This window comes from Solea solea, chromosome 3 (genome assembly GCF_958295425.1).
Source record: "Solea solea chromosome 3, fSolSol10.1, whole genome shotgun sequence".
NCBI lineage: Eukaryota > Metazoa > Chordata > Actinopteri > Pleuronectiformes > Soleidae > Solea > Solea solea.
The window spans coordinates 25,268,779-25,557,136 of record NC_081136.1 but is presented as its reverse complement, the minus strand read 5'-3'; the positions used below and the strand labels follow the sequence as shown (position 1 = coordinate 25,557,136).

The 288,358-nt window shown below is 39.6% G+C and overlaps 11 protein-coding genes and 13 non-coding genes across 39 annotated transcripts; 16 read left to right on the top strand and 8 right to left on the bottom strand.

Moving 5' to 3' along the window:
* Positions 1–9,325: 9,325 nt before the first annotated feature.
* Positions 9,326–28,669, top strand: nap1l1 (nucleosome assembly protein 1-like 1). 3 transcript variants are annotated; one of them, XM_058624174.1, is made up of 16 exons: positions 9,326–9,474; positions 13,864–13,902; positions 14,473–14,561; positions 17,891–17,993; positions 18,853–18,994; positions 19,708–19,788; positions 20,108–20,236; positions 20,403–20,474; positions 20,564–20,703; positions 21,604–21,749; positions 21,868–21,887; positions 22,618–22,740; positions 22,899–22,931; positions 23,013–23,063; positions 23,991–24,026; positions 26,847–28,669. In XM_058624174.1, the coding sequence occupies exons 2-15, from the start codon at positions 13,886–13,888 to the stop codon at positions 23,994–23,996; spliced, it is 1,152 nt and encodes a 383-aa protein (XP_058480157.1). In that variant the 5' UTR covers positions 9,326–9,474; positions 13,864–13,885; the 3' UTR covers positions 23,997–24,026; positions 26,847–28,669. The 3 variants fall into 3 exon arrangements, with proteins under 3 accessions (XP_058480157.1, XP_058480156.1, XP_058480155.1); XM_058624173.1 differs by lacking the exon at positions 23,991–24,026; XM_058624172.1 differs by lacking the exons at positions 23,991–24,026; positions 26,847–28,669 and adding an exon at positions 24,580–24,636.
* An 83-nt stretch (positions 28,670–28,752) lies between these two features.
* On the top strand, positions 28,753–32,923 carry phlda1 (pleckstrin homology-like domain, family A, member 1). The gene is made up of 2 exons (XM_058624175.1): positions 28,753–29,871; positions 31,288–32,923. The coding sequence occupies exon 1, from the start codon at positions 29,332–29,334 to the stop codon at positions 29,830–29,832; it is 501 nt and encodes a 166-aa protein (XP_058480158.1). The 5' UTR covers positions 28,753–29,331; the 3' UTR covers positions 29,833–29,871; positions 31,288–32,923.
* A 66,809-nt stretch (positions 32,924–99,732) lies between these two features.
* Positions 99,733–129,363, bottom strand: LOC131457194 (cAMP-regulated D2 protein). Of its 7 annotated transcripts, XM_058626059.1 has the most exons (16): positions 129,203–129,363; positions 125,998–126,274; positions 125,133–125,220; positions 120,933–121,209; positions 120,068–120,155; positions 115,801–116,077; positions 114,937–115,024; positions 110,810–111,097; positions 109,405–110,150; positions 108,715–108,916; positions 108,305–108,438; positions 106,440–106,567; positions 106,141–106,259; positions 105,493–105,633; positions 104,582–104,754; positions 99,733–100,924 (listed from the first exon to the last, which is right to left on the bottom strand). In XM_058626059.1, the coding sequence occupies exons 9-16, from the start codon at positions 109,888–109,890 to the stop codon at positions 100,472–100,474; spliced, it is 1,836 nt and encodes a 611-aa protein (XP_058482042.1). In that variant the 5' UTR covers positions 109,891–110,150; positions 110,810–111,097; positions 114,937–115,024; positions 115,801–116,077; positions 120,068–120,155; positions 120,933–121,209; positions 125,133–125,220; positions 125,998–126,274; positions 129,203–129,363; the 3' UTR covers positions 99,733–100,471. The 7 variants fall into 7 exon arrangements, with proteins under 7 accessions (XP_058482042.1, XP_058482046.1, XP_058482044.1 ...); XM_058626063.1 differs by lacking the exons at positions 125,133–125,220; positions 125,998–126,274; positions 129,203–129,363 and adding exons at positions 115,594–115,632; positions 124,135–124,282; XM_058626061.1 differs by lacking the exons at positions 125,133–125,220; positions 125,998–126,274; positions 129,203–129,363 and adding exons at positions 113,975–114,565; positions 124,135–124,282.
* LOC131457195 (transcription factor 7-like 1-A) lies at positions 111,553–113,967 on the bottom strand. Its single transcript, XM_058626066.1, has one exon. The coding sequence runs from the start codon at positions 113,381–113,383 to the stop codon at positions 112,187–112,189; it is 1,197 nt and encodes a 398-aa protein (XP_058482049.1). The 5' UTR covers positions 113,384–113,967; the 3' UTR covers positions 111,553–112,186.
* On the top strand, positions 114,489–114,571 carry trnal-cag (transfer RNA leucine (anticodon CAG)). The gene has a single exon. It is a non-coding gene; the product is annotated as a tRNA-Leu (tRNA).
* Positions 119,620–119,702, top strand: trnal-cag (transfer RNA leucine (anticodon CAG)). Its single transcript has one exon. It is a non-coding gene; the product is annotated as a tRNA-Leu (tRNA).
* Positions 124,694–124,776, top strand: trnal-cag (transfer RNA leucine (anticodon CAG)). Its single transcript has one exon. It is a non-coding gene; the product is annotated as a tRNA-Leu (tRNA).
* A 297-nt stretch (positions 129,364–129,660) lies between the features above and the next one.
* On the top strand, positions 129,661–129,743 carry trnal-cag (transfer RNA leucine (anticodon CAG)). The gene has a single exon. It is a non-coding gene; the product is annotated as a tRNA-Leu (tRNA).
* A 523-nt stretch (positions 129,744–130,266) lies between these two features.
* On the top strand, positions 130,267–146,193 carry cfap206 (cilia and flagella associated protein 206). Of its 5 annotated transcripts, XM_058623808.1 has the most exons (15): positions 130,267–130,410; positions 132,050–132,096; positions 133,716–133,804; positions 133,894–134,236; positions 135,784–135,867; positions 136,385–136,475; positions 137,349–137,537; positions 138,033–138,200; positions 138,916–139,130; positions 140,471–140,590; positions 141,071–141,269; positions 141,339–141,479; positions 141,947–142,140; positions 142,684–142,827; positions 144,172–146,193. In XM_058623808.1, exons 4-15 carry the CDS (start codon positions 134,204–134,206, stop codon positions 144,391–144,393), a joined length of 1,800 nt encoding a protein of 599 aa, XP_058479791.1. In that variant the 5' UTR covers positions 130,267–130,410; positions 132,050–132,096; positions 133,716–133,804; positions 133,894–134,203; the 3' UTR covers positions 144,394–146,193. The 5 variants fall into 5 exon arrangements, with proteins under 5 accessions (XP_058479791.1, XP_058479793.1, XP_058479794.1 ...); XM_058623810.1 differs by lacking the exon at positions 130,267–130,410 and having other exon boundaries at positions 131,815–132,096; XM_058623811.1 differs by lacking the exons at positions 130,267–130,410; positions 132,050–132,096 and adding an exon at positions 132,223–132,619.
* trnaq-cug (transfer RNA glutamine (anticodon CUG)) lies at positions 132,826–132,897 on the bottom strand. Its single transcript has one exon. It is a non-coding gene; the product is annotated as a tRNA-Gln (tRNA).
* trnaq-uug (transfer RNA glutamine (anticodon UUG)) lies at positions 144,818–144,889 on the bottom strand. The gene has a single exon. It is a non-coding gene; the product is annotated as a tRNA-Gln (tRNA).
* trnaq-cug (transfer RNA glutamine (anticodon CUG)) lies at positions 145,369–145,440 on the top strand. Its single transcript has one exon. It is a non-coding gene; the product is annotated as a tRNA-Gln (tRNA).
* trnaq-uug (transfer RNA glutamine (anticodon UUG)) lies at positions 145,954–146,025 on the top strand. The gene has a single exon. It is a non-coding gene; the product is annotated as a tRNA-Gln (tRNA).
* Positions 146,194–146,269: 76 nt separating the features above from the next.
* trnaq-uug (transfer RNA glutamine (anticodon UUG)) lies at positions 146,270–146,341 on the top strand. The gene has a single exon. It is a non-coding gene; the product is annotated as a tRNA-Gln (tRNA).
* A 657-nt stretch (positions 146,342–146,998) lies between these two features.
* Positions 146,999–147,070, bottom strand: trnaq-uug (transfer RNA glutamine (anticodon UUG)). The gene has a single exon. It is a non-coding gene; the product is annotated as a tRNA-Gln (tRNA).
* Positions 147,071–148,069: 999 nt separating this feature from the next.
* On the top strand, positions 148,070–148,141 carry trnaq-uug (transfer RNA glutamine (anticodon UUG)). The gene has a single exon. It is a non-coding gene; the product is annotated as a tRNA-Gln (tRNA).
* A 255-nt stretch (positions 148,142–148,396) lies between these two features.
* On the bottom strand, positions 148,397–148,468 carry trnaq-uug (transfer RNA glutamine (anticodon UUG)). Its single transcript has one exon. It is a non-coding gene; the product is annotated as a tRNA-Gln (tRNA).
* Positions 148,469–149,694: 1,226 nt separating this feature from the next.
* Positions 149,695–184,380, top strand: LOC131456106 (cyclin-dependent kinase 17). Its single transcript, XM_058624120.1, has 17 exons — positions 149,695–150,046; positions 168,003–168,147; positions 169,910–170,074; positions 176,188–176,321; positions 178,576–178,701; positions 179,120–179,176; positions 179,282–179,396; positions 179,513–179,607; positions 180,008–180,070; positions 180,241–180,364; positions 180,533–180,653; positions 181,283–181,380; positions 181,470–181,575; positions 181,745–181,787; positions 182,347–182,437; positions 182,567–182,644; positions 183,694–184,380. The coding sequence occupies exons 2-17, from the start codon at positions 168,021–168,023 to the stop codon at positions 183,732–183,734; spliced, it is 1,584 nt and encodes a 527-aa protein (XP_058480103.1). The 5' UTR covers positions 149,695–150,046; positions 168,003–168,020; the 3' UTR covers positions 183,735–184,380.
* Positions 184,381–187,234: 2,854 nt separating this feature from the next.
* Positions 187,235–197,596, bottom strand: LOC131456107 (ETS domain-containing protein Elk-3-like). Its single transcript, XM_058624121.1, has 5 exons — positions 197,309–197,596; positions 193,997–194,233; positions 192,767–193,495; positions 191,256–191,378; positions 187,235–189,267 (listed from the first exon to the last, which is right to left on the bottom strand). Exons 2-5 carry the CDS (start codon positions 194,201–194,203, stop codon positions 189,172–189,174), a joined length of 1,155 nt encoding a protein of 384 aa, XP_058480104.1. The 5' UTR covers positions 194,204–194,233; positions 197,309–197,596; the 3' UTR covers positions 187,235–189,171.
* A 973-nt stretch (positions 197,597–198,569) lies between these two features.
* hcfc2 (host cell factor C2) lies at positions 198,570–206,678 on the top strand. Its single transcript, XM_058624272.1, has 16 exons — positions 198,570–198,849; positions 199,843–199,991; positions 200,084–200,244; positions 200,330–200,532; positions 201,610–201,694; positions 201,783–201,886; positions 202,086–202,316; positions 202,993–203,196; positions 203,297–203,370; positions 203,647–203,761; positions 203,974–204,030; positions 204,127–204,281; positions 204,363–204,560; positions 204,669–204,966; positions 205,076–205,148; positions 205,255–206,678. The coding sequence occupies exons 1-16, from the start codon at positions 198,684–198,686 to the stop codon at positions 205,262–205,264; spliced, it is 2,283 nt and encodes a 760-aa protein (XP_058480255.1). The 5' UTR covers positions 198,570–198,683; the 3' UTR covers positions 205,265–206,678.
* A 522-nt stretch (positions 206,679–207,200) lies between these two features.
* cep83 (centrosomal protein 83) lies at positions 207,201–216,475 on the top strand. Of its 2 annotated transcripts, none has more exons than XM_058624274.1 (17): positions 207,201–207,323; positions 207,870–207,971; positions 208,302–208,506; positions 209,159–209,309; positions 209,472–209,564; positions 210,105–210,236; positions 210,319–210,570; positions 210,731–210,862; positions 211,792–211,906; positions 212,694–212,838; positions 213,086–213,235; positions 213,644–213,719; positions 214,019–214,176; positions 214,257–214,386; positions 215,050–215,153; positions 215,334–215,526; positions 216,237–216,475. In XM_058624274.1, exons 2-17 carry the CDS (start codon positions 207,956–207,958, stop codon positions 216,366–216,368), a joined length of 2,184 nt encoding a protein of 727 aa, XP_058480257.1. In that variant the 5' UTR covers positions 207,201–207,323; positions 207,870–207,955; the 3' UTR covers positions 216,369–216,475. The 2 variants fall into 2 exon arrangements, with proteins under 2 accessions (XP_058480257.1, XP_058480256.1); XM_058624273.1 differs by having other exon boundaries at positions 207,205–207,763.
* Positions 216,476–216,507: 32 nt separating this feature from the next.
* Positions 216,508–248,708, bottom strand: plxnc1 (plexin C1). 2 transcript variants are annotated; one of them, XM_058624271.1, is made up of 31 exons: positions 247,574–248,708; positions 246,855–246,980; positions 244,326–244,460; positions 244,134–244,234; positions 243,949–244,054; positions 243,704–243,869; positions 243,250–243,343; positions 243,053–243,128; positions 242,402–242,443; positions 241,727–241,860; positions 240,954–241,133; positions 239,920–240,028; positions 238,910–239,086; positions 238,374–238,538; positions 237,944–238,043; positions 237,696–237,797; positions 237,171–237,274; positions 237,026–237,067; positions 236,170–236,294; positions 234,798–234,996; positions 233,758–233,904; positions 231,841–232,009; positions 231,466–231,566; positions 230,648–230,723; positions 220,712–220,746; positions 220,143–220,238; positions 219,594–219,757; positions 219,353–219,500; positions 218,555–218,695; positions 218,401–218,475; positions 216,508–217,043 (listed from the first exon to the last, which is right to left on the bottom strand). In XM_058624271.1, exons 1-31 carry the CDS (start codon positions 248,639–248,641, stop codon positions 216,939–216,941), a joined length of 4,608 nt encoding a protein of 1,535 aa, XP_058480254.1. In that variant the 5' UTR covers positions 248,642–248,708; the 3' UTR covers positions 216,508–216,938. The 2 variants fall into 2 exon arrangements, with proteins under 2 accessions (XP_058480254.1, XP_058480253.1); XM_058624270.1 differs by having other exon boundaries at positions 237,696–237,800; positions 247,574–248,707.
* Positions 248,709–250,792: 2,084 nt separating this feature from the next.
* Positions 250,793–250,865, top strand: trnak-uuu (transfer RNA lysine (anticodon UUU)). The gene has a single exon. It is a non-coding gene; the product is annotated as a tRNA-Lys (tRNA).
* Positions 250,866–253,067: 2,202 nt separating this feature from the next.
* On the top strand, positions 253,068–281,105 carry rerg (RAS-like, estrogen-regulated, growth inhibitor). Of its 2 annotated transcripts, none has more exons than XM_058626120.1 (5): positions 253,068–253,383; positions 260,407–260,541; positions 273,516–273,572; positions 278,418–278,491; positions 279,697–281,105. In XM_058626120.1, the coding sequence occupies exons 2-5, from the start codon at positions 260,481–260,483 to the stop codon at positions 280,105–280,107; spliced, it is 603 nt and encodes a 200-aa protein (XP_058482103.1). In that variant the 5' UTR covers positions 253,068–253,383; positions 260,407–260,480; the 3' UTR covers positions 280,108–281,105. The 2 variants fall into 2 exon arrangements, with proteins under 2 accessions (XP_058482103.1, XP_058482102.1); XM_058626119.1 differs by having other exon boundaries at positions 253,071–253,364.
* Positions 281,106–288,358: the final 7,253 nt, after the last annotated feature.

The following is a 288,358-nucleotide window of genomic DNA, read 5'->3' as shown; positions in this document are numbered from 1 at the left end:
TGCTCTGGAAGCGGAGCTTCGGAGGGAAGTCTGAAGAAAGGGGCTTGGACTTTTGAATTCAAAATTGTACCCTGCTCCAACTGTTTTTCCAGGATCTCCAACCCTCCAACCCTATCTTTAATTAATGACGGTGCATGTTGCATCTGAAGATCCCTCACTTCACTTCTCTTTCAAGTGTTTTGGAAAAGCTACGTAGCCTTCAGATACCATCAAAACATGGTGGTCCTCAGCTCCTGATTTAAATATAAAAGGCTCATTCACAATTATTTTATTCTCAGTTCCTGCCCAATAAAATCATTTCACATACATTTTACACAGCGCAGCTTTAAGCCTGTGTGAATTTGTGCAATTGAATCAATAATGATTGGCACATTGATGATGTGTGTACATCTCGGGGCAAGTGAACGGAGGAGCCACCTCACCAGGAGCAAACATGAGGCTGTGGCACAACATGAGAATCACATCCACATGATTGTCACTCGAAGCTCCACACAGACACAACAGAAGGGGGAGAAACATGGACACACACACACACACACACAATCCTCTCCCATTTGACCTGCACCCTGCAGTCAGCCTCCCAAGCCTTATTGCTTGTTATGCAACAGGGGTTTCTGTGCTGTGCCACTGGCTGGTGAAGTATTTATCAAGCCCCTTGCGTTTGCTGGCAGCTGCTGCCAGCTGCCTCTCTTCCTCCCTCACCCTCTCTCTCTTTTTGCTCTCTCCTGCCAAGCTTGATCTATTTTCCTCCCATTTACCCAGGATGTTCTCTCAGGATACCCAGATGTCACAACCCATCCTTCCAATTTCGGCACTCGCAGCCGTCATGTGTGCAGCTTTCAGATAGAAAACTCTGTGGTGCCGCTGAGTTCTGATGCAGCAGCATCACGTAAACTCCTGCTGTGACACGCTCCTTCTTAGTTGGAGAAGCAACGAGGAGCGCAAGCCTAGTCATACATCAAACCAGGACAGGGAGGCTGACGCAGGGAATCGGATGTGCAGCGAGCAAGCTTCTTAATGGCCACAAGTCCCCATTAATACTGTATTTTCAAAATGGCAGTTTTTGACAAAAATCCTATCTGGTTGATGAAACTGGAAGTTCCCTTGTGCCGCGAGGTGGCAGACAGAGAGTGCAGGCCAGTATCCATTCTGCCAGGAGCCCAGTGGATAACACCTATCACAGTCTTGTCAGCAGAGCTCTTTGCAGAAGGGCAAAGTCGTGAAAGGAGTAAAACGTGTTGCTTGGGCTCGGCAGCACAGGCTGTGAGTGTTGTGAAATATGCAGGTTGTGCAGGTATGTCATGGTATCTCTTGCTCTGCTTAGGACCTCCTACAGAAAGCTTTAATATTAGACAAAGATAGCACACAACAATTGCATTGATGTGTTGGCGATAACTGGCAATGGAGTCTTGGCCCGCTCTTCTTTGCAGATTTGTTTTAACCCCCAGTCACACTGAAGGGGTTTTGAGCATAAATGGCCTCATACCACAGCACCTCAATCAGATTTAAGTCTGGACTTTGACTAGGCCTCTCCAAAACCTTTATTTTTAAGCCATTCAGAGGTGGACTTGCCAGTGTGTTTCGGATCATTGTCCTGCTGCATTGCCCCAACTTGAGCTTGAGGTCATGAATGAAATGATAGCCAGACATTCTCCTTCAGGATTTTCTGGTAGAGAGCAGAATTCATGTTTCCATCAGTTATAGTGCTGTAAATAAAGCAGCCCCAGCAGACCATCACACTACCATCACCATGTTTGACTGTTAGTTTTACTCCAGCTGTAACGGGACACACACCTTCCAAAACGTTCTACTTTTGTCTCGTCAGTCCACAGATTCATTTCCAAAAGGTCTTGGGGATCATCTGGGTATTTTTTTTGACAAATGTGAGATGAGTCTTTTGTTTCCTTTGGTCAGCAATGGTTTTGGCCTTGGAACTCTCTCATGGATGCCCCGTATTAGTGACCTAAACTGAGGCAAGTGAGGCCTTCAGTTCTTTAGATGTTGTTCTAGGTTATTTGGTGACCTCCTGGATGAGTCGTTGATGTGTTCTTGGTGTAATCCTTGTAGGCCGACCTCTCCTAGGAAGGTTCACCGCTGTTCCAGGTTCTCTCCATTTGTGGATAATGGCTCGAATGTTATTCAACAGGTCTGGAAATTGAACTTACCTTTCCAAAAGATGTGGTTAATCACAGTTTATTCATGATTAAACAACGGATGCATGTAGGTCTGGATAGGTTTTTTCAAGTGTGATAAATATGCAAATACTTTTTCACAACACTGTATGTGCTTTTACTTACATATATAACTGTTGTTATTGTACTACTTCAGCCTGAGCTGAGGTTTAATCAACTAGAGTGAAGAGGATCAGTGTGGGAGTGCAGTCAATAAAAGTCTTCATTTTATTTGATTAGTTATAGCTTTTATATAGCAATGCTGGCAGCACTTAACTTCATGGCACTTACATTTTTTCGGGGGTTACTCTACTATCCTGGTAGAGTTTAAATACAAGTTTCCTTGAGAAGGTACGGTAGTTTTCTACTTTAACCTGTCTTTGTGGTTTAGTGTTACCTTTTCAAACAATGTCAAGAAAGTAGGGAAGAACCTGTGCCATTTTTACAGTGACATATACACAAACCTATACTTCATGGTGTACACTTATTATTTAATTAATGTATCTGCTCTGTAATGTCGATTTATTTCAGAACCCAAATCTCTGGACATTTTTACATTTCCATCTTTTCTATGGAAGTCTATAGGAAAATTAACTTGATTTGTAACATCAGTATACAACATCAATGGTCTCAATCAATACACATACAGTATGAGTGAACACTCATGTGACTGGCAGCTTGTGTTGTTCAGCAGGTGCCTGGTTGCAGGGGACGTCAGAGAAATTTTGGTTTCAAAAACTGAAATAGCAGTGGTCAAATTGCAAATTTCAGGCTTCAAACCAGGAGTTTGTTTTGCAACAATAAGACTACTTGCATTTTACATACAGTCTATGGACATTGCCAAGAGTTCATGTCTGAAAATAGCTATATTTCCAGTTATTAAAACATGATTTGTCCTCTGGGTTTGGTCAGCAGTTGTCTGTATGACTGATTTGTGATTTTATTCTCGTCACTAACAGGTGGCCACTGCCTTAATCCTAATGCTGCTGTGACTGTCAGCATGCAGCATCAGTCTCTGTAGTAATGGTGGTTCTCAAACACACAGATTGGTCGCCAGATTCTTCTTGCATGTGTGTTCTGAGCAAACCCTGTGAAGCCAAGGCACCAAGAGAACCTGAGTGTTGTGCCACAAGGGGAACATCTGTGGTAAGAACAGGAGAGAGAAATGCTGGGAGAATCCACCAGCCAGTGAAGAGTTAAAGGAAACGGGTAGCTGGCATTAATATTTAAATTTGGCACATCAGTCTTCAGCCTTCTCTCCTTACAGCTTATAAGTGGATGTCAAGTCACATCTTTGCCCCTGGTGACAGCGCTGTCATCAGTTCCATCCTGCAGTGAGGTCTGTTTATAATCCTTAATCATGACCTTTGACTTAAAGTCCCTGAAAACAGTTTGTGTTTCAGTGTGGGTTTTTTTTCAGTATTTAGTCCCTGCATGGACACACCTTTTAGCTTATTTCACAAGTTCTGTATTTGTGTTCTTTCTCTTTGTTTATTTCATTACTATTTGAGGTGGGTGGACCTCAGCTGGGAAAAAAATGTAATGTAATTTGCAGAATTTGAAAATACATTCAAATTCCCCCCAAATTAAAGGTCCAGATTTTACCTTTAGGACATTTTATTCGCAGACACTGAACACACTACCCATCACTATGTTTGTATGAGTGTATGATCAGTTTACAATCAAAGTAGTTTAGTTTTTGTAGCCATAAAACACCATCATTCCTACACATTGGACCTTTAAAGTTTTGGCTATTAGCATTGCCTTGTTGACCTAGTCTTCCAGAGCGTTCACCAACACTCTCTGGGCTCGCTGCTTTCCTCCCACATGTCCAAGAACATGCAGAGGTTGATTGGACACTCTAAATTGATCGTAGGTGTGAGTGTGTGTGTGAGTGAATGGTCCTTTGTCTCTATTTGATTGCCCTGCGATGGACTGGCGACCTGTCCAGGGTGTGCCCCAACTTTTGCCCTATGTCAGCTGGGTTTGGCACCATGCAGCCCCGTGACCCTCATGTGGAGGATAGACAGGAAGGTAGACGGAAAGAATGAAGGCGGTTTATTTTCCCAGGTAAATCAGAGGAGGCTGAATCTGTGAGCAGATAGGAGATAATTGTGACAAGGAAACACCACAGCTTAATATAACAAACGAAAAACAAAACACTCATAGACACACACACACACACTTAGGTGTCTGACAGATTCCACCTAATAATCAATCAGGTGTGACGACAGTTCTTACTAATATGCACTCTGTGCTTTCCCCAGTCATCTCTTAGGAGACAAGTGTTATGTCTGCTCTTGAAGGGAACATTTCCAGGGTGAAATATTCACCCCCACGCTCTGTGAAACCGAATACCTTGTCTCACTGCTCAAGAGTCACAACCAAAGTCCCATTTGCATTCGATGGTTCCATTAAAAAGTCCATTATGGAGTGGGCTCACAGTGTGGGCGCAAAGGCTCTGTGTGGCAGTTTGCAGTTTGTCAGCTCCAGGACACTCTGCTGTACTGCCCTGCCGGATGCCCTCAAAAACTATGTGACATTTCTCCACCTAACAGAGGCTGTGCACTTACTTGTGACACTGCTCAGCCTGAGATGTTATTATTAGGCATTAGTCATGACACACTGTGAGCATCTGTGAGCTCTGATAATGAGGATGTCCTTCTCATACAACTAATTTACCATTTTGTATCTATGATTCAACCTGTTCCTGTAGCAGTTGGTAGTGTCCTCCTCCAGACTTTGAGCAAATAATATTTGTTCATTTTGATGCCAAAAACTAGTTTGTTTTATTATAATTTGCTGTAATTTGTAGATCCTTCTTTTATAGGAGCCGTGACCATCAACCACCACTGCGTACAATATCACAAAAATGGTATGTTCTAAATAATTATTGATTGTAATGATGGTGGATTTGTCTTCATTTGACTGAGGAAATGGGCAAATAGTCTTCACTATAATATATGTATGGGTTTTTAAGGCCATAATTCCTTTAGGTTTGCACAGAGTTTGACACATGCGTAAGCAGAATGTTTCGTAGGGCTTGTAAAACAACTTTTTAGTTTGGTATGTGTATGCTTAATCTGTGCAGAGGCAGAATCAAGCTTACACGTGCAACTTCTTAAATGCTACATAATGGATCTGGAACATAATGGATTATTTTGTGTGGAAATAATGAATCTAATGCCAAGCATTCCTTTTGGAGCCGCTATGATATTTTGATGCACACCAGTGGAACAGGGGGAGTAGTGAGTGGAGAGGAAAGCATTTTCCAAAATAAAGAGCTATTTCAGATGATCAGCATTCACTGAACAGATCTTTGATAACCAAGTGTGACCTCTTTTTTCTGGGTCATCGCTTTCCACTGGATGCTGCTGATTCACCCACAGGGGGCAAAGTTCACGCAAGTGCAAACCACAGGGCTGACTGTTCTGTTCCTCAGAATGGAAAAGTAAAGTTTTTAAGTCTGGATCAACCAAATGACAATGTTGGGAATTTGTTAGAAGTTCACAAACGTAAATTCCCTTAAAAATGCTTCTTTAAGTGTACTACTCTCTCAACTTGCTGCTATAGTCTGTATTTAGTTTTTCTTTTATTAGTACACAGGACTGATCCTCTCATTCAGACTACATGGCATTATTTGCTGGTGTACCTACAAATATACTGTACACTGTATATATAAACAACCCGTTAGGTATCATTTTTAATGTAGCACTGCAATGTCACGATCTGATAGATTAAATGCATCATGAAGTGAGCAGCTTTTGATAGACTGAAAAATGAGCCATGTTAGGAAGCAAAGTAGTCAGTTAGCTCCATGGTTCCCAACCTGGGGTGCCCTCAGGGGGGTACCAGCTATCACATAGGGGGTGCAGAGCTTTGACTCACTTTGAGAGGTTGTGGGGTTATTAAAATTATACTTCTGCATATTCAATTTGTAAATTAAGATTTTAAAACCCATTTTTTGGTCAATTTTTTTGGTTCCGCTATTAGGGAACTTTTTTTGTGTCCGATACCGACACCAATATCACAAACTCGAGCATCTACCGATATTAGTCCAATACAGTCATTTTAAACCATTTATGAACTATGAAGCTATTGACAACACATTTTCGCATTTGTCATTTTAAAGACATAATTATTCAACTGTGTAGAAAAATATTGTTCTCCCAAAAAGAAGACAAAACTGGTTGTCAACCTGGCAAACCAGGTTGCTGATTTTTTGTATTGGATTTTACATTTTTTAATCTGTCCGATAACCGACCCAGTGATTTTTGACCATTATCGGACCAATACCAATTCTGACTGATACCGAAAAAGAAAACAAGACAGAGTTACCTTGGTTTTGATTGTATAGAAGCACAAGATAGTTTTTAGCCATATACACGTTGAGAATAGGCACAAAAACCTACACCTGCTGTTTATTTTTGTGTATAAACATTTATAATTATTCACTTCGGGTTGGGGGGGGGGGCCTGGTTTGTCTTGGATGCATGCAGGGGGGTTGGCTGCATACTCATTGCTCTGCTGTTTTCTTCAAGGCATTTCACACAAGATATCAAGTTTTAAGTGTATAAATAGTTCTGCTTTGTTTACACACACACACACACTAATAGTGTCCTGTTAGGGGGGAAATGCACACCAGATAGTTACTGTGGATGCATTCAAGTTGAAATTAAAGTTTCACCATCCCTCTGCATTATTAACAGAGAAAGGACAGTTCGCAACTGGGGGCAGAGACGCCCGCAAACCTCTGCAGCTAATTATGCATCAAATGAAGAGCAACATGTTGACAAGTGTGTGTGATGTTATTCCACTTCAGCAAATGAAGGGATTTTTGAGGTTCTGTTTCAGCAAAATCCTCTGTTTTTGTGCAACTAAATGAGATGTGCCCCTCTTATCATCGTGGCCAAACTCAATATAGCAGCACTAACTTTTTTCACTAGCAAAAAATATAACAAACTACAAACCAAACAAACTATTGCACAGCCAACTAACCAACAAACTAATCAATAACTAACCAAAATACCAAAAACTTTTTTTAAAAGTATTTTTGCTGCAAAGCAACAGTGCTAGCCACTACTTCACCGTGTGGCCCATTATCTGAAACATTTGTGTCCAAAAGTAAACGTTGAGTAGAACAGGGAACAGGGGAACTACAAAATGTTTACATTTCAATTTACCACAACTGGTATGCTATGCAGAGCAATAATAAATGTATTCAATATTATATGCGCTATATAAAGAAATATCACATATTAATGACAAAGGAATTGAATTGATCAAGTGTGAATTTTCCTCTCAGGTAAAGTATTTACCCTGAAGCTGAGTGGTTCAACGCGATATTAAAAACACATTTTTATATAGAGAGCTGAAAGAAAAACTGCATTTTATCTGCTTTAATTGTACAGCCTTTTGCATCTTAAAATGTTCAAAAGCCTTTAATAAATAAAACAAATAAAATATAAAAAGGATAAGACCTAGTATACATAAGACCAAACAACAAAACATACATCAAAATACTGTAGAAAGTATTAAAAACAACACAAATAAACAAGTGATACAATAAATCTATAAAAAAAGATAAAATCCACGTCTCGTACTGGGTCGAAAGCCAAAGCGTAAAAATGGGTTTTAAGATGCGTTTTAAAAGTGTAGGTGTCTGTCTAACGTGCAGTGGAAGATTGTTCCATAATCTAAGTTTGGTAAGTGCACTTATTTTCAAACTCCAGACCAAATAAATATAAAGCTTTATTATTATTATCAGAGGCAGCAGCAACTGACTCCAGGATCCAGACTTCCAGCTGGTCCAGGTAAGCTGCTTAACAGCCACAAGTGTGGCTAATGGAATAAACTGTAAGAAAACACAGTGGGACAAGAAAATCTTCCCCAAACACCTCCAGTCATCTGGCCCATTGTCTAATCCAGTATGCTGCCAGCCTGCATGACTCAGGGAAATATTCACTTATGAGTTTCTGACATGGACGGCGCACGTGGGAAGGCTTCCTCTTGATGGAGAGCGTTGGATGATAGATATGACCTTTGGGCTGTTGCCAGCTATTGCTCAGAGAGCTGATGCTAAGTAGTCTGTCTGATGTTAGTAACACTCACAAGCGGGTGAATCACATTAAAGTCCACTCAGTCTCGTCATTGGGAATTTCATCTGTCATGTAGGTTTGCCATTTAAAATCAAATCCGCATGAAAGTGTCATCCAAAACCTACTGAGGTATTTTTATATCACTTTGGGACACAATGAGCACACATCTATGCACTCATCTTCTCCTGTTGCCTTTGACAAGTTATGAAAGTGCTATTTAAACTGGTGCCACCATATTGATGGACGTTTTTTTAATGGCATGAAAACATTTCAACTCGTTCATGTTTTTTTAACATGGTGTGCGGGACATATTTCTGCCACACTTTGGGCCCTTTAGTCCCAATGGAACATTGTTTAAATATCACAGCCTGCATGAATATTGTTGCTGTACCCACCTTCTAGAGGCTACCTCAAGCCATGAAGCTCACATAATCTCAAACTGAACTGCATTTGCTGTACTCAAATGACCCCCACAGTCACCAGATCTCAGTCCAATAGCACATCTTTGGGATGTGGTGGAATGAGAGATTCTAGTGATGCTAGTATACCCTGACTCATGCCATAAAGCAGAATGTTCTAGTTCTTTTTTGTGGCATGGACCCGAAAACCAGAAGTTACATCAGGCTTTGACAGGGGTGACATTCACCCTGTTGATCCTACATTGTGTTGCTTTACGGCAGTCCTGAAGACAAACGCAGATCCAACCCAGTACGAGCAAGGTGTACCTAATAAAGTGGCCGGTGAGTGCATATAATGTACGATATGATGACAATGTCTAGAGCAGTAAAATAAGGCTCGTATAGAGCTGCTGGTACTAATGGGGAGATAATTATTATACTGTATATAGGTTGATAATTACAAATGAAAATGAAGTTATGAGGAGGTGATGACGAGAAAAGAAGGCTATGAAGAAGAGGAAGTGAGTGATTAGATGAGGAAGAGGATGATTGAGGTAGAGATGATGAGGATGAAGACCCCCCCCCCCCAGTCTCCCTGGGGACATCCTCCTCGCTGCTGCCCCTCCCAGGGACAGCGTTGCCTCGGTGACAGCCAGTTTACGTGATGACGTCGGATGTATATGAGCGCAGGCGGCGGGATCTCGCTCTCTTTTACCGCCATCCGAGCGGAGTCTCTTTCTTCCCTGGGACCGCTTCACTACACAGCGCCACCTAAACCTGTCCATCCACGGGCCACAGAGAGTGAAGGTAAGCGGACAGGACTCGTGAAAATGTTCCCGGAGCCAACGCCCCAAACTTGCTCGTCGTTTTCGGAAGTTGTAGTTAAATGTCTGCTGCTTGGACAAACAGACGGCGGAGGGAGACAGCTTTGCTTCTGCTAATGCTACCAAGCGAGGCAGACAGCGGCAGCAGCCATCGAGACTGGCTCCACCATGATGTGTGTTAACGTTACACGCGATTGAAGGGGGGAATTAAACAACCACCCGGGATTGTATCCGTTAATCCGGTATTGTTCAGACAAAATACGGAATAATATAAACAACATAACGTCATATAATTCTTGTCATTGTCAGCGTCTGTCGACATTTGTTGACACGTGTCTCGTATCTATCATTTTCGGACTTGACCTTATTTTTTTTATTTTTTGGGGGGAGGATGATGGTATTAAGGGTGGGGAAGTGGGAGTTTAGGAGACAACTACACATTGCAGCTAGCTTCACCAGGTTAGCCGGTACTGTGACATAACGGAAGCTGGCGAGGACATGTTACAAGGCAGACAGCACTTTACCGGCCCGTGTGTGTGTGTGTGTGTGTGTGTGTCTCAAAGCTTGTTCGTGTCTCGGAGCTTGTTCCTCCCACTTGCTCAGTCAGAAGTAGTGCGCATCAAGCTAGCAAGCTAGCTGAAGTAGCACCCAGGCAGTGCGGTTAGGCCGGCTAAAGTTAGCCTGTTTACTCAGCAGTGGTCTGCCTGTTCGTGAAGGACGCAGGGGCACGTTTGTGCTTTGACGTCGCACCGTATTCTTTTCACCAGGTTCAGGGTCTTTCTCTCGGCCCGAGTAAAGTTGTAAATGTGTGTGTGTGTGTGTGTAAAAGTGAGCACACAGACTTTAACCCAGGGCTTTTCGTGTCAGACACTGACGGCTTGCTAGACCGGAGCATGCAACACGTGGTCGCCGGGCAGGACGAAGAAGAAAGGGTGTAGATGGTCATAATGTTGGAGCACATGCCCTCTGCTGAACTCATGCACACGTCAGAGAAAACACTTGATGTCAAGTGGAATTTGGTATTTGTTGTTGGGATGCAACAATTAATTGTCAACTAAATTAACCCAACTTTTATTATTCATTGGTTAAAGTATTTTTGTATTCTGTGTGTGATTTGAATTGGTTAAGACTGACCCACACTTCAAGGATTTTCACATTTGACTTGATAACCAATACTGAGAAAGCACAGACTAGACAATCCAGTCAAGATGCAGGACCACACACACATTTTCACACACTTTCAAGGACATTCCAGGGATTTGGGATCCCACAGAAACTCGGTCTAACATGATCTCAGAATATAAACAGACAGAGGCAGACTGTCAGCTTTGTTTTATGCTGAGAAAGGCAAAAGAGGATGGCATCAACTTGGCTTGTACAAGTTGTTGCTGGGTTCTGCTCATGCCCCAATCGCTGTCAAATATCAAACTTGTTTATTACTTACAATTTGAAATCGGGAACACTCCGAACTCAACCCCTCACGCTACAGGATAATTTTGCCAGATAAAATTGTAAGGCACCCACGATTGTTAGAATAGCCAGATCGGGACTGAAATCTGGCCAATCCTGTAGTGTGGGACAGTCATTATTAATATCAACATTCATATCTTGTCAAAGATTTAATCTATGCCAATAATAGAAGTAAATGGTAAGAATAGGGGAAATATAATTAATATAAACATGGTGATAAAATGTTAGACAAATGAAAGAAGATGGAAAAAAATAAAGATGTTATTTTTCTCAGCAAGACCCCTCACTATTTAGCAGGGTTTATTGTCAGAAATGTAATATTCTACCCATAGGTATGTTTATAAGTGTATAATTGCTTTAATATAAAAGGCCACTATCTTGTGCTGCCATGTTTATGAATGCAAATTGTTTGGCTTTTTTATAGCAATGAAGTGATTTCAGTTGTCACACAAGAACATTAACATGAGCTGAGCTGTACTCATATTATCAGAAGTCCCATACCACGAGCAACTACTGTCATGATTGTTTTTGATTGATTTCCATGACATTAATAACCAATTAGACAGAGATACTCAAACGTGTATTTCAGGAAGTTCAGCAGCACACTGGTACATGCCCTCAACTCTTCAATTATCAGCTACTTGCAGTGTAAAAAGAGCCTCAACTCGCAGTAGAGCGGTGTCTCCACTTAACATTATCTCTCCACAACTGTGAAATGAGATGAAACGGGTTCGTCTCATTTCATTGGCCTCTTCAGCTCTGCAACTGATTAATTCCCCCCACCAGCCAGCCTATTATATTTCAAGACAGGGTGTTTTGCACAGTATCTTTACAGTAGATGTTTGAGATATTTAGAATTTCCTTTTAATTACAGCTTATTAATATTCATGCTGATTAACCAATACATTGACTAGTAAGCTCAAAGGAACCAACCACATTTAAATGGAATGCCTTAAATGAAGTCTCTTGATATTGGAAGGTTATGTGGTCCTGTTCTTTGAACATTGATCAGCACAAGTTTACATTTCCTTCATCATAAAACCATTGTATGTGGTGACAAGCAGTATTGCAAGATCTCCACCACCTTAGTTGAACAGCAAATGTGGCTCTGTTACATTTGACAAGCAGATTTCCCCCCTTTCTATTATTCATCACAAGGATTTAGGTTTGAGTTACTGCTACCTCAGTGAGTTTTGACACTGTCACTTCCACATCATGATCGTTAGTTAGTGTTGTGGGGACTTTGGCTGCTGTACTGCCGGATCATTATGAATGTGTGTAAACTGTAGTAGCAAACGAATGAAATCAAGTCTGAAAATGCATGAACATCATAAAATATAAGCACCAAATGTATGTCATGTATACTCTCCATGTTAGTTTGGTATGCCCTCATCCTTGTAATGTGGAAGAATGCAAGATGTCATCCAAATGGGGAAACATAGTGTTACTCTAATAAGACCATAAACCATATTAATGCATTTGGACCCAGTATTGCAAATAGAATGTGTTCTCAGTGGTCCACTGTGATGAAATGATAAAAGTCACTCAAATCTTTTGGCATGTTCATCTCTGTATTGATTAACCCCTTGGCCAAAAAGTCAGCTTATTTACATTACTTAAGCAGATCATAATCATATACATTGAGTAATGTAATGTAGAAACAGTTTCAGGTTTTACATCCTGTAAGAAATAATGACTTTTTCTGCTATAAATGTGTGAACTTGTGATAGGTGGGAAATATGTTAATTTTCCCACAGACCTTCATTCAGATTTGCTTTTTTATGCCACCAGTGGAGTCACCCTAGGTGCTCACAATGGGCCAGTGGCTAGCATTGTTGCCCCACAGCAAGGTCAGTGGTTTGGATCCCAGTTCAACCAAGGACCTTTTCTGTGTGGATTCCAAAGCCAGAAAGAAAATGTTGGAAAAACTCGAGCTCCATCTTTCGTGGACATAGTTATGAGTATATTTTTTACTTTAAATTCAAAGGTCAACTTTTCTTTGTTTGGGCAGTGCATTGGATATAATACTTCAACTATCACATTTGCTTCAATGGTCTCGAAGAATCTGTTTTGGTTTTGAAATTGAAAATGTTCTGTTTTGATCAGACGAAGGCTGTGAAGTGTTGGCTTGTCTTTTGCATACAGCTCCTTTTTATGTGCATATCCTATATATGTATATGGGGTAGTGTAGACTTGGCTATAATTTGCGGGAGAATTAATTGTGCATTTTAATGTTCTTTTCATTAAAGTGGTGGAAAAAGCTTGAAGCCATTATGCACAATCTAGGATGTATGATTTTAAAAAGCATGCATAGCAGATGTGGTGTTGGGGGTTTCACTGCAGACGTGGGTGTACCTTCATATATAACTGTTAAGTATAAAATAAATAACTTATTTTAGGCCATTTAAAGCCCACAGCAGTTGGTTGAGAAGTTAATATTTAAAGGTTTTATTGTCATCTGCAAAAAACATCTTTACAATTAAATTATTCTTTCTCTTTTGGTTTTGGCTATTTGAAGGTCTTTTTCGAAAGTATCTAAGCAATTGTAAATTTGACTTTATTGCAAACCTCGACCGTGCATGTGCTGGGTGTGAACATCAGCGTCTTGACAGCAGTTCAGGATCCATGTCCCTTGTGTTAATGCATTTGTGTTTTGTGATGTTACTTTATCATTGTTCATTAATGAAGTCAAATTAACTTTGAAAAAACTACAACCATAACAGACAGTTTTGTCTTTTCTTAGTCGCTCACATGTTGCTAAATAAACCATCACATTCTCTATGCACCCTAAAATGAGCACTGACACCGTTTGACCCACATCTGACAGTTAAATGTGACCTGAAAATGAATTGGTTTGTGTTCTCAAGTCTTTCAAAGCTAATTACTGTCTCTCTTTTTATAGCATTACTTGAGACTCAGCTAAAATGGCAGACATCGACAAGTAAGTACATCTTCCATCCTTGGTTACAGTTAATACTTTAATGATGCATATTCACCTGCTGTGACATCACACACACCAGAGGCGTGGTCAATTATTCAACATGACATGATAGTGTAGAAGCAAACACTTGTTTACTGCTATGTGGTCAATGATGTCATTTCCAGGCCACGGTTTCATCTTCGTAGTAGGTGCATTTCCACTGCACGAATCAAGAACCATGGACTGGAACCAGGAATGTGCTGTTTGACCTCATGAATCAGGGATTATATGTATGAAAATTAGTCACATTATCAGAAGTATTTTTATGCTTCTCAGGGTTTCTAATTCATTGATTTGTTTGTGGCCATCGACACTGACCACTGCACATTGATTTTCTAAATGGATGAAATGTATGTTGTAGTAGATCTGCAGACAATGCATTGATTCACAAAACGCCTGGCTCCACTCTCACACCTACACATAATCTCTGACAACAGGCACATATATACATAGTATAGTAGTATATAGGGTCAAGCATTTAAGCATTTTCAAATTTAAAATGCTCCTCTTGCCCCTCTACATCCTGAGCAGTAAAGACCAGGCTGAGATTGACCCTGCAGATATGGAGGACGTGGAGGATGTGGAAGAAGAGGAGACGGGAGAAGATGAAAACAGCAAAGGTAAACCTCTACAAAAACTAACTGTCTTTGCGAACTTCAGTCATCAACAACTGTTTCCATTTTTAAACAGTCTGACTTTCAAAGTTTAAGTGAATAAATGTACGAAAAGTAAGGATGCACCGATATGAATATTTCGGCCGATACCGATATCCGATATTAATATTGCTGCTATGGCCGATAACCGACATCTACCGATATCGATATATGTTTTTTTTTTAAAAAAAAAGGTTTCTGAGATGATAAAAGTTTGTACAGACTGAAAATCATGCAAGCTGAATTTTTGATTGTCTTCCTTTATTTTCAAAACATGTTTTACCTCCAAATAACAAGGTTACAGGGCGACCATAAGACACAAGTAAAGGTTTTTAGAATCCTTTAGCACTTGTAGCAAGTGTGTAACTAAATTAAAGTACAGTTTAACGCCCTCAACTCACTAAACTCCTGTGAGAAAGTTTGGATCATAAATTACAAACATAAATAAAAATAATACCCTGCCAAAGTTACTGTAACCGAGATAAGGGCGTCTATACTGGGTACGTAAATAAAGTCAACAACCCTTCCTCCCGGCAACAACAACCGCGCCACTTCACTTAACAATAAAACTACACAACAGATATGAGAAACAATACCTGACAAGCTCTACTAAGAGCTGCCATAATAAAAAAAATATATATAACATTACTTTATCAAACTTGCCAGTATTCATGGCAACCAGATATTTATTAAATTGCAAAACATTGGAAAAGTAGCGCCGACTTGGCAGGTTGTTGCGGGGTTCAATATGCTCTATCAGCCGTCGGAACCCTCGGTCCTTCACTATGGAAAAGGGCTGGTCGTCAAGAGCAATCATTTCCATTACCTTGATCGTTATTGCCCTGGCCAATGTCTTCCTTTGTTCGATTACTTGCTGTATTGGGCTCCCAGCTGCGCTGCTTTCTTTTTTGTCTGCCGCCTAACGTTACTAGCGTTAGCTTCCTGCCGTTGTTCGTATACTTCTGGGTGGCAGTTTTTCAAATGACATAATCAAATTTGTGGTATTTAATGACTTGACACGGAACCCTCCTCGCATTATCTCAACTTTGCAAGTGTTGCATAATGCTTTTCGCGTATCTTCTATCGACACCCTGAAAAAACGCCCACACCGCTGACATTATCTCTCCTCAACACACACACACACACACCTTGTGCTGCACTTGCGTCACTGTAACATGCTCAAAGAAATGCAGCATGGCCTCCCCTTCCCGACACACGTACACAAACAGCAAATAGACGGGTATTAACATCGGTTGTTAAAATCGGCGCAGTTTTACTCATTGGACCGATGCCGATATGTTAAAAAATTACGAACATCGGCCGATACCAATATTAATGCCGATATATCATGCAACCCTAACGAAAAGTATTAGCATTGATTGAGTTGCATAATAACAGTGTCCACTTATTTCCACTTTTAAAAATGTCATTTGCATGAAGTGATTTGAATTTCAGTCTGGAGTGTGTTTTACTTTAGGACCTGGATGCTGTTTATGCATCCTTTTTGATGCTCAATAAAAGATTCAGACTCATGTGTAACCCACTCCTGGCTCATTGTAGATGGATTTAAAAGGCTGTTTGGCCTTTTCTATTTATAGCAAGATTAGAGAACTCTTTTAGAAGCTAGACTTGATTTAAAAAAAAAAAAAAAAGGCCCCTTCCGACTGCCCACGACTGATCCGTCAGTGTCTACGCTGTGGGAAGCTGTGCATGATTTCTGAAAGCTGAAGGGAGATTAGAAATGCATGAGTAGTACACAGACCGCTGGTGAGTAACAAACTCGTCACAGCTTTGAAAATATGTGAAAGGCAGCTGATGTTTCTGAACGCAAGGTTAAAATAAGTCTGCTGGCTTACAGAGTAAATTATACCGTAGCTGCCTTCCTCAAGTTAATGTACTGTTGTGCAGTTTTTCCTTTTTGGTAAATGGGCATTAAAAAACAGGTCTTTAAAAATGCACGGGTCAGTGGATGGAAGTAGGGGTCCACTGAAAATGCAGGTGCCAGCTAGAGCTGAAACAATTACTTGATTAATCGATTACTAAATTAATTGTCAACTACTTTGATAATCAATCGGTTCGAAGCTTTTTCATGATCAAAACAAGATTTCATTTTGGTTTGTGGACAAAACAAGGCATTCGAGAACATTTCCAGGTTTGACAAACACTGACCAAACGATTACTCGATTAATCGTGAAAATAAACAGATTTATCAATTATGAAAATAATCGTAGTTTGCAGCTCTAGTGCCAAAGACTTGATGGTGATTTGCCTTTTTCAAAAATCCTTGCATTTATACATTGATCGTGTAGACATTTACTGTAAAGAAGTTGTTTTTGACAGCAACGCAAACCTCTACACCAGAAGGTGTTGTCAAAATGGCATGGGATTTCATGTTGTTCCCAATGCAGCCTTGTTTATTTGGTTGACTAGGAAAGCATTCATTTTTCCCTTATTGTGGAGTGTCATGATATGAAATTATGAGTGCAAAAGTAGCTAAGAAATTGGTTAGGTTTTAAATGTATGCTAAAGGGCATTAGAAACACCACTTCTCCCTCAGTAGGGCAAAATCAGTCACATTTTCTTATGTTAAATGTGGCCGCCACGTTTCAAGGCTCAAAAAAAGTTGAGACGCAAATGGCTTGTGTTTACTGTGCATCAGGAACATACTATCTCAGGAACATACTAATATTGCACTCAAATAATTTTTAGACTTTTAACTTGGATACAATCTGGAGTCTGTCTGGGTCAGGTGCCTTCAGCAGGTGAATCTCCAGAGAATGTAGACAATGGGGTGGCAACTGGTTTAAGCAGGCAGGAGTTTTACCTATGTGGGGTTTTTTTGTGCGTGGGTGTATTTGTTTGATGGGGTGTGAAGACTTGGACAGCTGATCTGTTCTAGCTGTTAACACACTACAAGCAAAATGCCCAGGATTTGCCAACACAGAAGAGTGACTTCTAGTCTCTTCAATCGTCTCACCTGCCAGCAGGAATGGCCTGATCTTTGATCAGCACGAGCAAATGTGGTGTTTACTTGTATTGTTCCATCCATCACCTGTCTCCTTCTACAAAAGAAGTCCTTTTTGTTAGTGACTGCCATCTCTTGTATCCATGCAGCATGAAACGCTTGGATGTTGCTCAGATTTTGTTAGTGTACTAACACGTGTAAATGATTTATGCTTTGGTGGGGATTCTTGTCACAATGTTTTTAATTCAAATATGATCATAAGAACTGTTTAACACTCAATTTTTGGTTTTGTCTAATTCCGTCTTGCTCCTCTCTCTGCTTGTGTACTTAGCTCGTCAGCTGACCGTACAGATGATGCAGAATCCACAAATCCTGGCAGCGCTGCAGGAGAGGTTGGATGGTCTGAGCGGCTCACCGTCGGGGTACATTGAGAGGTGAAGGATGAACAGATTTTTAATCTCGATCCGTGAACGTAAATTGTGCCTGGCTCGAGCCGAATTGGCTGCAGAGTAGTGAAGATATTTATCTTCTGTAAGGACACTACAGCAGAAAAGATACTTTTAAATTGTAAATAACCAAGGTGTTTTTCAGCCACCACAGGGCTTCACAGGTAATTTTATGAAACGCAGGATTTGATCATGCCAGTTGGGTTTGTGTGAAATCTTAAATCTCTTAAACCAGTTATGACAAAGATTTTAAATATTTTGATTTTAAGGAAGCTGCATCATTATCCTGAATAGGTGTGCAATAGATCATACCAAGCACAAACTAATAAATCCAGGTACAAATAAGACCCAGTTTCTTCAGTGTCAAATGAAGCAATTGTCAATAATGCCTGTTTTTGGCACAGTCTTGCTTTGTTTAAAGGGTGCACTTGAAAGGCCACGCTGACTTGATCGTAATCCTTTTGGGAGTGTGCTGTGTTGCTCTGCTCTAAAGTTCTTTGATCATCTTCAAAGGGAAGGCCCTTTTGTGGGAACATTTTTAACAAATAATGCAGGTTTTTCATCACGCTTCTTTTAAGGTCTGCACAAACCCGGCAAAAAATACTTTCCCTCCTTACTGTTAAACACGTTAACTGAATAATGTACAAATGGATTTGTAAAATCACCACTTGCATAAGCTGTATCATTGGCTGGGTGGTAAAAGCTAGTGCTTGCTGTGTTGGATATGCCATGCATCGGTTAGTTTTCTTTGCAGGCATTTGTAGTTGTTTCTGGTGAAGAGTGAAAATGCTGTGTTCCCTGATTCCTCCAGAACTGTCCTCACATCTTCTGTTCTATCTTCCAACAGTTTACCCAAGGTTGTAAAGAGACGTATAAATGCCCTGAAGAACCTGCAGGTCAAATGTGCCCACATTGAAGCAAAGTTCTATGAAGAAGTACATGAACTGGAAAGGAAGTATGCAGCTCTTTACCAACCCCTGTTTGACAAAGTAAGTCATTTGTACATGTGCTTTTTTATTATTTTGACTCATTGACACTGTTGCTGCATCTCTTTTTATACACATCATTTGATTTCATGAAACATGTCGGTGATGTACAATTTCACAGAATATACACCTTACTCTAAATAGTCCAGACTGTAATCATGTAGGATATTCATAGATAATTCGGCTATTTAATGGACTTGCATCAATTTGGAAAATGTGCATGTGATGTATCCCTTAAGAGCACATTAAAAATCTTCTTAAATGTTGAGGACTGGACTTTCAAGTAGGTTGCATTAACTCATACAAAAGCATTAGAATTAATTCTATTTACTACCTGGAAAACATGTGGTTAGTGATATTTCTTTTACATACATGACATGCTTAATGTGTCCTTGATCTGTAAATAAAGAGTTAAAGGTTAATCTGACACCACATCTGACGGTGGTGTTATTCAGCATTGAAGACTGGTGGAGCTGCTCTCAACCTTGGTCATGATCCGTTTTGTCAGGAGCCGTTTCTTTGAGACCGCTGACCTGCACGTTTTCCAGGCCCGTCGTGTTTCTTATCCGCTGGATTTGTTTTCATATAAACACTCCAAGGAATGAAGTGGATGCTTCACCGAGTATCATTTTCTGCCCTTAATGTGACATTGCACGTAGATGTCATTGCACATCAGATCTTTAGATCCAAACACTGACTTCATGTTCTGTTCACAGAGAAGCGATATCGTGAAAGCAGCCTATGAGCCCACAGATGAGGAATGTGAATGGAAGGAAAATGACGAGGAAGAGTTGACAGTAAGTAAACCTGCTCAGGTCATGTACACACCTCTATGCAATTGCTATAACTATTTGATCTTTTTTGATTGCACTCTCCCATTTCTATTATTTCCTTCATACATCTCCAATGCCCATCTAGAATTGTGTCACTTTAACACTGCATGCAGCCAAAATTGAAAACTGTAGTGTAGCATTTTATTGCAGCTATATTTTTTATTATAATATTTGCTATTTATTTATCTATCCAAGTCCCCAGTGAGTCACACTCTTTCCATGTGTAGGTAGTGAGAAACTCTTACGTGAGAAGTGGTTGAGCATGTCCTTAAATGTCGTTTAGGATGAAATGAAGGAGAAGGCCAAACTAGAGGAAGAGAAGAAGGACGAGGAGAAGGAAGACCCAAAAGGCATCCCCGATTTCTGGTTAACAGTTTTCAGAAATGTGGACCTGCTCAGTGACATGCTGCAGGTAGGTTCATCCAGACAGCTCCTGGGGAGGCAGACAAAATGGGTCACTGGCAACATCTGCTTCCAGCAATGAAACATCAGGGTTTGCTTCCACCTGCTGGGCAAGTTGGACAGAGCAGGGTTTGTTCTGTATGAGCTAATGCTGTGGTGCTTCCTCTCTCCCCCAGGACCATGATGAACCCATCCTTAAACATTTACAAGATATTAAAGTAAAATTCTCAGATCCAGGACAGCCCATGGTGAGTCGGCTGACCCTCGAGTTCACTGGCTTAAATAAGTCTGGCAATCAGTTTTAAACAAATCCTAACCTTTTTTTTTCTTCACCCAGAGCTTCACGTTAGAGTTCCTCTTTGAGGCCAATGACTTCTTTACAAACACAGTGTTGACGAAAACCTACAAGATGAGGTCAGAGCCTGACGAGAGCGACCCCTTCTCTTTTGACGGCCCAGAGATCATGAGCTGCGCAGGGTGAGTACAACACAAGCGTCTGCTAAATGACATGTCATGTAATATAAAGCAGATTCATTCTGCTCTTCACACTGGCTTTTCTTTAATTTTGTCAAATGTATCTATGTCGCAGTATTCTGTAGTGTGGAGTCACTGCTAGGTTTTCCCTAATCACAGGTATAATGCAGTGTGATTTTATCTTAAGGGCTGTGTATTAGCAATACGTTGCACATGTGTATCACAGGATATTGTCTACTATAAGCAAGGCTATATTATTATTATTATTATTATTATTATTTTTATTATCAATGTCAAGACAAAAACATCTGACGTGCTGCATCGGTACAGTATTACACCAAGAACTATCATATTTTGGTGTGGTCGATTCCTTGCACCTCTATTATACGTTGGAGAGAAATAATGGAACCTCTGTGTGACAGAACCAAACCCAAAACTCATAAGGTTATAATTTCAAAATAAGCTTGCTTTTCAGCTACTTTGATCAGCTGTTCTGTTCACGGAACACATGTTCTTTAAAGAATTAAACGGAGTTAAGAATCTCTGACACTCCACTGCTGAGAAACAACTGTCAGCTTCACCAGCTCGTCTGATGATGATGAAGGATTATTATCTCCGAGTGTGTGGGTCACGATAATGCTGTTCTAATTTTTTTTTGTCTTTTTTTTACAAAAGAATGACATGTCACAAGCTGTGTATTGAAGTCATTACATATGATGTGGGTTTCCAGTATATGAAAGTTTTTTTTTTTCTCCCCTCTGAATCATATCTGATGACGTCACCATTTCACTTAAAATAAACCCAAGCTGATTTTAGATGAATGTCTATTAAATGTGACATTTTAAATAATTAGAGGGTGACCTTCCTTTCTGCTGCTGCCTCCTCCTGTTTCATTCACCACAGCTGCACGATTGATTGGACAAAGGGCAAGAACGTCACGTTGAAAACGATTAAGAAGAAACAGAAGCACAAGGGTCGCGGCACAGTCAGGACAGTCACCAAAACAGTCCCCAACGACTCCTTCTTTAACTTCTTCACCCCTCCAGAAGGTACAGACAATTTTAATGGTTTATTAAACTGTGGGCTGTTTAATATTACACTTGAATAAATGATTGTACTTTATACTTACACCTTTTTCTGCTCTTGTTTTTTTTTTTTTTTTTACAGTCCCAGAAAGTGGAGAGTTGGTGAGTCAATGTAGTTCCTCCTATGATTATTTATTTTGCATTTCATGGCAAAATGAACTACCAGGATAAACAATAGAGAAGTCTTTCATGGACAGTCATTCATAGTTTAGACTAAATAATAAATAGTTAATAATAGTTGAGAAAATTAACTTGTAGAGAGTTTAACCTAAATATAATTTTATTATTGAGACAGAGCTTTTTCAGAGCATGGATTACTTGTTTAGTTTCTGTATGATTGAGGGAAATCATGTATGTTCCCCCTCTTACTCATGCTAATAGTTCACAAATGCACACAACTATACCAGTAGTTGTATTAAACTACACTGTTCTAGTACATTTATCCCATTTATTTGTATGAAACGACACCTCCATGACAACCTCATACACACGTCTGTCCTTTAGGGCGGCATGGTTGTTGAGCTATACATCCAGTAGAGGGCAGTACAGAGTTCAGTTTTTTCTTAAAGCAAAGTGGCAAGGAAGGAAGAGGAGGTTGTGATCGAGTACAGTAGCTGTCACATTGTTGATTGTTACCATATCGCAGAATCTCTCAAAATGTATGCCATTGTTGAAATCTGTTACAAAAATACAAGTTAAACAAATGAAAGGAACTTCCCCGTTTGTTTCCATTAAAGTATCCAATGCTAAGCGAAACTCTGCCAATTACTGCATGCAAACATTCTTAACGTAGTGCCTCTTAAATTGTCTTGAATTGTCTGTTTCTCATCAGGACGAGGACTCTGAGGCAGTTCTAGCTGCTGACTTTGAAATCGGTCACTTCATCCGCGAACGCATCGTACCTCGAGCTGTGCTCTACTTTACCGGAGAGGCCATAGAGGATGATGATGACGATGTGAGTTTTGCAAGATATTCTTTAAGCTATACTGGAATCTATACTGAATGTAATTGTCATTGCTTGAAATGTGTGTTTCCTTAGCAGTTGGGTGTTAATTTAAAAAAATATTTGACTGTTGGTCATCAATCATGTTTTTTTTTGTTTTTTTTTTACAGTATGATGAAGAAGGAGAGGAGGCAGACGATGAGGTGAGACTCAGTTTGACCACTTGTACAAAAGCCAGTTTTGTTTTTGATGGAGCTGCTTGACTGAAGTTGCTGTGTGTTCAGGAAGGTGAGGAGGAGGCTGATGAGGAGAACGACCCTGACTATGATCCCAAGGTGAGATCACATCTAACTCTTACACACACACACACACACACACACACACACACACACACACACCCCTGTAAAGATCTCTGGTGTCCTTACAAAGTCCTTACTCGGCTGTTCTCAAATTTGTTGGCTCAGGACGCTCTGTTGGTCTCTCAGAACCATTGACACTTGTTTCATCATCATGGTGAAACTTCATGGTGAAAAAAAGCTGTCCTAAGTCCACTTGTGAGATTTCAATGTACAGAATACATACTGTCAAATGCATCTCATTTTGTTTCAGCTTTTACTTTTGTCTTCATGATCTTAATTTGGCCTCGGGAATAAACCAGAAAAAAACAAAAAGCTTTTATTCATTCACTGTTGTCTTAACCTGATCTTTGGCTTGTATAATGAGCATGACTTTTTCTATAAATCTGACTGCTGCATGTTGTGAAACTTGACCATGAGCAACACACAGATCCAGCATGTCTCAAACCGTAGAACGAGGACACCATATTGTCTGCATATATCCATATTCTTACCTCCTTAGTGTGGGGAGCTGGCACAATAAATGCAAATACTGGCATCTTTTTGTTCAGTGATTTTGTGCGTTGCTGCTTCCTGATGAAGCCAATTAAGCTGAAAAAACTATGAACAAGTGAAGTAAAGCAGCACACGCTTAGAAAATAGTGTTTTGCAAGCTCCACAGAGACAAATTTAAAAACTCTTGGTAAAGCTTGTTTCAAGATTGGCAGTAAATGTCGTGCCTTGAATTAAGTGTGAGGGCAACATTTGACACCAACCAGCATGATTTCTGCTTCCTCTTTGCTAAACAAAGTCTTTGATGTTCTGTATTCAGCCAGGTTTGCTTCTTTTTTTGTTTCTCCTATACATCAATGTTTCTTCATCTCCAGGCATCTTTTGTCAGCGACTCTTTAAATTTTTCCTCACTAGGTTTAATGGTGACAGTAGAAAAATAACCCTATCCTGGTAGGTAAAGCTTGTGAATTGTCAGCTTACTACCATCACACCCCCCCCACCACTTTTAGTTTCCTTGTGTTACCATTGTGCACCATCCCTCCCAATGCCCGTCACCTTCTCCTTTGCTGCCATGTTGCACCCCTCTGATACTAACCCACTGATTTGTTGGTGTGTGTGGTTTTTTTCTGAACTTTAACCCATATTTAGCTCTGCATTTGCACCCGTATTATTTCTGTATGTTGAAAGTAGTCAGGTCTTATTTGTTTTTCCCCCCTCTCCACAATGTTAAATGTATTCTGTGTACAAACAGGTTAGATTTATTTATTTTGTCTGCCATGTATTTTGTACTTTATTTGTTTGCTTTCAATACCCATTGAAACATTGCTTTGTTTGTCCATGTTTTTTTCCCCCACATTAGTTACACTCAGTTTTGTGTATAAATTTGCTTTTAATGTTGATAATGGCCTCAGAGTTCTGTTTCTATGTGAAACTAAGGTTTAGTCCGTTGAAGGCAGGTTTCCTAAATGCGAGATGTGTCATTAGAGATTTTGCATACCACCTCAAGGATGCAATTGTCACCAAGACCAGTTTCATGTTCTATTAAACATGATGATCACCAGATCACAAATTGAGTCTTAAAATGGATTTTATATATTAGTATGCACAGATAGATGCAGATGCTGCAGTACTGTTGTGGAAATGTAGGGTAGAATGTAAAATGTCACACAGGGGAAGTATTTTTGTAATGAAAACTTTGAATAAAGGTCGTGTGTGTGGCATCAGGCCATGGAGAGCAGCATGAACAGCTGCAGTGTGCCATCACCTCTACAAGTGTCTGTCTGCTGGAAGGACACCATGCCTCATATGTGATGGGCCCTTATAGTGAAGTGTTTTCCTTTTTTTTAGGTTTTGGCAGCAAATTAATTAAAACTCATTGTCCTGAGGTTATGTTTATTATCCTGTAGTTTCTGTTGAAAAATGAGGCCCGTTGGCAGACGGCAGTTTCAGGGCTCTTCCAAATAGGCAGTTATCTACTCCACAACTATGTAATGTATAATAATCTGCTCTTACACTCCTATTTGCTCATCTCTGTCCCAATATTATATTTTCTTAAAGCACACTTGAAAGAACAAGATAACCGGTTTCAGCATGTTCTTAGCCATATGTATTTACAGGAAGTACATAAATCTTTCCTGTTGATTAGAGAGCAGCCAGTACATTTCCCAGGCTTACGAGTGAACTTAAGTTAATCACAAACAGATCTGTGACAACTAACTCGGTTTATCTACCAGAGCGAGTCCTCTATCAATTAGGAAAACATCTGCTTTCCATGGTTAAATCTTGATTGTGAAGTTGTTTACCCAGCGTCCATTGCTGAATTTGTTGCTGCTTGTGTAAATGGTGTTTTGATGCAAGTAAAAAAATTGGTTGTCCACCAACATGCAAAGAGAAAATGCAATTAAAACAGTGTATCAGGATGAACTACACAGATGCATGTTCAAAACATCAGTTTTCATACAACTAGGATTGCACAGTTCACCTTTTGGCAACCCATGGGTGGATTTTTATTCCCGTTTATGTTGTCTATTTAACCTTTCTCCACCTACGTCTACTGGCCTTGATGTGGAACATTCCATGTATAATAGCAATATAAACATGTAACATAATTGTAGTTCTATAACACGATAAATTAAATCTAAACGCATGCATAAAGGATTGCTAAATTTGCAGGTTGTGGATATAGTTTGGGCGAGTTGTAGAAGTCTGTACACTAAACTACTGTGAATTACATCCCCTTAATCCCAAACTACCCCTCAGGCTGTAGACGATGTCCTTACCTAAATGTTAACGGGGTTAAATGAGGAGCTCTTTGGAGGCTCATTGACTTCCATTTGACCTATGTTTTTACCAACAGTGTCCTGCGTAATGCCTCCCTGCATCCCTGTCCCTATACTTACAGTGGTCAGCAAATGGTGGCCTGTGGTCCAAAACTGGCCCGCCAGCATTGATATCTGGCCTGTAGATCAGAAACCACATTCAGGTCTTCTCATGTGGAATTCAGCGCCTTTTATTCTGATAAAAGATGAGTCAAAGCGCAATTTGAAGACTCTAGCAACAGTCTGTGGCAAATTCAGGTTACTTTTTTTTTAAACCAGCATCTTATCTTGTATCTTAAATGTGCCTTTTTTGTGCAATGGAATGAAGGATGATGCATTCTACCTTTTACACTACTTCTGAAAGACCAGCAGTTTAGGGCATGTCATTAGCAGCCTGATGATTAAGTTGTATACTAATACATGTTTACTCCACGTACGAGTAAACGAGACAAAATGCCAAAGCAATCAGTTTTGTTGTATTTGCAGCATTGTCCACATTAGTATAGTGGACACTGTTGGTAAAGAGACATGAACAAAGGTCCATTTAGGGATCAAGTGCACTGACATTTCATTGTTTGTCTTAATCCCTGAACTATGGTGCCACATTGTTGTGCAGGTGTTCTTTCTGTTAGTCACAGGTCACTTGAGAGGATGATGGTCCATGGCACTGATGGACGTGACAAATCCTAGTTATCACAGTCTGTCCAGTGAATGTGTCTCTCATTGTGTTCATGTCTGTGTTCGTCTTTCCTCTCAAACGAGATCACATTCGGGACATGAAACTTTTCAGACTGTACTTGGATTTTTGTCGATGCTAATTGAATGCTTGAGGCTCTTGAAGTGGCTTGTGTGTGTAGAGTAGACTTTGATGTGACCGTGCTTATGTGAGTGTTGAGTGAAGTGACCTAGTATTAACGACCTTCTCCCATCCCTGTGTTTTGTTTTTTTGTAGAAGGATGCAGCCCCCCCAGCTGAGTGTAAGCAGCAGTGAAGCCTGGCCTGGCTGTCTTGAGGATCAACTGCACTGTAATGGCTTCTCAAATAATAAAAAAAAAAAAATCTATAAAAAAAATCCTAAAAAATAAGGAGAAAAAGTTTAAAATAGTTACTTACCGCCTTATAATGTTTTGTATTTTTCTTGGTAGAGAATTTGAAGAAAAAAGGTTTCAAGATTTTTGTTACAAAAAATTCATGGTAATATTCTGGGAGCTGTGACTCAATATACATATTTTACTAGACCTGTCTTTTCCTTCTCTTCCTCCTCCTCTGTAAAATAGACGCAGGAAACAAATCTCCCTCAAAGCATGAACGTGTTTCTTCACTGCTAAACTAGTTTGGGTTCTCGTGAAGTCTTTTGTTGTATTTGCTCTTAGACAACAGCTGTGGTTTGGACTGCCTCACTGTAACGTCAATTTATAAATAACCTCCCCCCCACCCCCCTAACTCTTTTTGCTCCTAACGAAGTTCCAGGTTAATTTCTGACTTCTTTCGACGAGCATATAGCACTTGTAAAAGCACTGTAGCATTTCCAGCTGTGGAGATGGAGGACAGATGCGTGACTGGAGCTCGGTGTCCATTCCAGTTAATCTAAATCTTGCTTAGCATAGGATCTGGATTCCGGTTTTCTGGCCACTTCCTGCACCATTTGTGCTCAACAGCTCTCCACTCTTGATACATTCCAGTAAGCAGTCTGGCTGGCACCATCCGTGTACTGCTCTCAAAAGAAGTCTGCTTCTTTTTAACTGGACTGATTCGTCTAAACCGATCAAAAGTCAAGACCACTTCATTATGCATCGAGTCGTTCCCAGAGTTTAGTGCAGCCTGGTCGAGTCTCTTAAACATTCCAGAGAATTCTTCAGATGAGGAAAGGGCATGAGACATTTTGGCAGGATGACAAGTTCAGAAGTCGTAGCTCCAGTATTCCAGTGCTTCAGGCTCCTTGTAGGCTCACAGCGGCGTGGCTGTCGTCTCTATAGCACTTCGTACTAGTGTGTGTGGTGTGCCACTGGTGTCCTATCGTAGGTTATGTGTCCAAGTATTGTGAACAGCACTTTGATGCCTGTACGTGGAACCCCACTCTGTGGATGCTTCAACTCGTGCTATCTTGTTTTCAGTGCGTTGCCTTTCTTGGTGAGGGAGGCACACTGTTCAGAGAAGATCAGTCAGATGTAGCACGGCAAAGTAACGTTTCGCCTCGTCGGCCCTTGTGTCTATAGTCAGGTTTCACCAACTCTCCCATCCTCTCTCTTCATTTCACGACATTTACCTCATGTCACCAATTAGTGAGTTGTCCGGTGGCTTGTGGACCCACGGTGTCGTCCCCGAGGTCTTTGCTCCGTTTTATCACTGTGAAAGAGCAGGAAAATGTGACTAGGCCATTATATGGTAAACTACCCACCTTCCTCACTGACACCCGCCATCCTTTTGTTGCCCAGAAGGCCACAGAGAAGCATTTCAGAGCAATATTTAAGGTTAGGAGGGAGTGGCCAAGAAGAAACTGTAGCCTGCCTCCTCCCCAGTCCATTCTTCTGCGTTTTAGTTGTTAAAACAGCCAAAGTGTTGGTTGTTGGGCAGTGTTGTGTCCACTGTGGAGAGCCAGGGTACTTCTCATTCTGCAGGGAGTATTCAAATCCTGTTGCCCAGGAAAGGATGTGACAGGGTTCTGTAGGGTCCCTCTGAGCAGCTGTTGTCAAGGCAAAACGCTATGCTACAAAAATACTAATGTACTCAATACCTGTAAGTGTATGTTCCTGAATAAATTGGGTAAACATCTAATATGATTTGTGTGTTCATTTCCCCCCCCCCCCCATATTAGATGCTGACAAATAAGGTTGCAGCCAGCAGAGGGCGCCATTCCCCTGTTGAACATGTTGCAGCATTGGCGTTTAGAAAAAATCCGTCCCTGGGGAATGAGGTTTTCAAATGTTTTACGCACGACCACATTAAATACCAGTTAAACACATGAGAGCCGTTAGATATGCTAAGGCGGGCAGAACTAAAACCGTCAACATTTAAAGTATAGCAGTGCAAATACCCATCACACAGCCAATTTCATAACGTAATTACAGTAAAGACGTCGATAAATTCTAGATTAGAAGCACAGCAGTCAGGTGTTTCTTTTAATGACTCAAAGGAAAGCCAGCATTGGGCACTCCTTAATGAATTATAACCAACTATTGGTTATTAGCAGGCTGTTACTGTTGTCATCGTGTGGGGGGCTGGTGCCACTCAGGGGGGCGGTACACCACTCCAGATCCCGCCCCCCTCCAAACACCCCACACACTCTGTAACAGCAGCCAAATAGTCAGGCAGCAGGCAGTCCGCCTCATCTCCACCTCCGACTCCACTCACCACCGCAGTCACAGCAGCTGCATCTCATGCCTTGACCTGCCGTCCATCTGTCCGTCCGTCCGCCGGTGTAGTGAAGCAGGGGGAAGATGCTGGAGAACGGGAGGAAGGTGTTCAAAGAAGGACTGCTGGAGAAGCGCAGTGACGGGCTGCTGCAGCTCTGGAAGAAGAAGCACTGCGTCCTGACCGAGGACGCCGTCCTGCTGCTGCCGCCCAAGCAGCACGACCACCCGCAGCAGCAGCACCATCAATACCACCACCACCACCACCATCACCACCACAGCAGCGGTGGTGGTGGAGGAGACACGGGCAAAGTCAAAGAGCTCCACTTCGCCAACATGAAGACTGTGGACTGCGTGGAGCGTAAAGGCAAGTACGTCTACTTCACGGTGGTCATGACGGAGGGCAAGGAGATCGACTTCAGGTGTCCGCAGGACGAGGGCTGGAACGCGGAGATCACCTTGCAGATGGTCCAGTACAAGAACCGGCAGGCGATCCTGGCTGTCAAGTCCACCCGGCAGAAGCAGCAGCTGCTCGTCGTGCAGATGCCCAACCAGAAGACCATCCGCTGCACGCCGAACGTCGCGTGACCTGTGGCGAATCCCACGGACAATGGTGCGCCTTTAGCGGTAAGATGGCTTAAGAGAAAGAGGCGGGGCTCCCCAGGGCTGGCATTTAAAAAAATTTATATATACATTGTGGTTTATTGCTGGATATTGATATCGTGAGTGAGGTTCTAGTTCTCCCTCACACATCAAACAATGAGCGGACATTGTTCCACAAAGGAGGAGACAGGATATCACAAAATATGGATTTATTTTGGCGGAAAGAAAAGTTTTGCGAGCCCCTGCACATGGTTGTGTCCCCCTTCATGGAGGTGAAAATGTGTTGGATGGATTACCAGGCAGGTCTGATATTGCATTACATACAAGCAAAGCTATACTCTGAATCCAAAACATACCCTTTACGCGCTGCGACGCTTGGATTTAATTACGCACGGCGCCTAATGAGCCAAATTTACCTCGGTGTGTATTTGTGTCCTTTCAGAAATGCTTTAAATCTGCACCACATGAGTATAGAGATTCCGTGATCTGTTTAAAGTCATGATGTTGTGGTGGTTCCACTCCAAATTATTAAGACGCACAGACTGCGCGTAAAAATCAAAGGGAGTGTGGAGAATCAGTGCATGTAGTCAGACACTGTAGTCTGTTTCCTGGAGTGAAGTTTCCAATGTGTCCTCAGCCTCAAACAAAAGCCCTCACTCTCCAGCAGCTCGTGTCACGTCCTCGCTCCTGGCCCGAAGTGGTGTGGAGTGAAATGAGCAGCCCCAGCAACAGATGTCCATGCACGTGGCTCTCTGAGGCACATGGTGATTGATGACGAAGTGTGGTTTTAACCCAGCACACATTTAAAATGATTATTCAGCCATTATACTGCGATAACACAGGAGGGGGTGCAACATCCTGTCCAAGCAGACACCCACACCACCTTTTACTGGTACCAAAAGGCCTTCTAGAGATGTGGGAGTCATAGCAACTTTTGGCTAATTAAAGCGCAGTGTGTAACTTTGGAATATGAACACATGTCTGTTGCCTTTTAAACCACTGTCAAAGCTGGAGTTTCTCATTATAGCACCGTTTAGATCTGGTGTCACGTGCCCAAAGCCGGTAAGGAGATACTGTGCAAACGCAACGTTTCAGAAGTAAATTCTACTGCTTCCAATCGTTTACACACTTTACAGAAGTTGCACACTACAGCTTTAACAATCAACACGACAAAGTGCAACTTTGGGGTTAAATAAATAAAAGATTAAATATTCCCACCTAAGTTTTATCTTCCTCTCTCTATTTTCATGCAAATCCTATAAAAATAAAGGTGTAGTGCATGTACATTGGCATTTAAACGTTAGAGCCAGACCTTTCTTCAGAATAAGCAACTGAAGGTCTCCTTATGTAAAGTCAATGTTTCAAACAGCTATAGATTTCCTGTGTCTCCTGTGTCGGGTCCCACCAGTCTGCAGCCTCTCTAATTGATTGCCTCCACAGGTTAATTGGACACTCGGCTGGAAGACGGATATTGACCCGGGCTGCATCTCCCTCTGCCGCTTCACCTTCGAGCTCCACCGTCCTGGAGAACCCCTCTTCCACGTAGTGTTTTCCAAAGAGCAGAGACCCGTCCCTTTTCAACTCACGGACTTGATTCACAAAAGACTGATGGACAAAAAGCATGTGAGAAGACTACTGTGTACCATGGTGCGATGGGTTTATCCCTTATTTATTAGTTGTGTATATATCTTTTTCTATGAAATGATGTTATATTATTGATTGTTCAGTGTGGTTGTTGCTAAAGAGGAATGTGAAATACTAGCTCGGACGTTCCACACGTCATTGCGTGCATCAGCTTTTCATATGTACTTCTCTTAGGGTGGTTGCTGTAGGGTAGTCGGGCCAGTTTGTCATCGGTATCATGTCTCATTGACCATGTTTTTCCTTTTTCAACTGAACCAAAGAATCATTTCATTACACGTGTCGCTCTTGTGCAGCGTCACACCTCAGAATATACTTAACAGAAGTACTATAGATACTGTATATGATGAGAGACCTGCTTGACCTACACATGATTTCTGTGAAATGCTTGGTTAATAACAACAGTCATTTTCATTGTTGCTGCGTTCATAGATAGAAAAACTATCTCTTGCTTTTTCGTGAGTCTTAAATCTATGTGAGATACTGGGTTATTACAGAGAAATGTTAGCACAAGTTTTTATTATTATTATTATTGTTATCATTATTATTATTATTATATTGACTGTTTACATGAACAGCGTTCCTCATAAGATGTATTTTCCTGGTTGCTTAAAATCATTTTGGAAGGAAACAAATTAGCAGGTTTTTTTTTTTTGGGAAAGGAAACTCAAAAACAAAAGGAATCTAAATTAAACCAAAACTGACAACCAGAAGACAAATAAGAAAAGTAGCTCTTTGGTCAAAACAGGAGAAGCTATCATGGCATATTAGCATTTTTTTAATCTCAAGTTTTCTGTATGAAGTTGTGACTGCAGTAGCTGCAGAGTATCACAGTAGGTTTTGAGAGTGAAAACATATGTTGTTGTGGCATTTCCTGGTGGAGCGGGATACATGTCACATGACTGCGTCACATTTATTCGACAAAGTCCCAACATTGAGGTCAAATGCCAAGCACTTGTTTGACCTTAAAGCTCATTAAAGGATGTTTTTTGGTTTTGTTTTTTGCTTACTTTAATATACTTCCTACTGATTCCCTGCACATAAAAACAATTTTCTATAATGCAGCCTGAGTTGTCTATTTAATTGGACCCAAAGGCATTAATTGTGATATTAGAGCGCCATTTCAAGTTGCTGTGATGAAAATGTGCACATTATTTTACTTCTCGTCTTTTGAAACCATTGTGCACAGGGGAAACAAAAAATCTATTTTTGGCCAGTGGGTTTCATGAAACTTGTAGCTGCAATAATTGCCACTATGCCAACAGTTTCTCAAATCCCAGTCCAATTCTGGGGGAAATCAACTCCATATATACTGCTGATCACTCAAATAACTGTGTATTATATTTCCTATAAAATGTGCTCTCGGTTGGCTACAAAATGTCAAGAGTTGAAATGTTTTGTATGCAAAATAAATTGTCACGTGACATAATTGACATACATTAGACATTGAATTTTGACTAGAGTTGATGTTTGGCCATAAAAGCTTGCCAAGTGACTCAGTCAAGATGAAAGACTCTGGCTGAACCCTTTGATTTTTTACTGCAACCAGTCAGATCAGTTCCGTCTGTGGCTGATCGACTCCTGTAAAATGTTCATTAACATGTCGCTGTAATCTGAAAGTTAAACATTTTGAAGCCCAGACTGTGTTTCATGGGAAAACACCTGAGTAAATAATGTGATTGTTGTCTAAAGGTGGTGTTGATCCACAGCACAGCATTAGTGGGATGTGATGGACGACAGTGTTGTACACGTCATGGTGTGTTGGGGGGGGATTGTGTTGCTTTGAGGAACAGTTTTATTTCACTGTGGCTCATGTTGTTTCCTGTTTGCTTTCCTCTCCTGCCAGTGTATCACCACCCAACCAACACATGCCTCTGTGCTGCTGTCATCTCACACACAGGGTAATCGCTGCGCCCTGTATCCACTGCAACCGATGTGATGCTTCTCTGACATACCTTTCTGTTGCCATCATTACACCACACTTAGCGCTTCACCCTTTGTAGTCACCGCCAAATTTCTTATTTCAACATGAGATCTATTTTCATACCTTGACAAGATACAGTACATTCCATTAAAAGAAAAAAAAAAAGAAAAAAAAACCTGGCAAGGTGTATTTTGTGTGTTTTTGTCCTCCATCTTCCTACACGGATATATGTCAGAACCCTGTGGTTTAGTGGGGGTCAATGAAATGACCTGATTAACTAGCTGCTGCTCTGTCGCGGTTCCAGCCTTACATGCTTTAAAACCACTGAACCTTTCACCCCCTAGTTTCCTGGTCTAAAAGTAGAGGCTGTGTGGAGAATTGGGTTTCACTGCCAGTTGTTGCCGCTCAGATAAACTGTCAGTATGTAATGTCAAAAGCACACGTGGCCCTGGCCACCAGACTGTCTAAAGCCAAGCTAATTCAATTAAATGTGGGGTGCATGAGGGCATCCGTTTTGACTCATGAAGGGGTCACTGTTGCTGGAGAGGAACATGCTAAAAGAAGCTCCCTCCCCCTTTGGATATTACAGTCTGAGCCACAGTCACCTCCTTAACCTCCCTCTCCTCTGTTCTGTACTTCAGGGACATTAAAAAAAAACCAGCAACACTAATGTTATAAGGATCCATATTGAAAATACATTTACTTTTTAGATATTTGACAAATGCTCCTCACTGAAAAATGTCCTTGAATGAAACTGCTAATCAGAGACCTTTGCCAAATAGCTGCCACATGTGGCAACTGCGCGATAACAGTCTAATGTAATAGCACACACATTGAAAGCAGTCATATCTTTAGCAAACTGACTGCAGCAAAAGTCTATTTAGGGTTAACAAACATAGGCTGCTGGTCATATCAGGCCAAATGAGGCTGTAGCACCACCACCCCCATAAAGTTGCAACAGAAAAATTCAATCACACTTTTACTTGAGAATAATAGAGCAGTTCTTTCAAAAAGATTTGACCAGAAATCTACAACTGACCATAGGCTTAAAAGGATAGTTCATGTAGGAAATGCGCTGCCACCTATAAGCTTAGGGACGACTAACACTGACTGATCTGCCAACCTGAGAGAACGCGAGGGAGCGTATTTGCTGAAGCAGGTTGGACAGATACTTCGGGGCAAGAATGAAGTAATAAAAATCTATGCACTCTCAAATCCATAATATCGCAAAAGTACAAAACATACTCACTCTTTCTGGGTGGAAACTGACGTTTGTGCATTGAGGAAATCAGTGATTTTACTTCACAGCACATGGGAGTTGTTGATACTCTGCCCTCTTCATCTGTTAGTTGAAATGTGTTATTTTGTAATGTTTAGATTGAACTAAATGACACAAACTTGGTAGATGGATAGACCTGCAAGCTAAAAATGTTGATTTTCCCTATATGGACTTTGGTGCAAGAGCATTTAAACCTTATTTTCCAATTGGAGAAGGCTGTCTAACAGCAATATAAACATATTCATACGCTATCATAGACTTAGGCATTATCACTTACAAGATATGAACTTGTTGATCTATTTAAAATATAAGCCTCACACCTTAACAGACCAAAAAAATACCTGCGTGGTCGGTTTGTATTTGATTTGCTCAACAGAGGATAAAAAGATCAGTGACGATGTGGTAAAGTTACAGTCTTTCCTGTTGTTGACCTCCATTCACCACCACGGCATGTCACTTTGAACCTGCCGCAGCAGCTGCCTTTCCAACATTGCATAAGAAGCCTCTGTAGCTCCTTATCGGCATGTAGCTTGACCGCCAACTTATTCCTCACCATTGCTGTGTCCCTTTGATCTGCAGGAAGACATAAAAACACGTGAGAATGAGGGACATGTGACCGCGAGTGATCAGTGCAGCTTCTAAACTAGTTGTACTGGGTCTCCCCTGAAAGGGAAAAGAAAATAAACATTTGAAAAGAAAATAGTTGTGACTTTTTTTTGGACGGTTTTCAGTTGCATTATTGCACATTTGATGCTGTAATATTATATTTTCCAGCAGCAGGATGTAAGTTATGTGTGAGGGGGAGTCGTTGTGCCCCAGTTTGGAGTTTCTAATAGTGGGGCTCTGTGGCACAGAGGAATATGATGCACTGATTGGTTTTGGTCTTTTTATTAGATTTGATCAAATCCAATAAAGATATTGCTGAAATGATGGTGCCAGCATGCTTTGTCACATATTTTTATATATATATATATACTCTGGGGCTGCAGCAGGCAACGCTGATGAGAGCATGCTGATAGACAAGTCCTCATCCTCCATACCTCTGAGCATAGGCACTAAGTGGTTACATAAACTCACCGAGTTGTTTTCTTTTTTTTTGTCAGCGATGGGGCACACAGCCGCTGTCTGTTTTTCTTGATATCCATCGTTTCATGTCTTGTAAATAAATTCTTCAGACATTCTCTCAGAACTTGACTCCAGTCTGCGAGAGGAGAACTGAGAGAGTTCACGTGTCTTGGATCTTAACCTGACCAGTGGTATGTATGGCACTATGTTACAATGTCAAACAGCACATGAAAGTTGACATGTCTGGCTAATTTTATAGGACTGCACTGGTATGTTTGTAAATGCCAGGATATCCCATTTCCTCCTAAGCATCAGTAGTATCTGATCAGGGTGAATGACATGAGCACTGCAGCACCAGAGGCTTTTATGGTCTTATAGATTCTTTAATATCTATGACATACCACATAAAATATGGTAGATTATCCCGCCATTAGACAGCCTTTTTCCAGTTGAAAATTAACAACCCACTACTCACACCAAGGTCCATTGAGAAAATCAGCAATTTCACATCACGGCACAAGAGTTGTTGATCCGCTGCTGCTGCATCCATCAGTAAAATTAAATATGTTATTTTGTGACTTACATTATTGTGTACAGCACTTTGGTCCACTGTGTTTGTTTTAAAGTGCTTTACAAATAAAGTTGGATTGGATCATTTCAAAATATAAGTGCTTGTTTTAATATGGAACAATATTCACAATAAAAAAAAACAAAATATTTATGATGCAAAATGAATCTATTAATTAAAAAAAAAAAAGACATACAGAAAGGACTTGTTACAACTTCATATTGTTTGGAGGGCCACATAAAATCGATTGGAGGGCCACATGTGCCCCCCGCGCCGCAACTTTGAGACCACTGATTTAGAGTGTCCAATTAACCTCTGCAAAAATAAACAACAACAAAAAACAACAATGACTTTAAGTTGTTGCTAACACATCCAGGGCTGCTTGCTAACGTTTTCAGCATTAGCCCATGTAGCTACATGTTCAGCTGTTATATGGGTCATTTTAACTGGTCTCAGCAGCAAATGCACAGGTGTATATAATCAAATTAACGATGGCCCAGTTCCACTTAGCTTCCTCTGTGTCAGTGTACATGCCTGTTCACTGTTACACTGGCCTGACTTCCATGAAATGGACACAGCCATCATTAATGTGATCAGTCACACCTGTGCATTTCCTGCTAACACATGCTAAAATGGCTGCTGTGCAAAGGGTCTATGAACTCCTAATATATGCTACTGTGTGTGTGTGTGTGTGTGTGTGTGTGTGCAGTGTGCAGTGTGAATTGTAGGAGAGGATATGGGGGCTGGCCCAACTCGTTACCCAGCTAATGCAGTACACCTGGGTCAAGCCTACAGAGCAGTGAGCAAAATATCTGGTTGTGCTGCACCAATATGGTTCTGGGGGGGATTTAGAGCTTAGCATGCCATTAAACCTGTAAATTAAGCTACAAACTGTCCACAGAAAATAAAAGTACTATAACCAAATAAGCCAGAAGAGGCCAAGCAGCCTGACAGGAGCCACCCTCTTCAAAGAAGACGTCATATTGTGTGGAAGACACAAGAGTTCATACGGGTGAGTCTTTCTCATTAGAGTCTTTTCACTTCTTGTCTTTATACAAATGTAAGCAAGGAGCAGCTTTTCACCACACATCAGGTATATTTTGGAATATTTAACTAACTGCTACACTTACTCATTGTTAAGTGAATGTAAGGTTTTATGTACCATTTTGACCATATTCTTTATTTGTCAAATATAATTGAACAGAAATCAAAAACCCCTTACTCAATGTCTCTAAAGACATTTTTTCACATGGCAGCTTTTCCAGACACATGGAGCTGAGCTTTGTATCCCAAATGTTTTATGTGGGAACCCACTTTATAAAGATGACAAAATATTGCATGACTTGAGCAAATTCTGTGCACTGAAATGCTCACACATTAACTGGCCTTTGACATTTTTAATCAATTGTTCTGCTCAGTAATATCAATTTACACTAATGTTTGCAAGCTACTAAGTCAGGGTAAAGTCAGTGTGTTGAAGCGTTGTTTGTATTTTCTGCTTATTGTGACAACTGTTATCTATTCGTTGAATATAGAATGTTACTTTTGGTATTGATAATGTAGCTTTATGACTTCCTAAGCCAGCCTCTCTCCATGCATTCTGCTAGTTGGCGGAACACATATTTGTCACCAGGTGCAGTGTGTGACTTTTTTTTTTCTTCTGGTGTCTGAGAACAGAAGAGATGTAGCAGCATTTGTATACTATGTCTTTTTTTTGTTGTTGTTTTTGAGCAGTAGAAGTAATTATATTCATGGTCACGTCCTGGTTTTCAATAAGCAGTCCAAGATGTTCTACAGTCGGGAGCGTGCCTATGTTTCTACAACCCTAACCCATCCCACAGCCCTATGTTCCCACATTTCTAAGAGTTTTTTCAAAATTAGGCCCTATGTTCCCACATTTCTAACAGTTTTTTAAAAATGAGGCCCTATGTTCCCTCATTTCTAAGAGTTTTTTCAAAATGAGGCCCTATGTTCCCTCATTTCTACCCCTGCCACTCATTCCCGCTGTGATTGAGCTAGCTTCTACACTCTCTAGAGCTCAACACTGCTACTCCAACATGGGGTTTCTGTGGAGTGACAAACCCTCATACTGAATTTAAACTCACCTCCGTAAGTTAATGCATTTTAGACACAATGCACATTTAACTTTCTATAATTCTTTAATGAACAGTACACATTCAAACAATCTAAATAAGTAACAAGGTTCACTATGTATGCATTTTTGTTGTGCAAGAAACAGGCAATCTGCAAGTGATGTCCTTTGAAGACGAAATGTAGTCACACAAAGGATGTGTCAAAATGATGCCAGGGAACAGCACAAGCTCGGGAAACGCTAAACAGCTTCCACAACACAGTGGCTGACAGCCCTCCAGTATGACTCAATATTTCTGTTGCCATCATTATGCTGTCCCTTCAGTCGGACCAGTGTGGACTCTAAGATCCTCCACTCGTGTTGCCGTCGTGGGGGTGCATCGCCTCTCTCTGCCAGCATGATGCTTTCTCCAGTCAGTGTCTGGCAGTCTTTCAGGTGACGGATGAATAGCCACAGAGAGGGATGCCCTATGTTCTGTGGAAAAAAAAAAAATCCTTAGAAATGTGGGAACATAGGGCTGACCCCCTACAGTCGGTGTCTGCAGAGGTTACCAAGAGTATTTAGTAAGGAATTATAGAATTAAGTGGAGACTGTAAATGGAGGGTTGAAGCAGTGATCTGACATTTTCCCCTTGCAATCCTGAAACACCCTTGTCATTATGAAAGCAAAACCTTAATATTTGAATGTCCTGCGGATGAAACACAACTGTTTTTCTGTACATCCTGCTCACTGCATCTGGTGATATGCTTGCATGAGTGGGCATTCACCTTGTTCAGTAAGCACACTGTACATGGGAGCATATGGTCAACTGTATATGCCATGGCAAGCGTTATTTGATGGTCTGCTATTGTTGCTTTTTGTGGTCTCCATTTTAGAAAACCTTTCATGAGGCACACCCGTGTTGACTGGCATGTAAAAGCCATAACCATCATCATGATGGTCATTACTCAGATTACAGGGACTCGACTGTGCACTCTTATCGCGCCACATCTCCATCATAACCGTAATCACAGATCAGTCAGAGACGTGCATGCGGCAGTTCCTCGCCTCACTTTGTTATTCAAAGTGCCTGGAGATGAGATAACAGGTACACAAAGAAAGGCCCATTATTCTGGGACATCTGGCATCAGCCCGACTCCATGGGCTCCATCAGGCGGTGAAAGAGCTCATCAACACTGAGAATGGAAACCAGACTGTTCACACTCTCGCTGTTTAGTTTTCTTCCAAATGTGTGGGCAGGAGATAGATGGGTATAAGATTGCTTTATGGAGCTTTATTCTGGCTGCGGTTCAGAATTAACGACAGCTTGATTGTCCCTTTTGTTGAATCAGCAATCGGTTAAAAACTGGATTACAAAGAACATAAAATGAATAATCAAACTGGTTCTAAATATTCTGCATTATTAAACAATTATACTTGATGTACTTGGCCATTAACAGGCTGTGCAGTGAGGGTTTGGGACATAAAAGTCTAGGAATATAAAGCCATCTGCTCAGTAATGCATGCACTGTTTTATATATTTTCTCTGTTGATGAACCAAATGGTTGAGGGGAAAATGGCAGCCGCTTATTTTGCCTGTGTGGACTTTCAGTTATGCAAATATGTCTTGGAGGTAGAGTCACTAGGGTTTACAAGGTCATAATTTGTTATTTTCCATTTGTCTGTACTCACTTTGATGCAACAGTTTAGTCATATTATATCTTATATCACCTTTGCAAAAAAAATTTTTTTTTTTTAAATCAACCAACCTTGCCTTTTGCTGCAGCGGGTAGAATAAAGACTCTGATATGGTTTCCCAACCCAGACCATAATACAGATAAAATTAGCCACTTGAAGGTGAAACATTAGTGAGGCATGTAGCAGATAATAAGATAAGATAATACAGTATTTGTCAGGAGTGGGTGAAGAGTAAACAATACTGAATATTTGACTTGGAGTCTAAATGAATGTCAGTGTTGGGCAATGTACACGTGTTTTCATCTCGTTTTTCTGCTGCCCAGGTAGTGAAAATGCAACTTTTACAAGACCGGAAAATGAAGAAAAAACTGCTTTGAAATAATAGTGAACATTTGCAGTATTTGTGTAAACAGAACTCGTAAAGTTTTATCTCCACATAGAGTGAATATCTGACATTTTTATCCAACTGAGGAATGAATCTGAAATGTGTCTTAACAGTGATAGGTGCCATAAGTGGACTTGCATCAAAAAGACTAAAGGCACTAGTATAGAGAGCACCATGAGGATTTAAGATTCACTATACATATCAAACCAGAGCTGCTATTATTTGTTGACAGTAATATAATTTATTTCACATTAACTGGACAGAAGTTGTGTTTGTGTGTGTATACATGCACAGAGTCTGTTAGTAAATCTCTCTTACATCTCCCTTTTGACCTCCTCCCTTCCTTTGCACACAACACACACACACACACTGCAGCACCTGTTGCCAGACTACCCAGCAGTAGCAGTGCTAGTCAGCTGGCTTGCTCTCTCTGTGATTATAGTGGGAAGTTGGCGATAAGAGCAGAAATGTCACCTTGGTCTCTGGAGCTTTAGAAAACTTTATAAAACCTTGTTACATACACAGACACACACGATGTTCAATGACAATTTATTACTGCCCTCCCTTTGAAGCTGTGTGAGCAATTCAAGTATGTCCAGAAAAACCTTTGGACAGAATGCAGGCTGGAAATGTTTGTTTTATGTTTTAGAACTGGAAAATATTACCACATCTCTGTAGCAAATACTGTACCAGTGCTACACCTGCTAAGCTTCCAATTGGAGCAGGGTACATGTGCTGACATGTTCTTACGCCAGACTCCAAAGTGTATTTCAGACAGCGGTAGTTGTTCTCATTACTCGCTGGCAGCCAACTAACCATTCTGCTGACTAAAATGACAATTATTGTGGACAGATTTGCTTGTCAGTGAGCAGATTAATGACAATGTTGTTTAGTCTGGATCATAGGGTCCTAAATAAGCATGTGATGGCTGTAAAAGACAGAGGCTCATGTTACATGTTTCAGACAAACTCCCAATTTGATAAATAGAGGACATGGCAGTGAGAAGCATTTTTTTTCTAATTCCCAATTACTCCACAAGACAGTTTTGTTTTCACTGCCATCTGTCTGTTTGCAGGATGACTTCAAAGGAAGCTGAGCCAAATTCCATGAAATTGTGGACGGGGGTAGGCCATGACCCAAAGAAGAATACTGAGCTGTGGAGTGGATCCAATTGAGGCTGTGAGTACACTCTTTTATATTTGAAGGATATGGTGTTTTAAGTGTAGGCAGGGATTTTGTAGTTTAAATCTTTGTTTTTGTTCCAAAAAAGAAGAGAGCTGCTTTTTCAACTTGGCTTTTTTGGCTTAGGTATAGAGGTTACCGGGGTTACTGTGGGATTTCAGTTTGCATCATGCATTTAAGAACATCACACATCTGGAAAAAATATTGCAAAAGAACTATGGCTCAGTTCCTTGTACAAGCTTGAATCTTGCCAAACTATCAGTCACTAAAACACTCTATGCAAATGTGTTCAGCTGGAAGATAACTGTATTTAAAGTGTCTATTTTTACTCATGCAATAGCTCAAACACATCTTATTTCATTTGTAAAAGTAGGTGTGGGTTTTAGTGCAGTGTTTGGGCTGTTTTGTGAGAAGCATTAGACACTTAACAAACCAGGAAACAAAGATCCCATTCAACCAGGAGACCACAACACAGTAAATATCCTCCTTCTTTATCAGTGTGAAAGGGCAGGTGGCATAAGCGGCTCACTTCTGAGTATATACACCGCCTGATGCTGTCAGTGTGAATGCACACAGACATGTAGACGGAGAAACACCTGCACACACTCGGGTGATATGGTGTCTGCGAGTGATAACAACAGGGAAGCAGCTGAGTGGACTCAGCCGCCCCCTCATTCTCTTCCAGCCTGGTTAGGTCACTGACAGACAGACAGACAGTGGCAGCAGCAGCAGCTGTGTCTGAGCCAACTGCTGACATTCATGTTTGTATGAAAAGCTCAGTCAGTTCCTCTTTTGCATGAGATCATGTCATTGTTCCACTGGGGTGATCTTCTCCCTGGAGCCAACCAACAGTTAAAATGATGTAAATGGGCTGAAGATGGTGAATATACAGTAGCTGCTCACTTATTTGAACGGTTGTAGAGTTCATTTGCAGTAGTTTTTTTTTCCCCTCAAAATGTTTACAAATAAGTGACTCATCAGTTACTGTCTGTAATAATTCCACTTTAGTTGGCATATTTACAGGATGTTGGGGGGGGGGGGGTTAGTGTTTGTCTGACAAAAACAGACATTTAAGATGCACGTAAACACGAGTATGACAGAAATTCTGCTAAAAATTATAACTTGGACTAACGCACTCGCGTAATGTGAATGGGAGTCAAATTGCTGCATGTTTACATTCAACTGGAACCAAATTGGCCTGGATGCTTTGCACATGCTCCACAGTCTCCGCCTACGGGCTTTTAGCTGGTACAACATCATAAAAACGTGGCAATAACCTGACCAGTGTGTTTCTGGACTGACCAAGAAGATGCAATTTGTCATCTTAAAGAATTACACATTTAAAATGGATGATTGAAAGGTGTGGCGTTATCGGTCAATTGTAAAATACCTAATACTGATGAGCTGAGTGGGGCACATCACCCCCTAGTGTAGGGGAGGGTGACACACTTCATTTAATAAATGAATTAGCTGCCAGGGCTTGTGTACTGAGACAAAGGCAGTAGCTGAATTAAATGAGGACTTGCATGTTCACAGAAACATGCTGACCTGCCAAAGAAAAGAAAATCTCTGCTTTCACATTTCACCATTGCTGTTTCTCAGTCATTGTATTCTCTTCCAGTTAAATTAGTTTGCTGAGTTGTAGTCCGATCTACACTGGCATGCACATGAAACTAGTGATGTGTTTCCAGGTGTGTCTTATGTATTGATCTCAGATTTTTTTCTGATGTAGATCGAAAACACTCTTCTGGATTGAGATATGTATGAATGAAACCTAGAATGGGGACATAAGGCAGAAACTAAAACTTATTGAGGGGCAGACACAGGGAAAGCTGACATGTTGTTTCCTTCAGTGTCTGATAAGCTGAATGTGCTTCCTTGAACTTAGTTTTTGTAGTAGACTAGTATAGTATAGTGCATTATATCCATAAGTAATTTAGCCATTTCCAAAAAGTGTTTTATATATATATTTCTTGACTTTAATTGTGTCAATGGAGGCATAGCAAAGTAAGACTCTCATTGTACAATGCAACACCTCTCGAATACTCATGAATCTAAATATATAATGCATAAATATAAATGAAAAGAAACAAATCTAAGTGTGTGGAGACTTTCTCTTAGGTTTTAAATACTGCCATCCAACGCAGAGTGTGAATTTTCAGTCCTTCTTTATTTGAAGTGAGGGGCCATTAATCATTTATTATATTATTTTGTCCTAAAGAGAACCTGTAAGGTAACTTTAGTGTTGACTACAAAGCTGTGTAGCTGTGCTAACATGCTCCATTAACTTGGTTGAATTAAAACAAATCCATATGGTTCCAGCGAGAAAGATTTGAGAGGATGGAGAAAGTTGTTTGTGAAGTTTACAGCTTTAAATCAAATCAGTGTTTCTGAACTGGATGGTTTCCATGAAGAACACTGAGCTGTTTGCTAAATTCAGCAAACACTTTTTTTTTGGTAAAAGTTGTGAGGTTTAAAAAAAAAAAAATAATAATAAAAAAATGGTGACATGTTGCAGTTCTGTTGGAATTGTCTGGATGTGTGTTAGCCTTTTCGTGGGACTGTTGAAGGAGGCCTATGTTTTTCAGAGCAGATGGAGGTTTTGTCACTTAACTTGGAATTCACAACTGCTGTAGCAGCAGGTTTCCACTGAGCCAAATCATTCTTACATGAGATGAGTCAGACAGGAATAGTAGATTTGAAGATCTGGTCTTGAGTAGGAGGAGAATGTAAAACAGGTGTACACAATTTCCATGAATGTGTGATGCACAGAAAAATGATTACTACTTAACCAGTTTGATTCACTCTTGCTTTATTTATTGCTGTTTATGTCTGCTTGGCTGCTGACTCAGTTTCTAAATCTGAACTTGTGTTCCGTCATTAATGTGTCCTTTAGGCTGCACTGGTTTAGTGACAACATTAGCTGACCTGACATTTGCCAGATCTGTAAGAATGCACACGCTGTTGTCCATGAAAGGCAACAACAGAGCTGACATTTTCCACTTATTCCTCTCCAGTTACATCTTTATTGCCTTTCCAGGCTGCTCTGCGTTTGGTGTGTCCTCAGGAAAGATGCAGACATTGTTCATTTTTCTGGAATGTGAATGAGCCATGAAAGAGTGAGTCAGCACCTGAGCCGGTGTAACAGTAGTAAGGTTGTGGCTTTGCACTGCACACAGCGTGTGTGTCTGCATTCAAAATGAGAATCCTTCTTTCGACGTCACAATGTCAAGCAAGAACACCAACACCAGGATACATTTCCCTTTGTCCTCCGTGTGTGTGTGTGTGTGTGTGTGTGTGTGCGCGCACTGTCATCATTTCTTTTACCCTCTCTTTTCATCTATCGCTTCCTTAATTTTCTGCTCTTTTTGTTATAGTTTTTTTTTTTAATAGTTTCTTCTCTCCCCCTGCCATTCCATTAATTCTGTCCTTTACTTGATCCTTATCATTTGTTTCTATAAATATATAGATTGGCATTATTTTATTGATTTCAAACTGGGAATTTCTTCTGTTACAGCAGCATGGTATCAGGCACTTAAGATACTATAGATATAAAAGGTTGATAAATATAAGAAACTATAAAAGAAAAATATGAAGCTTATTCCAAATATATATTCCATACTATAAACAGAAAATATATTAAAATAAGTAAAATATGAAAAACATCCACGGCCATACAGATAACACAGCATAAAAACTTCGACTGTGCAAATGTTCTCATCAGCACAGTGAAAATTTACATTTATCGCTTTTCTGTTTCATGTTCTCATCCCATTTCCCCATCCTTAACTTTCCTCTCTACTGTATGCTATCTCTTTACTTTCCCTTCTATTCCTCCATTTGTCTTCTTCCCTGGTATCTTATCCCTCCCATCAACCATGTAATTTTCATCCTCTACCATCCTTCCTTCCTTATTTTCACATTTCCTCCTCTCCTCCTGTTTCCTCTCTGTCTGCCCCTTTCCTCTTTTCCTTCTCTCAGCTCTCCTCTCCTTTTCATTTTACCCATGTCTCTTCCCTCCCCTCCCCCTCATGCAGCCCCACCCCCCAACCCCCCATGTTCTCCCGAGTAGCGTTGCGCTGAAGGACAATGATCTCATTCATTCTTGCCTTGGGAAAATGTTTGTGACACTCCAGACTGCTGACGAGCAGTCGTGCGATGCCACCAGTTTGCCAGCTCTCCCTCACTGGGGTGTTGACAGGAGCGTGTGAGAGTTGGTGGATGATGGTCGTGAAGTGAAGATTGCCGTTTGGAAGAGAGAGAGATGGTGTGAAAGGAGATCTGAAGAGCTTCTTCCAATGTCACCCTGTAATCCAACACACTCTGTCACTTCCTCTTTCTGTCATCCTGTCCCTCCCCCCTCCGGGATTTCCTCTCATCTCTCCTTGTCGCTCCCTTACCCCCTACCTCTTAATATTCACTCTCTGAGACAGGTACATGCATTTCTCTTTCAGGAGCGATAATATCACATTGATGAACATTCTGAGGACTGCAGAATGGATATGAAGAGACCGTCTCTGTGTGAATGTTTGAATGTTGTGATTGTCACTGTGAGGGCTGCTGCTCTTGGGGCTGTAGCTGGAGAGGATGGGGGGACCTCGGTAAACGCTTTAATACTCACTTTCCTCACACTCTCCACCAAACTAATGGGCTAGTCACAGCAGTAAATTGTGCAGAAGGCACTGACAGGCTGGAGCTGGAGTGTGTTACTGTGGTTTTCACTGCACTGAGCAGTTGATGAACTTAAGGTGTCTGTCTAGTGGGATGAAGGAGCAGGATGACGGTAAAAATTAGACGGTAAAGACACCTCCGTTGGGTGCTGTGTAACAGCTGCATGTCAAATACTGAAGCTCATTAAATCCACGTCTAAAGCATTAGAAAATGCAAGAAAGTTGTTATATGAGGTCATTATGAGGAGGCATCATTCCTGAACATGAATCTAATCTGTTTAAATACAGTAGAACCACCACGCAGTGCTTGTATGTTAATGTATTTGCAGCCACCACCACAACACGAACACTGATGACCATATTTCCTTTTTCTAATTAAAAGCTTTACAGCAGGATGAGTAGTGCTTTGATTCACGTTCACAACTTCCTCTCGCCTCTTTCCTCTCTCTGTATCACTCAGGCTTACACACACCGACTCACACAAACAAGCTAACGCATCTGTATAGTCGTACAAACATACACTCATGACGTCGGTGTGTATCTGAATAGTGAAGACACAGACGATTCCATCATACAGGTCACATCATGCATACAGAGATTCATCCAGGACACATTGGGTGTGTTTAGATCTGTACTATGCTCAGGACAGATGTTAACACCAGGTCTGAAAGGGTCATGGTGATATGACGGGCTGCACGTCGACACGACTTCTTAAGTGACTGTTAGAGAGTGATACCAGGTGCCACAGTCATCTATCTTTATATACAGTATGTTCTTTTGAATGTAATTCATTTGCTGTCCCAAGACAACAATATGAATGTGTGGAATGCATAGGACACATTCATTGTTCAAAAGGTTTTTTTCATTAGGATTTTTCCCCCCAACCTGAAGATCATGCTTATGTGATGGTTTAATGAATCTGAATGAAAGCTCATTCCTCACCATCTCATGTGCATGGGAAAACTCCCAGTTGTCACTTCCACAGAACCAGTTGACTCAGCCACCCTCTTTTTTTAGAAAAATGTGAAGTAATGCACTGTGTGGGATGATTGTTTTATTGGTTAAACATGGAAGGAAATAAAGCAATCGGACTCATTTCACTAGCATTTAGATAATTCAAAAATCAATTGTGAAATGTCACATGTCTGACAACAACACTGTTAGAAAGCTCACCAGTCGACAACCCTTTGAGCGCATGCCCAAATAAATCGACAGTAAAATACCACTATATCAGCCCTCAGACAGGCAGTCATTTTTATTTGCATCCCTCTAAAGTCCTTCAATAAAAACCTTACTGCTATAAACTCAGTTCCTCAGCACAATTCAGGCGAACACCGGTTTACATTTATACCCTCAAATAAATCAAAAACTCTAACATCCTGTAGCATTTTTTTTCCCCTCACTTGCTGTAACCTTTAGATTCTGTAATGGCTCCAAATAGTAACGGCATCTTCTCACAAAATGAGTCATTTGGGGGCCGGAGATGTGCTGAGATGTAGTCTGCAGTGCAGTCGGCACACACTTACTGCATGTATAATTTATTATCACCTCTGAAGTGTATGTATGTAAATATATCAGACTACACGGAAGCTCTTTAAACTCCTCTTTAATTTTAAAAGATGTGACAGTTAAGTCACCTGCAGCTTTCCTGCAACATCTGTTTCTGTTTTCTATTTTATTGTTGATACTGTTAGTGTATACGTATTGTCTTTGTCCACATATAGCCTTATTATGTTCTGACCTGAATATCTCTGTCTTTTTTTAATTTGATATGCACGTGCATTACATATTTATGCTGATTTATCAGTTGCACATTCTTGCCGCCAGTGTCTTGTTCTGCCACATCCCAAATGTTTTTGCATTGGTTTCATAACTGGCAGCTGTGAAGGTCACTGAATTTCATTAAATTCACTGTCCTATAGAGCTCTGGATGTCAAATGACTCGGTTTGTTTACTCTGCCATGTTGGCAGGAAAAGCTTCTCTGGTTTCAAGCCACCAGAGTTCACTGCGCACTTTAAATCAGTGACGATCGAGCAATGTTGCAGAACTTTGACTGAATATAACTCGCTCTTACTATGCTGCCGCAGTGCTTTTCATGGAAACAGCCAGGGTGGACATTACTCCCGACCTGCAGTATTCCAACATCTTCATCCTCAGATTCCTCAGATACTCCCGTTTCGGGTAGATTTCATAGCAGCGATCCTCTCCCGCTCATTATGTTCAACAATCTTCATTTGCACAAGCTGACAGTTGCAAATAAACATTTTGACACATTTGTAAATACAACTCCATGGAGGAAAGCTGTTTGTGTGTTGTCTGGACTTATGGGACGTGGCCCATCAGTGTTTGGTAAATTAGTTCTACTACAGCTACGTTCTCCACTGTGAACATATGATCAAGATGAAACCAGGCCACTGTGAAACAGGGGCAGGCCATCCATTATTGATGACCAAATCTCTCTGAAGATGCTCTAAATAGATTGTGTGACTGCATAACAAATGTGTAGCTTCAGTGGCTGATGACTTTCCTGTTATTAGCAGTTTTTCTTTGTAAGAATGAGAACTTGCTATAGCTTTATCTCCCAGTGCTGCGCACAGGTGTCACTCATAGTTTTTTTTTTGCTTGTTTGATATCATTGTGTTTTGGAAATAAGCTGATTTGTTTCATGGGTGTGATTATTTTCAGCTAATTACTTTGATATTGGGATGTGCTTTGATGGGATTTGAATGACTTTCTCTTTGCTAATGCTCAAACATGATGTGTTAACACTAGGATTATAAAACGTTTCATGAAGCCTTCATGATGGCTGCCCTGAGGCTGAACTTCCATCCCTTTTCATTGGTTCAATGTTTATTTGTTTTCCTTTCAGATAGAACTCACTGACGGGTTGCTTTGTGCTATAACACTTGACTTTCAGTTTCACGTCATGCCTCGCAAAAACCACGCTGCCTGCAGTGTGAGGATAAATCCATGGAGGTGTAATTACTGTGATGACTACTCTGCTAGAAAGGCTTTCATTGATTGTGAAACCTGCTGTATAAGTGCTGTGAAAATTGACATAACATGCCTACACCTTCTCCAGCAACACCCAGGGTGTGTGGAGTTAATGGCAATGATTTCATGAGTGTTTGGGCAAATGATTCAATTATGATTCAATTGGACAACTCAAACAGTCGACATGTGGAGGACAGAGCTGGGATAGTGAGACATCTATGGAGGAGACAGCCTTAAGAAGTGTCAGCGAACAGCAAGTTAACTCGACCTAATTTTGCTAAACCAGGTGACAAAACAGGCCTGTAGCTGTTTTTGTGACTTTAGTGAAGTTCCCTGACTAATGAACGTTCCTCAGATAAAACAAACCGCACTCAAGACCTTTAATTTGTTTGTGTTTTTTTGACAGTTGTCTCGTAGCGTAGTGTTGCACAGACCATCACAACCTCCCACTGTCCTTTCCCCAGACAATCCTCTTGCTTGTATGTTTCCACGGCCACTGGTTTCTATGGCAACAAAAGAGGAAGAAGATGAGGCCGGGGCTTGACAGAACACTTTCAAGCCGACAGCACAGCGGCGGCCGGGATCTTCATGAGGTAGAATACCCACAGTGGAACAAATGGGGAGGGAGGGAGCCTCTGGGGGGGAGGTTGGGCAGTTTGTCAGGCTTACGCAATCTTTGCTAAATTTAAGTGATCTTTGAATTTTATTTATTTATATAGCACACAAAGTGCTTATCATAAACCCCCTCCACACACACACACACACACACACGCACGCACGCGCGCGCGCGCGCGCGCGCACACACACACACACACACACAAACCCAGAGGAGCAAACAGTAGAGGTATAGTTATGAATACGAAAATAAAATACATATAGAAATACAATAATATTACTAACTGAATAAGATAACTCGGCAGAAAATCTGTAAAATGTATACTATACAGGCAATGACATCAGTGAGAAAGCTGACATTTTATGCTATTACTGAAATATAAGTAATTTCACTGCAGCTCACACTCTCATCTGATATTATATTTCTTTGATTACATTTTCATGTGATTAATTGACAGAGATATGGGTATCAAGGGTGCAATTCTTGATGATTGCTCTGCACAACGCAGCAATTTGTTCCCTTAAACTAGTAATTTGTGCTTTTGAACTGGGGGGAGCACAACGAGAAGCAATGGTATTTTAATGAATAAACTCTAAGCAAAATTACAGTCTGAAGACAACCCAGACTGGAAATGGACAACCGCAACACTCCAAAGCTTATAATGTCAGTGTCAATATCAGGTTAAGACTCTCCTGTTCCTAGAGAACAATACTGGTTGATGGTTGACAATGTTGAACCAGAGACTTGATTCAGAGCTTCTCAAACCCTCCTGGTTTGTCTTTTATGATGCAATTCAGGAACCTGTATGCAGAGTTGTAGTGGAACAGCCAATAGGAGTGCATAGCCCGTCTGTGATTGTTCAAAGTCTTTTGTGATGGGACATAATCAGCAAAGGTTATGAACAGAGCACACCACAGGCAAGAAGTGTCATCTTCTCAGAATACTTGATTTACATAACGTTGAAGATTATCATACTATTATTAATTGATAACACCAAACGATTTTGAGTTCTGTAGCTACATTTGAAGAATGAAAGCCACTGTGTGACACCAGCAGACCACTGGTGACAATGTGTCTGTTTCTTGACATATACACGTAAATATCAGGACAGCACAGGTTTAAATAAATAAAGCCTGGGCTTAGTTCCTGCAGCACCTGACCTCCAGCTGGGGCATATGTGACCGCCAGCTGACCGCAATCTATTCGTCACACTCCAATCTCAGCCACCCTCACACCAAGGCTGGCCTTTTTAAACAACACTCATTTCTTGCTACACCAATGCTGCCTCACACAACTGCTACAGGTAAAGCTTTCATGTCTCGCGCCATGCTAGATCAGAGTCTAACAAGCTCGAATGTTTCAAATGTTATTCAAGTGTTCCTTTGTGGTTTAATGTGCTACTTGGCCAATCCAAGAGCAACAAGGAGCAACTGCCATCTGTGCCAAATTGAACAGTATTTCCATTTGTTGCAATAAATGGTTTAAGTGTTCCTGAATGAAGTGCAGCATTCTTCTTAGGTGTGTACCAGGTAGAAGGTACTTTAGCTTACACGCTGGTTTATTGCCTACTAGGGCATAGTAACGCCTGTGTAATGTATTTTATGTCAAATCAAATGATGAAAAGGGTGAGATGGTTGGGGTAAATAAGCAGTGACAAAAAAAAATAAAGGTTAAACAGAAACGTCTGTGTGACCGCTCTAATTTTAATACCCTATCCAGACCACCAGTCTTGCCTGTGCTGGATGAACAGGAAGTGAAGGCAACATGTGGCAGTCAGTGGCCAGTGGGCAGCTGTCGCACAGACATGCTGAACACTTCACAATTAGATCAGAGGCAGCCGACACACACACTTATTGTGAAACACACACAGAAAGAAAGGAAACAGAAGGCCAGTCAGAACCATTTCCTCTGCTGTGTGGGCTAATTAAGAAGTAAAGTTGTTAACCTGCTCTGGTTGGACCCTTATGAAACATTCTGGTGTGTGTGTACACAAACATTTAGTATTTTCACTACAGCTGTCTCTTTCCATCAGTAACAAGAAGGCATTTGTGTTGGCTGGAGCTTGCAGTGTTTGACAGGTAGAGAGGAGGCGGAGGATGAGGGAGGGAAAAAAAAGGCACATCTGAGGAACCCATCTGCAGTCTGAACAGTTTGTGAGAATATAACCCTAGGGCGCTGCAACAGTTGATACTAGCAGACATGAATACAGTTTGATACATCATAGATAAGAGTTAACATCCCCCAGGCCGTGAATTCTAGCTGGAAGACAGCAGAGATGTGTTTTTAAAGGTCCTCTTCAGGGATCCTATTGAAGGATCCATCATTTTAGTTACCGTTATCTGGGCGACCGTCATCTCGTAGCCTCGATCCAATCGATATTTCACCACAGCCCACCGTGAAGCAGACAGAGCGGAGTGCAGCCATGTTGGGTAATTTGATAAAGCAGCAGCTTGTTCACCCTTTCATCTTTTGCTATTGCTGAATGAGGGCAGTGAAGGATGAGAGGATGAGAAGCAGGAGTTTAGAGACTAAAGCAGTTTAGCCGGGGAGTGGATTAAACAGATGCATCGGTGCAGCGACTAGTTTTGGGACTTTCAGTTTGGTGTTAAACGTGTAGTGTATAACCTTTAAATATAAAAATATGTTTGTTACATGGTCAAATGAGTTCACACAAGGCTGATTAAGTCTATCTGCGTCACATTGAGAAACAGCGGTTGTTGAGAAACACCATTAGAACACCATTATTAGTTCTACAACTATGGTTTTTTAAAGAAAAATGACTTGTGGCAGTTAATCCAGTAGTTGGTCTTTGACGGTCAGCAAGAGCTGTTTATCAGCCCACTGGAAATTATTAGAAGAATTGGTGACATAACTGGTAAATCCTCTAGACTAGACCATCTCATTTCAGAGTGCCTCACTTCTGTTTCTGAAGGATGGGGTCGATGAAGTCACTACCTTTCTCAAGCCTATCCTTCAGAGGATCCAACCCTTGGACTGGGAGAAAAATATTCGGACGCCTGACTATTACACCAACAGGGACTGCAATGACATATTCAAATACATATACAGTACTCTAACATGGAGTTGATTCCCCTTTTTCACCTATAATTATACCTATAGGTGCTCGATGGGGTTGAGGTCAGGGCTATGTCAAGTTCTTCCACACCAAACTCACCAAACCATGTCTTTATTGTTCTTGCTTTGTGCACTGGGGCACAATCATGTTGGAATAGAAAAGGCCTTTCCTCAAACTGTTGTCAAATTTGGAAGCATAGTATTGTCCAAAATGTCTTGATATGCTGAAGAAAGTGTGTCAGTTTGTCCTTCATGGGAGATACAGGGCCAAGCCCAAAACACCTGAATTCAATACTTAACAGGTGTGGCCAAATAGTTATAGCCATGTTGATTTGCTATGCACTTCCCAATCTCTGGTGGGATTTCAAAATTTACCCTGAAGTTTTCTCCTTAAGTACATTCCTGAAGTTAAAGCTACAGATGATAAAGTTCAGGGAAGCTTGGAAAACTACGGTGGCCGACAGGGGCGAATACACTGCAACGACCCAAAACACTGCATATTCACAAAGGCTGCGGATTCCCAAAACGCTGGCAAGTCCCAAAACATTCGCGTTTGCCCCTCTTGGCCAACAGAAACAACAACAAACGCGTACTCAAAAATGGAACTGCTCGGGTCTGTGGGGGGCGCTCAGCTATATGACCAGCTGTTACGATGCTCGGGACTACTTGATTGTTACTTTATTAAAAGACCTTTATTAAGAGGTTATCCTCCTATAACCCCGCAGTATTTTTGATCCGTGTTTCAATTCGGCACAAGTTCGCTCTGGGTGTAGAAAAGTATGCTTTTATTACATCTCAAAGTTGCTAATAATTTCGTCTTTTAATAAAGTAACAATTAAGTAGTCCCCGAGCATCGTAACGGCCGGTCGTATAGCTGCACGAAAACGAGCGGCCCCCCAGACCTGAGCCCTTCTGTTTTTGAGTACGCCTCCGTTGTTGTTTTTGTTGGCCAAGAGGGGCAAATGTTTTGGGCCTTGCAGACGTTTTGGGACTTGCCGGTGTTTTGAGAATCTGCAGCATTTGTGAATATGCAGCTAGTTTCTCCTCCTGCATGTGTTTTGGGTCGTTGCAGCACATTTACCCCTGTCAGCCACCGTAGAAAACACATCAGAGAACAACACTGGGTGATGTGTTCCTTCCTTAACATCTGGTTTACTATGACGCACACAGTGTCCTGCTGCCAGAACTATATGTGCATAAAACACATGACGCTGCTGTTGAGTCCGTTTTAACCTGATGTACTCTGTATGACTCATTTTGCATCTGCACATCATGTTTACAGGAACTATTGTGTGTAATTTTCTGCTATTAGTTAAGCCAGAATTCAAGACAATTGAGAAGATAATTGCCCCTTTACCACCACAGGAACTCTTCTCATTTACCCGTGACTTTGAAAAACCTTGGTGCAAACCACACGGATTAAGAGGAATTATTTTTCCCAGGTAAATAAGTTCCTGGTAATACAACTGGAAATGTTGGTTGAAAAGGGGTTAATGAGGATAATGAAAGCCACGTAAATGGCGACGAAGGACCAAAAAATACACTCTACCCATGCCTACTGGCATTGAGGGCACTAATGGATTGGTTTCTCTGAGGTGAAAGCTGCATTGACTTGATTCAGTTTTGGAAAAAAAGAATAAATGTGTCCCACTAAAGAAACACATTTAGTGTGCGGAGTCCTTTACACAAGAACTGCTTGTCGCTTAAACTAGTGTCAGTCTGTCAGTGTGTCTCTGACTCCATAAAGACAGGTGCAGCACATGTTTTCGGTTAATGTCAGCTGGAGTCATAAAACATGTGGACAGCAGGCGTCTACACCCACCACAGACACTGTACCACACATCACACAGACCAGAGGGTGGGCTGTGTGCGCAATCTGTACAAAGATGGATAACAATGGTCACATGATGTAATTTGTAAGACATAATATATGACGGTATAAGTACATAAAATGCAGTAAAATGACAAAGATGATGATATGTGTGTGAGTCTTTTGTTGCCAGCTCCTCCACAGATCTGTTTTAATGAGACAAATCCCCCCCCAAAATAGTCAAGCATGGCTGACGGATACATGAAAACACTAAGTGTGTTGCACTGTGAGGATGAAGGCTTCTTCTGACTCACTGGAGCAACCACGTAACAATCCTTTGATTGCTCAGGAAGTATTGGGTCCTATAGTCGCTTTATCACCCTCATTAATTTCTTATCAGACACACAGCGGCAATAAAGCTGCCATTTTCCCGCAACGAAATTGCAGGGAAGGTGATGACTTACGAGGATGTGGTCACCACTGCTCTTGCGAGGCAAATTCCACAGAAGTGTCACACAAATGGTGTGAGTTTGATTGCAGTGGACAGCGAGTGTGTAGTTGTCAATTTGCCCTTTAGTAAAGGGCAGGGTTGTGGAGAAGCCATATTTCCTGCTGGAGGTTAAAGGGCACCTTGAGGGAATGGGCAAGTGACAAAAACAGGTCATTTGTGATGAGCTGCTGTGCAGGATAGACATACAGGCCAAACTCCTGCATATACTGACTAATGGGTTATGTCTGTGGGAGCGATAAGGACAGCAAGTAAAGCACATGCCTGTAGACTGCCCATACATATAAATTATCTTTCACATTGAAAGGATACTAGCTTGTATTTAGGCCTACAATAAGAAATACATTATGTCTTTGTCTTATTTGTCACTCATGCAGATACAGAATGTACCCTGACTCGCACAAATACATTAAAAGAAACGACAAACGAGACCTCTGTAGAGTCAGACTCGACAAAAAGAGAACTGTTGTCCATGGGTGATGAGGAAGTAAGATCCAATCACAAGTGGTCACAACAGAAACTTTTCAGGACACATTTTACTCAAAAAGCCATAATTATAGTGTTAGTCCAACTCAAACTGGACAATATTTTACAATACATGTAAACACATTAGTCTGACTGAAATTGTACTAAATCAAATTATCATTCAGGTAACTGGCCCTAAGTGGCCTCACAGCTCTGCGAATGCTCCACAAAAAAGAAGCATAGTATAAAGTAAACAGAATAAAACAACAAAAAACATGGCAAAGTCCAGCCCAGTTATACTTTTGAACTGATACCTTTTTCTATTTATTTTCAAACTTTCATTACCACTAGTATTGCAGTTTTATGGTTTCTCGGTTGTTGGTTTATGTTGTCATTGTTCGTTTCTTGTCTGTCATTTTGTTTTGCTTCATAGTTCCTTAACGTGGTCTGTCAAAGCAGTTTTTGTGAACGGGGCATAAGACATTACAGTATACCTGCTAAACACCAGCACTGACAAAGCCACAGCAAACCAGGCTGAATTTAATGTCTAAGATCCTTTTGGTAAATTACGATAATTTACTAAATATAGGATGCGTAGTGGTTATACTGTATAAGATGTACTGTGTGTAATATTTCCAAGCTGTGTCAGGAACATTTTTTAATTCTACTACTCTGTAAAAGGCAATTTAAGTAGGTTATTAACCTTCAAGTGCTGCTCAATTGCAAATGTACTGAACCTCATAGTCTTCACTGTGCCACCTAACTGCTGCACACTGTGTGAAAGCAAAAAATTGGGTAATTTCAACAAATGTTATCGGCAAATAGGAACAAACGGTTAATCTACAGTTTTCTTTTTTTAAATAAATGTTTTACAGTGCAAAATAAACTTGCTCACAATGTCACTCAAAATGAACAACACACATCTTTGCACCTAAGCATTATTTGACAATCTTAAACTTAACCTTAAAGAAAACTATCCTGAAAATAACCTACATGGTTTAGAGTAGGTTGCTCTATACCAAGAGCCATCATTGTGTCTTTTACCAATACTGTTCAGTGTAACAGCTGCTGCTCTTTATTTTCTTTATGACCTCTTTCCCAGGCTTCTGCTCGGGGTTGGGTGTTGAGAATCAGTTTTGAGTTGCAGTGGTTTCAGATTCGAAAGGGCCGTGGATTACGAGGCCTCACATGTGAGTCTGACTCACCAGTTATTGTTATTGTGTTTACAGTAGAATTCAGTGGATGAGAGCTCGTCACAGTAAGGCAGAGATTTTTTGTGCATGTTTTCTTCTTCCTAATTCCACAATGGTAAAAACAAATCAAAAATGCTGACTCTTTAATCTAATATATGTAAGACAGTATCGGTCTTCTTTCTGTAGTACACTCAACTTTATTATTTTGGTCATGGACTGGAAAAGAAAAACCTGTGTCTGATCACATGACTCTTGAGTAACATTATTGCTCCTCCTTGAGAGACACAGAAGTATATTCTTCACTGTGGATAGAGTAGAAAGTAGTGTCTTCTACATTTCCTTAGGAATGCCATTTTTCATTAAGTCTGCACTGCTTTAGTAACCCGTTTCAAACACAGATAAGTCTATGGGAGTCAGGGAGCATATGATATTCTTACTTTTTTATTTGCTTTATTTATTTTAATTATCTCACTATTGCTAAATCACTTTATAGCTGTGTATGTCCTTTTATAAATGAATGTCTAACACTGGTAGCAACCAGGTTTCTTCAACCATAGTGCTGCAATCCTAATAGCAATAACCAAGATTATGAGTCAATCCCACTGAGATTGTGTGTGTGTGCATGTCTGTGTGTGACAGAGAGAGGACTCTGTGGATGTCAACTGGCTGGAGATGTAATTAATGTTTCCCTAGCATCAGTGGCTAAGCCTCAAGGATAAAATGATCTGTGGAGACCTTGCTGCACTTGAACGTAGTCCAAATACTTCTGCAGTGATGTAGAGACAAACAAAATGAAACGGAGGTAGCCTTAACAGAGAGGATGATACTCCTTTTTTTTTTTCTGAAAAAGACCTTAAAAATGATACAGTGGAATGAACTAGACACTGAAAGTGCAAACCTCTGCCAAAGGCCATAGTATCCACAGACACAGTATTCCATTTCCAAAAGTAAGTCCGATTAGGGAGGAAAGTTGAAAACATGTCAAAATCAAACAAAGATTTTCAGTTGATTGATGTGTATTTTCTGTTCTCCTCTTTCACATAATATTATGTAAAACTATACCAAGGCTCTGTTTCACAAAAGCATCTTCAGGTTAAACTTGAAATAGTAATGTGTTAAAATATAAAAATGTATATTGAGCAAACTGTACTGCCCTGCTCTGTTTAGTGTTGTGTAATAGGTTCCTGGTATAGTGATGTAAGTGTTCATAGAAATCCACAGGGAGTAGAAGGTCATAGAGGAAGTCGAGTTAAACTGTTAAAAATATCATGTATTTTTTATGTACTCATCTTTGCCTCCGACACACTCTCAGTAACAGATTTACATTTCTAACAGTTGTACCTTTAGTGAACAGCGCATCCAGTAAATAACCAAGATGCCTTTAGAGATAAGAGCGTGAGCTGCATACCAGCATGTCGGCTAATTCCCATGAACTGACCTCATTGTTGTTTTCTCACCTGAAAATATCTCTTTATTAATTCAAGGAGCATCTGGCTGTCTGTCCTTCAGTCTGTAGTTATGTCTGTCTGCAGCACTTGCCCATCAAAGACAAGAGTCCTTTTGACTTTGAACAGAGAAAAGGTAGTCGTGACACAAGTGCCTGTGCCACGTGATGTGACACTGAGTCTTTTGAAGCAACATGCAGGTACTGCTGCACCATTAGGTCTAGCTTAGTTGTGGTTCATTTTTATGTGCTCATGCCTTTTATTCAAATGAAGCTCAGTGCTCCCAAAGCACATCCAGCAGAGAAATTCTCATTGCATGCTCCATCCTTTCACTTTAACTGTCCAGTGAACCTTTGAAGTCAAGTCTCACTCACTGGTGGATGAATTTAAGTGAATTTAGTTTTTATGAGGCAAAGGACGTTGGGCAACAATGGAACCATATTGCATATTAAAATACAAATGTGTGTGTGCACAGTTCCATCCTACCATCTTAGCAAAGACTTTGAAATCAAGCATTTACAATAGGCACAGTGTGAGATTCAGCTATTCTTTCTTTCTTTATTTGTCCTTAACTGATTTTTTTTATTTGGTTTCTGTATCTTGTGACCCTCTGGGTTAAAGATTACTGAACTATGCATCTGCAGAAATCATCAAAAATACATGTCACTTTGTCATGTGACATGTCAGCGTCAGCCCTGCCTATTTATTTGGTGCGTTAGAACACTCATCTGTTTTCTCAGTCGCGTCCCAGCTGTCAACGTCTCACTCTCCCATCCATCATATTCCGTGATGAATGTGGTAATGGAGCATAGTTTATTTGAAGGTGACCTCGCTTCACAGTTCCTGCTCTTATCAGTCTGTCAGCTGACAGAATCGTTTTTTCAATCTTCATCCTGGCACATCTGCATTTTTTCCCTGTATTCCAAGAGGATGTTTGGTGCTACCCCCCTCCAAATCAGAATAAAGCTCAACAGCGCTCAATACAGCGTTCAAACTATGATTTCAGCCATGATGTAAGATACTGTATATTGCAATTGTCATTATACATCATGCACAACATTGTTGATACTTCGTTGATACCTCAAATAGATTTTTCTTGGAAATTATTGAACTTAAAGCTGCGGTTGGCCGCATAATTAATCTGGTTACTAAAATACTGACATTTTGGAAAGTTATGTTTTGAGGTAGATTTGCATGCTAATCACCTTTTTCTCATTGTACCAGTCATGCACCAGTCAAATAGATCTTTATAATTTTTATGTCTGACATAGATGTCTAAATGTTGTTTCATAGCCCTTACCACATTGTAGATCTGTTTATGTATTTATTTGCAAAAAATACTTCCAAAAGGCTCATTAATTGCAGGTGTGGAATGTATTTATGTAATGCACTTTCCAGAGAGCACATTACACTCCCATGGGATGTATCTCACTATTGTAGCTACAGCCTTAAGTGAATTATAGTAATATATATTATCTTTTACTTAATAGATTATTTTAAGGTAGGCACGCGGCTCTGCTTCATATGAGAAGAACGAGTGAGTTTTTCAGGTCCTGTGTATTCATGTTAATACATTTTCATTGAGGACAGTGGTGTAGAAAATAGCAGAGAAGTCATTTTTGGACTTTTTAATACATGCCATAAAAAGGTCTTTACCTTTTGTGGGGTGAGAGATTATTTTCTGGAGCATTTTTTGCTGGCTTGCTTAAAATCCTCTTCACACCCCGTTTGTTAGCCTACCAATTAATTATCACAGAAATAAAAAAAAACATCAATCACCTGTGGAGTGGACAGGCCTGTATAAATACCAAATAAATTAATTGGATGGTGATGCAGCAATCAAACTGCCATCTGCCTCTCCCTCCCCCTTTGCGCGTACCCCTCTTCATGCACTCATCGCGCATGCTCAGAAGACAGTGCCAGAGCTTATGCTAGCTTGCTAAATCCAACGAGACAGTTGCGACAATGTTATGGCAGAAAGATGTTTTTTGGGAAAGCTACTACCAAGAAAACGGCTGACGCAGAGCAATCCAAGACCAGAGTAAACATTGGTGCTGCGTTTGAATGGTGGTGACAGAAAGGGCTGCAAAGGTAATTCTGTTTCTACTGGACATGTAGGTTAACTTTATGTCGTTGTGATCTTTATTTGTTGTTCTCGGTATCAGGTTGTTATTTGAACAAGTATCCAAAAAGTACAGAAAGTTATCGATGGTGCGCAGCAGTGCTCGTGAATCCGTGTTCGTTGCATGTTCCTGTCCTGCTCTGGAGGCGGAGTTTCGGAGGGAAGTCTGAGGAAAGGGGCTTGAACTATTGAATTCAAAATGTAGCCTGCTCGAACTGTTTTTCCTGGATCTCCTTCCCTACCTTTAAGGTGCAGGTGTGATTCTTTTTCTGTTTCCACTGATGATTTGAGTCATGCCCCAGTAATTTTCTTTAATATTTGCAAATCACCGTTAATGATACATCATGTGATAGTTTCAGCCAGTTCTGTCTGTGTAATTTCTCATTAAAGGTGATGCACAGTGATTATACTACTGTGGAATGAGTTCAATTCCACACATCCACTCACCTGCAATTTCCGTCGTACCCACACATTAATGTATTTAATCACTGTCACAACATTTGTCACAACTTCTAAGTTACATTCATCTAGTCGTGTATTGCATAAGAAACACAAATCCACTCCCAACTGCAATTGGATTGTGAAAAATTATGCAGCTGTTGAGATTCAGCATTTTCTGCTGCAGCCTTCAAATATAAAGACACAAGTGCAAAACAGGGAGATGTTTGTGACTGATTGGCTCACATGGGACATTCATCATTCCTTTGGGAAAATATGTATCGTGCGGTTTTATTCTCCAAAGCAGAAGAGAACAGCAAAGAGAACATAAAAGCCTGGCTGTTCTGAAAATCATAGATAACAATTGTCTCTAAGATTTCCCCCACCACCCAGTTTTTTAAATTAACTGCAAATCGCCTCATCCAGAAATGCAAAACAGCACGGGTTTTCCGCTGTAGTCACAGGACTCCATCAGTCTCCCCTGAGGCCTCACTGCTGCCTTATCATGCATCATCGATTGGGTGCAGGGATGAAGCCAATGGGGGACCACCCATTTGTTTCACCACTGCTGTTTACAGTAAGCATAATCTCCTCCTACTCTCTTTCCACTGCTAGTGTAGTGTGTGTGTGTGTGTGTGTGTGTGTGTGTGTATGTGTGGTCCTGGCTGATAATTTACTTGGTGCAAATCTGTGTGGTGGCTGGTTATCAATGTAAAACTATATAGTGATGGCCTACACCACATAACATTGTCAATATTGTTGTATAGTAAAACACAGGCGTCAACCATCATAAATACTATGTGTTTAGTTGTGAAACATCCAGAATCAGGTACAGGTTTAGTTATATATATTATAACTAAACCTAAGATATTCCAAGGGTCAGAACCAAGCAGGCTGAAGTGGGTCTTGGTTTCTATGCTCCCCACCTGTGGAACAAACTCCCCTGAGGTGTGCACAAAACAGTCAGCCCATTTAAATCAGGGCTGAAAACATTGTTGTGTACTGCAGCTTTCCCCATACATTCCTTAGCTCTTCTTCCTGCTTGCTTTTTATTCTTTTTAAATCACACTTTTACCATTTCCAGTCTATTTCAATTCCGTTGTTTTTATGTCTTTGTAATGTATTTTCTGCCTCTGCAAAGCACTTTGGATTGTCTTGTGCGTGAGTGGTGCTATATAAATAAACTTGCCTTGTTTGAAGATTATATCTAGAGTGAATTGATGTGTTATTGTGCACATTTTCCACCCTCCAGTCCTCTTCTTTGTAACGTCTGCGTATTCTGTGTGTGTTTTGTTGCTGCTTTGTTCTTGTTTGGGGTTTTATTGTGTATTGTAGTTTGTCTTCATTTTCCTGAGGAGTTACTTGTCGTAATTACTAGTTTCAAGTCTTCAATACGGCATGATGCCCAATTTTCACCATGTGGTTGTTAGGTAGTACCATTATAGGTGAATAATTTTAGGTGGGTGTGGCCTATCTCTGCTTTGGTTTCTTCTGGTCTCAAATTCAAAAAAAGGTATTTGTCCTTCATAAAAAAAAATACAAAGTCATTTGTAAGTCGACTGGCAACCCTAGATCCCATTATGAAGAGTGAACACACTTCACACAGATACTGCTTGTCCAACAACTGTTACCTTGTTTTGAAAAGATGCTGCACAAAATCATTTTTTTCCACATCAACAGTCTTTGAGCATGCTGTATTAGTGTGTCATGGAGGCTATGTGTGTGTTTATGCTTATACAATGCAAGTTTGATGTGCATCTGTGTTTATTTATATGAAGTGGTGTGTGTGTGTGATTCATATTCAGGATTGAAAATAAATGTGTGTTTTTTTTTTTTTGTTTTTTTCTTTACAATATGGAGATGTATTTAAAGGTGTGTGCAAGCCTCTATTGATATCTGTGACTATTGATATAACATTCATTGCCTGCAGTGTGTGTGACTTTGAAGAGAGTGGATCCCAGAGGACGGACAGCAGAGCTAGGACTGCATTTAAATGCAGGTCATTGTGTAGCTTGTAGATTCAGGTTCTGTCTCTCTCTCTGATGCTCTGTGCTCAGGATGGAAATCCCTTCAACATGTCATGCATACCGATAAAATCTAACACCCCCTCTCTCTCTCTCGCTCTCCTTCTCTCTGTCTTTCACTCTCTCTCTCTCCCTCTCCCAGTGCAATCGAAGCCTGTCAGCTCATAGGTGAATCAAGTGAACTAGAGCAGGTTATCCTGCAATGTACCAGTTCCTTCACTTTGATGTGCTTCTGAGGGCGTGGAGTCAAACTGTTTTGTGCAGGAATAAAAGTGACAAGGTCACTGGGATAATAAGATGCCGGAATATGTACAACCATCAGCTTCTTATTTAATTCCTCTGACTCGCTCATGTGGCTCGGAATCAGGGCTTTAATTATTTTCAGCACGGGCCAATTAAGAATGGAAATATGGTGTAAATGAGAATAGATGAAAGGTGGCCATCAGCTCGAGCTCATTTATGGAGCCATACATTTTCCATTTCAAAGGACTAGGGTGTAAATTATTTAACTGCAAAATTAAAATGGGTAATAAATGGTGCTTGAAGAAGTGTCCAGTGTTTGTCTGTAACCGGCCAGTGTAAGAGTTTATTTAAAAACAGATCACATGGGAGTTTGCTAATTTTCCATCATCAGAATGACATGGGCTATTTCCACAGTACCAGTCATTACTTTATAGCATTTTGTCAGGAGTTTCTTTAATGGGTCAGTGCATGATTTACCATCTGACATACTCACTCTTGTCTCGCAGTGACATCGTGCTGTCAGATCTGAGGAAGCTCCACTGCTCCTTTTCTTCAAAAACAAAAAAGGCCCTGCATCATATTCCCACTACCACAGAGGATGAACCAACTGACACTTTCAAATCCTTTCTGATGTGATATTCACATGTGCTAAGAGTAATCCTCTCAACAGTGTCTTCAGAATCTATTCTCCACAGCCTTAATCCAATCTGCTGTTCATAATGAAACCCTTTACATTTCAGCCACCAATTTGGCAGCTTATTGCTGAGTGGATTTTTATTTCTGGCTGTGCCACAGTGGAGCCGTTTCCCTGTTGCTGAGCTTTGCTTGCTGCATTATACTGATAAATAATTAAGGCTGTTTACCCCAGTGTTTGTCTCCTTTGACCCTTAATCACCTCAGCCAATTTGTTGTTAGGTGTGTTTTGATCCAGCAGCAAGTTTACCTGCCTGGTTTCAAGTTTTTTTACAAATCAAAGAAGAGGTCATTTATGTCAGGTCATTAAAGTCAAATCACTTACAAGGTCAAACCAAATATGTGCTTTACTGCAGGTGTGTGCACACTCACTCTATTATTTCTGATGTTGGAACAGAAGCAATGCCAACACATTTTTCACCAAGGTTATAGAGAATTATTGCCTCTCTTTGGTCGGACGTGTAATTATTTGAGCAGATGGTGCCAGTCCTTCTCAAAGTGTCTCAAAAGTCTGCTCTTGTTTGAAGGGCAGCATCATCACTTGGCCCATCTGCCAGTGTTGTTCATCAAGCTGCAGATAAGAACACTATGTTTTTATGTAATTCACAAAGTCTCATTCATTCTCTCCGATTCTTTTTATCATGGCTGTAGTCGGCAGTCGGCTTTTAACTTAGATGCTTTGCAGCTAATTAACAAGCACTTCTTCACGGTACAAACTGCCTTCACGTCAGATCTCCAGTGAGACGGCAAGTAAGGAGATGATGAAGCGCTGTTGCCAAAGGAAAAATATCCCTGAGTCCTATAATGAGTGTTTCCTAATTCCAAGGCCAGTTCCACCGTAGACCAAAGAAAGCCCTGCGCAGCATGTAGCTTATTAATCTTGATTATGCACAGTTGGCAAACAAGTAATTAATGTATAATATGGAATGAGATTCTTAGTATGAGCCGAGTCGGTGTAGCTGCAGCTGCACGGCACGGCACAGTCAGTAATTTGAATTTTTAAACACACACAGCACAAGTGTTGCCTAAGTTTGTGCAGTGTGTTGTCTCTGAATCAGTCATCTCCCTCTGCCATCTTTTAAAATGACTTTACCCAGCTGCTATGCTTTATCAAGTTGCAGTGGCTTTTTGAGATATATTTTTGGAGTAAAATCCATGTTAAACTGTGTCATAGTCTGCCCCTTTATGATTCTTCAGACATTTAGTTTTTTTTTTCATTTTTGATGAATTAGTGTATTACTCTTTCAGTGTATTACACAGTAATTGGTTTACTGCAGTGGTTCCCAAAATAATTCTGCAAGGCCCCAGTTAGCAGATTACAAATAAATTTTTTATGAAGGATGCAGATAGTTTTCTGTTTGCAGTTTTCAGATGTCTGACACTGTGTGTGTGTGTGTGTGTGTGTGTGTATACACGTGTTGAGCACTGATACTGAAGTTTAAACATTAATTTCATATGATATGTTAAACCTATAAAGACCAGAGATCTATGCGTGACTTGCAGAGGACAGAAACACACACAGCTGCTACCTCTATACTCTTACTTCCATCCATTCATTGTCTACCACTTTTATCCTCCATATCAGGGTTGTGGGGGGTCAGTCAGTCAGTCAGTCACCATGTACCACTTTTATCCTCCATATGAGGGTTGTGGGGGCTGCTGTGCCAAATTTCAGCTGACATAGGGCGATAGGCGGGGTACACCCTGGACAGTTCGCCGGTCCATCGCAGGGCCACATAGAGGCAAACAACCATTGACTCTCACACTCACACCTATGGTCAATTTAGAGTGTCTATACTCTTCCAAACTCTGTCTCCAATTTACAGTGAAAGGTGAGATAAAAGCAGATTGAAATCCGCCTCGAACACAGTTCATTACTTTATGTACAGTAAACTGGACACTGCTTTCAATGACTCTGCCATTTCTCCTTAGTGATGTTTCCTCAGTCAGTAGAGGATTCTCTGATCGCTTCTGTAGTGCAGCACAGCTGTGATTGTTGACCCCTGGGACACACAGTTATGGAAACACTCCCTCGATGCACTGTAATAGCCTCAAGGTAGCCATGATACAGGAGCTTTATCATGGCCTTTTTTCCTCCAGTGCTATGACACAAACACAAGCCTGCTTTCTGGTCTAAATTTGATTTAGAAGTGCTTTTTAACACTGGTGCAAAATAGCATTCTTCTAAAGTGGTAAATAAATTTGGTTCAAGTAAAGTAATATGAACATTGTAAGTCAGACATGAAAGGATTGCTTATTGTGTTTGTTGCTGCTTTTATTTTGTCCTTCAAATTTCAGGCTGAGAACGAGGTGTATTCTTAATTATAATTATTATCTTTAAACAATAAAGTTTGTGCCCTCAAGATGAAAACTCTGTTAAAAGTGAGGCAGGGGTTTAAGACAGGTTACAGGCTTTTGATGGAGGATAAGATGCCATTTATGGGATGGAGTGAGACCGCAGTGCTGGGAACAAACAGCTGAAATTCACTACAGGCTTTGTCAGCTGTTGTTATACACCTCAATAACTTTGAGTTTGATTATTTTTTTGGAAGTTTTTATTATTAAAAAAAAAAAGAAAATGATAATACACCAAGTAAATTCTTGTCTTTCCTGCCAGAACAGAACTGTTTGGAGTTATTTCCTGAGTGACACACACTGAAGAATGTGAGAGGAAATTGTCATATTACAGTATAGTGGGCAAAAAAAGTGAATGTCTTGACAATATGCATGTTGCAGAATTGTGTTGTCAGTCAGTAACTGGCCATTTCCATTTCCTATCATTCTGCCCTCTTACTTTACTCTGCATTGGTCTGCAAACGACAGGACCTGAGTACAAAGGAGGGCAGCCTGTCGCCTGCAGCTCTTCCAACAGCTCTCCATGGCTGTTCCTCCATTACTCCATCAAATGTGTAAAACTCATCCTCTGTCAACAAAAGTGCCTGACATGACAGTTGTTTAATGAGCAAAACCAAAAGTTCTAGGTTCACTGATGCATTACATTCCCTTTAACTTATTTATCATCACATGAAAACATGTTTTGCCACTCGAGGTCTCAACATGAAGCTGCAGCAGTATGAAGAGTTAATTTAGCCTTAACAGCAGTTTAACATAGCAGTTTTTATGGATAGGCTCTTTATCTCCAATGAAGGACAATCTTAGCTCTTCAGCATACGAAGACATTTGCACAGTGCTATGTTTCCATCCTTTTGTGGCAACAGTTGGGGAAGGCCCTTTTCTATTGTAACATGATTGTGCCTCAATGCACAAAGCAAGGACATATAAACACAAGGTTTAACAAGTTTGGTGTGGAAGAACTTGACATCGCTCTGACCTCAACCCCTTTGAGCTTGAGAAGGAACTGAAACAGAAATTGTGAGCCTTCTGGCCTTCTGCCTCATTAATGCTCGCATAGAAACACTTCAAAATCTTGAGGAAGCTATTATAGCTGCAAACGGGGGAACCAACTCCATGTTAAACTACTGTATACGTATTTGAATATGTCATTACATTCCCTGTTGGGGTAATAATCAGGCACCCAAATACTTTTGTCCACATAGCGTACATGTGTAAAGACTTTCATCATCGTGGTACCTCATTGATCGATTGTTAACTTAACAGACATTTATTTAAATATAAATCTTCAATTCAATTCAGTTGTATTTGTATAGCACTGATTCATAACATACATCGTCTCAAGGCACTTTACATGGGAAGGTCAAGCCCTGAGAATTTTTAACAGAGAAACCCAACAGAAACACAATGAGCATGCACTTGGCAACAGTGGAGAGAAAAAAAACCTCCCTTTTTAACAGGAAGACATCTGTCAGAAGCAGATCATCTGCCCAGTTGGGGAAGAAAAGAGGAGAGAAAGGAAAGGGAAGGTAAGGGGGTTAGTGAAGGAGAGGTGCGTGAAAAGGAGAGGAGAGATGGAGCATGACAAAAATCAATAACAATTATCATTACTATCATCTTTATCAGGCATGCATTAAGGATGGGTAGGGATAATACTAATGTTAGCAGTAATGAATAGCTTAATTTCTAGAAGTAGTCTTTGAGCTGTGGTGTTGAATCTCTGGAATCAGGGATACCTGTAAAATACAGTAAGAACAAAGAGCGAGAGAGGAAGAGCACAAATTAGGGGGAGGGAGAGAAAACCTCCTAGGTTGTCATTTGTCCCCAACACATATAGCTCAGTCATGGTGACCGTGTTCACTGGACTGTCAGCGCTGACAGCTTGATGGCTGGTCCCTCAAAGATGCCTCGGATTATGTGGCTTAATTATAATGTCTTCCATCTGCGAACTTTCTCTCCATCTGCCCTGCCCACAGTATGGCACTGATTTGTAAAGCAACTCTGTTTCTTCTGACTCCGCCGTATTTTAGGATAAATGTTAAATTGTGTACAAATGGTCCCGTGCAATGTCACTGTAGTGAGCTACTTTTAAATGCACGAAGAAGAGTAAACAAACCAATATTGATTATAACTCCTGAGTAAAAGTCTGCACCACACAGTCGGTCTGTAAAATGATGAATGTTAACACAGTTTAATTTATTACAATTTGCAATAATTTACTCTTTCAAATAAGTCTGCAGCCTGGGGCTTTATTCGGCATCCGTCCGAACATACATCTGCCCGCGTTTCATATTTCTCAGAGCCAACTTGTAATAAACCTTTTAATGGTGTAGATTAAGATGCCCACAGTAAATTGCTCTGCCTCAAACCAATGTGTTCTCATAGCTTATTTATGTATTACACGTGAAGGAGTAAAGCTGGACATACACTGTTTAATGTGATCATTTCACTGACCTAACTGATTGACATGCGCTAAAGAGTCAGACGAAATGAAAGCATTGTCTCCTTCATTTGCTGTTCAATGAAAAGGGGACAGTAGGTAATCAACTGCTCCTGACTGGCTTTTTATTAAAATTTTAGTCAGCAGTCGAGTCACAGCTCAGTCCCCAAATTCTCTGCCTCTTTCTTTTTTTGTTACTACACGACACACGTATAGTTTATATTTGGAAGCAACTGTGCTACATCGAAGGAAAAAGACCGGGAAAAAAGTAGATTCAGTGCCAGATGAGTGTGGTTAGCTATCTATCATGTTAGGTGATCAGACCTGACTGGTTTTTTGTTTTGTTTTTTGAACAGTACAATTCATTTCTGAAGCTTTTCATTGGCATTTTTTGTGTTTTCAGTCAAACTCTAGAATTCATTTTTCCTCTATCTCAGTCAAGAGGTTTGCGTTCAGAGTTTCGGGCCCTTACCTTTCGTCGATGCCCTGCCGTCTTCCAGAGACATGTTGGCACTGATGCATGAAATTGTGAAATTGCTAATGACATTTTCCTTGCATAATGGCGTCCCTTGAAATAGTGCTTACAGCTGCCATCGCTTTGATGGAGGACTATAGTGTGTGTGTACGTGTGTGTGTGTGTGTGTGTGTGTGTGTGTGTGTGCGGGGCATGCCTGAGGACACACATCTCCCATTTTTCAGTTTCTGCAACCCAGCCTGCCAAATGTGCTTCATGTTGGTTATAAATTTAATTGGATGAATAACTCTGCCCTTTTTAGTGCCACCTATTTCCATGCCCTTGACTTTTCCCTTCACTCAAACATTTTACTATTCCTCACCATCATCTGTATCTGTTTGCATTGTACTTCACCTCATTTATATGTCACTGACAGGTGTGTTTAGTAGGACAGTAGTGATTTTGCAGTGGTGACATATCTGTGTCTTAAATGTAAACTCGTTCATTTTCTTAGTGATGAAAGGTGATGGACTTGCATTGTTTGGATAGGAATAAAATTTCTGTCCGTACATATACTGTATATACAGTATGTCTATTGTACATGAATATGGGGAAAACTGCAGAAGAAACTACAATAATAAGTCCACATTTTAAGGAATGCTTATTGACTTCTTTGCCTTTCCCTGAAACACTCTCATCCCATATCTGTCCATCAGTGTTGAGCTGGAGTCAGTGGGTAAAATATGGAATTATTGTCTTTTGTAAGTCGCTTTGCATAAAAGTGTTTGCTAAATGCTTAATTGTAGATGGAATTAGATTTGTGTAAATATTTTCAAACACAACACCTTAAGAAGCAAGCAACACTTAAAAATGAACCATAAAATCAAAATACACAAATTGTAAATAAAATATCGATTGAATCATTGAAAAATATTGTATTTTATTTGTTTAAAAATACAAATTTTGTTTGAACAAAATTCCGATCATTGCAAACAAAAAGTGTATTTTCAAACAAATAAAATACAATATTTAAGTGTTTGAAAATATTGACAAATCTAATTCTATAGTAAAACTGATAACTAACTGCAAATTCTTGACAACACATCCTTTGTTGGTGAGCTCAGCTAAGCAACATTTTTGAAATCGACATATGATGCAAAAATGGCCTCAATTAACACTAGTCAGCACTCTGGACAATAGCTTTAATGTCCTTTGCTGATGGTCATGAGTTGCTGCGCATGTTTTGCAGTTCATCTTAACACTGAAATATCTCAGCAACACGACCTCAGAGTGTGTTTGCATCATATCTGACACAGTGTGTTCATTGTAGACCAAAATGTGTTTTGAGCAGTGTGACTGAATAGCAGCACAGTCAACATCAGGCAGAGGACTATAATAGTTTCATTCACACGCTGACATAATTAACCTCTGCTATTTTAGTATCACTGTGTTACTGTATGTTATTGTTGTTGCGTGCACTTACGAAGTACATATACAGTGTGTGTGCTGTGTACGTTCCAGCTAAGTTCATGCACAGCGGGTTTATAGACCTGCCCATATATTTAGATCTGTTTACATTTTCAACTACAAGATGTGTGTGTGTGTGTGTGTGTGTGTGTGTGTGTGTGTGTTTTTGTATTTGTTGCTTGCACTGCATTAAACTTACTACATACATTTTGGATAAGTGATATTATATAGATATTTTGGCTGATCCTCACATCTTTAAAAGGCTTTTTCAGGGTTAAGACCTAGGTTTAGGTTAGGGTAAGGATTAGGGTTAGACACTTAGTTGTGATGGTTAAGGTAAGGGGCTAGGGATTGCATTATTTCTACGAGGGTCCTCACTTCAAATGCTGCACAAATGTGTGTTTGTGTGTGTGTGTGTGTGTGTGAAAATAGCACTGTTTTTCAGTGTTTTTTTGGCATCGGTCTTGGCCTTGCCTCGGGCCATGTCAGCCAATGCTATCAGACTCAAAGAAGAGCCTCTCTTCACACGAATAATAATTAGGATACTCTGTGCCAGTTCACAAAGAAATGGACCATCTGGGATTGATCTCTCAAGCCTCACACAGTCCCTGCTGTCTTGTGTCCGTCTGATGTACCACAGCCTTTGACCATGTGGCAGAAATTAGCTTTTTATAGACAGCAGAACTCTTCTCCTGCCACAGCACATTACAATCATCGACAAGTCCTCAATGACTCGCATTGAGGACGGCTGTTGTCTGTTGGGAAAATATCAGTCCCAACAGGCATACATTATACATACAATTATTTACAAGTTACAGTAGTTTTCACTGTTTATGTATTTTGAGATTTCATTTTATTCTCTGAGTCTATTTGCTGAGCTACTCTGTTGACTGTGTCTGCATTTATGAGTTTCTATTAGGGCATTCATTCTCATTTTTCAGACTGACTTATCTGTCAAAGTTGAAGTGGAGTCAACAAGCTATTTGATTTTTTTGAAAATAAAACATAGGCTAATACCTTGAATTTTCAGGTAATTTTAATTGCACAACAGAAAGTGATTAAGTTCTCTCCCACTTGGGTCTAGTCTGGGCTAGATCTCAGGGTTCCCATCACTCCCGCCACACTCGGAACATCTAACCCCAGTTTGTTGCAGTGACCGTGGCCCCGGGTACCCAACTCTCAGTTAAATCAGAGCGATTGCATTGTGTACTTGTACAAGCTCATAGAGGGAAGGAAAAAAAGCGAGCCACTTGTTGACTCCTCACACGACTTGTCGACTTGTGCCACTGACGTTGACGCGTCAACACATCTGCTTTTTTGTTAATGCCCTAGTTTTCTATATTACTTTTTCATCATAACTTTGCATTTTGAGCTTTGGGTCAAAAAGATCTTAGTAAATTGGAAATAAATTGCATCATCTTTGCAAGCTTAAAATGAAAAACCGCTTCCAGTGACCCATGTTTGTGAGTTCTCTCTGGCTACAACCAGGGTCTCCCTTCATCCGCTGTCATCGTAAAACCTCCACAGGGAGGCATCCACAGGGCATCATCATGATCCTCGGACATCTTTTCTGGATCATGCTGTCCTTTCGAGAGGGGGGTCGAGTTTCTACTCCAAGATCGTCATGTTTATCTCAATTGCTGGGACACTTCTCTTATGCTCAGTTCTAAGCATGATGACAAATAAGATGCATTTCCAATGTTGATTTAATGTAGCTGCGCATGATAATGATGTTGATGATCTGTGTAATTGAGTGTGATATTTAAAACATTTATACCGTCACACAGCATACGCTGATGTAATTATCATCCAGATCAGGGATGTCAACAGAATTACCACATGTAAATCAAATATATACTGCATATATATCAAATAAAGTTGAATTAGAAAGAAGCAGGTGTTAAGTTACTAATTACAAAATGCCAAATATGCACACAGGAGCCGAAGCTCTTTTCTTTCAGTTAAATACATCCTCTCTGTCTTCTCACATTGTCAGGCTGCTTGCTGGCACAAGTGCAGATAAATTAACATTGTCTAAGCCTGTTATCTGTATTCTTGCCATGTGCCTTTTCATTTAGCTCCCATAAAGAGTATTCCCCACTGAAAAACTCCACCCACACTCACCAAGAGGTCTCAACTGCAGAGGCTGGTTCAGAAAAATTGCGCTGCAATGGAACATTCATTCATATTCAGCTGTAAGCTTTAAGTTTCCCCAGGAAGAATGTGCAGTTTATCAGCTTGTGGGCCCATTGTCTGTTGAGAGTGGTTAGAGAGAGCGGAGCACACATTATACACATTCATCCCAATTTATTTGAACAACCATAACTCATTTGAAAATTAGGCATAATTATTTCCACATCAGTGGTTAATCTTAATTGCCTGAGGTTTTTTTTTTTAGGATCTGACTGTGACTTTGAATTGTTCAATTTCTGGGATGTTTAAAAGTTTGGTCAGCAGTCTTTTTCAACATTTCCAAGATCCATTTTCCCACATGGCTGCTTTACGATGCTCTTTTATAAGTATGTTTATCTAGATGTTATTGGAGCAGTGTTTTATATGTAGTGTGATGTAGTGTAATGTCCAGTATCCAGATTGTATATGATCTGTGTCTCCACATCATGTCACATTTGCCTCTTATTTGGCGAGTCCCAAATACAACAATAGTTGAAAATGTTAAAGGAAATGGAAGCTGTGCTCAACTCTTATTTTGTTTTATCTTGTCCTTTTTCCATCCTCAAGTATGAATAACACGAGGGCTGATAGCTGCCTTGCTGGTTTGGAACAGTCCAATGGGATCTGTATTCCTGTCCATGTAATTGCCAGGAGTCAGTTATGGCGGTGAAAGTGAAGAATGAGCATTGATGTGTGGCATGGCAGTAGTTGTTACCCTTCTAGGTAAAAGATTATTGTTTTAATCAGCTGCTGAAATGTTTGTAGCTGACCTTTTTAAAGGTTTAAACTTTAATCATTTATTCACAAAAGACACTTGGAATTAGGAACCACGTGTAAATGGACCTTAAAGTTGCAGTGCAAAACTTTGTGTGATTTTCTCATTATTTTTCCTCTGGTTTGATGCAGTTGGAAGTTGCATCTTTCATCTGAAAATGAGCTCTGGCAACATAACAGACATGAGGGAGTGTTTGTGTCCACAATAAGCAGTGCAGGGATGAGTGGTTGGAGCAAGAATTACAAACTACGGAATTTTAAGCAGTAGAATTTTGACTTGTTGTTTTTGCCTCTGTCTGTTTTGATATTTAACAAATGACTTTCTGTGTGCATTACAGGAAAGTCCTGGGTGACATGAGCTGAGTGAACTCATTTGACAATAGCTTGAATCTAATGAAGCTATTTCGGTTTAAAAGTGATTCACAACAGATTCAAGGTTTATTGGTGAAACTATTGAGTAGACTGCTTTCTTTCCACTTAGTATTGCCCTTGCAGCACCCACCATTCACCTTTTAAAGGTTTAACTGTGAGTGGTGGGTGCTGCTTAATAATATAATAATATATATGGAGGCACACTGACATAATGTGTCAGTGTGTCTCCATATATATTATTATATTACTATAACAATTATGTTTAGACAAAGGTCATGTGCAGTAAAAAGCAGGTGGATTTAAGCCCTGCAGCAAGCATGACTATGAAGTTGCTCCCCATCCACTGTCAAAAAGATGTGAAGTCTGTTAAATTAGCAAATGATGATTAAAACATTTGAATGTGTCTTCTCTTCACTGGTGCTGACCTTGCTCCTTATTGCTGAAGTCTAGTCCAGTCAGCCAGTGAATAAAACTGGATCAGTGTGACAGTGATGGTGTTTTATGATGCCAATAAGATGCATTCCACCTCTCTCTCTTCCTCTCTCTGTTATAAGTGTAGACACTCACATACTCGGTAATGGACTATGCTGGTACTTGTAAAGGCAGAACATGCTTGCTTTTAAGAAATGGGATTCCAGTGTCTCTCTGGTTACGGATGAGTGGGATTCCAGCTATTTCGCTGCTTTTTGAGATTGTCCATTTTGCGATTCTACATTCTAACTTGCCACATCTCTCTCATGCATTATGAATAATGGATTGTATTTATATGCTGTTTGACTATTTCTGTCTCCCAAGGGCTTCAAGTGTGTGTACGGGTGTGCAGTTTGCCTGGGTATGCATGTTTTTTTTTCTCTGTGAGATATGGTTAGAAAGATATCCAAATTAACACTTTGATGTGAAGCATGTAGGTGTCCAGGCTCTCACTGTACCACTCTTCTACACTTCTAACAAAGTCAGCACAACAGGGAAGAAGAAGTGACTGCCTGAACTATAGCGGCCTGGCTTTGCCTCATTCTGTGTGACTGTGGAAAAACTGTACATTTCTGCCTTTACCAAATACAGTGACAAAAATAGCACAAGACATGCGGGAGCACCTAACAGTTGTGTTGAGTCATGTGGGAATGACTGCAATCATCGCTGATGTCAAAATTGCAGCTTTCTGCTGGATTGTGCTATCAGGACCAAAATACCACAAATGCCTCTTTCAAACATAATTTGTCATCATTTAGTCCTCACCAGCCCAGGTGGTTTGAACATCAGCTTGAATTCTGTCTCACTGTGTGTGTGTGTGCGTACGTACTCCCGCCCGAAAGACAGCTGAGAGGAAATGGCAGCGGTTTGTTGACCGGCAATGAATTTCCTGGACACACTAATCATGACCGAGAAGGATGAGTTCATCCAAAGTACTGTCCAGTTTATTTAGTAGTTATCCATGCAGATGTTTCAAACATGACAGGTGGTCGATGTGCAATAACCAGCTTGGACCAAACAGCACCTTGTTGTGGAGCATGCAGTGATGGGATGTTACTTTTTAGAGCTCCACCTGTTAAAGACATATGTCTGCAACAAGCTAGATCCTGCTGGTGTTTTCTGTTCGTGCTGTGCTGGTCTGCTGTTACTCACTGCCTCTTGAGTATAAAGCCAGTGGGTTTGTTCACTTCACATTACTACATTTCTGCCTCTTCTCTCCATTTCCAGTGCTCTAGTTGTAAAGCACCAGTGGTGTGTTTATGACACAGTTAAATCACACCAAACCAAATTAATTAAGAACCACAATTTCTTTGGAGCCAACAATATGAGAGCTGCTGTGGCACCTAAACCTTATATATATATATATATATATATATATATATATATATATATATATATAAGGCCTATGGTTTGCCACACTAGCACCATGGCTTTACTAATGTATACAGTGTACAGTCCAAATATTGGAAGTACTGCCATGACAGGTTCATCCTAGGGGATGAATTATAATAAACCTTGTCACCCCCAGACTTTTGAACTAATGTCAACGTCTGTCTAAAAATGACAAAATAAGTTTGTCAAAACGATGTCAAATTATGTCTATAACAATGTGTCTGATGTAGTGCTGGTGGTGGTTATCATGATACTCGGAGCAACTTTTAGCTAGGGATAGCAATCTGTATCGGTCAGTATCGGTATCAGTTGCTCAAAATCACTCAAAATGAAAAATCCGATACAATCCAAAAATCATATATATGGCATGCTTCACTATGCACTGTAATGACTATAAAAATGTAAATAAAAATCAGCAAAAGCATTTTAGCTGAGTCATGTTTGGGCTGTTTATTACAGCAATATTTGTTGCAGAGAATTATGTCCTTGAAATGACTCAGCACAAATGTGTTAGTAACAGCTTCATAGTACATAATTGGTCTAAAATTGACTGTATCGGACTAATATCGGTAGATACTCGAGTTTGTGATATTGGTATCGGACACAAAAAAGTGATATCGCACCATCCCTGCATTTAGCCAAAACTTTCTCAGTCAAATCCTGACCTTTGGTGGGGTCATACATGGTTTGCAAATTTTGACTTGGGACACGTCTGAAGCACTTGCAGTTTGTTGTACATCTCCTCCTCATACTTCTACGGTTTGCTGCAGCCTCCTGCTCTCTGTGGAGTACAAACCCAGAGACCAAAGAGACTGAATATGTGCTTACAGATTACATCAAGGAAGGATTTTTTTCTGAAAAAGCAGTTGAATTAGAATTTGAAAAGAAGAAGATATCCAAGGCTGTTTGTTTTTTCACTTTAATTGGGATGCACTTCACAACACACTTCAGAGACTGCCTCACATAATCAAAGAAACTCCAACCTTGGCAGATTATTCCCTATTATTAGCTAAAAGAGAATACAAAATGTGCTCAGTGGAATCTAACAGTGGCTATTAGCATGTCTGTTAGCGGGAGCTGTCTATGCTCAGTCTAATTCATGTGCAACAGGTCCTTTACTCTCCTTTCATAATTGTGTCCTTGGGTCCTGGTTCTGCTCTGCCGGGTAATGAGAACTAAAATATGCATTTGATGTTTTTATATCTTTATATGATATATGCAATGGCAATTAAGAGGCAACATTGGGCCTTTTCTCAGTGGTTCCCCCTTTCCCATCAATCAACTCTACATCAGATATGATACACAAGTTCAGTTTTGATATTATGGATGGTTTGGGGGCGGTCGGCCAGAAGAGGACACTTGGTAACGAAAGAGTACCAGTGACAAAAGAGCAGGATACACTGGTTATTACATTAAAATTTTGCCATTTGTCAAAGAGTGTGTTTGGCCAAAGGCAGTAGATGCACACACGCGATCACGGATTGGCCTGATCAGTCACCAAAGGGCATGTGGTCAAAGACTTCCTTCCCACCGATCCTTCGACGCGAGGAACCAGACATCATCAACAGCTTAGCCTGTAGAAGCAGGTATTTTTGTTGTTTTTCCTTTGAGAAATAACTTTATATAGGCAATTTTAGCACAGTACTACATACACACACACACAGTTCTTGGTAACTAATTTCATTCAATTTTCTTTTTCATACCTTTAATGACTATTAGTTTTTCTCAGTTTCTTATTACTTGTTTTTTAGTTCTAATCAGGTGTTGTCTTTATAACTGGTTACATATAAGTGCAGCACAATAAAGTGCCTGCCTAGCTGAAGAATATGGAATAAAATGAAAGTTTAGGCCCTTTAAGATCCTACTGTCTGCACATAGAGGTGAAATAAAACCTAGATATATATATGGAGAGAGAGTATAATGGGTTTACAGAGAAACTTTTGCCTCTACATCTTTCCTCTCAGTAGACTCTGATGGATATGATCAATTTATAGAAGCATCTCTTTTCCATAAGCACTGATTTCAGCCCACATCCCTGTGACTGCGTCCAGATTTGCTTAAATACTTTGTCATATCCACAACAATTGAATGTGCACTTGATTCTCCTTGCCTAACTCTTTGCATAAACAGCAATTTGAGTCTTCATCTTTTTCTTTGACTTGCAGGTAAACATGGTTATCGCGTTACTGTTAAAATAAATCACGTATGAGAAAATGCTTCAGGTAAAAATCTTGTGGGCCAGTATAATCAGTTGGTCCCCTAACAACAGTCAAAATGTCCACGTTTGTCAAAAGACATTTTACTTCCGAACACAGGGTATTTTTAAAAGATTCTCATCTAATTAGGCTTAATCGTTACAAATTAGTAGACATGAAGTAACATTTGGATCATCAAGATTAGTGTTTACTGTTATTCTAAAATGTAATGGAATAAGGTTTAGTCTTAGAAGTGAATAACTCATGAGAATATCAAAGCTTCCTTTGCTTTCTATAGATATCCTTCATCTATTCTGCCTTTGAAATATGAAGCATGTATTTAATGGTTTTTTTCACATGCACATTTACACCCAACCCTGTTCCGCATCACTGTGACCCTTGATGAAATCTGGGATGTAATCAGAATCCTTGTGGTCATGGTGCATGTGGTTACCATGGAAATCGCAACACTCAAAGGTTGCGAAGGAGCCTTTGTTTTATTAAATGGCTGCGAGGAATGACAAAGCACAAGTGGGCGTCAGGCATGAAGGATGTTCAGTCAGCTTTTGATTTATTCACACAGCCTCCCGTTGTGCCGGTTTTTAAATGGAGACAAATTGCTCAGAACAAGGTTGCCGTGCATGCCTTCCCAAGAGCATGTCCTTTTTCACGCACACGGCTGGGGCTTTCATTACCTCCTAAATCTGCAGCATTAGATAAATTCATGAAAAAGCAGATGGCTGCCAGAGGCTTTCTGGCCACAGTGTGTATTCTGTACACTGTGTTTGGTTGAAAACCTGGAGCCCTGTGTGTAACAGTGAAACCCCAGTTTGTATGTGCCTGTCAATAACACCTTTGTCTTCTCTGCTGAGTGAAAAGAGAGCAATTTTCTTTGTTCTGCAGTGCATTTGATTTCACGTTATCTGTGCTGTGGCAGAGAAAGGCTGTTCTCGGAGGAAAATAGCAGCCTCTTATGAAGTCTTTGTTAATTGCCTATTGAGGATAAAAACGTGTCTCTTCCTCTGAAGTCTGCAGTGTAGGCAACGATGATTCCCCATGTATTCACAGACGGGAAGACGAGCGAAGGCCATGAACACATAAATGAAGTTGACATGAAACAGCTCAGTCCTCATAGAAGAAGACAGGCAGTAACTTTGTCCACTCTAGGAGAGAGACAGTAGCTTTTGATTCAAGATTATGTATCAGAATAGGCCAACTGTTTGTGGTGGTGGGTGTCTTTAGTAACACCTTAAATTCCTGTGCAAAGGAAATGGTGTCACAGGTCCTGACGGTGACACTTTCTAACCAACCAAGATGCTGCCACTGTTACTGTTACTGTTAATTGCATTTGTTTCACGTGTTTCTTCAGTGTCTGTGTGTGCAAAATACTGTGTAGAGAATTTTTTTAACTAGTATTGCTAACAATGACTAACCCACTAGACATGTTTGCATTTTTTTAATTCTCAGGAATGTGTTCAACTCAGAGGTCACATCACTCCCAGTTCCCACCTCCAACTTTGAGAGGCCGTCCACACGGAAATGGGTTTAGGTGAATATGCATACTTTTTTTAATGGAGAAGCATTCCGTCCACACAGAGATGACATGTTTTAGGGGACCTGAAACCATATTTTTTTTTAAATCTGAAAAGCGGTGGCCTTGTGTTTCCGTGTTGATAGTGAATACGCTACTTTAGGAAAACGATGACACCATATTTCCAGCTCTCTCTTGCTCTGTCATCCATTGTCTAGTCTTTGGAGATTGTTTGGCAGTTTTACCAACGACTGTCAATGAAAAGTAACTAAAGTCACTCTGGAAAGACACTAGATATCACTAGAACACGTCCTGTCTTTAGAGATTTTACACCTGGGTGAAAAAAGTGTTGAATTGCTTAATAAAGAGAGGAGAAAACAAAACCTATTTTTACTTGAATAAACAAAACAGATCAGTGATTGTTCCTCACAGTCTACTGTACTGAACATCCACAGCTCATTGTCTGTGACTCTCTGCCTCGCAGTAAATGCAGTTAGATGGATTTCACTGGATTCTGCGGCAGAATTGTGCATTTCTTTCTCGTTAAGTATTTAGGTTTATGACGGTAGATTTGTTGCTAGTCGTTTTTTTTTTTTAAGGAAAAAAAGTCGCTAGGGATATTTTTATGCATGTTTAAGAAAAAAAAATAATAGAAAAACAACAGAAATTTGATGAATGGTTTAAACACATAAGGTTTTAGCAGGACTTGAACAAATCTTAATGAAGATGAACCTCACTCAAGAGCACTGAGCACTGAGGAGACTAAAAATAGTATCGGAGGAAAACGTCAGAATTTAATGATGAGGAGAAACCTAAATATGCATATTTATAATAAATGTATTTCCACCGTGTTTTCCCACACACTATTCCGTCTTTTGTGGTCATCTTGATCTACCTTCCTCTGCAATAGTGTGATGGCATGAGAAATACATTCAACAATCTCCTGATAATATAAATGATTAAATGGATTCAAACGTGTGTATTTACATTCTCCTTTGAAAAGTGTGAGGAAATTCAGCCACATTTTTATACCACAGCGTGATGGAAACCTAGCTTACAAGATTCAAGATTCAAGATTCAAAGTGTTTATTGTCATATGCACAGTAAAGAAACACGTTTCCCTGTACAATGAAATTCTTACTTTGCTGTCCACTCAAAAAACACCAGCATAAAGTAAAAAGTAAAAAAAGTAAAAAAGAGATGCTTTTGTAAAAAAAGTATAAATATACATAAGAAAAATATAAATATTACAAGACAGAAAGCCATGTCTTTTGACTGTAGGACATGGACACAGTGAACATAAAGTATGAAGTAAGACCCACAGATTCAAATCACAACATAGTGACTTCTTTTGGAAGAAGTGCACAGCTCGAGTAAAGTCGGACCTACAGCAGCACTATTGTATACATTTAAGTAGGACATCATGATCGTATTTTAAGTGCAAATGATTTTAGCTTCTTGTGAACGTGATTGTGTGATGTTGAGCACTTCTTGAACAGCTACCTGACTACATGCCTGCATGTTCAGTTACTTTTGCTGCTGTTTCCTTTACCATGCAGCTCCAATTAGGTTTGCTGGATACAATCTGGGCATGTAATGCTACATTAAATGATAGATTTACAACATATAACTTATTAATATACTGTAGAAACAACATCAGAAGCGCCACTTTTTCCCCTTTTCACTTGTGTGAGAGTGGGTAGAGGCAGGGGAGATCAAAAAGTGCAAAAAGTCATGCACCGCGGTTTGGTAATTACTCAGAAATCCGCAGGGCACGATAGAGGTTGCACACTTGAGCTTTAATGCTGTCTGAACTTCCTGTCATTGATCTGAAATTGTGAACCATATAAGAAAGTGTTTTCATCATTTACAATTTACATCATATGGTCTGGATTGTCCACTGAAACAAATCTGTTCTTTATGTTTAATTCTCTATATTCATTACTTGGTGCTCTCAGTGTAGCGATCGTGCTTCTGATGAAGCACAGTAAGATTGGTGGGAGCTCTTTTTTCTGACCTCTCCTTACAGTGAACGCCTGCAACACTGAGGATAATTAAATCATGATACATTGATGAATCATAATAATTTTTATCCACATGACCTACATATATGTGAACAAAAGAAAGCAATTAAGGGTCAGGGAGCATCCTGTGATTGAAAATTGTCATAAAAACTGACACTGTTTTGCAAACCAGTGGACACAGTGATGTCAGATTATGATATGATAATTTAATTGCATAAAAGTGCCTCATTAGAGCAAACCAGGAATAGATGAAAAATACAAGCAGTCTTCTAACAGCGTTGAATAAAACATATAGTGTCCTGGGCCTGACGGTACAGAGACACACATCTTTTTTTCCTCTAAATAGGAACATCATTTACAAAATGAGTATAATGTGCTGCTGAAGAAGAACTGAAACTAGTCATTGAGAGCATTAACTCTTCAGGAAAATGTTATTGACGTTACTAAGTCAAGAGAGGTAGGTAAAACATTTTTTTACAACCAGTGTAGTTGCCCCCTGGTGGTTGTTTAGTATACTTTTTCTTCCTGATTAGGTTCAACTTTTCATATATGGCAGGCAAAAGCAGTGCATCAGTGGTGCCAAGTGAGTCACTCAGGAATATCCCAGACTATCCTCAGCTCCTTTTTTTGTGTGTTTTAAATGTTTAATTGCTGTATTGAAAATAATCTATTGGAAATTTGATTAATTAATTAATTGATTGCTTGTCTGTCATAGACAAGATAGCTGCATTGGCTGCAGTATGTTGCAGTGCCTATGCTCATGTAGTTTAGCCATGCATGCCGAAATACATAACTAATGTGGACCTGTAGAGGGGATACTCTCTATGAGGACTACTTGATCAATACAAAGATCAATATCCAATTCATATTCTATGCTGAGTGGGGATGTTGTGGTCAGATGAAGATCTTATAATAAACAACATGGTGCATCATGAGTGAGATGCTGTTGTTGTAGAGTGAAGTTATGATCTGTTCCTTTGGCCGAGGTAAACTTTTCCAGTGTTCCAGAGTACATACAGATTAGTTGGATACACTAGCCAATGAAATGAAATGACCACCTTATAAACTTCCATGTGTGTTTCATCTTTACCCAGGCGAAGGAGCTGGTAATTAATGTGTGTCGACGAGCTGGAAATATGGTTGGAAGCATTGCAGCTGAAATGAAATAGCCCCATGAAGCTCTTCCTACGGGAAACTTCTGATGAAGGCTACAGCGAGGTGACGCATTGCTGTGCACACAGTGTCCTTTTGGTTTTTAATTAACTGAAACTGCATTGGAACGCGGTGTGCATTCAAACCCCGGCTAAACCCCGTTCCCCTCATCTCCTCCCCTGTCATCGGGGTAAGAATGATGCAATTTGTGCAATTTTATGATCCGCTGAATACAATTACTCGGCATGTCAGTGTTTTAGGCATCTTTTGTGTGTGATGTATGCAGAGTGCATCGATTGTTTACAGACTCTCTCTCTGCCTCGCACAGTCAGGCTCCGGCATGTGGTGATGAATACACTTTGTGGTTAATATTATGTATGAAAATACAATACATTTCAAGTAGAGTGCAAACCAGTGTCCTTTACATGTGAGCACACACATTCTGTCTGGATGATTAGTTATATGTTCCATTATTTTTCATTGATGGTGCTGGTGGCAAGTGAGGCTGATACCCAATCATGTGTTGCTTAAAGGTACAGTGTGTAAAATGTATTGGAAAGGTTGTGTGTTGGGCTGAATATCCCTCATCTCACACTTCCCTGTTAAGTGTGTTGGAGAATGTACAGTATGTAGCTTTCACGTAGCATCCGAACTTAAAAGATGTTGAGTTCGTCCATTAGGGGATATAGTAAGAACATGATTGTCCGAAATGGTGGCCTTAATGGAGCTGATACAAATATAAAAAGCATTCTGGGGTAATGAAAAACGACAATTAATACAATAATGTAATATAGTTCTATTTAGATGGAACTATTTTGAATAAGTGGCACAGTTAAGCATTGTTTTGATATCATTGATATCACACAACAGGAGGGTTGTGTGTTTGAATCCAACAGGCCTCCAAGTTTTAAATGACGTTAGAGAGTTTTATAGAATTAACTCCTTTTTAAAATCGGTTACCCATTTTATTGATGTGTCAGATCAGTGTATTCTCCCTGTTTGTGAAAATGTATTCAGAAATACATCATGTAAGCTTACTCTGAATTAATTCATTTCTTTATTTCAATCATATAAAAAACTCCACTTGTACAGTTTTTTGTGGGGGGGTTGAATGTTGTAATTCATTTTGTGACATGGACCCAAAACCAGAAGTTCCATAGTGTCAGTGCAGGTGATGGAGACCTGCTCAGGCTTTGACAGGGGTGACATTCAGCCCGTTTCAGATTGATATACCATCAAAATAATCATTAAAATAAGGGATGTCTGATATTCGATATGCTGATATTGTCCAACACTTAATTTCCGATTCGGATGTCAACCGATATGGATACAGACATATACAGGCTTTTGTCCCACAAAACTAATTTTAGTTTCCAATCACGTTACTCCTGTTGTGGAATTAAAACAAAATGCCTATTATTAGTGCGATGCCCCACTGGATGCATTCCACAAATAAACACTGTCTGTACAAAATAAGGGAAAAGTAACATTTATTTATCAAATTTTTTCTCAACTATACAATTTTGATTACGATACATTTTTATGAGGTGCAAACAACACTTTAGAAGTGTAAAGTGAAGTGCAAAGAAACGGAACAAATGTAGACATTACTTCTGGCTAATACCATCATTGAAATTATAAACTGGGCTCAATCAGCCCTACTTCACATGGGCAATAAATACAGTAGATGCACTATCAAGGTAGTGTGCTTCAGTCCAAACAAGTAAACATAGCCCTCCTTTAAAGTGCAACAAATGAAGCTTGTGCTGTATGAGACCCATGGCACAAGGGGGTCAATATTATCAGACAACCCTAATTAAAATGCAAAATGCTAATTATTGCGCAACATCATCAGCAACTTTTGACCCATGCATATAAGTCATTATTTAAATGGTTATTTAAACACGTGAATTATTTAAACAGTTTGCTCTCAGCCCTCTGAGTCTCCACATCCTCATACCTGCTGAACTTTTCTTAGATGTTGCTAAGAAAAGGGTTTGATGGGCAGGAGCACTAAGCGCCGTCCTTTGGGGAAAAAAAGAAAGAAAAAAAAACTTCACACACCACACACACATCCTGTCACTCACTCCCAGGAGGACACAGACAGGATTAAATGCCGACTAAAACCTTCCCAGCTGAAACCAATATATGCAGGCCGAGCAGATGGAGAGGAGGAGCGGAGAAGGAGGTGGGAGGTGGAGGACACACTTGTTTTCTGTTATTCCTCTTTATCTCACTTTCACACAGTCTGAAGTGTGATCGCACTTGGGCCGAAGAAACTGCCAAGGGCTGCTGCCATTTTATTTCCTCTCTCTCCGTCTCTCTCTTTCTCTCTCTTTTTCTGAAATGGTGTCACAGTGAGGTGAAGGAGAGAGAAAGGGAGAGAGAGAGAGGATAACGATGAGTGGAAATAGCCTGTTACTGTCCATTTTGGGAACCGAGGATGAGAGACACACAGAAGAGGAGAAGGGAGAGAGAGAGATAATCAGAGTGACCGAGACTTGTTCATGATTCCCATTAACAACAGACTCTAAAACTCAGATGTAGCTGGATTATTTTTTGAACCCGACATACTGCGTCTGAGCTCTTCTATCTGTTGTCAAAATGCTGGGGATTTTAAATTCTCCGTCATCACTTTTCCTCGCTTCCTCAACATCCTGGGCATCCATGTCACCGTTTGTGTTGTCTGATTTGTATATTTGTACTCACCTTTTTGTACATGCAATGCTGTGACAAATCACTGTAGCTTTGCTCTGGCATACACACATTTCCTGAGACTGCCCTCAGACAGAAGGCACCGTCAGTTACCTTTACTCTCTTCTGTATGTCGTAAGAAGTCATTTGACAAACAATATTATTGCTGAAATGCTTTGCCCTTAGAAAGGCACTGTACTTATGTATTTGGTGCATAGAATCAAAGTAACAAAACGCACCCTGCACGTTCGCTGCTTATACCCCAGTCATGCAACTTTCATAATGTATAAAATAATTACGCCATTAAGATCTTTCTCTTGTTGTAACTCGTTGATACGGTTGAAAAAATAGAGACACTCGCTCACTCACTCACTAGTTCACTCACTCTCAAAGTAATCAAACTTAATGACTTCATGTCTCCATTATGGCTGCACAATGATTGTTCAGGTAATTTTCCATTGTCTCTGTAGTGTCGACTGGAGCATCTGGCAAAGTCTCTTAGACTAAGTGGTGTTGTATGTGGTGTTTTGTGCCAAATATGCTCCTGTAAAAGCCAAGTTAGTATTCAAATGAATCCCCTTTTATTTCTATAGTTTCATACCCAATAAGGGAACACTTTACATAAACGTACAGTAACAACACAAGTATGTGATAATGTTGTTATAAGGAGGTTATGGTAATATGGACTTATTTCTAATGCAATTTTATTTCCAAAGTAATATCCATCAGTGTAATACCTTAACATTAAAACGTTTGTGAACCAAAATATATCATTACTTTGTTATTAAGTGTAAATCTATATCCAACACACATTCTCCTTTGTTATTATCAAGCTATTGCTTTTACCTGTCAATTTACAGAATGAGATATTCATCCATAATTCCTTGTCATGTGATTCAGAATGTGAACCTTTCAAAATACTCCAAAGGCTTTTATTGTTGTGGAGCTTCCAGTCTTGTCTTAATGATTTCCCACCAGTATAATGTCTCACTTCCCAGCAACATGTGTGGGGGTGGTGCAGGTATTAAATGACACAGTGGTGGGAGGTGGGTATAGATGCGTTGGCGACTTCACATGAAATCATTAGTCTCTATTGTTGTGTGTCTGACTGTGTATCAAGAGTGTGTATGCACATTTGTAGTGGTGTTAATAAGAGAACTGGGCTTTAGATGTACATCTTTAGTGGTTTTAGTGGCTTTAGTGGTAAGAAGGAAAAGGTCATTTAACTTTATATTTGCAATCAGAGCAGAAACTCCTTTTTTGCCGTGAAAAACTGCTCCACTGGCCTTTTAGCTTTTTAGATGAGCGCAAGAGCAAGGGAATATGTGACGGGAAACCCTCAAACATGATTTTAATTTGAGGAGGTCTCACTGGTGCATTTTGGAGAAGTGCAAAAGAATTTGATTAAATTGTGTCTAAAAGCAAAGTATAAATGTCACCACTCCTGACTACTATGTGGGTGTTTATTCACGGAGAGAAAAGACAGCACAGAGTTACAGTAACTGATGCTTTTGGAAAAGTTTAACATTTTTAGGGTAGATCAGGTAGCAGTAATGGAGGCAGGATGTAAAGACGGTGGGTGGCATGCAGCTGCTGGCTTCCTGTTGTCCCTGGATAATGTGACTCTGTGAGTCAGGCGACAAAGGCAGTCTGATATTTAGGACACTGAGAGAGGAGAGGCCATTGTTGACATGAAAGGCAACTGTGTGCATTGGAAACATAATACATTCCCTGCTGCAGGTCTTTGACCTTCGCTCAACTTGACACCATTTGGCCACTTATACAGCAACACCCTGATTCACTTTCGATTAACACTCAAGAGTACTTGAATAAAAAAGTGATTGCAGCCCTGATACCTTTACTGCTTAATACTGACTTGATTTAATTCAAGATTGTACTGAGAATACACCTTGTGGTGCAACCTGGACACATCTTCAGTGATGTAACCATGGTCACCAGGTGTTTTGTGTCTTACATCAGACACCCAATGTGAAGCCTTTTCAGCAGCTTCCATGATGTTCTTCATGGCTTTTCGCCTGTGCAGTCCGCAGATCCCTGAATGAAAGAACCTAGGCTGACACACTGGGATGTAAAGAAAGATAGAAATGTCCTGCACATCATATAAGATGCAAGTTAAATACAAAGACACTTGTGCTGCACATCCCTTTTAAGTATTGTAATGTGACGTGAAAGGAGTGAAGGAAATGCATTCTACTCTGAGCTGAAAAGCTGATTAAAAGGTGAAGTGACATCTCTAAGTGAATTCAGTTCTCTGCTAAATCTGCTGCAACACTCGGGTTTCTCACAAAATCTGTAGTGTAAATATGACACATATTTTATTGTGTGACTGAGAGAATAAAAGCAAAAAGGAGGCTTGACATATCCTGGAGACAGTTCCCTTGCAAAAGAGTGAGAGTGTATGAAAAACACCAAAAGACCTCCAACAGAGGGAACTTGAATTACATAGAGCCAACAGCCACGGCCTGTCAGCTTTGTCATGTTTGCTCAGTGGCTCAGTGGGGGATTGTAGAGCTGTAGAGAGACACTTGACAGACCATCTTTCATCAAGTGTGTGTGTCTTCCAGATATGACTCATGTTGTGGGGACCTAAATCTGTCTTATTCTCACATCATGGGGACAAAAAGGGACATTTTAGGTGAAGAAATGTATGATTAGGTTAAGGTTAGGATTAGGCCAGTAGTAGTTATTGTTAAGGTCAGACTAAGTCTCCAGGAAATGATTGCAACTTAATATAATGTCCTCTGAAGTGGAAACCAGACTGTTTGTGTGTGTGGTCAATGTTTTTTTTAAGCTCCAGTTGTTAGGGCCGCCATTCAGATTTGCTGCCTGCCAGCAAGTTTGAATGAACTCATACCCAGGCTGAAAAGAAGTGCACACACGCAGGCACACAAGTGCATGTACACACACAAAGCAGCTGCATGACGCCTAGAGAAAGGGCACCACAACAAACGTGTCAGACTCTGGAGAGCCGACACAGGCAGGCTGCAGTGGCGCTGACACAGGAGAATATAATGTGTTTTGATAGACGCCTGGGGCTAAATGGGAGAGAAGGGCAAGCAGTGGGTGGGAAACCAAACTGCAACCAAAATTAACTCATGACTAGTCCTAGGAGGACAGTTGTCTTTTTGGCTTACATGCAGCCCAGCAGTCCGATTGCAGGGCGGGGGTATCAGCTGAAGGGTGCCATAAAAAAGTGATTTACTGCCCCGATGACTATTATACTGTATATCTGCATGGGTGACAGGATTAATAATTAATTGATCAACACCAGGAGGCGGATAATTAATGTGTGCTTCAATATCCAATCACCGAGAAGCAGAACACGGGACTTAAGACGAGCAATATTCGGTCACATCCTCATATATATGCAGCATCTTCGTAGCACCTGCAGTAGGTTTAAGTTTCATCTTTCATGAATTCATGGCTGTTTTGGAAACAGATTTTAAGTGTCATCGACACATCAAAGAAGCAGATCATGCTTTCAGCTTTGACCAAAAAAATTAAATGAGGATGATATTCATGATTGGAGGCAAGTTCAAGATACCTCATGTTAATTTACATTTTGTTATGAGGAGAATAAAGAACAAAGGCTGCTGGTGATGCATATTAAACACTATAGGAAAGTAGTGGAAGTTATTGTGCATGCACGGTGTCTATTTTATGGGCGGTGACTATTTTAAGCACGTCCTGAAGATGTTGCTGTCCGTGTAATCATACAGGTCAACAATGGCAGGTTGTTACTGCGTTGAGATTTTGATCTAAAATGCTTACACACAGTCAAACATGCACACATACACACTGGTAGTGATGATAGAATCTCCTCCTGGCCTCCTGTGGTGCACCTCCTGTTGTGATGCAAGTAATTATGTGACCTTCCCCGTTGTTGGGGCTGTTTACAGTGACGCATGATAAACAACATTGAGAGCTAAAACACCAGCTGCTGCCTTTGAGGTCTGTGGGATCAGTACTATTATGTCCCTCCACTAGACAGAAGTGTGCAACCTCATTATTGTAGAAAACATACCACGAGTTAGAAGATTTTCTTGCTGTATTCCACTCTTCACATACCCTAGCACAATGAGCAGTGGCTGTCTTAACTGACCCGCTGCTCGTATGCAAAGCAGCACTGAGTGGGTGAGAATGGTGACTCATTTCTATGTATATATAAAAAAAAATGCGTAGCTAATCAGTTCTGTCAAATTAATATGACTATTCCTTTTACCACAAACTAAGAAGTAATTTACTCGAGCACAGCAGTGATACTGTGAGTGGTTTCCTACCAGATAACCGACATGGTCTGGATTAAATTTGACTGGGGAGCTGGTGAGGTAAATTCTGGAATATATCCACAGTTGGTTTTCATGGATGTTTGCATTCTTACATACACAGCCCCTCCACATAATAATAGGGAAATGTCTCAAAGCAGCTTCATTGTGTTTGGTTACACGTAAACCAGTAGCATAAGAGATGAGTGACAGTTCTTACTGAATACCAAGTTCACACTTTTTTTGTTTTTCAGCTCAATAATCCACTGAATGCTGTTTTGCAAATGGCTAATGACCCCCCCTAATCAACATGTGATTGTCAGTAAACATGGAATATTAAAGCTCACAGAGACTCACTAATGGCTCCTCAGTTGGTCAGAGACCCTGATCTCATTCCCAGCATGGTAGAAATTTGATCAGAGTCTGTGACGACTCAAGCCACACTAACCAGTCACAGAGCAGGACAGGGTGATGGCAGCTTAAACATGAACACAAATACAACAGTGGTTCATTAGAAAGAAGAAGAGGGAGAAGAAAGAGGAACAAGTCAAAAATGTTGATGAGACACAGCACCTGTTTAGTAAATGTTCAGCCTGGTTTTGCACATCATTCCTCATTGAGGTCACTTGAGTTTGTGTGACCGCATGTGTTTTTGTGTCACTTTTTAGATGATCTAGTTTTGTATTGTGACTACTTTGCATGGAGAGCGCCATCTCGAGTCTCCGTAACATCCATAACTTTTAAATACATTCAATTCTTTAAGCTAACCGAGCACCCAGGCCAACTTGACCAATTCTGGTCGAACTGAAGGTACACATGCAGTGGTCATTTGACTCCCAATCGCAGTAAGGGTCCGACTTTGATCAATTTGATTCAGCACAATTTCAGACTACCATGTTAACCTATATTTAAAAGACCAGTTTTAGTCAGATTAATACAATAATTAGTTTTTGCTCTAATGCAACAAGAACATACTTACTAGCTCCTGCACGTACAGGATTGTGTAGCGTGTGACCTCCCGTCGCTGCTCGCTCATGCAGTGAGAGCTCACAGACTCTGATCACATGACAGCACATCATGTTGTGTGGAATCCACAGCAATCCGTGACGTGGAGTGCTTAACAACTGAACCATAGGTTTTACACTGGAAATGTACATCTCTTGGTGCAGTCTCTGGCCCTTAAAGTCTTACAATGTGTTTGTTTTGGAGGTGGTGTCAAATACTGCTATACTGTCTATTTATCTGCACTTTATCTGGCAGTGACCAACACTGTACTGTTTAGTGGGAATGTTCTCAATACAAACCTTCCACACACAGATTAATGACCTCGGCTCCATCACTGGGACTGCTAATTACTCATTTGCAGCCGCACAGGCTGTTAAGTGAAACAGTAATTGGACAACATAAAATTTAACGTGTGCCAAGGTGCTCTGTGCGCCGCTCTGCATGCGTTTGTCAGTGTGAGTAAATCTTTCTCCTTTTTTTTCTTTAGCAACAGAGACTGTAACTTTGGTGAATAGTATACATACATGCACTCTGAATATATTCATGTGATCGAGGCATGATGTGGTTTGTTGTTGACAGGTTGGATTCTTATGAAGAAAGTATTGAATTTCAGGGGTATGTTTTTTCCCACTTGTACTGCACAGCAATAACAATGACACATCCTGTCTGTCTGTTAAGGGTCTCAGTCTGATGACAAGCATGTGACAGCCTTAACTCAAAGTTAAACTGGCCATATTGACCTAAAATTAGGTAAGAACAGTCTTTAAGTGTTGATGAAATTATAGCGTGAAAATAGTCAAATAGTGTTACCATAGCGACATTTTGAAGATTTGCCATTAAAGGGCAAGTTGTGATAACTCAAGTACTGTCCAATCTGAGTCTCAGTCTGAAGAGACATGCCTCACAGCGCCACATAATGGACAGAAGCAGAGTTTCAAAATGTGTATGCATCTCACCTTTACCACAACATGCATGAAATGACATTATTTAATTTCGATTTATGTCTGTATTAATTTACAAAAGCATGTCGTTATCTATGCTCTACTTCTGATAAAACCATGACTTTATGTACATGTAACATAGTCACTTGATGAAGACGCCTCAGAGTGGCCAGTGAGGAAAATAAGCCGATATTTGATTGTTTGTTTGTTTGTTTGTTTATACGAGCATTTCATCCTACAGAGTCATTTGCATTCACTCTCGAGGAGCAGGCTGCGGCTGTTAAGACAATGTTTTAAAATTCTGTGCTGCTCTGAGTGCTTACTGACACGATTATTCCACATAAAGAGGAAATGGGCTCATAAACTAACTTTATTTCAGAGTCCATAAAACCGCTGGCCTGTGGGCCCGTGTGTCTGATGAACAGTGCAGTTAACTTAAGGAGCAGCCAGGTGCACCTTGAACTGTCTCTGTCTTCAAGGAAGCAGCCCTGAGCTCATGGGTGGACCAATAAATTTAGTCAATAGTGCTGAACCTGTCTGCTTCATTGATCCCTTCGTCTATGTCGTGGCGGATGTGGCTGTGTGTTGTTAGTCCCTGTGGTGTGGCTTGATTAGCTGGTAATGATGACTGTTGAAACAGTGCGGACCTGTGGGACAGGTTAAAGGCCTGGAACGTGAACACCTTGTCCTTGTACGTCTTTCCTCCTCTTACTGCAATACAACATTATTCAGATGTCGTTAGTCTTGTTCCTGGTTAGTCGTTTTGCTTCACTAAGTCATTTTAAGGCCCTAGTATAGACCCAACGCGCATCCTGCGCATGACGCACAATGCGTCATTAACGCAGATTTTGGAACCGCACACAAAGGGCGCAATGGACTGAATTTCCAAATATAACAACTTTTGTCTATTATAACTATATTATGACTTTATTCTCATAATATTATGACTTTATTCTCATAATATTACGACTTTATTCTCATAATATTACGACTTTATTCTCATAATATTACGACTTTATTCTCATAATATTATGAAAACATTGGCCAGAGATGGATAATTAAGTAGCTCTGATTACTTAAAGCTGCAGTGCGTGACTTGTGTTTTCAGTCATAACCGCTTTATCCTCCCCATGAGGGTCACAGGGGGCGCTGTGCCAATCCCAGATGACATAGGGCGATAGGCGGGGTACACCCTGGACAGATCACTAGTTCATCACAAGGACATAAAGGAGACAAACAACCATCCACTCTCACTGTCATACCCGTGGTCAATTTAGAGTGTCCATTTTACCTAATCCCTAATCTGCATGTGTTTGGACTGTGGGAGGAAACCTGAACATGAGATCTAAACATCACACTAAGAAACACAGAGAGTCATATGGAGCCAATAGGCTTAATTAGCATTGTGTGAATTCATTTGATACTGGTTTCTTTCTAACAGGCATTTGTTTATATTCAAAAGTTATGCCCTACACTTTTAAGACAGTGTTTTACTTTCTGCATCCATGAGTGCACATTTTGTGTACAGGTATACACAGGTCCATGGCAATTGATTTTAGAGTCTGTGTGAGGACGCCTCGTCCTCAACTTCACCTCTACAAGAAAACAAGGAAAATAGTCAGAGCTTTTATGCTTCTTGGATGGGTCTCATCATTTTTATTTGATTCATGCAGAGGTCTGGGCCTCTGCATGCACCCGTCCAAACTCATAATTTTTCTGCAGCATCATGTGATATTTTCCAGGAAAACACCCACCTGTACAATGCTGAGTAAAGCAATGCCAATTAGAAAATGGCAAAAAAGATATCTACTAATAACCTTTATCAGGACTTTCAGCAATGGAATTGGTTATTTATAGCAATGTGTGGAATGTCAGTGATGTAAAGCAGAACCTGAGCACTGTGGTGTGAACAGACTCTTCAAGGTGCAGGCATGACAATTTATCAGGCCACTTTTCAGTGGATGTTGATGTGCTGCTGTTAGTCATGCCAGAATGCCACTGTGCTCACTGTGCGGTCAGCTCGATTAACCAGGTGATCCTCAGGCCAAATGAAACATGGACATTTATCCATTTTGTCAAGCCTTTGATGGAAATGTGACATGCTTGGTTATCTTTGCCTCAGCATATCATTGTTCTTATGGTTCTGTAAGGTGTAGAATTCATGTTTGTATTTTTTATCATGGCGTTGTGTTATTATACACAAACTGAACACTTCTGTGTTTTTATTTGGAGGTGAACTTCAGCACACCTTCACCAGTGACATAATGCAGGCCCAAAGAAAGAATTGCATAATTGGATTACAAGATGGGATGCAACCAACAATGAAGGAAAGGAGAGCTTGCTTCATTTTTGTCAACAACGCACACTTAGACGTGGGGTCATCAGAAGCAAAACTTGTTGTGAAAGCTACACTGACCTACATTGAATATTGTTGATGCATGAGCAAATTGCACATTTAAAAAAAAGTGTCTAGTGTACACAGGCCTTAAAGGTACAGTGTGTAGGATTCAGGATTACGATTTCAACATTTATTGATGAAGTTGCACCTCACTCTCTTCCTTCCAAGCATGTAGGAAAACCTATGTCAGTCTTCCTAAATGGAAATTATTTCAACTAAATCTTACAGCTAACCTTTAAGACAGGTTTTGGGAATAGCAGATCTAAATTATGACTAATACTATGATTAATAATAGTCTCTTGACTTGGCGTGATGTAAATTGGCTTGTGGGGGAAAACTAATAGGGGAACCTGGACATAGAACTTGATGACTAATAGCATCTATTATTTTTACATTCAAACTCAATCCCTCCATGCGGTTCACACATATTTAAATCCATAATTCAAACAGGAATGTGCTTGGCTCACTTCAGTAAACATGCCCTCTCAAGTGCTATTGTTACAGTAAACTGTAGCAAACCAGAGGCTGAAGGTTCTCCTATCTCTTCCCACCCACCTACACATTCTTCCCCACATACGCCTCCACTCAGAATTACAGCACATCTTTGTGATTTATGAGCAAATTGTGCTGTAGTCTACCTTCTGAATTTACACTGATAGCTCATGGGACCAATTCATTTCAGGGTGGAGAGCAGGAGGAAAAAGCCTGGCTGCTGCTTTCTCATTACATGGTAAATCTCCAGAGAATGAGACAGAGGTATACGAGTCAGCAGAAATCCCAAAATCCTTTTGAAAGTAGCAATTGACTATATATGCACGTGGTTTCTGTATCATAACGTAATAAAAAAGCTGATTAAGTCTCTTTTTCACTTTTAATTGCTACTTGAATGGGCCTATGCCTCAAGGACCTACTGTGGCTGAGCAGAGTTGATCAGAACACATGGTGGGGCATGACTTTGATAATGAGAATTTTGTACAAACTGGGTTTCTCTGTGGAGTTACTTCTGCAGTTATAGTATAACAAAAATAGCACAAGCAGTAAAAAATGCTCCTACATGTCATATACATCTCCCTTCTAATAATAATAACATTTGCATAATCTGCAGTCCTTTTGTTAAAAGTAAAAGATTTTTGCATAAAACGCTGTCATGAGTGAGTATAAAGGACGTTTTACTAGCATTTTTGCCGTTTATAAATTTAATTTTATAAACATATGTAAAATAATCTGTCTAATTCAAATTGTACATTTACATTTTAAGACTCATCCTATTATGTCTGACTTTGCTGACAAAAGAGTTTCCTCATGTCATTTAAGTGTCTGCCAAGTGACAATACTTTCAACCAAATATTGTGAGATAATCTATTCTTAGAAGAGCAAATCATTGTTGCACAGCCTTTCCTGAATAGTAAACACTTCTGCTGCTTTCTTAAGCTGGGGGTTAGCAGGCCTGATGCTAACTAAATGAGAGATATGAAGCATGAGTATGCTTCTAGGTATTAGAGGAGATTTAAAAACACACACAAAAATAAAACTTGCTCTGGTAGAATTCAACTTTATGCGCATTTATTAAACAAAATTTATCAGGTTATTGTGTTGCTGTAAAATAAAGACATGAATAGGAACATGACATAAAAATGAAATAAAATGCTATAAAGTGAATATAAACAAGAGTAACATGAACAGAATCCTGAGTGAATTCAGGGTCCCACTTCTGTAAAGCCACTCAAAGAATCCTGAGACACTGTGCAGTTTCCTCCATGTAAACAACAAGTCAGGTTCAGGTCAGTGCTGAGTCTGCAGAGTCACTGAAAGAAAGATGCGGCAGCTTTGTTCGTATCACATAAAATATTATGTCTGTTAAGAGGGAGTTTGTCTTGTCTAGTGATATTTGCCTGCAGCACTAAAATCTAATGGAAGAGACAATTCCATTTTGCACATTCTAAACAAAACTATAGGTGAAGAAGATGTGATCTTTCTGCTGAAGGCTGTTCTCAGTGAGCCTGGAAATAAACAACAGCAATCCTAATTTCAACCAGCTTCTTATATTTGCCCTTGAGCGTCACTGACTTCAGACGGATCTCCTCATACGCTACGTCCTTCTGTTGCCTTTCATTCATGTCCGTTAGCCAAGAGCAAAACAAGGGATGAGAACATGCAGAGAGAAGACAGACAATCATTACTTCACTATCAAATTCAAAATTACCTTCTTTGTCACTGCATGTTCATTTGTTCACTTTGTTCTGTTTACTTTTACAAAAACAAAATCAGGAAAATGAGAACTGCATTTTCTAATGGGGCTTGAAAATGGTAAAGGGTTTGTATTTATATACAAATATAGTATTATATATAGGTGATATTGATAATTATCACAAGGTATTTAAAATAAATAGACAAAGTGTACACAGTGAAAACATCTGATCTCAAGCATTCACGTAAATGATGTGTTGTCTCAATGTGTTTGCATGAAGCATCAACATATCAATACATACAACACTGAACCTTTTTTATACTGACATTTCTATCACCATATACTGAATAATGTATTGAATTATTACAGTGCGCATCCTATTTTCAAGTTCAGCTTCATAAATCTCAAAGAAAATGTATAAAACAGTCATTTGACAATAGAATGTTGTAATATTAGAGCCAGGAGTAAATTAGCTTAGCTTAGCATAACAAACATTAAAACCTGTTAGTTGAATTCATGAAAGTTTGGAAAACGTTGCATGAAATGGGAATTGTTCTGAATAGATTGTATGGAACCAGATGCAAGTTTCCCCACACAAGTTGGGGAGTGCAGCAGTACCCTGACCGCAATTCAAAGTGGCCGACATCACGTTAGGTGACGTTTGTGTCCCTAGACATGTTCAGGGTTGGTCTCTCGTGTCACGTATGAAGTTTTGAGGCGATCAGTCAATGTATGGCGGAGTTATAAGGCACTTCCTGTTTTGTGGCGAATTTGACCATTCGCCACAAAACAGGAAGTGCCTTAAAAACACGCTCAGATGATATTGTTCATTTACGAAGCGTGCACATCGCCAAGGTCAACTTCCTGTTGAGTTGAGGCCATGGTCCCAATGGACTTTTTTGTTCTTGGGCTATAACATCGTGGCATGCTCCATCCACTCATATCTTAGTAGATTTATACCATTTTACTATTTTACAGTTTTACTTTTATTATGTTTTATTGTATTTGCTGTACCTGTTTATGTTGCAAAGCACTTTGGTTTACTTTTAAATGTGCTTTAGAAGTAAAGTTGACTTTCTTAGATTTAGTTTCCTTTGGACAGAGTCAGGATGCCTATTGCTAAGCTCTATTTCCCAAGATGACTTAGTATTCCTTTAAATGGAATGAGGCCCATTAGACGAGACAGCTCCAGGTGAACAGTGTGCTGTGGCCCAAAGCGGTCACCCCCTACAGTATTATGGCTGACCTGAGCAGCACGCCAGGCTCACAGAGCTGTCATCCCATTTTTAATTGCATCCACAGAGGCTATAATCAGATCTTAGTGGAATGTCCCCATGCAAAGCCAGCAGCCATGATTTAAAGATGTCCAGACATTGATTCCATAATCGTCCTTAAATGTCTCTCTGCTCTCTCGCTCTCTCTTTCTCCCATCAGTTGTCACTATAATAAGCAGCATGGCTCTCTGTGAGAATCCAGCTGTGGGCACGATGCTGGGAAGAACTGCAATTGATTAGCTGTGTGTGGCCAATCTCGACAGCTCAGTCACCGTGCGGGGCTGTACTTTGATGTAGCATGACGGCAAAGTAAATACCTGCTGCTGAGATAATGAGGTGGCCTCGACACACCCTGTGCATCAACACTCTGCTAATCAATACACGTGTAAACAGCCAGTAACTGGGTTTGTTTATAAATGTGAGAGTGTTTGCATGGATCTGTCTCTGTGGCGAAAAAAAAAAAAAGGACGACTCACAGAGTTAAAATTGTGGTGCATAACTATTAAGTGTCAATGTTTACGGCCTCCCGTAGACCATTCAGACATGGCTCAGTAGTGGCAAATAATGAAAATATTGACACAAAACTAATTCCATACTACACCGGACGTCTCTCATACATGACGTCTACTTACATGTTTCTGCCGAAAATAAGGTCTATACACACAAATGTCCCATTTTCAGATAGAGGGTGCAGCATGCAAATAATGTTGCATCATTTCTGTTTATGAAGACCAAACACTGGTAGAATAATAACATAGATGACAACAAAAAAATCACAGCTTAAATCACTTTAAATCACTTTAAGCTCACATATCTTTGCGGCTTCTGTTGATTCAGTATCCTGGAAGTTATTTTGCTTTCTTTGTGATAAAGACAAAGAAAAAAAGGTTACATGAACAGCACCGCACCTAACTGAAATATCATTAAAATGTGAATATAGAAAACATACCAGGTCAAGCATGATTTTCATGATCAGAAACACTTCTGTGCTTTTCCTCCACTGTGATAAATCCTGTCCTTTATCCTTGGGCTTCACTAAATGAGAACCATTCATTAGCTTGCGTCATGTAGACCTCAAACGATAAATATGTGTGTTCCTTTTCAGACACACACAACTATAACATAGTCTCTTCTTTCACATGGTTTTTCATAATCAAAAACCAAGACCACACAAAGGACTTGCCCTCTTCTGGAGGTTACTGTTTATTACTAAAGAAAAGGTCAATGTGAAGTTTTTCATTTTTCATTTTTTAGTTACTTTCTATATCATTTTGGAAAATAAAATAAAATAATGGCATGAATAGTCCTGAACCTGTACACTGTATTTGACCTTCAAAAAATAAACAATATCTTTATAATGTGAGCTGCTACAGCCAAACACAATGAACTCAGTCTCTGGTTGATGAATCAATACAATTGTTGCTTTAAACACCATCCAGTCATCTTTTAAAAACACGGGAACCATCGGCACAAAAGGAAAATCAGCAATGTCCTCAGCATCTCACAGTAAACCTCATCCACAGCTGGTACTTTGCCTAAGGAGTTTCTGAACTGCAGCTCTCAGGCTTCAGCCAGATATTTAATGAGTCTTCAGTCTTCGAAGTTTGAGTTGCCACCTCTCGTCTCATGCCTGGGTGTGTACAGAAACAAGTTCACAGGGTCAAAATACGAACGTTTGTGAGGCTTTTTGTCGCAATTCATTTCAAAACATTTCAAATCTCAAAATAACGATTTTTCACCATCCATATAGTTTGCAGATTTGGTGTTTGTTAGCAAATATTAGCCTATCACAGGTTAAGAGATGCATGTTTCTCAACATGTTTTTGTTTTTGCTATACACAGGGTATGTTGGAAGGAGCACAGTAGTGGATATCAAATCCTCTACCTGGTCATGCAGTACTACAATAGTTTGCATCATATTGTTGTAAATCCAATCCAAGTTTTTGTTTTCTTTCATGTGGGTAGATTTTAATCGCATGATGACATGGGATGAAAATGGGAAACAGCTTCAGTGTGTGCTGGTTGCTTAACAACATAATAATTCTACCTTCTTTCAAGGCCTCAGGTGAAGGCTAGGTCAGGGCTGTGAAAGGTGATACATTTGTATTTTCTGGCTATTTGAAGTAAATAGAGGAGACACGGAATAAGGAAGCAGTACCCGCTCTTAATAACCAGTAAAACAACAAATTATGATTTTCCAATTTATACTTTAATTAGTACAGTATTGTATATTTCATGTAGTACATGGTTGCTAGAATTCATTCACTAAACTGCTGCAACTTCACACAATCATATCATTAATATTAATGTGCCACTCGAGATTATCATTCACAACTTGCACAAGTGAGCACCAAAAAGCTGCAAATTAAGACACAAAAGACAAAGAGTTAATAATCTACAATGACTATTCGTCGATTTAGACTTGAATGGATAGGGGACGCATTATTGTGCACATTATCGGCACAACAGAAATACTGCACTGTATATCCTAACAATTACCGTAGGTGTTTTTTTCACTAGACAACTAGGACACTGACATCTGCTTTTACAAAATGTATATTAACACAAAGCATAGCTGCTAATTGAAGTCCTTAAATGAGACAATAATCATAAATCACTCAACGTTCTCTTGTCTGTGTTTATGACATATATTAACTTAACTTCTGTGAACTACTCTTCAGACTTAGAGTTTACTCTTTACTCGTCTTCAGTGAGAAAAGGAAAATGGTGGCACTTTTCTACATCCACGGGTAGCTTTGTATGTATAATTTTATTTTTATTTTTCTTAAAAACGCTTTTGTAAAACATGTAATTTTGTTATATTACAAACAAAGGTATGGTTTTCTGATATGAATTTGCATGCTCAAGAAAAAAAGAAGCCTATATTTATGCTGATTCATTGGCACAGCTCCTTGCCCAGTCTGTCTCCTCACTAATAGGTGCCCAATTGATCCCAAAAGTCACATATATGGTTCCTGGTTCCCACTTGTGCATGCGAGTGCACTGTCAGGTTCATAACCAGCCAGCCACTGGTGTCAGAATAACGTGGCCAAACAGGGAGACGCTGCTCCCGGCAGAAAGATGTCTGCTGGGCTCGTGAGGAAGGGTCACCAGTGTGAGCGAAAGCCCCCCAATAGCAGAGCATGCGATTGGACAGCAGCTTCTCTTGTGGCAACATAGTGAAGTTGGCCACTGTGGCCGAATCAAAGAGAAAGGGCAGCTCGGCACCGTGGCAGGCATGCTGGTAGCAGAAAGTCACACCTGACCAAACACGACAGTCTGATGGTACATGGTCAAACACGTACATCCAAACTTCACTGCCCACTGCTTTGCCAGCACGTGCGGACCTCCTGGACGGACACAGGAAGACATAGTCGGTGACGATCTGTGGACAGAAAATGAGAAGCAAGTCAGAAAAGGGAAAAATCTTTTTAATGGCTCCCTCTCAGTCAGTCAGTCAGTCAAACAGTGGACACCCATCCTGACTAAAATGTCAACTGCAATTGATTGGATTGCCATGACATTTTGTATTTCCCTGCAGTTTGGCAATGTCCTTACTTTTCCTTTTAAGGTTTTGGCTTTTTTGTGAAATATCTCAACATATGTTCGATAAACGGCCATATACAGTAGTTCATGTTCCACAAAGACAAACACAACTGACGTTGGTGACCCCATGACTTTTCCACTCAAGCAAAAATCATTAATGGCTCCAAGTGTCATCACATCCAAGAGGCATGAAATTGCCTCTTTAAAGTTGAATTTCTCAAATGTGTTTGCTGACATTGCTGACTAGCAAAGAAAGGACGTTAACATGCTATACAAAAATGGTGAGCATAGGAAACACTTTGAAACAGCATGTTGCCTTTGTGCCTATATGTCAACATGCTTATGTCAGCAAATAATGCTCAACCAGTGTTTTGGTGGAGAAGAAATAAGTAAAACTAAATTGAGTCTGATAACAAGAACAGCAAATCAAGTCACAACAATGACGCTAATGATAATATTCTTCTCTCTTGTTTAGAAGGAAGCAAATGAAAGGGCAGATAGACTGTTACCTGGAAACCAGTGTGTCTCCTTCAGAAGCACACAACCTGCGCCCACACATGTGACACCTGAGCACAAACAAGCTGATGGTAGGAAGGTGATAGACACACACAGACACACACACACTGCTGCACATTTGTAGGGACATGAGTGTACAAGCCTACATTATACATGAGCAGTGAGGACATTATGTTAGTACAAAGTGTTGTAAGTTTGCTACTTCACACACAATCAGATCTGTTTCCTCAGTTGAGAGGTTTTGGCTACTTACTGACAAATCTGCCACTGTAATAAAAACTTGACTGGCTTTTAGTGGGAATGGAAGATGGCTGATTAGTTTATTGTGTGTTAGATTAAAAAAAAAGAAAGAATTAATACAAACCCATGATTAATCAAGCAACTAAATCCTAAAACTAAAGCTTTAGATTTCTTGGAGCATGTGTAATCAAAGGTTAAGACCCTTCAAATTAGAATAGAATTCTTGTGGTTTTTTTTTGTTCTATGTTTCTATTCTGACAGAACAGAAGAATACTAAGAGTACTGCTGTGGAAAAACACATGCTGCTGCCTTCATTCATTGTGTCACCAGCTGCTCCTTGTCACATTTCTGCTCTGAGCTTCACAGAGGGTCGATGCCACTGTCCCCAGCTCCAGGTTTTACTATGCCATCAGCCCAACCAACCAATAAGAGCCGCTTCAGTAGAAACAAGCGGCTCTTGTATATCCTATAGCAACTACCATCAGTGAAACTGTACTTTTCAACGCCAAGGAGGTATGCGTAAGAGGATGTATACTGCAGAGGTTAATAGTAATTTGATCAACAGTAGATATCGTATCATGGACTCACAATAACAAATTCTGTATGCCTTTGCTTGGCATCACTACAGTAATATTATATTCAAAACACATTCAAGGTGTTATTCAAGTTATAGTTTTTAGGAAAGATGTGGCAGAGAACATGGTTCCCACACTGGCAAACGAGATGAAATCTCATGTGCCACTAGCAGCAAAACACATGTGGGCCACTCACTAAAAGCAGGTGACCATTTCATATGCATGTTCTTGTATATACTGTAAAATCTTTCTGAAATGAGGCTGTCTTACAAACAAAATTAAACAGATCTATGGAAGGGCTGCACAGAGCTCATCTCATAATTTTAAATGAATCCGGGGTCAGGCCCAGCTCCAGACTCTGTTGATCAGAGGCATTAAGAGAAATCGACAGTGTCAGAATTCAAGATTTGTACTCTTTATGGGGAAGGTATTAAGAAGTTTTTGAGGTATAACACACAGTACATTGTATAGTTTATATAAAAGTAAAGAATATAATAATGCAATCAATGAAAGAGTAAAGTTTTGTGATGCTGTGGGATGATGTGAGGGGACAGTTTCCCCATGTGCCCCCACCTCCTAGAGTTGGGCTCATCCTGAATGATTTTCCTACCTGCCTGTACATGTTTTTTGCATACATGCATGCATGCACTCCGCTTTTACCGACTTCTACAACTTTAAATGTGACAAGCAGCCCACATTTTTTCTTCAGTATGATGATGTTTGAGTTCTTATTAGCCACCCATTCTCTAAAATCTCCCTTGTGCAGTGCATGTGTGTTGAAGGTTTGGCTTTGGATGGCGGTCTGAAGAAATGATGTCATGTTGTAAAAAAAAAAACCACTCTACTTTAGTCGATTTCTGCAACATAGCTGAAAATCAATTCAGCCAGCTAAATACAAGGAGGCTTAGAGGATCCCTGTCATGTGACCTTGTCCTTGAATCCACATCATTTGTGTTGATTCCCTGGTCCCCAGGAGAAGTGTCCTTTTATGAAGAGATGTCAGAGGTGGGTTTGAAGGAGAGAGTGTGTGTGAGGCAGACAGACTTCAGCTGTGACTCTATCATCTATTTACTGCGCTGTGAACTGAGATTGAATGTTAAATGTGTATGGGAGAGTCACCTTCTGACCCCCCGAGGCTGCCATCATCACATTAAATTGGAAATACAAGGAGGCGTTCTTCTGCTTCAGTGTCATCATGAGTCATTCTCCTCTTCCACCTCACAGCGAAAAACAAACAAGAAGTCTGGCATTAATACTTCCTCTGCCAGCCTTCTCTGACTTCTAACTTCATTTGATATTCCTCAGACCATCTCTCCTGTCACCGTAGATAGCATCTCTTAGTGGGAGCAGTCAGGCTGCATCTCAAACAGACTCACTCCCTGACTCCAGGTGGGCCACATTTTTCACCCATACAAATGATAGAAGAGAAAAAAAGTGGTCTGTCACAGTCAGACTGAGAGAAACTGGAATCACAGCTCCCTCTGTAGGTAAATCCTAGTAAATGTGGCCAATAAACAGTTCTGTTTTATCAGAATGAGGAAAAAGAAAATGGGCCAAAAAATTTGTATCTATTATCACCCACTGGCTACTGGGATTTTCAAGAAGTGTCATAGAAAAACCCATACTGGTGGAGCTCTAAATGAAATCCATGTAATATTGTAAATGCTGCTTTTTACACAAGACACTTTACTTTCTTTGAACACGGACAGTGTTTTATGCCTGAAAATATGATTTGCACGTCCACACCGCCTCTCATAAATGACAGGCATATTGTAAGCCAGCTGGAAACTGGCTGACATTTTCCTGACAGCCACTGGATAGTTACTGATGAGGAGACAAAGCCACATCAAATAAGGAGGATAATCATTTTATATAATTTGCCAGTCTGCTCTGACTTGAATTGTCTTTTCCCACAAACTTCACATACTGCATAATCTCTAAGCTTTTAAAACAAGCTCTTGAGTAACGTTTAATAACTAACCCTTGTGTATTTTATCTGTGGGGGTGTACTTCTCTAAGGAATAAAAAATAACAATCCTTTTCATAAGGGGAACAGCTACAACAGTTAAGGGCACTGATTCATTCCATAGAATTAAGATGTGATAGGCATTACCTCTAAATAAGTGTTTATTGGCTCCCCAATCAAATGTTTAACTTTTTTTTACCTGAGCTAGCATGTCCCTGCGGTCAGCGTCCCTGTACAGGTGCAGGTACTTGTGCAGGACCCGCAGAGCGTGTTGTTTAAAGATGGCAGTAATGTACACAGTGGACTCCACAGCAGACACAGGCTTGGTGAAGACACCATACACAAAGAGCACCCCCTCTTCTGAGGTTGTACCTGTAGGAAAGAAAATGGATTCAGTGCCTTCCTGTCACTATTCGCACAACCTGTTCTGTTTCTAACTGTTCTGTTTGGATATCCTTCTTCGTGGGTGGTTTCCACATTGATGCATTAGGCTGCTTAGTTCCCAAAACATCATATTCCTGTATCTGTGGAATTTCAGCATGTGCTATGATAAGAACCAGAGGGAGATTGGCTCAACAGTAATGCAAGTACAAATTGATGTTGATGATAATTTGAGTAAAATCAAACATAAGGATGAGATTAAGTCATTTTAAAAACGTGATAACTGTTTTTTTTCTCTATTTCTGGATCTCATATTAAAGCACTAAAGGTAATACTGCATATGTAAATTATATTTTATAAACATTGAACCAATTTGGTGTATTTTGAGTGTTGGCAACAGGTGGAGATTGAAAGGGACACCTCACGTCAGTGGAGAAATATCATGTGATGAGAGAAGAGGTCAGAACAAGATATCCAAGTGAGTAGTGGTGGTAGTCATATTCATTCATGCACTGTCTATTGCTTTATCCTTCATATGATGGTCATGGGTTGCTGGAGCCAAACTCAGCTGACATAGGGCGAAAGTCAGGGTCACAGCTTGGATAGGTCAACAGTCCATCGCAGGGCCAACACATAGAGACGAACAACCAAATAACTCAGGGTGGGAGACATATTTCCCACTGAAATGAGGTTAAAGTAGAAGTATAAATTTAAAAAAAAAATACTTACCCAACAGCATTGGCTTCTCTTTTTGCCAGTGGCCCTTCAGGAATGCAGTGATGGCCTGTTCCTTTATTAAATCCCCATCGATATGTGGACCCCACGTCTCAAAAACCTCCAGGAATCGAAACGGGTTCACGATCTTAGAACCTGAGACCAAAAACATCAAATTAAAAATAGTCAGATTTTTTTTCAGACACAGAAGTAAGCTTGAGCAGAGATCTAACAGTACAATAAGTAAATTGTTTTATATCAGGTAGTAAGATTAATATTACCCTTTTTATGTTTTGCATTTACTTTTAACATGTAAAATGTTTTTGTCTTCCAGATTTTTCACACTGGCAGAAAACAGCAGCTAATGATGCAATAACAGAGTCCACACTACTGACATATAACCCTGTCAACTCTGCAGATATATTATAGTCATTTTGTGCTGTGAGAGAGTAAAATCCCTCTCAACGCCCTTTTACAGGCTCAATGTCCCTTTGTTTTCATAATTCTCATTTCCAGCCTGCCACGGATCGGGATAAAATAATGTCTTTTATTAACTTTTGCAGATAAGCATGCTACACCTTTACTGCTTATGTAACTGTGTGGGCAGCTCTGAGAGTTGTTCTAAATTTGGGGAGTGTGAGCTGGTGTTTTGCAGCATCCTACTCGTTTTCATCTGGGCAGCGAGGACGGCCTGTGAGGTGAGAGACAGCAGGCAGATCGTGTCGCTCACAGAGCAGTTGGTCTGTTTGGCAAAGTCCTTCCCCAGCTTCAGGGCATCATGTCTGAGAAAGAAACACAGAGGAAGAAAAACGATAACTCATAAAACATGTATTATTGTCTTTGACTTTAAACAAACCGGTCAGAGTTGTAGAATTTGGCAATGATGATTACTCAATATTTTTTTAACCTACAGTTGTAAGGGATTAAAAAGCATCAGTGACCATAACTGCTGAGTTGTTTACCTGGTCTTCAGGGGGATGGAGAAGGGAAGACTCTGCAGAACAGCTTGGTGAAACAGAGGTTTACTGCTCTGCATCATCAAGTGGAGACTCACTGACTGGGCACCTGCACTTTCTCCAAATATTGTCACCTGCAAACATGAATTCAACAAAACACAAAGGTCTGTCATGAATGAAATACCATGATAAGCGACTTTGCCCTTCAGCAGTATTTATAATTTGAGCAATAGCTTCAATTGATCATATTGACTAGTGAAGGTCATCACTGCAGAAGGTAATTTGACCTCCGTCAGTCGAAAACAAAATGAGACCTTCCACCTCCATACCGTATATTTTATAATGACCACTTCAATGCCACCTGGTCCAGTCGGCTCTAGAAAAAGTCCTGATTGTTCCTGGTTACCTCCAATGCAGTAGATTTGTATTTGTAGCCTTCCATGTGCCTTAAGACAGCCCTGTCTCTGAACCCTGATAACTTTGTGATTTCCCTTCACCATTACTCGGGATTTCTAGCTTTTAATCATAATTCTGTAACAATGAAAATGTGAAAAATAATGATCTCTGAATACTTTCTGATGCATTGTATAGTGTATAAATATATCATTTATCAATGAAGTCTTATTACAGAATCTTTTTACGTAATTCAGAGACAAACCAATGTGTTTGGTGTGCCTGGAAACAAAATCAGCTGTAAAGGATTTCAACTTCGCCATAACAATACCATGCACAAAGACAAATACGGCACATACACCGGAGCAGCGGAGCCTTTTTGCCAAAGCAACGACTACACAGGAATCAAAACTAAAGGCATTGTATGCCATTTCTCTTGAGCTTGCAAAAGAAGCCCTTGTCTGATGGTAAAACAGTGATGTGCAGTGAAGATGGCTACAGCTTTTGGAGATGATAACATGGCTAAGACATTTGGAACAGTCTCTGTTCAGTGATTAGACGAATTTTTGACATTTAAAATGATGTCGAGGGGAAAACTAGTAATGCATGAATGCAAGTACTTTTCCTTACATACATTGGCGTCCTTGCATAACACAAGCAAGGCCATGGATTTTTCAACGCTGTTAAAAGTGTTGTGAATGAGCATGGGGGCTTTGACAAGCTTTCAGCTTGCACTGCATCATACATCCTACATTTATTGTACTTGTCGCCAGCTATATTAAGGCAAAACATGGTATCTTCCTAACCATAACCAAATGCAACATGTAAGTAAAAGAAAATTCTGATGGTCAGGTTGTAGTAATATGGTTATGAATGAGCGTAATTCCTTTTTATTACCCTTTTTTAGGCTAGAAGAAAAAAATAAATTAGCCATTTTTTTTCAAGATCTTTATGCCATGCAGCCGCAAATTGCATTATTCACTGATCATCTCTCCGCTACTGTTATTGAGCAGCCCCAAGAGTTGCAGCTTGATTTCTGCAAACTTACAGTATGTCAGACCCCTTCTTTCAAGCAAAGTGCACTGAGAGGGGAGTTGGGAGACTGCTACCCAAGTCCCATTTTCCATTCCTCAGGGAGTTTGCACTCTCAACGGCCAGTATGTTTGGGAGCACTTACATCTGTGAGAGCAGCTTCTCAACAATGAAGAACGTCAAATCAAAGGAGAGAAACAGACGTTAGGCTGTAAGTTGATAAGCATGTCCATCAAAATTTAACCAGGCTTTGTCTGATCAACCTAAATATTCTATGATTTATTCAATTCTCCTATTACACTGAGATGAGGGAAGTAGCAAATCCTTATGTTATAGAAAATTGAGCTGGTAAACCTTTAGCATTTTTGCTTGAAAAGATACATAATTACATAAAGAACGTGAATCACTGTGGTCTTATCTTTGTGTGTGTCTGTCTGCTTGCTTGCCTTGCTAGGATCACCTCCAAACATGGCAATGTTTCGCTGGACCCAAAGAAAAGCTGCCTGCTGGTCCAAGATCCCATAATTCCCTATGGCGGAGGTGTGAGGGTCCTTGCCAGACACGAGGAATCCAAAGGCCCCTGAAAGAATCAGCTCACATGATCAGCAACACATAATTAAGTGCAGCAAGACATTGATTTCCTCCAAGTTCTAAAATTAACATTTAAATTACCACCAACAGGCTCAGCCATTTATTAATCTCTTGTATAAAATGCCTGCTTATCATCTTTACCAAACCAGATTGAGTGCAATAACAAAAGAACAAACACTCCATGTATTTACTGTTAATGTGTTCTAGTTTTAAACCACCGTTTTCCTATAGGCATATTAAGTGAAATATTTCCAAACATCCTCACCTAGTCTGTACTCCATGCTCACAACTATGGTGTGGGTGTAGTTACTGATGAAGCGTCCATCATAGAGCGGTTTGGAGGCAGAACCAGCAATAAAATCTCCACCGTGGATCCAAACCATGACGGGCAGTGGGCTCAGCAGAGGGGAACTGAAGTCCACATCCAGAGGGATGAAGATGTTCAGGTAGAGACAATCCTCACTGACCTGGAATGGACAATTAAAATTAGTATTTTATTCAAGTAGTTGTAACTTTGTTTACAAATTAGGTGTAATGGTTTACGGATATAAATAACATTTGACTGATTTTACAGTTTAAAAATTACAGTAAGGCCTGGTAGACAGTTGTTTAGGCCAGACATATTGAAATTAAAATACAAAACAGATTTGTTCAGTCATGTCATTCTTTACGTGTCAAGAAGCAACACTTACACCCACAACACTTTAAACTAATATTTTTGGGGTGTTCTGGAGTAACTTCCCTCAGTGTTTCTTAGCTACAGTTCTGCAGAGAGATACAATGGATGACATGTGACATGAGGGGCACAATGTGGGAGCAAACTAGAGCAATAGTTGCACATCCTTTTTTACTGAAAAGTGTAAATATTTTTTTGCTAAAATTGCAACCACATTCTTGTGTTCTGACTCAAAATGTCATGAAATTGTACAGATACATGAGGTGTAGTGTTCCTTACTTTCCGAGGGCACTCCTCTGTGATAGGTCCTCTGCATGCCTGCATGCATGCCGGCCGAGGGAAGGAGGCATCATAAACCCGTGGCCATGGAGTCACAGGTCTGGGAGGCTTCCAGCGGTAAGCCCCGGTGGGGGGGTCTGCATATGGTATCCCATAGAATATATGGGCCTTATCTACTGTAATCCCCTTGATTTGCCCATCTTTGGTTAACACCACAGGTCCAGGAGTCCCATTTGTGTCCTGACTGACTGGCTTGTCCTTGGTTTGCTCTGTAACTGAGGAGACCCCCAGGCGTTCCAGGTCCTTGAGGGAGTTTTTCCTAAATTGTCGGTTGATAATAAACGGCTCATCTCTCACCAGCACCCCAGGGTGGATAGTTCTCAGAAACCTCACAAGGTCAATGTCATCATCATTTTTTGTCTGCTCTCCATAGATCAGGACTAAACCTAAGGTGCACAGCAGCAGCAAATAGTACCAGCTCTCCATGTTGCTTTAAAATCCTCTTATACTTAGTCAGACCGGACTACTCAGCTCACAATATGACTTGAATTAAGTCCATACTGAGTTAGAGGAGTTGCAACCCCCACACGCCTGCAGTCTGAACATCTCTCCGGAGAGTAAGTACTTGTGACTCCAATTTAGCCACTTGCTTGTTAAGATTTATCAGACAATAACTTCTCTGTCTGTTTGATGAGTGACGTCCAGAAGACCCTGAACAACTGGACACAGACTGTGATGCAGGATCCCTAATGGACAACAAGTCGTCTTTCCTTTGCTTAATGTAATCACAAGGTAAATGGACACAAGTCATGGAGCAAGTATTGTGAAAGAATAAGTGTCAGCATCCTAAATTAATTCTTTGTTAGAGGTTTACAAAAATAAAAAACACACATCACACAAAGGTTTTAGCTTTTACCATATTAAATAATGCTCTTCTACCTCTTCTAACTGTAGGTGGCAACCATAGCAAGCAATGTTGAAGAATAATAAATTATACTGTATACAGAAATACAGTAAAAGTGCCTGGACAGCTGTTCCACTGCTGTGTGTGGTCTCTACTATTTCCTATACAATGTTAATGCATTAAAGATAGATACTATAGATAGATTTAGAAAAAAATATTAACATGTGTCTGTTCTGTAGGTCCCAATGAGATTTCAAATCAGATAGTACAGTTTTTCCCAAGAGCAGCATGTGTTCTTTCAAATTGAATAGACAGCTGTAGCATATTCCTACAACTCCAGCAAAATTAAGACCAATATTAACTTTGACTTTAAAAAAATGCCCATACCCACTCTGACACCATACTTGAGATTGTGACATCCCTTACCTATCAACATATAAAACAGAGACAGACTCAATTCTGTATGCCACCATATTCTTAGATGAAAAAACTGAAACTCACCACATCTTCATCGTCAGCTGGTATTTCATGTTACTTCTGAAGATGAAGTTGAGGACAGAGAGCCGGTGTCAATCCCACACTGGACCAGATGGACAGTGGCGAGACTAGGAGAGAGAAGCTGAACATCTATGTTCAGCACTGTGGAATCATCCTTGATGTCAGAATCCCTCATCTTCCTCCATGCTGTCCTCCGCATTATGCTCTTTCAACATCTGAGTTGTTGCCTCTGAATCAGCATGCAGTGAATGACCAGTCGCCAGAGCAGATACTGAAGGCCAAAAGGCTCTCCTGAAAACAATAGAGACAAAAATAAATATTTAAAAAAACTTTATTAAGTTGATGAAAGATTTAAAAACCGAATCACAGAACCAGTGTCTACACAAATCCTTAACAGTGAAACATGAGGGTGAGCAGAACTCTGGTGCCCCCTTCCTGCCAAACAGCTTCTCATCATTTCTCTTCACACGAGTTTCTGTTTATTATAATTTATTTGATTTTGAAGTGTGTTCAAAATTCACCTCTGAATTATTTGTGGATTTCATGCAGTTTGTCTTGACGTTCCTGGTAGCTGTGTAAGGCATAAGGCTGCAACTACCGATTATCTGCCAATTATTTTCTTGTAAAGCGAGTACTTGTTTTGTCTGCAAATCTTGAAAAAGTTTGATCTGTCTTTACCAAACCTGGAAATTATGATGTTGTTGAATGTCTTGTTATGTCCACAAACCAAAATGATTCAGTTATACTGATTTATTTGTTACACTCAGCATAGAAACCAGGAAATATTCATTTATAATTCATAATTCATTCAATCAATTCATTTAGTAATTAATTAATAGTCGATTTATGGAATAATCGTTGCAGCTCTAGTACGGCAGATGCTCCAATTCACAGAGCAGCAGCAGCATCACAATCCTGGATCCATCAATGAAGATCGACACACAAGGTAATCTGACTCTAAGTGCTCAGAAACAATAGGAATCATGACTGGACTACATTTTCCAATCGAAAAAAAAGAATGAACAGATACATTATGAAGTATGGAAATATTTTTTTCTTGCAGTACTTTCAAACACACACACACATACACACATTTACAGCAACAAGCAACAAGCAACACAGCCTCCAACAATTAATAACATGGTAGCAGACAGTAATGGGCAATTATCTCGTTCTTTAAAGTAAATGGAAAAATCTGATTGGTATTATCAACATATTTAGCCTTAAACAACCTCTATATGTAACAACAGTATCATTATGACAAAAACTCACAAAAAGGTTCTGTTAAATATAAAAATATAATAATTTCATAATAAATATTAATGGCAGACATAGTTACAGCATATTAGAGATCTTATGCATACAAGGTTATGCAATGACTTAGAAAAGAGGGGTCGTGCAAACTGTCATTGGTTTGGGACCCTTCCTCCTGATCCTCTTCTGTTTTCTCCCATAGTTGTCCGAAGGTGACCACTTGGGATAAAGCTGCTCATGGCAACGCCTCTGCCTGTCTGCCTCCTCATAATATTTAACTTTTTCTTGCCCGGGCAGATCCGTCCACCTCCTCCCAAGTTCCTTGTTCACAACAGCACAGTCTTTGACGTTTAGCTCAGTGATGACTTTGCACCTCTGCTCCTGTCGGTAGACCATGAATGCATTAGGCGGCTTCTTAACGTATGACTGCCCACTCTCATCCTTCTGATCGGACATTCTTCTTTTCCGAGATGTGGATGTGTTCAGAGGAGGCGCAGTGGGAACGAAAGACGGGGAAAAGGCCTGTGGTGGCAGAGCATAAACCACCTCGCTGTTGAACATTCCAATGGCAACCAAGTTCTCTTGAGCAAACTGAGGACACGGTACAAGAGGAACATTCTCGTACAGCTGAGGCTGAGCATCAAACACAGGCTCTGCAGGGACAGTGGAAAGAGTTGGAGGAGAAGGGAAAGAGTGGGGATCAAATTGTGGCTCTTGAACTACAGGTATTGGCTCTGCTGTCTCTCCCAGCAAAACCTCCATAATCTCCTGTAGAGAGTCTGTTCTGCTCGGGTCACAAAAGTCATCAATGGAAAGAATCTGGTCAGTTGTCTCTGTTAGCAGAGTCTCCAGAATCTCCTGTAGAGAGTCTGTTCTGCTGGGGTCACAAAAGTGATCAATGGGAAGAATCTGGTCAGTTTTCTCTGTTAGCAGAACCTCCAGCTTTTCCAGGAGAGAGTCTGGTGTAATGGCATCCCAATTGTCCTCACTGACAGGCAGCCTGTCGTCAGTATCTCCCAGCATTGCCTCCAACGTCATCGTCAGGAAAGAGTCTGGAATGTTGGCGTCAAACTCCACAGCAGGAACAGGTCCCTCTGTCTCTCCACACAGGTCCTTAACAATATCCTGGAGAATGTCAGGTGAGTTGGAATCAAACTCCACAGTCGGGACAGGTGCAGGTTCATTTGTTTCATCCAGCAGTGCCTCCAACATCAGCTGCAGAGGGTCTTCTCCTTGGACCGTAGCCTTCTCAAACAGCTCTACTTCAGCGAGCAAGTCCATGGTTACGGTCTCCCTTCCCTTGTCTTTAGCCAATGCTTTCATCACTCTGTCTGTTACAGCTCAGTTAACTCTCAGGATGCAGACTGAAGCCCAAACGCGCTTACCTGCTATATAGTCTCCAGTCCGTAACACGTGACGTTATTGCCTTTAATGTGCGCAGGCGACCGTTAATCACCATAGCAACCAAAACTAAATAACTCAGCGCTCAATTGTTATGCGTCAAACGCAGTTATCCAACGAAAAACGCAAGAGGCTCACTTTCCTGTGGGTTTCGTCCGTCTTAACGTTGAATAAAGGGGGAACTATTGAGACGAGGTTGAATACAACTTGGAGTCAACTTCGTGCTAGCGAAGCTAACTTATTGTAAGTCGCTTTGGATAAAAGCGTCTGCGAAATGACATGTAATGTAATGTAATGTTGCACGGTGCAACATAAAGTTAGCTTCGCTAGCTAGCATGCTAATATGTGACGCGGGGCCACCGTCAGTTATGTCCGCCAAAAGCGCTCTTCCAGAGAACTATTTGTATCTGCTTTTACACGAGTTTTACATCAATACACCAATAAAACTGGTTGTAATTAGAAATAGGCTTATGTGATGAATGAATGATGAGTGAAGGTTGTGCCTCCATTTACCTGTGAGCTGTGAGAGCTGCCTCTGTCTGTTAAAAATGATCGTTGGGTGGAAGAAAGCTGCCTGAAGTAAATGAGCAATATCAAGGAGGTGGAGAGAATACCGCCACCTATCACAATCCCTCTGGTGTTAAAAGTGAAGCAGTGCTTGTTTAAATAAAACAGTGCGTTCTTCCATCTCTACTTCTTCTTTTACTGACGTCAAATAGAATATGAAATTAAAAATAAGTGAACACATCAGCCGTCATGTGTTGTTTATATTTATTTATTTAATCTGTGACCTTGTTGTTTCTGTGTCTGTAGTGATTTGAACATGCACTTGCACTCAATTTTGCAACATCGCCACCCGTGGTCACAGATTCCTACACCGGCTTCGTCAGACGCTCGTTCGCCCCGCTCCGAATACGACGAAAGGTGCCGTCCTACATTTCAACGGTATGATTGGTCCAATGTTGAAGGTGGCGAGGTAATTGGCTGGGAGATTCACTCCCACACAGGCGCCCTCCTCTGCACGCCTGTCAGGATGGCCGAGCGGTCTAAGGCGCTGCGTTCAGGTCGCAGTCTCCTCTGGAGGCGTGGGTTCGAATCCCACTTCTGACAGATATGTTTTTTAATTCGGTTTCTTCGAATACATTACAGTTTTACACAGTAGTCTTCGCACACTTCATAATCAGTCCCAAAAGATTGTGCAAATATATGCTTGTTCAATTAACCTAAACCCTGCTAAATCTGAGTTCAGAGAGCCGGCTGTAACTTATCTTGTTCAAGTCAGAAGAGGTTTTTTATTCCCTTCGTCCTCCCCCTCTAATATCTTCTCCTTCAGTGTGATCATGTAACAGTGGCTGTGTTTGACTTCACAGACATAAGACAGAGGGAGAGCAATAATAATAATATAATAGTATACATAATAATAATAATTATTATTATTGTGTAATAAATGTAGCCTAGAAAAAATAATACTTAACCTTTTTGGTTGAATTCAATCTCAGAGAGGAGCCATAGGTGGATGTTATTGTGGCCTTGATGTCCTCCAGTCTCGTCAAAATATCCCAGCTGTAAACAGACAAAAGCCACTTAGTGTAAAGAAGAGAAAAGGAATTGACGTTTTTATGTATGAGAACTACATTTAGCACGAGCATCAGTTTTATTTTGTTTTGTTTTAAAACTAACAGTATTCTCTTGTTGCAGATCAGTTTCCCTCCTTTGATTCTTCAGTGCCCACCAGCTTATTAAATAACTGTATTAAATAATGAATACATTCACCTCTTCTAACTGTAGGTGGCAACCATAGCAAGCAATGTTAAAGAATAATAAATTATACTGTATACAGAAATACAGTAAAAGTGCCTGGACAGCTGATCCGCTGCTGTGTGTGGTCTCTACTATTTCCTATACAATGTTCATGCATTAAAGATAGATACTATAGATAGATCTAGAAAAATGATTAACATGTGTCTGTTTCTGTTTAAATTAGGTCCCAATCAGAATTCAAATCAGATAGTACAGTTTTTCCCAAGAGCAGCATGTGTTCTTTCAAATTGAATAGACAGCTGAAGCATATTCCTACCACTCCAGCAAAATTAAGACCAATATTAACTTTGACTTTAAAAGAATGCCCATACCCACTCTGACACCATACTTGAGATTGTGACATCCCTTACCTGTGCAGATAATGAAATGATTTAGAAAAGAGCAATGTAAAACCTTCACTGGCCTTTAATTATACTCTACTGATAATGTGGACTTAATGAAATATATCAACATATAAAACAGAGACAGACTCAATTCTGTATGCCACCATATTCTTAGATGAAAAAACTGAAACTCACCACATCTTCATCGTCAGCTGGTATTTCATGTTACTTCTGAAGATGAAGTTGAGGACAGAGAGCCGGTGTCAATCCCACACTGGACCAGATGGACAGTGGACAGAAGCTGAACATCTATGTTCAGCACTGTGGAATCATCCTTGATGTCAGAATCCCTCATCTTCCTCCATGCTGTCCTCCGCATTATGCTCTTTCATCATCTGAGTTGTTGCCTCTGTATCAGCATGCAATAAATGACCAGCCCGCCAGAGCAGATACTGAAGGCCAAAAAGCTCTCCTGAAAACAATAGAGACAAAAATAAATATTTAAAAAAAACTTCATTAAGTTGATGAAAGATTTAAAAACCGAATCACAGAACCAGTGTCTACACAAATCTATAACAGTGAAACATGAGGGTGAGCAGAACTCTGGTGCCACCTTCCTGCCAAACAGCTTCTCATCATTTCTCTTCACAGAGTAAAGGCCTTTGCTGCCCAGATGCATTTTCAGATCACTGAACACCAGCTCAAAATAAACTCCTTCTGTTTCGTGCGAAGAGGTGAGTATTTTTTCTGTTTATTATAATTTATTTGATTTTGAAGTGTGTTGCCCTTAATGTGAAGAGACGTTGTTTCAAAATTCACCTCAATTGTTTGTGAGCAGTTTGTCTTGACGTTTATTTTCAAAGGCCTTAAAGCAGGTCATCTGGTAGCTGTGTAAGGCATTAGGCTGGAGCTACCGATTATCTGCCAATTATTTTCTTGTAAAGCGACTATTTGTTAAGTCTGCAAATGTCAAAAAAAAATCTTGAATTAGTTTGATCTGTCTTTACCAAAATGATTCAGTTTTACTGATTTATTTGTTACACTCAGCTTAGAAACCAGGAAATATTAATATCTAATTCATAATTCATTCAGTCGATTCATTTAGTAATTCATTAATAATTGATTTATTGAATAGTCGTTGCAGCCCTAGTACGGCAGATGCTTCAATTCACAGAGCAGCAGCATCATGATCCTGGATCCATCCATGAAGATTGACACACAAGGTAATCTGAATCTGACTCTAAGTGCTCAGAAACAATAGGAATCATGACTGGACTACATTTTCTAATCGAAAAAAAAAATGAACAGATACATTATGAAGTATGAAAATATTTTTTTCTTGCAGTACTTTCAAACACACACACATACACACATTTACAGCAACAGGCAACAAGCAACACAGCCTCCAACAATTTATAACATGGTAGCAGACAGTAATGGGCAATTATCTTGTTCTTTAAAGTAAATGGAAAAATCTGATTGGTATTATCAACATATTTAGCCTTAAACAACCTCTATATGTAACAACAGTATCATTATGACAAAAACTCACAAAAAGGTTCTGTTAAATATAAAAATATAATAATTTCATAATAAATATTAATGGCAGACATAGTTACAGCAGATTAGAGATCTTATGCATAAAAAGTTATGCAATGACTTAGAAAGGCGGGGCCGTGCAAACTGTCATTGGTTTGGGACCCTTCCTCCTGATCCTCTTCTGTTTTCTCCCATAGTTGTCCGAAGGTGACCACTTGGGATAAAGCTGCTCATGGCAACGCCTCTGCCTGTCTGCCTCCTCATAATATTTAACTTTTTCTTGCCCGGGCAGATCCGTCCACCTCCTCCCAAGTTCCTTGTTCACAACAGCACAGTCTCTGACGTTTAGCTCAGTGATGACTTTGCACCTCTGCTCCTGTCGGTAGACCATGAATGCATTAGGCGGCTTCTTAACGTATGACTGCCCACTCTCATCCTTCTGATCGGACATTCTTCTTTTCCGAGACGTGGATGTGTTCAGAGGAGGCGCAGTGGGAAAGAAAGACGGGGAAAAAGCCTGTGGTGGCAGAGCATAAACCACCTCGCTGTTGAACATTCCAATGGCAACCAAGTTCTCTTGAGCAAACTGAGGACACGGTACAAGAGGAACATTCTCGTACAGCTGAGGCTGAGCGTCAAACACAGGCTCTGCAGGGACAGTGGAAAGAGTTGGAGGAGAAGGGAAAGAGTGGGGATCACATTGTGGCTCTTGTACTACAGGTATTGGCTCTGCTGTCTCTCCCAGCAAAACCTCTATAATCTCCTGTAGAGAGTCTGTTCTGCTCGGGTCACAAAAGTCATCAATGGAAAGAATCTGGTCAGTTGTCTCTGTTAGCAGAGTCTCCAGAATCTCCTGTAGAGAGTCTGTTCTGCTGGGGTCACAAAAGTGATCAATGGGAAGAATCTGGTCAGTTTTCTCTGCTAGCAGAACCTCCAGCTTTTCCAGGAGAGAGTCTGGTGTAATGGCATCCCAATTGTCCTCACTGACAGGCAGCCTGTCGTCAGTATCTCCCAGCATTGCCTCCAACGTCATCGTCAGGAAAGAGTCTGGAATGTTGGCGTCAAACTCCACAGCAGGAACAGGTCCCTCTGTCTCTCCACACAGGTCCTTGACAATATCCTGGAGAATGTCAGGTGAGTTGGAATCAAACTCCACAGTCGGGACAGGTGCAGGTTCATTTGTTTCATCCAGCAGTGCCTCCAACATCAGCTGCAGAGGGTCTTCTCCTTGGACCGTAGCCTTCTCAAACAGCTCTACTTCAGCGAGCAAGTCCATGGTTACGGTCTCCCTTCCCTTGTCTTTAGCCAATGCTTTCATCACTCTGTCTGTTACAGCTCAGTTAACTCTCAGGGTGCAGACTGAAGCCCAAACGCGCTTACCTGCTATATAGTCTCCAGTCCGTAACACGTGACGTTATTGCCTTTAATGTGCGCAGGCGACCGTTAATCACCATAGCAACCAAAACTAAATAACTCAGCGCTCAATTGTTATGCGTCAAACGCAGTTATTCAACAAGAAAACGCAAGAGGCTCACTTTCCTGTGGGTTTCGTCCGTCTTAACGTTGAATAAAGGGGGAACTATTGAGACGAGGTTGAATACAACTTGGAGTCAACTTCGTGCTAGCGAAGCTAACTTATTGTAAGTCGCTTTGGATAAAAGCGTCTGCTAAATGACATGTAATGTAATGTAATGTAATGTTGCACGGTGCAACATAAAGTTAGCTTCGCTAGCTAGCATGCTAATATGTGACGCGGGGCCACCGTCAGTTATGTCCGCCAAAAGCGCTCTTCCAGAGAACTATTTGTATCTGCTTTTACACGAGTTTTACATCAATACACCAATAAAAAAGGTTGTAATTAGAAATAGGCTTATGTGGTGAATGAATGATGAGTGAAGGTTGTGCCTCCATTTACCTGTGAGCTGTGAGAGCTGCCTCTGTCTGTTAAAAATGATCGTTGGGTGGAAGAAAGCTGCCTGAAGTAAATGAGCAATATCAAGGAGGTGGAGAGAATACCGTCACCTATCACAATCCCTCTGGTGTTAAAAGTGAAGCAGTGCTTGTTTAAATAAAACAGTGCGTTCTTCCATCTCTACTTCTTCTTTTACTGACGTCAAATAGCACACTAGTGCAAATAACTCTTCATATACACTTAAGACGAAGAATATGAAATTAAAAATAAGTGAACACATCAGCCGTCATGTGTTGTTTATATTTATTTATTTATTTAATCTGTGACCTTGTTGTTTCTGTGTCTGTAGTGATTTGAATTTGCACTTGCACTCAATTTTGGAACATCGCCACCCGTGGTCACAGATTCCTACACCGGCTTCGTCAGACGCTCGTTCGCCCCGCTCCGAATACGACGAAAGGTGCCGTCCTACATTTCAACGGTATGATTGGTCCAATGTTGAAGGTGGCGAGGTAATTGGCTGGGAGATTCACTCCCACACAGGCGCCCTCCTCTGCACGCCTGTCAGGATGGCCGAGCGGTCTAAGGCGCTGCGTTCAGGTCGCAGTCTCCTCTGGAGGCGTGGGTTCGAATCCCACTTCTGACAGATATGTTTTTTAATTCGGTTTCTTCGAATACATTACAGTTTTACACAGTCGTCTTCACACACTTCATAATCAGCCCCATAAGATTGTGCAAATATATGCTTGTTCAATTAACCTAAACCCTGCTAAATCTGAGTTCAGAGGGCCGGCTGTAACTTATCTTGTTCAAGTCAGAAGAGGTTTTTTATTCCCTTCGTCCTCCCCCTCTAATATCTTCTCCTTCAGTGTGATCATGTAACAGTGGCTGTGTTTGACTTCACAGACATAAGACAGAGGGAGAGCAATAATAATAATATAATAGTATACATAATAATAATAATTATTATTATTGTGTAATAAATGTAGCCTAGAAAAAATAATACTTAACCTTTTTGGTTGAATTCAATCTCAGAGAGGAGCCATAGGTGGATGTTATTGTGGCCTTGATGTCCTCCAGTCTCGTCAAAATATCCCAGCTGTAAACAGACAGAAGCCACTTAGTGTAAAGAAGAGTAAAGGAATTGACGTGTTTATGTATGAGAACTACATTTAGCACGAGCATCAGTTTTATTTTGTTTTGTTTTAAAACTAACAGTATTCTCTTGTTGCAGATCAGTTTCCCTTCTTTGATTCTTCAGTGCCCACCAGCTTATTAAATAACTCTATTAAATAATGAATACATTCACCTCTTCTAACTGTAGCTGGCAACCATAGCAAGCATTGTTAAAGAATAATAAATTATACTGTATACAGAAATACAGTAAAAGGGCCTGGACAGCTGATCCGCTGCTGTGTGTGGTCTCTACTATTTCCTATACAATGTTCATGCATTAAAGATAGATACTATAGATAGATCTAGAAAAAATGATTAACATGTGTCTGTTTCTGTTTAAATTAGGTCCCAATGAGAATTCAAATCAGATAGTACAGTTTTTCCCAAGAGCAGCATGTGTTCTTTCAAATTGAATAGACAGCTGTAGCATATTCCTACCACTCCAGCAAAATTAAGACCAATATTAACTTTGACTTTAAATAAATGCCCATACCCACTCTGACACCATACTTGAGATTGTGACATCCCTTACCTGTGCAGATAATTAAATGATTTAGAAAAGAGCAATGTAAAACCTTCACTGGCCTTTAATTATACTCTACTGATAATGTGGACTTAATGAAATATATCAACATATAAAACAGAGACAGACTCAATTCTGTATGCCACCATATTCTTAGATGAAAAAACTGAAACTCACCACATCTTCATTGTCAGCTGGTATTTCATGTTACTTCTGAAGATGAAGTTGAGGACAGAGAGCCGGTGTCAATCCCACACTGGACCAGATGGACAGTGGACAGAAGCTGAACATCTATGTTCAGCACTGTGGAATCATCCTTGATGTCAGAATCCCTCATCTTCCTCCATGCTGTCCTCCGCATTATGCTCTTTCATCATCTGAGTTGTTGCCTCTGTATCAGCATGCAATAAATGACCAGCCCGCCAGAGCAGATACTGAAGGCCAAAAAGCTCTCCTGAAAACAATAGAGACAAAAATAAATATTTAAAAAAAACTTCATTAAGTTGATGAGATTTAAAAACCGAATCACAGAACCAGTGTCTACACAAATCTATAACAGTGAAACATGAGGGTGAGCAGAACTCTGGTGCCCCCTTCCTGCCAAACAGCTTCTCATCATTTCTCTTCACAGAGTAAAGGCCTTTGCTGCCCAGATGCATTTTCAGATCACTGAACACCAGCTCAAAATACACTCCTTCTGTTTCGTGCGAAGAGGTGAGTATTTTTTCTGTTTATTATAATTTATTTGATTTTGAAGTGTGTTGCCCTTGATGTGAAAAGAAAGGTTGTTTCAAAATTCACCTCAATTGTTTGTGAGCAGTTTGTCTTGACGTTTATTTTCAAAGGCCTTAAAGCAGGTCATCTGGTAGCTGTGTAAGGCATTAGGCTGGAACTACCGATTATCTGCCAATTATTTTCTTGTAAAGCGACTATTTGTTTAGTCTGCAAATGTCAAAAAAATATCTTGAATTAGTTTGATCTGTCTTTACCAAAATGATTCAGTTTTACTGATTTATTTGTTACACTCAGCTTAGAAACCAGGAAATATTAATATCTAATTCATAATTCATTCAGTCGATTCATTTAGTACTTCATTAATAATTGATTTATTGAATAGTCGTTGCAGCCCTAGTACGGCAGATGCTTCAATTCACAGAGCAGCAGCATCATGATCCTGGATCCATCCATGAAGATTGACACACAAGGTAATCTGAGTGTGACTCTAAGTGCTCAGAAACAATAGGAATCATGACTGGACTACATTTTCTAATCGAAAAAAAAAAATGAACAGATACATTATGAAGTATGGAAATATTTTTTTCTTGCAGTACTTTCAAACACACATACATACACACATTTACAGCAACAGGCAACAAGCAACACAGCCTCCAACAATTAATAACATGGTAGCAGACAGTAATGGGCAATTATCTCGTTCTTTAAAGTAAATGGAAAAATCTGATTGGTATTATCAACATATTTAGCCTTAAACAACCTCTATATGTAACAACAGTATCATTATGACAAAAACTCACAAAAAGGTTCTGTTAAATATAAAAATATAATAATTTCATAATAAATATTAATGGCAGACATAGTTACAGCATATTAGAGATCTTATGCATAAAAGGTTATGCAATGACTTAGAAAGGAGGGGCCGTGCAAACTGTCATTGGTTTGGGACCCTTCCTCCTGATCCTCTTCTGTTTTCTCCCATAGTTGTCCGAAGGTGACCACTTGGGATAAAGCTGCTCATGGCAACGCCTCTGCCTGTCTGCCTCCTCATAATATTTAACTTTTTCTTGCCCGGGCAGATCCGTCCACCTCCTCCCAAGTTCCTTGTTCACAACAGCACAGTCTCTGACGTTTAGCTCAGTGATGACTTTGCACCTCTGCTCCTGTCGGTAGACCATGAATGCATTAGGCGGCTTCTTAACGTATGACTGCCCACTCTCATCCTTCTGATCGGACATTCTTCTTTTCCGAGACGTGGATGTGTTCAGAGGAGGCGCAGTGGGAAAGAAAGACGGGGAAAAAGCCTGTGGTGGCAGAGCATAAACCACCTCGCTGTTGAACATTCCAATGGCAACCAAGTTCTCTTGTGCAAACTGAGGACACGGTACAAGAGGAACATTCTCGTACAGCTGAGGCTGAGCGTCAAACACAGGCTCTGCAGGGACAGTGGAAAGAGTTGGAGGAGAAGGGAAAGAGTGGGGATCACATTGTGGCTCTTGTACTACAGGTATTGGCTCTGCTGTCTCTCCCAGCAAAACCTCTATAATCTCCTGTAGAGAGTCTGTTCTGCTCGGGTCACAAAAGTCATCAATGGAAAGAATCTGGTCAGTTGTCTCTGTTAGCAGAGTCTCCAGAATCTCCTGTAGAGAGTCTGTTCTGCTGGGGTCACAAAAGTGATCAATGGGAAGAATCTGGTCAATTGTCTCTGTTAGCAGAACCTCCAGCTTTTCCAGGAGAGAGTCTGGTGTAATGGCATCCCAATTGTCCTCACTGACAGGCAGCCTGTCGTCAGTATCTCCCAGCATTGCCTCCAACGTCATAGTCAGGAAAGAGTCTGGAATGTTGGCGTCAAACTCCACAGCAGGAACAGGTCCCTCTGTCTCTCCACACAGGTCCTTAACAATATCCTGGAGAATGTCAGGTGAGTTGGAATCAAACTCCACAGTCGGGACAGGTGCAGGTTCATTTGTTTCATCCAGCAGTGCCTCCAACATCAGCTGCAGAGGGTCTTCTCCTTGGACCGTAGCCTTCTCAAACAGCTCTACTTCAGCGAGCAAGTCCATGGTTACGGTCTCCCTTCCCTTGTCTTTAGCCAATGCTTTCATCACTCTGTCTGTTACAGCTCAGTTAACTCTCAGGGTGCAGACTGAAGCCCAAACGCGCTTACCTGCTATATAGTCTCCAGTCCGTAACACGTGACGTTATTGCCTTTAATGTGCGCAGGCGACCGTTAATCACCATAGCAACCAAAACTAAATAACTCAGCGCTCAACTATTATGCGTCAAACGCAGTTATTCAACAAGAAAACGCAAGAGGCTCACTTTCCTGTGGGTTTCGTGCGTCTTAACGTTAATTAAAGTGGGAACTATTGAGACGAGGTTGAATACAACTTGGAGTCAACTTCGTGCTAGCGAAGCTAACTTTATGTTGCACGGTGCAACATAAAGTTAGCTTCGCTAGCTAGCATGCTAATATGTGACGCGGGGCCACCGTCAGTTATGTCCGCCAAAAGCGCTCTTCCAGAGAACTATTTGTATCTGCTTTTACACGAGTTTTACATCAATACACCAATAAAAAAGGTTGTAATTAGAAATAGGCTTATGTGATGAATGAATGATGAGTGAAGGTTGTGCCTCCATTTACCTGTGAGCTGTGAGAGCTGCCTCTGTCTGTTAAAATGGTCGTTGGGTGGAAGAAAGCTGCCTGAAGTAAATGAGCAATATCAAGGAGGTGGAGAGAATACTGTCACCTATCACAATCCCTCTGGTGTTAAAAGTGAAGCAGTGCTTGTTTAAATAAAACAGTGCGTTCTTCCATCTCTACTTCTTCTTTTACTGACGCCAAATAGCACACTAGTGCAAATAACTCTTCATATACACTTAAGACGAAGAATATGAAATTAAAAATAAGTGAACACATCAGCCGTCATGTGTTGTTTATATTTATTTATTTATTTAATCTGTGACCTTGTTGTTTCTGTGTCTGTAGTGATTTGAACATGCACTTGCACTCAATTTTGGAACATCGCCACCCGTGGTCACAGATTCCTACACCGGCTTCGTCAGACGCTCGTTCGCCCCGCTCTGAATACGACGAAAGGTGCCGTCCTACATTTCAACGTTATGATTGGTCCAATGTTGAAGGTGGCGAGGTAATTGGCTGGGAGATTCACTCCCACACAGGCGCCCTCCTTTGCACGCATGTCAGGATGGCCGAGCGGTCTAAGGCGCTGCGTTCAGGTCGCAGTCTCCTCTGGAGGCGTGGGTTCGAATCCCACTTCTGACAGATATGTTTCTTAATTCGGTTTCTTCGAATACATTACAGTTTTACACAGTCGTCTTCACACACTTCATAATCAGCCCCATAAGATTGTGCAAATATATGCTTGTTCAATTAACCTAAACCCTGCTAAATCTGAGTTCAGAGAGCCGGCTGTAACTTATCTTGTTCAAGTCAGAAGAGGTTTTTTATTCCCTTCGTCCTCCCCCTCTAATATCTTCTCCTTCAGTGTGATCATGTAACAGTGGCTGTGTTTGACTTCACGGACATAAGACAGAGGGAGAGCAATAATAATAATAATATAATAGTATAAATTATTATTATTGTGTAATAAATGTAGCCTAGAAAAAATAATACTTAACCTTTTTGGTTGAATTCAATCTCAGAGAGGAGCCATAGGTGGATGTTATTGTGGCCTTGATGTCCTCCAGTCTCGTCAAAATATCCCAGCTGTAAACAGACAGAAGCCACTTAGTGTAAAGAAGAGTAAAGGAATTGACGTGTTTATGTATGAGAACTACATTTAGCACGAGCATCAGTTTTATTTTGTTTTGTTTTAAAACTAACAGTATTCTCTTGTTGCAGATCAGTTTCCCTTCTTTGATTCTTCAGTGCCCACCAGCTTATTAAATAACTCTATTAAATAATGAATACATTCACCTCTTCTAACTGTTGCTGGCAACCATAGCAAGCATTGTTAAAGAATAATAAATTATACTGTATACAGAAATACAGTAAAAGGGCCTGGACAGCTGATCCGCTGCTGTGTGTGGTCTCTACTATTTCCTATACAATGTTCATGCATTAAAGATAGATACTATAGATAGATCTAGAAAAAATGATTAACATGTGTCTGTTTCTGTTTAAATTAGGTCCCAATGAGAATTCAAATCAGATAGTACAGTTTTTCCCAAGAGCAGCATGTGTTCTTTCAAATTGAATAGACAGCTGTAGCATTTTCCTACCACTCCAGCAAAATTAAGACCAATATTAACTTTGACTTTAAATAAATGCCCATACCCACTCTGACACCATACTTGAGATTGTGACATCCCTTACCTGTGCAGATAATTAAATGATTTAGAAAAGAGCAATGTAAAACCTTCACTGGCCTTTAATTATACTCTACTGATAATGTGGACTTAATGAAATATATCAACATATAAAACAGAGACAGACTCAATTCTGTATGCCACCATATTCTTAGATGAAAAAACTGAAACTCACCACATCTTCATTGTCAGCTGGTATTTCATGTTACTTCTGAAGATGAAGTTGAGGACAGAGAGCCGGTGTCAATCCCACACTGGACCAGGTGGACAGTGGACAGAAGCTGAACATCTATGTTCAGCACTGTGGAATCATCCTTGATGTCAGAATCCCTCATCTTCCTCCATGCTGTCCTCCGCATTATGCTCTTTCATCATCTGAGTTGTTGCCTCTGTATCAGCATGCAATAAATGACCAGCCCGCCAGAGCAGATACTGAAGGCCAAAAGGCTCTCCTGAAAACAATAGAGACAAAAATAAATATTTAAAAAAAACTTCATTAAGTTGATGAAAGATTTAAAAACCGAATCACAGAACCAGTGTCTACACAAATCTATAACAGTGAAACATGAGGGTGAGCAGAACTCTGGTGCCCCCTTCCTGCCAAACAGCTTCTCATCATTTCTCTTCACAGAGTAAAGGCCTTTGCTGCCCAGATGCATTTTCAGATCACTGAACACCAGCTCAAAATAAACTCCTTCTGTTTCGTGCGAAGAGGTGAGTATTTTTTCTGTTTATTATAATTTATTTGATTTTGAAGTGTGTTGCCCTTGATGTGAAAAGAGAGGTTGTTTCAAAATTCACCTCAATTGTTTGTGAGCAGTTTGTCTTGACGTTTATTTTCAAAGGCCTTAAAGCAGGTCATCTGGTAGCTGTGTAAGGCATTAGGCTGGAACTACCGATTATCTGCCAATTATTTTCTTGTAAAGCGACTATTTGTTTAGTCTGCAAATGTCAAAAAAAAGTATCTTGAATTAGTTTGATCTGTCTTTACCAAAATGATTCAGTTTTACTGATTTATTTGTTACACTCAGCTTAGAAACCAGGAAATATTAATATCTAATTCATAATTCATTCAGTCGATTCATTTAGTAATTCATTAATAATTGATTTATTGAATAGTCGTTGCAGCCCTAGTACGGCAGATGCTTCAATTCACAGAGCAGCAGCATCATGATCCTGGATCCATCCATGAAGATTGACACACAAGGTAATCTGAATCTGACTCTAAGTGCTCAGAAACAATAGGAATCATGACTGGACTACATTTTCTAATCGAAAAAAAAAATGAACAGATACATTATGAAGTATGAAAATATTTTTTTCTTGCAGTACTTTCAAACACACACACATACACACATTTACAGCAACAGGCAACAAGCAACACAGCCTCCAACAATTAATAACATGGTAGCAGACAGTAATGGGCAATTATCTCGTTCTTTAAAGTAAATGGAAAAATCTGATTGGTATTATCAACATATTTAGCCTTAAACAACCTCTATATGTAACAACAGTATCATTATGACAAAAACTCACAAAAAGGTTCTGTTAAATATAAAAATATAATAATTTCATAATAAATATTAATGGCAGACATAGTTACAGCATATTGGAGATCTTATGCATAAAAGGTTATGCAATGACTTAGAAAAGAGGGGTCGTGCAAACTGTCATTGGTTTGGGACCCTTCCTCCTGATCCTCTTCTGTTTTCTCCCATAGTTGTCCGAAGGTGACCACTTGGGATAAAGCTGCTCATGGCAACGCCTCTGCCTGTCTGCCTCCTCATAATATTTAACTTTTTCTTGCCCGGGCAGATCCGTCCACCTCCTCCCAAGTTCCTTGTTCACAACAGCACAGTCTCTGACGTTTAGCTCAGTGATGACTTTGCACCTCTGCTCCTGTCGGTAGACCATGAATGCATTAGGCGGCTTCTTAACGTATGACTGCCCACTCTCATCCTTCTGATCGGACATTCTTCTTTTCCGAGACGTGGATGTGTTCAGAGGAGGCGCAGTGGGAAAGAAAGACGGGGAAAAAGCCTGTGGTGGCAGAGCATAAACCACCTCGCTGTTGAACATTCCAATGGCAACCAAGTTCTCTTGTGCAAACTGAGGACACGGTACAAGAGGAACATTCTCGTACAGCTGAGGCTGAGCGTCAAACACAGGCTCTGCAGGGACAGTGGAAAGAGTTGGAGGAGAAGGGAAAGAGTGGGGATCAAATTGTGGCTCTTGTACTACAGGTATTGGCTCTGCTGTCTCTCTCAGCAAAACCTCTATAATCTCCTGTAGAGAGTCTGTTCTGCTCGGGTCACAAAAGTCATCAATGGAAAGAATCTGGTCAGTTGTCTCTGTTAGCAGAGTCTCCAGAATCTCCTGTAGAGAGTCTGTTCTGCTGGGGTCACAAAAGTGATCAATGGGAAGAATCTGGTCAGTTTTCTCTGCTAGCAGAACCTCCAGCTTTTCCAGGAGAGAGTCTGGTGTAATGGCATCCCAATTGTCCTCACTGACAGGCAGCCTGTCGTCAGTATCTCCCAGCATTGCCTCCAACGTCATCGTCAGGAAAGAGTCTGGAATGTTGAAGTCAAACTCCACAGCAGGAACAGGTCCCTCTGTCTCTCCACACAGGTCCTTGACAATATCCTGGAGAATGTCAGGTGAGTTGGAATCAAACTCCACAGTCGGGACAGGTGCAGGTTCATTTGTTTCATCCAGCAGTGCCTCCAACATCAGCTGCAGAGGGTCTTCTCCTTGGACCGTAGCCTTCTCAAACAGCTCTACTTCAGCGAGCAAGTCCATGGTTACGGTCTCCCTTCCCTTGTCTTTAGCCAATGCTTTCATCACTCTGTCTGTTACAGCTCAGTTAACTCTCAGGGTGCAGACTGAAGCCCAAACGCGCTTACCTGCTTTATAGTCTCCAGTCCGTAACACGTGACGTTATTGCCTTTAATGTGCGCAGGCGACCGTTAATCACCATAGCAACCAAAACTAAATAACTCAGCGCTCAACTATTATGCGTCAAACGCAGTTATTCAACAAGAAAACGCAAGAGGCTCACTTTCCTGTGGGTTTCGTGCGTCTTAACGTTAATTAAAGTGGGAACTATTGAGACGAGGTTGAATACAACTTGGAGTCAACTTCGTGCTAGCGAAGCTAACTTTATGTTGCACGGTGCAACATAAAGTTAGCTTCGCTAGCTAGCATGCTAATATGTGACGCGGGGCCACCGTCAGTTATGTCCGCCAAAAGCGCTCTTCCAGAGAACTATTTGTATCTGCTTTTACACGAGTTTTACATCAATACACCAATAAAAAAGGTTGTAATTAGAAATAGGCTTATGTGATGAATGAATGATGAGTGAAGGTTGTGCCTCCATTTACCTGTGAGCTGTGAGAGCTGCCTCTGTCTGTTAAAATGGTCGTTGGGTGGAAGAAAGCTGCCCGAAGTAAATGAGCAATATCAAGGAGGTGGAGAGAATACTGTCACCTATCACAATCCGTCTGGTGTTAAAAGTGAAGCAGTGCTTGTTTAAATAAAACAGTGCGTTCTTCCATCTCTTCTTGTTCTTTAAGTGACGTCACATACACATCAGCCGTCATGTGTTGTTTATATTTATTTATTTATTTATTTAATCTGTGACCTTCTTGTTTCTGTAATGATTTGAACATGCACTTGCTTTTGCAACATCGCCACCCGTGGTCATAGATTCCAACACCGGCTTCGTTCATCGCGCTCCGAATACGACGAAAGGTGCCGGCCTACATTTCTACGTTGTGATTGGTCCAATGTAATTGGTAGGATGATTTACTCAGACACCGGCGCCCTCTTCTGCACGCCTGTCAGGATGGCCGAGCGGTCTAAGGCGCTGCGTTCAGGTCGCAGTCTCCTCTGGAGGCGTGGGTTCGAATCCCACTTCTGACAGATATGTTTTTTTAATTCGGTTTCTTCGAATACATTACAGTCTACACAGTAGTCTTCACACACTTCATAATCAGTCCCATAAGATTGTGCAAATATATGCTTGTTCAATTAACCTAAACCCTGCTAAATCTGACTTCAGAGAGCCGGCTGTAACTTATCTTGTTCAAGTCAGAAGAGTTTTTTATTCCCTTCGTCCTCTCCCTCTAATATCTTCTCCTTCAGTGTGATCATGTAACGGTGGCTGTGTTTGACTTCACAGACAAAAGACAGAGGGAGAGCAATAATAATAATATAATAGTATACATAATAATAATTATTATTATTATTGTGTAATAAATGTAGCCTAGAAAAAAAAGATCCTCTTTTTGGTTTAATCCATTCTCAGAGAGGAGCAATAAATGGATGTTATTGTGGCCTTGATGTCCCCCAGTCTAGTCAAAATATCCTGGCTGTAAACAGACAGAAGCCACTTAGCTTAAAGAAGAGTTAAGGAATGGACGGTTTTATGTATGAGCACTTCATTTAGCACTAGCATGAGTTTTATTTTGTTTTGTTTTAAAACTAACAGTATTCTCTTGTTGCAGATCAGTTTACTTCCTGTCATTCTTCCACGCCCACCAGCTTGTCCCACGTTCTATTGGCCACACCTGCAAGTCTTCCCTCGTCAGTCTGAACCAACAAGAATGGCAAACTCATAATTATTATCGTAATTATTTTAAATATTTAAACATTTATTTAAATATTTATCACCAATGTTGAAACACAGTGGTGTAAATAGGCCTAGCAATGCCAGCTATGGACTTTTCACTGGTATAACACATTTAGATTAAGATGTAATGTGAGATAAGATGACTTTAATTATTTATTTATTTATTTATTTAGTAATTTTAGTTATTTGTTTAATTTCCCACAAAATTCCTCAGCTTCACTCCGATCACATATATATACAAACCATATTTCTGATTTTCCTCCAAGTCGACTGGTGGTACATGTGCCCCAGTTTGAGAACCATGTGAACACCGTAAACTAAGAGTCTAAAAAATTTAATTAATTCATTGTTTCAAAGAGGTAAAGCCAGTTCCATGGTGTAATGGTTAGCACTCTGGACTATGAATCCACCAATCCAAGTTCAAGTCTTGGTGGAACATGATTTTGAACAATCCTCTGTATTCACACTTGATAAACTGATGAAGAATGACAACACACTAAAATCAGCTCATTGTTCACAGTCAGAAATGCAATCATCACCACTGTACTCCATCTTTCTGTCACAAATGTTGGGCAAATGACATTACAAAGAAAAATGGACTGAAAGAAAGTGGCTGGACAGGGGAAAATCAAATTTCACAGATCCCACTCCTGGCAAATTTCACAAATCCCACTCCTGACAAACACAAATTTAAATAGTCTTTGAACTCACACAACTTAATTAAGTGACGCAAATTATTAAGTGTTTCAAATGTTATCCAGTACAACACAGACCCCTCTTGACTTAATTAAGGCAGAATCTCTGGGTTAATACAATATCTCAGTGTTGTGAAACAGCCCAGAACACAAGAACTTTTCCTTTCTGCTGTGAAAAATGCCCAAAAACACAGAAAACAGACCTTCAGCCTTTCACTGGTCTTTGCTGCCCTCTGCTGGACATACTGTGTGTGACTTGTGCACAGTATTTAACTGATCTGAACTCACATGTACATGTTAATATTAATAAGAAGTAAGACTACAACAGCGATCAGTTCATCTGAGTGTGTGAACAAATATGTCAACTTGTTACTCAATTATGTTACACAGGATATTACAAAAACATGTCAATCTGAGATCTGAATTTAAATTGTTGGATTCAGAGAGAGGTTTTCTTTTCAATCCTCAAAATAAAGGCTACTACATCATAACATGTAAAAAGAAGAGGAACGGTCTGAAAAAGAAAGGAGAAAATATCCAGTGAGCAGGAGCTGAGCTACATTAGCAGAATACAGCAGGTGCCACTTTATTAGGTACACATTATACCAAAATGACTGCCCAGTGGGTGTCCTCTTTGTGTTAACATTAGTACTAATTGATACCAGGATTAAACACGTAATGTATACACAAATCTTATATCATATTCTTAACCTTTTTAGGTTGAAATATTATTGACACTAGTTAGCGCTAGTTAGATAGAGAGAATGATGAGTTATGGGACCTCTTTAAAAACGTTAGGGCACACTGAAGGGTGGTTTTTATGGGATTGAATATGATGATGTATTGTGTCTCTCCACCATCTGGATATTTTTCTATGTTGACATTTGTTTTCTTCAACTCAGCGATCATCTCCCTGAGACAGAGGTAGCCCTCACAGCTCAGAGGCGAGGTAAGTGTGGGCACAGCATTTCATTCATCATTTATTCATCACATAGTCATAAGAAAGTCCTATTGTAAATGATGTATGGATTATAAAAACGTTTTACATAAAAGCAAATAGAATTAGTTTTCTGGGAGAGCGCATTTGGTGGTAAAGAAAAAGAATTTCGCTCTGCGCCACACATTAGCATGCTAGCTAGCATAGCCAACCGCTGCAGAGTTGACTAAAAGTGATTCTTACCCAGCTTTGTTTCATAATTTCTCTCCACTTTAACTTAAAACACCAGAAACGGGTTGGAAAAGTGATTTTACGCGTTGTTTGTTAACTGTTGTGTTTAATGACAGCTTAGCGCTGTTAGCTTTGTTGGTTGACGGGGTTAGTCTCGTCTGTGCACTTTATTTTCAGCCAATAAAAGACGTGTGGTCGATCAAGGACAGCTTTGGGGGGAAAAGGGCGAGAATCCGGAGGATCCTTCCTAACCTTGCTTTAACCTACATTAACTGACTGATGGGAGGAGGACCAACGACTGCAGGTGTGGCTATTAAAACACAGGTGAAAGTAATGAAACTGACCATAGCACATGTCAGGAATGAATTGATGAAGCGAATGACTCGCTGTGCCTCAATTACATTTCTAACCATTTGTCAATTTTGTGGTGATGATTGAGTTTCTGACTGGCAACTATCAGCTGATTTCAGGGTGTTGTATAAGTGTAAACACAGAGGATTGTTCAAAATCAGGTTCCACCGAGATTTGAACTCGGATCGCTGGATTCAGAGTCCAGAGTGCTAACCATTACACCATGGAACCAGCTTAGCTACTGCAAAATACTTGACATTCTTTACAGTAAGGAAACGCCAGCATTTAGGTGACAGTGTTGCTCTGGAGTTGTGGGTGAGAATCCTACTTCTGTCAGTAACCCTTTACATCTGGATTGTGTTCTGGGCTGTTTTAACCAACATCATATCACTCTGGTCAGGAACTAGATAGACAACTACTCGAAAAAGAGGAAAAGGATCCGGAGGAAGTGTTCCACACCAGTGACATTTTTTCTGGCCCAACCTTTCTGATCTCACTGCTTTAACTTGCTGTACATAAGCTCTCTAATTTGCTTTATACACCTGTGCCATTCATTTTTATATAAAATATGCATTTTCCATATATATATATATATATATATATACATAGATGAAAAAGTTATGTTTATGTCTAAAAACATATGCTACCTATAGAAGTTGATGTAAAATAGAGCTGTAATTAATAGATTAATTAATCAATCAGGGAACTGTTTATTAACTATAGATCAGCTATTTTGGTAATACATTAATTTGTTTGTGTATATTAAAGGAAAAAGGCAAGGAAAAGAGAAAACAGTTGGAGGGTTGACCAGAGCTGCTGCAACTGTGTCATTCTGTAAATTAGGAAAACATTTATTGTATTTCCAAATTAAGAAATACATTTTAAATTTAAGGGAATCAAGGTTGTATTCCACAAAACACATACTTAAATACTAAAAAAATCTTAGGGGCCAATTTACCATTCTTGTTATTTAAGGAAATTTGACATTATGGCACATGCCATGTTTGTGGTGCTGCTGCTCTGTTAACTGGAGCCTCTGCCTTACACAGCTACTTATGACCTGCTTTAGTCAGAAATTGTGAGAAGCTGTTTGGCAGGGAGGTGGCACCAGAGGTCTCCTTACACTCACGTTACACTGGTAAGCATTTCTGAACATACTGGTAATGTAATCTTTTATGAACTTAATGAAGTTTTGTAAATATTTCTCTTTGTCTCTATTGTTTGAAGGAGAGCTCACTGTAATTCAGTATCTGCTCCAGCAGACTGGTCAGTCACTGCAGCCTGATTCAGAGGCAACAGAAGAGCATGATGTGACGGACGGCATGGAGGAAAAGTTGAGGGATTCTGTGACATCACTGATTGTCTCGCAGTGCTGAACTAATATGTTTCTCAGGCTTCATCTCTCCACTGTTACATCTGGTCCTGATTTCTTGGCCCTCAGCATTTCCACTTTGGGATATGACACAATTCCTGCAGCACCAGTCGCATCCACCATGACACCCAGCTCTCTGCCCTCTACTTCATCCTCACAAGTTACATGTTGAATACCAACTACCAATATGAACATATGGTGAGTATCAGTGCAGAATGTGTTGACCTACAGATGTGAATCTGACTCTTCAATTATCATTCAGCATGTACAACATTATTGAAGCAGTAATGACAACCAGCGCTTGCTGTGTATTCTCATGAGACTTGAGAGTTGTTACAGGAAGAAAAAGCAGTAAGTGACAGCAAGACTTGGGAAATCTCTGGGCATCCGAGGTTTGACTCATGAACACAGCATCCCAGATTTTGTGTTTAAGTCTCCTACACCAGTTAACTGGAGATTTTACATTTACCCTTTCTTAGTCACAATAACGGAACCATACCGATCAACTGTACTAGAAAACACACTTAAAAAGTATGTCCACTTCCACATTGGACACAGTCAGTACCACAGCAGAGTGTGTTGACCTTGGACAGAAATGATTGAAAGAAATAATGTCGTAATAAAGTGTTTGGTAAATATTTTGTATAAATAAAGTTTTTGCTCAGCAAAGTACAAAAAATTGTGCGATGAATTAGTTAATTTTTTTAATTGATTGACGGCACTAATTATTGCACTTATTTACATATATAACATGATTTGAACTTTACATGAAAAATTAACAGAGACACTACCACAGTCCCTGGTTTGTGTCTGTGCTTTGTCCAAAAAAAAGATCTAATATGTTCAGGCCCCTGACAAGTCATTAAGTATGATTAAGTGTGACCTTATCCGTCTATATAAATAATAATAATGATAACAACAATAATAATAATAATACTTTTCATCTGATCTGATTTGATGTGTGATGAAACCTTTTTTCCCTTAAAGCGAAATGTCCCACTCTTTAATTGTTCGTGAACGCAGCACGACAGGTGCGCTCCAACTAAACCAAATAAAACCATATTGTAGAAATATTAACGTAGAAGAACGGTTCTACAGGCGTGAAAGGTTTTTGACCGCAGTGTCTCATTTTGGTTCAGAACCACCCCCCCGAAGTGCGACGCAGCTGAGGACTCGCGGACACGTCACATGAACACTGTTACCGTGACAACCAGCCATCAACAAGCTGCTGCAAACTGTCGGCGACTACTAAAAGTAATTTTTTTGTAGAAATGTCTCGGGCTCACGCAGAAAGCGTGATTAAAAACATTATCCGTGAGATAGTGCAGGAGTGCGCGGCTAGGGGACACGCTGTGTCGGACACTTTGGTGGCGTTCATGGTCAGTAAACTCGAAATGAAGCTAGCTGGCCAGCTAGATGCTAATCAGAATCTGTTATATTGCATACAATGGATTTGCTTTGGTTTTGAGGTGCATAACAAACACACTAACAAGAAAATACGATTATCAATACAGATGCATTAATTTAAAAATGTTCCACATTACACAATGTTAATCAATTCCAAAGTAATTTGTCAACTTCCTTTTTGTCAAAAAATAAAATAATGTAGGTCAATATGCACAGTTGACAACTCAAGAATTTTATTCTGAAGTTTTAACCAGTAAAATATGTGTTTTCCTTCAACGTGGACTATCACAACGCTGCGTTACAGTTTTTAAAAAGTATGTATTTATATTGAATTTCAGGTGAAAGCTGTTGTTTTGGACCCAAGAAATGGGTTTAATGTTGACCGAACTCTGACAAAACAGGATATCCAGAAACTTGAAGAGGTATGTTTTAATTTAACCTCATTCGTTGTGTTCAGTTTGTTCTGTAGTTAACTACTCAAAGTTATTTTGACTGAATTTTATTTTGAAAGTCATGTGTGAAATGCTTGCTGGTTTCCTTTTTTCTTTACTAATTTAAAATGTTTAATTTACCAAAGAACCAATAACAAGGTTTTTAATACGCTTATAAAAGGAAATAAGATAGAAATAAAAATTACAATGTGATTGGGATGAATTTCATGAAAGATTACATCCAGACCAGAACAGTATTTCTGTTAAAAAATACCAAAGAAGAAATAATGAAGATAAGAATATGGAATTAGAAGGAAACAGTTAGGCTATATGGATACCAACTCCAGGAAAAACACCACCACCACCCAAACAATTAATGTAAAATCCCCTTTCATCTATTAATCCAAAAGGCACAGAGCAGCTGACCTCAGGTTATGAATTTCCCTCACAAGCTCAGAGTGGTCAATGGAAAATACAGCATTTTTCAAATCCACAATATTTCTTACAGATGTGTCTGGATAAACTCATGGAGAAGTGCAGCCCAACCCTTGACACGATCAAAATGCAAGTGTATTTTGACATGAATTATACCTCCCGACGTAAGTAACAAAAACTGCAGGCTCATTAATAGTAATGTTTATGTGTCTGGATCTAACAATTACATACAATTCTTCTCCTTATGAATTAATCTGTCTCTTTTAACACTGGCTAACTGTATATTCATGTCATGTCCAAAAAAAACCCAGACCAAAATGCAAAGCTATTCAGTGATAATAATTTTCTGTTGAGTGACCTAGTAGTTTGCAATAAGTAATAATTTTTTTTGCTCAATTTTCTTTCTGAAATACATTCTTAGTGATAGATCTTGATTCTTAGTGTGACCAAATTGTAGCAGGTGCCAAAACCTTTATGGAAAAACCTTATTGAATCTTTTAAAGACATTAAAAGTGAAAATGGCTTGACAAATATACACTTTTTCCCCCCTTTTTTAATCTTGTAACAGTTAAAATGTTTTTTACATGCCCCAATCAATTACTTAATGTCCCAAAGTATACAACAAGGTTTTTAGACCTGGCAAATTATGTAATAATTATAACTTTATGAATTTTTATAGCATCTATAGTTTACAAATTGCTTTGATTGACATGGCAAATGTAGGATATCCAGAGTTAGAAACAGGGGAAACATGAAGGTAAAAACCGCAAAATACAAAACAGCAAATGTCATAGTTTTAAAAACAAGACAGAACTGGAGGACAACGATCTACAAAGGAAATTCAGATAAAATTAACAAACAATGCAAAAACCACAATGGAGAAAAGTAATAAAACATGAAACATACAAAAACATGAATGAATAAATGGACATGATATATTATCTTTTGAAATAATGAGCTATAAAATAACAGTGGATATTTTACAAAATGTATAATGTATAATCTGACTCTGTGTGTGTGCGCGCGCTTACACGCAGGTGAGTTTCTTGAGGAAATCCAGCAGGTGGTGGAGTCGAGGCTGAGTCCAGTGAGCAGGGACATCACTGACAGTCGGGTGAAAACACGTGAAGAACTGGATTCTCTGTACCACAGAATAGTCACTTACATTCTGCTTCGCTCCGGCATGGGCTCACCTGCACACGTCCATGCGGTGCAAGAGGCTGCAGGTTTCACACTCACTTGTTTTTATCTTGTCTCACCATGTTTCTACAGCAGCTCAAATTAACAAATATGCATTCCCCTTTTTAAATGTGTGAGCCATCTTAGTTTAGTTGTGTAGGATAAAAGGGCAGTGCCAACAATGTCGTCTCTCTTTACTAGTGCAATGTTGCTGTTGCAGTGAGGAGATCTAAACACTGTCCATCTATACTGAAAAATACAGACCGATATGTGAATTTAACAGATATATATTTTCATATTTGAAAATTATACACCACAGGTTTAAAACCCAAATTCTACTGTCTCTACTGATAGTTTGTATTGACCACAGACTGACACCTTTGTAATGAACTGGATCATGATTTTATTGATTTTATTGAATGAGCTTTAACACCAGTGTGTGTTAAAGCTCATTCATTTACTTGTGACTGAATCAAGCTAATCCCTGTTTATCTTTGATCTCACTTTATATCCTCCTGACTCTTGATCTCTCTTCGGCCCAGCTGCGCTGCAGAGTGTCTTTCCTCCAACGGAACTGGGAGCCTTCATGGTGCTCTTAAAGAAGGAGAAGGAGCAGCAACTCAGTGAACTCACCATGATCGTAACAGGGATACGACTCTTCAACAAAGCCTGCAAGAAGGGAGCACAGGAGACGGAACTCCATGAAATCAGTACAGTACTGCGTCCTACTAATTAGTGAGCCATATTGGCAGCTTTGAGTACGTAGTTCAGGTTGCAGTTGTGTTTGATTCCAAGTCACCAGTCAAGTCAAGTCCAACGCTACCAGTGTTTGAGTCCGAGTCTGAGTCACCTAAAGAAAAGTCTGACCCAAGTCCTTGGTCCTCAGTATTTGAGTCTGAGTTACCAAACAAAGGTTTTCCTCTCTGGCATGGCCTCTCTTGTATGGCAGTAAGCTGACATACAAGAACAATGGTCTACATTAAACAAAAGTGACACAGCTGTCACCATTCCATAGGGAATGTATTACGTTTGTGATATAATTGCTAAACAAATGCTCTCACAGTCATTTGCACACAAAATCAAACTTTACCTCTTGACCCATAATTACTGCCTGCCTAACAAAATTGCATGCCCATCGGGAGAATGCATGAAGCTTTACATGAATCCAACGTTGCTCGAAATTGATTAATGTTACAGTATTACTTGACATGTACCTTTCAATTCTTTATGCCATTACTTCGGTATATTGCAAAAATTTTACAAAAAACAAATAAAACGTGAAGTGTGAAGCAGTTGTGTCTTAATGGTCTGAGAACCCAGTCTAAAAGAGTGTTTTTTCTTTTTCAAACTGGCATCAGTCTTTACATATCTTCAACTACATCAATGCTGTCATAGTTATAATACTTATTCAATCTTCCCCTGCAGTGCCAGAAATTCTTACTGAAGCTCTTCCAGTCGTCGGCAAAGGCATCGAAGAGAAGCTGAGTGTGTCACAGAGTTTGGCGTGGAAATATACGACTGTGCTGGAGAAGCTAACAGACCCTGACAAAGAACCTGGACAACATGACGTGCCCATTGTTCTGCTCAGACAAGCTCTGTACAATGTCAGGCAGCACGAAGTCTTCCTCAAAACATTACTGGTGAGGAAACAGCAATAGTCTGTGCAGTTGTGGTATATTTCATCACTATAATAGCTATAGGAATTAGTGACAATTAAAGGTGAGACTCCTAATCTTAATGCTCCCTGTCCCAATCATGATAGTACTTTAAGGAGGCAGACATCTTGTCTCACCATGTTTCTAAAGCAGCTCGAATGGACAAACACGCATTCCCCTTTTTAAATGTGTGAGCCATCTTAGTTTACTAAATAAAGACGTCTGCCTCCTTAAAGTGCTTATTTTAAGGCAACATAAAACAAACAGTTTTAGTCTAAACCAATTATACACTAATATAAACTTGGGCTCTACAATCATTGGTTTTCAAATCAAAACTGCAGTGAAACACAATTCAATTAGCATCACAAATGCTGCAATTTCATCCTTCTACTATTGATTGTTCCATAACCCATGCAAAGTAAAAATAAGAAAAACTTAAAAATACATACATGTTGGAAAAAATCCTATCTATTTTAAAACTATTTTCTAAGTGTTCTGCTCCTGTGGACAAATAACGTTTTTTTTTTTTTTAATATATATATATCTTAATATGTATCAGGGTTTTTTCTGAAACTGCACCCTCTTACTTTTCTCATGCGCACTGCAGATTTAGTGTGTGATGCTATTCATTAGTTTACTCTACATGCAGTCTTGCGTAAAAACGCTTTCCTGTAAAAATGTCAAACTGATGCCAGTAAACAATATTCCTGCCTGCTAGAAAATGCTTAATGACTCCAAAATCTGTCCACATCGTCGGTGCAGTACATATTTTCATGACATTTCATATCCTCATATACAGGATCATGTGACTTCATGTGATCATTCGACTATCGCAGCCTGTGTGCGAGTTTTGACGGACAAACCTAGGTGCTTGTTTAACGGAGCTGTAATAATTTCCCCCTTAGGGAGCTGTAGAATGCCCCCTTTTCACCTCAAATTTTCAAAAGCCTCACACTGTGGAAGACATCCCCCATGGAATGAGGTTGCTCCACTCACTTGCCATCGGTGTTGCTCTCATTTTGGTTTTTTCTAGAATACCCATTTTGAAGCTGCCTTGGGACAATGCTCCAACACATTTCAAATCTGTTATAGAGAATATTGAATTTAAGGTAGATTATGACAAATCAAATCTCAATATCCTTCAGAAAAACATACAAGCACATGAAGATATGTTACCCAAATGATTAAGCCCTAATACGATCATGCTTATTTGTTGTATATACACTTTTTTCAATTTAATTAAATGTTTTCTTTAAATAAAACAAAATAACTGGTGAATTCACATGTTATATTTCTGAAATACATTTCTTTCCTTTTACCACCAGGCTGACAGTCATCTTTGCACCAAGCATGTTGAATTCCTGCAGACGGAGCTGTCGACTCACATGAAGCTGCTGAAAGAGAGAGTGAAGTCAAAGGCAGCTGTTCCCACTACACAGGTCTTTGTAAGTGTCCTTTTCACTGTAATTAATCATCTCAGTTAATAGATGTTCTGTTACCTTTAATGTTTTCAAATCTCATTTAAAGCCCTGCCTTTTTAATCCTGCCCCTTTTTTCATGCAAAGCTCTTTGGTTCAACTCCTCATAAAAGCATTAGATCATTGTATTGTTTCAAATTGCAATTTTAATACATAAATGATACCTTTTTGAGCGTTGTTTGGTTGTCTTTGACTGTATCTGCTGTTATCGTCATAGTATCTTCAAAAGGAATAGTTCACCATTTTGACAAACATGCGTATTTGCTTTCATCTCAAATGAAGGTTGAACTCATGTTAGGACAGAGCTGTAGTCTGGATGTTTTCCTAACAGTGGGACCTCTCACTTGGTTCACAGCTTAAAGTTTAACTGAGAACCTTTTCTTACGTTTATATTTTTTATGCTGCTTTGGTTATTCTTCAGTTCATTATTTTGACATTATCTTTCAGCCCCTGTTCAAAGCCCTGTCAAAGGTGTGGACTGGACTTCAGGATGAGGCTGAGCTGCTGAACATCCTCAGTAACATTACACACAATCTGCAGCTCTTCCTGGCCTCTCAGGCTGAGATCTTCTCTGAGGCGTATTTGGATGACCTGCTGGGGGCGACTGATGTGAAGACAGATGAGCAGAGAATGACTGAGTCTTCAGGTAGGACACTGACACATTGTCTAAAATTATTAATATCATAGAAAAACTGAACATTTTTTTGTCTTTCAGATGAGCGTATTGTTCCATCGGAGATGAAGACACAGGAATGGCTCCTGCCTGAAACAACAGATAGTTTTAATGATCTGTTGCTGCAGTATAATGGAGTGTGTGGTTACACACTCGTGAATAGAGATGGGCTTCTGCTTCCAGGTAATGCTCTTACTGTATTATCCAGTATCAACAATTTCTGCTGCTGCTTATATAAATGACATTGTAGTCCTATAAACATGTCATCACTGACTCAGAACTGTCCTGTCTAAACTTTTAACTTGATACAATTGTTGTATATCTGCTCCTGGTCTCTTCTGTCTCTACCTCATCTCCCTCTTGTCTTTTCTCTCCCCCCTTTCTGTCCTACATTTTTCCTTTCACCCCAACCGGTCGAGTCTGGTTCTGTTAGGTTTTCTTCCTGATAAAAGGGAGTTTTTTTCTCTTCACTGGTGCCTAGTGTTTGCTCAATGGGTGAATTGTTGGGTTTTTCTGCTCTTCATGATGTTGTCTATGTACAGTGCCTTGAGATAATGTATGTTATGATTTGGCACTATACAAATAAATTGATTTGAATTCATCTATTTACATCTTTTTGATTTTTTAATATGCCTCATTACTTCTTGCAGGTAATCCACACATTGGAGTCTTGAAGCACAAAGAAAAGCACTATGTTTTTAGCTCCAAAGAAGCTGCCTTAAAATTTGCCTCCTGTCCAGATGACTTCATAACAGAGGTTGCAGAAAAAGCCAAGCTCTCCCCTGAACTCATTCAGCTGCTCCAACTCCATCAACAGGTCTCCCGTGTCACTCCATACACTGAGGTGAGTCCTCTTCACTGTCTGACTAAGCACACACTCATGTGCAGTACATTTGATTAAAGCCACTGTTCGTAACTTTGACATGACTAGCAAAGAATAACACTGTGCCAGCTGTTTGTGGTCCACAGGTAACCACTTAGGTTTTAAAGTCAAACTACACCGTGACTTAGCGCATCTACAGTTCAAAGGAACAAACAAAGGTTTATTTTTTTGGGAAAAGTGATAGTTCAGGTTTTTTAGAGAGTGGTATTTAAAGTAATCATTGGGCACGGCCAGTGGTGACACAAGGAAAAAGAGCAGGTCATCCATGTAAATCTGAATTAAGGATTTCAAACACAGTAGTCACAAAATGACAGATTTGAACTTTTTAATGGAAGCAGCAGTGGATATAAAAATCTTGTACACTGTGATGTGAAATTGCTTAATTTTGGAGTTTGGTGTGGGGAATGTATCGTGTATTATTATAATCATTTTTATCATAGCTTATCTGGGCACTGAAATGTCAGTTAACTATTAATTGACAAATAGTGACTACTGCTATTGCAGTTGGAGCCAGGAGAGAGTTTATTGGTGAAATCCATCACGAAGTGTGAGATCAGCACACAGACTGACATCCACCCAGTGGAGGGAAACATCGTCCAGTCATACGAGTGGAACGAGTGGGAGCTGCGACGAAAAGCTATCAAACTGGTGAGTCAGAATTCAAAGGACTCCGTTTTTGCACATAATCACTGTGTAGTTTTAGAAATAGCTCTTTCCTTTGAGGTCTTTTTGGCACCAAACATCACAGCATCAGCATTAGTAATAAAGCTTTTCTGATAGTTGAGTTGAATGTGGGTTAATATGCCATTGTTTTCAAAGCTCTTTGTATCTGCCCATCCAGGCTATTTCATACACACATACTACGTGGTCCTAGGGCAACTCGACTTGCCTGGTACATTTTTTAGTACCTGCTCAGCCAAGGTTCCAAGCGAGCTGAGCCGAAAGTGTTCGTAACTTCGTCAGACTGCCGGCCACTGATTGGTCAGAGTGTCGTCACTGGAAGAGTCATGAGCAAGAAGTCCGACACAAGAATCAAACTGAACAATGCTGAACTGTCGATTGGTAAAGATGACTTAAAATTCCTGAAAACCGAGTTAATCTCCAAGATTTACATTACATGTCATTTAGCAGACACTTTTATCCAAAGTGACTTAAGTACAACCAGCCAGGGGTGGAGTTGAACTTGTGACCATGATGTTGCTGCACACGGGGTACAGGTCTTAACTACTGAGCTACCGCACCCCTATTTTAGACATTTAGCAGCACGGAAATGTCTAAAATCTCAATATTTTACAGGAGTCTGGTGTAGTTAGCAACAGCATTGCTGAAAGCCGGCGATCATATTTCAGTCCAGTGACTGTGTCAGATGGAGATCATGTAGGAAGTACTGAACAAATCTTTTTAATTAACTGATTCTAATGATTCAGTACATGGAAAACAAGTGCTTTACAAGTCACTAGTCACACTTGTGTGTGTCACGTATAAAATCATAGTTCCATGCAGCCGTGCTGTGATGACCCCACCCACGTTGAGGAGGTACTACATTGTTATGAAAACCAACCAAACCAAACATGTAGAGTCGAGCCATGCTGTTCCGAGGCGAGGCGTGGTGGGACCATGTAGTAGAAAAGCAGCAAAAGAAAAAAGTCTAGTGTCTGTAGCCTTTGGAGTCCTGTCACAAATAATCATGAGCATTTATTTCTTTCAGACCAAGCAGAAGGATTTGCTGTGCTAACCTGCGTGGTTTCCTCCATTTGGCTTCTAGCAGTGGATGTTCTATGTGGGGGCGGAGCTTAGCCAAGAGAGAGAGGGGGTGGGATATATGGTAGCCTCAGTTTCAGTCTGATATTGCCAACATATACACACTCAGACTATATTTTTTTCTTCTTTTCCATACTTCCTTATTTTCAGTGGCTATCCAGATGTGAAGAGAATTTCAACAAATTATGAACCTTGTCATTGTAATGAGTCATCTGTGTTTTCGTATTCTAGGCTGATCTTCGGACAAAAGTGACGCACTCAGCACAGACTGATCTGAGCCACATGCGGCGGGAAAACGCCACTCAGACGTGGCCGCCCAAAGACGCCGCCTGTCAAAGCAAGAGAGATGGAGCGAGCAACGTGCCCAAACCTCAGGTCTACCTGGCAGGTCTGAGGGGACAAAGAGACGGACGAGTGGTCAAGACAAATCTGACTAGATCAGTGGATGATTAATCAAGGTGTGAAAACAAAACAGTGAGTGAAATAAAACTTAGGAAGCTTAATACAATACATGTCACTCTTCTGATCAAAACCTGAACAATGCAGCAAACAGAGCTCAGAGGGAAATGTGCCGTATTTCACTTTATTTTAAGACCCACCAGCACATGGACACTCAGATTATTTTAACACAATCACCAGTTGGTGTGAAATGTGCAAAGACACCCATCCCATTCTGTGAAATATATGTAAGTGCTGAGTGGTACTGTTTTATTGAATATATTAAGTCACTCAGACTCAAACCCTTACATTTTTCCTGATAAATTAACTAAAAGCACATTAAGGTTAAAGCTCATTAATTAATAATTGCTTTATTGTAGCCTTAGAATAAGTAGTCTATGCAAAGTCTTAAATCAGAAGCGCACCAAATTCATAAGTCAGGTTCCACCGAGATTTGAACTCGGATCACTGGATTCAAAGTCCAGAGTGCTGACCATTACACCATGGAACCACTGCTTGTTCCTAACTATATGTCGAGAAGATCTATAATATAAACAGAGCATGTCCTAGTAACAGTTGAACTATAATTTTTTATAGATCGTGGTTGGTGATGAGTGACAAACCCTGGATCACATTAATTTCTTCAGATTACTCAGTGAATTTTCTGGATGATATGTGAATTGATTTGGTATCAATTGTATTTTGAAGAGAATTAATAATTGCTTTGTAGTCAGGCAGTGTAGCCTTAGAATAAGTAGTCTTTGCAAGGAACTTGAATCAGAAGCGCACCAATTCTTATACACTGAATCTTGAAGTCAGCTTTTTAACTCGGATCACTGGATTCAAAGTCCAGAGTGCTGACCATCACACCATGAAACCACCACACAATGCAAACCAAACATTGACTAGATCTATATTAAAAGGAGAGCATGCCCTAGATATTGTTGAACTGTATTTTTTTAAACCTTGTTTTTTGTGGTATGTTTTAAGGGTTCCATGGTGTAATGGTCAGCACTCTGGACTCTGAATCCAGCAATCCGAGTTCAAGTCTCGGTGGAACCTGAGTTTTAAGCAGCAGGAGGTCACACTAAAAGAAATGCTGAGTGAGGAAAGAACTCTGAGTCGTTGGAACACATTAATGAGATTCATGTCCAAAACACCAAAACCACAGAAATTACATTTCAACCATTACTAATTCTCTTAATGTACATGTGCATCTTAAGAAATTAGAATACTGTGGAAAAGTTCATTTATTTCAACTCAAATAGTGAAACAGTGAATTTTGGGTTGTTGTTAAATGTGAGCCAAAATCATCACAATTAAAAAAACTAAAGACTTAAACTACTTCAGTTTGTGTGTATTGAATTTATAAAATACAGGGTTTCACTATTTGAGTTGAATTACTGAAATAAATGATCTTTTCCACAATATTCTAATTTATTGAGATGCACCTGTATATTAATATATTGTAGTTCAGTCCAAATAATGATGTCCATGTCATTATCTACTAAATATGCCTGTGTGACATATATGAGTATCTCCTCAATGAATTGCACCAGTTTTTTTTTGTGTATAGGTTCCATGGTGTAATGGTCAGCACTCTGGACTTTGAATCCAGTGATCCGAGTTCAAGTCTCGGTGGAACCTGAGCTTTGAACTGTAGCTATCCAAATTTAGTTGATACCACATTAAAAGAAGTTAAGATTGTCCCTGGATAAATGTTAAAAAGCTCTATCATCTAGAAAATCCACTCTGAATAATTGGAAGAAATTACTGAGATTCAGTGTTTGTCACCAACCATTATCTATACAAAAATTACAGCTCAACAATTTCTAGGGCAAGTTCTCTTTATATTGTAGATCTGCTCGATGTTTAGGTAGTATTGTATGGTGGTTCCATGGTGTAATGGTCAGCACTCTGGACTTTGAATCCAGTGATCCGAGTTCAAATCTCGGTGGAACCTGAGCTTTAAGATGTAGATCTCCAAATACAGATTGTCTTTGGATTCTGTTGATAGTTATTATCAACAAAGTAATGCATTATCTGTGTATTTTACGAATTAAAGTCTCTGGTGAATGATTTATAACTCTATATTTATTTATGTATTTATTTATTTATTGAACTTTGTTTTGTCACTCATAACCAACCATGATATAGACAAAATTACCGTTCAACAATATCTAGGGCATGCTCTCCGTATATAGTTTTGTTTAGTTTATTTTCATATATTTTAAAAGTACAGTCAGTACAATGAAATGCATTTTGCCAGACAGACACCTTCTCATCCCATCACAAAAAGAAAATAGTCAATAAAATATAAGTAAAAATTCAATAAATAAATACAGAGTGAATAGTAGCATTATGTGCTACTGTTTAGCAGTCTGATGGCCTGTGGGCAAGGAAGAGATCTGCTCTCCGTATAGTTAGGATCGCATGGTGGTTCCAAAGCAAAGCACACATATCTATTAGTGATTTCTTTAAAGTCACTTTACTCAAAGAACATTGCTGACCATTACACCACGGAACCACAACTTTTTTGCTTTTTCACAGCCATCCAAGGATAATCTGAATTAATCTGGTCCAGTGTCAACTGTATTTGGAGAGCTGCAGTTTATAACTCAGGTTCCACCGAGATTTGAACTCGGATCACTGGATTCAAAGTCCAGAGTGCTGACCATTACACCATGGAACCACCACGCAATCCTACCTGTGCGTCGAGCAGATCTATAACATAAAGAGAGCATGCCCTAAAAATTGTTGAACTGTAATTTTTGTATAGATCAGTATAGATCAAACCACAGAAATTACAATTCAACTATTACTAAATCTGTTCATGTATATTAAAGCCCACATAGACCGGAAGCTCCAATTAACGCTGCGTTTGTGTGTGTACCTCGTTTATGAAACCCTAGAGTTTCAGAACAAACAGTTCAGCCACTGCTGAGAAAATAGTGTTGTATTGTTTTCCTGGGCTCTGCGAAGCGGATCGGCACTTCCGTAGTTTGATGTCGTAATCAAAAATCCTCACCACTCCTCTCACCACCGTAGCGCCTCCCGGTGCGGGCACTAGTCCGGGCACATCCGGTTGCGTACATTCAACCGCAGAAGAAGAAGAACTACTCTCGTTGTAGCTGCTGAGATGCAGAGCATCCATCGTGCCAGAGGGGGAGCTGTGTATCTGAGAGCTGGCCTATCTATTACGTCACTTCCAGGTACCTGGCCAATCACAGTACAGTAGGAAAGCTCTCGTTGGCTGGCCAATCACAACACAGTCCTGGTTCTGGGGGTGTGGTTTTGGTCTGAAACAGCGCGGCTGACGAGAGCGTCAGTGAGGAGATATTTTGATCGGCTCGTTTGCGGCGATTAGGAGGATTTTAACCATGAAAACAAGTTAATATATGTAAGTAGACCTCCATAACTAACATATATGTGTGATACAAGCATTCTATGTCGCCTTTAATATATTGTAGTTCAGTCCAAATAATGATGTCCATGTTATGTCTTTTATGTCTTTATCTACTAAATATGCCTGTGTGACATATGAGTATGTCCTCAATGTATTAAACATTGGCTTAAACAAGGCTTAAACAAAAATTACAGTTCAACCATTTCTAGGGCTTGTTTTCCTTTATTATTTTCCTTTATTTATTATTATATAGATCTGCCCAATGTATAGCTTGCAGTGTGTGGTGGTTCCATGGTGTAATGGTCAGCACTCTGGACTTTGAATCCAGTGATCCGAGTTCAAGTCTCGGTGGAACCTGGACCAACACACTCGACTTTTCCAGAGTGGAACCACCACCCACTCACACATAAAGAGAGCATGCCCTCGAAATTGCTCAACCGTAATTTTTGTATAGATCATAGTTGGTGAGTGACAAGCACTGAACCACATCAATTTCTTAATTACTCAGAGTGGATTCTGGATAATACATCTTTTTAAACGTTTAGCCAAGGACAATCTGAATTCCTTTTAATCTGGTTTAAACTGTATTTCGAGTGCTACACCTTAAAGCTCAGGTTCCACCGAGACTTGAACTCGGATCACTGGATTCAAAGTCCAGAGTGCTGACCATTACACCATGGAACCAATATACCAATGCGCTGGTGAAATTCATTGAGGAGATACTCATATACAGTACGTCACACAGGCATATTTAGTAGATAAACACATAAAAGACACAACAATGACAGGTTTCTGTGTTTTTGACGTGATCAAAGATAAATCTTGAATCTCATTAATGTGTTCCAACTACTCAAGAGTTCTTTCCTCACTCAGCATTTCTTTCAGTGTGACCTCCTACTGCTTAAAACTCAGTGATTAACAACTTGTGTATGTTTTAGAATGATTCTATTTTATTGAGATCTATGATCTGATTTTAGATATTTAACTGAGAGCAGAGATGTTGTGAAATACTATAACTTTAATGTGTGGTTGAACCTGGAACCTATACGTTTATCAATACCATAAAATAGGCATTGATTGTGATGAAAACCGTAGGTCATAGGTCAGAAATGGGGCTGAAACATATGCTTCTAAGAGACACTGTGGCAATATATTCAAAACATGTTATTATATAACTAGATTTGTAGCTCTATTGAATAGAATAACAATAACACAAATGGAAAAAGCCATTATTTCATTACCAGTTTGGAACTACAAAATTACAGCGATGCATGCAGTTACAGCTTTTCACCAGCAGGTGCTGATACACAACCAAAAATGAATCTCGGTTATGGTTTTAAGGCTCAATTGATTATCATCTCTGTGTCAGCCTGTTTCAGATTATGGCTGTAATTAAATAACAATAAAACATCAGACAACCACACAACGAAAAACGATCAAGTCGGTTAAAAATAAGTTAAATATTCACATCTTTGTGATGATGACATCATTTTCTTTTTAAAAAGAACATTTCAAATTTGAGAGAAATTAGAAAATGTTCATTGTATTTCTAATATTCCAGTCTTTGATAAAAATGGTAAAATAATAAATGTACACATTAAAATTATAATTTTATAAGGTAAATGTACGTATTCAGAAGAATGATATAAAAAATATGGAAATATATTGGTTTACTAACAACAGAAAGATTGTATTTTTTTATCTGCAATTTATACGGTGTAATACGGTTTATCATATGTTTGTATCTTTGTGTTAGATATCCATAAAATACATTTTTCGTTGTTTTATTTTGAACAGGATGCAAAAAAAAACCTCGCCTTTGAAGCTTTCATTTTGAAACTGACGGTATCACTGTACGTTTGGGTGCGGTTATATTTTGAAATGTCACCGGAAGTTGTGTCGCTGCTTATGTAGGTCCCACTGACGGCAGGTTTGCCTACACCCCTCCCGTCGCCTCTGTCGACAGCAGGTCCTCCTCCAGCCTCTTTAAACTGCTTTCACCGCCACACTAACGACACTTCAGGTTTTCGGTGAGAAGCTGTGTGTCTTCACAGCCCTCATTCCCGCCGGTGAGTGTGAGCGAGTGTGTTTCTGAGGATATTTTATTTCGCTGTTGGAGCGTGTGGAGCTAGAACAGAACACAGACGAAAAAGAAGCTGTGTTTGAGGCTCCTTCAGTGGGCGGATAAAGCGGAGGAGGGCAGCATCCGGGCCTGGCAGCTCCGGAGAGTCGCCTCGAAAACCACGGAATCCACCGTTTCAGGTAAATTCCTTTCCTTCACAGTCACCTTTAACAACAACACGCAGCCGGTCCGATAATGGGCCGCGCGGCGTTACATTGTGTCCCAGTGCGAATGACTAGGACTGAACCGTGTTGGGAATGTGTGGAAAATGACAACACAGAGGAAACAGCAGCTGAAGAATAATGCAGTCAATATTCTCTGTACAGCTGTATATGTTATTATACAACTACCATCAGTGTTATTACCAAATACTGTGACACCAATGTTAACACCTCGCACATATTTTCAATGTAAAAGCCCTTATATTTCGTTTGTTTACATAATATCCTGTGTACATTAGCAGACGGACTTCCCCCAGCAACAGGAGTCCTACTGTAAACTGTAGAGTGACATTAGCCTTTAAAACATACAAACAAATGGAAATAATATTAGCCAGAACGAGGAAGAACACTCCTGCATTCTATTGTTATCTCTGGGTAACTAAGCAGTAAAAACCAAGAAAACAGGGCTGCTTTGTGAAACATACGTCACTGATTTAAGATAAATGTAACAATCTTAACTAACACCACTCAGATGCCATGAGATTATTAACCATACACACATTTTTCACAATTGTTGCAATATGACAATCTTAATTATAATATTTGCCTTCAACTACTATTTATGCCCTTATCAGACTGTGCATGTCTGCATATATTTTAGTCATACATAGTGATGAGTAGTTATCTCAGTTTTTGTAAGTGGCATATTTCAATGTGTTATATTAACTTGGAGTAATATAAATATTTAAACGTTACCATTTTGTTGGTCAGGCTGTAGTGGTCCAGTATGTAGAGATGGTTTGGGTATGATGGATATTTGGCAAATATTCACATTCTAAACTGGAGTCTAGTGCATGAGAGCTTGTGAAAGTAATGCAAGGTTCACAGTGTGTTGAGCTGAGGGACAGATAATGCATTCAAAGACCTTTGTAAATTTCATCACTTCTGCAGGATCTATGTATAGAGTGTTGAGCTTAAAAGCAAATCTCTTAAATGTATCTCTTCTGCAAACATGCATACTGTCAACTAACTAAAAATGTGCTGCTGCTGCCGCTGCTGCCTTGTGCTACAAGCTACACTACAAATAAGGTATTCATTGAAGTAGGAAGATTTTTTTGTCATTGCGCTTAGTGATAAAGCATTTAAGACAACACGTAAGAGTGTTTTAAGTGACTATACCACTCTTAAATATGTTTGTATAGTGAATAGCAGCTTTAAAATCAAAATTGTCAGTTGTAAAATGTTTCTACAACACCCTGAATGGGTGTGTGCTTTTTACATTTTGAAGCAGAAGCTAACTAAGAAAAGATAAGCATCGCTCTTAAACCTGATCGATAAATGAGGAAATGGGAGAGAGTGGACAGAGTTGTGATAAAGCGATTGCAAAGGCTATCGTAGTTCCCTGACGCACTTATGAAAGGGAGGGGTCGTAGTTTGTGGTCTCAGCATTAGATGTCACTAACTAATGGACTATATGGACAACTTCTGCCCGAATATAAGCCAGCTCCATGTCGCTAAGGGTACTTTGTAAGGAGGTAATGTTGGTGATCAAAACTTCTCCATTGTCTTTTAGTAGTTGTTTTAGCAGTTATCCCTGAGTGATTCAACATGGCCTAAAAGGAAAAAGACAAACCCTAACCCACTAAATACTCTTGGTAACTACTGCAGACAGTGACTGTAGAACCCCACTGCATCTTTGCCTGACAGCTTACCCAAAGTAAACAAGCTTGCTTATTGAAGACCAGGAAGTGACCGTGCATATGGTCACCTCTTACACAATTGACCATAAAGTTCTGCTTGTGTTGTGTTCCAACAAGTCATGAGACTAAATGTCTCCTGAAGAAGCGAAAGTGTCTGTTAACTAATTGAAATGCCCCACTGGAAAAGATTTGCATTCAGATGGAAAATTACTTAAAGGTGATATTAAAAACTGGGTTATTTTTCTGCAATCGCTTTGAGTGTATGATAAATCCAACACAACACAAATTCATCATTCTGTTATCACCATTGAAACTGTGATATTATGGACAATATTGTGAGATAAAAGGACATCTTGACTCCTTAAATGAAGATAAGCTGTAAAATTGACCACTTATCAAACGCCTCAATATGTCGACTGTTTTCCACTTCCTGCTTGACCTGCTTTTATTTCTTCTGGCCTTCACCTAGATCAACTAGCCACGCAATTATTTGTGTGTGTTTATACTTGTATTTATTACCTCTTCAGGACCAGTGGTCTTCACAGAGACCAAAACTTGGTCCTATTGAGGCAGAACCTCATTTCTGAGGAACTGGTTTTTAGGGCTAATATTGAAATTGTGGTTAGGTTAATTAAGGTTAGGGATAATTCTTTTTTGGCTGTAAATGAATGGAAGTTAATACAGTGTCTTAAGAAGAATAGCTGTACAAAACAGTGCACGTGTGTGTGTGTGTGTTTGTGTGTTGACCCACATTCACATCCATGCTGTTGGTGGGCAGAGTGATGTGGCCTCACAGGACTGTGTAATTACTCTGACAGCCTCCTCCTCGTGTCATTGGGGTGAATAGAATTTGCATTGATCTGTGTCTGCATTATACCATATACAGCAGGAAAATGAGAGCTGAAAGCATGTTTGGTGAACAGACACACACACATTGCTTTTCTTCTAGGATTGATGAGGATTTCCAGTGAAGTGGCTTGTTTCTCAGGTCTTGCAGTTGTGTGCAGTTGTGTGGTATCACTTTAACTTATTTAAGTGCCATGTGTTTGAATCGCAGTTGGTCAGTGTCAGTAATTGGATCCAAACTTCCTGTTTGAGCAAACAAACTGTCCCATATCAGAGGTCACATCCTTTGGAAGACTCCATCTATGCAGCCTTCATGAGCCACACAGAAAGTGAAGGACTGGACCAAAATGAGAAGGTCTGGTCTTTAGAGAGTCTTTCCTCATTGTGTCACCAGCTTCTTTCACCCTGTCAGCTGTTGCCTAGCAACAGCGCTGCAGTTGGACATTGTGCAGGTCACTATTGTATAACCCGTAATTATTTGAACCAAATTTTTGTTTTTTTTCTCACCCGTTACTTTTGGCATCTTTTTTCAAAAACCAGTATCACAAGATAAATCTTGAGATAGGATGGCCTGAAAAGTATCCATCAGTTAGAATCTTAGTGGAAAGATGCACATGTAGTTTTGCTTGACAGAGCTTGTTTTCAGATGAAGAACTCAGCATTCAATTCTGTTCACAAAGACTAAACAGAGGCAGAATAACAACAACAAAAATCACCAAAAGATTTGCACTGCGGCTTTAAATCATTTAAATGAAATTAAAAATGTGTGTCCTTAATGTGAATATTTTCTGGTTTCTTCGCTCCATAGAACAAACAAATCATTAAAACTGAATAACTTTCAAGACATTTGAGAAGAATGTCATCATTTTAAGATTTGGGAAACACCAGTCAACATTTTTGAACATTGTATGGCCCAAACAAGTAATTGACAGATTAATTGAATAACATTAGTTTTGTAATAAAAATTCAGCAAGATACATCGATAATCATTTTATCGTCGATTCCAAGCCCTTAGATTCCCATACTCATACTTTATGTACAGTGTTGGCATGTAACAGGTGAATTAAAAGCATTTTAATTTTAAAGTTATCAAGCACATTATCTGTGTTCTGTCTTCAGAATGATGAGGTGTCATTTTTGTGGTGATTTCCCACCATGCTGTGCAGCAGAGCTGACTGCATGTACTGATGATTACCCTCCAAAACACTGTTGCCATTGACAACTAGGCCAGCAGTTTGCTGTCTCTCCTTTCCTCTCTCTCTCTTTTATATAACACCAACTTGTGCAGTGTTTTATTGATCAGACGTGTTTGTGATGTGTGTGTACAACATGTGTGCATACTTGTGTGTGAGTACTGTCTGTACTTGTGTGTGTGTGTGTGGGCACTTGTGTCTCGTCCGGTGTGTTTATATGATCCTGTCTGTGTGAGTCTGTATGTGACTGTATGTGCAGGAGGGTGTGTGTATGTGTGGTGGAATGTGTTTGAGTGAGTACAGCACAGTATGTTTCAGTGGCTCTGCCACAGGGTGGGTGTCATCATGTAGCTGAAGTAGTCATTATTGGGCTTTTTTAGGGTCTGGCTAATTCTAGGGCTTCAGAATGAATACAATTAGTGTGGAGTGGGTGCAGCTCGAAACACACACACACGATTGCATGAAATAAAACACACGCACGAACATACACACACACACACACACACACAGATGAGATGAGGAAAGTTATGTGAGCCATGAATGGAATGTGGAGTGATGTGAGTTCAGTCTCTCTGCTCTCTCTCACACACACACACACACACACACACACACTCTGTAGCTCTAAAAGTGAATTATTTAGGTCACACTACATCAAACTCTATTCAACGATGCAGTGGTGCAGACTTAAACAAGTGTGATTTTCCTCTTTTTCCTCTTTTTTATGTCATTATGCTTATGTAGGCTACAGCGTAGGCTGTGTCCATCCTACAAATATGTATTTTTTTGTATTCATATGGTCAATAATTAACATGATAAATCAAATGTCAGGATTATTATAGACAGATTTTTGCTCTTGCATGAAAGTTGAAGAAATCAGTAAATTGTTTTTTTTTATGGACAGAAAACAACAAACACTAAATATAGGAACATTTCACTCATCATACACATTATATTGATATAGAGTACTTAAAAATGTATATTTCTATTCTAATATTTATTGTTATTGAGCCCTTGTGTGTGTGAGTGTGTGTGCACGTGTAAAACTATACACACAAAATTGTGTGTTTGGAAAATTGTAGGGAAAACTGAACACAACTAACCTCTCTCTCACACACACAGATGTACACTCTATCGTTATTCTTGTATGTTTTTGGCATCCTGCCCTTTCCAGTTACCCCCAGGATAAACTGTCCTATCATGCTTTGCCAGGTGTGTGTGACAGTGTGTGTATGAAGGGTTGTGTTAGGTTGTTAGGTGAGCAGGGCAGGCTCATAAACTGGAGCTTAGCCGATGGCATTGTTACAAGAGCAGCAGTAGGGGCAGGGGGAGATGACACACACACACAGAACAACTTGTTTTTTATATCTTAGTGAGGACACATAATAGACATAATGCGTTTCCTAGCCCCTTACTGCAACCTTAACCGTAGCCATCAAAACTAAGTGCCTAACCCTTACCCTAACCCTAAAATAAACCCAATTCTAACTGTAACCCTAAAATCCTGAAAAGGTTCTTTAGATGTGGGGCCCAGACAAAATGTCCACACTCAGAGGTCACACATTAAAATGAAAGAAAAAGTCAGCTTCACTCCTGAAGTCACTTTACCTCATGTGGTGAACACTTCAAAGTGGTGGTGTCATTTGACAGTGAACTTGCTGAAATATTCATTACGCGGAAAGACACACATACACAATAATGAGGAACATTATTCTGCCAGAAGCCTGAAAATTACTTCAGGCTGTTTGCTCTTTGTTTTATCATTTTTATTTCCAGTGTTACTTATTGTCACGTCCAGTATTTCCACTACTGAAATGGGACTTAATGTTACATGGACATTTTAGTATTATAGACTGTATATAAAAATGTACAGAGTTCTCTGGTTGCAAAAATAACTCTGTTTGAAACATATAAGCGGACACCAGTGTGATTGACAGCTGGTATCGACCAATAGAAGCCTGGTTGCAGGTGACACCTCTGAAAGGAGTTCAGATTGTTATGGGTGAAGTCATAATGGTTGCCACTGGATTATATCACATTAATGGTATTTGCGACTCATGTGGAGATAAGGCGATAGAAGATGGATGGATGGATGGTTCCACTCCTGTTTGGTCCCCTGATGAAATATCTCTGCACCTTAGTTTCTTAAGTTAGCCTAGCATTAGCCTGACAATAACAGAACAAGCTATTTTGGAGCTGTAAATTCCCTCAAGGCTCTCACTTGGTGTTTTCAAGGTGATAAGCTTCAAACATTTATTAAAATTAGCTTAGTAGGTTAAGAGGCTTCTGTTCACTTGCTGTCGACAACAGCTGGTTTCTGTATATCCCACATGACTATACTTCATTAAATACATTCTAGAGCTTGATATTGGCTCTAAATAATGTAGTGTATTGAATGTCTACAAAAACAAATTCATGCAAATTCATAGTACTAAGCGAGTACTAAGTACAGTCTGCTGTTCAGTACAGTTGATCCTTTATAACTCACCATCTGCCTGCTTCTCTAAAACAACTCATCTCACATAATCATAACTGTTAAAATTGATTTGCGTAGTTTAAATAATTCATACCTTTTAAGAGAATGTTATCTGTTTCAGTGCTTTTATGCTTTTATTGGGCTTGACCCTGAAACAGTCTGTTTACTGTAGCTTTGTTCCAATTGTTCCAACATACTCTTTTGCCTTTTCTAGATAAATTCCAGTCTCTGTATAAAAATGAGTTTCCTTTTTTTAATCTTAAGTAGTGGTCTCTGATTAGCCCTGTTTATTCCTGCTGGGTTAATCATTGTTGTCTAGACAGTGGTTATATTTTGTGCTGATAAAGTCCATCGAAGGTTCACAGGAAGTAGTCACAACACTTGGACCACAGACACTCAAAAAGCCAGGAGAGAAAATGGGTCAAGTTTTGTTGTTTGTAAATGCAGCTCTTATTTCAATGAACCAAAAAATGCTGCTTTAATTACTTGAGCTTCCTCGTCAACATTTATACTAATATAGCTCATGCAACTTCTTAGCATAACTAAGCACCTCGTTCAGTATTATCTAAAGGTCGGGGACGTTTGCACACACTCAAGTAATCTGGTCTAATCAGATTAACACAATGAATACAATCCATGAGTGGTGATAGACGTCATGTTTGAACGGACCATCAACTACAGAGAGTTAAAACTTGAGTCCATAATCTGTGTCCTTTATCTTATTCTCTTATTATCTTCACATCCTGATAGCCATCAGCAAATAAAGCTGTGTGTGTTGTTTCCCTCGTAATACTGTGACAAACTTTACCAATCTTTTTTTTATCAGGAATTAACCTACCTTTGTGGTTCATTATTATCATGTTAAAGCTCCAGTATATAAGAATTAGTGACATGCAATGGTGAGACTGTAAATGGAGGTTGCCTCCACAAAATGTTGGCCTCTATAAAGCAAGTTCTTTACCTAAAGTACATACTGCAAACTTAAACAAACACACTTAAGGGTAGTATATTCATTTTCTGTCAATAAATCCTGTGAAATTTTACACACTGGATCTTTATGTGTTTTTTGGTGGGGGAAGTGTCATGTTTTCAGTGTCCACAAAGCTCCCTTCACACCACTCTCTCCTCCTGGCGACATATGTAAAAAAGCTAACGAGCTAATGTAAATAAACGCTATGTTGGCTAGCTAGTGTTTAGCGAGTTTGTCACATGAAACATTAGCTATTTATCTTTATCTTGATAATGTAAGTTTCCCATGGTCAGCATATTGTGGATGCTTTTTATCACAATGTTTGGTTGTATTGTATATTGTCACATCCCCAGTGAGGGGATTGTCACATTCCACTTCTGCCGGTAGCCGTCTCATGGTTAGATGGAGGTTGGCTCAAAAACACAAGAATATCTCCGCACTGTTGCCAAGCTGTTTGATGAATCTGGGTCACAGAATCACTGAAGCTTTTTAGAAGAAGTTTTTTGGAATCCACCAATCAGACATGTTAGGTTTAACATCAAAGCACCTGAAATAGGAACAAAGATAGTTTTTGGCCAACAATTGTTACCAACTGAAGAGACATGGTCTCAGGTTTGGATGTCCCACCTGTCCTGGAAGAAAAGACAAGAAGAAGCCCGGGTCACTTTGTTAGATAGTGTAAGCTCATCTACACACGCACACACATCAAAACCAGTCACCTTGGGGAGGCAACACCTGTTCCCGGAGGCCTGAGGCTGAATGAGGAAGATGGATTTTAAGACTGTGCCCTGGGGAGTGTTGGGCGTGAGAAGGGAAAGCCATAAAACTGATTGAAGAGGAGGAGGAGGAGAGGTGATAATAGGAGGAATGTCCAAGTCCTGTTGTTCTGTTGTGTAAAACAACCAGACTTCAATAGAAATCGATGTGTGGTAGAGCCCTGCTTTTGTTTTTTCATGTTGTTGGGTGTATTCGCTTGAAGCTGTTGCTCTTTATATGCCTGCTGCTGAGTGAAGAGAGAGTCAAATTTGCAGCCGCAGAGAACATGTTAATGGGATTTTGTGATCAGATTGTAAAAAATAAGCAACTACGATTAGTCCAGATTACATTGACAAGAAAAGAAACTAGGATTATTTTGTTAAAAATGTCATTATTATAGTTAGGGTTATTATATTGTGATTACATTTTACATGATTTGTTTTACGACTTTGTTACGGGCGAGTGCGCCTGCAGTTATAACACAAATCAATGATTATTAGACTAAAACATTGAAATATGCCAATTTAGTTCATGTACTCAAAACGGACGGAGCAACATAACAAAGACAAGTTATCTTACCGTTTTCATATGATATGCCATGTTTGTAGTCGAGCTGTAATATGCAAACTGTTGCTGGCAAACTTTGCATTTGACTTTTTTATCGCCACCTATTTTTGTACAATGCTGGCACACTGCCTATGTCTTTGACATGGATGTTAGAGGAGGACTGACTGTTGCCTAAAATGAAACGCTCAAAATTAAATAAAACCACCGGACGTTCATTAATCTTTCTGCCTCCTGTGGGTTGGGCTAATCAAAAATACTGAAAACAAGGCGGGTGTTCTCTGAAGACACACTGTTACCTGTGGAACAGGGGTGCTTTGAAAACACCCCCATTAGCACTTGGTACATTCCTCCAGATAAAATCAAATTAACCATAGACTGTATGAAATTAACACGGCAAAAAGTCGACTTATCAGAATTGGAGTCGAACCAGAACGCATCGACTCATAAATCGACCAGTCAACCGGGACTTTACAGCCCTAGTTTTGTCATTTACGTGCAGTTTTTCGAAATAAAGCATTGACATGGTTTGGTATTTGGATCAATATGCTGTCAATGCACTGTTTGCTGTCAACAAGAAAAACTAGTTAACTACACAGATAATTTTTTAGGTATTTTTAATAATTGTAATGAGACGACATCCATTAAGAAAAGATAAATGAGGTGTTTTCATTCCTTATATTTTAGTACTGCTTAATCTGCATGAGATACACACTTTCAATCAGTGTGAATCGCTCTCTGCGTATGTGTGATAGAGTTTCCCACCTCTCTGCACTGGAATGTGCCTTCTCCAGCTGTGTGTTTGGATTCACCAACCAAATAACCAGACAAGAAAATGCATTCTTGTGTGTTTTTTCATCCGACTGTGCGTGTGTGTTTGTGTGTATGTGTTAGACAGACCGGAAACTTCTATATAACCCTCGTTAGTCTGGTGTGGTTGTAAGGAGACAGACGTGCATTATGTAAGAGACGGAGCAGAGGAGAGTACATGTGGGTGTTGAATTCACAAATACAAAGATAGGAGGTGAAATGTATATGTGTGCAGGAGCAGTTGATGTTGATGGCTATGGCTGAAGGACAAACACTTCTGCTATGATAATAAATAATAGTAATTATTATAAATACAAAGATTTCTTTACCCTCAAAAGAGAGCCAAAACCCTGTCTAAACATTACATGCAAGCAATTGCGTCACCAACCTGAATTATAGCCCTGTATTTATAGCTCACTGTTAGACTGTGGTGTGCAAAACAGAACATAGTCAGACACAATACAAGTAAAGCTGCAGTTTGCTACTTCTATGGTGGTGAGAGGCAACTGATTGGAACTGGGAGCACACTATGAATTTATTTATCCAGTATAATTGAAGTATTTTGTTTATATGTGATAAGGTAAACAGGGCACCATTCGTGTGTAAAAAAAACAGCAACAAAAAACCTGCCTGTCGTGTTGCAGACGGAGCAAGATAACAACCACTTTCACTATACAAACAACAAAGTAACTGTATACAGTATGCTGTAATTTGAAGACGTAGAGCGCAGCAGTGAGAACTCTCTTTCAGAATGGTGTGTTTCCGGAAGTTAATTTCCTTGATTCGTTTTCTCCGTCCTCATAGAATCATGACCATAAAATTTGATGTGGAGCTGAAAATATTGAAAAAAAAGGAGCAAGCTTCAAGAGTAATGCTGTGTTTCTATCGTGGTATGATTTAGTTTGGTACAGTGTGGTAAGTTTGGAATGGTAGCACTGGGTCAGGCATATGTTTCGACTGAGAACAGAACCTTTACTTGGTAGGCAGGGTGTGGGCTGCCATCGAACGCGCCACAACGGACAACAATGGAGGACATCCAGCAGCTCTTTATTTTTCTGTAAGAAACATTGGTCGCAAAGGAATAACATTTTGCTGTCGCCCAATCAGCTGACGTTATTGTTCCATTTTATTCTGATACCACAAGGGAAGGGTGCCAAAAAATGCAACAGTAGGGGCCATTCCACTCGATGGAAACATGGCTTAATAGGAATGAAACACCCCATGACTTTCAGTGCTTCTTGAATTCAACTACAGTATAATTTTAATATTGTTTTGCAGTATACTGCAGTTTCTGTCTTGTATTTACAGTATGTATACAGTGTTTACAGCATTTTAGAAAGGGAAATCATGGCTGACAGACGGCAGGAAAATCCAGTGGATTAGAGAGTCTAAAATATCTTTAGAATATGTTTGCTTCTCTTTGTACTAGTTTTTTAAACCTTGTACTCTCCCACACCAAAGTCTTTAGATTTTCTATAAGGCACACAGGTGCACAGTTGTTAAATTTACTGCTGCCACCATCAGTGAGTTCTAATCTGTTATCTTGAATCTTTAATCGGATTTCCTTAAGTGACACAAATTTACCAAATGCGGCAACAGTAGAACAGCAGTTCCTGTGTGCTTAAAACTAAGATTTTCTCTGTGGGATATGGCGCGAAGGAGTGAGCATGTTACATACTTAAGCTGTAAATAGTTTTGTTTGATATTTTCCTCTTGATTGGTCACTGTGTCACATGACAACAAAATTAATTTGTATGGAAATATTGATTAGTGCAGCTTTAAAAATAGTCTAGTTTCTGCTCTCTGCTGTGTCTCTGTTCGTGTTTGATTCAAACAAGCATTTACTCACACTTGTACAGTGTACACCCTTTAGCTCACAAATTACTGTGTGTGTGTGTGTTTGCATGAGTGGATTAATTACATTGATGGTGGGAATAACTGATAAGAGGATCGTCTAACCTGCTGCACACAGTCTCTGTTGTGTAATTGGAAGATAAATGAAGATTATTGCATTTAGGCCGACCTCAAGCTAACACACACACCTAAACACACACACACACACAGGAACAGTAAACCGTTTAACCAGCATGTTTGTGTCTTTTAAGCCTCACCCTCCTCTTGCTTCAAACAGATGACACAGAAGTGTCTGGGCGTGTAGTCAAGCCGATGTGTTTGTGTGTTTGCCGGGTACCCTGTGTGCTTTATGGCCTGTGGGTTTCATGTTTATGTTTGTCATATGGTAAGAGAATGATGGGATAATGCTGCACCATGGTCCATGTGCTGTGTTTGCTTTTGTTTGTGTGTGCGCATGCATGCACGTGTGTATTCAACTGAGAGACGCCACAGTCTTTATACCTAAAAATAACATCTTCCCTCCTGCTCTATTTCCTCTCCTCCAGCTTTATCTTCATTCTTTCATCATTGAACCCTCAGTGCTCTTCTTCCTCCTCCCAACCTTGTCAACCTCTTAAATGTCTGTTTTTCAGTCCATTTAGTTTTCCATTGTAATGCTCAAATGACATTATAGCATGATTTACCGTTTGGGGACACCACTATTTGATGATGAGTGAAGCAGGTGACCGACTTCTGGCCAAATCTGAGACCTGGTTGTTGTGAGGGCATAAAGCAACATCATGCCCAGTGCATTTCGAAGTCTTCCTGTCATCCATGAACTTTAAAAATATCCTATACTTTAAGCCGACCGAGCACAGAATCGTTCTTCTTGTCATTCCAAATTATTTACCAGCGCAAAGTTCACACATCGTTTTGTCAGCGGTGGGAACTGTGGCACATGTGCAGAGCAGCCAGGTCAGATTGAGTTCAACTCTGGTGTCTGACTTTGAGAAATTTGAGTTGAGTGAATAATTTCAGGCACGTTAACATTTTAAAAGTCTAACTTTAGTCTGACTACCGCAATAAATTGTTTTTTCTTATGTCATGTAAGCATACTGAGTGACCTTCTCATGCTCTGTCTTACCTTGCCTTCCCAACAACTTCTTAATAATTTACGTTTGGGTTAGCAGCTCTTCTAGCCCTGTCCACCATTTTGTGGAATAACAGCTTCAGACTTTTGCGATGTCTTATTGTTTTATCCAGCACCACATCGGAGGTTCACATTTTAGGTTTTTTAGTGAGATGTGTCAGTGTCACTCAGAACCAGAAGCCTAATGCTGCGTCTGCATTGTAGCATTTAAATTGTGAGAACCTTTGACTTAAGGAGTCTGAGATATTTTGAGTTTCTTGCACCAGTGATAGCTGCTGCTTTGTGAATATTTATGAAATAAACAAAAGGATGGTATCATTAGTACTTAATTGATACACACTTATTGATACTTCAGGTCCTGTTGATACTGATTTCCAGTCATTCTGAAGTTGCGATTGAATATCGATAAATGCACTCCTTGTCCAGTTTGCTAGTTGATACTTGGGTATCGGGAATCGGTGCTGAATTGATACCAGTTTGTCTTTGGTCACTACCCATCAGTAGTGAGCTCCTGGGTAATTCTAGTGTCTGATCTTGTCACTGAACCAGTAACTTGACAAATGCACAAGACTCTCAAAACTGTCCCAACTCAGTCTTGCTTCTCTTTAAAACTCTCCTGAAAAAGCTTGTGAAACTGCCCTCCCTTTCTTCCTCTTCTCTTCCTGTAGTCAACCAAAGTACTTTTTTCTTGTGGTCATTGTTAATGTCGTTATATTAACATTACAGTCTTTTGTGCTCTCACAGACACACAGGGTTATTTCAGCTCGCGCCTCTGGCTCAGTCATGCTGAAGCTCCTTTTTTTTTTTAAAACAAAGGCTCTTTCATTGGAAATCACCCACATTGCACTGCACAGCAGCACTGATGCTTTGTTTGTTTGTGCTCTTTTCACACAAGCACATGCTTGTGACCCTGCTCGCTAGGGTTCAACTGAATTCGGTGCTTGAAGGCGATGATAACGGCAGTAATCGTTATGTAATAAGGCTGTAGGTAATGTTTTTGGATTTCAAGTTAGGCAATTCAATTTTCTTCCTCATTGGGTTGTAAACTGCATGACCACAGGATTTAGACTCGTGCATTTCACAAAAACTGGGACATATTCATTTGGTGGAAAATGGAAAAAACATTCTTAAATACAGGATTTTACAGAAACATTCAGTGTGAAATTGTCCAGATATTGTTTCTTTAAGCAGGTCGCACAGTTATGGTAGACAGAGATATCAGATACAAGCATTCCTCCACCCTGCAGGCTTTGTGGGGCGATTACACCATTTGATGCTCCTGGTCTGTTTGATGCCTTTGCTTTGCTTGTAATGTATACCAGCAATATGAGGGAAACACCCTGGTGTATGTGGGTGTGCTGCTGTGATCTCTTTGTGAGGGCAGTGATGTAAATGGGCCTGAAGCAGTGCAAACATTAGACCCACCTCCTATACTAAAGCCAGACATGTGTAAATGCAGGAAAATCAAATGTGAACACCTGTGTGCGCTCACATTTAGCCCTCTAGCTTTTTATTCTTTTGGTTGAATTTTAGTCTTTCATCCTCACTGCTCTGATTGGCATGTTTGTCACATGGTTCATATGAAACTGTGATTTCCATTGTGTGGTGTTCAACGTGGGCATCTAGCAGGCTTTGAATGTGGGAGAAGTCGCTCACTGAGAGACATTAATGGATAAAGGAGAAATGAATGACCACACAGTTTGCAAAAAAAAAGAGAAAAGATGCTGTAAATCCAAAGACGTGGAGGCTGTTTGGCGCCGAGCTAATCTGATGAGTCAAACATCAAAAACTGGGATAAATTCAATGTTAGCTGCTGCTGCTGCTAACGGTGAGAGAATATTTCTAGAACTTTCTTGTTGTGTGTTCTTTGTGCAGAAACATGTGAGCGAGTGTAACGCTGTGTTTCACTGTTGTGTTTTTAATTTTGGACAACAATGGAGCTCTTTCTACCGATATCTCTTGCATTTCTAACCCAAATGTCAATGCCAGCACTGCATGACATTGTAGTTCATTATTGAGAGACTACATTTAAACTTTAAACCTTCAGATCTTCTCAGTTTGGGTGCACATAATAACAACTTAGCCCTGTGACTATAAGTGTAATACGATTTTGGGAACACAGTAGTTGGGTGAATTTACAGTATTTTACAACTAGATAAAATGTTAAATTACACAGGCAAACAAACTTTATGACAAGCTGGATTTGGTTTATTTTGAGTAGTTGTGGAGGAAAAGGAGAGGATCCACTGTGTATGGCTTGAACAGCCTGTGTTGCAGTCAGTATACTGTTCTAAACACTAAACCCCGGTTCTAAACAGAAAATGTTTCTACTTAATAACACTTATTTTACTTGTTATGCATCTGGTTAATTTATTGTTTACACCTTATTTTCAATAAAGCAATAAACAAAACATTTCAATTATCTCCTTTTGCTCCCAGTTTCACTTAAACTACACCTTTTTCTCCAAACCCGGCCCAACCCTTCAGGTCCTGTTGGGTCCTGACAGGCTCTGGTCGGGTATCTCTGCCCAACATGGAAGCGGTTGTGTGCTCAGAAACTCGTACAACCACACTTAAAAAAAACTCTATCCCTTTTAAGGTCGACTTGGATCACCACCAGTGGCTTTTGTTCTTGCTCTCTAAGCAGTACTGTACATGGTTGCAGTCACTCGGGTGATTTCATGGCTTTTGAGCAAACACAAAGACACCATTGTGGCTCAACTCACAGAAAAGAACCTCACTTTCTTTCTGCGATTCCTTCCTTTTGCCTTCCTCATCCTCGTCCTTGTTCTTCCTGCTCCCACACTCTCTCTCTCTCTCTCTCTCTCTCTCTCTCTCTCTCCCTCTGTCTCTCTCCCTCCCTCCTCTCCTCTTCACATTCACACTTTCACCCACCAGCATTGAATATTAAGCCACATTTTCCTCACATTACCTCACTCTTGCACTGGAAAAAAGAAGGGAGAGAGGAAGAACGGAAAACTAGGAAAGGAAGTAGAAAAGTGGTGTTTGTGAGTGTGTGTGTGTGTGTGTGTCTCTGAAAGAGAGAAAGAAAGAGAGAGAGAGTGAGAGAGAGCACATATGATATCATTAGCCCCTTAATTGGACTATGTCGCATTTTGTCTTTCCCCCTTGCTCGCCCTTTGAAGTTCTCTCCTCCATACTACCCACAATGCATTTGGGAGGCATCCAGCAGGGTGCATAGGAATGATGGAGTGGGGGTTGTTGGAAATGTGGGTCAAAATGTGTCTGCAAGAACATTTCTCGGGATGCTGGTGATAAAAAAAAAAAAAAGAAGAGAGAAAATCATAGGTTCAGTTGTTTCTTCCAGTTCCTCCTGGTTCACATGTGCCTCATGCTTTACACACACACACTCAGATTCATATACACACACGTCACATGAGTCTCTTTGTTTTGGTTTGCTGCAGAGATAAAACTGTGCTTTGTTATACTCCTCCTCTGTGAGGGAGACAAAGAGCGCTTATCTCTCATACAGTGAGTGTGTTTGTGCATGTATTACAGAGAGAATTGTGTTTGTGTGAAAGTGTTTTCTAATGAAGTCATTTCACATTTGTGTTGTGATTTTTAGGAGCTGGATTTTTGTTATTTCCTGCCATCTGATTGATCGTCTGCTGTGTTTGTGCTTGACATTTTCTGGCATAAACACTGACCTTGTCAGGACTAGTAGTCATCATGGAGACAGAAAACCTGGCCCTAATGAGGCAGAACCTAATTTCTGAGAAACTGGTTCAGTTAAGGGCTAAGATCTGAGTTGTAGTTAGGTCACGTTAGGTTACAGGATGGCTTTACTGAAAAATGGAATCCTATATTTGGACATAACTTAATAAATGGCAAGTCACAAGACTGAGCATAACGTCTCACAGTAAATGCAGAGATTAGTTTCAGTCTCTGTAGTTGATTTTGAGGCTGAAGTCTAAGTTATTGTGTTTCAAAATACATGCTTGCATTTGGTGAGTGTGATTGTCAGCTGATTAGCTTCGATAATTTCCTGTTTTTTATGTTTTTTTATGTTTTTTTTTTTACCTGCTTCATAATCAGCAGTGGGGGGTTTTGATTGCAGTAGAAGTGCTCTTACTTTACTGACTAGGCTAATATTACCTGGTATACTGTAAATATCACTGTTTTGATATCGCTTGTGCTACTGGTAATCATAATTAGTATCGTTTGTTTCATTTAAATATACTGACTTCTGTCCCTATGACGAACTACGATTAGAATACACTGTGTTAAACAAAAGACTCATGTTATTCACCTTAGGTATTTAAAGCATTGCCATTGGTAATCAGTGTCACACCCAAAGCTGTGTTATACCTCTAAAGTAATTCTTATTTTCATGTAGTATTTGGAAAATATTTCCTATTTTGTGGTGGTAAAAATTGTGTAATTGCATTTAACGGGTTTAAGTGTTGATAATAAGATGTTGCTTAATAAAAAGTCATAGGAGTGCACATTTATTTGCACTTAAGGTGAAGAATGTTTTTTTTTTTAAAGGTTGCATTAGGGTTAAGCTAAAGTAACTAAATTAAATGAAACCACCTCTGCTATTTAAATTAGTTATTTAACATAAAACCAAAACATTACATAATGTAAAGTTAATTAAACTATTTCCTGACCCTACTAATCAAATTTTGCTTTAGTCCTTCAAAAAACCTTTTCAATTAGACTCAAATCAACAATAACATTCTCATTCTGTTATTCTGTCAAGGATTTCCTTGACTTAGATGAATCAGGTCATCATCATGTTTTTATCCCTATTACCCACTGTTGAAAACCTCTCTTGAAATTGTAGTGTACAACGACTGAATGTTCTTGTAGTCGATTTGAGAAGTTTAATACATACTGTGTTCGTTTCTATAGTGTGTGTGTGTGTGTGTGTGGCAGATGGTGGTGTCTCATGAGTATGAACTGAGATAATGACCTTGAGAGAGAGAAGGAAAGAGGGACAGGGGAAACAGTGACACTGGGGTCAGTGTGTTTTTTGAGTTGTGGGTCAGGAGGTATTGGCGGGGCATTTCTGCTGCTGCTTCCTCATTGCATTTCCTACACACACACACGCTTGCATGGGGCGTTAACACTGCAGCGACACAATGAGCAGGGCCTGGCCTTAGGCAGACTGAGCAAGGTGTTTCCTGTGACTTGCATGACTGCTGCGTCGATGCTAATTCACTCATGCGCAGCGAGGCCCTCATCTGCTTATAGTCGCATGTGTGTATGTGTGTGAGAGTGTTGGTGTTTCCTTAGACTGATTTGAGTCACTCTTCATCCAGTTAGGGTTTATTAATCTTTCCAGTGTATGATTGTGTGAATGTGAGGTGTAAGTGATAACAGCTGTGTTTAAGTCTGTGATATTCATCCTTTATTCATGCTTTCTTCATGGTTTATTCATGTACTGTTCAGGCAGTTGCAGAGTGAATGAATATTGAATTAAAAGCAGTTTTATTTTATTCATGAGCCGAGATTTTTTGGACACTAGGAAGGTTTCTAGAATCCTCAGCTGTACACATACACACACACCACAGACAAACCAAACCATCACTGCTAATGTTGTTTGCAATAGTCATTGTGTGTGTCATTCCATTACCAATTATTGAATGTAGATGGCATGTTTTCTGTGCTCTACAGGCTTTGCACTGCCCTGCTATGGAGAAAATGAAGAGGTTTAAGAAGCGCCTGTCGTTAACACTCCGCTCCAGTCAGACAATTGACGAGTCCCTGTCTGAACTGGCCGAGCAAATGACCATTGAGGATGGCGGCACTCAGGACAACGGTCAGTGTTTGTGTTGTATGACCTTTAAAGTCCCCTTGACATCAAAATCATAATTTTTGTGTTTTAAATACATCTATGTTGCATGAAATGTCACCCACAAGCCCAGATGCAACCTAATAATATAATGATAAGACTGCATCTCTGAGTGCTACCTGCTGAAACATGTTTTGTCAAACTGTTATATGAAAAAAAAAAAAAATTTAGTATGATGAAATTACGTTTTGTACGATGAAAATGTGTATTTTGTGAGTAATGGGGGCGTGACTAGATAAGCTTTTGCTTCTCCCACTTTCCCTTTCGGTTATGTGTATTGTGTGAACTACACTAAGATGATGTCTGATGATGATTGATCTAACTGACATGACCGAAATAAACATATAAATAAATCCCCTTTTGAATAAAAAGAACCTCACAAATGTGTTAATAAAAAAGTTGTAGCTATTAAAAAGAATTTAAAAATACCATGCAAAGAAAATCCTCAAAATATACATTAATCGGATAAAATGTGTCAAACATTGTTAATGAAAGAACTACAGTTACGGTTAAATAAACCCGGGTACAATTGGTCAACAGTCAGTGATGTTTATGAAGTTTTAATGTTTGTGGAGAATCAGTGCTACATTCAGACCAGGGAAGGAAATTCCACTGCTCAGATTTTTACAGTTTCTTCCTGTGCACGTCTGATGGCAGGCAAGTAAAACCCACATGCACACAGAGGCTTCAGTATCTCAGCAGTTCTCAGGAGTATTTAATTATGACGCATGGGTGTGGATGGAGAGAGAGTTCAGCATGTCAGTAACAGCTGTAATAGACTTCCAGTGAGTAGCTCTCTATCAGGTTATATAACTTGAGTAAGTACCGGGGAGCTACTGGCTCACACACACACACACACACTCTCAAATAGCAGCGAGAGGGTAATTTATATGATGAAACACAAACACACAAGGGCAAATATTCTCTCCTCAACTTCTCTTTTTGTTATGTAATATTTTAGCCTGCTTTGCTGTTTTTACACCTGGTTTCCCATCCACACTGTACAAGGACTTTTGAGCCTCAAACTTCAGAAGTGGTGCCGGTCCTGTTTCAGTTTGAAGTTTGAAGTTTGAAGATGAAGCACTTGTCTAGACAGAGAGTGCTTGTGTTTTAGTGAGTAAAGAAACCAGACAACTAAAGAAAATGTAAAAGGCGGATATGGTGGCTAAACTGCTGAGTCCTTTTTTATAAGACTTGTCAAAGGTCCAGTGTATAATAATTAGGCCCTATCCACTCGTCAATGGAAGTAAATGTAAATGAGCTTGTGGTGTTGAGCATGTGGTTATATGTAATAATAAAGATCAGTTTCACAGTGTTTACTGACATGACAGAGAGGGGTGGGATTATCATTTTCCCAAAGTAGTGTGTTGGTTGGTCTACACTAGGGTGGTCTTTTGAGATTTTTCCACTCTGGGACCTGAAACACCGTTTCTGTGTGGATAAAACGCAGATACGACAAAAAAAACGTTAGCAGATTCACAGAGAGTTTTTGTGTTGTCCCGCCATAAGAAGTCACAAAGGGGCCGTCCCTTTGTGACTTCTTATGGCGGGAGTTCAGATTAAAACTGAACTACGGTGACCTTTGCTTACCAGAAAGGATGTTGTAATTTGCGTAATAAGCTGTTGATATTTAATGTTGATTTTCATTGTAGTCTTGTGTTTTGTTTATTCTCATGCAGCGGTAGAATGTCTGTTAATGTTTGCCAGTTGTTTTCGTGTTGTTTTCTAGAGCCCTTCATGAGGAACGGCCGCCCCCCGACCTCCCACAGCATGCACTCCTTCCTGCACCAGTACACTGGCTCCTTCAAGAAGCCCCCCCTCCGTCGGCCACACAGCGTCATTGGTGGCACCCTGGGGTCCTTCATGGCTATGCCACGTAATGGCAGTCGACTTGGTGAGATACATGCATGTGTGCACACACACACACACACACTGATGGAAGGAAGTGAGTAGTGGGAGAGCAGATGGCATCCGGGAACAAATAGGAAACGTGTCACAGTCCTGAGATTTCCGTCCTCCTCCTGATATTAGCAAACACACTCTGGGCCAGAGTGACTGGCTGTCTCTCCGTTTCACTTTGCCCTCAGAAGGGCTGTTTTCATCGCCTTGACAGCTGGATGGGGGATTCAGTCAAACATGACACAGCTTCCTGTGTGAACCAATTCATCACACTCGGTCTGCAGCACAGAGTTCCATCCTTAGGGTTGGAAGAAAGAAGATCCTGATGATTCATCACAGCATCAGATTTTGAGCTGGCGAGGGGGGGGGGGGGGTCAGGACAGACCAGACCAGAGGGTGATGAGATGATTCATGGGAACAACATATAAGTATCATGATCTACCACAGTCTAGACTTTTGCAATATTTAGTCAAGTAAAGCCCGATATTTTTGTGGAATCTGCACTGCAGAGGTTTTTGGAATACACAGCTTCTGTAAACACTTTTAATTAGGTGCAGTGTTGTACCTAACATTTAGTTACTCCAGACCTCACCTCACTAGATCCTGTCATGCTCTCTGCTGACCACATCCTCACACAAATAATCACTATAATCCTGCTTACAGATGTTCATCTTCAAAACATGATAAACCCTTCAGATATGCCATATCTACAGCACAGTTGGCTTATTTACTCATTTACTTTTCTCCAAATCCATGAGTGGTTTTGACTCCCATTGTCTTTGCTTTGTAGTTGTGAAAATCATGAGCTACATGGTAACTGAATGAAAACAAAGTGAAAACACAGGTCATGCAGGGAGTTGGAAATGTAATTTACGTTTTCAGGCTAAAATTTGGGTGCTCTGACTTTTCCTCAATCTCCACAATTATTTAAATAAATCAAGATCTTCTTAAATGGGTTTGTGGCAGTCAATGCTAATTAGCAACACTACCACAGTAAATATTAGACTTGGTAAGCATCAGTCTCACTTAGCGTCGTCATTGCAACAACTATAGCATCATGGATTTACAGCTTCACTGTCTACTTCACTGTCTTCACTGCCACTGTCCACCCAGTGAAGCTGGGTGGAGTGGCTCAGTGGTTAAGACCGGTACCCTGCGCGTGAAAGACATCATGGTTGCAAGTTCGACTCCACCACTGGCTGATTGTACTCAATTCCATTGTAAGTTGCTTTGGATAAAAGCGTCTGCTAAATGACAGGTAATGTAATGTAATATTAGCTTGGCTGTAAACTTCTACTCTCATTAGTCCTAGAATTCCCGGTTACTGTATGGTTACTAATCATAACATACTGAAAAAGTAATTGAATTCAGACACACATTAATTTGATTATTAAAAAAAAAAAAAATAATAATAATAATAATAATAATAAAATAAAAATACTTTTTTGATTGCTGGCCCTGCTGGCCGTGACAGCCCACCACTGGTTACTAATCAATTTAGAGTGATCATAGACATTAACAACATCTTTTTAATTCTTAATTTCACAAGCATGTGATTGACAGTGTTACATATTTCTTTAGTTTCCCAGGTTGTCATTTTATTTATGGTTTATTTTATAGGGACATATAAAGTACAAAAACATAGACAGTGCTGCTAGCAGTTGTCCAATGTGTGTATCATGCAGTGACATTGCATTTCACTACATTTATGTGTATTTATACAAAAAAGGAAATATAAAGAACAAAATACTTAGTTGCACAATTTCATATGTGAAGAAATCCCCCTGCCCAACCCTCTGCACGCCCTTTCACTTTTACTGTTATTCACTGTTGACTCAGATTGCTCCACATGGCCACAGCAATAAGCAGCACTAAGCAATAATAATATGCAGTAAAAACTGTATATTGACCCTGATTGTTGCATCTCTTAGCTATTTTTTGTGATACACTCGAGGGCTGGTTAGCCCCACACTGGAACTTGGCCTAGATTGAGGGACATGGATCTAAAAACAGGACATTTAAGTAGGACATTGATGTACCACACTACTGTTGCTTCACTTTGTGTGCTGATTAACAAAGCATCATGAAAGGAATAACAGTTATGAGAGAGAATTAGATTCAAGGTACTGTGAAAAAAAAGGTAAAACAAAAGATAACATGGGTTCTGCTGTTGAGAAATTAAGAAATGATGAGCAAAGGTGAAAACATTCTTAGTGAAAGAATTTTGGGGGGTTTTCTTAGAGAAGATGAGGGAAGATATGAAATGGCAGGAGATAATGGAGAGGTATGTGAGTGGAAGGGAAAGTAGGACAGATAAGATCGTTTGCAGATTCTAGAGAAGCAGCACACAAGTTGGAAAAGTGCAGGTAGTGAAGGAATGTGCTGAAGTAATAGAGGGAGATGGATTACTGCCTGTGAAAACTTCACAAAGAATGACTAGGGGAAAGGCGAAATATGTGGAGTGAAAGGAAACAAGTGGGAAGTGAAAACGATTTGGTGAGGTTTTTAAAGTGAGGCTAGAAACATTTATATGCGTGAGAAGTGACAGGAAAAGGGAAGAGAGATTATTTGGTGGGTGGTCAGAGTGCAATCAAGAATCAGAAATGCTTTATTGATCCTCAGTGGGAAATTGTTTTAAAGTCAGTAGGTGAAAATAAGTCATTTTTAGGGTGTTAATTGACAGAAAGTACAGAGTCAGGAAGGAGAATGTGGCATTCAACAAAAACATTGCAAAAAGAAAATAGGAACAGGAAGATTTTTTTGAGAAGTCAGGTCTTAAAGAGCAAGTCAATGTTTTAAAAATCATAAAGTAGTCAGGATCAAATTTTCATGTGAAGATATAGTTGGGAAAGTGGCATACTTCACAAGAATATGGTCTTGGTCTCTCTTTGTTGTGATTCAAGCGTTGTTTGTTTTGGAGAGACTGGATGTTCATGTTATGATAATGCATCCAAATGGACGTACTCATTTTCATCCTTGTCCACACTATGATGTCATTCAGAGCACACAAACACCTGCCCACCACAATGTTGCTAAACCAAGTAAATTGGCACAACCCGCCAATGCTAATCAAGCTAGCCATGCTCTCACATGTACTGTAGGTTCAGGCATGGACAGGAGCATCAAAGCATTGATGAGACAAATGGATCATGTGTAACTTCACTCAGAATAGCACCTGTTTTTTTCACACTAGCTCAGGTCAGATTGTCTGCATTGATAAAAGCCTATTGTAGTGCCCAGAATAGACTGGAGGCACATAACCACTTCAGTGGTATTCATAAATTTGAATCTTATTTTTAGCCTGACTGGTGACATGGCTTTATAGATCAGTCTGGGACCCTCAGTAATATTTTTTGCTCAGACTGAAATAGCTCAACAACACTTCAATGGATTGCCCTTTTTGATGTTGATCTCCCCATTCCTCCTGTAGCAACATCATCAGGATATTAAATTAAAGTAAATGTTATTTATAAGCATAAATGCATCAGCTCACAGTACATACACGCACACATTGTTTTTAATAGTCTTTTCACACTCCAGCCAAAAAAGTAGGTAGAAGTAGCAAAGCTGCTGTGAGGAGAATGTGGTGCTGGAAATCTTTTGTCTTTGGTGTGATTTGTGTTCCTAGTTTAAGGCATTAATTAAACGAGTGAAACTGCAGCAACATCAGTCACCATAGCAGCTCCCAGATTTTAGTTGCTTAGTAACCTCACATTTTTAGACACTTAGTGTGAACGGAAGTGGAAATCAAGCTAACACTACCTGGAACTAGATTCACTCAAACCCACAACAAAAATGGTTCTGCCCTGTAAGCTAACATCACTTGAATATGAATATATGCAAAACACCTCATTATTAATGCAAGGAGACTGCAATTGAAGGTCATTAACAGATCCTCAGGGTCTCTTGTCACTGAGCCAGGTGCTCGGTGATGCAGCACTTGAGAAGCATGTCCAAAAAGAATGTAATGACCCAATTTCCTTGCAAACGTGTTTGAGGACTGATAACTGACAAATTATTAATTATCCTTCCATGGTTGACAGTTAAGTTGGGGGTTGCGTCAGTGTTTGTTGTACGTGAATTCATCAATGAGTGTGTGCGTATGTAGATATGATAAATAGGGACGCCCTGCGGAGATGGCTGTGCAGGCAAAAGAAAGGAAAACACATGAAGAAGTGTGAGACAGGTTAGTGTGAATGGATTGGATGTAAAATAGTGAAAGGATAGAAAATGAGGACATTTTGTCTCCCTTACCATTTCGAAACCTTGCAACAATTTGTAGTTATTCCCTTTTTATTCCTCCTTTTTTATTTTTATTTGTACCACCCTCACCTTCTTCTGTCTCATGTCTCTCCCACACACCCCCCTCCCCGTTAGCAGCAAACCCTAAAGTGTTTTCTGTTCCACTTAAAAACCCGCTGTATAACACGCTCTTCCACTGTGACCAAACACTAACATTCAGACAGAGAAACAGCAGAGAAACCGCACAACAAATCATCTTTGGAAAAGCAGAGTGACATGCAAACAGGAGCAGAATGAAACCGGTCCAAAAGGAAAATCCTGAAAACATTTAGTTTCTAAAAGTGGATCAGCATTTCCTATACTCTGAGCAGACTTTTGGTTTTAAGCAGATGACCACAGACAGGTTCACATTCTGCGGTAAAGTGTGCCTTTGGGCTGCGGTCACACCGCAGAGTAATGAAGAAGCGATTTATGAAGTCAAGTCCAAAAAGGCTGCATGAATGGAGAAGGTTGTGTTTTTTAGAACATCTGCACTACTTAAAATAAATAAATAAATCTTTCGGTGTGAACTCATCTGGATTATCATGTCATGGAATAATTATAAGCAGTTAAGACCCATCAACCGAAAGCTTACAGAGAGTTGTTTCTCCCGTCCTTTCTCTGCTCGATGCCTCTCCATTTGATGACAGACTGCATGGTAGGAGGCGCTGACACTGTGATGACAGAGAACTGCTCAGCCATGGCTACTCATTAAATGTGTTTGTGTGTGTGTGGAAAAGAAGGTGGACATGTGGTTTGCACATCAGTGCATTAGCTCCTGCTCTGCTGTGGTAGTACTGGTAGTTTTACAGCCCTGGAGGAAGTGGAGCAGTTTGGAGTGTTTAATCTTTTGGCCTCGGGGGTTACAAGGGTCTGAGAGGAGATGACAGAAAGACAGAGGTGTCCTTCTCTGACATAAACACTGACTGTTTCAGGACCAGTGGTCCTCATGGAGACCAAAACCTGGTCCTAATGAGGCTCATATCCTGTCACATGGTGGTGGTGACACACGTCTCACTTTATAACTTGTTGTCTGTACCTATTGAAAGCATTTACCTGACATTAAGGATTACATGTTGTATTGGATTTCTTTTTCTGGTCTCCAGTCCTGTGATTTTGACCATTATCAGACAAATAACGATAAGGAGTATTGGATTGACTCATCCCCAGTTCCATGTCACGTTCACTCTCCTCCGTTTGTTTGTGTTGCCTTTATGCAAATTACCATGCCAAATTTGACTTTTATTAAGTCAAAATGATTGTGATCATTACCTGATATGCCCAAATCCCAATTGTAACCAAAAAACACAAACTGTGGATCATCTATTTAATGTGTGTGGTGAGTGAAGGTGCTGTTAGTTGAATAACCTTACCTGATTATTTATCTAATAAATCAACAAACTGATAAATTAATAATTAAAATAATAATGATACTTGTCCTTGTCAAGTAGTTGCAGGTCAATTTAGTCCAACTGTAATAAGAACAATGCGCATGTCATTATTTAGCTTTAAGTATGACAATAATAGTCAGTACAATAGTATAATAGTGCAATTTTCTATAGGACAAAATGCATTTCTTCTTACCATGCTATTATAGTTATGCTTGTATTAGTGTGTTTCAAGTCATTAATGAAACATTTAATATAGTAGATGCATAGTAAATGCTTTTTTCTTCTTAGGTGTAACTTGCATCCGTAATGTTGCATTACATCCTCCTCCTTCTCTTTTCTTCCTCTGTCTCTTTCTCCTCTGTAAATGCTCACATGGAGACTTAAGTGTCACATTAGTATCAATCATTTACTATACGTAATTGTTTTGCCTCGTCAGATATTGTACATGAGAACTTGAAGATGGGATCAGACGGGGAGAGCGACCAGGCATCGGGAACCTCATCCGACGAGGTTCAGTCTCCAACCGGTGTCTGTCTGAGGAACCGAATCCATCGGCGGATCTCCATGGAGGTAAGACGCTCACGCACACATGTACACATGCTGCACAATAATTGCAAGAAAGGCTGTGTTTTACCCTACACCCTTTCTTCTCCCTCTGCTCTGCTCTTCACCTCCTCCTCCTCCTCATTCTGTTTGGAGATCTAAGTCAGAATTGGGGGCGGGGGAGGGGAACGTTCATCCCCTAATGGGCTCTTGATGTCGGGGCATCATGATACTGATAACAGGCTTAGTGCTCCCTGAGGACAGCAGCAGAGTCTGGCAGCAGTGTAACCGTTTGTCCTGTAAACACACTGATTTTACTATATGTCGGCTCAACATCAGGCTGGTATAGGACTCTCCTTTTGTTCTTTCTCTTTTAAAGATGTATATAGTTACAGTATACCATATATTCTGCCGTTAAATGCCCGTTTAACAGTAGATGAAAATTTAAATGAAAAAAAAATTTAAAATCCACAGCTTTTTAAAGGCATTCACCTTTGTTTGTATTTTCTGGCTGCAGACATCTCGTTTCTTCCGACCAGAAAACTGCTCTTACAAGCTTTTTTTAATGCTTACTGAAACAAAGATGATAAATTGGCTTTGATAGCCTGTGGCTGAACATGACACAGTCACTTAGTCAAGCTTAGCAAATATAAAACGGACAGAAGGATATGATAGTGACCTGCATGATTGTTATGGGCTAATTTATCCTGCTTTCTTCTGCTTTTTCTGTATGAATTTTTTGAAAAAATTTTCCTTTTTGCACTTAAACAAGCTATTGAATGTTGATTTTTAATCAATTAATAATATTCATCTTGCTTGAGTTTGTAACACTGGAGTTTTACACTGAAAGGTTTGAGCCTCTCAACTTGGAGGCCTCCTGCCCCCTGCTGGCCGAAGAATAAACTGTTCATATTGAAACCAATCTTCATAACATCCTCTTGTGTTTCTAGCTCACATACACTGTTATACTGACCCATTTTTGCTCAGGTTATATCACTTGTAGGAGCATGAAACAAGAATGCATGTCATCCACTGACCTGGCAAACACATGGGCACTCATGTAACCTCTGTTACATTAGTGTAATTGCACTGCTTTTCACGTAGGTTCTTTTGCTGCTGTGAGACTTTTAAATGAAGCAGTAATCTGTCAGTAAGGAGGTGAAGGGCACAGTGTGCTATCACTGTATGACTCAGTGTCAACGTTGAGCAGCCTTTTTCCATCTTGCAGTTGACCTCGTTCAGCACAGTCTTTGTTTGTCCTCTCAGAGTCTGGAATATCGTTTTTCTCTTGATACAAAATGAATGACCGACCAAAAACACATTTTTATTGCATATATAAAATATATATATATATATATATATATGCATGCATAAAATAAAGTTGTAATGTTATTGTCACGTCAAAAATCTATTTAATCAGTCTTAAAATGATCTGGCTTAAATTGTACTCGCACAGTGTCTGGTATAATATTTTAAAAATACAATTTTAGCAGGTTAAGATTAGACGGTATAAGATAAAATAATAACATCTTACCTTTATTGATCCCTGATAGGCAGAATCAAAAATATAGTATGTTCAATTAACTCTCTTCCATGTTTAAGAAATGACGTCCATCTGACCAAAAGCCTGACAATTTAAATGATATAAATGGATACACATTTGAGCTTATATTTGAAGGACGATAGCTACATTGAAGAGGTTTGACATCTTTCTGTGTTCTTACTTGTCATCCAAGAAAAGCTATAATAAACCTTCCACGAGGCTGACACTAATATTGACAGTGACAACCAGCATTGTACGTGTGAATAGTTTGTTCTTGATTCTCACTTTTCTTGTCTGTTCTTTTATGATTTAATCTGAGTTGTGATTTTTTTTTTTACTGCAGTCAAGCTATGAAACACCATCTCTTACTTTCACGTTTTATCAGACAAGCCAATCTTTGTGTTTGTGTCACACCATGTAAACCTGGTTTGCAAATTTTACCAGAATTTTCCAAAGAAAATATTTCTGTTGCCATTCCTGAGAAGAAATATTGGGAATGAGTTTACCAAGATAGGGCTCAGAAAGCCCTTCTTGATGACACAAATAAAGATCACCAGAAGCTGTTGATACAAATCTCATTCCTCCTCTCATCTGATCTGTTTTGGTTTGATAATTTCTGTGTTTCCATTCAGAAGTTCTTCACTGCAGACTCCAGATCTACCACAGTGATGTCAAAGCTTTAAAGTGTGTCTCAGTTCTAACCTGTGTTTATTTGTGTTATGTGTGTGTGTGTCATAGGACCTCAACAAGCGTCTGTCGCTGCCAGCTGACATCCGAATCCCTGACGGCTACCTGGAGAAGCTGCAGCTCAGCAGTCCGCCCTTTGACCAGCCGCTCAGCCGGCGCTCCCGCCGAGCTTCGCTGGTCAGTGCCTGTGTGTGTGTGTGTCTGTGCTAGCAAAGGAAATGTGTCCTATGGACATCAGACCTTAAGCGAGAACAATTTGTTGAATATAAACTCTGAATCAAAAAACATATACTTGTCCTGTCTGTGTGTTTGGATTTGAGTTGTAACTTTCAATTCATTCAAGTCATTTTAGGCACTGATTCACAATCACCTGATCAACCTTTAATCTGTATTTTTTGCGGCCACTGGAAACACAAACACACAGAAACAGTTGCACAAGATGTTGGAACCATTTCAGTTGTTAGTCAGCAGGAAAATCTAATTTAGTGCATATATCTGAAACCAAAATGACATATGTCCTTATAGACTTGTGTGTATTTATTGATTAGTAATCAAACCTCTGTTTAACCCTGACTTCTGTCTGCCTTTACCTCAGTCGGAGATTGGGTTTGGGAAGTTGGAGACATATATTAAGCTGGACAAACTGGGAGAGGTGAGTCCTGAAGTGCTATCCAACACATTAGTTTTATTAAAGAAAGCATCGTAATTCGTCTTCATAAATCCTAGTAACATAATAAACGTCCCATGCTGCTTTCAGGGAACATACGCCACAGTATTCAAAGGACGTAGTAAGCTTACGGACAACCTGGTGGCACTGAAGGAGATCAGGTTGGAGCACGAGGAAGGAGCGCCGTGCACCGCCATCAGAGAAGGTAAAGCTGCTTTTGTCTCATTTTAATGATTGTTGAAGTCACGTTGTGGGTTATATGTCATTAAAACGTGACACGTGTTCCTGTCACTTTGTAAACATCCGTCTCGGTCTTTGTAGTGTCGTTACTGAAGGACCTCAAACACGCCAACATCGTGACGCTCCACGACATTGTTCACACTGACAAGAGCCTCACGCTCGTATTTGAGTACTTGGTGAGTAAGGTTCATTGTTCTCCTGTGCTCTCTGTGTTTGAAGGTTTTCCCTGGAGAGCTTCACATATGTCACATGAAAGGAGGAGCTGAATATGAAAATATAGCATGTTATATTAAACTGTCATCAAGGACAAAAGCAGCATTTCTGTTCTGTCTTAACAACCCTTGCTCATGACTCATTAGGGTGTTTTGGCAGTGATGTAAAGCCAGAAGGGACAGAAAATGTTGTATCTAATTCTGTCTTGTAAGGAAATGTTGCTGCATCATTAAGGTTGTGTTAAAGGAAAGAGGAGTGTGGAAGAAGTTTATTGTTTGTGAAAGTTAAAAGAATGTCAAGATGTTGTCCTAGTTTTTTTTATTTTTGCATCTACTCCCTGTTTGATGGTGTCTTTTCATGCAGGACAAGGATCTGAAACAGTACATGGATGACTGCGGGAACATAATGAGCATGCACAATGTGAAGGTAAGGACAATCTACCACCTCCTTGTTCCTCGTCTGTTTAGTGTGTAGTTATGTACTATGATAAGTTGTTATGTATGTATGTCTATGATATACATAACATAATATTTGAGCAAAGATTTAGTTAACACCCTTAAGAGTAAATGTTGGATATTTTCTTCATGTCCCTGCAGATCTTCTTGTTCCAGATATTGCGAGGCCTCTCGTATTGTCACAAGAGGAAAGTTCTCCACAGGGATCTGAAGCCTCAGAACCTCCTCATCAATGAGAGAGGGGAACTCAAACTGGCTGATTTTGGTATGAGGACCAGCAACTGCTGGTGTCTTTAGTCTAGCGGACATTTGTCCTTAAAGGAAGGAAAATGCATTTTATTATTTCCTGTTATTCTACAATATCAGTTGCACTTCCTCTTTTGTGATATAGTGCTACTTTCCTTTGTGTTTGTGCCTACGGCGGGATTTTCAGGTCTGGCGAGAGCCAAGTCTGTCCCAACCAAAACCTACTCCAATGAGGTGGTGACACTCTGGTACCGACCTCCTGATGTTCTGCTGGGATCCTCAGAGTATTCAACACAGATCGACATGTGGTGGGAAACTCACAACAAACTTGCCACTAATATGTTGTTTTTGTTTTACACTTTATGTTACACTCAAAGGAGTTATTATTAAGTCGCTCATACAATTATCTCCTTCCGTGTGTTATAGTCTTTTTAAATTCAATATTGTAATTTTGCAGGCTCTAAAGATGCTGGTCTGGCTAAAAGTCTAGAATTAGTGACATCTAATGGTCAGACTGCAGATTGCAGCAAACGCACGCCTTTTGAGCAAGATTATTATGACATGACATTTTGAAGCTTTCACCAGCCTTGTGTCGTGCAGCAGCTGTCAGTTAAGAAACTGTGACAAACCCACAGTGTACCTGTGCAGCATTGAACCACAAACGCACAAAGATGTGTAGTGATGAGGGAAAATGGTGGAAAAGACATGTTTTCAGTTGTAGTTGGTTGACACCAACACAGAAATAGGCTGGCCGCTATGTTCTTAGCATGTTCTGCTTCTAAATTCAGTTAATTAATACAACTGCACAGTCCAAAACCATCAACGATCATCAAAACCAATCCGCTGAAGTTTTGTTATTATCTGTTTCAACAAAACATTTCATACACAAAGCATCGTCAAAAAAGTGATGAAATGCTGTGCGCGTGTGTGTCTGCAGGGGCGTTGGATGTATATTCTATGAAATGGCTGCAGGTCGGCCGCTGTTCCCCGGCTCCACAGTGGAGGACGAGCTCCACCTCATCTTCAGGTTTTTGGGTGAGAAACTCCTGTGAGGCAGTGTCGTCATGGCAACCAAAAATTTCACCCACATTTTTTTTATAACGAGTGCCTGCTGTCTACTTTAGGCACACCCTCAGAGGACAACTGGCCGGGAATCTCCTCCATTGACGAGTTCAAATCCTATAACTTCCCCAAATATAAACCACAACCGTTAATCAACCATGCTCCCAGGTACTGTGATGTGTGTGTGTGTGTGTGTGTGTGTTGGTTGGTGTGTACCACCAGCAGGAAATCCTGTGGAACATTTCAGTGATGACTGTCCCCTTCCTTCCTCCCCTGAGCCTCCAGCCTCTGATGCGTGCAGACAATAAACTGCTGCTCTTCTTTTTCTCTCCTCTAGGCTGGATGGTGAAGGCATTGAGCTGCTGCTGGCTTTTCTCAGAGTGAGTGTTCGCTTCTTTTCTATTACCCAGAATGCACTTCACTGTGATCAAATTCGTTGAGCCAGATTTTGGAGATCCCCTCGTGCTTTTATTCTCATGTTCAACTAAATCAGATCCATGTTTTCCAATTCCAAATCATTGAAATGCAACATTTCTTCATAAAAATACTTTTTATTGACAATATCTTGATTATTATAAATAGTGTGTTGCTTGTGTTAGCCTTAGTAGTATGTAGTTTTGATAATTCATGTAAACAAACATAAAAGGAGTGCAATCGTATGACCTTTTGTGCACTGAATAGTTTTCCTCATTAAATAGTCAGTTAGCAGCTGGCTATTTCATTTTGTGCTTTTGAGTACCCTTTAAAGTGTATAATTGTTTTTATCTGGCATAGAAAACTATAGCATGTCAGATTGGGGAGAATGTTTTGCCTTCAGTACCAGTGTTGGGCAGCAGGAGGTGCATTGCTATCAGTGCTTTCTGAACAATCCCATGACTGGACAGTGGACACACAACTACTCACCACAGCATTGACATTTCCTGTCTTTTGTCTTCGCAGTATGAATCTAAGAGGAGGATTTCAGCGGAAGAAGCAATGAAGCATCCTCACTTCAGGCAGCTAGGAATGAGAGTCCACACACTGCACGAGAGTAAATAGAGCAGGAATATGACAATCAATCTGTGTCTCTGTCTTCTTCTCTGTCCTCTCTTGCTGTGTTGTTGTTGTTGTTGTGCTGTTTTTTAGTTGCCATCGACTGAAGCTCTCCTCTGTGTTACAGCCGTTTCAATATTCACATTAAAAGAAGTGCAGCTGCAGAAAGACCCTGGCTACAGGAACCCCTCATACCCAGAGTCAGGTGGGTGATGATGTTTCGTGCATCAATAGATGAGATCATATTTTATTTCTTAAAATACAATTGTGTAATACCTGTTCACTTTTTCACTTCTCTTTCACTTCCACAATGTTTAGAGACTCACAAGAGACAGATATGATAAATGAAGAGTTGAATCCTAAGCAACACAGGGATTAAATTTACTGATTTTTATTTTGTATTGTAGTTGCAGCTGTAAAATTAAAGGTCCATTTAACATGTCAGCACACAATACCCACCTCTGTAAAGCACAGTGGTTTTTATTTTTTTATACATGTATAAATGCTCTAGCTCTGTCTGTGAATACCAAATTCAAAATCTGACGACAACAAAGCTTTTACTAAATCCTACATCACCCATAATGCATTGACACCCATGTGTTGAAAAGCCCACACCTCCAGATGGTGAGGTAGCCTGTGTGTAATGACATTTTAAAGATCTAAAACAAAAAGTTACACATAGTGAACTTATAATAGACTGTATATAATAACTGGGCATAGTCTTCCGATGAAATGAACCAGTGGAAGTAGGATGGAAGTAGCATTTAACCACCAGAGGGCAACACCTCTGGTGGGAAAAAGAACTCAACGTGAATGGACGTCGATGGAAAAAGAATCAAATTCTACTTCTCACTTGATTTACAACTTCAGTAAACATTTTCCTGATGAGTTAATGGTCTCAATTGTATGACGGAGTATTAGGGCCAAAGTGAAGTGTTTTTTTATGTAAATATTTCGAGAATAAAGTCATAATCTTATGAGAATAAGGCGTTACTCTTTCAAGAATTAAGTTGTAAAATTATGACTTTTTTAATATTACGACATTATTCTCATAATATTACGAAAGATTACATTTACAGTTTGTCCCCAGTACTCTGTTGTACAATTGCTAGATATTAGTTGTAAATCTTTCTCCACTTTGTAGCAACAAGGTGATGAAGCATGTTTGTTTTGCAACCAGAAGACTATATCAACTTTTGTTTGCAGTTCATGTGAACTAAAGGCATTGTTGGTGTTGTATTTTTCAAATTCTAGGTAATGGCAAGATCAACAGGAGGCAAAGCATGCTCTTCTAAAGGTCAGCGGAGAGGACGGACGACTGCCCGACTTCATCATCATCCTCATCACTCCCCAGCGATCTCTTGCATGAGCCCACCTCCTTTCAGAGTGACACCCCTCCAGCTACCTGCACACACACACACACGCACACACACACACAATGTGTTTGGAGACTGTGTTTATTTATTGGGACGGGGGCTCGGGATGAGGTTGATGTTTTTTTGCTGCTAAACTACTACTGTCTTTATTTAACACACCGTGTGTGTGTGTGTGTGTATGAGCGCGCGCACGCCTGTGCATTTGTGTGTGTGTATACATGATGTGAACTCGAGACGCCATGCACAGTTGAGCAGTCGGTAAAGTTACGGTTTGTTTTTCTCCTGACTGCTATTCTCGGGCTTCGTTTGAGTTTCCACTGATGTTGTTGACGCTGTGACCCAAGTTGTTGTTCTTGTCGTGCATGGAGACCGCTTCAGTTTCTCCTCCTTTTTTAATATAAATATGTACATCTACACACACACACATATATATTGAGAGGTTATTTTTTGTTTTTCTTTGAGCTTCCGTGGCTGACCTCCACAGCATTTCCAAGTTGAGACAGACTGAGACAGGAGGATTCCCTTCTTTCCCCTTGGTCCTGCTGCGTTTATGTGGATTCACCAAGGACCAAAAAAAGCAGGACTTTGTTTGGACTGGGCTGGGTTTTTCAACTGAAGGTTAAAGAAGCACAGAGTCAAATCGAAGTGGGTGAAGCTGAAACCAAATTTGGGTTCTTCTTTTCAAGCATTCTGGGGAAGACGAGCAGAAAGCACAGATTAAAAAAAAAAAGGACGAATACTAGAGCCGAACAGGAAGTCATGTATTCTCCCACAGGAAGCCAGCAAATCTTCTGTAAATACCCAAAACCCAAAACTGCCAGGATATCAATGCTTTCTTTCTTTTTGTTTTTATGCAAGCTACACTTTCTCGCTCTGTGTGCATTCGGAGATTTCTTAACTCTTCGTTTTGACCTTGCACTTCAGTGTGGTATTTTGGAATCAGGGACCCGGGCCTCGTCGCGGCCGCGTTTACCCAACAGTATTAAGACTTGTGCTTTGTATCTGTGATTTTTGACCTCTCCTTGTGAAACAACAGTGTCATTGTGGCATGTTTTTTTGGAGGCACGGTTGTTGGGGTGGGATAGCCGGGATCAGGGTGGTATGATAAAAATCAAAATGGTTGTTCTCCACTCGGTGTCGGACCACTTTCTCTCTCCAGCTTTTGTACACAAGATGGAAACAAAAAAAAAAGATTTCAAATTGAAATGTAAGATTTACCTGCCCTCTGTGTTGTCTGCGACTGACGGTGCTGCTACAGATGCAGCATGTTGAGAAGTCTCACTTTGGACTGTGTGTTTACTGAAATAAAAGGAGCGAGACCCCCCCCCCAGATCACTCAAACCTCATTACAGTCGTGTGGTGGGCTTTGCATTCCGTGGTTAATTTAGTGGTATGTACATTTTTCTGCAACTTGGCAACTCGGTCCATTTTCTTTGTGAGAAGCAGGCGATTGATATCAGTCTCAAAAGTGATTTATTTTGAAGGGGGAGCATGTCTATGTAAGTTTTTCATTTGTGTGTTTGACAGTCATTTATCAATGTTAAAGCATTTATTTTTTTACAATTATTGTAAAAATAATTCAGTGAATCTCAATTTTCAGTATTGCACTCTTTGCATAACATAGGGTTTGCTGAGATTTAACAAACTATAACGAAAGTGTATAGAAAAAATGGTCCGTAAAACCACAACTTTTTTACACTTACATCAACCTGCCTAGCAACTACAGGCATAAATTAGCCTATGGCTATAATCTGGCATATTTATATGTAGACATACATTAATGTACCATTAAAATATCCATATTAAAAAAGACGTTTAGTATTAATTAGCTTGTTTCTTTGTTTTTTTAAGGCAGATTTAGATTTTTTGGTTTCTTAGACTGAATCAAAGTTGCTGTTTCCTCATTTCCATTCTTAATGCTAAGCTAACACGTTGTGAGACTAGTTTCACTCTTTAAATTTGCAGAGCTACATCACTGAACAGCCACACAAGGAGAGATCATTATGGAGAAGCCATAAACCACTGTAGCAATGAAAATCAATACGCTTCTGCTCTAAATATCACCAGCGATGCATTGACCATCACGGGCTGTGTGCGTGACAGTGTGAGAAGATCTGAGGGGGGATTCTCCTCCTGATGTTGCAGCTCTCTGCTCGACCGAACGTCAGTTAAAATTTCAAGGATTTTTTCTGAGCAACAAATTTAAAGTTCTCCTTTTGAGTAGAACATACTGGAAACGTGCCGGAAGCACAACTGAAGCTCGATAAAGTCATTAATAACTGAGATCATCAGTGTGATGAACTTCTTGGACACAGTTTGCAGTGAATGGTGTAATAATCTCAGATAAACATACTGTGGTGTCTTATCAATAATGTTCAACCTTTGACCTTTGACCTTTTATTTTGAATTTTTAATGCTTTATAGATGAGCTTATACTTAATCTCATTACAGTTTGCCACAACGTAAATTACAGTAAATGGCCATGTTTTCCTAAGAAAGAAAATAATAGAAGAAATCCCATATTGAAAGGCCTGATTGTACCACTGTTTTCCACACATAGCTTTGAAATGAGGACATTGCTTACATTTCTTTCCCCTGTAATCAATAGGGCTGGGTATTGATTACAAATTTTTGATACTATTTATATCTATATTTATATTGGGACTGCGATACTGATTCCTGAGAAATACTTTTTTGATACCAATTGTATTAAAATGACATCACACATTTCGTTAGAACTCTTTACTTTGAGTTGCTGGATCATGATGCTGCGTACTCTTTGGCTCACTCACACTGATTAGATCAACAATTTGATATCGAGTGACAACACATTTTTGATATTTGGTGACAGAGGAAATTCAACACCCAGTCCATACCACAAATGTGTTGAAGTCGGATACCCAGTCCTACACGTATGGATGAGAGATTATTCCACTATTAGCCTCAAACTGTGTCTCTGTTAATTGTACTTTTTTTGTACAGCAACAGCAGTAACATGCATGAAAGGAGATTTCTACAATGGCTAAATGTTTATCATTGTAAAACTGTACTTTTTTCAAATTGATGAATGACCTGGATTTATGTGAACATGTCTGAACGCGAGCGTGTGCGAGTGAGTGAGTGTGTGTGTTTGTACGAGTGTGTGCCTGATGCATGGAAGGCCTGCTGTGTTGTGAACACGACCTCTCTGAAACACTGAGCTGCCGATGAACAGATGGTGTGTGACTCTTTTTACTGGAACTATTTATTTCTCATAACCATTGAAAGTAAATTGAATCTGTTTCATAAACAGTCTGTGCAGCAGTCATTCTCTGAGTGCGTTGTCTATCTGGGAAAATGAACAAGCTATTCATTTTATTTAAACATAAAACACAGACCAAAAAACTTCTCTCTAAATAAAACAAGCAAATCACTGAGAATACACTTAATCTCTTTATATAAAAAATAATAACCAGGAACCGTTTTACAAAAAACACTTTTGTGCAATTTAGACCTGGAATGTCTGTTACGACCTTGTTTGAAGCTTAATACATACATTTACATACACTATTGAAGGCACAGCTGGTACAAATAAGGTGTAAAATCACAGTGCATTAAAAAAACAAAAGCAAGAGACGGCAACGTAAATAAATGTTCACAGCGTCAAGTACACGTGAGATCAAATCAAAGCGATACAGATACACGAGGAGGACTTCCACAGCGCTGTGAATGCTCTGGCTAGCAGGTGCTCTGCCAGGAGTCAGTGAAGCTGTCGTCACAAAATGTTTTTGTGTGAAATGACTTAAATAACAATCATCTTTAGAGCTGCATCATCTTCTCGTCACATTTGTTCACATCCCCAGATGATAGATTAGATAGGAGTGCAGGCTGAGTTAATGTGATGTCGCTGATTGACTGTATTTCACATTTGCAATCTATTAAAATGAGAGATAAAGTCATACCAAGGTGTCTTTACTGGCTTATGAAGCCTGTAGCGTCTAATCCTTCGAATCTGCTCCCAGTTATATGATGAAATTTGGATGATTTTGAAATTTCTTGGGATTGTTGACTTATTTGACTTCTGGCTCAGATGCTTGTCAATAAGATATAAAGCTATAGCCAGCAGCCAGTTAGCTAAGGTTTTGCTTCAAGGTGCAGTGTGTAAAATGTGTTGGTGAAGTGTCAGGTTGAAGTTGTATATCCCTCATCTCACTCTCTTCCAAGTGTTTTGGAAAACATATGAAGCCTTCACTTCAAACTCTGTACAAACATGTTGGTCCAAAACAGCAGCTTCTGTAGAGCTGACCTTTGCTTATGAGGGTAATGAAAACAATTCATACAATCAGGTGATTTTACACACACAAAAAAACCTAGTTTCACCTCACCTTAATTTTACACATTGGACCTTTAAGTTACAACGCGAGAAAAAAATAACAGACTGGTTCTGCCCAAAAGATAAGAAAAACTGCTAAATGTTACACTTTGGGTAGAATAGATATTTATATGTGACTGAATATTTTGTATTCAGACAAAAAATTCCACTCACTGATGATGCAAACAAGACAGAAATAAACCCTTTTTTGTTACCATAAGAACTACCTTAGAAAAGATTTATAAATAGTTTATAATTGGCTAATTAAAAATTATTTTACGAATAATTAACAAACATATAGGAGTTATACGTTTTCACACATTGGTCTGGGCTCATTATTTCCTGTTTCTGTTCACTATCAATCGTATCAAGTTACTACTATAAATGGCAAACGTGTTTAATTGTGAACCACATCAAATTTGAAGAATGGGTTCTTGTTTATTAACATACTTGTTCCTAAGGCAGTTATAAAAGTGTGTAACTTAACTTAACTAATAAATATATTTACCAAGTGTTAAGAAGCTAATTAATAACCTAATTACAAACCATTTATAAGTATAGTCTCATGGTGGTATTTCCTCTGATCTGCATTGTGTGAGTGAAATAAAAAAAACAAAACATAATGTTTGTATTGTCACACAAGTTTGAAACAAGTGGCGTGAGATTAGATAAATATGAGATGATAAGCGCATGATCACGAGAATCTGAGGGTTTTTACAGCCTGAAAGAAGAAAACAACAACAATGGGGAAAAAAACAGTAAAGCAGTTTAACTCGAGTAAACACGGAGAAATGCAAAATACTCTTCTCAGAGAGCAAAGCTTCAGAGTGAAGCTCCTGTTTCTTCATATTGTAAATGTAAAGAAACAGGTTTCAGGTCTTGGGGCAAAGCCTGCTGTTCCTCATCACAGACACAGGCCGATTGGTTTAGTCCTGATCTGTGCTGAATTGGACCGGCTCAGTCTGGTTTGGCCCGGGTCTCTCTCTAATGAGACTCAGGCTGACATCAGGACTTGTGGGCACTTGGAGACAACAGCAGGGGACTGGGAGCGTCCAAACTGGACAAAGGCACTGGGATGGGTCCATTCAACAGTGAGGGGAACTGCAGGAGAGATGGTTACAGTTAAAGTGGAAAGAACCCAGAAAATATTTCTTTGAAAAATCAGTTTTTCCATAACAGTAACTTGGCTTCACTTTGTGATGTTTGTGTGAGGGAATCATGTAAGACTTTTGGGTCAGAGATACAAAAGAAAGTGTGGTTTTACTTTAATAACTTCCAAACACAGTGAAATACATCTCAAAACATAATGTCATCTTTGATTCTCTATGTATTTTCTCCCTTGCTATAAATAAAATACAGCACATGGTTAGCTGCTTTATATAAAACAAATGGATATAATCTTCTGGGCCTTTCTTCATGGAGTTTGCATGTTCTCCCCGTGTGTGCATGGGTTTTCTATGCATTCTCCGGCTTCCTCCCACAGTCCAAAAACATGTAATATGGGGATTAGGTAAACTGGACACTCTAAACACAGAAGGTGTGAGTGAATTGTTGTTTGTCTATGTGTGTCCCTGCGATGGACTGGCGAACTGTCCAGGGTGTACACCGCCTGTCGCCCTATGTCAGCTGAGATTGGCACAGCACCCCCCGCGACCCTCATCGAGGATATAAGTGGTAGAAAATGGATGGATGGATAATCTGGTTGCAAAACAAACTTAAATTGTGAATCATTTAGGTTCATAATTGTAACGGCACCTAGGTAGTTTTTTGATGTCTGGTGTCTGCTTTTGTCACTGGCTACAATTTTATTTACTTATCTTCTAAATAACAATAAAGTTTAAACTTTACAGTATTTGTAACAAGGTGTAGAAATGTATTGATTTATGACAAAAATGTCTTTATAACGAAAAGCACACCCACTTATGCTACACTAGTGATGTGCGTGCGTGTGGCAGAGAGTTGACATTGGTGGGAGGGGCTCCAAATTATATATATATATAAAAAACCTTCTCCTTTTCCCCCTTGAGCCAACAGGAAGTTGCCCCCTCTTCTCGTCTACACCAGAGCGGAAACATCTGTGGCTTATTTTGAAACCGTGGCACACGGTGAATCACACACATACACAAAAACCTCACGAGTCACAACTGTGAAAACAACTGTGGAGGTAAATCTGCAGTGTGAAATGACTATCAAGTGCTTGCAGTTATTAGAGAGATTAGGTCTCAATGGGAAGGGTTTTGTTTGTTTTTATCAGTCTCACACAGAAGAAGTGCTTCCTCTTAAAGGCTAATTAAGAAGATAGGAACCTGACATTATCGTGAATATAGTTTTCCCTAAAGGGTTTGGGGGAAAACACTTTCAACACTGACCTGGACAACAGTGTATTTGTGCATATATATATATATATATATATATACATATATATGTGTTGTATTATATATACTACAACATACTGTACCATCAAAATGTCAAACCTCTGTTAACTAACATATCCAGCAACTGTATAACAGTTCAAAAACATCTTTCATAAATTGTATTAATATCATGTTTGCATGACATATTCTCCAGACACTGGCAAGCTCTGTCTTCTTCTGGTTGGAACTGGTCCTAACTAGTCTTAATGAGTCCTATTGTAGGTTTGGGAATACAGTCAATTTGGGATTGGGACCAGATTAACTGCCTAAAGGTTCAGTTAAGTCATTAAGGGTCAGATTTGTAAGAGTTAGTGACACCTAATGGTGAGACTGGGCATTGTAATAAACAGCGGACTGCTCCGCTCATACCCATTTACCAATTGAACTACAGGCTGCAAATAAAGCAAATATAAGTAGTTCAAATTCAAAACAAACAAAACCAAATACAACAAAAACCAGAGCTTTGTTTTAAAGCAATTAAACAAACATATTTATTTATGCAAACGTATTTATAAGGGTATTGTATTCAATTTCTACCTTTAAATCCTCCTAAAGGTTAAGCACTAGACCTTTAAAAGAGCATAAAAGGGCTTAGGAAATTCCTGCAGTCATCAAAGGACCTTGTATGGTAGCACACACACACACACACACACACACACACACACAAGGTTTTACCTGGAAGAGGGAGGCGTGGCTGTGAAGCTGGGCAGGACTGAGTGGTCCCACTGGACTCAGGCTGGACCAGAAATGGATATTGGAGAGTAGAGGGCTGGGAGTGAGCAGCAGACCAGACGGAGTCTGCAAAGACAAAACCCCAAATTAAGTATCAGAGGATAAATTCACAGAGTGTTTATTCTGGCCGTGATTCCAGAGAGCTGTGCACAGTCTGTGGTGAAGTTTTCACGTCCGTCTCACTCCAGAACTCAAAGTCAAGTCTGCCCTCTAGTGAACTCCAGTCTGCCAGACAGACAGACTTGGAAGACTTAACTCCATGTAGGTTAGGAAGCTCCTCTCATACAAAATGAATGACATCTCTTCTCTTCTCTCTTCCGTCTCCATATTTAACCAGGATGGTTTTTGTCTCGGGTTCTACAGGAGAACACACGGCACTAGCTGTTCGGCAACAACTTAAATTGTGCAGTTTCACTTGTACCTGGCAGCGGAGGATTCAAAGGACTTGACCATGAACCACAGTGTTCCTGGTTTGCATCTGGCCAAGTGCTGCTTTATCTCAACTACTGGGCCATTTAACACAGACGTGCAATTTCTACATAACATTTGAAAGTTAGTTGTCAGGGCAGAAAGTTGTGTTCAAAATAAAGGGTTGTTCGTCAGCTTCACAGCATCTCATTGCCAATAATTGGACAGTAAAATCATTTTTGGAGCTTAAATACCCTTTTTTTTTCTTGTGAAAAACACATTTTAAAACATTTTAAACATGATCTGTTCTCTCTCGCCTTTTACATTCTATTCAGACCCATTTCTTACCACTTTACTTTGAGTTGACTTGACTCATAATCCAAGCTCACCAAACACAGATTTTTAATTTGCTCTTTTCCTTTAAGCCAATTATTTTGGATCAGCTTATGATGTGCTTTTTGGCAGCAGTTTAATGGCTGTGGCAGAATTACCAGGCAAATCACGCTGATAGATCAACGAGATACTAACGAAGAAGGGGGAAAAAACAGCAGTGATTTAAGTTTTGGTGTGTCATCCAAAGTAAAAAGAGGCGAGAAAGGCTCTTGAAAAGTTCCTGTATTCTAAAAGGAACTTTGTTTATGTTAGAACCTGCACGTGACCGCACTGCATCGCGTTGAGTAACGAGCGCACGGTTCAACATACACTTTTATTTTCCGTCTGCGATGTACACACACCAGTGTGTGATTACTCAATCTGGATTGGACTTGTGAGATGAATGCCTGAATGTAGTCAGACTGTCCTGGTTTGGTCAGTATGTTGTTGCCAGTGAATCAGGAGTTTGAGGAACATATGGCTTCACTTATGAACCTCCTTGCTCCCTCCCTTCCTCCCTCTTTAGTCTCCTCCTTTCTTTCCACTCACCTCTGTCTATCTTCTCCCCGTCTACATTTCTGTATCCTCCTCCTCCTCTTTCCCTTCTCGTCACACACCTACAATTTGATACTGCTGTGTGCACTTAGTTACTGCATATGAAATATTGAATGTACCTGTGCCGTGAGGAAGGCAGGGGTCAGCGACCCAGAAGGTAGTGCCGGGCTGTTGAGGGCGATGGAGACAAAGTCACTTCCTGTCAGGAGGAGGGAGGGGGCGGAGATATCCAAGTCTCTGGGTTTCCTGCTCTTGGAAGTATTCCCACTGCTGGCCAATCCCCTCCTCTCTGGTGTGGTGGTCCGCTGTGACCTCTCCCTCTCTCTCTGACCCGATGACAGGTTTAGGGGTTGAACACTGTGCTCTAACTCATCAGTGTCTGTGCTTTGACTCCGCTGCCTCCATTTTGTGTGGGTGGGGCTCTGTTGCGGGGAGGGGGGGGAGGAGGAGCAGGAGCGGACTTGTCCAGGGGACAGCTTGGAGGAGTGTGAGGTGTCAGTGGATGGGGGCGGGGTGGGCGGGAGGGAGGAGTGGCCACGGTTAGTTATAAACCGGATGACAGAGGAACTGTCGTCATGGCGATCAGACCTGGGCTCCATTTTGATGGGCCGGTGAGGTTCTGAGGATTGCTGCAGGGAGCTGACGGTGAAGGAGGAGTACAGGCCAGAGTGGAGGTACTCGTTTCTGCCGCCGACGTCCTCGTCTTCAGCGTCAGGCTCCGACGTCGCCCCCGCACTTTCCTCACTGCTGCGACCGAACTCCACCATCGCGGGGTCCATCTTCAGAATCTCAGGGAAGGACACAAACTTGTAGACGAACTTCTGGCCAATCACCTTCTTGATGATGTTCTGCAAACATTCATATAAGATCTGTGATTGAGGATTTGCTTTTTTCAAAAATCAGGAATTGCCACTTTCTCAGTGGTGGCTCTGCAGACATGAAATGTTACCAAACATGATGACTTTTAAGATACTAAGTCAGTCATTTTATTTTCACAGTGTCACAAAAATATGTCCAGCCCACTTTGGCTGACAAGACACTACAGTACATAATATAATCAAGTGTTTTTGTAATAATACAGAGGACAGTAAAACAAAAATGTGCATCATCTTATTGAGCTATTTCTCCATGCTACATATATTATATGTATATATATATATATATATATATATATATATATATATATATATATATACATATATGTATATATATATGTATATATATATATGTATATATATATATATATGTACATACGTATATATAAACCCCTTCTGAATACTTTACACTAAACAACCAACATTGCTATACACTGGTTTACACCTTAAAGAAGTGGTGAAGGTGTTGTATACCTTGTCATAGTAGTAGCGCAGGGCTCTGCTTAGTTTGTCGTAGTTCATGTTGGTCTTGTTCTTGCGCAAACCCCACAGTTTGGCCACTTCCTCTGACTTGAGCAGCTTGAACTCGCCGTCGTTGGACGTCCAGCAGATGAGGTGTTTGTGGCTTTGGTCGAGGAGAAGCTGCAGCAGAAACTGCCAGAGCGTGATGGAGCTCTCCATGATGGTGATACCACCGCAGACACGGGTGACCTAGAAAGAACCACCGACAGTTGAGATGTAAGAAATCATAATCAGAAAGCCTTCAAAACATCCCTGAGTGGACGCACGGTCAGTCCACAGTATAATAGCATCTACTCCTTTGCAGTCAGAGTGGAAGGGACATCATCTGGAAGTATGCCTGATGGGAAATGTGGTCCTAATTTGGGGTTTTAACATTTAAACATGCTGTCAACATTACTTTGATATATTACCACCGGTAGACATACAAATCTGCAATCACATGCCTGGCATTGTTTGGGGTTGTGTTTGTTTCTGAGCGAGTTTGGGCTCAATCAACTTTAGAACAAATGTCCCTCAGTTTCAAACTAACTGTGTCTGTTTTCTTTATTCAGTGCTGGGTTAGCTGGTAAATTGTGGCCTGTAAATCCAAACACAATCCAAAATGAGTGATGCCTGTGTGAACTGTAGTGTCGGGCGACATTTCTTTGTGGCTGTTTGGCTCACAACACTGAGTGCAGTTCTTTGGTTTGTTCGGTTCATGTAAATATAATTGACTACTGCAGCTTTAAAGTCCACTAAAGGTCATTAAGTTAAGTCACTTCAATGAAGCTAGTCTACAGGAAAACATTTTAGATTAAAAGTGTGCATGTTGTCATGTTTTAGCAAGAAAGAAAGAAAGATAATTAGAGATTGATTCTATTTCATTTCTGTCTGTTTTTGTTATTTACAGATTCATTTTACATCCAAAATGTTCTTTTTTTTGTGAATTACAGAATCAAAGCAAACACTTTTACTTTGAAATGGTGTGCAATATCATCCTGAATATTCTTAATTTGCAATATCATGATGGAGAATCAATATATAATTTTAATATCAAATCACTAAACAGCTATTTTTTTCCCCCAAACTGTGGACTTCTTTCATTTGACTGGCCCCCGGCCCCCTCCTGGCCCCTAGGTCATTTACAGTTTTTACCCCTGAGGTACAACAACAGTTTAAATGACTTACAAGACAATAATTTTCTGAGTCGCTGACTGTGAAATCCAGCTGGTGATTATTTCCACACTCTTATTTCAACTCCTTGGCCCATTTCAATTTTGTTAAGGATGTATTTTTTTTTTTAAATAAAAGGGCGACAAATTAAACCAACATATGACACAATGGGTCATTAAATCGCCTGACAATATGATTATAATTCAAATTCTCTCATGCTCTGGGATGCAGATGACTCAGACCTTTACAAAAGACATCAACTGGCTGTTAGCATGATCAAATTACATTCTTTCATATATTATTCATAGACTCCACATTTCCCTGAAGATGAGTAGTTGATGAAAAACTTTCATTGCCGGTGTCGCCTGTGACTCAAGAATAGTGCTTCTAACAGAGAGAGAGAGAGAGAGAAGAGAGAAGACCAGACTTTGCATGGTTTTCAAATGTTTCCATGGTGATAAAGCAGGATGTGGTCAGTGAACTGCCAAGACAAACACAGGTCTAACTGATGTGTTTACCTGGAAACCATATTGTCTGTACATCTATCTGTCTGTTTGTCTCCTTTGCTTTCTCTGACTCATGTGTGCCTTATTGGCTGGGGAGCACAAAACTGTTAACTGCCAAAGGGGGAAAAAAACAACAACAAAAAAGTAATAATAAACACACTATAGATGATGTACAACCATGACAATATGACTGTAGAGACATTGCACTTTCATCTGATATCTCTATGGCAACAACTGTACTCCTGCATCCAGGGAAGAACCACAGGATCAGAGGATTTCTGTTACTGTCACATTAGCAACCTGCTGTGCAGTTACAGTAACACTATAGTCAAGTACTGGAGCACTGTGAAGATACAGTAATGCATCTGTCACTGTTTCATTGTCTGTCTGAACGGAAACCAACCAGCAGAGAGGGGAAAGTCCATGTGGTGCAAACAATAAGCCGCTGCCACACACACACACACACACAACCAACCATATCCTCACTTCCTTTTTCCTGCATGGGTGTGTGTGTGTGTTAAGTGATGGAAGAACAGTGGTGCCTGCTGTCTGTCTAAATGAGGACTTCCTGTCATTCAGGTTCAGTGGTGTCTTACCCGGAGAAAGGATTTGCTCTACCTCTGAGGGAGGTTGGGCGGTAGGACTTCCTGTCACCGGGAACCACCAGGAACACACACACACACACACACACACACACACTCATATTCTAGCTTTTTATTTGTATTAAGGTTAGTTATTGGTGACAATTGGCTTAGATGGATAGATAGATAGCTAGATAGATAGATAGACAGGTAGATAGATAGATAGATAGATAGATAGATAGATAGATAGATACCCTGTCTTTAGTGGGAAGTGCACTCGTCCTCAGTGTTGCATGTTGGGAGTTTAACAGTCTATGAACTCTGGCTCCCTCTCTCCACATAAGCTCACATTCCCCTTCTCCAAATGTAAATATATCAAATGTCTTAGGGCTTGTGTCCTCTGGACAGACTTCAGTCCAGCAGCAACAAACCCATATTGAGGATAATCTCCATATTCTGCAACTGTATGTATATGCATATGTGTATGTGTGTGTGTGTGTGTGTGTGTGTGTGTGTGTGTGTGTGTGTGTGTGTTTGGAGGAGGGGGTCTGCTGGATCTCAAATAGTTCTTTGTTTTGCACTAGTGACTCATTTTCAAGATGTTGTCTGCTGCCAGCTTTAATCCGGAAGCGCATGGCAATTAGTCTGCGAGGTCCAGACAAACCAGAAAGTCTACTACTGGATTTTAAAGGAGCCAAGGCTGATTTTTTCCCCCCAGGAGCCTGTAAACTAAACTTTTTTTTATTATATACTACCTCATCATCTCTCTTAACCTAATTGTAACAACTTTACGCATACATCTGTGCCAAAGCGGAACTTCGACACCTTTTACGCACAGCTGTAGCGCGTTTTTTACGCGCAGTACTAACACTTTACCCAATGGGTTTACAGGTTAAGACTGGATATGTGAACTTACACCACATTCAACAACAGCAAATACAAATCTGATTCTTTCTCTCCATTACGCACGTGCGCGCGCACAATTCACTCTAGAAAGTTGCTGACAGAAGGAAACATGCACATACCCAGCTGTGGACGGCGGCCGATTCTCTGTCCGTCTGCCCGGGCGTGAGCTTTGTGGGAGTGTTGTTTTCGTCTTACAGTGGGGAAGAGTGTGTGTTGTTATGAGACTCCATGCTGCTGCTGCTGCTGCTGCTTCTGAAAGCGGATCCGCTGCTTTTCTCTCTCCCTCCTCTGAGCAGGAAGTAGGGACGCGCAGACGGAGAACCGGCGCACTTCCTCTGGCGCAGTATTCCCGTCTGTAAACACACACGCGCGCAGAGTGAGTGAGAGAGAGAGAGAGAGAGAGAGAGAGAGAGAGTCTTTCCTACAACACACCCCTCAGTTAAATCACTCTCTCACGTGCACGGTCTCTAGCCACACCAGCCACGCGCAACACGCACTCCTTCATCACACGCCTCTTAAACAGTAACAGGCACAATCCCCCCTCTCTCACACACACACACACACACACATAGGTTTGCGTATCCTTTTTCTTCTGAGGACACTGCATTGACGTTCATTCATTTGACGTTCATTCATAAACAAAGCGTTACCTTTACCTTAACCGCCCATAAAATATTACCCCAAGACCAGTTTTGGTCTTGAAGAGGACTATTGGTCCTGACAAAGTCAGTGTTTATGGCAGGAAAGGTCCTAAAGAGGTAACAAACACACACTTATTGACAATGACGTCATTGTCTTACTGCTCAGCAGGAGGGGTTCCTGCATGCACGCGCGCGCACACAAACACACACACACACACACTCACAGAGTAAAGTTTGGACATCTCAGTAATTTACGAAATGTTTTAATTGTCTTCTGTGTAGCACAGTTAAGTACTGGTGCTCGTTGACAACCACATGTGACAATGATCACAAGTGGTTATTTGTGATCAGTTATTATTAGATACTTTATATGTTTATTTAAGGAATCGTCACAGTCTCATAAACGGCAGTGACCAGTAACAGAAGTGTCGTAACAAGAACATTTTTTGACAATAAACAACTGCAAGTTCATGATTAGTCACAATACATTCAAAGTAAAGTAGTTTGTGTGTAGAGTGTTTATATGTATAGAGGGGTTGGGTAGCTCAGTGGTTAAGACTGGTACCTTGTGTGCTAAAGACTTCATGGTCGCAAGTTCAACTCCACCTTTGGCAGGTTGTACTTAAGTCGCTTTGGATAAAAGCGTCTGCTAGATGACATGTAATGTTTAATTTATTTAGGAACAACATAGCCCCTGTTTCTTATAGAGAACATTGCTTTACATTTCGACAACTGGTAAAGGAGGCAGAGTGAGACGTCTCTCTCTATCACTGAATCTCTGTTGACCCACTTGGCCCCGCCCACGTCTTTGAAACACCTACAGCGCCAAACTTGGGCTCCTGCAACGGGAAAAATGAACACCGATGCAGAAGAGCCGCAGTGGCGGAAAGTGCACTCTGTGGCGGGAGTGATACCGCGGTCCAGACACGGACACCGAGCCGCAGCGATACGAGAGCTCATTATAGTGTTTGGTGGTGGAAACGAGGGGATAGCAGAGGACCTCCATGTCTACAACACTGGTAAGCTAACGCTAGCTGAACGCTAGCTAGCTAGCTCAGTTAGCGGCTAATGTTTTTAGCATGCAAATGACTGGGAAACTAACCACGCTAACAAGCTCTCTGATACGAGCTTTTACTCTTTACTGCCGTCCCTGGGAGCTTTAGCTATAATATAATGCTATAATGTAATATGGGTTAGTTACTAGCTACTAAGGTGAGTTTTTGGCGTTTCTGAATCTCACTAGCTAGCTTCAGTTAATCACTACCCATGTTATTTGCTATGTTGAGAGGTAAAAGATAAAGAAGATATCATCGTGTCATATTTTGGCCCCTCTTGCTATAACTAAGAACAACTGGACATAATTCAACCACTGTGACTAATTAACGTAGTTATTAGATGTATCGTTTAATGTACCCATCATTACATTTTACAACACATCTGTCCAGGAGAGAAAACTAGACTCTTACATTTGACGACCAAATTCCTGTACCTTCCAGAAACTGCACACAGTTGCACGATGTATACACGTATCGTTGTCGACTGAATTCACGCTGCATTCGTGAATGTTACTCCTTATTCTCTCAATAGCTATGTCCTTCTATTTTACAATTTAAACTAATATTTTATTCATATTCTTTGTATAGCAGTGAAGTATATCTTGTATATCATATTTATATTAAAATGTTTGAATATTAAACTAGTAATAAGTATGAAAAAGCTTAACTTCTATATCTTATATTTGTACTGTTTGATATGTGTGTGACACTGCTGTAACACGAGAATTTTTGTTTCTGCACTGCAGTTGTAGGTGATGTTGTGGGCCACAGAAGGCTCTGGTGAAGGGCTTGTGCTTGAACCATCATCAGTAACTAATGTGCAGGCATTTCCTGCCTATAAAGCTTATGTTGCTACTGCACAATAAGGTGTATTTGTACCACTTGTTTAACATGCAGGATAAGCTAGGATGTTATACTGTGTTTATTATATGAACACAATCATACATATTCTTCCAGTGTCAAAGCAGTGGTTTCTGCCTGCTGTGAGGGGGGACATCCCACCTGGCTGTGCTGCCCATGGCTTTGTTTGCGAAGGCACACGAATACTGGTGTTTGGTGGCATGGTGGAATATGGCAAATACACTAACAGTGTCTATGAACTTCAGGTAATGCCATCATATTTACTGAATAGTGATTGTAACCCTGGTGTTGTGATGTAGAACATTTTAAATCACGTCTTTTATCTATTGTGACTCAGGCTAGTCGCTGGCTGTGGAAAAAACTGAAGCCCAGAGCACCCAGGAATGGTTCCCCTCCCTGCCCTAGAATTGGACACAGCTTCACTCTTGTGAGTAATAAATGTTACCTGTTTGGAGGACTGGCCAATGACAGTGAAGACCCCAATGGCAACGTACCAAGGTAATGTGTACATGTCAACCATTACTGCTAAATGCAAAACAGGCTTCCAGTGACCTGTATAAGAGTAACATTTTTACCATCTCAGGTATCTGGGTGACTTTTATGAGCTGGAGCTTCAGTCAGCATCAGGTGCGAGAGGCTGGACCATCCCAGATACAAAAGGTAGCGGTCCTTCAGCACGGGAGTCTCACAGCTCAGTGGCCTACACTGGGCTTAATTCTTCAAAGCTCTATATTTTTGGAGGAATGCAAGGCACCCGGTTGAACGACCTCTGGCAGCTTGATCTTGGTAGGATACTTTTTTAAATTACACTGACTTTTCTGCGTAATAACAAATTTTCTTCCATAAAGTCCTTCTATGAGGATGCTTGTGCTTGGCTTATTTAACCACCTCTTTATGGCTGTGGATAATATCTGTTTGAAATACTTAAATGACCTGGGGATTTTGTTTGCTCGCAGGGATGAGGTGTATTTTTAAATCAATAAATAAATACCTGCTCGACTGATACTTTCGGAAATCTGTGCCTCCATACACACACACCCACATCAATACAAAAAAATTTAATTAATACAAGCTGTCTGTTATTACTAAATAACATGTTTAATTAATGTAATTATTAAGTACTTTTGATATCAGACGCATTCTCAGGGATAATAAGGTAAACGAGAGGATAGGTTACGTTTGCACGGATCTAAATTCATGTGCTTCAACTGAGAAGCTCGGAGTCAATTTTCCATTTGACTCCGAGTAAATATTTTTTACTGTGCTTCTCGTGATATTTTCATGTTTTCAGTTTAATTTCTTTACTGCGTTTTAAGAGGTTTTTTATTGTGAAGAATGTTCTAACAGTGATTAGATAACGCGCTATTCTATACTATGTTATTAACATTGATGATGAATGGATTGTGAGCTGGTTCCGACTTCCACGTTCTGTCCTGTTGGATCACTGTGCGGCACTGGATCCAAAGTCAGTGTGCACAGAAACTGGCTTCTACATATGGCAAATACTATACATACAAATCCAATTTGACAAACAGCCCTCTTGTAATTTCTAGACAATTGCATGAACTTCCTCTTCTTCTCTCTGCGTTTGCTATGAATTTACGTCACTCCAGATCAATGAATATCCATCTGGGGATGTTTTTCTGATTATTTATGGTAACGCCCAAGTATGGGCGTTTCTTTGAGTCGATTGTGATTTATAAAGGGCTACTGGTGTGGGACGTGTGGGCGCATGGTTTTATAAATCAACAGTTTTTATGTGTGTAAGCATGTTCTGCATTTTGTATGTATGCTAACTTTTCAGGCATACCTACACACAGTTTTATAAATGAGGCCCCTGATCTTCATCTGTCTCTCTTTCAGACACAATGGTGTGGTCAATTCCTGAAACAAAAGGCTGCATACCACTTCCCAGAAGCCTTCACTCTGCCAGTGTTATAGGAAACAAGTATGGATTCTTCGTTTTTGCCACCACTGTATATTTCTTTGGTTTTTTTCCCCATGACAACAGTGTCAGTGTCTCTCTCTGTCTGCAGGATGTATGTTTTTGGAGGCTGGATTCCTGTTCCAGAATCAGACAATCACAATGCTTTAGGGACCAAGTGGATTTGCACTAATTCTTTAAATTTGCTCAACTTGGGTAAGTACTACATCATTTGTTGGTTGTGAGTGAATTTTTTTATTATTATTATTTTTGGGCTATTTTTACAGATAGTATAGGCCATAAATATGAAATTATTTTAGCAATTTTTATTTAATTATAATTACAATTATTATTATTAATATATATATATTTTTTATCGGCCAATGGGCTGTCAACGACTTCACTCTTACTACAGAAACTATGAGCTGGCAGAACTTGGGCCCAGAAGATCAGGATGACATTGAGTCCCAGCTCCAGAGTCAGGGACCCCAGAGTGACGATCCTTATGCATGTGGGCCCAAATCCAGAGCCGGCCACTGTGCTGCCACCGTCGGGTCAAGGCTTTACATTTGGAGTGGTCGTGATGGATATCGCAAGAGCTGGAACTACCAGGTCTGCTGCAAGGATCTGTGGTACCTGGAGACAGGTGAGGACTTGTTCTAGGGGTCTAAAAAACATATACAAAAAAGTGCTTCTCAAAGTCAGGGAAGGATGCTCAAATGGCCTCCTTTCTTAAATACAATGTCATCGTGACTGCTTGAATGTTTTGCCTCAGATTCTGGACTGAGTCCATCCCACATAATTTGCCTTAATTCATATTGTTTCCCCAGCACAGCATTCGTAGGCACATTACTTTTTAACTTTATTGAAAACAATTTAATAGAGTTTTTATTATACTCTTGGAACTCCCTCAGAAAACCAAGATAATTGAGAATTGACATTTTCGTGTATGATATTGCCGTATGAAATCAATACATAAACAACAAAATAAATGTTGTCTTTGTCACGTTCAAAGTACGTTTGCATATTGTTATTGATTTTGTATTTTTACCATACATTTACACCATAGTTGTCCAGTTAAAATTGAGTGATGGCAGCTGTAAAAGCAGTGGGTAAACGTTGTATAATTTTCCTTCACTGATGCATGCTTTGCTGAATCTTCTCAATGACATAATGACTCACACTTGCTAGCCTGTTTTATTTATGAGTTCCCAGAATAGGGAGTCTTTCCTCGTCTCTGTAGGAGACTTGGGAGGAGCCTTGATTTTTTTTACAGAAACTCCCACAGCATCACTGTACTGTATGTTGTACTCTGTCCTCAGATCAACCAGCAACCCCAGAGGCAGTATTACTCATTAAATCCACAGTCAGCATGCTTCACGTGGCGTGGCGCCCCCTGGCTGCAGCTGACTGCTACATCCTTCAGATCCAACCTGTGTGTCCTAAAACTGCAACCAGCAACTCACCTGCCAAACCAGATGAAATCATGCAAACAGGTGGACAAGTGGTGACTAAAGATCTTCCTGGTAAGAGAGGCTAAGAGAGAGAACTAATGAAAACACATAGATGAGATGAGACATGTTTTTCAGTTTGTAAAACTGGTGTTGTTCACTCTGTATTTTTTAGGTGTCCAGTCTTCTCAAGCTGAAAATGAAGGAACCACTAACAGAGAAGAGACAAGTTTATTAACTTCTACGCAGGTAAATATGTCTGTAAAACTCTGCTATGAACTATTGCATGTTCATACATTCCTGCTCCGATATACTAACAGACAGACTACCACACATCTCACATCTGTACATAAACCCACTGACTTTGACTTTCGTCACTCTTATTTGTATGCTCACAAAAGGAAGGAAAACTTCAAAATATATATACAGTATGTTGTCCAGATCCAAATATGCACTGTTCTTTGGACTTTGCCTCACAGTGTCTCCTAGTTAAAGATCTTGTGCTTTAATTTTCTCAAATTACAGGACACCCTGAAACAGCAGGAAACAAAAGTAAAATCATCCAGTGGCTCCACAGAAACAACAGGAGGGAGGTGTGCTGCTAGGAGAGACTCTGAAGTGTCAGACTCAAAAATCAGCTGTAAGTTTTGTTTTCAGTGAGTTTACCCTTAAATGCTGTTTGAGTGATCGATTCAGAGGGACAGTCAAAGCGAGAGCAGGTTTATTAGAAGTAACACTGCTCTTTTCTTATTGTGTTTCACAAATGTGGCACAGGACACTTTTAGCTCCAAACTTTGTTTAGCCTTCAATTACCTTATCTGTGTTTTCACTTTGTCATTGTGTTTGCTGTAGCTGCTGGTCAGGAGACATCAGCACCAGAGGTCAGCAGCTCAACTCGGCACCAGTCAGGTAATGATAATGCATAATCATATATGCTAGCAGTAATAAACTGAATTTTTCTTATTCAAAGTAAAGATAAATGTGGTTTTTAAAAATTCTTCACAGACAAACCTGTCTCTACTGACAGTCCAGATGAAGCAGTGTGGTTTGATGTTGGCGTGTTTAAAACACTCTTCTCTGAGGTCAGTCACTACTTTCTCCCTGCTGACAGTGACCAGGTAACTTCACCTGTCAGCAACCGACTGCAGAATGCTAAAGAGGTAAAAGCCATACATTACTTCAATTCATTTGATCTGTATTTGACAATATCCAGTGCTTATTCTCTTTTCTTTTTCCATCAGCCCTTTCACAAGAGGAAGCTACCAGGACCTCAGGACTACCAGGGCAGGGAGAAACAGCAACTTAATCCGGGTCAGACCTACAGGTTTCGGGTTGCAGGCATCAACTGCTTTGGCCAGGGGGACTTCAGCCCCATCAGTGAGTTCAAGACCTGCCAACCTGGTTTCCCTGGAGCGCCCTCTGCTGTCAAGATTGCCAAGGTGACATCCCAAGGACATTCAGTCATTTACACAATCGCAGTTTAGACCAGGTCTGAAGGGGCCTTTAAGTTCAGCCTTGTCCTCCTAACAACTAACTTTTCTCTGTAGGTCAGTGATTCAGTTCACATCACATGGGAGTCTCCGGCCTCTCCTTCAGGCCGTATCCTGGAGTATTCCATGTATATGGCAGTGAGGAAAAGCCGTTCCAGCACTTCAGAGCGTCAGAGTCAGATGGCCTTCATCAGGATTTACAGAGGCATCAAGACGTCCTGCACGGTTAACTCCACCCACCTGGACAATGCCCACATTGATTGCTCCGCCTCCAACCGACCAGCTGTTGTGTTCCGCATCGCTGCCAAGAACGAACAAGGCTACGGCCCAGCAACGCAGATCCGCTGGATTCAAGGTGCAGGAGCTTAAGCTGTTTTACGGTTTGCCCATATTCACATAGTTTTAATTTTATTTTTGTTTTAACAGATGTCAAGTTGCTTCAACTTCCTCTTCTTTCTTTTCAGATCACAGTAAACTGCGAGCATCTGCATCCAAAACAGACGGTGGAGCCAAGGATGACCAGGACACTGCTGACAGGTAACCAGACCAAGCAATTGGTTTCTGTCCATATTTTCTTGAAACTGTTTTTTCTTTTATTGATTTGGCTCTTTTATTGATTTATTGATTTTCTTTTTTCTTGCAGCTCCAGTTGAAAACATTTGGTCCAATATTTTTGTGAAAGAGTGCTCTCAGGAAGTTGACGATGAACACCACTCAGATGTATATTATTTTAGATTTAGATAGTTTTGTTAATTTATTTTTGTATGTATTTAATTATTCCCATGTAAATATATAGTGTATGTTAATTGGAAATATAACCACTTGACTATTTTACAAATGCTTTGTTAACAATAGTTAAATGTGATATGATGTTCATCAAGCTACAAGTGCGAGTCATATTTTCAATACTATAATGGTGCCTTAGTGCTGACTTCACCACCTGCTAATGTTATATGTGTCTACCAGATTGTGAAGTGGTAAGATGCTTTGTTAGCATTGATTACTTTTCTAATTCGAAACCAAACGGTGAGGTTTTGAAATATGAATCGTCTTTTTAATGGGATGTAGTTTATAATCACTTCCTGTTCACATCTTAATTTCACTATTGTCACGATCATTGATCCAAGTGTAATGTATCTATGATTATCAGCATGGCAGTGCCGTTATCAGTGAATCCTATTATCTGACTTAAAAAGGAATGTGCAGCAGTACTCCCGAATATCTGATAATAATAATAATACACATTTCAATCAAAGAAACACTTCAGCTGCATGGAGTTTGCATGTTCTCCCTGTGTGTGGGGGGGTTTTCTCTGGGTTCTCTGGTTTCCTCCCACAGTCCAAAAACATGCAGATTTAGGGATTAGGTTAATTGGACACTCTAAATTGACTGTAGGCTTGAGTGTGAGAGTGAATGGTTGTTTGTCTCTATGTGAAGGATAAAGCGGTAGAAGATGGATGGAAAAACTTCAGAAGAGGTTTGTGTGTGTGTGTGTCCATGCACTGTACTTGGTGCCTATCTGTTGACCATAAGGTATTACTTCACCTTTTTCCATCTTGTAAGAGAGCTTTTTTTAAATGTTTTTGTTATGAACTAATCCAGCACTTGTGTATCAATATCATGAATGTTAATGAAACACTAACATTCATGATATCAGTTACATTTATTTTGCTGACAAAAGAAGCACTGTGTCTAGCATTATTAATGATGTAAACTATCTTTAATCAGTCAGCTGTTAGTTTTCACATGAAGTGCAGTATCATTAAAGACTTTAACTGATAAGACACATTTGTTCATCGCATTAAAGTTTAAGAATTCAGTTGCTGGATTAAACCCAGTAGTAAAAGTAAGTGTGAACTCTCAGAAAGAAAAAACATTTAATGCCTCAATGAGGAAAATACAATGTTACTAATAAAGAAAACAATTGTTTAGAATCGGTCACTCAGCATTCCCAACCAGTTAACTTCACACTCAATAGTACATGTCTCATCTACAAGCCACAGAATATCAAAGTATGTGTGATAGCAATGCAGGTATTTTTAAATAAAATGAGGGGGCACAACGTTATGGTTTGTGTCCTGCTTTTTGGTAGCACCACCCAATGTGGTAATGAATGACCACCACTGATGGCCAGGGTGATGACTTTTATGTTGAAGGGTTGATTTCGCTTTAGTTTGTTGTGTTGTGCACAAGTGATAGCAGTAACTTCAGAATTTCAGGTGAAATTTGATTTTGCTTTATACATGTTGTTAGTTGCGAAACTTAACCTGTAAGTATTATTTGTACATTGCTGTATTGTACGGTAAACCATGGCGCTGATTAAGTATTCATGCTTTATTTGAAACATCTTTCTTTTCTAAATCTATGTATTGGGAACGTGATAAATGTATATATTAATTACTTGCATTTTATGGGGCTACTAAAATGTGGTTCATGTGGTTAGTTTCATGTATCAAACATGGATTTATTGGATTTATGCCCGTAAAACGTTAAAACTGGGGAATTGTATTTATATGCACGCGCCAAATTAGACAAATAATGCGGATTTAATTAAATTTACCCATGGATGGACAAACCTCATAGCGAGAAATGCACTCTGGGAAATATTCCCAAGATCCCACAGCTTGTAGTTTGCACTGATTAGCCATCTGCTAGCGTTCGCTAGCAACGCAGGCAACTAGCTGTAAAGAAATAGGTCATGTGCTTAAAAAGGTAAATGACTTTCGAAAGAAAAATTTAACACGCATAACAAACATTAAAATACTGTACACGGTCACGTTTCGCATTTTCGGAGCGAACAAAACGCGCGCCAGCTTGTACATGTTAGCTCTGTGTGTAAGCAACATCAAGCTGTGCTAAACTTTACTATTTTGGAGTGTAGTTGTAGCTATAGGTAGCTTGCTCTGCCAGTCGCGTTAAGACGCTCGGAATTTAAGTGTAATTTGTGTAACGTGTGATTAGATAAAAAGGAAAAAAAGTAACGTTTGGACCGTGGCAGTGACAGCGTGTGCAAAGTATTTGTTAACGAAGGTAGGCCGGGTATGTCCGATAACGGGCGCACCGAGGAAGCTAACAGGCTACTTAGCATTTGACGTCGTGGGCCACAGAGCGCCACATTCAAATCCGCTTTCGCTTACACCCGAAGATCCAAGGTAGCGGCTCTTGTTCGAATCAAAGGCATTACGAGCAGTTTCAGCAATTTTCGAATACCAAAACCAACCAAACACTTCATGTGTTTTTTGTTTGTTTGTTTTTCAGATTTTTCTCAAACGCGAAGTGTAGAAAGAGGAATGAAGAAGAAACGGAAGTAAACAGTTTTGATCCTCAAACCAGGCACGAGCTACATGGCTTGGCTGCAATGTAAGTTTTAATTAATCTCAGTCTGTGTATGCACAACATATTCAGCAACCAGAGAGCTAATCACTTGAGGTTGACTGAGAGTCTTCTCTTGACTACTGAGAGGCTGAGAGTAGCTGGGGACTCTTCTCAAAGCCACCATGGTTACTGTCAACAGTGTCTGACTTCATCTTGTTCACTATATGCACCACACACATACACATAGAGAAAGCACTGATAGTCTTTCTCTCTGAGGACTCACAACCTTTATTCCCCCCGCTTTTATAGAGACTAGACACGTATGTGTTTTGCTGTGTTTTCTTTATCACCCGTCTCTGACCCTTGTCTGCAAAGGTGAGATGACCTCGTCCACCCTCGGCCAGTCAGCAGATTTCATCCCCAGCTTGGAGCCTGGGATGGGGAGGTCTGCAGCGTTATTGGGGCTGTCTGCTGGGCTGGGGGGAGCGGAGATGGAGCTGCAAAAAATGCTTATCGATGAGAGGATGAAATGTGAAAACCACAGGACCAACTATGAGACGTTAAAGGCTGAACACAAAAGGTAAAGCTACATACAATATATTTTCATGAGTTTCTTTTTGTCTTTTTGTGTATAAATTGTAGGGCTGAAACAATTATTTGATTAATCGATTACTAAATTAATCGTCAACTATGTTGACAATCGATTAATCGGTTTAAGTGTTTTTAAGGACTTAAAACAAGTCTTCTGATTTTTCAGCTTCTTAAATGTGAATATTTTCTGGTTTCTTTGCTCCATATCACAAATAAATCATTAAAACAGAATCGTTTTTGGTTTTTGAACAAAACACAACATTTGAGAAAATCATCCTTTTCTAGGTTTGAGAAATGCTTATTAATATTTTCTGACATTTTATGGACCAAACGATTACTTGATTAATCGACAGGTTACTCGATTTTGAAAATAATCGTTAGGTGCAGCCTTAATATATGGGACAAAGCTAAAAGATGTTGGAGTGAGCAGTAGAATTCTGAATTATAATTAATTATAATATTAATTAAATATAATAATAATAAAATATAATAATAATTAATTGTAATTATAATATAATTAAATAACAAACCGTTTTTTCATTTTTCAATTTTGGAATCTCAATTGAATATGAAAAGAATGAATGATACACAGATTCTCTCTGTCCAAATGCCTTGATTCCCCCCCTCACACACACACACAGTCTGCAGGATGACTTCACGCAGGCGCAGGTAGAACTGAAGCGCCTACTGAGTGACCGGCAGACTCAGCAGGAGAAACTTCAGCTGATGTATGCTGAGCTGCAAGCAGAGATGCTGGACAAGTCCAGGGAGCTAGAGGAGCTTCGGCTGCAGGTACGCTTTGATCAAGAGAAGAGAAGGATATATATCTCTTCTTGTCTCTGCAACTGTCCAAAACATTAGATTAATAAACAGATGAATTTATTTATTTTGTAAGTTGCACCTAAGTCTGTTTTTTTTTTTGGAAACAAGATTGTAATTGCGTTTGCTGAATAGGTGATGACTCCTCAGCGACTGGAGTTGCTTAGAGCTCAGGTGCAGCAAGAGATGGAGGCTCCACTCAGAGAGAGGTTCAACAAACTGGAGGAGGTTAGTATGATTATTTATTTATTTATTTATTTATTTCATCACAAAATGTTAATGTCAGACTGAAGGCCTTTACATAGCAACAGTGACAGACTAACACAATAATACGGTACATTGTTTTCCCTAATGTCATGTAAACATAATAATAATAAACTTTATTTAAATAGCACTTTTCTTGAGAAATGTTTTATAGTGACCAATCAAGCCTAATCAACTATTATAAGACATCTTGCGCAGTAACGCAAGGAAAAAAGAAGCCCAACCTTTTTAACAGGAAGAACTCTCTGACAGAACGACTCGAAGGTGGGCAGCTTCTGCTCTGGCTGGTTGGGGTGAGAGGAAAATAGGGGGTGACTGACAGAGCTTCTGTTCTGTGTCTGGTTTTCTGTCATATTGGTAATCTATTTTGATAAAAAACAGATTCACTAAGTTTTTTTTTTTTTTTAAAGTGAATAGCAGTTAATGTCTGTTTGTTTTCTTGATTGCTCCCTCTCTCCTCTTACTAATTTTTGGCTAATCTTTTATGTTTGGGATTCTTCACAGGAGACGGAGAAGTACAGGTCTGATTTCAACAAGCTGCGATATGACTACGTCTTCATCAAGTCCCAGTTTGACCACCAAAAAGAAGAACACGCCCGTGCACTGGAGGAGAGGAGGATTCAATATGAGGCAGAGGTACGACATTGATTCATGATTATAAATACCAGTGAAAATGAGAAAAAATAAAACATAAAATATTCAACATCATGTTTAACAGCTGTGTCGTCTGGAGAATGATCGGAAGGACCTGGTGTCTCAGTACCAGAGCTCTGATCCACTGCGTGATGGGAAACGAGTGGAGGCTCTGCTGAGAGAGAAAGCCCAGCTCCACCTGCGGCTTAAAGGGCTGGAGGCCGAAGTGGCCGAGCTTCGAGCCCTGAAAGAAAACTCGGGTCAGCAGGCAGAGAGCGTCCACCGTATCCAGATCCGACAGCTGTCTGAGTCTCAGGCTGCAGTGAAGTCACTGGAGGTGAGTCCACAGCTTCAAGTCATGTTTGCATATAAACTGCAATCTGTTTTATCTGCTTTAACTTTGTTTCTTGCTGGTACAAAGGTGAAACTTACCTGTTAGATGATTTTTCAAAAAAAAAAACCTTTTTTGGTAATGCTGTTGGTTATTGTTTTTACAGGTGGAGCGTCAGTCATTGCGCCTTCAATTTGAGCGCATGGAGAGTGAGCTTCATCAGAGCCATGAGCAGAACAGCCAGCTCACAGGTCGACTGCACAAAGCTGAGCGAGAGGTCAACTCCCTCTCCCGCGAGGTACGCTGGACATGTGGCATGTTTTATTCACTGAAATGGAGCTTTGTCTGGTTCCCGTTGATGCAGATTGTTTTGAAGGTCCAGTGTGTATGATTTACACACTGGACCTGCATACATTTATTTATAGTTGGCAGAAATGTAAGTAAAATGATGATACTGGGTTGTTTTTTATCTGAATATTAATTATTGTTTTCATTGCCACAAACAACCTATTATATTTACGTCAGGCAGAGGGCAGCATATTGGGCAAACAAAACACTTTTGAGTTTTAATGCTAACTGAAGGCTACCATAGAACGCTAACACACTTGGAAGGGAAGGGTGAGGTGAGAGATGTTCAGCTTCAACTTCACCAGTAGATGTTGCCAGATCGTACACACTATACTTTTAAATGTTCATAATCCATAATCCACGACCTCAACCAGCAATCCTTTCTCAAATAGTGCATGTGAAAGACACTACAAGTGAACAGCCCCTTCTCTGGGAAACATGAAACCTTTTTTCTCTCCAGGTTTCATGTGTTTACTTGTTGATTGGCTCTTACTTTAATTTTTCTTCATAGCATGTATTAAAATGTATTTGGTGGTGGGAGAGGATTGCACCTACAATCCACTGAGCCTTGTTAAAATCCTTTATAGATACTTCATCTAATGTCTCACTTACCCACATGTGTGATTTGAAGCTGTAACTAACTGAATCTTCTCCTGACAAAGTCTAAAGTAGATAGTAATTGTACCAAAGAACAAAAAACAACTCCAGCTACAGTCAATGTTACTCATCTAGGCCTGTGAATCGTACAATCATCATAGAGTTTTGACCAAAGACTATAGGCAGACATTGTGGGTGAAAGCAGAATGAGATGGTTTGCTGACAGCATCTGGTCGATGTGGATGATGCTGCTTCCTGATTTCTCTGTTCTCTGTTTTTCAGGTTGAAAGTCTGAAGCATTCACACAAACTGGATTTGGCCAGTGTCAAACTAGAGTGCACCCGCTCTAAAGCAGAGCTGGAGAAGGAGCGAGACACACTGCACGGACAGATAGATGGTTTGGATCTTTTGATTGCACACATATATACAGCACTTTATTCACATTAGAGGATCTTTTCACTTTTGAGTTATTGAGGTTAATACTAACGCAGCATCTTAGTTTGCAGACCTTTGTCATCAGTCTCCCATGCAACCTGACTTTAAAACCTTATTTATTTATCACTTCCCTTTATCCTGCTAAATGTAAAAGCATACTTACTTCAAGGTTCAGTGTGTAAGATTTAGTGAGGCCACTCCACTGTCTCCTGTTTCCTCCTCCTTCTTTGATGTGGAGCAGTTAATTTGCCAAAGTAACGTTCCTCTTCCAGGTGGAGTGCATGCTCTAACTGCTTTACAAACATGACAGCTCAAGATGGTGGACCTTGCTTAAAATACATATCAAATGGCTTATTTAAAGGCTATGAAGCTAAACCATTTTTTAAGTCGTCATACACTTACATGAACATAATTATAAGCAATTTCTGCCAATAAACCCTCCTAAATGTTACACACTGGACCTTTAAGCTCACAGTTGTATTTTGTCCTTTTTGCTCTGACTTTATTCATTTAATTTCTTCATTTATTATATACTGTGTATAATAAAAAAACAACTCAATGTTGTCCACACTGAAGTTTCTTTCCCTCTTAAGATGAAGGCAGAATAGAAACATAGATTTTCCACCACCACTGAATATTTACTTGCTCATTCCAAAGGGTTCACATACTTTTTCTTGCCACTGTACATTTAACTCTGGAGTGTTTATCTCCATTGCACTCAGACACTGACATTACTTTGTGTTTTTCAGTTCTGCAAGCTGATGTGGACGTGCTAAAAGCTACAGTGGAGCGACACAAAGACGCTCTGGTGGACAAGGAGAGGGAAATGGTTAAGAAGGTGCAGTTTGCCCGTGAGGAGGAGTTCCGCAAGACGGCAGCGCTACACGAGGAAAAGTGAGAATCACCTTTTTTTTATATGAATGGTTGAGAAGGGAAAAGGACACTGCTGTACCCTGACAGTGTTTTCTTGTTAAGTGGAATATATTTTAATGTTTACTATGAAGTCATAATTACCATATTGATGAAGGGAAAGTCAACTCAACATTACAATATATCATTATAGATTAAATGAACCCCTTTTAAGCCATTTTTGGTGTAGAAATAAGCATTGTATGCGTTTTCCTCTGGTTTGTGTTGTGAGGTTGGAGTTGGAGAACCGTCTTGCCACACTGGAACAGCAGAGGGCGCTGCAGGATGCTGCAGATCATGCCCAGAAGGAGGAGTGGGAGGATCGTGTCCGTAGTGCTCAACAAGGCGAGGAGTCTGCTCGCAGAGAAGTGCAGAACCTGAGGTCAGTTTCTTCACAACCCAACGTTACCTGAACCCAAATGTTTAAAAACCAACAAACATTAAACATGCATGCACCAGTTTTTAGTATGTTTAACAGATGGAACTGAAAGAAGACGGGAGGATGTGAGATGTTATAATAAACGGTATCTCTATTACTATTTCAGCCTCTTTAACTCAGTTTCTGTTCCTGTTTACACACACACACACACACACACTTGACGGAACAGAAACTGAAGCACAGAGGTCAACTTTCAAAATAAGCCGATAAAGACTTACTCAACACACTGAGCTCTTCGTTCCTCCACAGTACAGAAGATGTTTTATCCCCATTTGTGCAAAAAAAAAAAAGACATACAATGAGCTTCTCTGCATGGTGGCATTAAATGTAATGTTTTTATTTGACACACAGAAGCAGAGTTCAGCAGCAGAGCTCACAGCTGGAGCATCTGGAGCGACTGAAAGCAGAGGTTGCTGACTTACAGCAGGTACGATCAACACAAACACTGAAAAATAAATAACTGCAGGAATTACATTTCTGATACATCATGAAAAATTCATAGTTTATCAAAGAGATGTATTTACAGTAGAAGGCAAGGCAAGTTTATTTGTATAGCACTATTCATACACAGGGCAACTCAAAGTGAACCACAATTACTAAATAAATCAACTATTTATATATGCCAGGCCTGTAAAAAGAAAAAAAAAAAGTGAGAAGACAGCGAAAGAAAGACACTTTTCCCAAAGTAGTGTAAGCCATGACCTGAGATTTTGTTTGACTCAACAGAAGAAAGAAGAGCTTGGTGTCCAACTCGGGACATTGTCGCACTCTGAAAGTGACTTGCTGGAGACGAACCAGCGCCTCCGACAAACACTGGACAGAGTCAAGGACGAGCTGAAGACGACCCGAGGTCAGAGTGAGAAGAGTCAGCATGAAGCCGAGAGGTACATCTGTCTTCAGTTAAATCTAACACAACATAAGGTATGGACTTCCTCACGCTTGAAACACCTGTATGTTTGTCCAGGATGTTGGAGAGCCGCCAGGTTGAGTGGTTGGAGGAGAAACACGAGCTACAGGAGCGAATATCTGAGCTGCAGCAGAAATATTCTCAGGTCAAAGAGAAGCTGCAGAGAGCAGCGTCAGCCCAGAAGAAGGTACTGCTGCTCCCCACACCCTGCACTTACATATCAGCAGATCTGATGAGGTTTAGGTAAGGTGAGGTCACTAATTGGTGATAATTGCCATTTTCTGACAGACCATTTGTATTTTAACCAGTGTAGCTTTTCTAACTAGAGAAACCAGGAAATACAGACCAATTACATGCACCTAACCAATCATACAAGTGTGTTGACTGGTCAGTGAGTTAAGAGAATAAGGGTTAGTTTAATTAACTCAACTTGAGCACTTAAGTTTAAGACTCAATCCCTGTGCATGTAAAATCAATTGTACTTGGACATCTTAGAATATTAATTTACACTAAGAGGCTTGTTTGATTTATTCAAATAACATTTTAGCACAATATGTAAGTTAAATTAGACAGATTTAAGTTTTTTGGTAAAGCTAAAATGTCCAAACATGACCAATTAAGAATCATTCAGCATCTGCATACAAATGTTAAAGCTGTCATCCATCCATATTTGCGACATTAGAGCCTTATATAGTCCAAAAAATATCATACTGCCACTATTCTAATGTCGCAAATATGGATGGATGACAGCTTTAACATTTGTATGCAGACGCTGAATTTACCATAAGTGGCCTGTCAGTTTCACATGTCTACAAACTGTTTGCAACATCACACCTTTTGTGTTGTTCAGAGGAAAACCCAGACTGAGGACAAAGAGAAGAGACTTCAGGATAAAATCCAGTTACTGAAGGCAAAGATAGAGGAACTGGAACTGGCAGTCGCTGCAGCCAAAAAGTAAGAAAATCAACTGTCATTGTGTGAATGAAAGAATCACGTTAAACTGCCTGGATCATTAAGTTCCAGTTGTCTGAGTAACATGTGATTGTAACTGTTAAATGTTACATTTCCAATCAAGAGGAGGCCCAAATTAAATATTTAATTAATTTAAAACTTAATTTTCCTCCCTTTTCCCAGTCGTTCATCCTTCTCTAAAGAACAAGCTGAGCTCAGGAGACGGCTCAAGGAGCTGCAGCAGCGACACAACGAGTTTCAGCGCCTCCTACTGGGCGGCCAGGTTCCTTTCAGCGCTGGTCATCCTGCCTTCCAAACATCCTCACCCAACCCGTTCCTCCAGTCTGGGACTGAGAGGCCGTTATCCAACATCCCGGTAAACCCAGCAGACGAACAGAGATTAAGACTACACCCACAGAAATAGGAAACAGTCCAGAATGCAGCAAACATGAAATACTTCCCCAAAACCACATGAAACAACACGCCTCTCTCTGGGGTTTATCCTTCATATACTACAGATTTCACTAACTAACATGAAAACACATTTGTGGAGCAGCTGACCATATAAAAAGATGAATTGGTTTTTACTTAGAAGCTTGTCTGGCCCTAATAATTTCATAATTTATTCCTCCTAAATTAGACCTTTTTGATGCTACTTCAAGGTCCAATGGGCAACATTATGATTTACTAACAGGTGAGTATGTTTCTAAGTGTATAAGGCACTAATTATTGAAACGGTTCGGTTTGGTAAGGTCAAGGTGGAGCTGCAACAAACTGCCATAATGAAAACACAGCTACAAATATTAGGGCTGCCTAATTTTATCTGTATTTCAGTTATATGGTTGGTCTCTAGAGCATAGCTTAGCCCACGTTGCCCTCTTTTCTCATCTAAAGACGACAACCGATGTTGTTAGTCAGAAGAGGCGGGTAGAACGTGAGTTATACTGTGAAGATGCACAACAATTAGTCAATAAGTCAGCAACATGTCAACATTTTAAAATGAAACAATTTGCCAGTGCTGTTGGGATGTGCGGCCGTAGCAGTGAGGCTGTAATAACGATCATGTCTCTTCCTGTTTTACTGCAGATGGAGCAGAATCAGAGGGAACTGTCTATGCTGCGAAGGAGGATTGAAGATCTGGAAAGTGCTCAGGAGCAACAGCTGGAAGAACTGGGATCACTGGGGCAGAGAGACCCTGCACTGCAGCCTGACCTATGATACTACCTCCCCTTTTGCACATCATGAAATGTGTTTTGTTTTTTTACACAATAGCAATAATGTTTTTAGCACATGTTCAATAAAATTGAGCAATGATATGAGTTTGAGCATTTGCATATATGAAGTTTTATTTTCTTCATTCAGCAAATATGCATGTTATAAATTAAGATAATCAAAATACATGTAAACATGGTCAGTCAGACTTACAAACACGATTTATGTGGGGAGTATTTCTACATGTATATGTTCCAGTTTGTCACTGAATTAAGAGAAGAAGCTAGTACACTGAAGAAAAACAAAATCCAGACAAGGATAAATTTAAACTGTCAGAATTAAAATACAAGGTGGAAGGAATAGCCCTTAATATGGTAACAAGTCCCTGCCATCCCAACGCAGCAGAGGCAGCTGCATCATTCAATAAATCGATAAGCCACAACCATAGCTCAACCTCACTGTGCATTGAAACATACCTGATACCTTCATCTCCATGCAGGGGAGGATGATATATGCTTGCCTATAGTCTCTTCTCTGGTCACATGACAGCTTGTCACTGTCAGATCTTCAGACAGCTCAGCTCCAGGAGCAGCTCTTTAATCCATCAAACAAGTTTTTGACTTGATGCACTTGCTCAATCAGCTCTGCAGGGGCGCCATTCTGGTTCAGTTTGTCTATTATCTGTGGGAAGACAAATCCAAAGGATAGCAATTTCAAATCAGTCTTTCCAATGAAAAAAACAAAAACACTGAAGTTGATTTGTTGACTTCTATTAAAGGTAGTGCAACAAACTGAGGACTTAAGCAAGTCAGAAACCTATGGTGGTTTTTACTACCATTCCCTCTTTATGCATCAGATTCTATTTTGTGTCGTTAGTAGTCTACTTCAAAATGCACATCCATTCAGAGTGCAGTTGAAACACGGGGACAACATGAAGCCCTCTGTGAAGCAAGGCTGTTGCCCCAAATGTACCATATTTCAAATGAACAGGAAACAAAGCTAAAAATCTTATTTCCTGTCACCGACAGATTCATCATGGGTGCGACGAGACCAGCTGTTGTTCATAACAACACATTTGTTCTTTACATACATCCACTGTTACTTTTTTAAGTGCTTGTCATGAGGTTTCAGGAATGATTCAGCCTGAAATCACAAGACTGATGAAGCCTCTGCTGTGTCTGATTTATCTGTCATATTGTTAAAGGTCCGGTGTGTAAGATCATTCTTATTTAACAGAAATTGAGGAACAATTAATTGATGATTGTTTCAGTACAATCGCCTTATGGCATGAATTGTTGTTTTTCATGACTGAGCCATTTTAGACCACCATGTTTTTAAAAATAGACCACAGTGAACAAACTAAACATCTTTAAGTTTTGACGTTAACTGAAGGCTACAGATTCTCAAACACACTTCCTTTGATGCAGTCACATGTAACTCATCACATCTCGCATAATATAACAAATCTTCTGAGTCATGAACAAAATGTAGTTGATCTACATTACAGTGTTATTGTTTTGGCAAAACTAAAATGATCTCATTTAAATCTCTGATATTTATGCAGTTTACTTCAGGTTATAGTAGTGAGACTTTTGCACAGTACTGTATCTCCTGTAAATGGCTGCTTTACCTACAGTATATATAATATTTGGCGTCACAGCAATGAGCTTGTTTCATAATTTCTATTGAATGGTGTTGTAGTTTGTTATCTTTAAAAAGTGGATCCCCATATAACTAGTTTGGAAAACACTGCTCCAATTGGTTCAGCCTAAATAAAATAACCTTCACTCCAACCCCCCCCCCCCCCCACTTGCAGACAAAATCTGATCCAAATAGACTGAAGTGTCAAACTGTGACTGGGAGGCGTCAGCAAAGATGTCAATTGAACATGAGTAAAAAGGAAGCGTGTGGGTTTGGCATCTGAAACAGCTTGTGTGGTAAATCATCAACATCATCTATGGGTTTTATCTCAGTCACAGTGATTCTGTGCCACTGTGGAGGCAAAAAGAAAATGCCCAGCGAGTGTGACAGAACTGACCTCTGTGAAGTATTTCAGCATGAATTTGTAGAGCTCTCTGAGGGCCGCTGCTTCGTTGAATTCATTCACGTGTTTCTGAAATCAAAATCAGTGGTCAGCCTTTCTTGTGCCACCTTCTCTTTTGTAACGTTGAACCATGACAAATTAATCTTACCTTGGACTCCTCCTGCAGGAAAGCCTTAAATTCAGAGTCATTGATTGGCGACTGCTCTCTGACCTGCTTGTAGTAAGCCTTCACTTCCTGTTTGAACTTGGGAATATCTTTGGCGTAGAGGAGCTTGTTTGTGGGCGCGTGCTGGAAGACAACATTTCAAAAAGGTGAACATTTTTGTTTCTTTGCATTTCGAGATGCAGATTATCTGGCCAAATTATCCTGTAATGTGAGGGATTAACAGACAAGTCAGCAACAATTGGGGCGTGAACAGAATGCCGCAATAACTTTTGTGTACAAGCCAAGTTGATTCCGTCTTCTCAGCTATGACTCCATCCAGTTTTTTTTGCATTTCTCAGCACAAAACATGGCGCATACACAACTGACATCGCTGACAGTCCGCGTCCATTTCTGTTTATATTCTGAAGTCGTGTTAAATCACACAAGTTTTCGTGAGATCCCAAATCCCTGGGATCTCCTCCCTGGAATTGTTTGATTAAATGCTGTAAAAATCCTGGTAGATCAGCAGTTTATCAAATACTCAGACCAATAAACACTTTAATCACATTTCTTCCTCATTGTGATGCTCAGTTTAAGTTTACGCATCATATCTACATGCACAGAGTTGCTGTCATGTGATTGGCCGATACGAGATTAGCATCAACAGGCGATTGAGCAGGTGTACTTAATAAAGTGGCTGGAAAGAGGACTGTGGTACACGAATGAATGATGGAGACCTTCATCAGAGTAGACTTCCTGCTTTTCTTCATGTAAACTAAATTCTTTGGTTTTGGTGTTTACCTTCCCCAGCTGAGTCTCACTGAGGGAGAAGGAGTCCATGAAGGCCTGAGCGATGACCGACAGGCAGCGTTCCAACTGCGAACTCTTCTCCATATCGAATACAAACTGGGGGTTTTTCAGGATGTTGACCCAGAAGCGCAGCGGTAAACTGTGAGCCAGAGTAAACACAGGTGTCTAGAAATGAGATTCAACAGATCAACTTGTTTCTTCTGTGCTTTGGAGTGGACGAGCCTGGTCTTACCTGTTGGTCTTCCAGATGTGCAGGACGTCTGGGTCCATGATCTTCATGTTGTCCGCCTGAGTGTCCAGGAAGTCGAAGAAATACTTGACAGCATGCGGCGCTCGGCTCTGTGACATCGCCCAGATGGACCTGAACAGGTTCTCCACATACGAATGCACGGCCACCTGACGGAGAGACAGATCAAAAGCATATGTGTTTTTTGTATAATACCTTTAGTGTATTAATTATAGTCTATATATCATTTAATTCAGTGTTTTTTTTTATCATTGCTGTTTATTGGATCCTGAGCACGGCAGCCATTTTACGACATTTCAGGCATTTGATTGTCTTTGGTGATGCAGTTGTGCTTTGACAACACATGTAAATATCATGGTAATACGTAAAGCAAAGTGAACCTTTCTTCTTTTCTTGTCTTTCACAGCTCACAGTGTGGGGCACACAAACAAACAAACAAACAAACAAACAAACAAAACGCCAGCTCTGGTGTCAGTTCTGTTAGTGCCGGACTGAGTGTGTCATCAGTTTCAAAGTAAAATGACGTCCTCTTGCCTTGGTTGAGAGCAGCTTGGTGAGATGCACTTCCTTCAGCTTTAACTTCTTCCTCTCTGGGTTCCTCTTTTGGTCCTCGTCAACATCCGGATCAATCTGCAGTTAAAAAAAAACGAACTAATCTAAATCCAAACTAATGCTCAGTAATATATGATTCAAACTGAATGTAAAAGGTCCAATGTGGAAGAATTAGTGACATCTAATGGTGAGCCTGAAACAGCTGACGACTCCTCTCACTCCTGCCTTTCCCAAGTGAGTTCGCTTTTCATAAATGTATCTTCCATAAAGATCAATTCTTCTCAAAAACAGAACTCCATCTGGGCTGTTGTACAGACATGGCAGTGCAAGATAACAAAAGGTCTTAAGTGAATTTATTTATTCTTAAAGCTACAAAAACAAAACAAAAAATGTTTTTAAGCAATTACACACTTATACAAACATACTTGCAGGTAGTAGTATGTATAAGTATATGCATATATATACACATATATACATCATTTCTGCCAATAAACTCTCCACACACTGGACCTTTAATCATTCACTTAAGAAAACATAAAACTGTCTTTTACCAGGTGGAAGTATTTCCCAGAGAAGTTCTCATCGTCTAGAGGCAAAAACGAGAAGTCAATACTGATTACTGGCAGAAAACAAATTAAAAAGAAATGACTCATCAGTAATTGTGAGATTTGCATCATTGAATAACACAGCCTTCGTTTCATCAGGAGGATCTTTGATGCTAAAACATTTTACTGATCAATTAGTTATTAGTCCATTAGTCCAAATAAAGACAAATGTGATTCATATTAATATAATATATCTTATATTTATATAAGAGTATTAGGGCCACATGTAAAAAAAGAAAAAGAAAACAGGGTTTTTGTTATTGACTAAAAAAACAAATAAAATCTGTTAAAGATTTCTCACAGACAAAGGTATCAAACGAAACAAACGTAATGTGTAACATTAAAAATTATGTGTTTGCACCAGGGCTCCGCAGGGTACAGTGCTCTCTCCTTTCCTGGTGTGAACTGAACCAACTGCGCAAAAACGCCAGCATGACAAATGAGGTGGCAATCGATTTCAGGAGGAAGGCTCCTCAGACCACCAGTGAACATCCACGGTTTGGACATTGAGGTTGTGGAGGAGTACAAGCACGTGTGTGTTCACATCAACAACAAACTGGACTGGACACACAACCCATTCTTGTACAAGAAGGGCCAGAGTTGTCTCCACCTACTGAGGAGACTGAGGTCCTTTGGTGTGTGCAGGAAACTGGAAAGAACATTTTATGACTCTGTGGTAGTGTTGGCTGTCTTTTAAGCTGTGGTCAACTGGGCCAGTGGAAGCTCTCAAAAGACTGATCAGAAGGCTCAGTCTTGGACTGTACCCTGGACTCCATTGAGGAGGCGGGTGATAGGAGAATGTTGGTCAAGCTGACATCAATCATGGACAGCCCCTCATGACATTTTTGTCTTATTTTGGACACCTTACCATACTGACAAATATCATAAGGCGTTCAAAATTTGACAAAAATGTCATTGTATAGTAAGGCGTCCAAAATGTGACAAAAATGTCATAATATAGTAAGGCGTTCTAAATGTGACAAAAATGTCATAGTATAGTAAGGCGTCCAAAATGTGACAAAAATGTCATATTATAGTAAGGCGTCCAAAATGTCATAGTATAGTAAGGCGTTCTAAATGTGACAAAAATGTCATAGTATAGTAAGGTGTCCAAAATGTGACAAAAATGTCATAGTATAGTAAGGCGTCCAAAATGTCTCAAAAAAGTCATAGTATAGTAAGGTGTCCAAAATGTGACAAAAATGTCATAGTATAGTAAGGCGTCCAAAATGTCTCAAAAAAGTCATAGTATAGTAAGGCGTCCAAAAGGGGACAGAAATGTCATTCTATAGCAAGTTGTCATAAATGTGACAAAAATGTCATAGTATAGTTAGTTGTCCTTAATGTGACAAAAAGGTCATAGTATAGTAAGGCGTCCAAAATGTGACAAAAATGTCATAGTATAGTAAGGCATCCAAAATGTGACAAAAATGTCATAGTATAGTAAGGCGTCCAAAATGTCTCAAAAAAGTCAAAGTATAGTAAGGTGTCCAAAATGTGACAAAAAATGTCATAGTATAGTAAGGCGTCCAAAATGAGACAAAAATGTCATAGTATAGTAAGGCCTACAAAAAGAGACAAAAATGTCATAGTATAGTAAGGCGTTGTGATGGATTCAGGGCTGGTCATGTTTGCTGCCCTTGTGGGCTGTTTCTGCCTTGTCTTTCAGGTGGGTAGAGCTGCGGCTGAGTGAGTGATGCAGTACACCCGCAAACAGCTCAAGAGGCTATTTAAGCAGACCTGCCACAGATGCTCTCCCTCTTCCTCTGGCCTGCCGACTGACATTGTAGTTCCTGTTTTGGTTTACACATTATGTTTAAATATTTGGTAACTTTAATTTAATTAAAATATATTAAATTATGTTCAGATTATGTGTGGTCTCCCCTTTTTTGTCACATACGTCGAGCCAGGTTGTGACAGTGTCCAAAATAAGACAAAAAAGTCATAGTATAGTAAGGCGTCCAAAATGTGACAAAAACGTCATAGTATAGTAAGGCGCCCAAAATTTGACAAAAATGTCATAGTATAGTAAGGCGTCCAAAATGTGACAAAAAAGTCATAGTATAGTAAGGCGCCCAAAATTTGACAAAAATGTCATAGTATAGTAAGGCGTCCAAAATGTGACAAAAATGTCATAGTATAGTAAGGCGTCCAAAATGTGACAAAAATGTCATAGTATAGTTAGTTGTCCTAAATGTGACAAAATGGTCATAGTATAGTAAGGCGTCCAAAATGTGACAAAAATGTCATAGTATAGTTAGTTGTCCTAAATGTGACAAAATGGTCATAGTATAGTAAGGCGTCCAAAATGTGACAAAAATGTCATAGTAAAGTAAGGCGTCCAAAATGTGACAAAAAATGTCATAGTATAGTAAGGCGCCCAAAATGTGACAAAAAGGTCATAGTATAGTAAGGCGTCCAAAATGAGACAAAAAAGTCATAGTATAGTAAGGCGTCCAAAATGTGACAAAAAAGTCATAGTATAGTAAGGCGTCCAAAATGTGACAAAAATGTCATAGTATATAGTAAGGCGTTCAAAATGTGACAAAAAAGTCATAGTATAGTAAGGCGCCCAAAATTTGACAAAAATGTCATAGTATAGTAAGGCGTCCAAAATGTGACAAAAATGTCATAGTATAGTAAGGCGTCCAAAATGTGACAAAAATGTCATAGTATAGTAAGGCGTCCAAAATGTGACAAAAAAGTCATAGTATAGTAAGGCGCCCAAAATTTGACAAAAATGTCATAGTATAGTAAGGCGTCCAAAATGTGACAAAAAAGTCATAGTATAGTAAGGCGTCCAAAATGTGACAAAAAAGTCATAGTATAGTAAGGCGTCCAAAATGTGACAAAAAAGTCATAGTATAGTAAGGCGTCCAAAATGTGACAAAAAAGTCATAGTATAGTAAGGCGTCCAAAATGTGACAAAAAAGTCATAGTATAGTAAGGCGTCCAAAATTTGACAAAAATGTCATAGTATAGTAAGGCGTCCAAAATGTGACAAAAATGTCATAGTATAGTAAGGTGTCCAAAATGTGACAAAAAAGTCATAGTATAGTAAGGCGTCCAAAATGTGACAAAAAAGTCATAGTATAGTAAGGCGTCCAAAATGTGACAAAAAAGTCATAGTATAGTAAGGCGCCCAAAATTTGACAAAAATGTCATAGTATAGTAAGGCGTCCAAAATGTGACAAAAAAGTCATAGTATAGTAAGGCGTCCAAAATGTGACAAAAATGTCATAATATAGTTAGTTGTCCTAAATGTGACAAAAAGGTCATAGTATAGTAAGGCGCCCAAAACGAGACAAAAATGTCATAGTATAGTAAGGCGTCCAAAATGTGACAAAAATGTCATAGTATATAGTAAGGCGTCCAAAATGTGACAAAAAGTCATAGTATAGTAAGGCGTCCAAAATTTGACAAAAATGTCATAGTATAGTAAGGCGTCCAAAATGTGACAAAAAGGTCATAGTATAGTAAGGCGTCCAAAATGTGACAAAAATGTCATAGTATAGTTAGTTGTCCTAAATGTGACAAAAAGGTCATAGTATAGTAAGGAGTCCAAAATGTGACAAAAATGTCATAGTATAGTAAGGCGTCCAAAATGTGACAAAAATGTCATAATATAGTTAGTTGTCCTAAATGTGACAAAAAGGTCATAGTATAGTAAGGCGCCCAAAACGAGACAAAAATGTCATAGTATAGTAAGGCGTCCAAAATGTGACAAAAAGGTCATAGTATAGTAAGGCGTCCAAAATGTGACAAAAATGTCATAGTATAGTTAGTTGTCCTAAATGTGACAAAAAGGTCATAGTATAGTAAGGAGTCCAAAATGTGACAAAAATGTCATAGTATAGTAAGGCGTCCAAAATGTGACAAAAAATGTCATAGTATAGTAAGGCGTCCAAAATGTCTCAAAAAAGTCATAGTATAGTAATGCGTCCAAAATGTGACAAAAATGTCATTCTATAGTAAGTTGTCATAAATGTGACAAAAATGTCATAGTATAGTTAGTTGTCCTAAATGTGACAAAAATGTCATAGTATAGTAAGGCGTCCAAAATGTGACAAAAATGTCATAGTATAGTAAGGCATCCAAAATGTGACAAAAAAGTCATAGTATAGAAAGGCGCCCAAAATTTGACAAAAATGTCATAGTATATAGTAAGGCGTCCAAAATGTGACAAAAAAGTCATAGTATAGTAAGGCGTCCAAAATGTGACAAAAATGTCATAGTATATAGTAAGGCGTTCAAAATGTGACAAAAAAGTCATAGTATAGTAAGGCGTCCAAAATGTGACAAAAATGTCATAGTATAGTAAGGTGTCCAAAATGTGACAAAAAAGTCATAGTATAGTAAGGCGTCCAAAATTTGACAAAAATGTCATAGTATAGTAAGGCGTCCAAAATGTGACAAAAATGTCATAGTATAGTAAGGCGTCCAAAATGTGACAAAAATGTCATAGTATAGTAAGGTGTCCAAAATGTGACAAAAATGTCATAGTATAGTAAGGCGTCCAAAATGTGACAAAAAAGTCATAGTATAGTAAGGCGTCCAAAATGTGACAAAAAAGTCATAGTATAGTAAGGCGCCCAAAATGTGACAAAAAAGTCATAGTATAGTAAGGCGTCCAAAATGTGACAAAAATGTCATAATATAGTTAGTTGTCCTAAATGTGACAAAAAGGTCATAGTATAGTAAGGCGCCCAAAACGAGACAAAAATGTCATAGTATAGTAAGGCGTCCAAAATGTGACAAAAAAGTCATAGTATAGTAAGGCGTCCAAAATGTGACAAAAATGTCATAGTATAGTTAGTTGTCCTAAATGTGACAAAAAGGTCATAGTATAGTAAGGCGCCCAAAACGAGACAAAAATGTCATAGTATAGTAAGGCGTCCAAAATGTGACAAAAATGTCATAGTATATAGTAAGGCGTCCAAAATGTGACAAAAAGTCATAGTATAGTAAGGCGTCCAAAATTTGACAAAAATGTCATAGTATAGTAAGGCGTCCAAAATGTGACAAAAAGGTCATAGTATAGTAAGGCGTCCAAAATGTGACAAAAATGTCATAGTATAGTTAGTTGTCCTAAATGTGACAAAAAGGTCATAGTATAGTAAGGCGTCCAAAATGTGACAAAAATGTCATAGTATATAGTAAGGCGTCCAAAATGTGACAAAAAGTCATAGTATAGTAAGGCGTCCAAAATTTGACAAAAATGTCATAGTATAGTAAGGCGTCCAAAATGTGACAAAAAGGTCATAGTATAGTAAGGCGTCCAAAATGTGACAAAAATGTCATAGTATAGTTAGTTGTCCTAAATGTGACAAAAAGGTCATAGTATAGTAAGGAGTCCAAAATGTGACAAAAAATGTCATAGTATAGTAAGGCGTCCAAAATGTGACAAAAAATGTCATAGTAAAGTAAGGCGTCCAAAATGTCTCAAAAAAGTCATAGTATAGTAATGCGTCCAAAATGTGACAAAAATGTCATTCTATAGTAAGTTGTCATAAATGTGACAAAAATGTCATAGTATAGTTAGTTGTCCTAAATGTGACAAAAAGGTCATAGTATATAGTAAGGCGTACAAAATGAGACTAAAAAGTCATAGTATAGTAAGGCGTCCAAAATGTGACAAAAATGTCATAGTATAGTAAGGCGTCCAAAATGTGACAAAAAAGTCATAGTATAGTAAGGCGTCCAAAATGTGACAAAAATGTCATAGTATAGTAAGGCATCCAAAATGTGACAAAAATGTCATAGTATAGTAAGGCGTCCAAAATGTGACAAAAATGTCATAGTATATAGTAAGGCGTCCAAAATGTGACAAAAAAGTCATAGTATAGTAAGGTGCCCAAAATTTGACAAAAATGTCATAGTAAAGTTAGTTGTCCTAAATGTGACAAAAAGGTCATAGTATAGTAAGGCGCCCAAAACGAGACAAAAATGTCATAGTACAGTAAGGCGTCCAAAATGTGACAAAAATGTCATAGTATAGTAAGGCGTCCAAAATGTGACAAAAAAGTCATAGTATAGTAAGGCGTCCAAAATGAGACAAAAAAGTCATAGTATAGTAAGGCGTCCAAAATGTGACAAAAATGTCATAATATAGTAAGGCGTCCAAAATGTGACAAAAAATGTCATAGTATAGTAAGGCGTCCAAAATGTCTCAAAAAAGTCATAGTATAGTAAGGCGTCCAAAATGTGACAAAAATGTCATAGTATAGTAAGGCGCCCAAAATTTGACAAAAATGTCATAGTATAGTAAGGCGCCCAAAATTTGACAAAAATGTCATAGTATAGTCAGGCGTCCAAAATGAGACAAAAAAGTCATAGTATAGTAAGGCGTCCAAAATGTGACAAAAATGTCATAGTATAGTAAGGCGTCCAAAATGTGACAAAAAAGTCATAGTATAGTAAGGCGCCCAAAATTTGACAAAAATGTCATAGTATAGTAAGGCGTCCAAAATGTGACAAAAAGGTCATAGTATAGTAAGGCGTCCAAAATGAGACAAAAAAGTCATAGTATAGTAAGGCGTCCAAAATGTGACAAAAAATGTCATAGTATAGTAAGGCGTCCAAAATGTCTCAAAAAAGTCATAGTATAGTAAGGCGTCCAAAATGTGACAAAAATGTCATTCTATAGTAAGTTGTCATAAATGTGACAAAAATGTCATAGTATAGTTAGTTGTCCTAAATGTGACAAAAAGGTCATAGTATAGTAAGGCGTCCAAAATGAGACAAAAAAGTCATAGTATAGTAAGGCGTCCAAAATGTGACAAAAATGTCATAGTATAGTAAGGCGTCCAAAATGTGACAAAAATGTCATAGTATAGTTAGTTGTCCTAAATGTGACAAAAAGGTCATAGTATAGTAAGGCGCCCAAAACGAGACAAAAATGTCATAGTATAGTAAGGCGTCCAAAATGTGACAAAAATGTCATAGTATATAGTAAGGCGTCCAAAATGTGACAAAAAGTCATAGTATAGTAAGGCGTCCAAAATTTGACAAAAATGTCATAGTATAGTAAGGCGTCCAAAATGTGACAAAAAGGTCATAGTATAGTAAGGCGTCCAAAATGTGACAAAAATGTCATAGTATAGTTAGTTGTCCTAAATGTGACAAAAAGGTCATAGTATAGTAAGGAGTCCAAAATGTGACAAAAAATGTCATAGTATAGTAAGGCGTCCAAAATGTGACAAAAAATGTCATAGTAAAGTAAGGCGTCCAAAATGTCTCAAAAAAGTCATAGTATAGTAATGCGTCCAAAATGTGACAAAAATGTCATTCTATAGTAAGTTGTCATAAATGTGACAAAAATGTCATAGTATAGTTAGTTGTCCTAAATGTGACAAAAAGGTCATAGTATATAGTAAGGCGTACAAAATGAGACTAAAAAGTCATAGTATAGTAAGGCGTCCAAAATGTGACAAAAATGTCATAGTATAGTAAGGCGTCCAAAATGTGACAAAAAAGTCATAGTATAGTAAGGCGTCCAAAATGTGACAAAAATGTCATAGTATAGTAAGGCATCCAAAATGTGACAAAAATGTCATAGTATAGTAAGGCGTCCAAAATGTGACAAAAATGTCATAGTATATAGTAAGGCGTCCAAAATGTGACAAAAAAGTCATAGTATAGTAAGGTGCCCAAAATTTGACAAAAATGTCATAGTAAAGTTAGTTGTCCTAAATGTGACAAAAAGGTCATAGTATAGTAAGGCGTCCAAAATGTGACAAAAATGTCATAGTATAGTAAGGCGTCCAAAATGTGACAAAAAAGTCATAGTATAGTAAGGCGTCCAAAATGAGACAAAAAAGTCATAGTATAGTAAGGCGTCCAAAATGTGACAAAAATGTCATAATATAGTAAGGCGTCCAAAATGTGACAAAAAATGTCATAGTATAGTAAGGCGTCCAAAATGTCTCAAAAAAGTCATAGTATAGTAAGGCGTCCAAAATGTGACAAAAATGTCATAGTATAGTAAGGCGCCCAAAATTTGACAAAAATGTCATAGTATAGTAAGGCGCCCAAAATTTGACAAAAATGTCATAGTATAGTCAGGCGTCCAAAATGAGACAAAAAAGTCATAGTATAGTAAGGCGTCCAAAATGTGACAAAAATGTCATAGTATAGTAAGGCGTCCAAAATGTGACAAAAAAGTCATAGTATAGTAAGGCGCCCAAAATTTGACAAAAATGTCATAGTATAGTAAGGCGTCCAAAATGTGACAAAAAGGTCATAGTATAGTAAGGCGTCCAAAATGAGACAAAAAAGTCATAGTATAGTAAGGCGTCCAAAATGTGACAAAAAATGTCATAGTATAGTAAGGCGTCCAAAATGTCTCAAAAAAGTCATAGTATAGTAAGGCGTCCAAAATGTGACAAAAATGTCATTCTATAGTAAGTTGTCATAAATGTGACAAAAATGTCATAGTATAGTTAGTTGTCCTAAATGTGACAAAAAGGTCATAGTATAGTAAGGCGTCCAAAATGAGACAAAAAAGTCATAGTATAGTAAGGCGTCCAAAATGTGACAAAAATGTCATAGTATAGTAAGGCGTCCAAAATGTGACAAAAAAGTCATAGTATAGTAAGGCGCCCAAAATTTGACAAAAATGTCATAGTATAGTAAGGCGTCCAAAATGTGACAAAAATGTCATAGTTGGGTACGGCGTCCAAAATGTCTCAAAAAAGTCATAGTATAGTAAGGCGTCCAAAATGTGACAAAAATGTCATTCTATAGTAAGTTGTCATAAATGTGACAAAAATGTCATAGTATAGTTAGTTGTCCTAAATGTGACAAAAAGGTCATAGTATAGTAAGGCGTCCAAAATGAGACAAAAAAGTCATAGTATAGTAAGGCGTCCAAAATGTGACAAAAATGTCATAGTATAGTAAGGCGTCCAAAATGTGACAAAAAAGTCATAGTATAGTAAGGCGCCCAAAATTTGACAAAAATGTCATAGTATAGTAAGGCGTCCAAAATGTGACAAAAAAGTCATAGTTGGGTACGGCGTCCAAAATGTGACAAAAATGTCATAGTATAGTAAGGCGTCCAAAATGTGACAAAAAAGTCATAGTATAGTAAGGCGCCCAAAATTTGACAAAAATGTCATAGTATAGTAAGGCGTCCAAAATGTGACAAAAATGTCATAGTATAGTAAGGCGTCCAAAATGTGACAAAAATGTCATAGTATAGTTAGTTGTCCTAAATGTGACAAAAAGGTCATAGTATAGTAAGGCGTCCAAAATGAGACAAAAAAGTCATAGTATAGTAAGGCGTCCAAAATGTGACAAAAATGTCATAGTATAGTAAGGCGTCCAAAATGTGACAAAAAATTTCATAGTATAGTAAGGCGTCCAAAATGTGACAAAAATGTCATAGTATAGTAAGGTGTCGAAAATGTGACAAAAATGTCATAGTATAGTAAGGCGTCCAAAATGTCTGAAAAAAGTCATAGTATAGTAAGGCGTCCGAAATGTGACGAAAATGTCATAGTAAGTTTTCCAAAATAAGACAAAAATGTCATAGTATAGTAAGTTTTCCAAAATAAGACAAAAATGTCATAGTATAGTAAGGCGCCCAAAACGAGACAAAAATGTCATAGTATAGTAAGGCGCCCAAAATGTGACAAAAAGGTCATAGTATAGTAAGGCGTCCAAAATGAGACAAAAAAGGCATAGTATAGTAAGGCGTCCAAAATGTGACAAAAATGTCATAGTATAGTAAGTTTTACAAAATAAGACAAAAATGTCATAGTATAGTAAGGCATCCAAATGTGACAAAAATGTCATCCACATTCAAGTATGAACTTGTTTGGCTGGTGCAAAATGAATCTAAATGTTTGGTTTGGTTTTAGTTCAAATGAACAGCTCTTACCTTTCAAACTTCCCTGTGGACTCAGGGGAGGATGAGTTTTTTTAGAAAGCACTTTGATTGTTGCTCCATCAGGAACCTGCAGGAACATAAAAATAAATAAACATAAACAATAATTTGGGTTAATACTTTTCTACATCCATTTAGCTAAAAATCTGGAAAACAAGGAAGCATCCATGAAGTGAAATTCTTCAGTTTCCGATGAACACTTCTTTTTCTTGTCTGCCCTGGCTCTGCTGCTATACACACACAAACGCTCCCTCAGTCATGTCTGATCGTATGTTTGAGAGAGTCTGTTTTCAGATGAAGGACGCAGCATAATGCAAATAATGTTACACTGCTTAAACAGGATAAATAATCACAATATTCACCAACACCTACACACTGCAGCTTTAATCAATATCACTATCACATTTATCATTTATCATGTAGATGTGTGAGCACAGTAGAGTTTAAGTGTTTTATTCAATATTAGACAAAAGATTATATTAGACTACATTAGACAATGACTTTAAAATGTTACACTTTTTATTCTATTCTATCAAAGTAAATGAAAAACTATCAACCTTTAACAGACATTCAGTACTTTTTAGCCAGTGTATTCTCTTCAATTTTTGTATTTTATTTGTGTATATTGAATGTTCACTTATGGATCACAACTACATGATGCCCTCTGATATTAACCTACAATTAAACCTACGTAAACTGTACATTGACAATATAGGCTTTCTGTTCTACATCACCTATGTTTTATTTATCCTGAGGCAGTCGTAGTAGCTCTGACAGTGACATGGACAGTGAGTGGGTGTGTCACGTCTCACCTTGTAGTGCTTCAGTGTGTTGAGCATCGTCACCTCCCCGATCACCTCAGAGCTTTTATCCACTTCTTCAAGAGGAATAAAATGTCCATCTTGCTCATACTCTGTGGTTAAAGGCAAGGCGAGTTTACTGTATTTGTAAAGCATTATTCATACACTGGGAAACTCAAAGTGCAAACATCAACATTAAAAGTTAAAACAGACGTTACAGTTAAAAGAGATACGTGTGATTTGCCAATAAAAGTGAAAAAATAATCACTTTAAACGTCTTTCAAATGCACTAAAATGATTATTTGAAAATTTAAAAAAAAGCTTGAGTAAACAAAGGGCTTTTATGAAGATTTCATTTTAACTTAAGTGTCAAGTTCAGTCACTGACCGATATGGATGTCCCTGAGGGAAGTGTTGTAGGGAAAACCAAACTTGGCCTTGAAGGTGGACAGGATTTTCTCTTTAACCTGCTCCACAGAGTCACAGGTCAGGCTGTTGACCTCCAGAGGCTCGCTGACCTCCCCTTCACTGCCCACCGCAAACAGCACATTCAGCTTCTGCACGAGAACAGAGACACAGACACATGGGAGACATCAGTGTACACAGAACTGTGCAAATATCTGAGTCCAGTTCTAGCAATTATGAACACACACACACCCAAAACAAAATGGCTTCTACAGGCAGAAGTCAGTATTATGTGCGACCTCCCTCAGAAATAAGCACACATTTTGAGGAAATTGTTGCTGGACTTCTTCTGGTCTCTCACAGAACAGTCTCTAAAAAACATTTTAACAAGTTTTCTCTGTCTTCTTTTGCGTGTGTGTGTGATGAGCTGCAGGTGTGTCTGCTTGATTGCATGACGTGTGTGAGTGTGTGGGTGGATGCTGGGAGCTGATTGGCCCTGCACAGGACCACAACACCAGACCAGACTTCCCTTGAACCACTAACAGCCAGAGAAGCAGCAGGTCATTGTGTTTGTTTTTAAATACTGAAGCTTTACTGGGTTTTTTTGTGGCTGTTCTCTTTGGTGCAAAATTATGAATTAATATCTGTTAAATTCTGACATTTTGAATGGAATAATGAGACTGAACAGAATATCTGCAGTTTAATTCATCAGTCACAGTTGGAGTACACATATATATGCATTAAGTGGGAGGGAGATGTTCTTAAAAAGGCTTTCAGACCAGTGGTACAGTTAGTATCATTGATATCTGTCTTATTTCCTTTCAACAGTTTAGTGGTTTGCACTAAATGATGGGTGGGTATGGCTTGTGACTGTAGATAAACTACTTGTGGTTGCAGTGGTTTTGTTACTCCGGCAGCAGAGTGTGATGGAGTCAACACAGGGCAGATTATCAAACAGTGTCTTAAATCTAAACCACAGTGTATTCAGCATTTGCAGGAACTTTTTTTTTCTTCTTTCTTTCTTTCTTTTCTTTCCTTCTTTCTTTCTTTCTTTCTTTCTTTCTTTCTTTCATTTCTGCTTAATACATAATATGTAATCAATTTTAAGGTCTCACTTCCTCAAAAACAGCAGATTATCATAAACTGAACATCTTCAGAGTCTACTAAGCGATGGGCTGAGGAATCTGATGTACAAATAAGATGTAGAAGAACTTTAGATGTCTAAACCCCCAGCAGAGTGTCTAAAGACTTCATCTGCAGCATGATGATCAGGGTGGGATCACACAGGAAAACAGAAGACACAAATAGAAGAAAAACTGACAATAAAGAAGAGAGGATGTTGCACTTTGTTGCAAATTGTTAAAGGTTAAGAAACTGAATATACAACCCATAACTTGGTTTGCATACGCGTATATCTGCTTTAAAATAAAGGTCTATACAGCCTTAGAAGAAGCCTTATCAAAGACTGTGATTTAACGTAGTGCATCATCTTGTGCTGACCAGTTTCTATGGCAACACAGTCAGACAATAAAATAAAAAAAAAAAATTACTTTAAAGAAGCACTTGACTTTCACTGCGCTGGACCTCTCTGGCTACATCAGGAGCTATTTCAGTTCACTTCCCTGTCGAGCAAAATCCAGGAAACAAGTCGAGTAATTTTAGAAACCGTGATTTCAGAGTTCATTAAGCTGTCACATGGTGAAGGAAGTGGTTCAGTATCAGTTGATGTGCACCAACGAGTTGTTGCCATACTTTATGTTGTTTTGCACTTTCTGACACAAACTGTGGTTTCGCTCTCTGAAAACTGATGACAATCACCATGAACTATGTGTGAAAGTAAAGATGTAACCAGTGTTACAGAAAACATACATAAAATCTGTGTGTGTGTGTATTTGTTTACCAGGGAGCTGAAGTCCTGGGCCTGCCAAAGCAGCCCGTCCTCACTGAGTGTGTAGAGAGCTTTCTGTGTCACACAGTCCACAGGTCCTTTGGTAATCTGCTGTGTGAGAGCACTAACCATCAGGAACAGGTGCTGGCCGACACTTTCCTGAGCAGAAAGAGAAAAGGGAACACAGTCAGTCAAATGAGGCACAGAAGCCATGCTGACTCTTTGAGTGTGCTGACACTTTGTCTGGTGTCAAGTTGAAGTGGTTTAGCTTTATGACCGTGAATAACTCCACTGACTAATGATAGAAGCTTCTGTCTATTGTCATGTTAATGCATCTACTCTCTGCAGAACAGGTAGGTATGTACGTTCATTACCTGCTGGGATGTCACAGAATATCCGGATAAGAGATGAATAACTAATAACACATCAAGAAAATAGTCCTTCACAACACAGATAAGTGTTTTAGAAGTCATGCACAGTAACAAACGCACTTTTGATGCTTAGTCTGTGTGGTGGTGTGTGATTAATTTTAGTGCAGAAGCAGTTGTTCACTTCTGTAATACATTTCCTCAAATAACAATAATAATAAATAGGCCCGAGTGACAGCGTCGCGCTACACTTGAGAACCAAACTGTGAAGCAAGTTGGATCCAGATGAAGCTGACAGTTTGATGTCTAATGTGTGAACACTTTTGTTTTTTATTTAGAGATACAACATTTAGACATTTAACATTTGACTTCAGGATGGTGCAAAAACTCAAAACTCAACCCAATACAAAAGAATAAGGAGGAGTAAATGACGGAGAGAGTAGAAGAGTGGAGTGAGTTGTTGCACACGTTAGGGTTAGACGTCGCACAATTCATATTCATTGGAACTTTAGTCGATACTGAGCTATTTCACTTGATAAGTGAGAATGTTGACCTGCTGGTGGCACTGGATAAAAACCAATCAAAACAATCAGGGTTAAGAGTTTTGACCAAACCACAGGTTAACACTGAGCGACAGCAAATAAAGACGTCGAGAACAAATATTTAAAGATAAGAGCAACAGACCCGTAGGAAGCCATAAAGGCATATGGACATCCAGTTGGCCAAGAGTTTCTCCACTACAGACTCTGTGCGTCGTAGCAAAAGTTTGGGCTGAGTGTTGCTGTTCTGCTGCATCAGATCCTGCAGCAGAGTCTTCATTATCTCCGTCAGGTACGACAAGTCACTGTGGAGTGCGACTGTTAGTAGAGATGCCAGCGCACACCTGAAACAGAGAAGTGAGAGCGTAGGATAAGAACTGCATACAACTCGGCTCCTACTCAGACACGCACTGAGGTTTACAGTAGTGTAAGAATGCAAATTTGCAACAGTGGCTCAAAGTCAAAAGTTGGTGTAATGGTGGAGTAAAGTGAGTCTCCTCACTTAAATGTTGTGGACAATCTCTTGCTGCATTCTTCATTGTGGATCGCAAAAATGGCCTAAAATGTATACTTGAGTAGTTTTTCTCCCACAATAGAGCTATATCACGGTATTACAAAATCCTCCATTTATAAGACTTTATCTTTTTACTGAATTGGCAAAAAGTATGCACTTTTAGGACTTTTTTCTCCCTCTCTCTCTCTCTCTCTCCTCTCTCTCTCTCTCTCTGCACTGTAAGGCAGCTGTGGGGCGCGGCCTCATCACACATATGTTAAAATAATGAGAGGATCATGTTGGCTTATGGCTTATTATGTTGTATCGGTGTGTTTATTAACACTCATTTACACTGTAATGAAGTTATACAAGTGGTGCATTCAACAGCATCACAGGGAAACTGAGCTCAGCTTTTACTGACTGCATAAGGCTCCAGTTTGGGTCATATACAAAAACAGGAAGACTGACTGAGGCTTGGTTTGTTCTCTCTCTGAACTGAGCTCTGCTGTCCTCATCGATTCTCTGTAGTGCGTGAAGCTGAAGCAGCTGCTGCTCTCCCTCTCTCTCGCTCTCTCACTCAGAGTCAGCAGTCACAGCTGCATTTATTTTTCATTAGTGTTAAACATTTGGAATTGACGGTTAAATCGGACCGAACTGAGAAAATAAGGTATAGCAAATTAAATTCTTCACTCCTCTGGGTCAGAATGCAGGTAATGTTCAAATCAAAATTCGACTCACAGCATAGCGCTCACAACAGGTCAAGTCCAGGATCAAAACCAAAACGAGTGTAATGGTATTGCAAAATCCACATCATGGCAGAGCATGAAAAAAATATTCTAACCCAATTTTCCAGACATCTGCCCTAGATCATTTCTGAAAAAAGCTCCTGTGAGCAAACCGTGCTCAACAAAATCATAACAGAATGATTGACAAGGTACAAGATGACAAGAAGAGCATAAAACAGCGCTCTAGAAGATTCTTACAAGACTTTAAAAATGTCATAAGTAAAAGATGACAAACTCACTTGTTCTTGATAGTGAAACTCTTCTGCTCCTCTAGCACATGAACCATAGAAGTGAGGAAGAGCTGATTGTGGATCAGTCTGGACAAGCTGTGGCAGCACTCATCAAGCTGAACCTTCACAGTGTCCTGGTCCCATGCGAGATACAAAAATATTCATTACACTAAATGTTACAAAACTGTGCGTCCTGATCAGTGGCGGTTGCTGGTCTTTGAAACAGGGGAAGCTCATTTCAGGCCCAGTTATTTATACATACATTTTCACATGAATTCTGCAAACTAGAACAAGGAAACGTGATAATTACGTAAAAGCGAAATGCTATAACATTGTTTTTATTTACAGTGTATATGTGCAAAATGAAAATAAGCTATACTGAGCAAATAACATCTACTGAGGCAGAAAAGGCTCCGCTGTTGTGTATGTTTCTGCAACGCTGTCAGTCAAAAACTGGCTCCTCCTTTCAGACAGTCCCTCTAATCATCATGCAGAAGCCCAGCATCTGTGTCCGCCTACTGCTCCGTTGACTCCCAGAGAAGCTGAGCTTCTGTGGAAGTGACGTTTTTGCTGAAAAAAAAACTATTCTGTGCAATCCCATAGAGAACAGCTGAAGCTGAGCTAGAAGTTGTTTTAATGTGGAGGCTGCTATGGGAATACGAAAATCACGTCGTCCGTGATAAACAGCTGATTCTGAACAAACTCGTGACATGTTCTAATCGCGTTCTAGAGCACGTTTAGTATTGAAACCTAAACAACACGGTACATATTTGATGATATATTAGAGGAAGCTGAGTTTCCCTTGTTGTCTGAGAGCAATCGCCACTGATCCTGATGTGAACCACAGCTGCTGTTAAAAGATTACCTGATTTATGTCTTTGATACACAACTTCATCAAAGCTTCACTCTGGGAAACAGTAACAAAAAGGAAGCTCTGTTATTCTGGTTTTGATAACACATTGGATATTTCACAACATACACTGCATATACTACTGCTTTCTGTACTGCACCTCAGGAAAAAAGATTTTGGAAGCAAAGTGCTTGTAGTCCAGGAAAGGAATGGCTCCAACATTTTCCATCAGCTCAGCTTTCTCTGTCTGCAGATCAACAAAACCTGTGCAAGACAATAAAGGGACACTGGTTTTCTGGACAATGGACCTAAATGATACAGCAGGGTGTGACAATTATGCTACAACAAATTAAAACAATTTCAAACTATATAATTTATATGTAGTTGGGTTTTTTGACCTCTCCTGACTAGGACAGGCAACACTCATCATTTTGATTTACAATCAGCTGCCTCTGTAACAAGTTTTAAAAAGCAAGACCTTTGTATGACCTCAAATATTTTCATGTCTGTTGATATTGTGTGTCGACTTTGTCTGTTTTCCTTTTTTTCTGGGTCTGGGTCTGAAACGTGGTCTGTTTATAATTGACCTGGACTTTACAGTATTAACTGAAAGTAAAATATATGAACCATTATCTGCGCTTTATTGTTATAGCAGAGAGAAACACGGTGAGTATTTAAGACTGACCTTGTCTGATGTCATTCCTGATGTCAAGCTCCAGGTTTTCCAGGAGTTGGTTCATCTCAGCCGTGAGCTTCTTCTGTTTGCTTCGGTACATTAACAATCCAACTGCTAATATTGTCAGGGTTAGGGTTAACAAGACAAAATCAGGACGAGAAGAGAGAAAAAAAAATAGGGTTATTCTGTTTAACTTTGACTTAAAGCCTTGTAAAAGAACATGGTATAAATCACTCAACTATACTTAATGTACTCACAGACAATAATGCCAATGATCAGCAGAAGAACAAGCACGATCCAATAGAAGGATAATGGAGTTGGAAGGTGCAGTGTTACAGTCTTGTCTCCATACTTTAGCTGTAAAAAAGATTTATTTTTTTTGTTTACTACATTTTTACTTGTTGATGTCTGCATTTAAAACCCGTAAACGTCTGAGATCCCCCCTTGAATTATTGTGAATAAAGCTACATCTATACTAATGTGTTTTTGTTTTAAACTGGCATTTTAAAACAAAGAATCTTGTACAGATGAGATTCTGATTATACACATACGACGACACAAGACTTTTGCATCTTTATATCCCTCCATTAATGTTTATAATCCATTTATGTCCATCACTTTTGACTTACTTTTTAACATTAACTCTTTTAATGGAGTAGCAGTGTGGAAGTAGCCTGCCAGACTTACCACCAACTCTTTAAAGTCAATGTTCGGTGTTGTTTCAATATCACATTGGATAATGTCAGTCTTGTGTGGGTTGTTGTCCTTCATGATGCAGGGGAATTGTTGTCCTCTGTGAACACCCCATGCTAATAATTCTGCTTTGGTCATCTCCAGTTTGTCTGCCTTTTTCTGCAAAATAAAACACACTCTTATAAGACTAAGAGGATCAGGTGCATTTTTTTTTGGCATGACACGTGTATTCAAACAGCTAAAATAATAATAAAAAAGAAACAAAAATAAAGACACAAAAAGTAGAGGTTGACCAACATGTTTTTTTTCTTCTGTGGCTGATTTTTTTTTTTAGCTCATTTTCCTTTTTCCCCTCCATCTGATAAAATAGAACAGTTTAACAATAGCAAATTAAACACACAATTGCTTACATTTAACAGTAATGGATACTTTCTACAAACATTTTGTGTCTCCACTGCAGTCTTTTTTAAATAAAAAGTAATATATAAACCTAATATGCTTGATGCTTGTGCAACAGTAACGTTCCTCACCTGGATGTAGATGTGCACTTTGTCTCCTTTACTGTCGTGTTTGAAGCTGATAAACGTTGGGTCTGGGTAGTAGGTGATGTTGGAGCAGGGCAACGTTTCATTGGCTACTTTCAGATACACTGAGCTGATAAAAGGCGTCTGAGTGTCTCCAGCTGCAAGTGCGTCGTAGGTGAAATTCTGCAGCAAAATTAAAGGAACATTCTGTGTTATATAGCGAATATTAACTATACATGTTACATGACACAAAGCCAGACAATGACATAGGATGATATGATGCGACATGTACATGGTCATTGTTGTTGATGTGGTTTATTCAGTTACATTCTAATTCTAATTAAATAATATAAAACCCTTATTCTCTGTATAGATATGTATGCCCATTTTGTACACCTAATTTGATCATTATATTATATATGTGTATTTCTTTCTTTGTATACAGTTTTTTTTGTACATATCTTTTTCTTCTGTTATATTGTATATATTGTCTGTAAATTTGCATTTCATCTCTTATAGCGTTCTATAGTTTATATTTAAGAGAAGATAATACTAAATATGTTTGCAAGCATTATTTTTTATTATAATAATAATAATAGGACATTCGGTTGTAATTATTGTAATTGTGTAATTGTATTGTATAAATGTACTGTATTCAACATTCAATTACAGTACATATATAAGCTTGTTTGGTGTTTTAATTACAGTTGTCCACGTTATTGTTTACTTAATTTTAGATTCAATTCTCTACTAGCTGTATTTTGCAGCATAAATATGTTATTATTGCTAAGTAAACATCATTCCATGTCAAAACAAGCACAGATATCATCATGAATATCTTAACTGCGATATCATGTTATCATGTTATAATTTACCACTCTTGACCATACTAGCCCTGACCTATTGTGTAACATATCTATAATAATATAATGTGACAATGCAATGTAATGTACAATATATGGTAATTCATGTAAGATGGCAACACAGTGGAGCACTGTGCTCATCTGCAGACTCACCTGATTATTGCTAGTTGCATGAACTGGGATTTCCTGCAAGTCGTGACTGTGTCTGATCCCCTCCACAAAGTCCAGGAGAGAGACTGTGAGTGTGATCTTCCTCTTTCCACTACAGGAGACAGCGCAGCAGAGCATTAACGGCAGGAACACGATATTTTGTTTGTTGTTCTTGTTGTTTCTTCACAACCAGAGCATGTTTTGAGTGAAATCTGAGAAAAGCAACTTCAATGTTCCATTGTTCCACAATGTTGACAATGACTAACCAATGTGTTGGCAAGACTTTTTTCATCTCTTTCTTAGCATCTTAAGTTTTGTGTAGATTGATTTATGACTGTGTGTGCGTTGTGCTTTTAAAACCATACGTTTCTTATGTATTGTGTCAGAAGTGTAACAAAGGCAGAAGTGGCACTTTCATCTAAAAAGTGAAGCGGTCGACTGGTAAAAGATGTTGCTGGGGGAAGTTACTTCAGTTCCTCAGTTATTAACACTGTTTCCAAGAATATGTCACAGCAAAGTCTGCCTCAGAAGCACTGGCAGTAGATTCAAAAATAACGTGCACTTGAAAATAGTTTACTGACGCTTTTTGTGGTTTTTAGTGTTCAAAGAGCCAACAAAGCACATTAAAACAGCTTCATCAGTTAGTATATATATATACTGTATGTATAGGATTAATTCTAATTTTAAAGCAATAAAGTAAAACTAAAATATGCACCTTGTTGTTTTCCTTTAATTAAGATCATGTTTCCTTTCTGTAGGCGTCATCTCACGGCCTTTGTGCATTATAAAGATGTCAGTGTTTATATTCTTTACTATGCCAGTAATGATTTGGTGATGCTTCACTGATGGCAGCATGTTAGCTGTGTCAGGCTTCTTTGGACTGGTGAAACATTTCTGCATCACTATACCTGATTGGAGCTGTCATATTTGCATATGAGCAGCGTTTACACTGTGTTAATCAGTTACTCTTGGGACTTGAAATCATTTCTTTTTCCCATTAACATCTATGAGTTTTGCACCAACACATCTAAACATACCTCATCCACGTGCTGCTTGGTTTGATGTTGGTGCAGGATGGTGACGAGCTGTAGGTGATTTTAGCACTGCCGTGACACGTTCCGTCTGGGAGGACAGCACATACGTTGACCACACCTTTACTTTCGATGCCGGGAATGTGAAATATCAGACTCTCGCCTGTGTTGTTCCAAACAGGAGCTCTGACACAAGAGCACGGAACAAACCACTTCAGCTTATTCAGTTTAAGACACATGAAGAATGCAGCAGACATGACTACACCATAGTTTTAGACTTACTTTGAGTTGTGCTGTGTTTTTTCTTAATTCTAATTATACTTCTACAAACATCTGTGCCTAAAAAGATGGCACAATCCTATACAGAGCATGAAAATAAGCCAGTAAGCCTTGGCCCACTTTTTGGTGTTCCACAGTAAACTTGAATTAAATTATTCCTAAACCTGTCAAAACAGCATTAGATAATGTGTCTGACTTACTGCAGCTTTAAGATAGAGCAAAGATGTGACACTGAATTGAAATGCATCGCCTATGTTTTGCACATACAGTATGTGTCAACCGCAACCAAGACAGAACTCTCACAAGATGTCAATAAATGTCTGTGGAGCAGAGACATAGTTTACACCAAACTCCAGTTTGTGGATTTAGTAAAGAGAAACACATTCACATGTATTGACTGGGCCGTTGCTGAGTGAACGGTCAGTACTGTCAGAATGTGTCACTTATATCACAGCCATTATTTGATGAGCATAATCTTTGCCGTGCATGTGCTGACTCACTCTTTTGCAATGCAGTCTGTGTGTCCCTTCATCCTCACTCTGGTCACATCACTGAGGTTATGACCTGACAACACCGCATGGTTTCTGCCGTGGAAAGACACCAAACTGGGAGTGATGGAGGAGATCTCTGGTCTCTGAGAGCAAGAAAAAAAATAAAATTCAGGACGACTTCTCTCCTCGCAGATTTATTGAACAGAATTTGTGCAAAAATATTTCTACAACAATAGTTTAACAACAACATCATAAACCAATGCAGTAAACTCTATAATTATTAATAATTCACAGCAGATAATTTTGGACATGAAGTGTTAGAAGAATGAGCTGAAATGAAGAAGTCCCTGTCAATATTAAATGATAAAAAAAGCTTCAAACATATTTAATTATATCAAAATTATATCTTATTTTATATTGTTATTATTCATAGTGTATTTTATTCATTTTTTTTGTATTTTCATTCATGTTTGGTTTACAGTTATACAGGCTCCACCAAGCCTGTGTGCGTGTTGTTGTAATAAAGGTATACAAAAAAAAAGAAAAGAGACAGCCCGCGGTGATGTGACGCATTTTGACGACATCCTGGCGATGAATACACACTTAAAGCATGCAGTCTTGACTATTGAGACACGGCTTGTGTGTGTGTGTGTGTGTGTGGGAAAGTCGAGGGTTTGTACTCACAGGGAAGTTCATCGCTGACACCGTCATTTGGCAAACACTGTCCTGCAGGAGGAAGAAAACGGTTAGTATTAGTTATATTCCAACACGTACGATGCTTGGCCTATTGACATGTTGCATGTGTGCGCAGTCGATTTGTGTAAAATATCTAATTGCAATTTTCAGGAATATATTATGATTGCAATTTGATTTCTGGTATAACGTTTGAAGTCCAGTCTTCAGTTTAAAATTGACTGTGTTTATAGGTTTAAAAGGTTTAAAAGGAGACTCACCACATGAGATACATCAACATGTCAAAATGTTAACTCTTGTACTTTAATGCAAGGATACAAACTAAAACATATGAATTATTGGCATTTTTATATCCATTTTTTTAAATTTGCATTGAAAATTTTATTAATTAATTAAATAGTCTTTTATGATCTGCTAAATTCATTGTTTCAAAATGTGTTTTTCATTAAAAATTACTAACTATGAATTGAAAATTAGGCATTTTGCTTGAATATGCAAATACTTAACACACTTAACTCCTTTTCTGTGATAGATATGTGATAGATATGCCATATGTGTACAAATGTCTTCATATGAATGTTGTACACAACATGAATGAATAATGGAAGAGCTCATTGTATAAATACAAATGTGCATAATTACATTTGTGACTCCTTGATTTGCCCAAGAACACATGTTATTGCTCCAGCCACATCCAGCCCTGATACACCGCTGACACCTGAGGAGAACACAAATCATATCACGTATCATGGACACTGTAACACAAAATGAATAGATTTTTTCTGACATGACATTACTAAAAAATTAGTTAATTTGTTTGGAAACATCAGTGATCTTACAGGAAAGGTCCTCTGATGTCAGAGCAGTTGGTTAGTGTCAGGTGTTCCATTAACTCTGTCTTCCCAAGTTTGATGCTCACATTGACTTCCAGACCTGGCATGTAAATAATACAATATTATTAATTGGCAATGGTTTGAATGTATGACATTTGTTTGTTTTTAAAAGTTATAAATGGCGGTTTTAAACTTAGTTGCACCAAAACCTTGTTTTACAGTTTGGCATCTTTAGGTTTCAAAGTCACATTCCTACTGTTTAAATGTCTTTGTCTATGTTGTTGCTGTGTATTTCACTAGATATCACTGTAAATAAGGGTGATCCCCTCAATGATTTCTCATTAAAATAATAATAATTTTAGAAGATGCTGAGCTTCCCCTGCTATCTTATAGCAATCACCACTGGTATGACAATGTTAAGGTCTTTGTTTGTCAGGTATTTCACTCAAAAAGTACTAACCTTCCTCAGGAAGTGTGGTATTTGTGAGGGTGCAGGTGCATTGTGGGAACTGCGGCGGAGGGTCTTTCCCATCACAAAGCACAACGCGACTTGCCAAAAAAGCACAGGTGAAAATAGACTGTGCCCTGTGGCCTGTGGTCAGGTGTGTCCAGATGTTCAGCGTGATCTAAAAATAAAAAGGTGGTAAAGTGAGCATTTAAAGGACTAAAGAGTGACGCAGTTAAAACCTCATGCTTCATCTCTACCTGGCCTTTTGGCGCCTTTTCAACTCTGTAGGAAACCATTTTCTCTTGGTAATCATCGGGAATGGACAACCAGTCAGAATCTTTACAGTCGTCTTCAAATTTGCAACTAGGAGAATAAAAGTATGTTATAATAACCAAGTTTGTAGTTGTTTAAAGACGATGTCAGACGCAGACGTTTCCCTCACCTTCCCTCAGAGCCGCACCAGACACAGTGAGGATCCTGTGCAGACCAACACTCGTGCATATTTCTGTATGTGCTGCATTTTGACATAGGTACACGCCTCAACTAGAACAAAACACAAGCTGCTCAAAACCATTGATTGTTCAACACAGACTCACACGGGTATGTTTTAACAGATACTGTACAATGAACTCACCTGGTTTGTCAGTGCCACATAAATATGTCTATGATCTACTTGATCCAGAAGCATTTTAGGATGCACTGGACGATCGTCACTGGCTCTGTAGAGAACGATGGGACAGGAGGCGTGATAGTTGTTGTCCACAGCAAGCTGAAAACAAGAATGAAGCTGCGCTTATGTTTCTGAGATATGTTTTTGTTTCATATACATGGATGGACTAGAAACAACAGGAGCTTCAGTGATCAAAACAAAAAAAGACCAATATAGAAAAATGTGTCAGATTGTTTTTATTCTTTGTCACTGGCACTTGGTGATTCTCTCTTGCAAATAGTTAGAATTTTATGAAATAAGTTAGAACAAACTTTCTGGGAATGAGCAGTGGTAATGTTTGTTGATTACGCAAATGAGTTTGTAAAGAATTTAAAGTAAAGAGGCTCAAGCTATTAAAGTCTTAATTGATTCTGTCGACTCAAACCTGAAGTCATTCTAATTGTTTTTGGACAAGATTTTGAATTTACTAGGACAGATTGAGTGTACAGATTATTATTTCAACCTCAGTTTGATCATCTGTAGCACCATTGTATCAGGTAAGCGGTGTTTCTGCCTCGATTTTAAATCGTTTTAGAGAAAAATTGAGCTACATCATGCTTCAGACTGCTACAAGGTTGCAGACTCAATTTTGGTTTTTGTCTGTACACAATAATAACATACAAAATATAACCAGACCTTTTACTACTACTATTGTACTTGATTTACCAGCATTTTCACAGTAAGCTCTACTCAAAATCAAATTTGGACACTGGAGATTTGAGTCAATCTTAAAGGACTGTTATTAACAATGCAACTAAAGTTTAGAACAGTATAAAAGTATCACCAGACTTCTGTAATGACAAGAATATCACACTATAACACTGTATTCTGCTCTTTATATTGAGAGACGGTGTGGACTTGCAGCTGATGTCGTGTTACGTTTGTGGTTCACTCTTTGTGGAAGACAAGCCACGAGCTAATGACAACAACCATTATGGTTGTTGAAGAAAAACCTTCATCCACTGTTGCTTTCAGACCTAATGATTGAAAAATGTTGTGTTTGACACCACAAACAACTCACACCATCACAGAAAAAAGAAATGCATTATGTCGAAATCATCCTGACAACACACCATGTCCACATCATGTCACTTCCCTCATGCTGCCTTACTTGGCCAATATATCAAGTTAACAGGATATGTTGCAATCATATTTCGTGGTGCTCAGGGTGAAGGATTATCACTCTTTACCCTTTATTCAACTGTTTTTGAGCATTTCTAGGTTTTCGCCATGTGTTCCTCTCCTCTGCAGGTCACATGACCTCTCATTCACAAAAATTATTCAGTTTTCAATTATTTCTTGGTTAAATGGAGCAAATGAACCACAAAATGTTCACATTCAAGCAACAGAGAAATTTGAAAACGTATTTTTGGTCAAGAAAAAAAACAGTGACAAATAATTTATTATTTGATTAATCGTCGCAAATGTAGCACCAGCAGCAATTTCCTATGCTACAAAGAAACCAAAACAAAAGAGCGATTTGCAATCTTAAGCAAATGCAAAATCTATTTATTTTGTGTCAATATACTCCTCATATTATACAAGGGGAACAACATTTTTTTTTAAATCCGGAATTTAGTTGCATATCACCACCAAAATTTAATATTTTTTTTCCTTAATCCAAGACCTACATTCCCAGATAATTTAATCCAAATCTCCTCTCACATTTTTTTATATTTTCAGTATTTTAATAACCTGTGGATGAAACTCGACAATCAACTACTACTACTTCAGTTACTCCCTGAAGTGCTTGCTGACTTGTGATGAATTCTGTAATCATGTGAGTGTGCATGTATAGGTGTAGATATCAGCAGCTTTATCAGATAGATGAAAGGAAAAGAGGAAGGTGTGATGTAGAAGTGGCAGGATAAATAAAAAAGGGACCCACAGGAAACTGATCATTGTCGTGTCAGAGTAATTCGATACATGGTGCAATATTTCACAGGCCTTATTAGATAAGAGTAGAGTCAGTGCTTCTGCACTTACTCAGATCATATAGAACAACAATATGGATCAAATTCAATTATCTAATGGATCCACTCCAAAGATAAGGATAATGGCAGCATTTTAGAGCAGCGTTCTTCGCAAATTATTGCGACAAAGCAAGAAGTGTCTTCCTGAATGGCAATCTCACTCTGTTTGCAATGTCACAACAACGTCTGACAACGTTTCCACATTAATGTGACATTACAGGCCCGTTAAGACCTGGTATAGACATTCATCCTCAGTGATCCCATCACATGAGATGTTGATTTACACGGCATTCATCAAATTACACACGTCATATTTGTTTGACTGTACGGATGTGTCTGATGTCAGCGTGTTTGTTAGTTTCAATGTGCCTGTGCTTCTGAGTGAGTGAAACAAAGATCCACTCACGCTGCTGTAACATTAAATAACATTTTAACCTGTAAAATAAAGAAATCATATGACAACATATGGGTGATTACACACCTTAATGAGCTGCCCATCTCTTGTACCGATGAAGAAAACAATCCAGGTCTTGTGCCTCACAGCCAGCACAGAGGTCATGTTGTTCTGCCTGAAGATCACTGCCACTGGCTCCCGAGTGACTGGGATCTACAGAAGAGCAGAACCTTCAAGAGGGGATACTTGAAATAATTCTTAAAGCTTGCCAGATATACATGAATTATTAGTTGTTGTTATTATTACTATTAATTTAGGATCATGCCTGCCTTAAGTTCTAATTGACATTTTTATGCTCAGCTGTTTACAAAAAATGTATAATCATGTTATAATCTTTGTTTTGGATTTTATGCATGATTTGATATGATACACAGTATCGTCCAATAATGGTCAAAGATTACTATTTGGATATCTGAAAAAGAAGAGAGTTAAATCCCATATGATCGTTTAAGCCTTAATATCACATAAACGCTTCACTTAGCACGAGGGAAGATATTGACAATTGAAGGTGTAAAACTAGGTTAGGAGGTGAAGGACACTGCATTTAAGGACTCTATAAACAGCTACCCAGCCTAAATATCTTGTCAGTTCGGAACTGGAGAAACGTCTTGAGAGGTAAAAAGTCTTCAACTTAACTTAAGTCAAGTTCCCTAACATTGGAGGTACAATGGCCTGGGTGACCCTCACAGACACTAAATGAACTTAAATGCATGCCAACAACAATTTTGTCTATTAAAGCTTCATACGTTCAAATCAACCGTTGAGTCTGGTGAGCCGAAGAAGAAGTCTGGATCTCTATTAGGTGTCCCCGTGAGATCAGGACTGATGTCAAACACCACCAGCTCGGTGTTGCTCCGTGATGCGTCCGCACTGAATATTCCGCTCCACAACACCTTCAGAGACGCGCCCGGGATCACCGAGGAAGCCACGAGTTTGGGGTCTCCCCCACCAGAGTCAGTGATCTTGAGAGTCACACCCCGCAGCGATTTGAGAGTGTCGGTCTTTCCGAATTTGCCCTCGAGCCAAAGCAGACGCACATTGTTCTTCCTCCCTGTCAGGCGTGTGTTGGAGAGCAGATATATGATCGAATTTATCTGAAATGCATCCACAAACTCCACCACGTCGGCTGTGTGTCCTAGGGTAGGAGTGCCATGGTTATCAACGAAAGAAAAAATCCCTCCTGCGTGTTTTTTATCCGCGTCTTGGATGTTAACAGTACGTGAGTCAGAGGTGCAGAGGTTGTCTTTCAAGGATTGACTCTGATGTATCGCGCTCAGAATGTAAGTGTTGCTTTCGGTTGGATTCTTTATAGTTATCAGAACTGCGACGGACGCTGTGTCGCCATGATCCCAACTCAATGATCCCGCCTGGATGGTCTCATTGTGAGTGCTGTTGGAGATGTTGCTCAGCTCCAGAACCTCACAGTGTCCACACCCCTTGTCTGTCACTCCGCAGCTGATCAAAACGTTGTCCTTCACGACCGGCAATAAGACGTTGATTCTGAAAGTCGCGTTCCACGGTTCAGTCTCAGAAACCCGGTCAAACACGGTACCCTGCGACCCCTGGTTTGAGCCAGTTAAGACCCCTCTCTGGCTCACATTCTGGACCAGAGTCAGGTCATGGTTCAGCTTGTACAGCATCTCGTTTGTAGCCACGAACACCGTGTCGTTGGCCACGGCGTACTGGCGGATATCGGCGCCAAAGGTGAAGCCTCCATCCTTCCTGAAACAACAACACAGTTCTCCACAGAGAAGAATGAAGAGCAGCGCAGGCAGCAGGGTCATTGTGCAGCAGTGATGATAAGAGACACTCATACACGGACAGCCTGCATGACTCCTTACAGTCCGCTCCGCTGTCACCAGAGCCGTGCGTAAAAGCGCAGCGAGCCTCAGTAGAAAAGAGAAGTACTGAGAGTGGGAGGAGGCGCGCTTCGAAAGTGAGAACTAAGAGTGAAATAATGACTGCATCATTACTGTTTTCACCCAGCACAATTTCAACTATGTTTTCAAAACAACGACCGGGGTTTGATCACATGATTGACATGAATGCGCTCCTGACGATGGCGAGGTTTTGATTCATTCACTTTTAACTGTTAATGAGTATCCATCTCAAGAAGAACCACAAAGCAGTGCTACAATACGACGGGGATAAACCGGATCCTATTCATCTACAACACAGTAGGAGGCAGAAGGGAGTTTGCACTGGGGCTGCTGAGACCTCTCTCTGCACAGGAATCAATCTCTGATGAAAACGAATGTAAGAATGAATGAATGGAAAATCAAAAGTAAAACAATGTCACCTGAAAATCTCGTCCAACAGCAAAAATGATAGCTTGAGCTCATCCTGCTTCAGTGTAAGTATCAGTAAACAACTAATGGAGCAGACAGCTACTTCTGGGAATGTTCCATGAAAGGTCTTATGGTTGTGATGGAAAGTTTTCCTTACATTCTCCTGATGTTAGATTTTGGTTGCACATTGGGTTCCCAGAACATTCCCCTAATGTTACTTCTGTCACAACCTTTGTAGAACACTCTGTTGGTTGCATTAACATATATGACAGCATTTGGTACATGATTTTATTAATCTAAACAGTCTATACATTAGTACTCATGCTTGCAGTCATTGAACATGCAAACTTGATTGGATTTAAAATGTTTTATATCGATAAAATCAAGTAGAAATAGAGATGTTTACTTATTTGAAATAAAAATAACAAACGCAATTAAAATATGAGGTCCTGAGGCCCCACTCCATCAATCTTTGTCAGATGGCTGAAAAAGTTGAACAAGAAACACAAGTTATATTTAGAATGAACATGCAAAAGTTGACAAAAGCAAGACAAAGCACCCTACTAACAACCCCGGTTTTTGTAATCACAAAAACTGACAGGTGTCAAATTTCACATTCATTTGATTAGTGTGAACATATAATCACCAACACAGCAAATAGAGGGATAATTTCAATGTGTTACCTTTGTCTGTGTGGGGCAAATGTGAGTGTTTTCCCAAACAGGTCTTTTATTTCTGCTGCAGTGAGTGAATGAAAGTTTTTCTGACAGGCCTCTAGAGCAGAGGTCAACGTGTAGACCTCTGCTTACAAATCAAATGAAAACTTAATCTGCCAAGCATAATAATAATGACGTGGACAACAAAATAACCTACATAGGGACAGGTCTTGGTCTTTCTCCCCTCAGGTGATATTGTGACAGAACATCATTAGTAGCTACTTCTGTTCTGTCCACCCATGGTCACGAGGTAAGTGAGATCAGTGAATTAATGCAAATTCATGTTTGAAAACACAAGTATGACTATAATAAAGATACAGTATATAATATGAATAAAGATTATGGCGACTTTATTAGCATTTTGGTCCAATGTCGTAAGTTCGAATCCCACCTCACCCAAATGTAACATCCTGAATTTCGTGTGTTCATGCTTCAAGGGGATTACATTTAGCATTTAAATTGTGAGGAAACAATAACACCTTAATGATGATACTGAGATAACAGACATTCATTTACGGCCACTTCATTTATTGTTATTAAACGTTGATATAATAATACTGCCTTTACATGTTGGTTTTGGCAAAGATTGAAGTGGATCTTGTGGCCACGTGGCCCAAAAACCTGCGTGGTCAAAAATATATTACACCCATAGTGGTAAGCACTACCATAGAGAATGCATTGGAAAAGTTAAGGAAGTTAAGGACTACTATCCGCGCAGGTGAGGACGAAGTAAAGTATAATAAATTAATCCCTCTGTTGTTCATATGTACAAAGTACTTAAAGTGCTAATGAAGCTGGTTGAAATACAAACATTATAAACCTCTGGACAACAAGCTGTGTTCGGATTATTTTATTTCCCAGTGGTCCGATCATAGAGATTCACTCCGTGAAGTAGTCATTTCTTTCAGCGTGATGGTAAGTTTACAGTTGTGCTTGAGCGTGGCCCTCTTACTTAGCCAGAGCCCGGATAGCTCAGTCGGTAGAGCATCAGACTTTTAATCTGAGGGTCCAGGGTTCAAGTCCCTGTTCGGGCGGAACTTTTTTTTTTTGCCGTCGAATCACGGAAGTTACGATCTGCTGTGAAAATGGACGTCGCACCAATAATGACGACTTTCGGCCACTTTGTTTAGCGTTAATATATTGCACGGATGTACGAACGTTCTTGAAGTTTGTATTTTCTTCCCGAAATAGTCATGAACATTATTTTTTCAACCGTTACACAAAGACATAATTGCAGAGATCTGTAAAACGTGTAAGTGCACTTTGATAAGTTTGATTACAGCTAATTTGTTTGATTACATTATGTTAAGAAAACGTGCATAAAAAATGTGTTATTAATGTGGCAGATTACAAATGTACTGAATCTGTACTGAATGGCACCTGAAGTGACTACTATTTTGTCCTGTCCTGCACAGATGTTCATATTGGAGATATTTGTTGTCAAATATAATACATTGTTTCTTAATGTTTTATAACTTATTGACCCACTTTGCTTATTTTGCTTGCAGCTTAAGGTTTATTGATCCTGATACGTATTTAATATTTTCTTGTAATATTTAGTTTCTTTACTATCTTCTTTTCAACAGTAAAACAGATTCTAATGTCTTCCTGTATTCATTAGCCTCCACACTGTCTGCTGCATCTACGACAGATGCTGCTGCTTCCTCTGCTGTGTCCTCCCTGCCTGCCTTCTCTTCCGAGGATGACACATGGGTATGTACATACAAAAGTCTATATATATATAAAGATATATAATCTTGTTTCTGCATGTTTATCCCACTTCGCTCTAAAAATGTGTTCTTTTGTCTGTTGTATTAAGCTGTAGACTACTCTGGCATGCCAAGCCTGGGCCGAGTTGACAGCTTGGCAGTGTCAGTTTTCTTTGCTGTCGTACATGTGGTTTTCTGTCCTCGTTCTGTTCAGGTGAGCTCTGTGGCAAAATCTGCTAGGGAATGTTGAAATAGGGGACTGGCACAGTGTCCAGATGGGATCTCATCCTGGAGGACCACAGGAAAACCAGGTGGTGCATTCTGGTCAGTTTGACAGTGATGCAGCAGACCATACCGCATCTGGTGGACACAAGCCAACCACTTTATATAATAAAAAAAACAACTTAAGACTCGCTGAGGAAATAAAGACAAACATCCACTGATTATTTACACAAACAGACAAACATAGCCAAATACACCACCTCCCTGTTAGAGGTAACAACAATGACAACAGTGTCTGAGAAATATTATCTCTAGTTTCTAAGCGAAATTGTATACATACAGTATATAAATATAAAAGTATAAGTTTGTTTTGTTTGGCAGATTTTTCAGGATATAGAATCTAAAAATTAAATATAAATTAATTTGAGCTTTAAATATAAACTATACTACTACTATACTAAAAGTAGCCTCCTGACTAAAATGGACTATGAAAACCCCCAGATATGACTGGAAATATGACTACACTAGTGTAAGGACAAAAAATGATAACAGAATAGGCCACACACCCCTTCCTATATATTTTTCAAGTAATTTCATTTCAAATGTTAAGAGGTTATTATGTCCATTTTTTTTTATGTATTGTATATGTATTGTTCTGTGTAGCAGTGTAGCTCACAAAATAGTATCTGTGCTCCAGCTTCTGTGATGAGAAGTAGAACATACAGAGAGGTGTGCTCTCTCCTTTTGGCCACAGGGTGGAGTATCTGCTAAAGTGAACACTGCGTTTCCTTTGTTTTTGATTGACAGGTAAGTGGCAGGCAAATTCCATGGGAGGAGTGCTTGTTCCTCCCGGTTCTGTAGCGATTGCGGCGCCAGATTAATTTATACTATAATTTTTTTTCAGCGTGAGAAATACAATGTGTGGCAGGAGTGCGTGACAAAAGACCGAAAAGCATGACTGTCACGCTCAATGCGTGAGACCTGAGAGTCCTGGTACTGTGGCCCCCTGTCGCTCCTGTCCTGGCCGACGAGCAGGTTGCAGGTAGCGTTTACAAGCCGATATAGTGACAGCGGGGACGGCCAATCACATGTACATTCGCAGGAAACTGCCAGAGCCAATCGGAGAGCGATAGTTAGGTTAAAGGCGGGACTTCTAGCAGAGACCATCTTTACCTTTACCTTTAAACTGTTGAGATTTCTCTGCCGGAGCCTGTGCTTTCACTTTCTGCCACTAGGGGTCAGTGCCGCCCTGGTTATAGACGTGCAGCGGCATGCAGCACCAGTCAGCTCACAGTGACGAGACTCGGGAACTCCATCAGCTCCGCTCCATATATTTCCACTGACCCTCGGTTTGAGAGATTCATTCATCTCAGTCAGAGTTGCTGTTCAGTCTGTCCATTCACCACCGCCTCCCTCTCTGTCTGTGCATCCACTCTCTGTGTGTGTTTTCATCCTGCGCTGCGTCCGCATTCACACACACCTGACATCTTTTTTGTTTTTTACCCCAAACCAGCGGACCTGACAACTTTTGTTTTTTCTACACGAATCTCCTGGTCAGTGTTTGAACATCGGGACATCAACACTGCTTTCAGCGGGTCTCCGGTGAGTCTTGCATGCAAAGGTGCGTCTCTGCGACACTGAGGTGTGGAAAATGTTACATCTTTTCCTGACTATAGTGAAATATGTAGGTACATGACACTACTCAGATTCTTTCTGCCATTCTGCCATTACACATGGTTGTTATTTTTATGTTTCACACAAGGGCTGTAACAACTAACTGATTCATAATCTAAAACTATTTAAATAATTGATTTAAAAAGAATTCTACAATGTCAGCTTCCTAAATGTGAACATGTTCTGGCTTCTTTGCTGCTCTGTGACAGTCAACTGAATATCTTTGGTTTGTTAAGACACTTAACACCATGTCATTATTTTGAGGTTTGGGAAACACCTATTGACATTTTTCACCATTCACAATTTACAGATTAACAGAGAAAATTATTAAACAGTTAATCACTAATGAAAATAATCATTGGAAGCAGCTCTGTTCACATTCTGGGTTAGGTAGTATACCCTATTTTGATTTTTTAAGTAGTAATATTTTTTAAAGTTGGAGAAATATTTCTAATCCATTGACTCAGGATGTCAAAGGAAATCAAACTACAAGTTAAAACAAAGAGTGTCAAAAATAATACTAATACTGTCGTGTATCAGTGTTCATGAATATGCAGCTTCGTCTCAGTCAGCTGCTTGATGTCCCTCCACTGCCCCCCTCTTGGGTTTCGGAGACGTGATCGGCATTCGTGAGCAGCTCTGAATGTTGCATAACAGCCCACGTCTCAATGGGATTTAGGGTCAATCATCACATCCTTGCCAAGCCAGAGTCCAGAGAACTCTGAGAGGTCCTGAAGATGGTTGTAGGAAGGATGCCAAGAACATTAAGATTGGCTTGATGTCGGTGCACTAAATTCAAATCAGGCTTGAACAGCCCCGAAAACAACACATTTTATTGTCATGTGCTTATCAAGATAAGCTGTTGTTGAATGGATCATAATGACTTGTAGTGGAAAAACGCAACTGCGCTAACTTACATACAGTCCTAAAGTATCTGTAACCTTATCTGAGAAATGACTAAAGGATCTCTGGACTACTGTGTGTTAGTGTGAAGTTGCTCTTTCCCTCACCAGCATACAGAAAGAAAAAAATCTTATCTTAGAGAAGTGACTTGATCAAACAGGGGTCCAAAGTCTATCAGTAAGAGGGCTGTCTGACAGAGTGTCCTTACAGTGCCTGGTTTCCCATTCAAATATACTGCAAATTCTGACCAAAGATTGAGTAAAAGAAAAGATTTACTGTGTTTCCATCAACTGCTATAAAGCAAACATTGGGAGTTAGTTCACCAAGTTACAGTAAACAGTAGCATTAGTCAGCTCTTGATATATGGTTGTGTTTCTTTGCAGCTTCAGTTCAGTAATATTAAGTTCAGTTCAGTAATATTTGTGTTTTGCACTAAGTCTAGGAACATTGTGGATTCCTCATCATCCACATATTCCCCCTCTTATCCACTATATTAGCCATTCTACTGTTTCCAGTACAGAGAATGCAGTAGGGAGAAACATTTCAGTTAGTGATTTCTAAACCTCCTCCTTTATTCATTAAAACGTTTTTTGTTGCACTGAAATGTAAAATCTTAAATGCAGATATTTTTTTATGCGCAAATTAAAAGTGCGTGTAAACACAGGGTGGCAGAAACCCTATTAACACAGACTTATGTCTTTTGAAAATGACTTAATATTCAATGGGAAATATCAGTAATGTAATACACTCGGGTAGGAAACTGCAGCATTCTTTCCCCGACTGGTTGTCATCCTGAGGCAGTGCACCAGTTTTCTATGTCTGCATGTTGATGACAGGCCTGTGGTTTTTGCAAGTCTTTCTATAGCCTGTGGAGCAGCAGGTCTCCTCCCAGGGTTTGGAGCTCAGAGGTCTGTAATCTCCCTCAACCACAGCACCACCACCCAGATTTGTTTCTCAGGGTAAGAACGACATAGAATCCAGCTGGGCACGGAGTGGAAAAAAATTGATTGACAGTTTGATTGGAGCCCCCCCCGTACAGCAGAGGAAAATTGGCTTCTTGGTGGAGGGCATCAGGTCCATGCAACAATGTCATGGATTTCATGATTTCAGAGTGTACTGAGTAGTGCAGTGGTATAGTAGTGGTGTGTGAGATAATAATTTAATTGATGTTTTAGTAACGTGAAAGCTGATACAGCAAGAAAGGCTGAAACACACCTTGACAGTCCACACATACACTGAATCATGTAATGCAGAGTGAGTGCAAGGCTTGTGTGCAAATGATCACTATGTAGTCCAACACCATCTGCTGGACAAGTTATCCTGCACAAGTGGAAAAAAAAAAAGAAGTAGTAACAAACCATCAGCCTCACAATCCACTTCAGGGGACTGACCTCACCCGCATTGGGTTTTGAAAAGATGGGTGTAGCTCAAGACAGAAATGTGCAAAATATATAACAGTTAGTATTAAAGACAGCATGACAGCTAACTAGTTTCAACAACCACAACATTAATCACAACAAAAGAATTATGACCACACAGAACATACATGCAGCAAACATAACCAGTCATACAGCAATAAAGGAAGTGAAGAAAGAGGAGAGGAAAACACAAACACCAAGAGATTTTACATTTTAAGACTTAAGCCGACTTTTGTCGGATATTTTCAAAGGATATCTTGATCGTCAAAGTCACAAAACACAGAGGTATTCTGTTTTTACGTCATATTGCACACTCACTCAGTATTAGCTATGTTGTTGTCTCCAGTAAACAAATTAGATACATATTAATTTGCAGTTATGCATTGGGATAATTTCCTGTCCAACAACCCCAGGATTCTCCAGTGTCTGTGCACTGGATGTAGCTCAGATAAAGTCAGTGGTGATGGACATGTTTGACCATGTTAAGTTGGCAAATGAGAATGCCACGGTTTCTAAAAATATTGTACTGGTTATTTAGTTGCGTGCTACTGCTACTGTTGTGCAGTAGTACTGTGATATGTTTTTGTTTTGTTTTTTAAAAAAAGCTTAGAGTTCACACCATATCATTTTGTGTATTGTTGGGAGTGTAGCAGTATGTTTTTGTCTCCGATTCAAACTGTCACTATGACTTGTTTTCTGTGTAATCAAGCAAAGAGCTGAACATCTTGCAACTTCATCATGTACTTGTAGTTGAAGTTGTAGACATAAAAGCATTTTGGCAGGTCCTCACACTCTGACACAAAGGCCTGTTTATGACTTGGTTTTGGAGTGCAAATTAGAATTAGACATTTTGTTTTGATGGTTTTATGGTTTAGAGTTAGGACCGGCAGGGTAGGAATAATGTGTGTTTGTACAAAGATAGAAGAGTGGACATTATTTTGTGGGCGTGGGTGTAAAAGAGAACGACAGAAAGAGAGAGGTGAGTGTGAGTCAGGGTGATGGGTGGAGTGGGTGGAGGCCATAAATGGCAAAATCTGAAGAAGAACGGCCGTGTCATTAGGGAGACACTACTGCATCTTTCACTGGTGTGTTTCCCTGGTACTGTGTGTGTCTGCTTACAGTTATATGTGTGAGATATGAAACAGAGAGCGGAAGTACATAAACTTGAGAAACTGACAGGAAACGGAAAGAGGAAATATCATGATATCACAACATTTAAAGGAATACTTCACCGATTTGCATGTGGCTTTGTATTGCTAGAATAGCAGTAGTATTTAAAAAAACAAATTGTGCTTCCCTCCCTCAGTTTTCCACTGAGTTGTAAAAAATCTGTTTTTCCCTTTCCAACTGCGAACTACGTAATTTGACTCAGTGTAGGGCAAACGTTGGTTCAAGGTTTGAAACTACAACGTCAGTTATGCTTTTTTTAGACTCACCCATAGGTGTCCGCCATCTTTGCTAACAGGGAAAGGGAAAATACCTGCATTTCGGTTAAAACTACAAGCCGGCGGGTGGCGGGAACTGGTCCATCTTTCCAATGGTGAAATAAATATTCCTTTAAGTCACAATAAGACATTATCACGATATTGCTAAATCATATTGCGACATTCTAACACCTCTAGTGAGCGAGCACTTTCTAGTGGACTGAAACAAAACATTTTTTTAATGCTTATACACAAAAAGTTTCAGTGAAAACATACAAACAATCCCAAAAACATGATATAATATCGCCACACAAAATATCATTCCTTTAGTTCATGTTAGAGTCACTGAATACTGAGGGGGAGAGAAGTGTTTCTTTCAGCTTTTTGAAGTATTTGATGACTGATCATGACTAATATAGTCATTACCATATTAGAGAGGGGACATAACACTCGTGAGAATCAGTGTTTTTCTATTTCATTTCTTACTGTACACATATACAAAGTCCCTGGCACTGCTAAATGCTTTCACTAAGCACATGCTTAAGTTTTTCTTCCCTGTAGGAGCAGGATATTTGTTTCACAGTTGCATAATGTAGTTTTTTAAATGGCTGGTTAGTACTGGGGGTGAAAGCATCAGCACTATTAGCAGATTTGCAGTTTAAAATATGTAAAAACAATAGTATTGGGCTGAAATCAGTATCGGTAGAAACTCATGATAATGACAACGACGTGTGTTTTGGACGAGAACATTTGGTATTGATCCGTCGCCATAAAATATGAATAATTAACTTCAAGTGCTACTGAATAATTATACACTTTTTGTCTATTGTCAGTGCTGATGTGCGATGTGCAGTGTAAATGACTGCTGATACACACATACTGTAAACAGATACGTAATGAAAAGCCCAACCATGTGACAAAACTCCAAACCTAAAGCTAATTATAATTTCAAAATGAGCCATTTGTCCCTTTGTGAGCAGAGTACTTCATGCACCAGCTGCCTGACAGCGCAGGGAGAGGGAGGGAGAGAGAGAGAGAGAGAGAGAGAGAGAGAGAGAGAGAGAATAGCGTCAGCGCACGTCATGTTCATCATGATTCATTTGCTCTCACAATGAGACACTTATCACAGAGTCAAAATCACAATTAAATCACAAAAGTCACAGTCTGTACAGACAAACATCTGACATTTCAGCTTCATCATGATGATCCCACAGGAGCTGCTTCATGCATTTTGTGGTGCTAAAAGTACTGACTGAAAAGAGAATAAAGTAAAAACTCATCACTACACTACAGAGAACCACAGTGGACAATGGTTAGAAACCTTTGTACTGACAAGTTAATCCTAATTTAACATATTTGGAGTTATTGTGATGGTTATATATCCTGGTACCTGCTTAAGATCAACGCACCAATAAAATATTAGCGAAGGGCCACACACACGAGTAAACATCTGAGGGTTTTTTTCAAATAGTGAGAATTGAAAAACACAGAATCATGCAAAATGGATGCCGACTGTCATGGACATGGCTCCACGGCTTGTGTTCGCTGGCTCCGTCAGCGGTGAGGTTTATAGTAGTAAGATAATTTAATATTCAGCCCTAAATCATCAGGTTGTTTGAGTTTCACGACACCAAGCTGTGAGCCATGTCGGTTTATGTAAAGTGTGGATATGACGTGCATCCATCATTTTTCTGTATTTTCATTTTGACACTGTATTGCAGCACAGTGCTGAAAAGAATTTATCTATAGCTGCTACTCAGCCATTTAGCGTTTAACAGCGGTGACCTTCCAGCTACACTGCTGTCATTGTTGCATAACATTAATGTGTGTGTGTCGGTTGTTTTATTATCTCAGTTAGCTTTGCAGATAATTGGAGTGGCCTCGCTTACACATTAGCAGATCCGAGGATTCTTCTGTAGTCACAAGATATGGTTTTCAATTATTTTATCATCACTGACTGCTTGTTTTTAGTTACAAGTTGGAACAGCACACAGGAAAAAAGTGGGGTTTGTTTTAGGCAGAGCTTTCGAACTAATTTTATCTTCAAAATAACCGCACAGTGGGTTGTTTTCTTAATAAACAGACTTGTGCTCGGTTGTTTCATTGGACTGCAGTCGTGTTTTTGAATATGCATGTCTTCAATCTTTCCCATTCTCTCCATCCGCTCCTCCAGTGTTTCCCATACTTTTCATGTAGGGACCCATTTTGAATTGGTATTTCATTCTCAACTTAATTTTATGCATATTATTTACAACACATACCCATAAATCTTAAAGACATCTTTGAGAACCACTGTTCTACTCAGTTTAAAAGCCTTCAGCATCTATCTACCTAATTTGACAGACAACAACTGTGCAAACAGACTGACCTCTCGGTTTCTGTAGGGTTCTACATTGAGACTCTTTGTAATTTCTTTCTCCTTTGTGTGGTTTATTATGTGCAGATAGACGATCAGGAGTGTGTGAGGGTTGTCATTTTCAGCTTATTAAATTTCCACAGCAGAAAATGTTAGTGTTCTTTTTTTTTCCAGATTTCATCTAAATGTACTCATAACCATAACAGCACAAGTATTATCACTTTCTGGCTGAAATTTGCATCAAAATATGACTATATTAATATTTATGTTCAAACTTGAAGGGGAATGTTATGCAGCAAGAGACAGAAAGTTAGTTAGGGTGAGACAGTAGCTTTCATAATACTTTTACATGTAGGTAATATGAGCTTCGCATCAGCAGCTGAATTCCTTTCGCTTTGGACTTATACAGCTTTAACCAATCAGAAAGTGTTGTTAATGATGTGACCTAAAAAATATTAAAATTCCCAAAATAGGGAAATGCACATAGCTGGGCCAGTTTCTGAACAAACAGGACATTTGCCAGATCTTCAAATGGTAAAGTTACGGATTTTGAAAGCAATTTTCTCTTTTATTAGGTAAAAGCACCAGCTCATTATGGCTATACACAGGCGCCACCTGTGACTTCCTGCCATTTATTCCCATTGCCAAATAAAATGAGAGTGTCAGGGTTGTTATATTCTGATGTACCTGACTCTGCACCTGACCTGTGCAATTATTCACAGCCACTTATGTAAATTGAAAACTCAGGTGAAAGTCACTGAATGACTCTCTGAGAGGAACTGTGGGGGAAACAAACATATCCTTCTTTGTTGTGCTGAAAGGTAAAAAACCCTCAATGAAATCTAACCATCAAAAGTATGTTTTTTCAGACGCTGCTGGATGGATGGCTGACCTGGGAACTCACTGACTGGCTCTTCGAGCTTTGCTGGTCACAGCTGCTGTGATGGCCAAAAGCCCAGAGGTGAAATTGGCCGTGTTCGGCAGGGCCGGGGTGGGCAAGTCAGGTAAGCGTCTATGTCTATGTTTATTTGTATAAGAATGACGTCCTTTGGTCAAACCCTCAGTGTATTTCTCTCTGCCTTCATCTGTTTATTTACAGATTAAAAAAACCCAACTATTTTTGCTTCTGTGCATCCACACTGAGCTGAATAATATTCTTAATGACAGATTTCAAATGAATTTCCAGGTAATCATCTGGTGCTAATGTTTTCCTCCATCAACCTTGTATTTTTATCCTCGCCATATATTCATAACCAGTTTGTTTGTGTTGTCAGCATTTCAGTGGGAGGTTGTTTTTGGTCTGTTGAATACCTTTACTCCCACAGATAAGTCTGGTGAGTCATTACCTATTTGGGTTTAACATTCCTCTGTAAGCAGCAGCAGCAGCAGCAGCAGCAGCAGCAGAGCGGCCTCAGCTGTCGCCTTGTCGGTTTTCTCCAGTAGCTAAAACAATAACACAGACCATATGTTTCCTGTCAGATGCAAATCAAGACATATTGCTTCTGTGTCTCAGTCAGCTGTTTGAAAACATGCTTTGGGATGGTGTCCATGTTGGAGGAGGAAATTAAAATGGAGGTCAACTCAAGTTCTGCTCCACAAAGTGTAATAAATGAGGAGTTTGTAATCTTCAGATGAATAGACTGGGGCTGTAAAATATGGCAGTGCGGCTTTCTGGGTCTGACACAGTACTCCAATAACAATACTGGTAAACTGAGACCTTTAAGTAACAATCAGCAGGTTTTTATCTTCAAAATATATTGTGTACTCTGAGCCCAGCTCATCAGCTCTCATTCTCTCTAAACAAACCCTGGAAGAAAATTAAAATGTGACATATTTTGGCATGTTATTTCTGCAGTGGATTAAATGTTAAAGGCCATATTTAAAATCTTTACTTTCTTCTCTGAGCAACAACAGTCAATAACAGGTTTCGCATTCTAGAGTAGACACCTGTGCTGTATACTGTATTTGTTCTGATATTTCACTCAGGACCACAGCTGTAAAGCCCTTCTATCAGATTACTTTCACGATGGTCACCACATCAGATTATCAATCACAGTGGCATGGATTCTGGCATTCGTAATCAGGTCCAACACTGGAAATGTGTCGGTCATGTCTTAATCTAGAAAAGAGTCTTTTGTGTGCACAAATACATTGTTTTGACTGGAGATGTGCGTCAGGCACTCGCATAAATGAGAGTGACGCCTTTGCAACACTTATCTGTTGCACTGGGTTGAAAATATCGCAACTTTTTCAAATGTAGCAAGACTTTTGAAGCACAACTTTGATACTTAGGCCAAAGAAGCCAGCCAATCTGGTCTTTGCCTTCTTTGAGATAAGCTCTGAACCTCCTATCCAACAAACAAAGCTCCTGAGACAGTTGATGAAAGATAGGATTATCCCAGACCCGGCAAGAAATAATGACTTTAATTTAAATTTAGTTTAATTAATTCAGTAAAGCTGCAGCAACTTCAGTCACCTCAGCAGCTCCCAGGTTTTGATTGCTTAGTAACAACGAAAGTGACAGAATTGCAGCGCCCTGGGTAAAAACACTCATGGCTTCTTCCCCGTGTCTTTTTTTTACATGCTGCTGCATATGAATGGCCCATAATTCTATTGCACGTGTCCTTTTGGAGATACAAATGCCTGATTTAAACATGGACAGTTAATTCAGGCAGCTGTCACCTGCATGTCTCCTGCTGTCCCTTTTAATGGACAAAAACACACATGCAGCAGAGGAGTAGTCATTATTGTCACATCTGAGTGATCCATTTAATCACTCAGGCCATTTAATCCCGAATTCTGTACCAAATGTGGCTATAACCAATGTGACGCCAACAAGGTTCAAGCTCAGGGACTCTTGAATGCCTAAATACCTAGATAAAATTGGTACTGTCCATGTGACACAGCTATACAAACAGCTATGTCAATAATGACAAAAAAAATGTAAAAAATATAAAATACCACTTATTTAACTGTGGAAATTGCTGCCACACGTTTATTAAAAGGCATCTTCATTACAAAAGAGCATTTGTGTGTGTATCAGTCTTGACCAAACTACAGGATTACGTGTTCTCAAACCTTGTGATAGACAAACTTAAATATTCGGATCAGTTTGGACACTCCGTGTTCTCAATGCACCAACATTTCCCCATTTACTTTGGACAGCAGTGCATGTGCATGTGCATATTTGTGTGTATTTGGTGCTGTAATAGGGAGCATTTACATCCAGAAGCTGAAAATAAGAGGGCACCAGACCCGCTGAGTGTCTTGGCGTCTTCATGGGTTAGTTGGCTTCTTTGTAATGGTTTGACTTGGACTCCCGCAGAGAGATCCAGCACTATCAAAGAGTGTATTAAGTTAACTGTGGTTGTTCTGGCACTTGGAGCACTTCTGGCTTATTGACTCTGCTAAGGGGAAAATGGGGTTCAAGAAATACAATAAATTTGTCCAATTACTATATAGACACTGTCCGACACACACGCAGTGAACTGATAACCACAAACCTAAGTATTTAGTGGCAAGGTTTTTGAGTCGTCCTGCCAGCTGAGTAAACTGTACTCAACTGGCAAGGAGAAATACAAAAATAGGTAAAACATGTCTATAATAACATTCATGAAGGCTTAAATATAAGAAAATATAATGTCATTAAAGCTGCCAAGATGAGGCAAGCACAGACCAGACTAAACTCAAACATCTTAGCTTGTAGACACAAACATTCAGAGAATAATATATTCTGACTCTGCAATTACCCTCAGCCCTGGAGAGCATTTTAGCATCTTTCAGCTAATTGCTTTGGCTTTATGGCTCATATGTACTTCACTCTTGATGCAGTTACTTTTATTTTGGAAGCAAGCATCAATCCCCCCCCCCACCACAAACAAACCCTCTATAAACAAAAATGTTATGTCAGTGAAGATTACATTCAAGATACTTTAATGACAACAAATGACAGCAATAAAACCTGACTGTTTATGCTATGACGAGACTGACATGCACTGTGATGTGGGCTCTCAGGCTGTCTCTCTCCCCTGATTACACTCTGCATGCCAGACTCTGAGCAGTCACAAGCTATGATTGGTGAATACATTAAACGGTGGTACAAAAGCTCTAATCAGTGTGTCACAGGTAGATTTTATTCTTTGAGATAAGAGATGTGAAAAGGTTTAAGTGGCTTTCAGAGCGACTGGAGTGACGTGTTCAGATGATGGGTGTGTCTGCTGTAGAGGATGTGAAATGACTATAATGTACCAGGTGTTGCATAAGACTGAGCTTGAAGCCTTTATTCTTTGAGATTGTGTTTATTTGTTCAGTTTCTATGTCGAGTTCAGAATTCATGATATCTCTCTGCTGTGTGGGTGAAAAGTCAAAGAGGCCTTGACAATTTGTGAGGATGAGGGAAAAAAATTCTGCCAGTATTCTTCTCAGGTATTCACTGAGGTTTAGTGGATGTGGGTGTGATTCAGACAAAGAAAAATCAAGCAGCAATGACATTAATGGTGTGTCAGAATTCTTAAGCCTTGGGTGTTTTTTCCCCACAGTCCAAAAACTACATTTTATGTGATTCAATTCAATTCAATTCAATTCAATTCAATTCAATTCAATTCAATTCAATTCAATTCAATTCAATTCAATTCAATTCAATGCAAGGCATTGGTGGAGAGAAAAAAAACCCTCCCTTTTAACAGAAAGAAATCTCTGACTGAACTAGACTAAAAATGTGTGGCCATCTACCGTGACCGCCCCTGGTCTAGGTAATAACAAAACAATAATCATGTAGCCTGTTTGATCTTAGGGAAGTGGGCATACTAAAAAGAGCAAACATATAAAATATGTGTATCTATTCATATGGTACTTCTTTTAGAAAAGAAATTGAAACTCACTTTGCAACTTCAAGAAAATGTAAATGCTAAAAATCTTACTGTAATATATGTAAGAAATATCATTTGTGTTTGTATCTCCTTTAAATAAAGGATGGTTGTTACAGTCTATCACATTTCTTGTTAAAATATTTTGGGCCAAAATAAATATAGTAATCAGTCAGTCAAACAACATTAAAACTGCACTAGCGATCATTGATTATCTTAACCCTATTCAAGTATCAGCATCAAGCGTCTTCGTAAACTTTAGCATTATCTTGATGTGCAGACACTAACAGAGACAAATGGATGATGAACTAGTGTCTCTCCCTTTGGCCAAATAAAGTTAATCAGTGAAAACACCTTTTAGTTGGAGATAAAATGATCTAAATGCATTGATGATACTTGCATGTATCAAACAAACAGCTTTAACACCTCTGTTTGTTTTCTTTCTTGGTAATCCACTCATCTATGTGATATTATGGAGCTCATTAAATTTAAAAGACATTAGTAGGTCATTTAAGTTAAAATAAGAGGTTAACCTGCGGTTACATTTATCTTGATTCTGTCTTTGTTAAAAACAAATGTTGATCAGGACTTTTGGATGCAATCCTCTGTTTCTGCAGTCTAACACCTCTGACTCTGATCACACCGTCTTCCCGCGTGTTAACTGCCACATTTCGCATACTGTACATTGGCCGTGACGCGCAAGTGACGTGATTTACAGAAGCCTGCGTGGTTCCGTAGGAAGAGAAGGGAGGCGTGACTTTTTCTTTTCACCATCAACTGTGGCTGAAGTTACTTAGATAGTGAGTAGAAGCTGTAGAAGTGTCCTAGAACTCAGGGGTGATTACATGTCCATTTCTGAAACTACAACATGACAATAACAACAACATAACTGTTTTGGCATCGCAGGGCACAATAGCTAACTACAATCTTCACTTTTGTGATGAAAACAGCTGGTGAAGAGAAGAGTTTGTTTGCACTCTTCTTAAATCTCTCCATCCTACACACTTCCTCCTTGACTGAAAACACACATACACATAAAGAATATCTGAAGTTTGCTTTTGTCCTCAGAGGGAAAACAAGGTGCCACTGCAATTCACTTGAAGCTCTGTGAAGGACATCAATCCACTTCAGCGTCCAGACTCCCTCCCTGAGTTTTTGTTCACCAACACTCCTTCACTCTGCACACTCACACTGGGACAACTAATATTAGGGTCCAACAGAAAAGATAAAGGTTTTTTTCTGATGTTCCTGCTAGCCTCATCCATATAAATATAAGCAAACAAATAACCCAGCCATCTCTTGACACTAGTGTAGCAGACACCTGAATTGAAATAATTGTGTCATGTCAAGGTGGGTTTCTGGAGTGGTTATGCTTTCTTTCTTCTGTTATTTTTAGAGTACACCTACAACTCTCCTAATCCTCCTCATATTGTCCATTCCCCACTTGTGTGTCCTAACTTCCGCCGCTGTTCTCGACAGGCGTGCGTAATTGCTGGATATTTTCCTCCTTGCTTTTAATAACCTTCCTCTCTGGGGATAATCGTGGTCGTTTAAAATTTCATGATGGATCCATTAAGTATTTCCCTTTTTGCCCCTAAAGCTGCTTTATCAGCTAAAGCTATGATTAATGTTTAATACTCAGGGCCACCTTCAGTTATAGTTGATTCATTAGCACTGTTTGCTTCCACCTTATATTTGCTTTATTTTGAGATAAATCAGACCGTCTGTTAATTATCTAGAAATGAAAACCTTTTAAATCCGATTTTGCATAAATATTTTCTGGTTCAAGCGGCTCACAGCACCCAACACGTTGCGCTTGATGACACAATTCGCGTCATTATACCAGGAACTATACCAGGCACCGATATGCACAGCATTGGTTAAATGTTATTAAGAAGAAGTACCAATGGTTAATATTGTCCCTGTTAAATAAATCAATAAAATACACATTGCTCATGTTGTTAAGCTCACTCGTTAAACTAAAGTTATGCAAGGCTGCATGTGCCAGAAATGATGTCATCACTGCCGGGGCTTTTGGCACGAGGCCTCTAATTCTAGCTACAGGACAGGTGCCGGATGTACAGTGGATGAGGGAAAATTGGCCAAAAAATTGGTAGATTTGTCTTTATAAGCATTTACGGTAGATGGATCACAGCTCTGGAGTTTTTTTATGGCATAATTAACAAAGCTACGCAGGGAAGGAGATGCATATTAACTGTATCAAACACTGTCTGAGATACAGAGACTTCCCTCATCTATCACACATCACAGAGGATTACAGTGTTTGGTTCTATTGGAGTATACATTCCTCTTCCTTTTTATCCACACTAATTTCTTTCTACGCTGCCTTGAGGTTCAGATGTGTGTTCAGCTTACTAGAAAAAAAAATAAACAAATGTATTTTTCAATCAATCAGCTGAAGATTTTAATAGTCTGAGTCAGTGTGTGATAATATTTTAAATATTTTAATGAGCCTCTAGTTCCACAGCACTGTCGACAAGTCAGCCTTAATGGAAACAACCAGCTGCTTCTCTTTTCCTGAGCCTTTTTTTTTTTTACCTTTTTACTTGATGACTACAGTGAAAATCTGTGGTTGAGCATCTCAGCCTTTATCTGCCTCACACATGGCTATTTTTGAATAATGCTGTGGGACTATTGTTAGACTAAATAAAAGGGATGAATGCAGTGTCTGAAACCTCACGCCCTCCCTGTTCTAACCACACAACTACAAGCTGCTGCCCTTTTGCATCTTCAGAGATGTGAAATCAAAGCCTCTCTGGTGTCCCACTTTACTGAGCCGCAGGGCCCTCAGGAGAGCGGCTGCTCCGCCCTTCTCTGCCATTGTGTGTGCACATGGAGTTTGTCCAAAGTAGAACTCACGCGGGGGAGTCTGTCTGACCTTTACTGTCATTCAACTTGAACTTGATATTTACTGGGATTTGTTTTTACAATAAGACACCCAACTTCGCACTGCAAAGGCAAAGTGTATCACACTAAAGGTGTATTGAAAGGTTTAAACATTATTCTGTATGAGGCAGACTGGGGAGCAAACATCTCAAGCATGAAGGAAGTCGATCACACTGGTCACTATGAGTTTTATTAAAGACTAAAGGTCTGTCTGATGTTTGCGCTTTACATAAGAGAAAATAATTAGTTGCTCAGGATAGTAAAACACTGCAAGGCCTGATGGTTTGATTGTGGTTTGATTTATTGTGAAAACATTACAGAGCTTGAGGCCAAAATGCCATTTTGTGACGCAGTGACTGTTTCCTGCAAAACAAATTTAAATGGTAGGCTGTCATACCCATGAATACACTAGGACATTCTCACTTCTCTGTAGGTCTTCTGTGGCAAAACAACACCAGTTTCATGATTATTTGAATCTTCAGAAAGAAATCTGTATGTCATATGTTGACATTTTTCAACATATGACAAACTTAGTCTACATTGTTTACATTGACAGTGGAAACATTACTTTAATTAAATAATTAAGTAATCAGACACAGGAGACGATGTCTCTCATTTCTAGAGGACAATATTGATTTAATCAGATCTGAGATGTGTATCAGCTGTAGCTAGGTAACTAATCTAATGATTAATGATTGAATTTTTCATGTTTACAGCTAACTTCCTCTAGGCAAAGTGCTTTAACTTTTAACACTTGCGATTGGGGGGTGTGAGTAGGAGAAGTTGTTGTTTGACTGGATGGTTGAGGGTTTGATTCCCAGTTCTGCCACATACAGTATACTGATGTGTCCCTGGGTAATACACTTACCCAGAGTTGCAAAAACACTTTATAAATATCAATTGCTTGGTTTTCCTTCTTTAAAAAAAGCTTTGTTGGTGTTTGTTGGATTTTACTGAAAATTACTGAAAATTTACTGCATTTCACTGAAAACCGTTGTTTGTCTTCCACACAGAATTCCCCTGAAGCTCTGCTCCCTCCAAGTAAAATATTTGTCTCTGATTGGTCCAGACAGTGACGCCATTCTGATGACATGTTTACTGATGCCTTGCGTTATTGTTAGTTTGCTCACTTTAGACGCCCTAAATCCCCTTCTTAAAGGCTATCGGTTAAAACCTAGTAAACCAAATAAATATGGATGGAGCCTGATTGGCGAGCTGTGATCTGATCTGGAAAGGGCCAGAGATGATGAGATGTCTGACTCGATCTCATTTATATTTGGCTGAGGACACAGATTGAATGTTTCCCCGGGGACTGTCAAGAACACTCCCAATAGGGCCTTTTCCACAGGGATGAATGCATAAATTTCTCTAATAAGAAATGTCATTTTCATCTGTCCAACTGAGAGACCGGGTGTTGGTAGTGTGGGATTCAGACATGCCCCAGGGAGAGACTAGTGGTGAAAGGAACTCTGGGAAAGCTCAGAGACTGAGAAAAGTAGCCTGGCCTCTTGTTCAGGAAGTGGTTTTGGGCACTTTTGTAACTAATTTTGCCCGTTTCTATCGTCAGTGCTGCCACATCACAGTGGGAACAAATAATAATCCCACATTATAACAAATACAGACAATGCTTTTTCACTTTGTACAAACTAGAATTTAACAGCAAAGCTGGGATGATATATTTTTACTTTATTTCACAATAACTAACGGAAAAAAAATGACATCACAGTACTTTTAGACTCTTTATCTGTCACATTATTTAAAAAAGGTGAATAAATCTGTGTGAACTCTGGAAGCAACAATTTCTCACTGTATCCATCTTTCACTTCATATTATGCTGAGCATGGTGTTCTTCAATTCAAGTAGTTTAGTCCTGAGGCTTAAATCTGTGTAACCTCTGTCGCCAAAACACTGTTAGTGTCACTACCCCCCAGACTTTCCCCACTGCTGAGTTTTCTAAAAGGACAACTCTAGGTCAATATTTCAACTGTTCCCTTTTTAACATTCAATTTGGTATCTTACAACCTCACTCATGTTCAGAAGAATGGATTGAGCTTTGACAAAATAAGCTGTAGGATCAGAATGTCTTCATTTTATATTCTTTGTTGAAATGCCGAGTAGATTTCCAGGAAATCATAAATTGATGATCACTGCACAGAGCAGTGCCAAATGTAAGCTTTATCTCAACAACAGGCAACCAGTGCTGGGGATTAGAAATGAAGGCTGCAACAAAAAGCAATTTCATTGTAAAGAGACTCAGAATCTTAAACCACTTGAAATCATTGGAATGAAACTGTTACTTGTGTTCAGGAGAAGATTCATGACATTGATTTGATGGTGGAGGGCTCCTCTAAACGTCGTTTTTATGCCTCAGTCCTTTACAAGCATTCAGGGTCACATCATTTCTTAAATTGTAGCTGTGTGTCTGCCAACAGAACAGCAGGACAGCAATCGTCTGCATTTCCTCTGACAGAAATGCAATAAAACCCCAGAAACTGCTCGTCTGGTTAATGATTCACTGCTCTACTATCACGTAAACCATGAGGAAAACAACGTTTGTTGCCAGCTGAGGAGCAAATTTACACCAGATATAGTGATTATCAACTCCATGTACCATGAGCATCATGTAAAACTTAGTGGATTTTTTTGTAGAACATTGTGTGCATAGCAAAAGTTTAGTTTGGATTCATTTTAAATTGCTTAAAAATGCTATTTACAAAAAAAATACGACTATGCTATTTTTATACAGTATTTTGATTCTGCCATCTGATTTCTTTTCAGTAAGCCTGCCTGTTTTATCGGCAGTGCTGGCCAGTATGACCTGACATGACATGAACACAATAGGTGCAGAACTTAACTGCAGCTGAGCAGCACTGGGAGAGCACAACATGCCAGCAAGTAAAGAGATGTTATTGTGGACTAAGTGACCAAAGAGCTATGGGGGTCCTTCTTATGACCATGGGGAATCAATAGAGACTGTTCAATCAGTAACACTGTTGGGCCCCTCTAATTGCTCTTACTTTGTTTGCAATTAGTCCAACATTCTGCTGCTAATGTGATTAGGTCATTTCAGACAAAGGCAGCTTTTGGCAAACTTTTGTAAATCTGAGGACTTGGTTGGTACTGCTCAGTTTATGCAAACAGCAGCAGCAGCAGCAGCTCTGTGAAGTCTGGACTGAGAGATTTGATACAAATTGGATCTGTTTCATAGCTCTGACTTTAGCTGGAAAAGTTTAGAGGGAACGTGATGTTCCTCAACAAATACTGGTTGAGGAATATCACGTTCCCTCTAAACTTTTCCAGTTTGCGAGAAGACAAAAGAAGAACCGAGATGTTGCTCTGGAGAGGACCAGTAAATGCCTAGATCCAGGGTTTTCCACCACCGAATGGTCAAGGTTGCATTTGAATTTTGGAGTTGAATTTTGAGGAGGTTTTGCTCCAAATGAGGACAGACGAGTTGCCTGTGTTTTCGTAGTTACGACTACGTCCTTATGATGCATGCACAGATGTCCTGTGGTATGCTACACGCGCATAACATAGCTTACACACCATGGGTTTTTTGTTGACAATGCGAAAGTTCAGCAGTTGTCATGGTTACTATTAGTTGATAGCAGCTTCAGGTTAGCAGCAGGAGGGAGCGTGTAGTCGTGGTACAACGGCTACAACCACACCACTGTGTTTTTTCCCTTCTAGCACACCTGCAGAGGGGAACATTTTTACTGAATTAAAAAATGATTAACAAAACAAAACTGGTGCAATTAAAACCAACATTTATCAGCTTTTCTCTCACTGACCAGTCAGTGAATCACCTGTACTTGTAACCTTGTCATCATAGTGAAACACTGCACACTACTATTCACACTATTCCTTGTGCAAACCTTTAGTGCATCTGGGCCACGACGTGGCATGTTAACAAAGGCTCCTTTCTATTATGTGTACATTTCTTTCCAGTGGCAGTGAAAAGCAGGAGATATGGTTACCTCTAATGAGGAAAGGACTTCACACCCCATTGGTTGTTCTGTTCACCTGGAATTTAGACCACTGTAACAGAACTTGCATGGAAGAAGGTCATTGGGAAAATGAAGCACAGAAGCAGAGAAGTAAGGGTGACCAGAAAAGAACTTAGTGTGTCAGTCCAACTTCTCAAAAAGCAAGATAATCTGCTACTGCTCTGCGTTCAGTACATTCAGAGAATGGTCTAAAGTCACGCAGTCTTTGTTGCATGAAAACACAATTTCTCCTAGAAATCACATTAATATTCAACTAATTAGCAGCAGCCAAGAAACCAGGATGAAGCGTTTCCACGGCTACTCCATATGTGCAGTTAATAAATTGAATCATCAAACACTAACCTGAGCTGAAAGGCTGGACTTAAGTGCTGTAGAAGCATAATGACATGTCTGGCTGATGTAACTGCTTTTCTTCACACTATTTGTCCTGCCTAATTATGAAAAGAAAAAGGGGTTGGCTGAGATGGATGGTTTGTTTCCCTAGTTCAATAGCACAGCTCTTTCCTCATTATCTCCTTTCCTTGAGCAGCAGCTTAAAAAAGACGTGGAGACAGAGACCTAACCTGGACTCAAGTGGACCACTCCTGTTCACTTGTCTCTTGGTGTCTGTTCGCAAATAATTTACCAAAATGCAAAAAAAAGCTCCAGTATTTATATAAGATTACATAATTCTGCAACAAATAATTTACTTTAGGTATAAAGGGTGCAAAGCAAAAAGGAGCATGCAGCAGTAATTGTTTTCTTTCTACATGACTGCTAGGTTTACAGATGTTAGAGTTTGCCTTTTGGAGCTGAACCAAAGAGGAAAAGAATTTCCTCTTTCTCCCTCTTTCAAATGAAAAATGCTGCATTATGATTTCTGACAACCGCCCTCTTTACCTTGAAATAGACTATTCTGTTGTAACTTCCTGTGTAAATTATGGCCACTGATGTGAAATATAGCACAAAAGCAACACAACAATATTCTTATATGTTTTTTCTTAAAACTCAGCTCAATATGCACAGATCAAGGACGATTTGTCACCTGCATGTTGAACCTAAAGGAGATAACTCAAGGAGATTCTAGATGTCCATCTCTACATGCTGATCACCTCCTTTCCTGTACTGCTAACCAACATATTTACCCAGCATTCCTATTCAAGAATGTCCTTGCTCCCTGCACATTCTGTTTTCCATTAAAAGAAAAAAAAAAAAAAAAGGATGAACAAGAGGCAAAGAAGGTTCCTACTCAATAATCACCTTCTGGCTGTAGCTCAATATTCATGTACAAAGTGGTATTGACATTTTTCATTTATCTCTTACATTCAGATGGATAAACAGCTGCAAATGCATATTTGCATATATTTGAGATGATAGCTATTACTTAGTTGGATTTTACATATTTATTTTCCTATTGGAAGTCATTTTGCACCCTCATAGAAAGGGCAAGTCTCAATGGCATCATGCTTTCCCATTGAAGGTTGGGAAACACTTTAGTGTTCAGATAAAACAGGTGCAGAATTGTTGCACAGTCCTTCAGCAGTGACTTGCTGTTGTTTAAAGGATGAACAAATGTTGGTGTTTCAATTAAATTACACTGCAATGCTTAGGTTGATGTGCCTAAAATTAATTTGTTTTCAAAATTACAAAACACAGTCCAACAGTCCACATTTTTTGGCTCTCTGCAATACACATTCAATGGCCTCCTTCATTCTAAAAGAACAAGACCAGCATCTCCATGCAGCAGATTACTTGTTGATGATGAGCCATTAACAGAGTGAGTCACTGACCTGCGGGAGATGCTTGTTTATACTGGTGATAAGGGCAGACTTAATAGCCAATATGAAAGAAGCATCTTATGATGAAGTTTGAGAGCCCATGTCTCATCCTGAAGGCTGTTTGAACTCGACCTTAATGATGCAGAACGGTTATTGTAGTTATTAGCATTTAGATGAAAGTCTCTAAGTGTTTTGGATCTCACGGCCTCTTGAGGGCTCATCCACAATTGATTAGCTACTGAAATAGGACTGTGTGGATGTACATATTAGGACAATAATCTCATAGAATTAGCAATATTATTAACCCACAGTCAGAAATCAATGTTCAAGGCACAATATGAAAAAAATATCCTTGTGATAATCCTACATTCATTTTCCTGAATGTATTCTGGAAACCATTAAGATGAACCTGCTGACATGTTTTTATCTATCCTCTCTGCAGCTTTGGTGGTCAGATTTCTCACCAGGCGCTTCATCTGGGAGTACGACCCAACACTTGGTAAGAGACTTGCCATATCTGTTTGTTGTTATAATTGCTATGATCAGTACAACTGCTGCTGCCTCTGCTGCAATGGTAACTAAGCTTGACTGCTGCTGCAACACCATACTCTAGTGCGACAGCTTGCACTACTGCAACATGTAGTTTTCAACTGACATATTCTTGTAGAACAGCTTCATTAACTTTGCATTAACATGGGAATCAGGGTAAACAGCTAGACTGACAATCAATCTACTAAAGCCACATAATAACTAAATAAATAAATAAATTTAAAAAAAAAACACATCAGTCTTTGACAGTGTTCAAACTGTCAGTCATTTATTTCCCTGTAGTCAAATACAGAATTACTAACATCTTTTTTATTTTTTACAAAATAAATAATAAACCCTGAGTAGACTATGTACAAACTTCAGGAAACAAGTAAATACAATACAATAAATCAGGACTGTATGATACAGAACATATTACAAGCTAGTATCCCGTCTCCTTCCATCAACTATAATAACTGTATGCAAGTACTTTTTTTCCCATGTTTTACAAATATATATTCCATTTTATTTTGAAAGTACAAAAACATTTGTCATTAATAGGTATTGGTGGCATGAGCAGGAACACACCAGTAGAGAGAGAAGGAAGCGTCTCTGTGCTATTGTCATTTATAAGCAGAGACAAGCAGAGCAAGTACAGCACAGGGAAACAAAGTATGTTTTTGGCCTTCAGACACGTACAAGGTAGCTAGGTGAGTTAGACGGGTGAAATTTAAAGCTAGAGTCTGCAATCTGTTTCTTAAAAATACTTAAGGATCTGTTGAAATAAAGACAATCCAATGTGGGAAGAGTCTGGGAAAGGTTGCAATAGCTACATTGCAATGGGTGCAACCAAAACATCCCATGCTCTCATGTCTGCTCGCTTGTCAAAGCCCCGCCCTCGCAACACGCAGAACACACCCTGCCTGATGACCGTGAGAATCAGAGTGGAAGGTTTGTTGATACTGACTACATTATCTCTGAAATAACTGTAAGAAATCACCCAATACATTGGTTGGTGACAATTATGCCAAATAATCAATCCTTTCTTTGTTTGATCTATGGATGCATGGATTAGATAGTAATTGTTAATTAACAACAATCTAGTGCTTGTATTGATATTTCAAAGTATAGGTTTGCTTTCTGTGCATATTATAGGTCTGACCTTCTTATACACTGATGCCAACTGCGCCAGTTCCACATACTATAATTATAGGGCACAAAGGCACCGTGGCCTCTTTGTGAGCTGCTTTTCATTTCCTGGCTGTACACCAGAGTTTAGAGTCTGTGGACTGCTGCTCTACACTGCAGCACATCTGCTTTTAATGATATATCAGGTGCAAAAAAAAAAAACCCCAGCGCAATTACCAGCAAAATCAGACCTTCAGTAACATAGTTGCTATTTTTAAATCAGTCACCGCTTCATGAAAAAATATGATGATCACAATCTTGTAGCCATTAGGCTCGTGTGTCATAACTAATGACTATGACGACCACTGATATTTTTAGGTGTTGTTGGGGTGGAAAACAAGACTTTAGCTGCACCACTCTAACAATGCATGTCCTGTAGCTTGGTCCTGTCATGGTGAACGTCATAGCAAAACTGACGAGGATGTGCAGATGGTGTCAGCGCTTGAGCTTGTTGTACATTTCTGAACTTCTGCTACTCATAAAGCAGGCCAAGCAAAGCAACAGACCCACAATGCAGTTTAGCAAGGTTTGACACTGCTCCATTCGAAGTCTATGAGAAGCACTTTCAGGTGACACCTCCACCCCATACCGTATGTGAAAGTTGGCTGCTGGAGTTACTGCTACAACCTGGGCTACATTTCATTATCCATTCCAGTGTCTACGTCGCACTAGTCAGCTCCAACTTTAATCTACCTATTTATTCATTTATGGGTTGTGGCAGTCTCCAACGCTCTTTTCCACAGTGGAGAACAGGCATGCTTGGAGATTGGGGCCTTACAGTGTGGGGCAAAGCAATGAACATGCCATGGAGATATATGATTTTGTTCAATTTCAACAGTCCAACCAACATCCATGCAAGATTGAACTGATTATAGCGCACATTCGAATACAAGACGAACAGCTTGCTGCCAGTTCTTGCTCTTGCACAACCTCATTCTTATTAAATAGTGATGTCTCACTTACCTCTAAAAGGTCAAATGTGTAACATTTATAAGGGTTTATGTTGGCAGAATTTGATAAATTGATCATAAATATGTTGATGTTACTGTGTCATCACAAAAGAATTGTTTAGTTTCAAAGCCTTTCTTTGAAATGTATACATTACATTATTTATTATATATATATATATATATATATATATATATATATATACACCATTTAAAAAATGATGGAAAAAGGGGTAGCTTGGGAAGAGATATCAAATTCATTCTTTTAAAACATGTAATTCTGCATGAAAGTTTCAGATTAAGGGTGGAAAGTAGGTAATGCAAACACTTTAAATTCAACAATAGATAAGCAGTTTTGGTAACCAACAACTGGCAAAAGATAAAGCCATTGGTGAATGTACATGCAGATCATTGCAATCATATTTTTGAATAATACCAGCAACTGAATGCCTGATTTTCAGTAATCTGACATTTTATTACTACAGAATATTATTGTAGGGAATAAATACCACTGAATTTATTGCACTCAAATCAGTTTGGCATTGTAGCATCAACTGTGCTTATTATTGCATCACTTTTGTGCAGTAAGAACATTTGAAATTGAAATATGTGGGGATAGAAGTTGGCGTAAAGGTACTGTAAAACTGGACCAGTTTCAGGGAGCATGCATTAACGACTGGCTCTTGTTTTTGACACTTAAGAGTCTGGCGTGATACTTGCTCTTTCTGTTGTGTGCCAAACAGCCTTCAGGCACTGAGGGGTTGTGAATTATGAGGGCTAGATTACTTGCTGCCAGGAAAATTACTGCATTTGTTTCTCTCCAAGACCTTTAAAAAGAATAGCAGGGCAAGGGTAAATCATCTTGGCCCTGCCCATTGTCAGTGATTTTAGCAACAAATAGACAGACGGGTGGACGTAGACGGATTAGGTGCTGTTTGCAGCTGACGGAGTGATGTCTCCTGAAATAGACTGTCCCATGAGTCGCAGGCACATATCTCCTTAGAGCTGCTCCTCAAGCCTCCAGCCAAACAACTATAAATCGCCATGCTACTTCCGCCTCTGGCTCTCAGTGACATTTCATTTTCGTCAAAGGATGCAGTTCATCCTGGAGGAAAGTGCACACCTGGGACACAGCAGGCCATACATGCAGGGACTGGAGCAACAACAAAGATTCAGACATGCTATTTTAGGCTCTCCTGTCACAGAGAATCTCAGAAACAACACTGATCTTATGTGTTACTGTCTGCACAGGCTAAAAACAATTTTCATCAACAGCCAGGCAATTTAGCAAGGAGGTAAAAAAGGTTTTCAAGATACAGCACATAATCAATTCAGGAGTGACAATCCGTTTTCATTCTACCACAAAATACAACACAGGTGGTGGTTAGCATAGTTTACTGGTTTACAATTCCACTTGGTTTTCTAACCAGTAGCCTTGGAAAAGTTAGTTATCCAGTCAGGTCACTAAAATGCTAGCTTTAGTACAATTTATGAAGCTTCCAGTTTTAGTACAAACTGATGAGTGACATGAAAATGTATGTATGTCAGCATGGGATCAGGTGTGAATACATTTTGAAATGCCATTTTGCTAAGAAATTTGCATTTCTATTAAATTAGCATTTAAATATGAGAGAGATAAATCACAGATGTAAACTGACCACACTAATCAGCCAGACACCAGGTTGACATTATCTTATCATGTCAGTCAGGTGGATCAATAAAGTAGTGAATGTGATACGTTTTTTTTTTCCAGTAAATCCTTAAGCTTTAAAGTTCAGCAATGGCAAAATCTCAATCCCAATGAGATCACAAGCTTTATTTATCACTGACATACACCACTCTGGATAGATAAATTCATCAGGGCTGTTTTACTAATTCTGGCATCACAAGAAAGGTACAATTAAAAGAGTGAAATAAGAATGACGATAAAAAATGAAAATGCCTCCAGATGTGTGCTACTTCTTCAAATACTGATTTATTCTTTTAATTTCCTTGTAAACGGAATGCAGTATTCCAGTGCTCTTCCTTCACAAATTAACCATGCGTCAGCAAGTAGCAGAGCAGAAAAAAAACATAACTCACAAGCTGAAAGCAATTGTGAAACTGGGGTCACAAACTCAAACAGCTTTGATCAAGTGCTGGCTTAAACCCTCAGGTAGAGATGACGGCGAAATTGCATGGAATCTCTTGACAAGGAGGCTTTGGAGGGCGTCAGTGCACTCTTTGAGGTGTTTACACAGATGGATTTTTTCTTTTCTCCAAACAAGGGAGCAATTCAGGCAGATAACTCCTGTGCTGTCCAAAGTGGAAAGAAAGGTCACGGTCACAGTTCACACCTGTGTTCCTAAGAAGCTCTTATCCTGTTTTTTAGTTTTTAGTTTTGTTTTTTGAGCCAGCTCGCGGTGAAGCTGCGGTCACTTCAGGTAAATGCAGGAGTTCCATCCTTGGTCAACCAAGAGGGTCCAACAGCTTGCTGATGTGTGCAGATTTTCTCTTCTTTTTTTTACCTGCCACAACCCAGTGATAGGAACTGTGGTCAAACAAAGATCCAATCAGACGACTAAATCATGTCTTTAGCACCCGTTGTCCCTATCAGGTGTCACTAACATCAAATTATGATTCACACTGGATTGAATGTTTATAAAATGGATTAACTCTTTGTTGTCTTTTGTGTCTTACAGAATCCACATATCGGCATCAAGCTAACATTGATGACGAGGTTGTTACCATGGAGATTCTGGACACTGCAGGGCAGGTGAGAGAAATGATCCTACCATCATGTCAAACAACTGTATTTCAGTTATAACAAAATAGTGATAGAAAAAATTATTTTATTTTATTATAACAAATTATTGGTTAAGTTATTTTTTTTCATATCCACTTGAACCAAGAGAGGGGACAGCAGACACAGGGAAACATATGATTCAGTATGATGATTTGGCTCCACTTGTTTTTAATGCAGCACACCTTCAGAAACTCAGATGAATACTCAGGTTACAGCTTTCTCTGGTTGCCTTCAGTGCAGCTATTTGACATTTACTTTGGGAAGACACATGGGGACAAGCTGTGGGAGTGGTTGAGATCGAGTGGCACTTAAAAATGATTATTTCCTCAAGATGAAGATTAAATAGCAGTGGTGTGTGCTGTAGGTGTTCTGCTGGCAACAGATTTCTCCTGCAACATTTAAACCAAATTATTTCACTCCAATTACAGTGTTGCCTATTTTCAGCAGGGATAAGGCAGAGGTCTTAATGTTTCTAGACTTGGCTGTGGTGTGTGTCAGAGTGCTCTTGACTCTGATTGTATCAACACACAATGATTTGTGGAGTTGGAGTCTTCTAAGCTCATAAATCCCAGGTTCAAACGCTGGTCAGCAACACAAACGTCAAGCTCTCCTGGAGGAATGCTGCATTTCTAAGCTTCCTTGATTAACAACTAAGAGATCAGAATCTGTCTGCCTCTCTTCAGTCAGATCTACATGGAGTTTGGGCCCACTTAAATGGGGATAACACGCTTATGCTTTTACATGATCGAATAAGGAGCAGGACTACATTTATTTTGTCAAACATAACATGCTTCTTCGATGTTGTCCTCTTTGCCACCAGGCTGATTGCAGCACACAAAGAAACTACAAAGACTCCACATCCAAAACACTGCACACAATAGCATTTCCTCGATATCCACTGTGTTTTCCATGAATGGCTACTTATTAGGACACAACACAACAACAATGAGGAAAAGTACATGTGTCATTACAGGCGCCTTTGCTACTGCTGCAACTTCCTTCATGGCAATCACTTAACAGGATTCATCGGGACACGAAACCTGTGTGTTGCCCCTTTAATTCAGGTGCAAGTGAGCAGAGAGAAGGACAAAAGCACAGGGACTGAAAATATTTCCCAGAATGCTCAACTATTACTTTGAAAATTTGAGTTTTAATAATGGTGTTTTTGATTTCAGGAGGACATTCAGCTGAAGGAAGGGCACATGCGCTGGGGTGATGGATTCATCATAGTGTATGACATCACAGACCGAGGAAGCTTTGAGGAGGTGGCGCCGCTCCGGAATTTGCTGGAGGAAGTGAAAAAACCGAAGAATATCCCGCTGGTCCTGGTGGGCAACAAGTCAGACCTAGACCATGTCAGGCAGGTTGGCACGGAGGAAGGCGAGCGGCTGGCGGCTGAGATGGCGTGTGCGTTCTACGAATGTTCGGCATGTGCCGATGACGGCGGTGCTGTGGCCGAGGCTTTCCACGAGCTGTGCCGCGAGGTGAGGCGGCGCAAGGCCATGCAGGGAAAGGCCAGACGCCGCAGCTCCACCACTCACGTCAAACAGGCCATCAACAAGATGCTGACCAAGATCAGCAGCTAGAGAAGATACACACTATCGTCTGACGACACAAAATATTTGTATGTAAATGTTTCGAAGGGCACAAAACATGCCTGATTTGATGTGGAATGTGTTCTTTACTTATTTTTCATTCACTGTCCATCAAAAGATGACAAGTGCAATGCCATTGCATTCTTCCAAAGGTAACTATTGTTGTCACTGGAAGTCTGTACAGATAATTTTTTTTTGTCCAAACATTTGGACCAAAGTAATTCTGGATACTGGTGAAAAATAATATGTTCTCAACTATTTTCAATCCAACTCTTTATAATAACAAAAACGCCGCAGAGGGCAGTCTGAAATGTGTGCATGCATACTCTCTCTTAGCATGCAATGAATTCAACCATCTGTTATGTGAAGAGTGGTTCTTTCTTCTCTGTATGTTGTGCCAATGTGTTTATCTGTTCTGTCAGCAGAAGAGGAATGAGATCAGAGAAGTGCCGTTAGATAAATGTAGGTCCACTGTCCTTCACCCGTGTCGGTCCTAGAAAATCACCAGAGGTGTTGATGGCCGTCCTCCGCGCCAACCTTGTAACAAAGTCCTCTATGTTCTGTTGACGTGAACCGTTGCAGTGGACTGTGGCTGCCTGTGCGTGTGTCCACGATGTGTGAACTCAATATCGCTTTCCTCAAGCTCAAAGCACAGTTTCAAAACATGTCAAGGCTCAGGAGAGAACATTTGCACGGTTTACTCTACCTACGAAAAAGAAGCCGTCGCCAGTTACAACTTATTATGTCACATTCCAAAGACACTTCTTATGGTTGTAATGTTAATACTGTAAACTACAGTATGTATGATATTGTATGTTGCCTTAAGCACTGCTGTGTCTTAGTTGTGTACAAATTCCAAAGAAATGTACAGCAGGTGATGCTGTATTTATTCAAATGTAATATCCGTTTGTTTCTCAAGTCATGTGATCTGTCACTACACAAAACAACCAGCTGTAAATTTACAATTAAAAACCAACATGTATCCCAAATGTCTCTTAATCACTCTGTTATTTGACTGAAAGAGTCACCTTAAACAACATAGAGGGCTGGACAAATAGATATAGATATACGGAGGCAAACAAAGAACACAAACGCATATGTATGTATATATATATATATATATATAGTTACATATATACAATTTTATATACTGTGTGTGTACATGTATATATGTATATATATATATATATATATATATATATATATATATATATATATATACACACATATATATGTACACACACATATGTACACACAGTATATAAAACTGTGAAAACTATATATTACTCTAACAGTGACATTGTCAACACACACTGTAGCTTTTACACTCCTTAAATCCAACCTCCAGCTCAACCAAGCATCAATATGTATGTTTAAACGATCCGTGTGGACACTTAAGTTACATCTAAGGATGACGTTGCAGATGCAACTGAACATCTGTTGCCCATTCCAGTGTATTATGAGAAACTACAGTGTCCTTCAGATAGCATCATAAAATGAAAAGCTGTTTATTCGTCCATTGTAGCTATTGTATACACATTGCACTATGAAAGACCCTGTGAAAGAGAACCTGCCCCTGGTTTAATATAAGGTCTCATGCTAGAGCAACAAAATCACAACAGTTCTTAATTAATTAAAACACAATTAAAAATACCATCTTCAATTGTCAGTTAATAGCTCCCCTCTAAATCCCCTCAGAATTGTTTTGTTTTTTACATCAAATTGTTCCCTAAACCATCCGAGAACAAATAATTACTACCTTTATGCTGTAATTATGGAGGCAGCAGTTGAACATTTTCTGAAAGCTGATGCTGGTAAAAAGCATAACAACCATACTACGTGAAACAGCTGTGCACTCTGCACTTGAAAAACCAGTGTCATGAGTCACAAAGCCTTCATCTTATTTAAATAAATTCTTGGACAGAAAAAAACTGCTGATTTGTTGATGTTTTTTTGTACTTTAGGTCAATTTTATATATTTTTTGTTGAATAATAAAAATGTTGCTGCCTAATCAATCAAAAAGGGTTAGTACTATTATGATAATCAGTTAATCAAGGTTGATTTCTTTTTGAAGCATATCACAAATAATTAATTGAAACTGAATTTGGTTTTTGGACAAAACAAGACATTTGAGAACATCATTTTGAGGTGTGGGAAACACTGATCAACATTTTCACCATTTTACTTCAATTAAATTAAATTTATCTATATAGCGCCATATCACAACATACAGTATCTCAAGGCATTGCACATAGTGAGGCAAAAACCTTTTAATAATCAATTAATCAAGAAAATAATTGACAGATTAATCAATTATGAAAATAATCATTAGTTGCAGCCCTAATTATAATATCTAAATATAGATATCCTTTCAAAGTTGAAAAAACATTTTTCCACATGTAGTTGCAGAGAAAAGCAAAGCTAAGTGTTACCCACTTCCAACAGTGACATATTAAACAAAACTCTCCCACTAAATACATGTTGTTATTTTAAATAGACTGCTGACTCAGGAGGAGGACATCAAAACAAAGACTGACTGACTTCAGTCTGGGCGAAGCACACAGGAGTGGCCCTACTTTCTGGCAGTTAATTACAAGAGGCAAAAATCCCATAATACCCACAGAGATAAGCCACAGCGCGGCACCTCATTCTGACCTGTGAGACTGTTGCAGGTTTCCCCATCACTGACTGAACACAGAAAACCATTGTTGATGTGGTAAAAGGTCAATTATCACAAATAAAAACAGGGAAACAGTGTTGGCATGTCGAGAGGAGTGGACTGAGCAACTACAGTACATGACTGAGGGCATAAAAACACACACACACACACGTGACACATGCACAAAGAACCTGAGCACAAGATCACAAATCTACAAACAAACCTAAAATATATACATTATATTTATATGGTATGGAGTAATATTATAAGAATAAGTATTTAAATTCTACATGTGTGCAACCTACCTACAGCCTCTCTCTGCTCAAACAGCAGCTACTGCATTAAAATGTAACCATTGGCCATTTTAGTCCATGCTTGCATCACTTGTACACTCTTCCGTCACTTTCTTGTCCAATCAGCATGCGACTCATTCTCCCAGAGCCGTCCTCCTTTTGTTGCCTCTCCACCACGTGAAAGCATGAAACACCTCTCAGCCCCCATCTTGGCAATTTTCAAAATCAAGCATTGGACAGAGTTTGCAGTAGAAGAGGGTGTTTAGTTACACTTTAACTGTACACATTGCAAACAAAGCAAAGCAACAGGTCCATGACATGGTTCAGCAGCACTTGGTCACCTGGCCAGGCTGAGCAACACCGACATATTCAAGAGTTCAGCTGGGAAATTCACATGCGAACAGCTAAGCTTTTAGTTAAAATTGTATAAATAAGTTGTCAATGTGGTTTTCTGCTGCTTTCTGAGCAAATGTTGCCTTTTCATCACTTGAGACCAGCCTGGTCACTTTCCTCTGACCTCTGGCATCAACAAGGAATTTTCTACCAGAGAACTGCTTCTCACCGGATTTTCTTTTTCTCTTTTTCCATCAAATCTCTGTAAACCCTGAAGATGGTTGTGTGTGAAAATTTTCTGAAATACTCAAAACTAGCCAGTCTGGCACCAACAACTGTATCACATTCAAAGTCACTGAAATCACCTTTCCTCCTCATGTTGATGCTCAGTTTGAACTACAGCAGGTCATATTGATCATGTCTACTTGCCTAGCTGCGTTGCTGCCAAGTGATTGGCTGATTAGATATTTAAGTCATGACATTAAACAATACCTAATAAAATACACAAATTAACTATGTGTCAAAACATGCAAGGCCTTGAGTTTTCCCCCACAAACTTCTACTTTTTAAGGACTGCAACATAAAAATGTCTTATACACTTCAAACATTTCAAATGAAACCAGGCTATACAGAGTTGGCAAACAGCAGTTTAAAACAAAAAAAGTGAATAACTTGAAAGACGCTATATATATATATATATATATATATATATATATATATATATATATATATATATACACACACATATATATGTATAATTATTAATATCATATGTATTATAATATTATTCCTATAACTACTACAAAATGTATTGAATTCCTCCTATGGTACAGTGTTGTTTATTTTCTGCCTAGTTTATATAAAAAGGTCAGTACTCACAGTTCCTTTTAAACTCAGAGCTGGTCTCCACTATCATCGTCCAGGTGACTAACAAGAAACCAAACAACATTAATAAAACTATTTTTTTAACAACATATGTAGACTTGTATGTAGTTTATAAACAGTGACCTCACCTGTTGGTCTCCTCAGCCCAGCTGGTGAGGGCGTTAGCTAATTAGCTGCTAATGTCGCAGCTAGTGGCCTAAACATCTAAATTTCCCTTTTTATGTTCCCATTTCACATTATGACCAATGAATACTAGACGCTTTACGTTGTGACTCATGTAAAACACATTATATAAACACAATATCACTGAGAACAAACATTTTCATGTCAAAGTAATCAATGAATTACCCCCGTTCCGTCTTACGTGGGCCCACCCTCGTCGTCACTGATTGGCTACAGCAACATGACAGACACCTGCCTGACCAATTAACAAGGGAAAGAACTTGAGACGTTCAAACACTACTATAAGCGTAGGAAAATTGGGTTTCTTACCTCTATGCTTAATAGGGTTTGTTTGCTGAAATTTTCTGGGGATATAGGGTTTGACTCAATGAAAAGAATAGTAGATTTTGGTAATAATATTGACACAGATGCAGCATTTTCTTAAAACAAGTAATCATCCAATATAAGGGACTGTATTGCTCTCTCTGAAGGTTTTCTTTGGTTAAATTAGGTTTTATTCAGTTCATGGGAAAAAAAAGTACTTTCATTGATTTTCAAAAGTTCATCCTCTGGACAAAATATGAAAACTCACAATCACAAAACAAAATTATGTTGAATGATCACTTGTCAAATACTTCTGTTTTTCTTATTCAACTGCTAAAAATTGTCCAAGGTCAATAACATCCAAAATAAACTTTAATATCAATCAGCTGTAGGATTTGAACATGTCACTGTTGTGGGTGCTCAGTGTGTGTCAGCAGGGGCAACAAGTCCTTTGTGGTTAGAGTTTAATGGCTGAATATAAATATACTACCCATAAGTATGATTGTATACCCCCCCCCCCCACACACACACACACTATTTTAGTTTTTGTAGTCTAAGAATAATACTTTCATATGCACTTTAAGCAAGGGTCTTGCTTTACAGAGGCTGCAATCTTGAACGGCCATGTTTCTACAGCAGCCTGATCATATGTTTCATGTTTTCAAGCGAAAGCTTACTCCACACCACAGGCCACTTTCCCGGACACTGCCATTTGTTGCAATCTCTCACCATTAGATGCCACTAATTCTCACACAGTGGATCGGTTAGGTGCTAAAAAAAACCAAACTAGTTTAGGTTTATTAGGTTTATTAACCTTCTGAAGCATAGGGTTCAGCTGAAGGAGAAAATCTTCAACACACACACCACTCCTGAAAAGCACAATATCTCTCGAGTGAAACCAAACTCTCCAGAGTGGAAAATAATTCCCATATCCTTGCAGAGGCTGATATCCCCACACATCCTGTTTAGATATGCAGTCAGGGGGAAAATTAGCTCTGCAGTAATTTCGGCACACTCCCATAAATAACCATGAGAGAACACGATGACTGACAGACGGAATGACTGAGGTACAAAAACAAACACACAACACAGCAGAAGATGACACGAATAAACAGAGCTAAAACTATCCGACATTACTTTTTGCACTTTCTTCCTGATGTGAGAAAAATGAAAGACCTGCAGAAAGAGCTAACAACCTTCAGCTCAATCTCACACAAACAGTTCATAGGTCTTTCCCTGGTTAGAGAGGAGAGACACTGACATACTGTTTAAGTTCAAATAAGGAACGCTTATTTCCAAAGTGCTACGAAGCTCAAGGGATGGGCAGCATTTCTGATACATTTCAAATAGAAAATATTACTTTGTAATTTCTCTTTTGTTGAGATGGTGAAAATGCCTTCATATTTTGTATCCCAATCAGATCACACATAGTATCAACATAGTGGCTAAGCTTTCATTTCAGGCACGTTTTTAAAAAAAATTATTCTTAATTACTCCATTTGCTCATTGGAGGATTAATAATTTATCTTTTCTAGGCTATGAAATTCAAATGGTTTAGTGCTATGGTGTGAAGGTCACTTCCTCCCTCCAAGCGTTTTATTGCACATTTGGTATTTGGTTTTAAAATACATTTGCAATGATTCAACGACGGCCGACGCAGCAGGAAAACAAGCAAAAGCGGCAAAGAATCTTAGAGAATGTCAGACAATAAACAAAAGAAAATAATGTGTCATTATCAGCAGACTGTTTCCGAGATGGAGGGGTGACCTTGAAGTCACCTGTCACTTTCAGCAGCGATACCTGAAGTAGTTTCACAACTTGAAAGAGAAACTCAACAATCAACCCCGTGATTTATCAACTATTTTTCTCTAAATGGGAACATATTTTACAAATTTGACATCACGTGCTATTTATGAGAAGCTGCGGCTCGTGGTGATTGAGACCATTTACTCCTCAGGAAAAATGTTTACAGTAGTTGTAATAGCATTTGCCACGTGACTTTTTTCTAATTATAGGGAAAAATATAACTTTAGCTTGAATCAAAACTCCATCTTAGCCACATACTGTTTGTGAATCAAGAGCCCACAGGGCCTTAGCATAGCTTTATAATTCACAGGCAGATGAGACTGGTATCGTAGAGGAATAAAATCAACACATTTCTAAAAGGTATGTGTGGAATTTTCTCTTTACTGAGCCAAATGTTTATGTTTCAGAGATAACCCTCCTTAAGATTAATGGAAGTTCCACCAGTATGAATAAACTGTGCTTTAATAAAAGTGCTACGTCGTTTGATATCAGTACTATTTATTTTATTTTATTTGCAATGTGATATACTGCAGTAAACTGTTATGTAAACTGTAACTGTACTAAGGGAAATCCTCCCTAATCAGCAGTGCTTTTAGTGTGTTTAGTTCCGCAAAAGCAATATGCTGTGTGTCTGTATATATATATTTATTGACAATGAAATAAATTGAGTGTTGAGTTGAGTTTTTTTTTGAGATACTTTCCCTACAGTACAAAAAAAACCTAGTCCCACTGAACAGAGCTGAGTATTTAATGGTTTTCAAATTGCAATCACAGTTTCAAATGTATTCTTTGATCATTCTGTGCAGATTTAATCTCCTCTCTGTGATATTGTAAGGGTTTGGGTGAGGGTTTGTTGTGATTTGGCACGACAGGAATCAAATTGATTTAATATGAAATGTGTAAATGAGTTGATATTAAGAGGGTATCTCATGGTGAAGCTCCATCTTCTTGGAAGTCTAGAACAGAAAATGTTCAACTGAAGCTTATATTGCAAATTAAATTGCAATTGCGAGAAAAAAAACAAAATCTGTGGAGTATCCTCAGAAACAAACATGTAAACAATGTCTTTTTTTAAGTGCAGTGGACGTGACTACAGTACTGGACTCTCCCTGTGTGTATGTGTGTGTGTGTGATTTGGGTGACCCTGTGCTCCCATCCCGTCTTCCTCCAGTCACGTCTTTTGTTTTACGCCTCTGAGTGAATCTTGACCTCCACAAAGTCTTGACCCAACATTCTGTTAAAACAGGAAACACAAGATCATCAGCTGTGTCTCAGTAGATGGACCATGTTGTGCACTGGTCACTGGGTTAGAGGTTCAGTCCTCTGGTTCCCTTGATTTCATGCCCAAGACACTAAAGTCCAAACCCTCGCTCCTGTTGTTTACTCCTGTTTTCTTTGTGTGTGAGAGTTAAACAAAAGCATTATAGAACCCCCTCATTCACAAATGCTTTTACTGTTTTACTGTATATACTGTTCAAGGGCATGTGATCAGAGTGGAGCCGAGGAATTTCGACCAGAGTGCGTAGAAAATTTAACAAAAAAAAATGTATGTAAGGAAGAGGAGGATGACGATAGAGCAAATTGTCTTATTAGTCTGTAGCCGTAGTCTATTTACACCACTGTATTTTAACATTGGTGATAATGGTGTTACTTTGAGAGCTCAGTATTTTCTAATAAAAAGATGAAAAGCCACAGGTGCCTTAAAAGGGTCTATACAAGTCTAAATGATTCATATTCTTATTAATGGAGTTCGTATGTAAACTTTTAACATAACAATTG

What these genes read in the sequence shown, in the direction of transcription:
- cfap206 (XM_058623807.1), top strand. Translation starts at nt 135,310, where the DNA reads ATGTCTCGGGCTCACGCAGAAAGCGTGATTAAAAACATTATCCGTGAG. An exon ending in GACGGAACTCCATGAAATCA is followed by an intron (nt 138,201 to 138,915) that starts GTACAGTACTGC and finishes CTTCCCCTGCAG; the next exon opens with TGCCAGAAATTCTTACTGAA. An exon ending in GAGAATGACTGAGTCTTCAG is followed by an intron (nt 141,270 to 141,338) that starts GTAGGACACTGA and finishes TTTGTCTTTCAG; the next exon opens with ATGAGCGTATTGTTCCATCG.
- LOC131456107 (XM_058624121.1), bottom strand. Translation starts at nt 194,203, where the DNA reads ATGGAGAGCTCCATCACGCTCTGGCAGTTTCTGCTGCAGCTTCTCCTC. An exon ending in CTGCCTTCCTCACGGCACAG is followed by an intron (nt 191,379 to 192,766) that starts GTACATTCAATA and finishes TTGTCTTTGCAG; the next exon opens with ACTCCGTCTGGTCTGCTGCT. An exon ending in GCCACGCCTCCCTCTTCCAG is followed by an intron (nt 189,268 to 191,255) that starts GTAAAACCTTGT and finishes TCTCTCCTGCAG; the next exon opens with TTCCCCTCACTGTTGAATGG.
- cep83 (XM_058624274.1), top strand. An exon ending in CTGCAGTGAAGTCACTGGAG is followed by an intron (nt 210,571 to 210,730) that starts GTGAGTCCACAG and finishes TTGTTTTTACAG; the next exon opens with GTGGAGCGTCAGTCATTGCG. An exon ending in AGGTTGCTGACTTACAGCAG is followed by an intron (nt 213,720 to 214,018) that starts GTACGATCAACA and finishes TTGACTCAACAG; the next exon opens with AAGAAAGAAGAGCTTGGTGT.
- LOC131456106 (XM_058624120.1), top strand. Translation starts at nt 168,021, where the DNA reads ATGGAGAAAATGAAGAGGTTTAAGAAGCGCCTGTCGTTAACACTCCGC. An exon ending in GTGCACCGCCATCAGAGAAG is followed by an intron (nt 179,397 to 179,512) that starts GTAAAGCTGCTT and finishes CGGTCTTTGTAG; the next exon opens with TGTCGTTACTGAAGGACCTC. An exon ending in CGCTCGTATTTGAGTACTTG is followed by an intron (nt 179,608 to 180,007) that starts GTGAGTAAGGTT and finishes CTTTTCATGCAG; the next exon opens with GACAAGGATCTGAAACAGTA.
- LOC131457194 (XM_058626059.1), bottom strand. Translation starts at nt 109,890, where the DNA reads ATGGAGAGCTGGTACTATTTGCTGCTGCTGTGCACCTTAGGTTTAGTC. An exon ending in TCCATCCCCCTGAAGACCAG is followed by an intron (nt 106,260 to 106,439) that starts GTAAACAACTCA and finishes TTTCTTTCTCAG; the next exon opens with ACATGATGCCCTGAAGCTGG. An exon ending in AGAGAAGCCAATGCTGTTGG is followed by an intron (nt 104,755 to 105,492) that starts GTAAGTATTTTT and finishes TCTTTCCTACAG; the next exon opens with GTACAACCTCAGAAGAGGGG.
- nap1l1 (XM_058624172.1), top strand. An exon ending in ACCAACCCCTGTTTGACAAA is followed by an intron (nt 18,995 to 19,707) that starts GTAAGTCATTTG and finishes TTCTGTTCACAG; the next exon opens with AGAAGCGATATCGTGAAAGC. An exon ending in TGCTCAGTGACATGCTGCAG is followed by an intron (nt 20,237 to 20,402) that starts GTAGGTTCATCC and finishes TCTCTCCCCCAG; the next exon opens with GACCATGATGAACCCATCCT.
- LOC131457195 (XM_058626066.1), bottom strand. Translation starts at nt 113,383, where the DNA reads ATGAAAGCATTGGCTAAAGACAAGGGAAGGGAGACCGTAACCATGGAC.
- phlda1 (XM_058624175.1), top strand. Translation starts at nt 29,332, where the DNA reads ATGCTGGAGAACGGGAGGAAGGTGTTCAAAGAAGGACTGCTGGAGAAG.
- hcfc2 (XM_058624272.1), top strand. Translation starts at nt 198,684, where the DNA reads ATGAACACCGATGCAGAAGAGCCGCAGTGGCGGAAAGTGCACTCTGTG. An exon ending in CCTCTGGCAGCTTGATCTTG is followed by an intron (nt 200,533 to 201,609) that starts GTAGGATACTTT and finishes TCTCTCTTTCAG; the next exon opens with ACACAATGGTGTGGTCAATT. An exon ending in GCAGATCCGCTGGATTCAAG is followed by an intron (nt 204,967 to 205,075) that starts GTGCAGGAGCTT and finishes CTTTCTTTTCAG; the next exon opens with ATCACAGTAAACTGCGAGCA.
- rerg (XM_058626120.1), top strand. Translation starts at nt 260,481, where the DNA reads ATGGCCAAAAGCCCAGAGGTGAAATTGGCCGTGTTCGGCAGGGCCGGG. An exon ending in GGCCGGGGTGGGCAAGTCAG is followed by an intron (nt 260,542 to 273,515) that starts GTAAGCGTCTAT and finishes TCCTCTCTGCAG; the next exon opens with CTTTGGTGGTCAGATTTCTC. An exon ending in GGAGTACGACCCAACACTTG is followed by an intron (nt 273,573 to 278,417) that starts GTAAGAGACTTG and finishes TGTGTCTTACAG; the next exon opens with AATCCACATATCGGCATCAA.
- plxnc1 (XM_058624270.1), bottom strand. Translation starts at nt 248,641, where the DNA reads ATGAGTGTCTCTTATCATCACTGCTGCACAATGACCCTGCTGCCTGCG. An exon ending in GAGATGGGCAGCTCATTAAG is followed by an intron (nt 244,461 to 246,854) that starts GTGTGTAATCAC and finishes TCTTGTTTTCAG; the next exon opens with CTTGCTGTGGACAACAACTA. An exon ending in CCCAGGACTTCAGCTCCCTG is followed by an intron (nt 232,010 to 233,757) that starts GTAAACAAATAC and finishes GTTCTCGTGCAG; the next exon opens with AAGCTGAATGTGCTGTTTGC.